Raw genomic sequence first — 288358 nt, forward strand, 5'->3', positions numbered from 1 at the left:
AGTAGAGTAGTTGTTTCATTTCAATTCTACAAAAAGTAGATTGGACATTTCCTACCTTCATTTCAATTCCACAATTTCACTTCAGTAAGCATAGATTAGCATTTCCTACTTTCATTTCAATTCTACAATTTCATTTCAGCAAATAGATTAGTCCTTTCGTGCCTTCATTTCAATTCTGCAATTTCATTTTAGCAAATAGATTAGTCCTTTCCTAATTTTCAATTTCATTTCAGCAAGATAGATTATTCCTTTCCTGCTTTTCAATTTGATTTCAGCAAGATAGATTTTAGTTAGTTGCAGTTTAGTTTTCAATCTATTTTAGTTTTTGCACGTACAAGTAGAAAAAAGAAACAAAAAATCACCCAAAATGGAGATTTCCTTTCATGTCTCGTAGGAATAGAGACAATTCAGGAAAATTCCTACCCAACACCCCCACCACATCACTAAGTCACCCTTCTCTCTTCTTTGGTGGCAGTGATCGAGAAGAACCTATAGGTGAACCTCCAGAGATAGAAAGATCCTATAATAGAAGAAGAGCAAGAAACCATTCCTCCTGAGACCATGGCTGAAAACAAAAATGGTAGAGGAAATGGGGGGAGAATATAAGGTGCCTTTCCCATCCGAGAGACCAATGGGGACACAAAAATGAAAAACTTAAGTCCCTTAGCCTTACCTTACTTCCATAGATTGACTACTAAAGACCCTGATACATTCTTGTTTGAGTTTGTTGTTCTTTGTCAAACCTATGAGTATGCAATAGACGAGAAAAGGTTGAACCTCTTTCCCTCTACCCTCAAGGATATAGCACTACACTGGTTCATTAGGCTACCTAGAAACAATAGCACAACTTGGGCTCAGATGCAACAAGCCTTTAACAACAAATATTGGGACTACTGTAGGTCAAAGGATACAAAGGAAGAAATCTTTCGAATGACCATGGGAAGTGATGAATCTTTAGAATACTATGAAGAGAGGTTTCAACTCAGTTATAAAAGGGCGAGGTGCACACTTGACCCCGAATCTCTGAAGTTGGTTCTGCTTAGAGGAGTCCCTGAAGACCTTCTAGATACCCTCCATTTGCTAGTCGAGGGAGACATCTACCAGTTACCTTATGATGACATAAAGACTGTGTTTAGAAACCATTCTAGGTGTTGTTGGGAAAAGTATCCAATACGGAATGACCCTATCCCACTCTAAGGGTGATAGTACCTCAGCAACAATCAAAGCAAAGCTATTCGAGATTACTTCTTTATGAGATGTAAGAGAGAGGAGGAAGAGATCCACTAACCGATGTCTTCCGCTAATGATTGATCCAATCTTCTCTCTTTGCTGCTTGCTCCCAGCTCCTTGCTCTTTCACCGGCCCAGCTACACCAAGATCCTGCAAAATGGCAAGAGAGGGAAACTACAAGAAGCATACATTCATAATTGATTCAAGGATTAGAATAAATCAAATACACAAGTATAACAATACATTATTGAGATACATGCATATAGAAGAACCTCAAATGCTTTATTAATGGAACAAGTAAAGTTCAGGAAGTAATACAACCATAAAAGGCCCAATCCAGCATCACCTCCCAGCAGAAAGAAATCTCCTCTTCACCTCCTTCAAGCAAATCACCCAATAGTTCTATACTCAAACCAACAGCACTTCCTTACTTTCACAAGATTCCAGCCTCCATAGACCTCATCAGAGAGCTCTATATATAGGAGTTTTGGAGAAAGGATGAGTGAGCTTGTAGCTGGCATGAAGCTGACTAGTGTCCTCTCCCACTTCAGTTATTCTTCAGTCCTTGAGTCCACTTGGAGGTTCTTGCCTCCACTTGGAGATCTAGATCCTCTTACTCATCACCAGTCGAATTCCCTAATCCAAGTGTCATTTTGGAAGCTTCCTGGGCATTGACACCTTGAGGAATGACTGTGCCACTTGGCCAAACTCGCCCAGCGCAGGTAGCCTTCTTTGCAGTTCACATTCAGCGCAGGTACACAGTGGAGCAGTTCACATTCAGCGCAGGTGCTCAGTGGAGCAGTTGACATGATCCAGAATTAGCTTGTTTTTGAGTGTTTTCTGGTGGAGAACTGATATTTAGTGCTGTGGTTTGCTGACTTTGTTCCTCTAGGGGTAGGAACAGCATGTTTAGGGACTTTGGATCCCTTAGATTATTGACATTTCATGCTTCATGCTGTAAGGCACAAAAATGTCTATAACAGTTGCCCCTTAAAGTATGAGGTCGTTTATCGGGTGAAATGATTTATCAGGAGGATCCGAAGTTCATTCAATCGCTGAGAGGTGACCTGTAATAAAATACAATACAATACATTATTTTTCATTCTGCTTTCATGATCTAGCTGAGGCGGGCATTCCCATGCTCAGCTTTATAAATTCATTTTGGTACATATAACAGACGATCGTCTAATGGTAGACTGATAATTCTCTGCTGAAATTATCGTCCTTTGAGTAGGATGATCATCTGCTGCAATGATGTACATATCAAATGTCTTTATATTTCCTGAATATATATCGTAGCCCGGATGGATAAAACTAGATCTGGGGTCTTCAAACTCGTTCGATCTTCACTCTAAGTACAAGTCGATCCATGTGAGAATTGCGCTGAAGTCGAACATGGAAAGACATCGCTTGATTACCGGTCAATAATGTAAACCGTTAACAAGCACGAGAGGAATCACCGATAATGATAATGACCCTCAAGGTACTGCAGTACAATTCACGTGGTGTGAATAAAGGACTTGGCGTCGAACACCACGCAAAATCCTCCGGTCGAAGGTCATTGATGTATACCTGTCGCCGGAAGTGAGAAACTTGCCATTGAGCCATGCAAGCTTCAAAGTACTGAAGGGGTTGTTCCTAGATCAACTTCTTGGATAATGAGCTGAGGTCGACAAGAAGCGATCCGTCAAAGGAGGGCCTTAATGAATCCCACATCAGTGACACGGAACGGAGCTAATGATTTTAGTGGAGGTGAAAACAATCTGTGAAATATGATTCAGGGTGGCGATCATGGGTGGATGAAGGATAATGTATGGCAGTGGATGGGACACAGTTGACTCTTTCTGAACAACATTTCTTGAACATATAACGACACTGATGCGATGGATCGGTAGCATTACCCCAAATGTGGATGGTTTGGCGAAGACCATGGTGATGAGACCGGTGAATGGAACAACCCAACCCGATGTGATACGGAGGAAAAGTGTCATGTTCAAGAGCGACTTGCTACCATTAAAGCTTTGAGGTTCTCCCAGTTTTTCCCCAGTCATTTCTGACCAGTACCTCTTTATTTTTGTCAAGCTTGAGGAGGATAACATATGCTTGTTCTATAACCTGCCCTTCGGGCAAGCCCATCGTTATGTTTTAACGAGCCTAGCGATAGGGAAACTCGTTCTCGTCTAAATACAAGTTTGTCGCTATTTAATCATTTTAACGAGTCTAACAACAAGGAAAACTCGGTCCTTTTCATTTTTAGAGAGTCTGAAAAGATACAGAAAGTTAACTCCAAAATTCCTTTTTCGTCATCTAATTCCTTAAGTCCGAAAAAGTATAAAACAATACAGAAGGGATGAGTTTTCGATAACTTTAACGAGCCGAATAAAACAAGCGCTCGACCCTTTTGTGTGATAATCCCTCAGGTCCAAAAAGATTAAAATCTAGAGGAGGGATAGCTCTTCCGGTCACTTTAACGAGCTAGAAGGCCAAAACTCGGCAAACTTTTCATATTTTACGAGTCAGATGAAAAGAGCTCAAAGAAGACTTGTCTTTTGAGGAACGAGTGATAAACAGGGATAACAGTAGATTCCAGGTACAGGTTGGAATTTTCCAATCACGACAGTGTCACAAGGATGGCTAAGTGAAATCACTCTTCGCAGTTGTTCCTCAAAATGGGTAAACGATCGGCCAAATGGAATGGAGGTGGCAGGTGCAAACACGACCAAGGCTTTTTATGGCTAATAAACTTACGATCACAGAGATTATTTACCGGGGTATGTTCATTTTTTAATGAGCTTGAATGCTCAATCTTATGTTTATTTTTTAACGAGCATGAACTATGTGCTAAAACTGCTCGGATCTTCACTTTTCTATTTTTTAACGAGCATAAATTCCACGGTAAAACTTCTCAATATACCAGTCATAAGATAAGAAATGTCTCCTATAAGATTCCATTCTTTATAGAGCTTGCGCCTTACCAAAGCTATGCTCACTCTCATCCTTTCTTTATGCAAGTTTGGAAACGGCTAATCCTACGAGTTTAAAGGGTTAGACCTACAGGTTTAAAGGGAGGACCTAAAAATTTAAAAAAATAAATAGTCGTCCCTTGCTTGCACTCCAAAAGGTTTGCATGCCCCCAGGTATAAAGTAAAATTTCAAGGCTGCCCCTACTTATCCGTCAAAACATTTGTTTTAAAGGGTGAGGCTTGCCTCTTTCTGGTTACCTAAAGATTTTTTTGTTAACACCATCAAACGAAAACATCTCTTCGGCACTGTCTACCGAAGTAGACAATGGTGAATCACCTTTGTCAAACAAGTAACCTTAACAAAAGAATCCTATTCTAGAACAACCCCTCTTCCATCCACGGACGGGGTACGGACTAGTCATATTCTTTCGTGGAAATTCTACCTTATACCCAAGGTTTCCTCTGCCCGAAGCAGACCAGGAAGCATGCCCCCTGGGTTCCAGTCCCATCTTTCCGAATCAGTCGCACTCATCGGGAAGGAGGACTGGGGGTGGAGACATTTCTTGAGTGAATAGACCATTGAGGGTTGGTATGTGACTATTTGCGATGCGTGATCCCGGAAATGAAAGTTGGTCTACGAGCTTGACCATTCTTCCTTCGTGTGGAAAACACATTACTCTAAAGAGTGAGGAGACTATTGCCTCCATGCAATATATATAGTCTCGTCCAAGGAGTAGGTTATAATCCAAGGGTCCTTGAACGACCATCACATTCATTTGAACGGTCTTCCCTTTCAATGTAACAGGCACATTGGGGAGGATCCCTAATGGTCGACTGGTTCCTTTATCAAAACCTGAGAGATTTCTTATCTCAGGCAAAAGCGCCGGGGAACCCAGTGCTTTCCAAGCAATAGAGGAAAGGATACTCACAGATGCCCCTTCATCAATGATAGTGCCAGCCATTACCATTCTATAAATTTGGAATATGATTCTGAATGGTGTACTGGCTGGTAACCGGGGTCTGCCTAGTTGGTTCCAATCAAAGGACACAACGAGGTTGCTTGGCGGTGGGACCGAATATACGGCCGGATATGACCCTGACGATGTTCCTTCCTGCGATAAAGGAATGGGGGCATTGCCCTGATGCTCATCCGAGTCGGTGTTGATGAAAAGAATCTGGATGGTGTCATCCTTATTCTCTTCAGTGAGGGTGTCATTTGAAGATGAATCTTCAGTGACGGTGTCATTTGAGGATGAAACCTCTGAAGGAAGAATCGGGTCAACTGCCATTTCGACCTTTGGACTTTCATCCGGTCTGGATTTAGTAAGTTCATTCTCAATGACTGGCGCTTCAGCTGACCACTTGAGCGGGCCAGCTGTATTCTCAACCAACGAAGGACTTGGCACGAGTTTTTTGTATCCAGGAGGAAGTCTCAACGGTGAAACCGGACGATCTTCAAAAACTCTCTTTGCTTCGTCTAAGAAGGGACAACGGTGGATGGCGTGATCGCCTTCACACAGTCTGCAGGGGGATCTTGCTCCCCCTCTTTGTCTTGAACCTTCACTTTCGCTGGTTGACGGTAAGCATTCAACATGACTATCAGAGGTTGACGCTCCCAAATTGTGCAACCGAGGGGACCAGTCCCTTAGTATCCGGGGAATATAGGGACAATCTCTATGGAAGTGGTCTCCTCTACGTATGACACATGGCAATTTAGGCCCGGTCTGTGCTGTGTGTGGATTTTTGTCAGATGTATTTTGCTTGCCCCCATTCGCCTTAGGCTCCTTCTTCTTCTTCTCTCTCTTCTTCTTCTCCTTCTTCTCCATGGGAGCTTGGCTTTTGCCGGCTCTACCTTGCGAAGATGAAGGATTGGAGGAAGAGTTATAGGAAGTTGAAGGCTGGTGGGCAGCTCTAGACTGATCTAACTGTTGACTCGACTGTTCAGGAACCATGGTGTTCTGAACTACATTGGTTGAGAATAGCCAAATTGGTAGGCCAATTGTCAGTCCTGGAAGCGAAAATGTGGCCATGTGGGGCGCACCAACTTCTCCCCAAGAGGAGAAAGGACTAGGATTTCCATCATGTGGAATTCCTTGGTTGGGGCGTTCCATGCTCTCAACCTACAGATCAACGCAGGAATAGGAGGTGATTATGTTCCGTTTAAAATAAATTTTATAACGACGCTTTAGACACAACTTGCTTTTTCACTTTTTAAGAGTCGAGAAAAAGCTAAAGATGACTCTAGTCTCCTTCGATGTTTTAACGAGCCCGAAGTGACAAATTCTCGGATGGACTTTTTCAGTTATAGAGTTTGAAAAAGGCCAAAAGAAACTGCTCTGGAGATCTAGGCAGAGGGTGTGCCAAACCTTTCGCAAAACCACAGAATACGTTTTACGGTACGAGTGGTCGATCTTCGTGAATGCTGTGTTCACTGCATTGCGATCAGTAGGGCGGCCGACACGGTTTCCTATGGATAAAGGCTTTGTTCCTATAGGGGTCTCCCCATATATACGCGACGGTACGTGGGAGCACAAGTCCGTATTGATACTTATCGCTTCACCGTGGAGGAATCACCCAACCACTCAACGCTAAGATATCACGTTTAACGACGCCGGAACACGTATCTAGCTTAGACCTCTATGTGTTTGCGTTATGTTTCAGTGCGTTGTTATGTAAATTCAATTTATTTTAAGGTTGATCTTGTTTAGCAGTTTGCCTTTATGGATCACCACGAGATGTATAGTAACACTCCTAAATGCAGTCTAAGATGATAAGCAAGCTTTTCAATCTTTCAACTTTGAAAATCTTAACTACTAAGGGAAAAGAAAGACATCATCTTTTCACACAGATCATAGAGCACACACTAATGCACTTTTCCCTAAATCAACATGCAAACTATCAAAATGCACATGCACAATGCAGGTATTTCTTTTCTCTTTCTTAACGTTGGTGCAATACAAAAAGAAAGCAGTTGTATAACTTCGAATTCAATTTCAAGTGAAAGCAAACAAGCTTGTCCAAAATCAAAAGACACCTTAATATTTACTTGTTTCGACACTAGAAATACATAAATTCAAACCATATGACGAAAGCAAAAGCTCAATCAGCTATGAACAACAAACAAACTAACTCTTAAGATCAAAACGAAACTTATCACAGGTCTAGATCTAAGAGGCCACAGCAAGACTAGTTCACTTTCGTTATGGGAAACTGTAAATGATATAAGAAATACACAAAGAACAAATACAGTTTCTTTATACAACCGAGGCGGAATAGTGGCAAGGAAAGGTGGTTTCAGATAGGTACATTGACTAATAACAGGCTGCAAAAACAAGGGTGGAAACAGGGCAATAAACAGGAGGGAACCCCAGTAGCACTAGGAAAAACTCGTTCAGCGCAGGTAGTACACTGTTAGTTTGACATTCAGCGCAGGTAGCCCCTTCGGGAACTGCGCTGAAATGCAGACTGCCTTCACAGTGCCTGCACTGAAGAGACAAACATTCGTTTTTCTCAGTTTCCGGGTCACAGATTGCTCAAAAATTCACAGTTTTTGGCCAAATCAGAAGCTATCAGTCAAGTACACACTAAGGGATGAAAATGAGGATGAAAATCTATCACTAAGAGCTATTCAGAGTCCTTGTGGATCAGCTCTTCAAATCATAAACATGCCGAGCAACTGAGCTAGAGTAGCTGCCCTCTACTTTGCATTTGAAAGATCCAAATGCAGTTCGATTCGGTACTCCCTGTGTTTATGAAATGAATAGAAAAAACACAAACAACCAACAAGATACGATCCCCAGCAGAGTCGCCAATTTGTTGTTGGGAAAAGTATCCAATATGGAATGACCCTATCCCACTCTAAGGGTGATAGTACCTCAGCAACAATCAAAGCAAAGCTATTCGAGATTACTTCTTTATGAGATGTAAGAGAGAGGAGGAAGAGATCCACTAACCGATGTCTTCCACTAATGATTGATCCAATCTTCTCTCTTTGCTGCTTGCTCCCAGCTCCTTGCTCTTTCACTGGCCCTGCTACACCAAGATCCTGCAAAATGGCAAGAGAGGGAAACTACAAGAAGCATACATTCATAATTGATTCAAGGATTAGAATAAATCAAATACACAAGTATAAAAATACACTATTGAGACACATGCATATAGAAGAACCTCAAATGCTTTATTAATGGAACAAGTAAAGTTCAGGAAGTAATACAACCATAAAAGGCCCAATCCAGCGTCACCTCCCAGCAGAAAGAAATCTCCTCTTCACCTCCTTCAAGCAAACCACCCAATAGTTATATACTCAAACCAAAAGCGCTTCCTTACTTTCACAAGATTCCAGCCTCCATAGACCTCATGAGAGAGCTCTATATATAGGAGTTTTGGAGAAAGGATGAGTCAGCTTGTAGCTGGCATGAAGCTGACTAGTGTCCTCTCCCACTTCAGTTATTCTTCAGTTCTTGAGTCCACTTGAAGGTTCTTGCCTCCACTTGGAGATCTAGACCCTCTTACTCATCACCAGTCGAATTCCCTGATCCAAGTGTCATTTTGGAAGTTTCCTGGGCATTGACACCTTGAGGAATGACTGTGCCACTTGGCCAAACTCGCCCAGCGCAGGTAGCCTTCTTTCCAGTTGACATTCAGCGCAGGTACACAGTGGAGCAGTTGACATTCAGTGCAGATGCTCAGTGGAGCAGTTGACATGATCCAGAATTAGCTTGTTTTTGAGTGTTTTCAGGTGGAGAACTGATATTTAGTGTTGTGGTTTGCTGACCTTGTTCCTCTAGGGGTAGGAACAACATGTTTAGGGACTTTGGATCCCTTATATTATTGACATTTCATGCTTCATGCTGTAAGGCACAAAAATGTCTATAACACTAGGGTAGCCAGAAAGAGAGGTAGGGGAAGTCAACTTTTAGCCAGTGCCCCCTTATCTATTTCATTCCTTAAAAGAAAATTTACAAATCAGATGGAAGATTTCAAAAGTGAGATGAGACAGACTATTGCCATGCAAATGGATACCTTGTGAATCCAAAAGAAGCAAGAGGAAGCCAAGAGGGCTTTGGCTATCTTTCGTCCCAGATGCACTAGAAAGCATCCTAGGAACGAATGTCCATTGCACTCTATAGAAGTGTGTTTTTCTATGAACAAGACCATCCTACAAATCAGTGCCCTTCCTTGCTCGAATTTAAAGATATGTACCAAGGGGCTGAAGGACCCACTGAACCACTCTACTTCATGAACCAAAGGAGGCCATAATGATGTAGACCTTACCAGCAGGTAATGCAAGGGACATCCCAGACTTATTACAACCCTAATCAAGCCACTTGCATGCCTTCTTAGGGTCCCCCTACGCATCCTTCCTATTCCACACCCCCTCCTTGGTCGTATCCATCTCAATACCATACTCAGCCAGCTGCTCACTCGTTTCATTCTCACTCTCAGCCACAACCTCATTGGAATGCACCTCATTAGTGGTGGAGGCATCAATACAACTCTCCTCCCACTCTTTTGCCTCCGCCAGCTGCTCACCCACAACCATTACCTCTTGCTCTTCCAAGACAACCCTAGGTACCTTCTCAACCGAACCCAAACCCCAATAACAAATAGGCCTAGTAGGTATATAATGGAGAAACAACATGCCCTACCTATGTTGTGGAGATTCAGGAGATCAACCTACGATCTGGGAAGGTCCTCCCAAATAGCTAACCTCCTCCTTAGGAGGATGAGGAAGAGAAACATGGAAGTGAACCCAAAACCATTCCACCATTTTTTGAGAGACTAACTGGAACCACACAACCAGCCCCAAAAAAAACTAAACTTCTGGGAGAACTAAAACAGTTATGTGTAAAAATACCATTTCTCCATATCATAAAAGATGTACCAATCTACAATAATTTGATCAAGGAGAAGTGTTTCAGGCACCTAGGTAGGCACAAGAGAGATGCCCCAAATATCAATGTCATAGGAGAACTGTCTGACCTGATGTTGGGACAAGTAATCTGTCGAAAATATCTGGACACTGGGAGTCGTGTAGTTGATTTCCACGTCAATGACACCAGAATCCCCCACACATTGATTGAGATAGGGTTTTCCATTAACATAATGACCAGGATACTATGCTCAAACTCAACCTTCAGGGTTCCCTAAGAAAGACCTAAACAGTATTGCAGTTGGCAGACCACTCCACTGTGACTCCTGAGGGGATTGTGGAAGATGTCATGGTCTCCATTGATTCCTGGGAGTACCTTGCTGACTTCTTGGTTTTTCAGCCAAAGGAAAATCTCACTAGGTGTCCTCTCATCTTGGGGAGGCCTTGGTTAGCTATTGTAGATGCTTACATCAGTTGTCGAGCTGGGAGCATGACCATCAAGAATGGGCATATGTCCAAACATCTAGTCCTATATGCTCCTACCCAACCTTTGCTAGAACATGACTTACCTCTCTGGTTAGAGGAGGGAGATGAGGATGAAGTCTACTCCGCACCATTGTGCACAGTGGAAGCCACCAAAGGGAGGTCCTCAAACCGAGGATGATCTTATTAAGAATTTGATTCAAAATCCACCCCCTAGTGTGTTACCATTAGAAGAGATGGTGGAAGAAACCCAAGCCAATGCTTTATTTGATCTCTATGTGGCTGATCCGACCTCTCTCCGAGTTAAGAATGTGGAATTTGGCCCTGAAAGAACCTTGAAGATCAACTCATCCCTATCCACCTCTTAAGAGAAAGAGCTGCGTAGGTTATTGAATAGCCATTTGGATGCCTTTTCTTGGAGCTATAAGGAGATGAAGGGAGTCCACCCTTCAGTGTGTACTCATCACATTTACATTAAAGAGGATTGTAAACCAGTCAGGCAGCCTTAAATGAGGATGAATCCAGCCCTTAAGGACATTGTCAAAGAAGAACTACAAAAGTCGCTGGATCCAGGATTCATCTATCCCATCTCTGACAGTGAATGGGTTTCTCCTTTGGTGCTTGTGCCCAAGAAAAATAGGAAGTGGAGAATCTGTGTAGATTATCAAGAACTTAACAAAGCGACCAAGAAGGACCATTTCCCTTTTCCTTCCATAGATCAAGTGTTAGATGGCCTGGCAGGGAAGAAGTTCTTTTTCTTCCTAGATGGGTTTAGCAGGTACATCCAGATCCAAATCAGCCTGAAAGACCAAGATAAAACCACTTTCACTTGTCCATGGGGTACCTTTTCCTACCGAGTCCTTTCCTTTGGGTTGTGCAATGCTCCTGCCACTTTCCAGAGAGAAGTACTGAGCATATTCGCTGAGATGGTTCATGATTCAGTGGAAATCTATATAGATGACTTTACCCCTTATGGTTCTAACTTCCAAGAAGCTTTGACTAACCTGAGGAAAGTTTTAACCAAGTGTATTGAAATTAACCTATCCCTTAGTCTTGATAAATGTGAATTCCTAATGACTGAAGGGACCGTGCTAGGGCATACAATTTCTCAGCAAGGTTTATAGGTGGATCCCAACAACATTACTATCATCAAAAGGGTCCTGCCTCCTCAAAAGGTAAGAGATGTTCAAAGTTTTCTAGGCTTGGCAGGATATTATACAAGATTCATTAAAGATTTTAGTAAGCTAGCCTCTCCATTATTTGGTTTTTTGGGAAAATATGCTGAGTTCATATCGACTAACAACTGTCAAGAGGCTCTGGATGCTTTGAAAGGTAAGCTGATAACTACCCTGACCTTGAGAGGTCCAAATTGGGCCCTACCTTTCCACATTCACACAAATGCCTCGAACAAAGCTATAGGAGTAGCCTTAGGACAAGTTGAAGAGAAGCTACCATATCCCATATATTTTGTCAGTAAAAACTTGTCCAAGGTAGATTTAAACTAAACTGTAACAGAAAAAGAGCTCCTGGTTGTAGTCCATTCCCTAAGGACTTTCAGACACTACATCACTGGATATCAAACATTCGTGTATACTAATCACACTGCAGTTAGGTATTTGATGAATAAACCTAATGTAAATGCTCGTATCATTAGATGGTTACTCTTATTGCAACAATTTTATTTGACCATTGTTGATAAGCCAGGTAAGGAAAATGTTGTTTCTAATTTTCTGTCTAGACTAGATCTGTCTGCAGGCGAAGAAGGGATTGTGGATGATCAAATGCTAGATGAACACCTATTTTCTATTTCAGTACTCTCTCCATGGTTTGCTGATCTAGCAAATTATTTGGTTTCCGCACAATTTCTGCCATACTTGTCCTCAAAAGAGAAGAGCAAGATCATGAGCAAAGGTGCCCCATTCACTTGGATTGGAGGCAATCTTTTTAAACTTGGCCCAGATCAGATTTTGAGGTGATGTGTTAGGGAGGAGGAAGTTTTTGACATCCTCCTTACCTATCATGATGGGCCCTATGGCGGCCACTTTGCAGTAAAGCGAACCACCTTCAAAATTTTGCAGGTAGGGTACTATTGGCCCACTCTTCATCAATATGTTAGGAGATACATCAGCTAATATGACTGATGTCAAAGGATGGGGAAACCTACTCCAAAGGATGAGATGCCCTTGTAGCCTCAAATGGATTTCGAGCTTTTTGAGAAGTGGGGCATGGACTTCGTGGGTCCTATAAACCCTCCTTCAAAACAGAAATCTTACATCATTGTGTGCATGGATTACCTGACAAAGTGGGCAGAAACAAAGGCAATCAAAGCAGCAACAGAAGAAAAAGTTGTTCAGTTTTTGAGATAAAATATCTTCTACAAGTTTTGCTACCTAAGAGAATTAGACACAGATCAAGGAAGTAAGTTTACCTCCAACCTAATTGAAGACCTTCTCACCCATCACAAGATTAATCATAGAACTTCCACCCCTTATCATCCTTAAGCAAATGGATAGGTGGAAATTACTAACAGAGCTTTGGAAGGAATTTTGACTAAGGTAGTGAGCAGCAGCAAAAAATATTTGGCAAATCGATTGGTTAAGGCCACCTGGGCCTATAACACTACTTGAAAAACCACAACAGGTTTCACACCCTATGAGATGGTCTATGGGAAGAAGGATTTGCTGTCCATAGAATTTGAATATAACACATTGAGAATGGCAGCTCAGCTGGACCTAGATCTCAACCATGCACAAGAGGAAAGATTGCTTCAGTTGAATGGATTAGATGAATAGAGAATGTAGGCCCTCCTCCACTCAGAGGTAGTCCAACTTCAAAGAAAGATATGGCATGACCGGAACCTCAAAGAAAAACAATTTCAGCCAGGAGATTTGGCGTTGCTGTATGATTCAAGATACAAGGATTTCAAGGGCAAGCTGGGGAAAATATGGCTCGGACCATATACAATGGAAACATGCAATGACAATGGTTCTGTCATTATCCAGACCATTAATGAAGAAGCCATCCCCATGCTCGTCAATGGGCATAGATTGAAGATCTACAGGAAGCCCCTTTCCAGGTAGGAGTTCATTGAGACTCTAGGTAAAGCAGTATTGGTAGTGGAGCAGGTTCCTGTCTCTACTCCACCTACACCCTAAGCAAAAAAAAAAATAGAAAAAATACAGAAGAAAGAAAATGGAATAAAAGATCCCTGGGTGAAAACCTCTTGGAGGCACCCAGGGTAGGCAGTGAGGGTGAAAACCTCCTAGAAGCACCCCAGCTATCTCAAAAAGAAAAAAAAAGGAAGAAAAAAACAAAAAAAGAAGAAAGAAAAGAAAAGAATAAACCTAACCTCTATTGAATAAATTTCAGGTTGCGGGAAGGTCATTGCAGGTTGTAGGAGGGTCACACAAAAAAGAAAAAGGGACATGACCAGGCTGCATGCACCCGTCATAGTCAATTCCTCCATCACCACCTCCCTTTCCCATGTTTTGGCCTCATTTGGTCTAAAATTTTGCATCCTATAGGAAACTCTATATATTCTACAGGAGGATCCTGTAGAAACTACAGAAAGGCCAAAATCAATCTCAGAGGCTGACCCGACAGTTGAAAATATGTCTATGAGGCTTGTGAACATCCCTACCACCATTCATCTTTCTATTTTGCCATTCCATCCTTGTACACCTTCATTGCACTCAATTTTTGTCCCTGCACAGTCACACACAGATGAGTCTCCTGTCAGGAGAAACGTAATTGCAGCCATCTCTGCTGTGGGAAACGTTCCAAGATGGACCCAGTTTTTCGACCCATCAAGATTTCTTTTATTACAAACCCTCTCCATCCACTTGCTACTGATACTCGTCACACCTATGTATTTCCTTAATCCTCCTCTCATAATGTTTGCATTGGGATCTTCAACACTAGTTATATATATCTCATCATATATGGGACTAGCTATAACCTTACATTCGTCCTCTCAGTTGAGGACCCTCTGCTCAATCATTCTGGTGCACATAGGAGCTACTTACCTTACATCAATGGTCCATGGATTCTTCTGACTCTCGCATTATCTAAGTCTTCCACTTCGCCTCCATATACCTTGTAGTCTCTTTTTTAGGTTTTTTTGCTTCGCAGGTTTTGTATGCTCTAGGTTCTTTGATAACTAGCCCACAGATTCGAAGCTTTTATAGATATTCCGCATAGCATTTTGAAATCTGCTGGTGGAGATATGCCGCATAGTGGTAATAACGGAGGTTCATGTTTTGAACCAACAAACACTGAAGCATGAAGAAACCCAGTGGCTATTGATTGTGGTGGGATCTCTCTTATTCCACAGGCCTATCACACAGCAGGTCATCACGACACGACCTTCTGTGTGACGGGCCTGTGGAATAAGAGAGGGCCTGCTGTGTGACAGACCTGTGGAATAAGAGAGCTCCCACCACAATGACTAGCCGTATGGTGTCTTCGTTTTTCAGTGTTTGTGGGTTCAATACGTCAATCTCCCCATTATTACCTCTATGCCAGATATCTGAGTTCAAAATCTTAGGTATCTACGAAGCGAGGTTCGAATCTCTCGGCGTAGAAAAACCAAGAGCGTGCAAAACCTATGAAGCGAGGTTCGAATCTCTCCACGAGCCTAGAGCGTACAAAACCTGTGAAACAGGAAAACCTAGAAAAGAGGCAACAAGGTATATGGAGGCGAAAGGGAAGACATAGATATGCAAGAGTCACAAGAATCCCTGGACCAAAATGATTGAGAAGAGGGTCCTCAACTAAAGAGGACTATTGTAAGGCTATAGCTGTAGGATGATATATATATATATATATATATATATATATATATATATATATATATATATATATATATATATATATATATATATTACGAATCTAAGTTTCTATTAGCGGTTTTCATTTTCCGCTTTTGGGATCAAAGATCCATATAAAATGGAGAGGAGTGAGAGCAAGGACTCTAAATACCAGCCTGGCAAGTTAGAGGCTCTACGCTATGGATATGGAGTGCTTCATTTAAGTGGGGCATTGAGAAGAAGGATTTGAATATTTGAGTCCCAAGCTGGAGGTTTAAAGGTTTAGCATAGTTGACTGTTGCTATTAGTTGGACCTAGGAAGTAATGTAAATGATTCCATTTCATTTTCCTTAATTAATGATTAAGTAACCAGTCTTATTTTTTTATTAATAATCTGGTAAGAGTTATGGTAAGAGTTATAATTATAGTTTTTAATTCACTAAGAAGGAACTACTCGTATTTTTTATTAATAACTTGTTATGAGTGCATATTTTTTTATTAATAACTTGTTAAGAGTTATATATATATATATATATATATATATATATATATATATATATATATATATATATATATATATATATAGATTACGTGATACTAGATTCAAGGGATTGATATTTAATTTAAAAATAAGTGATAATAAAAATTATTGATTTTTAAAAGTATTATAAAGGTTTTTATTTATTTTATCTAGTAATTAATTAATTAATTAGGTGTTTTTATTTTGGACTAGGGTTTTTAGAATTTTAGTTTAATTATGGATGATTATTAAGTATATGACTTTCAATAATATTCTAGAACATATTTTATAATATTCACAAATAAAAGGTTGAAATTTATTTTAAAAGTGATTATTTCATTTTAATTAAATAAATTAACTAAAAAAATTAATCTCAATATCAATTATGGTTTTCTGGGTGTGGTATCACTGAGTTATGATAGTTCTTTACGTTATTGTAGTAAATATTGTTTACAAATTAAGAATTTCATATAAAACTGAGGTGAATATTGTTATAGATCAACCCTCACATTCATTTCAAATGTAATTGTGCCCTTTATATCATTTTAATTAAATATATTTGTTTCAAAAAATTGTCACGTGAACAAGGGTTATGGTTTTTTGGACGTGTTCCATTACTAATCCATGACATTGAACTATGATATTGTAATAAACCCTATTCAAAAATTAAGGGTTTACATGGTAAAGTGTCGGTCAATCGCCATGGTTAAGAATAATAATAATTTCAAATTGAGTTGTTTGTAGTCAGACTTTTTCAAAGCTTTTCTAGTGGGTTTTTCATGTATAACTTCTCTAAAATCCTACAGGAATTTATTGAACTCACAAGCTTGATGGGTAACCCCTTTCTGGGCTAATTTCTTTAAAATCTTGTAGGAATTTATTGAACTCACAAGCTTGATGGGTAATCCTTGCACATTCAAAAAACCACTTTAAATAACACAAATCAGGATTTCACCTCACATTTTTCTCCTGGATTCCAACACGTGAAAATCAAAAAAATCCCACTAAAGACAAGTCCATTTAAAATAAACTTATTATTTAGTTAATTTTATAGTTGTTTTTATATTTGACAATGTGAAATTTGTCATGAGATAAATGTTTTGATGCTTATCAAAGTCTACGAACACACCTAAGATATTTGAAAATGTGAAATACTCAAGATTTTCAAATTACATTTTATTACTTATGATTGAAGAATAATTAATATATTTTATTCATAAGGTACAACAAATTATAATTATAGTTATTTTTATTTATAAATTATAAAATAATTTTAACCCAACCTTAACTATTGTACAAGTTAGCTTAATTTCTCAAGTTCCTATTGCTAAGTACCTCGATTTAGATGTCATGGTCAATTCTCGGCGATGCCCTTACTGTTAGGCTTTGCTAATTTAACACTTGCTCTTGGGATGTGATCCAATGTGCCGAGATTTTCGAGGGAGGAAAATAAAAACAAAAATAAATACCTTATTTTAGCAATGAAAAACATCGAAATCAAATTAATTTGATAGATTTTAATTAAAGATAAATTATTGTTAGTAAAAGTAATAATAATAATATTTTTTTATTAATAAAATAAAGAGATTATACTTAATAATAGTCAAGGTAGAATTTGAGGAATATATATATTTAGTCTTTTTTAATAGCATATTCATCGGTTAGAGAGGTGTATATTAAGTTAAAGTTTGTCAACTTATTAGTGTGAGTGTTGATTTTACGAGGAGATGAAAAACTAGGATTTTGAGTCCTGAAATAGAGGGTTAAATGCTTTATGTTAAAATTTAGGTTCAATTTATTATTGAAATTATTAATAGTTTCAATGCAGAATACTCCCTTCCTTTACTACTATTTAATTTATTAAGGAAGTTTGGGGTCCGCTTTTTGTAGTTATTTGAGAATTCTTCATTTTCACAATCATCTCTCAAATATGTCATTATGACTATTTTCTCACAAGATTCCTCTACGCATCCACACTCCGTACTCAGTACAACAAAATGCACCTCCCCCCACACTTCCTTTGCACATCCAATCTCTGCATTCTACACAATGAAATCCACCACCACATAGCATCACAATGTTAGTTTGTTAGAGAAATCACTCATGAAATTCCCCCTCACTAATGAAATTCTCCCACCCCTCGCTTATGTAAATGCCATTTTTTGGTGTTTCATATCAACGTGCCATGGAGAACATTAATATTTTACAATATTTAGTAATGACTAATAATTTCATTGAATAAAAGTAATAGACAAGGCCATGATGTTTGAGTAATTTCACCACACTCCCATAATTTTCTTATTAATTTTATCAAAGTGAAATATTTAATTAATTAGCTTTACCAAAATGTGTTTCTTTGGCCCTAGAAGAAATAACATCTTAGTACTGAGTGCATTTAATAGTTTCAGGAGCCGCATTCTAAATGCAGGGTTTAAAAAAAGCTTGCTTCACACATTGAAAGCTTTCAATTAAAGCTCCACACAATACTAAAGAACTTTGTCTCGTCACTGTTAGATCAATCTTTTAGTTTAGAAAGTGTCTCAACAATCTTCACTTAAGTGTGAGAGATGTGCAATACAAACATCAACATTGAGTAAATAATCTTATAAGATTATATTAATGAGTGCTATATTACTATGTGTATCGCCATAACATATTAATTAATCTACTGAATATCAATATGCGTTTCGCTATGAAAATGATGGTCCAATATTTATGTATGTCTCTTGATAAGAGTTCGGCCTTTCGAGGTAATTGTATGTTGAAAATAGATATATATGTAATTCTTTTTTATGTTCGAAGGAGATAAAAAAATTACGATTCCTAGTTTGAACGATGTTTACTGTGCCAAAAGTGCGAAGAAGTGTGAAGAAATCACCATTCTTCACATTTTCACACTAGTTGAACGTATCCATCAAACCATCTGATAGCTTCCATGAGGCCGAATAGAAACATTGTTGGCCCATCTCTATGTCATTCAAAGCTCAAAAACCCCATAATATTCCTAACACTACTAATCATTCATTGAAATTCCAAAGAATTAGATTTTGGAATTAGTATTAAATGAGAAACCTTGCATGAGTCAAAGGATCTGGCATTTTGTAAATCTTTGTTTGCAGAAATAGATGGTGTTTAGTACATTCATTTGGAGAAAATCCCAATGAAAAATTGAAATTGGAGCTCATTTCAACTTCACAAGAGGAGAAGGTTGACATCTATGTTGAACCCATAAGCCTGTCATTCTGATATACATTAATGCCTTTGGTCAAAATTGAATTTTGGAATGAAGATAATCTTAAATGGTCCCCCATATTGTGGAAAGTGACATCGGTGAGAATGACTCACACACTTAGGCATTGAGGTTGTGTTAGTGCAATCACATCTATTTGGCATCAAACATTTTCAACTGACAATGAACTTGTAAATGAACTTGGAATAAGTTATTCATTCAATTGCCATTTCGTTTTACTCCTAGCATAAAATTACAATTAGAGTAACTCACCGTCTCCTAATGGTGCACTATGTATAGGGTAAATGGACCAGCCTTCCCTTGTGATACCCTATGGTGACTTAGGGATAGAATGAATGGTTCTCCTATCGAGGCATCCCACCTATCCCTAATGGTGCACTGTGTATAGGGTAAATGGACCAGCCTTCCCTTGTGATACCCTGTGGTGACTTAGGGATAGGATGAATGGTTCTCCTATTGATGCATCCCACCCATGTAGTCTACGACTCATGAGAAATACCTCTCATCTCTCCAATGAGAAGGGAAATTGGGTTAGGAACCATAATAGTACTATCGATGGTCACATCGTTTTATCTACTGTACTCCCTATGCTAGGATGACCTCCATTTATCTGGGATTAGTATGAGTGGTTTGAGACACTCTCTTGTGATATTGATCTGGGATCAATTAAACTGACTTTTGGTCAGTAAGAGTAATATGACTCACTCTCTTGGAACTGATCTAGGATAAGTAAGAGTGGTATGACACACTCCCTTCATATGGAACTCACTTCGGGTTAGTAGAGAATGCTATGAGACATTCTCGATTAGTTATTCTTTCTCATGGTTCAACAAAGAAAAGCATAGTAGAGATTAGTAGAGCAGAGTAGAGCAGAGTAGTGTAGGGCACTGATGGTAGAGATAATACAATCGGATAGATAGATCGGCGGATGGAGTTCTCCCTAGTTGAGAGGGAGTGTTAAAATTTCTAAATAGGGCCAAACTCCATGTGGGTCATCTTATTTATGGCATCTGATATTTTTCTTCGATCCCTCTCACCGAGAGGCGTAGGATTGATCTAAATATCATCTAATTCCAATAAGTATTCATGGAGTTATGAATTTATTTGTGTTAATAGACAAATTTTCAAGGTCAACCAACAACCAAAAAAACCCCACATGTGCTCAACGTTTTAGTATAAAAGAAGGTGACTTGATAGTCATTTCCACATACACCTCTCTCTTGATTTCGCTCCACTTGCCTTGGGTTTTAGTGGAAGAGAGATCTAGGAGAAGAATTCCCTAACCACAGTATGCCCTAACTAAGAGGATGCAATCAAGTTAGGAATAAGGATACCTAACTTATACGTTGGGCTCTACGTAGTCTAGAAGGAGACCTAGAGCGCTATACGATGGTCCCTACTGAGGTGTAGTCAAGGAGGATAACGACTTACCCTAGCCACAACATAAGGAGGTTGGAACAACATGGAATAAGAGGATTTCTTTGGGGTCTAAGTTTCCCTAATGGAGGCTGAGTATGTGGTGTGCTTGGCCAAGCCCTTAAGGTCTAAACACTATTAGTTTAGGGCCTGTTTCAAGGTGAAGGTGGGTCGTGTTCCCTTGTGGGAAGAGCCGCAGTCATAGGACTTATTTGAGGGCACTTTGGAAAGGTGGAGATCCATGGAAGGGAAGTTGCAAACCTACACAGTCTTGTTGTTGGGTTCCGTTGTAATTACAGGTAGGTCGAAGTTGTCAAAGAGGGCTAGACTACCCAAAACCACAACAAGAAGCGTCACCCTCCTAACGTATGGCAACCACACTTCTTAATAGCAGATTTAGGTAGAATTGAAGGTAGGATATAGGACTATAATGATGCCCTAACTAGGCATACATGGCAGCATAGGAGTGGACGTAAAACATTGAACCAGTACATACATGTATGGTATGTTGGAAGATAGATAAATGGGACAGCTACACATGTTTCTTGGTACAACAATCAATGGGACATCAAGCAATCATAGGAGCAACAATGGATCGATGACATGGCAGAAAAGGAACAATTGGAACAGCCGCAATTGTGGGAGCAAGGCTACAATTGGAACAACACCTAAGACATGGTAGCAAAGGCATAATTCGAACAACTGCAGTTGTGGCAGTAAGGCTAGAATTGGGACAACAAATAAGACATGGCAGCAAAGGTGCAATAGGAAAACATCTATGACATGGTAGCAAAGGCTACAATAGGATAACAACAAAGGCATGGTTCTTTAAACTCTTTGGACAATAGAAAGGTGTAAATATGACACATGGGACAACTGTGTTAGAATGGTGCACCTATGGCACATTGGAGAGCTGTGGTAGCATGGTGCGGTAATGGAACATGGGAAAATAGTGGCAACATAAGGTACATCAATATGATGAGTGTAGCATGGTCATGAGTTCTAGCATTGTGATGATGGCTACAACATGGTGCAGCAGAGTGAGGTGCAACATGATCAAGAGATGCATCACAGTGATAGGTGAAGGAGTCACCTTGGAGAATCAGTTGAAGAAGCATGTCTTCAACTAATATCATGTATCATCTTCTTAGAGATGATCTATGCTATTATCTAGATAATTTAAAGTGTTGACTTATGTTGTAAATGTATTATCTCTCTCTCTCTCTCTCTCTCTCTCTCTCTCTCTATGCCTCTCTATTGAAATATTGAAGAACATATAAGAAGAGTTGATTAAGGGTTTCCCCACATTGGGGTTTGTCCCTCACCAGTGCTACATATTGTGTCCTCTTGTCTTCAGTTGTCTTCTGCCATTTATGATTTTGTTCTATCTACAGTTTACTTTATTACTCATGTGATTGCTAATTTGAAAAAGATATTGATCTAACTGTGAAAATTGAAGTAAAATGCTCTAACCATAGAACATACCTAAAATTAAAAACTCTTATATATATGGAGAATCATTTTCCTCTTTAACTTCAACTTGACTTTTAACATAAACCATTTAACCCTCAATATCAAGACTCAAAGTCCTAGTTCTGGATGTCCTCCTAAATTCAACACTCACACAACTATGTTGACAAACTTTAACCCTATATACACCTCTCTAACCCATGAATAAGCTATTAAAAGGCTATTAAGAGAAGATAAACCTCTATTTCTAGAAATCCACCTTTATAATTACTAATAATAATTATATACATTCTTTTTTCTAATTAAAACTTATTATTATTATTATTTTATATTATCAATAATTTATACGTAATTAAATTTTATTAATGTAATTGGATTTTGAAGGGTTTTTTTGCTATGTGAAGTAAAGTTAGGTAAAATTAATTTTTATTTATGATATTTTAATTACAATTAATTTTATATAGTAGTGTTTAAGGGCAACCTTTTGGAAAAATTTCCAGCTTATTTCCTAATATAATTTGTCTAGATCCAATAGGGATTAATTGAAATCAGAAGTCTTCACCTTTGAAGTGCCTCGAGGGTTTTTGGGGGTGATGAATACGTATATGCACTCCAAAATCAAGTTTAAACAACACAAATCAAGATTTGGCCACAATTGTTTTTGCTAGAAGAAATCTATCGAACACTCCAAAAAATCACACTTTAAAACAAATCCTAATTTTATTAATAAAAAAAACATTAATCTACATCTATAAATAGAAACAATAATTATAATTTGTTGTATCTTATTAATAAAAACTATTAACTACCCAAATGTTTGTGATTAAAAGGGCATTAATGAAGACGAGATAGGCGAACGATAGGCAGCCGAGCCACATGGCCACCCTCGTCCCATTCCATGCCAATTTATGGCATAACACTGTCAACATGCAGGCAGAATTATGTTGGTGTTCAGGTCGAGATGGATGCAGTAGGATTAAAATCATGGTGAATGCGGACCAGAACGCCTTCTCCCCCTCTCCGTTTAGATGTTCTTTCCCTCCTCCAGCTGAGGAGTCGAACTTCCACACAGTTACAGGGCATTGTTGTTGGCTTCTTAGTTGTGTGGATCCCAGCCCAAAACTTCAATAGCCATTCTGTTGGCCATGCCATGACGCGAACTCGCCATAGGATGTGGAGCAGATGCGGTAGCAGTCGACGACATAGCACTAGCCCAACCTCGCCATCAATCCCCAAACCAGATACCCCTTCATCAACCTCTTCTTCTGCTCAGTCCAGTGGTCATCTCACTAGCCATTACCCACACACTCGCAGCGGTAGAGGACGAGCACAGAATTCTGAGGCCAGAAGGGCGAATGTGACCTTCCAAATGACCAGCCCTCTTGATCCCCCTCACCCCTCTTACAACACTGCCCAATTCTCTTTTCAGAGCACGTTGAAACATCCCGCCATCATCGCTACCATCGTTGTGGCTTTTAGCTAACAATTGAGTTAGCACGAGGAGCTAGCTACTTAGGGAACTGAACTAGAGGAAGAGAAGACCTGCACCAGAGGGAAGGCTAAGAAGACACAAGATATGGGAGTTGGAAAAAAGGAGAAGATAGCCTTGCTCAGGCATAAGGCTGGACATGGTAGCACCCTGCATGGCGAGGATTTGGATGGTGGCTAGCATGCAGGCATTGGATGCTTGAGCGACATGCAGGTGGTCGTTGACAGAGATGGTAGCACGTTTGCAGAGGTGGCAGAGGGGAATGAATACAGTTGTCGTATCGAGGAAGAACTAGTGGAATGGGTGGACTACGACTGTAGAATTGTGGAGGAGCCTCCACTAGATGCCTAGTGGGCCCTGCTTGACAGATGTGCTATCCAGGTTCATTCTAGTTGTTTTTCCAATTAATTTTAATTCCACTTGTTTCATTTTGGTTGAATCACACTCAGGACCCCTATGTGGGCTTAATATGCTTTTGTTTATGATTTGGGACCCTGCGTGGGCACTGATTATGGCTACTTTCAGACTGATTTCCCCTTGGTGGGAAGTCATGCTTTTTGCTTCTTAGTTCCATACTTATATAACTTTGTTCAATGCCGCAGAGGCCGGCACCTCACTGTACTTTTACCTTTTTTATTAATAGATTAGCATTACTTAGAAATAAATAAAAATAAAAACTATTAAATATTCTTCAATTATAAATAATAAAATGTAATTTGTAAATATTTAGGTGCAATAATTTCTATTTTTGTTTACTCACTAGTTTTTCTTTATGAAGTATTTCACAATTTGAGATATCTTCATACATGTCGGGAGACTTTTATAAGCATCCAAACATTTATCTCATGATACATTTCACATTGTCAAAAATAAAAACAAATACATGTACAAAACAAGAAATAAAAACAAGTACAAGTATTATTATTCTTAACCATGGGGATTGACAAAAACTTTACCATATAAATCGTTAATTTGTAAATAGGCTTTGTTATAATGTCATGGGCCAATTCCATGGCTTAGTAATGCCAAACATTTATATCATGATACATTTCACATTGTTAGAAAAAAAAAACAAGGATAAAAAATAACTACATTATAACTATATTTTAAATTATTATTATTCCTAACCATGGGGGATTGACAAACACTTTACTATCTAAATCATTAATTTGTGAATAGGATTTGTTATATTATCATGGGCCAATTCCATGGCTTAGTAATGATCACTTTACTATGAAACACATAATTTGTAAATAGTTTTTATTGCAATAACATGGACTGCTATAGTGACTTAATAATACGACATACCCAAAAAAACTAAAGCTAATGTTCACCCTACACTTTTTTAATTAATTGATTTAATTAAAATGAAATAATTACATTTAAAATAATAATCATGAGTCATTAAACTAATATTTTAAAAACAATTTTTTAAGTAAAATATATTTTTTGTTTTTTCCCTCCCTGAAAATCAGGCACATTAGATCACATCTCATGGGCAAAATTAACAAAGCCTAAACCCTAGTTCATCCATCAGAATTGACCTCATGACCTTTCAATTATAGATGTACTTGAATAAAAAAGTATCAGTAATAATGCCTTAATCTTTAAGTAAACAAGATTGTATATGTTGGTATTTAGAGTCCTTCTCACTGTCCTACATTTTATAGGGATCTGTAACGAAAGTTCGTATATTGAGCGCACTAACACTGAAGAACGAGGAAACCCCGTAGATGTTGATTGAGGCGGGTATGCAGAGATGGCTGCCATCAATAGTATTGCTTCAGCTTCGTTGATGTCTTCAGCTCAAATTTTAGCATTTCGTTGTGTTTTTTTGTACACTTGTGAAAATTCCAGATATTCATAGAAGAGCATTAGATTAATTTTCACTTAAAAGGAATTTAAGTATTCTAAGTGTTCCCAGAAGAGCATTAGATCAATTTTCACCTAAAAACAATTTAAATATTCTAGGTGTTCATAGAAGAGAATTAGATTAATTTTCACTTACAAACAATTTAAAATAAAAAATAATGAATGGGATTATTTTATCCTTAAAGCCGGCCGATTGATGGAAACTATCTGTCATGGTGTGGGTATGGGGCACTGGCACCATTGTACATATGATTATTTATGATCATTCTAAGAAGAACCATAATAATAATTAACTAACGTTTTGAAAATATTAAAAAGTAAAGAAATAAATAGTTGTACAAAAATATCAAACTCTGTATATCATCAATCATATTGTTTCCAAAGGTGAAGAATTTTGCATTGCTCTATATAAAATGATGTATTAATTTTGTAAAAATAAGAATTCGTTTTGTTTTTTATTTCTCACGAGAAAAAGTTAAATTAGCATTCACTCATTTTAGTGACCCCGTTCTATGATGTTGGTCCTTGCAGGTATGCCAGATTCGATTCCTAATGCTGATCACACAATAGCACCCATGAGAATGAAACAATTCATAAAATTGGATCACACAATAGCACCCATGAGAATGAAACAATTCATAAAATTGGCTCATTAGACCTGCTAAAGGGCATCAATTACCATGAAAAATCGATGTTGATCGCCAGATTCAGCACGGCCAACCAGGATTCAGATTGAGCATGCTGAATCCGGTGATTAATGGGATTCACAATCTTTTCTTGATGGACATCCATTTTTCTTCGTAATTGATGCCCTCTAGCATTAGCGGCTTTAATGCTTCCTGCACCACGGCGAGCGACCTTTTGGGGTTGCGTGCTTCCCATTGGTACTATTGGGCAAACCTGCAGGTATCAGGATTAAAGATTCGGTTCAATGAAATGAGTTAATATTGATTCAATTCATTTTATGGCCTTAAGTGAGAAATAGATAGAAAAACAAAAGGAAAAAATAATTGCAAAATTAATACTTATTTTTATATATAGATACTTAGCTTATATCGAGTAATGGGAAAAAAATTTCTGACTTTTTCATTTCTATATTTTTGTTGGATTGCATTTCTTTATTTAGTTCTTTTAATAATAAAAAAAACAAATTATAATAGTGGGTTTAATTAATTAATTTATGTAATTTTGAGATATGAAACACAAATATCTAAATAATTTTAGATGTCATAATAAAACTTAATATTCATAAATTTTATTATTATTATTATTATTATTATTATTATTATTATGTCTAAAAATTGTGTAAAATCCTAAAAACTAAAATAATAAAAAATATTTTTTATATTAAATTATATCAAAAAATAACATGTAATATGTTCTTTTATGTACACAAAAGAATATTAATTTGTTCTTAAGAAAACCCGACTAGATAAACAACAATAAGAATTATTAAATTATATAATCTATATTTAATTAAAAATATGAAATATAAACATTTTTTTAATATTATATATGATTTTTCACTATGAAATTATACGAATGAATAATTTAGAAATACTTTATATTATAAATTATTTTACATCTAAAAATCCAGTAGGCATTATGTATTCAAGGTTAAGTAGCCATTATGTATTTAAGATTAAGTAGGCATTATGTATTCTAAAAAAGTATTTTTATGATATTATAATTTGAGATCATTGAAATTTCAAATAGATGTTTTTCATTTTAACTTGAATTAAAAATTTATAAATCTTTATGAGATATCTTTATCATTAAAACTTTAATATATTCAAGGTTTTTATTTCTAAAATGTTTTTATTATACTTGTGATGTGATTGAAAATATTTTGATATTAATTTTGAAATTAATATTATAGTCATCGAAAAACAAAAATTAACTTATAAAAAACAAATAATTGTAATTACTTAATACTATAAAAAATAAATTAGATTTTTAAAAATATTATTAACTATTTCTTTAAAATGCTATTACAAATCCTTAAAATGTTATTAATACTTAAAATGATCAGATCAACTCTTTGTGAAATCTTCTCTACTTTTAATATGAGTTTATATATTTAACATAAATATTAGTAATTATAAATATAAGGAACTTTTAAACCTAGAATCAGTTTCTATAGATCAAAGAATTTATGCCCAATATTGAAATAAATGGAAGCTAAAATGAGATCAACTCCTTGTGAAATCATCTTTGCTTTAAATATGAGATTTATACATTTAACGTAAAGATTAGTAATTATAAATATATGAAATTTTGTTAACATAGAATCAGCTTCTATTGATTAAGAAATATATACCCAATACTGAAATAAATAGTGATAAATATACAAATTTATATTAATAATAAATTACCATAAAAAAAATAAAACACAAACTATAAGTCAATTAAACAGATCAACCAATTCAGGTTATGGGTGCACCTCGAGCGAGATGTGGTCTGGGCCAACTAATATTGGGTTCATTGGACTACCAAGTCGAATTGTAACTTCCTGCGGTTCTACCTGGAGGTGCGACCACGTTTGGCAACGGGTGAGCATAGGCGCGTGCCCGGTTAGAGGCGAGTTGCGATGTGCGACGGTCTCTTGGAACATTATGCGATGATATGCGACGATATGCGACAATAATGAGAAGAGCATTCGGTTTATATACACCATGGAGCGTGGAGCAACTTGGTTAAGGGATGACCTACAAGGGGAGCAAAGCTGACATATGGTTGGAGCATTTGCTATGGCTTAGGGGCTTGGGGCAAGTCGGCTGGGGTTCCATACTTAGCCCACACACATGCATATATATTACCACACGGTTAGAGCGTTTTGGGATCACACAATTTGACCACATCTTCGCTCATGTAGAGAGGCGCAGAACTACAAGTGCGCAAATCTTAGGGGGAAGGCGGAGATTTAAGGATGCGCCTGTTCTTGGGAAATTGTGCATGGTGAAGCAAGGTTGGGCAAAGGTGCAGGTGAAGGTGCGCCCGATGATCGGGTGAGGCATGCATGGTGAACGTGTTGCGCCCATTTGTGCGAAGTCTTGGCGTGGGTGTCTTCCTAGCTCAGGTGAGCGCCCACCCATCGTGCAAGTGTGCACGAAGGTGAACGAATGTTCGAACCGGATGTCGTAGAGTTGGACAGGTGGTACTACGTGCTATTCACACGATTTGGGCATTTTCCAAAGGTTGGCAAGTGGGATTGCATGTGGGCAGGTGTACATGGTTTGGGCATTTGCGACAAAACGAAGAGTGAACCGGCGAAGACGTGCGACGAGGTGAACGACGGGTTGGTGAGTCATGCGGCAACCGTGCGGAGGTGCCGATGAGCTCGGCAACCAAGTTTGCCGAAGTTGGAAATTTGGCTAAGTATAATTTGGGCTTTCCCAAGGACATAGTCTATACTTTGTAAAAGTGGAAAATTATACATATATTGATATTTGGGCAGACTCATATTGCAGGGAGTTGCCCCTCCCTTTATACTGTTGTGCATTTCTCTTGTATAATGTTGTTGATAATGAATGTGTATGGGTGTTCATTGGTATAAAGGCACATTAATAATACTTGGTAACAAAAATAAAACTAAGATGGAATGTTAAGGCGTAGTCCACGAACATAAGTATTGGTGAAAAGAAAGTGTTCAGTAGTGCCGCACCTCGGTATAAGCAGTTGAAAGACTACCGCAGGTGTAGGGGTGTGACAGGAAGTATCAGAGCAGCTGATTCGGGCATTGAAGGTTGAAGCTGCTATGCAACTTCACCAAAGTGAAGTTGGTATCAGAGCTCGGTTGGAGCTGGTGTTAGAGCAGGGTTGCTCGTGACGAAGTGCAAGTGTGGGTACACTTGGAAGCTTTACAGTTGATGACAGTGGAAGCAGGTACCTGTAGGTGAAAGAAGCTGATTTCACATACAGGTGGAACAAGGGCTGGTTCACGGTTGTAGGGAACTTGGTGAAGCTGGTGAATGGTGAAATAGGTTTAGCAGGGGTGAAGCTTCTTGCTTGGGCCAAGCTGAACGACAAGGCATGGTAGGTTTAGAAGAATTCGAAGGGAAGCTCTTGCTTACCTTATATGGGTTGCAGCTGATGAAAGAGGAGAATCCTCGGATTCAACAGAAGCTTGCAATCTTGGAAAAGAATGTTGAACAATGGAGCAAGATGAAGTTACAGATTGTGCTATCAAGGAAGAGGAAGTGATGATAGTTAAAGATGTTGCAGATATGACAACGATGGACGATGAACTTGAGATTGATCAAGTTGGACCAGGATCGTGTGGTTTGCAGACATGGATGAATGAGGATACTCATTTGGAGGAACCTCATGATGATGATAAAGGGAAAGGATTGTTGATTGTTGCAGGACTTGTTGGGGTTTTTTGTGACCTTGTGATAGAGGGTACAAAGGCCCGTGACAAGGGAGGAACATGATGATCGTTGTGGAGGATTGGGTCATGCTTTAGCCACATGAAGAATTGGTTATGTGCCCGGAATGACTCATGGATAGATTGAAGGGCACACGTTTGAGGTATGATGATGCTTGGGAGGACTTCTCATGGCCAGGACCAAGAGCGAGTCTTGGTGGAACCTTTAGTTGGGGAGCTATGATGGAAGGGACTCATGATGATGATGATATGGTTGGGTGACCGAGTTCACTAGACCGAAGATTGCAGACTTGGATGAGGATGACTGATTGTTGTGATGGGTCTACTTGGTTGGATTACATGGGCAACTTAGTCATGGACATCAGGTTGGGGATATGGAGCATGGCAGTCTCATACAGGGAAATTATGCGGGAGCACTTATAGAGGTGTCACTTATGGGCATCCAATGAGGAGTGCCAAGGCAGGGATGTTGTGCAGATAGATTTGCTGATGTGACATGGAGACTTGTTATTTATGAGCCGATGGAGAGGTTGTGCACTTATGTACAACAAGGCCATGGACTTGGATGGGATTGTGAGCAAACTATGGAGCATTCCTACTACGTGGAGAGCTGAGCCATCTTGCAGAGACCTTTGGGTTGAGACTTGTATGCTTGTTGAGGTGTTGGTTGGGGATGGTTTATGGAGCTCATGATGACATGAGATTGTTGTGACTTTTGGGGACTTCATATATGGTGGACTTGGGGACATTTTGGAGCAATGGAGTTACAACGATGATGATGCCTTGGTGACCACACTTGGGCATGCGTTGAGCTGAGACTTAGCTACTTGGGACACATGGGAGTTGATTGATCTATGATCGTGGACAACACATGGATAGATGAGAAAAGTGCATACTTGTTTCTATGGCAGACTTGAGGGATGACACATTGCAGATATCATGGAGGGTGTTTCATGGACCTGGATGTGGCACACCGAGAGTTGGAGATTGACGAGATAATCTCTTCATATGGAGGAGATACACATATGGATGATGTCGGGATAGATGTGGTCGATTTCATGTAGCACATTGACACCAAACATCATGGAGAGCATGTTGCAGATGAGATGACGACTACTTCATAGACCTGAGCATGGCTTACTTGTATGGAGATGGACTCTTGATCGAGTTGAGGATGTGACAGGATGTTTTGTGAAATAACTGATGGTGGCATGAGGATGTTCACTCTCATGATTTGAGCGTGACAGTTGGACTGATCACCAGACTAATTCAAACATGGGGACGCATAGTGTACAGAGATGTGTTAGCATTATGTTGGAGTATCATGGCAGCAATTCACATGATGACACATGATGAGGTCAACACGAGATGTTGCAGTAGGCATGTAGCTTGGATGGAGGGGCCAGCCTTCCATGATGGGGAGCAGCATGTGGAGATTGTCACAGGATGGTCGCTGATCATGGATTGAGATGACCTCTGATGTATGACGTACCGATGAGGTGTATACCTTGGTATGGGGAGCTTGGTGACAGATGGTTGCTAAGGCGAGACATGATGGAGATGTGGTTCTACATATGTTGTAGGGATGTTTGCAATGTGTGGAGGAGTTGACATCATGGATATTGATGATCCTGGTGGATGACTATCAGTATGATATGTTGTGGAGGACGAAAATGACTTCTGGTGGAGGAGGATGTAACGTCCTGCGGTTCTACCCGGAAGTGCGACCGCGTTTGGCGACGGGCAAGCATGGGCACACGCGCGGTTAGTGGCGAGTTGCGATGTGCGATGGTCTCTTGGAACATTATGCGATGATATGCGACGATACTGTTGCAACGATATGTGATGATAATGAGGAGAGTGTTCGATTTATATACGCCATGGAGCATGGAGCGACTTGGTTAAGGGCTGACCTACAAGGAGAGAAAAGCCAACATATGGGTGGAGCATTTGCTATGGCGTAGGGTCTTGGGGCAAGTCCGCTGGGGTGCAAGACATAGCCCCCACACATGCATATATATTACCATACGGTTGGAGCATTTTGGGATCACAAAATTCGATCACATCTTCGCTCATGTAGAGAGGCACAGAACTACAAGTGCACAAGTCTAAGGGGGAAGGCGCAGATTTAAGGATGCGCCCGTTCTTGGGCAATCGTGCATGGTGAAGCGTGGTTACGCGAAGGTGTGGGCAAAGGTGCGCCCGATGATCGAGTGAGGCGTGCATGGTGAACGTGTGGCGCCCGTTTGTGCGAAGTCTTGGCGTGGGTGCCTTGGTGGCTCGGGTGAGTGCCTGTCCATCGTGCAAGTGTGCACGAAGGTGAACGAAGGTTGGAACTGGATGTGGTAGAGTTGGGCAGGTGGTACTACGTGCTATTCACATGATTTGGGCGTTTGCCAAAGGTTGGCAAGTGGGATTGCGTGTGGGTAGGTGTACACGGTTTGGGTGTTTGCGACCAAACGAAGAGAGAATCGGCGAAGACATGTGACGAGCTGAACGATGGGTTGGTGAGTCATGCGACGACCGTGCGGAGGTGCCGACCAGCTGGGGTTTCCCAAGGACTTAGTATATACTTTGTAAAAGTGGAAAATTATACATATATTGATATTTGGGCAGGCTCATATTGCAGGGAGTTGCCCCTCCCTTTATACTGCTGTGCATTTCTCTTGTATAATGCTGTTGATAATGAATGTGTACGGGTGTTCATTTCTATAAAGGCACATTAATAATACTTGGTAATGAAAATAAAACTAAGTATGGAATGTTAAGGCGTAGTCCACGAACATAAGTATTGGTGAAAAGAAAGCGTTCGGTGGTGCTGCACCTCTCTATAAGCGGTTGAAAGACTACCGCAGGTGTAGGGGCTGACACGAATGGTCACAATGCGGTATACATGCACTATGACAAATGGCTGCCATCCAGGCGGGGGCTTTAATGGTTTGAAAGGTAGAATGATCGCCATTCATTATTTTCTATTTTAAATTCTTTTTTAAGTGGAAATTAATGTAATGGGCTTTCGGGGATACTAGAATTTGCCGAATTATATAAAGAAAAACAACGAAAGTATAAAATTTCAGCATGCATACCTATATGGTAAGACAACAATGTAGCTGATGGAGTACTAATGATGGCAGTCAGCATTGCAGGAGAAACTTCCCATCCATGAACTTCTAACTCCTGACCCTTTTTCACCACACTGATTAGAGGCGTTATGTTTTCTGCAGCCCTCTGCACAACATACTTAATGTTGTCCGCAATTTCCGAAGGAGAGAAACCTTCTATTATGCTTTCGATGTGAGCAAAATACTGAGGAAAGTGATAAAGATTAGCACATGAGTCTCATGTCAGGAGAAACATAATTGCAACCATCTCTGCTATGGGAAATGTTCCAAGATCGACCTAGTTTTTTGACCTGTCAAGATTTCTTTTATTACAGACCGGTGCCATCCACTTGCTACTAGTACTCATCACACATATGTATTTCCTTAATCCTCCTCTCATAATGTTGGCATTAGGATCTTCAACACTAGTTATATATATCTCATCATATGTGAGACTAGCTATAACCTTACAGTCGTCCTCTTCAGTTGAGGACCGTCTGCTCAATCGTTCTTGTCCACATAGAAGCTACTTACCTTACATTAATGATCCACAGATTCTTTTGACTCTTGCATTATCTAAGTCTTCCAGTTCGCCTCCATATACCTTATTGTCTGTTTTTTAGGTTTTTCTGCTTCACAGGTTTTCTACGCTCTGGGTTCCTGGATAACTAGTCGAGAGATTCAAAGCTTTTATAGATATGCTGCATATCATTTGAAATCTGCTAGTGGAGATATGCCGCATAGTGGTAAAATGGAGGTTCATGTGTTGAACCCACAAACACTGAAGCACGAAGAAACCCAGTGGTTGTTGATTGTGGTGGGGGATCTCTTATTCCACACGCCTATCACACAGCAGGTCGTCACGACACGACCTTCTGTATGACAAGCCTGTGGAATATGGGAGGACCTACTGTGTGACACACCTGTGGAATAAGAGAGCTCCCACCACAATGAACAGTCGTAGGGTGTCTTCGTTCTTCAGTGTTTGTGGGTTCAATACATGAACCTCCCCGTTATTACCTCTATGCCACATATCTGAGTTCAAAATCTTATGTATCTACGAAGCGAGGTTCGAATCTCTCGGCATAAAAAAACCTAGAGCGTACAAAACCTGTGAAACAGAAAAACCTAGAAAAGAGACAAAAAGGTATATGGAGGCGAAAGGGAAGACATAGATATGCAAGAGTCACAAGAATCCCTGGACCAAAATGATTGAGAAGAGGGTCCTCAACTAAATATGACTACTGTAAGGCTATAGCTATAGGATGATTTATTTACTAAGTTTCTATTAGCGGTATTCATTTTCCGATTTTTGGGGATCAGAGATCCATATAAAACAGAGAGGAGTGAGAACAAGGACTCTAAATACCAGCGTTGCGAGTTAGAGGCTCTACATTATGGATATGGAGTGTTTCATTTAAGTGGGGGCATTGAGAAGAAGGATTTGAATATTTCAGTCCCGAGCTAGAGGTTTAAAGGTTTAACATAGTTGATTGTTGCTATTAGTTGGACCTAGGAAGTAATGCAAATGATTCCATTTCATGTTCCTTAATTAATGATTAAGTAACCAGTGATATTTTTTTATTAATAATCTGGTAAGAGTTATAGTTATAGTTTTTAATTCACGAATAAGGAACTACTCGTATTTTTTTATTAATAACTTGTTAAGTGTTATAATTATATATATATATATATATATATATATATATATATATATATATATATATATATATATATATATATATATATATTACGTCATACTAGATTCAAGGGATTGATATTTAATTTAAATATAAGTGATAATAAAAATTATTGATTTTTAAAAACTATTATAAAGGTTTTTATTTATTTTATCGAGTAATTAATTAATTAATTAGGTGTTTTTATTTTGGAATAGGGTTTTTAGAATTTTAGTTTAATTATGGATGATTATTAAGTAGATGAATTTCAATAATATTCTAGAACATATTTTATAATATTTACAAATAAAAGGTTGAAATTTATTTTAGAAGTGATAATTTCATTTTAATTAAATAAATTAATTTAAAAAAATTAATCTCAATCTCAATTATGGTTTTATGGGTGTGGTATCACTGAGTTATGATAGTTCTTTACGTTATTGTAATAAATATTGTTTACAAATTAAGAATTTCATATAAAAGTGAGGTGAATATTGTTATAGATCAACACTCACATTTATTTCAAATGTAATTGTGCCCTTTATATCATTTTAATTAAATATATTTCTTTCAAAAAATTGTCACGTGAACAAGGGTTATGGTTTTTTGGACGTGTGCCATTACTAATCCATGACATTGACATATGATATTGTAACAAACCCTATTCAGAAATTAAGGGTTTACATGGTAAAGTGTTGGTCAATCACCATGGTTAAGAATAATAATAATTTCAAATTGAGTTGTTTGTAGTTAGACTTTTTCAAAGCTTTTCTAGTGGGTTTTTCGTGTATAATTTCTCCAAAATCCTACAGGAATTTATTGAACTTACAAGCTTGATGGGTAACCCCTTTCTGGGCTAATTTCTCTAAAATCCTGTAGGAATTTATTGAACTCACAAGCTTTATGGGTAATCCTTGCACATTCAAAAAACCACTTTAAATAACACAAATCAAGATTTCGCCTCACATTTTTCTCACAGATTCCAACACGTGAAAATCCAAAAAATCCTTCTAAAGACAATTCCATTTAAAATAAACTTATTATTTAGTTAATTTTATAGTTGTTTTTATATTTGACAATGTGAAATTTGTCATGAGATAAATGTTTTGATTCTTATCGAAGTCTACGAACACACCTAAGATATTTGAAAATGTGAAATACTTAAGATTTTCAAATTACATTTTATTACTTATGATTGAAGAATAATTAAAATATTTTATTCATAAGGTACAACAAATTATAATTATAGTTATTTTTATTTCTAAATTATAAAATAATTTTAACCCAACCTTAACTATTGTACAAGTTAGCTTAATTTCTCAAGTTCCTATTGCTAAGTACCTTGATTTAGATGTCATGGTCAATTCTCAGCGATGCCCTTATGGTTAGGCTTTGCTAAATTAGCACTTGGTCTTGTGATGTGATCCAATGTGCCGAGATTTTCGAGGGAGGAAAAAAAAAAAAAACCTTATTTTAGCAATGAAAAACATCAAAATCAAATTAATTTGATAAAGTTTAATTAAAGATAAATTATTGATACTAAAAGTAATAATAATAATATTTTTTTGTTAATAGAATAAAAAAATTATACTTAATAATCATCAAGGTAGAATTTGAGGAATATATATTTAGTCTTTTTAATAGCTCATACATGGGTTAGAGAGGTGTATATAAAGTTAAAGTTTGTCAAATTATTAGTGTGAGCGTTGATTTTACGAGGAGATGAAAAACTATGATTTTGAGTCGTAAAATAGAGGTTTAAATGCTTTATGTTAAAATTTAGGTTCAACTTATTTTTGAAATTATTAATAGTTTCAATGCAGCATACTCCATTCCTTTACTACTATTCAGTTTATTAAGGAAGTTTGGGGTCTGCTTTTTGTAGTTATTTGAGAATTCTTCATTTTCACAATCATCTCTCAAATATGTTGTTATGACTATTTTTTCACAAGCTTCCTCTGCACATCCACACTCCGTACCTAGTATGACAAAATTCACCTCCCCCCACACTTCCTTTGCACATCCACTCTCTGCATTCTACACAGTGAAAGCCACCTCCACACAGCATCACAGTGTCAGTTTGTTAGAGAAATCACTCATGAAATTCCCCCTCACTAATGAAATTGTCCCGCCCCTTGCTTATGTAAATGACATTGTTTGGTGTATCATATCAACCTGCCATGATGAACATTAATATTTTACAATATTTAGTAATGACTAATAATTTCATTGAATAAAAGTAATAGACAAGGCCATGATGTTTGAGTAACTTCACCACACTCCCATAATTTTCTTATTAATTTTATCAAAGTGAAATATTTAATTAATTAGCTTTACCAAAATGTGTTTCTTTGGCCCTAGAAGAAATAACATCTTAGTGTTGAGTGCATTTAATAGTTTCGGGAGCCTCATTCTAAATGCAAGGTGTAAAAAAAGCTTTCTTCACACATTGAAAGCTTTCAATTAAAGCTCCACACAATGCTAAAGAACTTTGTCTCGTCACTGTTAGGTCAATCTTTTACTTTAGCAAGTGTCTCAACAATCTTCACTTAAGTGTGAGAGATGTGCAATACAAACATCAACATTGAATAAATAATCTTATAAGATTATATTAATGAGTGCTATATTAATATGTGTATCGCCATAGCATATTAATTGATCTACTGAAAATCAATATGCGTCGCTACGAATATGATGGTCCAATATTTATGTATGTCTCTAGATAAGAGTTCAGCCTTTCGAGATAATTGTATGTTGAAAATAGATATATATGTAAATTTTATTTATGTTCGAAGGAGATAAAAAAATTACGATTCCTAGTTTGAACGATGCTTACTGTGCCAAAAGTGCGAAGAAGTGTGAAGAAATCACCATTCTTCACATTTTCACACTAGTTGAACGTATCCATCAAACCATCTGATAGCTTCCATGAGGCCGAATACAAACATTGTTGGCCCATCTCTATATCATTCAAAGCTCAAAAACCCCATAATATTCCTAACACTACTAATCATTCAATGAAATTCCAAACAATTAAATTTTGGAATTAGTATTAAATGAGCAACCTTGGATGAATCAAACGATTTGGAATTTTGTAAATCTTTGTTTGCAGAAATAGATGGTGTTTACTACATTCATTTGCAGAAAATCCCAATGAAGAATTGAAATTGGAGTTCATTTCAAATTCACAAGAGGAGAAGGTTGACATCTATGTTGAACCCATAAACCTGTCATTCCGATATACATTAATGCCTTTGGTCAAAATTGAATTTTGGAACACAGATAATCTTAACTGGTCCCCCATATTGTGGAAAGCGACATCGGTGAGGATGACTCACACACTTAGGCATTGAGGTTGTGTTACTTAAATCATATCTAGTTGGCATCAAACATTTTCAACTGACAATGAACTTGTAAATGAACTTGGAATAAGTGATTCATTCAATTTCCATTTCGTTTTACTCCTAGCATAAAATGAAAATTAGAGTAAGTCTCCCTCTCCTAATGGTGCACTGTGTATAGGGTAAATGGACCAGCCTTCCCTTGTGATACCCTGTGGTGACTTAGGGATAGGATGAATGGTTCTCCTATCAAGGCATCCCACCCATGTAGTCTGCGATTCATGAGAAATACCTCTCATCTGGCCAATGAGAAGGGAAATTGGATTAGGGACCATAATAGTACTATCGATGGTCACATCGTTGTATCTACCGTACTCCCTATGCTAGGATGACCTCCATTGATCTGGGATCTCTATGAGTGGTTTGAGACACTCTCTTGTGATATTGATGTGGGATCAATGAAACTAACTTTTGGTCAGAAAGAGTAATATGACTCACTCTCTTGGAACTGATCTAGGATAAGAAAGAGTCGTATGACGCACTCCCTTCATATGGAACTGACTTCAGGTCAGTAGAGAATGTTATGAGACATTCTCAATTAGTTATTATGTTTCATGGTTCAACAAAGCAAACCATAGTAGAGCTTAGAAGAGTAGAGTAGTGTAGGGCACTGATGGTAGAGATAATACAGTCGGATAGATAGATCGGCGGATGGAGTTCTCCCTAGTTAAGAGGGAGTGTTAAAATTTATAAATAGGGACAATCTCCACGTGGGTCATCTTATTTATGGCATCTGATATTTTTCTTGGATTCCTCTCATCGAGAGGTGTAGGATTGATCTAAATATCATCTAATTCCGATAAGTATTCATGGAGTTATCAATTTATTTGTGTTAATAGACAATTCTTCAAGGTCAACCAAGAACCAAAAAAACCCCACATGTTCTCAACGTTTTAGTATAAAAGAACGTGGCTTGATAGTCATTTCCACATACACCTAACTCTTGATTTCTCTGCACTTGCCTTGGGTTTTAGTGGAAGAGAGATCTAGAAGGAGAATGCCCTAACCACAGTATGCCCTCACCAAGAGGATGCAATCAAGTTAGGAATAAGGAGACCTAACTTATACGTTTGGCTCTACCTAGTCTAGAAGGAGACCTAGAGCCCTATACAATGGTCCATACTGAGATGTAGGCAAGGAGGATAACAACTTACCCTAGCCACAACATAAGGAGGTTGGAACAACATGGAATAGGAGGATTTCTTTGGGGTCTAAGTTGCCCTGATGGAGGATGAGTATGTGGTGTGCTTGGCCAAGCCCTTAAGGGCTAAACACTGTTAGTTTAGGGCATGTTTCAAGATGAAGGAGGGTCGTGTTCCCTTGTTGGAAGAGCCGTAGTCATAGGACTGATTTGAGGGCACTTTGGAAGGGTGGAGATCCATGGAAGGGCAGATGCAAACCTACACAGTCTTGTTGTAGGGTTCTGTTGTAATTACAGGAAGGTCGAAGTTGTCAAAGAGGGCTAGACTACCCAAAACCACAACAAGAAGCGTCAGCCTCCTAACATAGGGCAGCCACACTTATTAATAGTAGATTTAAGTAGAATTGAAGGTAGGATATGGGACTATAATGATGCCCTAACTAGGCCTACATGGCAGCATAGGAGTGGACGTAAAATAGTGAACCAGTACATACATGTATGGTATGTTGGAAGATCAATAAATGTGACAGCTACACATGTTGCTTGGTACAACAATCAATGGGACATCAAGCAATCATAGGAGCAGCAATGGATCGATGACATGGCAGAAAAGGAACAATTGGAATAGCTGTAATTGTGGGAGCAAGGCTACAATTGGGACAACACCTAAGACATGGCAGCAAAGGCATAATTTGGACAACTGCAATTGTGGCAGTAAGGCTACAATTGGGACAACAACAAAGACATGGCAGCAAAGGTGCAATAGGACAACATCTATGACATGGTAGCAAAGGTTACAATAGGACAACAACAAAGGCTTGGTCCCACAAACTCCTTGGACAATAGCGAGGTGTAAATATGACACATGGGACAACTGTGGTAGAATGGTGCATCTATGGCACATGGGAGAGCTGTGCTAGCATGGTGCGGTAATGGAACATAGGAAAATAGTGGCAACATAAGGTATATCAATATTATGAGTGTAGCATGCTCATGAGGTCTAGAATTCTGATGATGGCTGCAACATGGTGCAACAAAGTGAGGTGCAACATGATCAGGAGATGCATCACAATGATAGGTGAAGGGGTCACCTTGGAGAATCAGTTGAAGAAGCATGTGTTTAGCTAATATCATGTATCATCTTCTTAGAGATGATCTATGTTGTTATCTAGATAATTTAAAGTGTTGACTTATGTTGTAAATGTATTATCTCTCTCTCTCTCTCTCTCTCTCTCTATGCCTCTCTATTGAAATATTGAAGAACATATAAGAAGAATTGATTAAGGGTTTCCCCACAGTGAGGTTTGTCCCTCACCAGCGCCACATCTTGTGTCCTCTTGTCTTCGTTTGTCTTCTGCCATTTATGATTATGTTCTATCTACAGTTTACTTTATTACTCATGTGATTGCTAATTTGAAAAAGATATTGATCTAACTGTGAAAATTGAAGTAAAATGCTCTAAGCATAGAACATACCTAAAATTAAAAACTTTTATATATATGGAGCATCATTTTCCTCTTTAACTTCAACTTGAGTTTTAACATAAACCATTTAACCCTCAATATCAAGACTGAAAGTCCTAGTTCTGCATGTCTACCTAAATTCAACACTCACACAACTAAGTTGACAAACTTTAACGCTATATACACCTCTCTAACCCATGAATAAGCTATTAAAAAGCTATTAAGAGAAGATAAACATCTATTTCTAGGAATCCACCTTTATAATTATTAATAATGATTATATTTATTCTATTTTCTAATTAAAACTTATTATTATTATTATTATTTTATATTATCAATAATTTATACGTAATTAAATTTTATTAATGTAATTGGATTTTGAAGGGTTTTTTTGCTATGTGAAGTAAAGTTAGGTAAAATTAATTTTTATTTATGATTTTTTAATTACAATTAATTTTATCTAGTAGTGTTTAAGGGAAACCTTTTGGAAAAATTTCCAGCTTATTTTCTAATATAAATTTTCTAGATCCAATAGGGATTAATTGAAATCAGAAGTCTTCACCTTTGAAGTGCCTCGAGGGTTTTTGGGGGTGATGAATAGATATATATGCACTCTAAAATCAAGTTTAAACAACACAAATCAAGATTTGGCCACAATTGTTTTTGCTAGGAGAAATCTATTGAAAACTCCAAAAAATCACACTTTAAACCAACTCCTAATTTTATTAATAAAAAAACATTAATCTACATCTATAAATAGCAACAGTAATTATAATTTGTTGCATCTTATTAATAAAAACTATTAACTACCCATATGTGGGTGATTAAAAGGGCATTAATGAAGATGGGACAGACGAACGACAGGCGGCCGAGCCACATGGCCACCCTTGTCCCATTCCATGCCAATTTATGGCATAACACTCTCAACATGCAGGCACAATTATGTTGGTGCTCAGGTCGAGACGGATGCAGTAGGATTAAAATCATGGTGAATGCAGACAAGAACACCTTGCCCCCCTCTCTCCTTAGATGTTCTTGCCCGAGTCTAGGTGAGGAGCTGAACTTCTACACAGTTACAGGGCATTGTTGTTGGCTTCTTAGTTGTGTGGATTTGGGAAATAGATTCCATTTCACCCAAACCAGTCAATGCATCTTGAATTATGCTCAGAACTCCCCTGCTTCCAGGTTCAACAATAGTAGCAATCCCAGAGTGAATTATTCCTCACCTGGCCCTCATGCTAATTTTATCTCTGTCATCCGAACCCAAAACTTCAATCACCATTCTGTTGGCCATTCCATGACGCGAACTCGCCATAGGATGCAGAGCAGACGTGGTAACAGTCGAGGACATAGCACTAGCCCAGCCTCGCCATCCATCCCCAAACCAGATACCCCTTCATCCACCTCTTCTTTTGCTCAGTCTAGTGGTCATCTCACTAGCCATTACCCGCACACTCGCAGTGGCAGAGGACGAGCACATAATACTGAGGCCAGAAGGGTGAATGTGACCTTCCAAATGACCAGCCCTCTTGATCCCCCTCACCCCTCTTACAACACTACCCAATTCCATTTTCAGAGCACGCTGAATCGTCCCACCATCATCGTTGTGGCTTTTAGCTAAGAATTGAGTTAGCACGAGGAGCTAGCTACTCACGGAACTGAACTAGAGGAAGAGAAGACCTACACTAGAGGGAAGGCCAAGAAGACGTAAGATATGGAAGTTGGTGAAAAGGTGAAGATAGCCTTGCTCAGGCACAAGGCTGGACATGGTAGCACCCTACATGGCGAGGATTTGGATGGTGGCTAGCATGCAGGCATTGGATGCTCGAGCGGCATGCAAGTGGTCGTTGACAGAGGTGGTGGCACATTTGCAGAGGTGGCGAAGGTGAATGACTACAACTTCCGTATCGAGGAAGAGCCGTTAGAATGGGCGGACTATGACTGTCGAATTGTGGAGGAGCCTCCACTAGATGCCTAGTGGGCCCTGCTTGACAGATGTGCTATCCAGGTTCATTCTAGTTGTTTTTCCAATTAATTTTAATTCCACTTGTTTCATTTTGGTTGAATCACACTCAGGACCCCTGTGTGGGCTTAATATGTTTTTGTTTAAGATTTGGGACCCTGCGTGGGTAGTGATTATGACTACTTTCAGACTAGTTTCCCCTTGGTTGGCAGTCATGTTTTTTTCTTCTTGGTTCCATACTTATATAACTTTGTTCAGTACCGTAGAGGTGGGCACCTCATTGTATTTTGACCTTTTTTATTAATAGATTAGCATTACTTAGAAAAAAATAAAAATAAAAACTATTCAATATTCTTCAATTATAAATAATAAAATGTAATTTGTAAATATCTAGGTGCAATAATTTTTTTTTTTGTTTAGTCACTACTTTTTTTTTATGAAGTATTTCACAATTTGAGATATCTTCATACATGTTGGTAGACTTTTATAAGCATCCAAACATTTATCTCATGATACATTTCACATTGTCAAAAATAAAAACAAGTACAAGTACAAAACAAGAAATAAAAACGAGTACAAGTATTATTATTCTTAACCATGGGGATTGACCAAAAGTTTACCATATAAATCCTTAATTTGTAAATAGGCTTTGTTATAATGTCATTGGCCAATTGCATGGCTTAGTAATGCCAAACATTTATATCATGATACATTTCACATTGTCAGAAAAAAAAAAACCAAAAAAAAAAAAAAAAAAAAAAAAAGATAAAAAATAACTACATTATAACTATATTTTAAATTATTATTATTCTTAACCATGGGGGATTGACAAAAACTTTGCAATCTAAATCCTTAATTTGTGAATAGGCTTTGTTATAATATCGTGGGCCAATTCCAAGGCTTAGTAATGATCACTTTACTATGAAACACATAATTTGTAAATAGTATTTATTGCAATAACATGGACTGCTATAATGACTTAATAATACCACATACCCAAAAAAATGAAAACTAATGTTCACACTACACTTTTTTAATTAATTGATTTAATTAAAATATTTTTTTGTTTTTTCCCTCCCTACATTAGATCACATCTCATGGGCCAAATTAACAAAGATTAAACCCTTAATAATACCACATACCCAAAAAAATGAAAACTAATGTTCACACTACACTTTTTTAATTAATTGATTTAATTAAAATATTTTTTTTGTTTTTTCCCTCCTACATTAGATCACATCTCATGGGCCAAATTAACAAAGATTAAACCCTAGTTCATCCATTAGAATTGACCTCATGACATTTTCATTATAGAGGTACTTGAATAAAAAAATTATCAGTAATAGTGCCTTAATCTTTAAGTAAACAAAATTGTATATGCTGGTATGTAGAGTCCTTCTTCTCACTGTTCTACATTTTATAGGGATCTGCAACCGAAGTTCATATATTGAACACACTAACACTGAAGAACGAGGAAACCCCGTGGATGTTGATTGAGTCAGGTCTCTAGAAATGGCTGCCACCAATAGTACTGCTTCAGCTTCATTGATCTCTTCAGCTCAAATTTTAACATTTCGTTGTGTTTTTTTATACACTTGTAAAAATTCCAGATATTCGTAGAAGAGCATTAGATTAATTTTCGCTTAAAAAGAATTTAAATATTCTAAGTGTTCATAGAAGAGCATTAGATCAATTTTCACCTAAAAATAATTTAAATATTCTAGATTAATTTTCACTTAAAAACAATTTAAAATAAAAAATAATGAATGGGATTATTTTACCCTTAAAGCCGGCCGATGGATGGCAGTTATCTGTCATGGTGTGGTTATGGGGCACTGCCACAATTGTACATATGATTATTTGCGATCATTTTAAGAAGAACCATAATAATAATTAACTAATGTTTTGAAAATAGTAAAAAGTAAAGAAATAAATAGTTATACAAAATTATCAACCTCTGTATATCATCAATCATCTTGTTTCCAAGAGTGAAGTATTTTGCACTGCTCTATATAAAATGATGTATTAATTTTGTAAAAATAAGAATTCGTTTTGTTTTTTTATTTCTGACTAGAAAAAGTTAAATCAGCATTCACTCATTTTAGTGACCCCGTTCTTTAATGTTGGTCCTTGCGGGTATGCCAGATTCGATTCCTAATGTTGATCACACAATAGCACCCGTGAGAATGAAACAATTCACAAAATTGGCTCATTAGACCTGCTAAAGGGCATCAATTACCATGAAAAATCGATGTTGATCGCCATATTTAGCACGGCCAAACAGGTTTCAGATTGAGCATGCTGAATCAGTGATTAATAGGGTTCACAATCTTTTCTTGATGGACATCCATTTTTCTTCTTAATTGATGCCTCTAGCATTAGCGGCTTTAATGCTTCCTGCACCATGGCCAGCGACCTTTATGGGTTGCATGCTTCGCTCTGGTACTATTGGGCAAGCACCATTAGAAATTGAATCGGGCAAACCTGCAGGTATCAGGATTAAAGATTTGGCTCAATGAAACGAGTTAATATTGATTCAATTCTTTTTATGGCCATAAGTGAGAAATAGATAGAAAAATACAAGGAAAAAATAATTGCAAAATTAATACTTATTTTTATATATAGATACTTAGTTTATATCAAGTAATGGGAAACAAATTTCTCACTTTTTCATTTCTATATTTTTATTGGATTCCATTTTTTTATTTAGTTCTTTTAATAATAAAAAAAACATTATATTACTGGGTTTTATTAATTTATTTATGTAATTTAGAGATATGAAACACAAATATCTAAATAATTTTAGGTGTCATAATAAAATTTAATATTCATAAATTTTATTATTATTATTATTATTATTATTATTATTATTATTTTTAAAACTTGTGTAAAAACCTAAAAACTAAAATAATAAAAAATATTTTTTATATTAAAGTATATCAAAAAAATAACATGTAATATGTTCTTATATGTACATAAAAGAATATTAATTTGTTCTTAAGAAAACCTCACTAGATAAACAACAATAAGAATTGTTAAATTATATAATTTATATTTAATTAAAAATATGAAATATAAACATTTTTTAATATTATGTATGATTTTTCACTATGAAATTATATGAATTAATAATTTAGAAATACTTTATATTATAAATTATTTTACATCTAAAAATCGAGTAGGCATTATGTATTCAAGGTTAAGTAAGCATTATGTATTTAAGTTTAAGTAGCATTATGTATTCTAAAAAAATATTTTTATGATATTATAATTTGAGATCATTGAAATTTCAAATAGATGTTTTTCGTTTTAACTTCAATTAAAAATTTATAAATCTTTATAAGGTATCTTTATCATTAAAACTTTAATATAATCAAGGTTTTCATTTCCAAAATTTTTTTATTATACTTGTGATGTGATTGAATATATTTTGATATTAATTTTGAAATTAATATTATAGTCATTGAAAAACATAAATTAACTTATAAAAAACAAATAATTGTAATTACTTAATATTATAAAAAATAAATTAAAATTTTAAAAATATTATTAACTATTTCTTTAATAGAATTTTAAAAATATTATTAACTATTTCTTTAAAATGCTATTAGAAATCCTTAAAAAGTTATTAATATTTAAAATGATCAGATCAACTCTTTGGGAAATCTTCTCTCCTTTAAATATGAGTTTATATATTTAACATAAAGATTAGTAATTATAAATATAAGGAACTTTTAAACCTAGAATCAGTTTGTATAGATCAAAGAATATATGCCCAATATTGAAATAAATGGAAGCTAAAATCAGATCAACTCCTTGTGAAATCATCTTTGCTTTAAATATGAGATTTATACATTTAACATAAAGATTATTGATTATAAATATAAGAAATTTTGTTAACATAGAATCAGTTTCTATTGATTAAGAAATATATACCCAATACTGAAATAAATAGTGATAAATATACAAATTTATATTAATAATAAGTTACCATAAGAAAAATAAAACACAAACTATAACTCAATTAAATATATTTCTAATATATTTAAATTTTATAAAAACATTCTCTTATAACTTATTTTTCATTCCTAAAAAATAAAAAATAACAAAAATAACAATAATATAATAATATAAATACATGCACATCAACTACATTTCTTTTTCAATTGAAGAAACCATGTTGGAAGCCGCTAACAAGCAAATATCTAAACTATAATAACTCACATCTTTGAAACTTAAACAAATCAGCCAAATCAACTTATGGGTGGGCCTAGAGGGACGTGCAGTCCTGGCCAACTAAAATTGGGTTCATCCGACTACCAAGTCGAATGGTTGCATCTACCACATCTTTGAGACTTAAACAGATCAACCAATTCAGGTAATGGGTGCACCTCGAGCGATATGGTCCGGGCCAACTAATATTGGGTTCATCGGACTACCAAGTCAAATGGTCGCAATGCGGTATACGCGCACTATGACAAATGGCTGCCATCCAGGCGGGGGCTGTAACCGTTTGAAAGGTAGAATGATCACCATTCATTATTTTCTATTTTAAATTATTTTTTAAGTGGAAATTAATGTAATGGGCTTCCGGGGATACTAGAATCTGCCGAATTATACAAAGAAAAACAACGATAAGTATAAAATTTCAGCATGCATACCTATATGGTAAGACAACAATGCAGCTAATGCAATAGTAATGATGGCAGTCGACATTGCAGGAGAAACTTCCCATCCATGAACTTCTAACTCCTGACCCATGTTCGCCACACTAATTAGAGGCGCTATATTTTCTGCAGCCCTCTGCACAACATACTTAATGTTGTCCGCAATTTCCGAAGGAGAGAAACCTTCTATTATGCTTTCGATGTGAGCAGAATACTGAGGAAAGTTATAACGATTAGCAGATGAGTCTCCTGTCAGGAGAAACGTAATTGCAGCCATCTCTACTGTGGGAAACGTTCCAAGATGGACCTTGTTTTTCGAACCGTCAGGATTTCTTTTATTACAGACCGGCGTCATCCACTTGCTACTAATACTAGTCACACCTATGTATTTCCTTAATCCTCCTTTCATAATGTTGGCATTAGGATCTTCAACACTAGTTATATAATCTCATCATATGTGAGACTAGCTTTAACCTTACAGTCATCCTCTTCAGTTGAGGACCCTCTGCTCAATCGTTCTGGTCCACATAGAAGCTACTTACCTTACATCAATGATCCACGGATTCTTCTGACTCTTGCATTATCTAAGTCTTCCACTTCGCCTCCATATACCTTGTTGTCTCTTTTTTAGGTTTTTCTGCTTCACAGGTTTTGTACGCTCTAGGTTCCTGGATAACTAGCCCAAGATTTGGAGCTTTTATAGATATGCCGCATAGCATTTTGAAATCTGCTGGTGGAGATATGCCGCATAGTGGTAATAACGGAGGTTCATGTGTTGAACCCACAAACACTGAAGCACGAAGAAACCCAGTGGCTGTTGATTGTGGAGGGAGCTCTCTTATTCCACAGGCCTATCACACAGCAGGTCATCACGACACGACCTTATGTGTGACAGGACTGTGGAATAAGAGAGGACCTCTATGCCGCATATTTGAGTTCAAAATCTTATGTATCTACGAAGCGAGGTTCGAATCTCTCGGCGTACAAAAAACTAGAGCGTACAAAACTTACAAAGCGAGGTTCGAATATCTCCAGGAACCTAGAGCGTACAAAACTTGTGAAATAGAAAAACCTAGAAAGGAGACAACAAGGTATATGGAGGCGAAAGGGAAGACATAGATATGCAAGATTCACAAGAATCCCTGGACCAAAATGATTGAGAAGAGGGTCCTCAACTAAAGAGGACTACTGTAAGGCTATAGCTATAGGATGATTGTTAAAATAATAATTTCCACTGCAAGTTTATTTGCTATGCGATCCATCGCAGATCGCAGATCGCTGCCCCCTCCACTTCTTGTCCCATGCGCTGTGATGACGAATGATGATGCGATGTGATCCTATCGCATATCGCAGATCGCAACATATGTGTGTGCCCCAATTTTGTGTTCCGACCAAATGGGATTCTGCGATGTGATCTAAATGAAGTCAATGGTTGAAGTACATGCCAGCATTAAATGAAATTTTACGTGAAGTGAAAATTTTACTTACCGTCAGTTAATGTCAGTAAAATAGTAAATTCTATTTATTGTGGGTTGGTAAGTTTTGATGAAATTTTTAATTTTGTTTCAACGGGAGTATGGGCACAAGTAAAGGCTGGTAAAAACATTTAATTCCTTTTTACGGAAGCATGGCAAGCGAAAACGTGAAGTAATTTCCTTTTGTTGTCATATATATATGTAATGTTTTTTTGTTATGTTAATGTGAGAAGAGGGGAGATGCAGCAGCGCCCATGTAATTGTATTGTAATGCACAGCAGTGCGAAGAAGTGAATAAAATAGAACGCAGGAGCGTGAGAGAAATTTGTATGTAATTCTACACAGCAGTGTGTTGATTTACAAAGCTGAGACAGAGTATTTCTCAGGAGAGACAGAGTAGTTTTTGTATGGAACTGGAAGTTCCTTGTGAATCCCTCTGAGAGAGAGGAAGACCAATGTTTTGTAACAACAGTTTTTTTTATTAATGAATAGAAATTTGTGGTGTGTGTGAAATCTCTGTCTGCTGCAATTTTTTTTTAAAAGTTTTCGATGTGTTAAAGATCTTGTGTTTGAAACAGAGCATTGTCTCTGTGTTTTGTGATTTTGTTTTTGGGATTTTGACAGAAAAATCCCCAACAGTGGTAACGGAGCTTGTCGAGGCTCTTTGAAGGGTTCAAAGAAGCTGAAGGAAGGATTCTTATTGCAGCAACTTCTCCAGCAAAGTGATGTCTCAGGAAAAGAATCCAAGGTATTTCTCTTAAATACTCGACTATATTTTGAAACATAGTTAAGAGTGCAAGAATGGCTGGCACCAGCACCAGCAATAGCATGGGTATGCAGCTCCCATTATTTGATGGTAAAAACTATGACTATTGGGCAATAACAATGAAAGCCTTGTTTGCTTCCCAAGACTTATGGGAAATAGTTGAAGATGGTTTTGAACAACCAGCAGATGAAAATGAATTTAATGCATTAACTCAAGGAGAGAAGGATCTATTAAAGAGCCACAAGAAGAAGGACTCAAAAGCCCTCTTCTTCTTGTATCAATCAGTGCATGGAAGCGTGTTTCCAAGGGTAGCAGTAGCTAAGACATCCAAAGAAGCATGGCAAACTCTTAAAACAACCTAGCAAGGAATGGAGAGAGTGAAGACAACAAAACTACAGTTGCCGAGGAAAGATTTTGAGAACCTGTGCATGAAGGAGTCAGACAATATTGACTCATTCTTCACTCAAGTAATTGGCCTGGTCACACAAATAAGATCTCATGGAGAGATACTTGAAGAAAGGAGGATTGTGGAGAAACTATTGAGGTGCCTACCCTCAAGGTTCCATGTGATTGTCACCACCATAGAAGAGACAACGGATCTCTCAAACTTTTCTGTTGATGAGCTTCATGCATCACTGATCACACATGAGCAGAGGTTGAGTAGAAATGAAAACTCATCTCTAGAGTAGGCCTTCAAGACCCAGATGTCCTTTGGAAGAGGAAGAGGTCAAGGCAGAGGAAACAAGAGAGGAAGAGACAGAAGCCAGAACAGAGGTGGAAGGAACAGTCCAGCGAATGCTCAAGGAAGAGGCAACAATCCAAATCAGAACCAAGGTCAAGGCAACACCGAACAAAGTGGACAACATCATGCTCAATGACAAAGGTATGAAAAACCCAATGTCCAATGTTGTTATTGTAAAAAATATGGGAATTATGCCAGTGAATGTAGAAAGAAGCAGCATGATGTGAGTAATAGCTCTAGTGCAAATATTACTAGAGAAAATGTCAGCCAAGATAATGTATTGTTAGCTTGTAACATAGATGAAACAAAGAGTGAAGATATATGGTTTCTAGACTCCGGTTGCAGCAACCATATGATAGGAAACATAGCTTTGTTTTCTGCTTTAGATCAAAGTGTGAAGTCACAAGTCACACTTGGGACTGATAGCAAAATTTTTGTTATGGGTAAAGGTGATGTTAAAATATTTACAAAGCAAGGTGAAAAGAAAACCATAGCAGATGTCTATTATGTTCCTGGAATGAGATGTAATCTCTTAAGTATTGGACAGCTTGTCCAAAAGGGTTACAATGTTTTCTTTGAGAATGATGTATGCACCATCATGGATATCCCACCCAGCAAAAGATGCATTGCTGAAGTGAAGATGACGAGGAACAGGATGTTCCCTCTCAGAATAAGAGCAGAATTGAAAAACAAAGAAGTAATTGCAGCAGTTTCCCAAGAGGCTCTCCAAAGTGTGCCAAAGGATGAAAATTGGTTGTGGCACTTGAGATTTGGACATCTCAAATTTGGAGGTCTTAACTTGTTGAGCAGAAAATGGATGGTAAGAGGATTACCATTGATAGAGAAACCAGACAACCTTTGTGAACGTTGCATATTGGGGAAACAACACAGAGAAAGTTTTCCAAGCGGGAAAAGCATAAGGGCAAAGGCACCCTTAGAGATTGTCCACTCAGATTTATGTGGGCCGATGCAAAATCAATCTTTAGCAGGAAGCCAATATTTTCTAATATTTGTTGATGATTTTACAAGAAAGACTTGGGTTTATTTTTTGAATAACAAATCGGAAGTGTTTGAAAAATTCCGAAATTTCAAAGCACTTGTGGAAAATCAAAGTGGGCTGCGTATCAAAGTTTTGAGAACTGACAGAGGAGGTGAGTATATCTCCAAAGAATTTTTATGTTTTTGCAGAGAAAATGGAATACATAAGTAGTTCACAGCAAGGTACACCCCACAGCAAAATGGAGTTGTTGAAAGGAAGAACAGGACCATCATGGATATGGCGAGGAGCATGTTGAAGGCAAAGCATTTGCCAAATGATTATTGGGCTGAAGCCGTAAACTGTGTAGAATATATCTTGAATAGGTGTCCTACAAAAGCTGTGATGAACAAAGTGCCAGAAGAAGCATGGAGTGGGAGAAAGCAAGGAGTCACCCACATGAAAATTTTTGGATGTGTGGCCTATGCACACATTCCAGATCAGCTAAGGAGGAAGTTGGATAGCAAAGGGGAGAAATGTATCTTCATTGGATACAGTGAGGAATCCAAGGCTTACAGGTTGTATATCCCATCCACCAAGAAATTCTTCGTGAGCAGAGATGTTCAGTTCATTGAGGAGGAAGGTTGGGATGGAAGCATAGAGAAAACAGTTAATGTTAAAAATTGTTTGTCTCGTGATGAAGATGATGAGGAGGTCGCTGAAATGCATCCCCAAACAGCAGCGCCAACACAAGGACAGCAAGGAACACCCTTGAGGAGAAATGAGAGTGCTTCTCCAAGCACACCACAAGGAGGAAATTCAAGTGCATCTTCAAGCACTTGCACACCAAGTGAAAGAGGTAAAAAATTCAGAAACTTGAGTGACATTTATAATGAAGGAACGAATTCCTTATTTGCCTTGTATTGTCATGTTGATGATCCTATTCATTTCGAAGAGGCCATTAAAGATAATAAATGGATAGAAGCTATGGATGAGGAGATGAATGCCATAGAAAGAAACAAGACATGGGATTTGGTTGAACTCCCAAAAGATAAAGAAGTTATTGGAGTCAAATGGGTCTATAAGACCAAGTGTAATGCTGAAGGCAAAATTGGAAGACATAAGGCAAGGCTTGTTGTCAAGGGATACAAGCAACAATATGGAAGAAATTATGAGGAGACTTTCGCACCGGTTGCAAGAATGGAAACCGTGAGAGCAGTACTATCTATAGCAGCTCAAAACAAGTGGAAAGTCTACCAAATGGATGTGAAGTCGGCATTCCTAAATGGAGTGTTAAAGGAAGAGGTTTACATTGAACAACCTCTAGGCTATGAGAAGAAAGGCCAAGAGCACAAAGTGTGCAAATTGAAGAAAGCTCTTTATGGGCTAAAGCAAGCGCCAAGAGCGTGGTACAGTACGATAGATTCCTATCTACTGGAAAATGAATTTGACAAATGTGAGGGAGAACCCACCGTCTACATCAAAGAAAAGGATGGTAAGATTTTAATTGTAGTATTGTATGTTGATGATGTTATTTTTACAGGTAATGATGACTACCTCATTGAAAACTTCAAATCAGTAATGAAAGAAGAATTTGAGATGACTGACATGGGTTTGCTGAGATACTTCTTAGGAATAGAAGTAGATCAAAATGAAAATGGAATTTTTATCTCTCAATCAAGATATGTAAATGAAGTGTTGAGCAGATTTAATATGCAAGAATGCAAAGCAGCAATCACTCCCACGGTAATGGGATTAAAACTCAGCAAAGAGGACAGCAGCAAGGATTTTGATCCTAGCTTATATAAGAGCATAGTTGGCAGCCTTATGTATTTAACTGCAACTAGGTCTGACATAATGTTTGTTGTTAGTTTGATTTCCAGATTCATGGAGAGGCCAAAAGAGGCCTATTGGCAGTTAGCAAAAAGAATTCTGAGGTATGTCAAAGGTACAAAAAGATTTGGAATTTTATATACTTTTTCAAAAAATTCAGATTTAGTTGGCTACACCGATAGCGATTGGGCTGGAAGTGTGGATGATCAGAAAAGCACTTCCGGTTATGTCTTTCACATGGGTTCAGCAGCAATTTCGTGGGCTTCCAAGAAACAACCAATCATTTCGTTATCTACAGCAGAAGCAGAGTACGTGGCAGCTACAGCAACAGCGTGTCAAGCGATTTGGATGAGGAGACTGTTAAGAAGTCTATGTCAAGAGCAGGCAACAACAACAATGATTTTCTGTGACAATAGCTCAGCTGTTGCGTTGTCCAAGAATTATGTGTTTCACAAGCAAACGAAACACATTGATACAAGGTTTCACTACATCAGAGAATTAGTGAACAATGGAGAAATTGTTTTACAACATTGCAGCACTCAGGAACAGGTTGCAGACATTCTGACAAAGCCATTGGACCAGAAAAGCTTTGAATTTTTAAGGAAGCGTCTGGGTATGATTGATAACCCAGCAGTTGAAATTAAAGGGGAGTATTAAAATAATAATTTCCACTGCAAGTTTATTTGCGATACGATCCATCGCAGATCGCAGATCGCTGCCCCCTCCACTTCTTGTCCCATGCGCTGCGATGACGAATGATGATGCGATGTGATCCTATCGCATATCGCAGATCACAACATATGTGTGTGCCCCAATTTTGTGTTCCGACCAAATGGGATTCTGCGATGCGATCTAAATGAAGTCAATGGTTGAAGTACATGCCAGCATTAAATGAAATTTTACGTGAAGTAAAAATTTTACTTACCGTCAGTAAATGTCAGTAAAATAGTAAATGCTATTTATTGTGGGTTGGTAAGTTTTGATGAAATTTTTAATTTTGTTTCAGCGGGAGTATGGGCACAAGTAAAGGCTAGTAAAAACATTTAATTCCTTTTTACGGAAGCATGGCAAGCGAAAACGTGAAGTAATTTCCTTTTGTTGTCATATATATATGTAATGTTTTTTTGTTATGTTAATGTGAGAAGAGGGGAGACGCAGCAGCGCCCATGTAATTGTATTGTAATGCACAGCAGTGCGAAGAAGTGAAAAAAATAGAACGCAACAACGTGAGAGAAATTTGTATGTAATTCTACACAGCCGTGTGTTGATTTACAAAGCTGAGACAGAGTATTTCTTAGGAGAGACAGAGTAGTTTTTGTATGGAACTGGAAGTTCCTTGTGAATCCCTCTGAGAGAGAGGAAGACCAATGTTTTGTAACAGCAGTTTTTTTATTAATGAATAGAAATTTGTGGTGTGTGTGAAATATTTGTCTGCTGCAAATTTTTTTTTAAAGTTTCCGCTGTGTTAAAGATCCTGTGTTTGAAAAAGAGCATTGTCTCTGTGTTCTGTGATTTTTTTTTTGGGATTTTGACAGAAAAATTCCCAACAATGATATATATATAAATATTATGAATCTAAGTTTCTATTAGCGTTTTTCATTTTCCGGTTTTTGGGATCAAAAATCCATATAAAACGGGGAGGAGTGAAAACAAGGACTCTAAATACCAACCTGGCGAGTTAGAGGCTCTCCCCTATGGATATGGAGCATTTCATTTAAGTGGGGGCATTGAGAAGAAGGATTTAAATATTTGAGTCCCGAGCTGGAGGTTTAAAGGTTTAACATAGTTGATTGTTGCTATTAGTTGGACCTAGGAAGTAATGTAAATGAATCCATTTCATGTTCCTTAATTAATGATTAAGTAACCAGTCATATTTTTTTATTAATAGCTTGTGATGAGTTCATATTTTTTATTAATAATTTGCTAAGAGTTATATATATATATAACGTCATATTAGATTCAAGGGATTGATATTTAATTTAAAAAAAAGGTGATAATAAAAATTATTGATTTTTAAAAAGTATTATAAAGGTTTTTATTTATTTTATCTAGTAATTAATTAATTAATTAGGTGTTTTTATTTTGGAATAGGGCTTTTAGAATTTTAGTTTAATTATGGATGATTATTAAGTAGATGACTTTCAATAATATTCTAGAACATATTTTATAATATCCACAAATAAAAGGTTGAAATTTATTCTAAAAGTGATTATTTCATTTTAATTAAATAAATTAATTTAAAAAAATTAATCTCAATATCAATTATGGTTTTATGGGTGTGGTATCACTGAGTTATGATAGTTCTTTACGTTATTCTAATAAATATTGTTTACAAATTAAGAATTTCATATAAAAGTGAGGTGAATATTGTTATAGATCAACCCTCACATTTATTTCAAATGTAATTGTTCCCTTTATATCATTTTAATTAAATATATTTCTTTCAAAAAATTGTCACGTGAATAAGGGTTATGGTTTTTTGGACGTGTGCCATTACTAATCCATGACATTGATATATGATATTGTAATGAACCCTATTCAAAAATTAAGGGTTTACATGGTAAAGTGTCGGTCAATCCCCATGGTTAAGAATAATAATAATTTCAAATTGAGTTGTTTGTAGTTAGACTTTTTTGAAGCTTTTCTAGTGGGTTTTTCGTGTATAATTTCTCTAAAATCCTACAGGAATTTATTGAACTCACAAGCTTGATGGGTAACCCCTTTCTGGGCTAATTTCTCTAAAATCTTGTAGGAATTTATTGAACTCACAATCTTGATGGGTAATCCTTGCACATTCAAAAAACCACTTTAAATAACAGAAATCAGGATTTCACCTCACATTTTTCTCCCGGATTCCAACACGTGAAAATCCAAAAAATCCCACTAAAGACAAGTCCATTTAAAATAAACTTATTATTTAGTTAATTTTATAGTTGGTTTTATATTTGACAATGTGAAATTTGTCATGAGATAAATGTTTTGATGCTTATCAAAGTCTACGAACACACCTAAGATATTTTAAAATGTGAAATACTTAAGATTTTCAAATTACATTTTATTACTTATGATTGAAGAATAATTAATATATTTTATTCATAAGGTACAACAAATTATAATTATAGTTATTTTTATTTATAGATTATAAAATAATTTTAACCCAACCTTAACTATTGTACAAGTTAGCTTAATTTCTCAAGTTCCTATTGCTAAGTACCTCAATTTAGATGTCATGGTCAATTCTCGGTGACGCCCTTATGGTTAGGCTTTTCTAATTTAGCACTTGGTCTTGGGATGTGATCCAATGTGCCGAGATTTTCCAGGGAGGAAAATAAAAACAAAAATAAATACTTTATTTTAGCAATGAAAAACATCAAAATAAAATTAATTTGATAAAGTTTTATTAATGATAAATTATTGATACTAAAAGTAATAATAATAATATTTTATTATTAATAGAATAAAAAAGTTATACTTATACTCCCTTCCTTTACTACTATTTAATTTATTAAGTATGTTTGGGGTCTGCTTTTTGTAGTTATTTGAGAATTCTTCATTTTCACAATCATCTCTCAAATATGTCGTTATGTCTATTTTTTCACAAGCTTCCTCTGCACATCCACACTCCGTACTCAGTACAACAAAAGTCACCTCCCCCCACACTTCCTTTGCACATCCACACTATGCATTCTACACAATGAAATCCACCTCCACATAGCATCACATTGTTAGTTTGTTAGAGAAATCACTCATGAAATTCCCCTTCAGTAATGAAATTCTCCCACCCCTCGCTTATGTAAATGACATTGTTTGGTGTCTCATATCAACCTGCCATGGAGAACATTAATATTTTACAATATTTAGTAATGACTAATAGTTTCATTGAATAAAAGCAATAGACAAGGCCATGATGTTTGAGTAATTTCACCACACTCCCATAAATTTCTTATTAGTTTTATCAAAGTGAAATATTTAATTAATTAGCTTTACCAAAATGAGTTTCTTTGGCCCAAGAAGAAATAAAATCTTAGTGTTGAGTTCATTTAATAGTTTCAGGAGCCTCATTCTAAATGCAGGGTGTAAAAAAAGCTTGCTTCACACATTGAAAGCTTTCAATTAAAGCTCCACACAATACTAAAGAACTTTGTCTCGTCACTGTTAGATCAATCTTTTACTTTAGCAAGTGTCTCAACAATCTTCACTTAAGTGTGAGAGATGTGCAATACAAACATCAACATTGAATAAATAATCTTATAAGATTATATTAATGAGTGCTATATTAATATGTGTATCGCCATAGCATATTAATTGATCTACTGAAAATCAATATGCATTTCGCTATGAAAATGATTGTCCAATATTTATGTATGTCTCTTGATAAGAGTTCAGCCTTTCGAGATAATTGAATGTTTAAAATAGATATATATGTATTTTTTTTTTATGTTCGAAGGATATAAAGAAATTACGATTGTTAGTTTGAACGATGTTTAATGTGCCAAAAGTGCGAAGAAGTGTGAAGAAATCACCATTCTTCACATTTTCACACTAGTTGAATGTATCCATTGAACCATCTGATAGCTTCCATGAGGCCAAATACAAACATTGTTGCCCCATCTCTATATCATTCAAAGCTCAAAAACCCCATAACATTCCTAACACTACTAATAATTCATTGAAATTCCAAAGAATTAAAATTTGGAATTAGTATTAAATGAGAAACCTTGCATGAGTCAAAGGATTTGGCATTTTGAAAATCTTTGTTTGCAGAAATAGATGGTGTTTAGTACATTCATATGGAGAAAATCCCAATGAAGAATTGAAATTGGATCTCATTTCAACTTCATAAGAGGAGAAGGTTGACATCTATTTTTAACCCATAAACCTTTCATTCCGATATACATTAATGCCTTTGGTCAAAATTGAATTTTGGAACGCAGATAATCTTAACTGGTCCCCCATATTGTGGAAAGTGACATTGGTGAGGATGACTCACACACTTAGGCATTGAGGTTGTGTTAGTGCAATCATATCTAGTTGGAATCAAACATTTTCAACTCACAATGAACTTGTAAATGAACTTGGAATAAGTGATTCATTCAATTTCCATTTCATTTTACTCCCAGCATAAAATGAGAGTTAGAGTAACTCGCCCTCTCCTAATGGTGCACTGTGTATAGGGTAAATGGACCAGCCTTCCCTTGTGATACCCTGTGGTGACTTAGGGATAGGATGAATGGTTCTCCTATCGAGGCATCCCACCTATCCCTAATGGTTCACTGTGTATAAGGTAAATGGACCAGCCTTCCCTTGTGATACCCTATGGTGACTTAGGGATAGGATGAATGGTTCTCCTATCGAGGCATCCCACCCATGTAGTCTGTGACTCATGAGAAATACCTATCATTTGTCCAATGAGAAGGGAAATTGGGTTAGGGACCATAATAGTACTATCGATAGTCACATCGTTGTATCTACCGTACTCCATATGCTAGGATGACCTCCATTGATCTGGGATCAATATGAGTGGTTTGAGACACTCTCTTGTGGTATTGATCTGGGATCAATGAAACTGACTTTTGGTCAGTAAGAGTAATATGACTCACTCTCTTGGAACTGATCTAGGATAAGTAAGAGTGGTATGACACACTCTCTTCATATGGAACTCACTTCGGGTCACTAGAGAATGGTATGAGACATTCTTGATTAGTTATTCATTTTCATGGTTCAACAAACCAAAGCATAGTAGAGCTTAGTAGAGCATAGTAGAGTAGAGTAGTGTAGGGCACTGATGGTAGAGATAATACAGTCGGATAGATAGTTCGGCGAATGGAGTTCTTCCTAGTTCAGAGGGAGTGTTAAAATTTCTAAATAGGGCCAGACTCCATGTGGGTCGTCTTATTTATGGCATTTGATGTTTTTCTTGGATCCCTCTCATCGAGAGGTGTAGGATTGATCTAAATATCATCTAATTCTGATAAGTATTCATGGAGTTATGAATTTATTTGTGTTAATAGACAATTTTTCAAGGTCAACCAACAACCAAAAAAACCCCACATGTGCTCAACGTTTTCGTATAAAATATGGTGACTTGATAGTCATTTCCACATACACCTCTCTCTTGATTTCTCTCCACTTGCCTTAGGTTTTAGTGGAAGAGAGATCTAGGAGGAGAATGCCCTAACCACAGTATGCCCTAACCAAGAGGATGAAATCAAGTTACGAATAAGGAGACCTAACTTATACGTTGGGCTCTACGTAGTCTAGAAGGAGACCTAGAGCCCTATACGATGGTCCCAACTGAGATGTAGTCAAGGAGGATAACAACTTACACTAGCCACAACATAAGGAGGTTGGAACAACATGGAATAGAAGGATTTCTTTGGGGTCTAAGTTGCCCTAATGGAGCCTAAGTATGTGGTGTGCTTGGCCAAGCCCTTTAAGGCTAACCACTATTAGTTTAGGGCCTGTTTCAAGGTGAAGGAGGGTCGTGTTCCCTTGTTGGAAGAGCCGTAGTCATAGGACTGATTTGAGGGTACTTTGGAAGGGTGGAGATCCATGTAAGGGCAGCTGCAAAGCTACACAGTCTTGTTGTAGCTTTCCATTGTAATTACAGGCAGGTCAAAGTTGTCAAAGAGGGCTAGACTACCCAAAACCACAACAAGAAGCATCAGCCTCCTAACATAGGGAAGCCACACTTCTTAATAGCAGATTTGGGTAGAATTGAAGGCAGGATATGGGACTATAATGATGCCCTAACTAGGCCTACATGGCAGCATAGGAGTGGACGTCAGACAGTGAACCAGTACATACATGTATGGTATGTTGGAAGATAGATAAATGGCACAGCTACACATTTTGCTTGGTACAACAATCAATGGGACATCAAGCAATCATAGGAGGAGCAATGGATCGATGACATAGCAGAAAAGGAACAATTGGAACAGCTGCAATTGTGGGAGCAAGGCTACAATTGGGACAACACCTAAGACATGGCACCAAAGGCATAATTCGAACAACTGCAGTTGTGGCAGTAAGGCTAGAATTGGGACAACAACTAAGACATGGCAGCAAAGGCGCAATAGGACAACATCTATGACATGGTAGAAAAGGTTACAATAGGACAAAAACAAAGGCATGGTCCTGCAAACTCCTTGGACAATAGCAAGGTGTAAATATGACACATGGGACAACTGTGGTAGAATGGTGCATCTATGGCACATGGGAGAGCTGTGGTAGCATGGTGCGGTAATGGAACATGGGAAAATAGTGGCAACATAAGGTACATCAATAAGATGAGTGTAGCATGGTCATGAAGTCTAGCATTATGATGATGGCTACAACATGGTGCAGCAAAGTGAGGTGCGACATGATCAAGAGATGCATCACAGTTATAAGTGAAGGAGTCACCTTGGAGAATCAGTTGAAGAAGCATGTCTTCAACTAATATCATGTATCATCTTCTTAGAGATGATCTATGTTGTTATCTAGATAATTTAAAGTATTGACTTATGTTGTACATGTTTTATCTCTCTCTCTCTCTCTCTCTCTCTCTCTCTCTCTCTCTATGCCTCTCTATTGAAATATTGAAGAACATATAAGAAGAATTGTTTAAGGGTTTCCCCACATTGGGGTTTGTCCCTCACCAGCGCCACATCTTGTGTCCTCTTGTCTTCAGTTGTCTTCTGCCATTTATGATTATGTTGTATCTACAGTTTACTTTATTACTCATGTGATTGCTAATTTGAAAATGATATTGATCTAACTATGAAAATTGAAGTAAAATGCTCTAAGCATAAAACATACCTAAAATTAACAACTTTTATATATATGGAGCATCATTTTCCTCTGTAACTTCAACATGAGTTTTAACATAAACCATTTAACCCTCAATATCAAGACTCAAAGTCCTAGTTCTGCATGTCCTCCTAAATTCAACACTCACACAACTAAGTTGACAAACTTTAACCCTATATACACCTCTCTAACCCATGAATAAGCTATTAAAAATCTATTAAGAGAAGATAAACCTCTATTTCTAGAAATCCACCTTTATAATTATTAATAATGATTATATTTATTCTATTTTCTAATTAAAACTTATTATCATTATTATTTTATATTATCAATAATTTATACGTAATTAATTTTATTAATTTAATTGGATTTTGAAGGGTTTTTTTGCTATGTGAAGTAAAGTTAGGTAAAATTAATTTTTATTTATGATTTTTTAATTACAATTAATTTTATCTAGTACTCTTTAAGGGCAACCTTTTGGAAAATTTTCCAGCTTATTTTCTAATATAATTTTTCTAGATCCAATAGGGATTAATTGAAATCAAAAGTCTTCACCTTTGAAGTGCCTCGACGGTTTTTGGGGGTGATGAATACATATGTGCACTACAAAATCAAGTTTAAACAACACAAATCAAGATTTGGCCACAATTGTTTTTGCTAGGAGAAATCTATCGAAAACTCCAAAAAGTCACACTTTAAACCAACTCCTAATTTTATTAATAAGAAAAACATTAATCTACATCTATAAATAACAACAATAATTATAATTTGTTGTATCTTATTAATAAAAACTATTAACTACCGAGATATGGGTGATTAAAAGGGCATTAATGAAGATGGGACAGGCGAACGACAGGCGGCCGAGCCACATGGCTACCCTTGTCCCATTCCATGCCAATTTATGGCATAACACTGTCAACATGCAGGCACAATTATGCTGGTGCTCAGGTCGAGATGGATGCAGTAGGATTAAAATCATGGCGAATGCGGACCAGAACACCTTCTCCCCCTCTCTGCTTAGATGTTCATGCACCCCTCCAGTGCAGGAGCCGAACTTCCGCACAGTTACAGGGCATTGTTGTTGGCTTCTTAGTTGTGTGGATTTGGGAAATAGATTCCATTTCACCCAAACCAGTCAATGCATCCTAAATTATGCTCAGAACTCCCTTGCTTCTAGGCTCAACAATAGTAGCAATGCCAGAGGGAATTATTCCTCACCTGGCCCTCATCCTAGTTTTATCTCTGTCATCCCAGCCGAAAACTTCAATCAACATTTTGTTGGCCATGCCGTGACGCGAACTCGCCATATCATGCAGAGCAGACGCGGTAGCAGTCGAGGACGTAGAACTAGCCAAACCTCGCCATCCATCCCCAAACCAGATACCCCTTCATCCACCTCTTATTTTCCTCAGTCTAGTGGTCATCTCACTAGCCATTATCTTCACACTCGCAGCGGCAGAGGACGAGTACAAAATTCTGAGGCCAGAAGGGCGAATGTGACCTTGCAAATGACCAACCCTCTTGATCCCCCTCACCCCTCTTACAACAGTACCCAATTCTGTTTTCACAGCACGCTAAATCATCTCGCCATCATCACTAGCTAGCTAGTCAAGGAACTGAACTAGAGGAAGAGAAGACCTGCACCAGAGGGAAGGCCAGGAAGACGCAAGATATGGGAGTTGGCGAAAAGGCAAAGATAGCCTTGCTCAGGCACAAGGCTCGACGTGGTAGCACCCTGCATGGTGAGTATTTCGATGGTGGCTAGCATGCAGGGTTGGATGCTCGAGCGGCATGCAGGTGGTCGTTGACAGAGGTGGTGGCACGTTTGGAGAGGTGGTGGAGGGGAATGACTACAGTTGTCGTATCAAGGAAGAGCGAGTGGAATGAGCGGACTACGACTGTCAAATTGTGGAGTAGCCTCCACTAGATGCTTAGTGGTCCCTGCTTGAAAGATGTGCTATCCAGGTTCATTCTAGTTGTTTTTCCAATGAATTTTAATTACACTTGTTTCATTTTGGTTGAATCACACTCAGGACCCCTGTGTGGGCTTAATATGCTTTTGTTTATGATTTGGGACCCTACGTGGGCACTGATTATGGCTACTTTTAGACTGGTTTCCCCTTGGTGGGCAGTCATGCTTTTTGCTTCTTGGTTGCATACTTATATAAATTTGTTCAGTACCACAGAGGCCGGCACCTCACGATATTTTTACCTTTTTTATTAATAGATTAGCATTACTTAGAAAAAATAAAAATAAAAACTATTAAATATTCTTTAATTATAAATAATAAAATGTAATTTGTAAATATTTAGGTGCAATAATTTTTATTTTTATTTACTCACTAGTTCTTTTTTATGAAGTATTTCACAATTTGAGATATCTTCATACATGTTAGTAGACTTTTATAAGCATCCAAACATTTATCTCATGATACATTTCACATTGTCAAAAATAAAAACAAGTTCAAGTACAAAACAAGAAATAAAAACGAGTACAAGTATGATTATTCTTAACCATGGGGATTGACCAAAACTTTACCATATAAATCCTTAATTTGTAAATAGACTTTGTTATAATGTCATGGGACAATTCCATGGGTTAGTAATGCCAAACATTTATATCATGATACATTTCACATTGTCAGAGAAAAAAAAAACAAGGATAAAAAATAACCACATTATAACTATATTTTAAATTATTATTATTCTCAACCATGGGGAATTGACAAACACTTTACTATCTAAATCCTTAATTTCTAAATAGCCTTTGTTATAATATCATGGGCCAATTCTCCCGGATGCGGGTGCTTGAGAGGGTACGATGGTGGTGTATCACATGGGTAGGTGTTAGCCCAAGCACGCCATGGGTTATCGCACTCGACGGGCGAGCTGGTCTCGCACAAGCATATTAATGAAGGAGTTTACTTCCTCCATCAGTCTCATGGTTTACTGTGCTATGGCGCTCCATAAGCTCACCATTCCCGCGGCTTCGTCGCAGACCTCTGCGGCCTTATGGATTGCTGCGTTGTGTGTTTCTCTGAGCTATTCTACAATTGAGCTTAGGCCTGTCATTCCCTTTCTAGGCTCAAGATCATACCATAAACACTGGGCTCTGGTTCCAGGTTCATACGGTTCAGTCGGGGTTCTGTTCCCACCTCACTCTGGGCACTCCTCTCCATGTATCCGCTCTTTTGACAAACCTCTGCACATTGCCATGCCGCGAGAACGGCACAGAATGGGGAGCAGATGTGGCGGCTCCCACGGTCGTGCCACCTCTCAGCGGTCCACCCCCATTTCTTACTCTTCCTCGGACGCGTTGGAACCTTTTCGAAGCAATCCCCCTGTCACCAGAAGTGGCAGAGGCAGGGGTCGCGGGCAAGTCAAGATTATTGATTGTGAGCATGCAGCCCACCCCACTGTTCGCTACCCCATCTCGTGTTCTTTAGCCAACTCCACCTTCATAGTCTCAGTCACTATTGAAAAATGTGAAGATGTCCGGGGTTCGGGAGTGGCCCATCCTGGAGTTCTTGCAGACCAGAGGACGGCGAATCCGATTGACAATCAGCGCCAGGTCATGGGAGGTCCCTCTATGGTGAATTTGGCTGTCCCTGCAGGTCCAAGTGCGCCAGCTGGACGAGAACCAACACGCTCGGTGGTTTGTCATTCTGACTCGGAGGACTCACTACAATTCGGATGTAGGGTCGTTGAGGAGCCATACACCTTTGAGGATGTCTGATCCCACCCGGGTTTTCGCACTTTGCAGTTTCTGAAGTAGGATCTCGAATCCATTTGGAATCTCGATGTTAATGCATGTTTCAGGTCTCTTTCAGTCAATGTTTCGTTTATGTCTAGCGTTGTCTAGCTATGCAAGTTTCGTTTTAGTTGATGTTCAACATTGTTTCGAGTTTTATATGAAGTCAAAATACTGTTGGAGGTCTACTATGTACTGAGATCATGATCAATTTTGTAAAATGCCAACTTCATGGCAAGACTTTCAAGGTTGTGGACTTGCTGTAACTTTTTGTACAAATAATAGAAGTAGACAGATTAAGAAAAAAAAAAATATCATGGGCCAATTCCATGGCTTAGTAATGATCACTTTACTATGAAACACATAATTTGTAAATAGTATTTATTGCAATAGCATGGACTGCTATAATGACTTAATAATACCACATACCCAAAAAAAGCGAAAACTAATGTTCACACTACACTTTTTTAATTAATTGATTTAATTAAAATGGAATAATTACATTTAAAATAATAATCATGAGTCATTAACCTAATATTTTAAAAACAATTTTTTAAGTAAAATAATTTTTTTGTTTTCTCCCTCCCTGAAAATCAGGCACATTAGATCACATCTCATGGGCCAAATTAACAAAGCCTAAACCCTAGTTCATCCATCAGAAATGACCTCATGACCTTTTAATTATAAAGGTACTTGAATAAAAAAAGATATCAGTAATAGTGCCTTAATCTTTAAGTAAACAAAATTGTATATGCTGGTATTTAGAGTCCTTCTTCTCACTGTCCTACATTTTATAGGGATCTGTAACGGAAGTTCGTATATTGAACGCACTAACACTGAACAACCAGGAAACCCCGTGGATGTTGATTGAGGCAGGTCTGCGGAGATGGCTGCCACCAATAGTACTGCTCAAATTTTAGCATTTCGTTGTGTTTTTTAATACACTTGTGAAAATTCCAGATATTCATAGAAGAGCATTAGATTAATTTTCACTTAAAATGAATTTAAATATTCTAAGTGTTCATAGAAGAGCATTAGATCAATTTTCACCTAGAAACAATTTAAATATTCTAGGTGTTCATAGAAGAGCATTAGATTAATTTTCACTTAAAAACAATTTAAAATAAAATTTAATGAATCGGATTATTTTACCCTTAAAGCCGGCCGATGGATGGCAGCTATCTGTCATGGTGTGGGTATGGGGCACTGCCACCATTGTACATATGATTATTTATGATCATTCTAAAAGAACCATAATAACAATTAATTAATTTTTTGAAAATATTAAAAAGTAAAGAAATAAATAGTTGTACAAAATTATCAACCTCTCTATATCATCAATCATCTTGTTTCCACAGGTGAATTATTTCGCATTGATCTATATAAAATGATGTATTAATTTTGTAAAAATAAGAATTCGTTTTGTTTTTTATTTCTGACGAGAAAAAGTTAAATCAGCGTTCACTCATTTCATTTCAGCGACCCCGTTCTTTAATGTTGGTCCTTGCAGGTATGCGAGATTCGATTCCTAATGCTGATCAGACAATAACACCCGTGAGAATGAAAAAATTCATAAAATTCTCTCATTAGACCTGCTAAAGGGCATCAATTACCATGAAAAATCGATGTTGATCGCCAGATTCAGCATGGCCAACCAGGATTCAGATTGAGCATGTTGAATGCGGTGATTAATAGGATTCACAATCTTTTCTTGATGGACATCCATTTTTCTTCGTAATTGACACTCTCTAGAATTAGCGGCTTTAATGCTTCCTCTGCCTGCTTCCCACTGGTACTATTGGGCAAGCACCATCAGAAATCGAATCGGGCAAACCTGCAGGTATCAGGATTAAAGATTTGGCTCAATGAAATGAGTTAATATTGATTCAATTCTTTATACGGCCATAAGTGAGAAATAGATAGAAAAGCAAAAGGAAAAAATAATTGCAAAATTAATACTTATTTTTATATATAAATACTTAGTTTTAATAGGAAAAAAAATTCGGACTTTTTCATTTCTATATTCTTGTCGGATTGCATTTTTTTATTTAGTTCTTTTAATAATAAAAAAATAAATTATAATAGTGGGTTTTATTAATTTATTTATGTAATTTGGAGATATGAAACACAAATATCTTTAGATGATGTCATAATAAAATATAATATTCATAAATTTTTTTATTATTATTATTATTTCTAAAAATTGTGTAAAAACGGAAAAACTAAAATAATAAAAAATAATTTTTATATTAAATTATATCAAAAAATAACATGTAATATGTTCTTTTATGTACATAAAAGAATATTAATTTGTTCTTAAGAAAACCTGACTAGATAAACAACAATAAGAATTCTTAAAATATAAAATTTATATTTAATTAAAAATATAAAATATAAGCATCTTTTAATATTATATATGATTTTTCACTACGAAATTATATGAATTAATAATTTAGAAATACTTTATATTATAAATTATTTTACATCTAAAAATCTAGTAGGCATTATGTATTCAACATTAAGAAGGCATTATGTATTTAAGCTTAAGTAGACATTATGCATTCTAAAAAAGTATTTTTATGATATTATAATTTGAGATCATTGAAATTTCAAATAGATGTTTTTCATTTTAACTTCAATTAAAAATTTATAAATCTTTATGAGATATCTTTATCATTAAAACTTTAATATATTCAAGGTTTTTATTTCTAAAATGTTTTTATTATACTTGTGATGTGATTTATTATACTTGTGATGTGATTGAATATATTTTGATATTAATTTTGAAATTAATATTATAGTCATTGAAAAACATGAATTAACTTATAAAAAACAAATAATTGTAATTACTTAATACTATAAAAAATAAATTAGATTTTTAAAAATATTATTGACTATTTCTTTAAAATGCTACTAGAAATCCTTAAAAAGTTATTAATACTTAAAATGATCAGATCAACTCTTTGTGAAATCTTCTCTGCTTTAAATATGAGTTTATATATTTAACATAAATATTAGTAATTATAAATATAAGGAAATTTTAAACTTAGAATCAGTTTCTATAGATCAAAGAATATATGCCCAATATTGAAATAAATGGAAGCTAAAATCAGATCAACTCTTTGTGAAATCATCTTTGCTTTAAATATGAGATTTATACATTTAACATAAAAATTAGTAATTATAAATATAAAAAAATTTGTTAACATAGAATGAGCTTATATTGATTAAGAAATATATACCCAATACTAAAATAAATAGTGATAAATATACAAATTTATATTAATACTAAATTACCATATATATATATGTATATATATATGAAAAAAAGAAAAAGAAAAAGAAAAACACAAACTATAACTCAATTAAATATATTTCTAATATATTTAAATTTTATAAAAACATTCTCTTATAACTTATTTTTCATTCCTAAAAAATAAAAAATAACAAAAATAACAATAACATAAATACATGCACATTTCTTTTTCAATTGAAGAAACCATGTTGGAAGCAACTAACAAGAAAATATCTAAACTATAATAACTCACATCTTTGAAACTAAAAAAAATCAGCCAAATCAACTTATGGGTGGGCCTAGAGGGAGGTGCAGTCCAGGCCAACTAAAACTGGGTTCATCCAACTACCAAGTCGAATGGTCGCATCTACCACATCTTTGAGACTTAAACATATCAACCAATTCAGGTTATGGGTGCACCTCGAGCAGGATGTGGTCCGGGCCAACTAATATTGGGTTCATCGGACTACCAAGTCGAATGGTCGCAATGCGGTATACATGGACTATGACAGATGGCTACCATCCAGGCGGGCGATTTAACGGTTTGAAAGGTAGAATGATCGCCATTCATTATTTTCTATTTTAAATTCTTTTTTAAGTGGAAATTAATGTAATGGGCTTCCGGGGATACTAGAATCTGCCAAATTATACAAAGAAAAACAACGAAAGTATAAAATTTCAGCATGCATACCTATATGGTAAGACAACAATGCAACTGATGCAGTAGTAATGATGGCAGTCGACATTGCAGGAGAAACTTCCCATCCATGAACTTCTAACTCCTGACCCTTGTTCGCCACACTAATTAGAGGCGCTATGTTTTCTGCAGCCCTCTGCACAACATACTTAATGTTATCCGCAATTTCCGAAGGAGAGAAACCTTCTATTATGCTTTCGATATGAGCAAGATACTGAGGAAATTTATAACGATTAGCAGATGAGTCTCCTGTCAGGAGTGTTGAAATATAATTTCAACTGCGTTTGTACAACGCCCAAAACCGCCGCAGCGAAACCATAAACCACCTGATGCATTTCAGACTGCCTTTTGGTGTGAAGTGGTTTCCGGACAGTCGACTCCAATGCAATGAAATCTTGACACGCGTCCAACGCATTTTTCCTTCTGTACAGTTTTATCGGAGCCTAACGTTCAGCATGAAGTGGGCTCTCGAAATCTTTGTCCACCGTCTGATTGTCTTCATCCTTCTCCGTTGTCCATCAATCAAAGTTGCATACAAGTCTGTATTAAATCCATTGCATGGAGTAAAATCAATTTTGGTTGACCGCAAGTTTTGTTATTAAGGCATTTAATAAAAATGTCATAGTGGTAGGTAGAAATTCTTAAGTTTTTTTTACGGCACGTAAAACATAATGTCTTTGCTTTGGGAGTCGTTGTTTTTGATATATGTTTTTGTTTTTGGTTTATATGATATAACGAAGAAACAAAAAGGTTCGCTACAGCGAAAAATATGTGTTGACTTTTAAAAAAACTTCGTTGTTGCACAGCAGTGCGAGGAGAAAACAAGGGGAACGCATATGTATTGTCAATGTTTTCTTATCTGTTGAACATTCTGTAATGCAAGGTGAAAACGCAGCAGCGTAAGATGAATCCAAGATTTTGGTATTGTATTTGAAAACATTTTGTGAGATGATGTAATGTGTAGTAGCACATAATGTTTTTGGAGCAGCATATGTAAGAATTGGTTTTCACAGCAGTAAATGTAAAAGGGATTTTTACACAACAGCAGTGTAAAATCTCAGGAGGAGACAGAGTAACTTTTGTTGTTGAAATTTTTTGGTGAATCCCTCTGAGTGAAAGAGGAAGAAATATGTATCACGCATTTTATTTTAATGAATACAAATCTTGTTATGGATGTGTAATACTTTGTTCTCAATTTTTTTTTTTAAACTTCTCTGTGCAAAAGATCCTGGAGAAAAACTAAGCATTGTCTCTGTGTGCATTTTGTGTGTTTTTTAGATTTTACTAGAAAAATCCCCAACAATGGTATCAGAGCAGGCTTAGGCTCTTTCAAGGTGTTCAAGAAGTTGCAGAAAGGAGTTCTTTTGCTGCAACGGCTTCTCCAGCAGAGTGAAGTCTCATGCAAAAGATTCAGGTATTTCTCGAAGTTTTTTTTGTGTTACTGCTGAAGAAACAGTCAGTGTTTTAAACACAAAGTAAAGAATTTAAACCATAGCTAAGAATGCAAGGAATGGCCAGCACAAGCACCAGTATGGGTATGTTTAACACCCACCTCCCACAGTTTAATAGGAAAAACTATGACTATTGGGAAATAACCATGAGAGCCCTGTTTGCCTCACAAGATTTACGGGAACTAGTTGAAGATGGGTTTGAAGAACCAGCTGATGAAAATGAGTTTAATGGATTAACTAAGGGAGAGAAGGACCTGTTGAAGAGAAATAGGAAGAAGGATTCAAAAGCCCTTGTATTTTTGTATCGAGCAGTAGACCAGAGTGTGTTTCCAAGGATAGCAGCAACTAAGACATCCAAAGAAGCATGGAAAACCCTCAAAACAGCCTATCAAGACATGGAGAGAGTGAAGACAACAAAACTACAATTGTTGAGGAGAGATTTTGAGAATCTGAGCATGAAGGAGTCAGACAACATTGACTCATTCTTCACACTGTGATTGGATTAGTCACACAGATGAGAACTCATGGAGAAACCCTTGAAGAAAGGAGGATTGTGGAGAAACTATTGAGGTTCCTACCCTCAAAGTTTGATGTGATTGTCACCACCATAGAAGAGACAAAGGATCTCTCAAAATTTTCAGTTGATGAGCTTCATGCATCACTGATAACACAAGCAGAGGTTGAGTAGAAATGAAAACTCATGACTAGAGCAAGCCTTCAAGACCCAGATGTCCTTTGGAATAGGAAGAGGTCAAGGCAGAGGAAACAAGAGAGGAAGAGGTAGAAGCCAGAACATAGGTGGAAGGAACAGCCCAGCAAATGCTCAAGGAAGAGGCAACAATCCAAATCAGAACCAAGGCCAAGGCAGCAGCCAACAAAGAGGACAACATCATACTCAAGGACAAAGGTATGAAAAATCCAATGTTCAATGTTATTATTGTAAAAAGGATGGGAATTATGCCAATGAATGTAAAAAGAAGCAGCATGATATGACTAATAGATCTAGTGCAAAAATTACTAGAGAGAATATCAGCAAAAATAATGTTTTGTTAGCTTGTAACATGGCTGAAACAAACAATGATGATATATGGTTTCTAGATTCCGATTGTAGTAACCATATGACAAGAAACATAGCCCTGTTTCTACTTTAGATCAGAGTGTGAAGTCACAAGTCACACTTGGCACTGATAGCAAAATTTCTGTTATGGGAAAAGGAGAGGTAAAAATATTTACAAAGAAGGTGAAAGGAAAACCATAGCAGATGTCTATTATGTCCCTGGAATGAGATGTAACCTCTTGAGTATTGGACAACTTGTTCAAAAGGGGTACAATGTTTTCTTTGAGAATGATGTGTGCACCATCATGGATATATCACCCAACAAGCGATGCATTACTGAAGTAAAGATGACAAGGAACATGATGTTCCCTCTTAGAATAAGGGCATATTTGAAAAACAAAGAAGTAATTGCAACAGTCACCCAAGAGGCTTTCCAAAGCATGCCAAAGGATGAAAATTGGTTGTGGCACTTGAGATTTGGACATCCCAATTTTGGAGGTCTTAACTTGATGAGTAGAAAAGGAATGGTAAGAGGATTACCATTGATAGAGAAACCAGACAGCCTTTGTGAAGGTTGCATATTGGGTAAGCAACACAGAGAAAGTTTTCCATCAGGGAAAAGCATAAGGGCAAAGGCACCCCTAGAGATTGTCCACTCATATTTATGTGGACCAATGCAAACTCAATCATTAGCAGGCAGCCAATATTTTCTAACATTCATTGATGATTTTGCAAGAAAAACTTGGGTATATTTCCTTAAAAACAAAAGTGAAGTGTTTGATAAATTTCGAAATTTCAAAGCACTTGTGGAAAACCAAAGCGAGCTGCATATAAAAGTTTTGAGAACTGACACAGTAGGTGAGTATATCTCCAAGGAATTCCTACGGTTTTGTAGAGAAAATGGAATTCATAAGCAATTTACAACTAGGTACACCCCACAGCAAAATGGAGTTGCTGAAAGGAAGAATAGGACCATCATGGATATGGCGAGGAGCATGTTGAAGGCAAAGCATTTGCCAAATGATTATTGGGCTGAAGTTGTAAATCGTGCAGTTTACATTTTGAACAGGTGTCCTGCAAAAGCAGTGATGAACAAAGTGCCGGAAGAAGCATGGAGTGGGAGAAAGCAAGGTGTCACCCACTTGACAGTTTTTGGATGTGTGGCCTATGCACACATTCCTGATCAGCTAAGGAGGAAGTTGGACAACAAAGGGGAGAAATGTATTTTCATTGGATACAGTGAGGAATCCAAAGCTTACAGGTTGTATATCCCATCTACCAAGAAGTTTTTTGTCAGTAGAGATGTTCAATTCATTGAGGAGGAAGCTTGGGATGGAAGCATAGAGAAAACAGTGAATGTTAAAAACTGTTTGTCTCATGATGAAGATTATGAGAAGATGGCTGAAATACATCCCCAAACAGCAACGCCAACACAAGGACAGCAAGGGACACCATTGAGGATAAATGAAAGTGCTTCTCCAAGCACACCACAAGGAGGAAATTCAAGTGCATCTTCAAGCACTTGCACACCAAATGAAAGAGGTAAGAAGTTTAGAAATCTAAGTGACATTTATGATGAAGGAATGAATTCCTTATTTGCCTTGTATTGTCATGTTGATGATCCTATTCATTTCGAAGATGCAATTAAAGATAGGAAATGGATAGAAGCTATGGATGAAGAGATGAATGCCATAGAGAGAAACAAGACATGGGATTTGGTTGAGCTACCAAAAGGTAAAGAAGTCATTGGAGTTAAATGGGTCTACAAGACCAAGAGCAATGCTGAAGGAAAAATTGAAAGACACAAGGCAAGGCTGGTTGTCAAAGGGTACAAGCAGCAATATGGGAGAGATTATGAGGAAACTTTCGCACCGGTTGCAAGAATGGAAACCGTGAGAGCAGTGTTGTCCATAGCAGCACAAAACAAATGGAAAGTTTACCAAATGGACGTGAAGTCAACATTCCTAAATGGAGTGTTAATGGAAGAGGTTTACATTGAACAACCTCTAGGCTATGAGAAGAAAGGTGAAGAGCACAAAGTGTGCAGATTGAAGAAAGCTCTTTATGGGCTGAAGCAAGCGCCAAGAGCATGGTACAGTAGGATAGATTCCTATCTACTGGAAAAAGAATTTGAAAAGTGTGAGGGAGAACCCACCCTCTACATCAAAGAAAAGGATCATAAAATTTTTATTGTTGTCTTATATGTTGATGATGTGATTTTCACAGGTAATGATGATAATCTCATTGAGAATTTCAAATCAGTCATGAAGGAGGAATTTGAAATGACTGACATGGGTTTGCTGAGATACTTCTTAGGAATAGAAGTAGATCAAAATGAAAATGGAATTTTTATTTCACAAGCAAAATATGTAAATGAAGTATTGGGCAGATTTAACATGCAAGAGTGCAAGGCAGCAATCACTCCCACAGTAATGGGATTAAAACTCAGCAGAGAGGACAACAGCAAGGATTTTGATCCTAGCTTGTATAAAAGCATAGTTGGCAGCCTTATGTATTTAACAACAACTAGGCCTGACATAATTTTTGCTGTTAGTTTAATTTCCAGATTCATGGAGAGGCCAAAAGAGGCACATTGGCAGGCAGCAAAAAGAATTCTGAGGTATATTAAAGGTACAAAAATGTTTGGTATTTTATATACTGTCTCAGAATGTTCAGATTTGATTGGATACACTGATAGTGATTGGGGTGGAAGTGTAGATGATCGGAAAAACACTTCCGGTTATGTTTTTCAAATGAGTTCAGGAGCCATTTCATGAGCTTCTAAGAAGCAGTCCATTGTAGCATTGTCTACAGCAGAGGCTGAATATGTGGCAGCTACAGCAGCAGCATGTCAAGCAGTTTGGATTAGAAGAATGTTGAGGAGCTTAGGCCAAGAGCAGGAAAAAGTAACAGTGATTTTTTGTGACAATAGCTCGGCTATTGCATTATCAAAGAATTTAGTGTTTCATAAGAGAACAAAACACATTGATACAAGGTTTCGTTACATCAGGGAATTGGTGAACAATGGAGAAATTTTCTTAGAACATTGCAGGACTCAAGAACAGGTAGCAGGCATTTTGACAAAGCCATTGGATCAGAAAGGCTTTGAATTTTTGAGAAAGTGTCTGGGTATGACTGAATGCCCAGCAGTTGAAATTAAAGGGGAGTGTTGAAATATAATTTCAACTGCGTTTGTACAACGCCCAAAAGCGCCGCAACGAAACCATAAACTACTTGACGCATTTCGGACCGCCTTTTGGTGTGAAGTGGTTTCCGAACAATCGACTCCGATGCAATGAAATCTTGATGTGCGTCCAATGCATTTTTCCTTCTGTACAGTTTTATTGGAGCCTAACGTTCAGCATGAAGTGGGCTCCCGAAATCTTTGTCCACCATCCGATTGTCTTCATCCTTCTCCGCCATCCATCAATCCAAGTTGCATATGAGCCTTCATTAAATCCATTGCATGGAGTAAAATCAATTTTGGTTGACCGCAAGTTTTGTTATTAAGGCATTTAATAAAAATGTCATAGTGGTAGGTAGAAATTATTAAGTTTTTTTTACGTCACGTAAAACATAATGTCTTTTTCTTTGGGAGTCGTTTTTTTTTATATGTTTTGTTTTGGGTTTATATGGTATAAAGAAGAAATAAAAAGGTTCGCTGCAGCGAAAAACCTGTGTTGACTTTTAAAAAAACTTTGGTGTTGCACAGCAGTGCGAGGAGAAAACAAGGGGAACGCATATGTATTGGTAATGTTTTTTTATGTGTTGAGCATTCTGTAATGCAAGGTGAAAATGCAGCAGCGTAAGATGAATCCAAGATTTTGGTATTGTATTTGAAAACATTTTGTGAGATGATGTAATGTGCAGTAGCACATAATGTTTTTGGAGCAGCATATGTAAGAATTGGTTTTCACAGCAGTAAATGTAAAATGGATTTTTAGACACCAACAGTGTAAAATCTCAGGAGGAGACAAAGTAACTTTTGTTGTTGAAATTTTTTGGTGAATCCCTCTGAGTGAAAGAGAAAGAAATATGTATCAGGCATTTTATTTTTAATGAATACAAATCTTGTTATGGGTGTGTAATACTCTGTTCTCAGATTTTTTTTTTAAACTTATCTGTGCAAAAGATCCTGGATAAAAACAGAGCATTGTCTCTGTGTGCATTTTGTGTGTTTTTGGGATTTTACCAGAAAAATCCCCAACAAGGAGAAACGTAATTGCGGCCATCTCTGCTGCGGGAAATGTTCCAAGATGGACCCAGCTTTTCGACCCGTCAGGATTTCTTTTATTACAGACCGGCGCCATCCACTTGCTACTAATACTCGTCACACCTATGTATTTTCTTAATCCTCCTCTCATAATGTTGGCATTAGGATCTTCAAACACTAGTTATATATATCTCATAATATGTGAGACTAGCTATAACCTTACAGTCGTCCTCTTCAGTTGAGCACCCTCTGCTCAATCATTCTGGTCCACATAGAAGCTACTTACCTTAAATCAATCATCCACGGATTCTTCTGACTCTTGCATTATCTAAGTCTTCCACTTTGCCTCCATATACCTTGTTGTCTCTTTTTTAGGTTTTTCTGATTCACAGGTTTTGTACACTCTAGGTTCCTGGATAACTAGCCTAGAGATTCAAAGCTTTTATAGATATGCCGCATAGCATTTTGAAATTTGCTGGTGGAGATATGTCGCATAGTGGTAATAACGGAGGTTCACGTGTTGAACCCACAAACACTGGACCACGAAGAAACCCAGTGGCTGTTGATTGTGGCGGGAGCTCTCTTATTCCATAGGCCTATCACACAGCAGGTCGTCATGACACGACCTTCTGTGTGACAGGCCTGTGCAATAAGAGAGGACCTGCTGTGTGACAGGCCTGTGGAATAAGAGAGCTCCCACCACAAAGAACAACCGTAGGGTGTCTTCGTTCTTCAGTGTTTATGGGTTCTATACGTGAACCTCCCTGTTATTACCTGTATGCCGCATATCTGAGTTCAAAATCTTACGTATCTACGAAGCGAGGTTTGAATCTCTCGGCGTACAAAAACCTAGATCCTACAAAACCTACAAAGCGAGGTTCAAATCTCACCAGGAACCTAGAGCATACAAAACTTGTGAAACAGAAAAACCTAGAAAAGAGACAACAAGGTATATGGAAGGTATATGGAGGCAAAAGGGAAGACATAGATATGCAAGAGTCACAAGAATCCCTGGACCAAAATGATTGAGAAGAGGGTCCTCAACTAAAGAGGAATATTGTAAGGCTATAGCTATATATATATATATATATCTATATATATCTATATATATATATATATATATATATCTCTATATATATATATATATATATATATATATATATATATATATATATACATATATATATATATATATATATATATATATACATATATATATATATATATATATATATATATATATATATATATATATATATATATTACGAATCTAAGTTTCTATTAGCGGTTTTCATTTTCCGGTTTTTGGGATCAAAGATCCATATAAAACAGAGAGGAGTGAGAACAAGGACTCTAAATACCAGCCTGGCGAGTTAGAAGCTCTACGCTATGGATAAGGAGCGTTTCATATAATTGGGTGCATTGAGAAGAAGGATTTAAATATTTGAGTCCCGAGCTGGAGGTTTAAAGGTTTAACATAGTTGACTGTTGCTATTAGTTGGACCTAGGAAGTAATGTAAATGATTCCATTTCATGTTCCTTAATTAATGATTAAGTAACCAGTCATATTTTTTGATTAATAATCTAGTAAGAGTTATAGTTATAGTTTTTAATTCACGAATAAGAAACTACTCGTATTTTTTTATTAATAACTTGTTAAGAGTTATAATTATATATATATATATATATATATATAATTATTATGTCATTTTAGATTCAAGGGATTGATATTTAATTTAAAAATAAGTGATAATAAAAATTATTGATTTTTTAAAAAGTATTATAAAGGTTTTTATTTATTTTATCCAGTAATTAATTAATTAATTAGGTGTTTTTTATTTTGGAATAGGGTTTTTAGAATTTTAGTTTAATTATGGATAATTATTAAGTAGATGACTTTCAATAATATTCTAGAACATATTTTATAATATTCACAAATAAAAGGTTGAAATTTATTTTAAAAGTTATTATTTCATTTTAATTAAATAAATTAATTTAAAAAATTAATCACAATATCAATTATGGTTTTATGGGTGTGGTATCACTGATTTATGATAGTGCTTTACGTTATTGTAATAAATATTGTTTACAAATTAAGAATTTCATCTAAAGGTGAAGTGAATATTGTTATAGATCAACCCTCACATTTATTTCAAATGTAACTGTGCCCTTTATATCATTTTAATTAAATATATTTGTTTCAAAAAATTGTCACGTGAACAAGGGTTATGGTTTTTTGGACGTGTGCCATTACTAATCCATGACATTGACCTATGATATTGTAACAAACCCTATTCACAAATTAAGGGTTTACATGGTAAAGTGTCGGTCAATCCCCATGGTTAAGAATAATAATAATTTCAAATTGAGTTGTTTGTAGTTAGACTTTTTAGAAGCTTTTCTAGTGGGTTTTTCGTGTATAATTTCTCTCAAATCCTACAGGAATTTATTGAACTCACAAGCTTGATGGGTAACCCCTTTCTGGGCTTATTTCTTTAAAATCCTATAGGAATTTATTGAACACACAAGCTTGATGGGTAATCCTTGCACATTAAAAAAACCACTTTAAATAACACAAATCAAGATTTCACCTCACATTTTTCGATTCCAACACATGAAAATCCAAAAAATCCCATTGAAGACAAGTCCATTTAAAATAAACTTATTATTTAGTTAATTTTATAGTTGTTTTTATATTTTAAAATGTGAAATTTGTGATGAGATAAATGTTTTGATGCTTATCAAAGTCTACGAACACACCTAAGATATTTGAAAATGTGAAATACTTAAGATTTTCAAATTACATTTTATTACTTATGATTGAAGAATAATTAATATATATTTTTTTTCCCATTAGGAAAAAGTCGTAATTTCTATTAAAAAGCGAGAAATTACATTTTGCAGATGCATGTTGCATATCCATATGAGGTCGTTGGCCCACCATGAGTTCATAAAAAATTATCTGTGTTCTAGATCTTCTCGCAGGGAGTCGCTGAGATGTATGTACATACATTTATATACCAAAATAATTAACTCCACGCAGGGAGTACTGTAATAGTCAAAATAAACAGTAGCATATGTAATTATATATCAAAAAAGATAACCAAAACATATCAGATATTATGAATGGGTTGGTGACCCATTCATGTGTTGATCTATATAGGGTCGGTGGTAATATTGATAGATGGATCCATCAATCTGTTCCTGAATCTGCCATTGTTCTAGATGGTTGTTCGCTGCTTCTTCTGACAGTTTGTCCGCTTCTTCGTTCTACTCCCTGTAGATGTGATGACAGTCAAAAGAGTCAAAGTAAGTGATCAGTCTTTTGGCTTCATCAAGGATATTTCTCAAAGAAAAAGTATGACAATGTGCTGTAGAATTTATCCAATTGCAAACAATCTGTGAATCGCCAAAAAGTTGAAGATGTCTACATTGATTTTGAATTGCAAAATATATAATGTGTTTGGCTGTGCTGAGTTCAGCGAAGTTATTTGTGCCCATATGGTATTTAATCTGTATCTTGAAGCTGTGGGATTCGCTCAGGTATAATATAGCGCCCCCTCCACAGCCATTGTCTTGGGCGGAGCCATCGAAAAAAGCCCAAGGCTTTGTTCAATCCATGATGGGGGGAGCAATGACACGGGTTGGTCTGCGCTTCTCTGTCGAAGGGAGTAAGTTGTAATCAGCGATGGTCTGGCTCAGAATGGATGGCCAATTTGGGGAGCGATTTTCAAATATGATGCGATTGCGCGCAATCCAAATGGCCCAGCAGATAAGCAGGGGTAAATTTATGAGCTTGTTCGTGTGATCTCTGATCCAGGAACTCCAGCCTTCCTTACAGGTGGTGCCAATCCAATCCTTGAGGTCTGGTATGTGTGCAGATATGTTGTGCCAGAACGTTTGTGTGACTGTGCAGCGGATGAAGAGATGGTCAGTGCTCTCCTCTTCACAGCAGCATAAGTGGCATCTGAACGGGCCATGGAAATATCGCTGAAGGAGGTTTGATCCTGTGGGTAATTTGTCGTGAATGATGTTCCACATAAGTAATCGGCATCGGGGCGCAGCCTGAAGCTTCAAAAGCAGGTTCTCATGAGGGAGTATGTCCGGGGGCGTGTATTGTTCCATGAGCTTGAGGTATCCCTCTTTGGGAGTGCAGTGTCCATGTTTAGCGATGGCCCAGATGAGTTCGTCGGGCCCTTCTGTTAGCCTGATGTTGGCCTGTGTGAGGGCCTCTGTGTACGCGTTCCATACAGGTTGCCATTGTATCGGAATGTCCAATGCCGCCGGTGAGTGCCAGGCTTGTTGGAGGAAGCCAGTGTTGACATTGTCCCCGATTTGGTAGATGTGAGTTGTTCCCCTTTCTTGTAGGTGTCTGAGGAGAGCCTCAGGGAGTCTGTGTTGGTTGCCACATCCTACCCAGGGATCAATGCCAATTCTCACGTTCTGTCCACTCCTGATGCGCCAAGTGATGCCTTCCCTGAGAAGTGGCAGAGAGTGTATAACTGCCTTGCATATATTTGAGATGTTAGGGCCTGGTCGCTGTTGTTGTCTGAACCAGTCCATGAGGTGGAGGGGTCTGATATACTTGGCTTGAGCCACCCGAGTCCAGAGGCTGTCAAATGTGAGAAGTAACCAGCCCAGTTTTGCAGCAAGGGCTTTTGCAAATAGATCGAGTCGCTTGATGCCCCATCCTCCCCATCGCTTAGGTCTGGCAATGGTATCCCATTTCACCCATGCAAAAATTCTCCCAGGTTGCTGACCATTCCATAAGAATCTGGTGCATAAGCTTTGTAGCCTGTTAAGTATTCCACGGGGGATCCAGGCCAGTGTCATCCAGTATACTGGCGTGGCCTCAATGACTGCTTTAATAAGAGTGAGGCGCCCAGCTCTGGAGAGGTATTTATGATACCAGATATGAAGTCTCTTTTCCACTTTTGCTAGCAGCCATGTCCAATCAACGATCTTGTATCCGAGGGGTTTTAGTCTGTGCCCTAAGTACTTGATACCCTTCGAAAGCCTGGATGAAGAGAAGGGGAAATGCTGGGAAGCAATAGTGGCCTCGTGGAGAGTACATCCCACCGTAGTTATTGTGGATTTGCTTTCATTTACCAACATACCCGTAGCATGCTGAAAAAGCACAAAAATATTGTGTAGAGTAGTAGTGTCACTCAGACCACCATTAAGGAAGATGAGAATGTCGTCCACAAATAGGAGATGTGTGAGATGGAAGTCATTGGCTATGCATATACCGGAGAGTTGTTGTCTGTCTTTAGCAGATGAGATCTGTCGACTTAGTCCTTCCATGATCAGGAGGAAAAGTAGAGGAGAGAGGGGGCAGCCCTGTCTGAGACCTCTTTCCGATGTGAAGAAAGGTGTGGCTTCTCCGTTGAGTAGTACACTGTAGGCAACATCAGTAATACAGCTCATGATCCATTTAATGAAAGGCAAGGGAAAACCCGGGTGAGTCAAGAGTAATCTAATATATAACCAGTTTACTCTGTCAAAAGCTTTAGATAGGTCGACTTTGAGGATTAGTCCCTTCAGCTTTTTGGTATGGAGGGAGTGGAGGAGCTCCTGAGCAGTGGCTATAGCTTCATGAATATGCCGGTGGTCCAAGAAGGCAAATTGCTCTGGTGAGATATGTTGGGATAGTATAGGCTTCAGTCGGTTGGCGATAATATTTGTAATAATCTTGTAGAGACATTTACAAAGAGAGATGGGACGGAAGTCATTGAAGGTAACCGGCTGATCAGACTTGGGGATGAGGGCAATGAAGGTGGATTTGATGGCGGAGGAGATCCTGCCCGATTGTCTGCTTAATTCAATGACTTTCAGGAGGTCGTCTGCCAGCAAGTCAAAGAAGGCAATGAAGAATTCTATGGTCCAACCATCAGGGCCTGGACTCTTATCCTTTTTGAACCATTTGATAGTTGCATCTAGCTCCGCTAATGTCACCTCCTTTGTAAGGTCATCCTGTTCCTCTGGGTCAACAAATCTGGGAAATTTCTCGGCCACTCTCATAATTTCAAGTATGTTTGTTTCTCGGGGAGCTTTATATATGTTCCTGAAGTGTTCTGTGGCGAGCTGTGAAAGGTGCCTCTGGGTGGTGACCATTTGATCCCTTTCATCCTTAAGTTCCCAGATAGTGTTGATAGCCTTTCTCCCATTAGCGAATTTGTGATAGAAACGGGTGTTGTTGTCTCCCTCAGCAAGCCAAGTTGCTCGGCTTCGGAGTCTCCAGCTTTCTTCCCTGTCCTTGAGAATCTGGGATCTCTTTTGAATGTGTGATATGTATAAGTCCTTTCTTTCCTGTGTGGGAAAGATGCCTCCATCCTCTTCTTCGTGGGCAGCAATGAAGTCCTCAGCCTCCCGCAAGACTTGATCATCCTGGAGTCTCTTTTGATGTGCCCATGCCTTGGAGATCCTCTTTAGGTCCGATAGTTTCCTGATGAACCCTTCGGTGAAGTGTGACTCCTCCTCGATGGGGTTGCTCTGCCAATATTCAGTGACCATCTGTATGTATGTTGGGTCTTTCAGCCAGGAGGAGTTAAATTTGAAGGGGCTATTTATCTTGTTATGAATATCCGAGAATTCCAAATATATTGGTTTGTGGTCAGATATGCCCCCAGTCCCCACCCATTGTCTTATTCGAGCAGTCCTGTTGTGGAGGGGTTCTTTAATCAGGAATCTATCGAGTCTTCTGGCCAGGCTCTAGTCTCCACTCTTGTTATTAGTCCAAGTGTATTGCAACTTTGTCATGGGGGTATCGATCCAGTGATGCTCCTCCAGCAGGGTGGATATGATTTCCGAGAATGGGTCTGTCCTGGCTGAATGCACCCATGTCTCACTGAAGCCCAATGAGAAGTTCAAGTCCCCCCCCAGGATAATGTTATCTTGTTGTAGGAGAGCTAAATTTAATAGAGAGTGCCAAAATGTGGCTCTTTCAGAGCAAGGGCCATATACATTTATAAATCTGAGTACAGTTTCCATAGACTGAATGTATGCATCGATACAAATGAAGCCCCTGCCACCCCAGGTGTTTATAACTTTCAGCACTCTGTTATTGATACCAATAGCTAGTCCCCCATATGTTCCAGTAGCATCGATGGCATGGAAAGTCCAGTTGGGGAGGCAGGCTTCGAGGGATGAGATGAGAGTGTCTGCAGAATAGAGCGTTTCTTGCAGAAATATTATGTTCGACAGGGATATGGAGAGGAGCCTCCAGAGAGCTAGTTTTTTGGGCGAACTAGCGAACCCTCTGCAGTTGAAGGAAAGGATCTTCATGATGGGTGAGGGGTAGGGCTTTTTGCTCTAAGGGCCCTGAAGATGGTCTGTTGTCAACCAAGTGCAACTTCTGTGTCTGCCGCATTTGTGATACGCGAGGGTCGTCCTCTCGCGAGCTTCTGTTGAGAGGGGGAAGGGTCGATGGCAAGACCAATGGCATCATTCCCATTAGCCTTAGTTCGGGGGCGAAGGGAGTATCGAGGGGGGATCGGGGAGATGGATCCGGAAGCGGTCGCCAGTGGGGAGAGGGATGGTGGACATGGCGACTCGCAGGGGGATGGGGGAGGGATGGGGCAATGAACAGATGCAGATGCCTGCGTGGGGGATGTGTGTGAGTGAATCTGATGCGTGGACTCAGATGTACCCAGATTATGCAGAGAAAAATGCATAGGAGGGGATGAGTCTGCGGACATACCCAGAGTATCGATGATCGCCGACGCAGGAGCTTCAGGGGTAGGATCAGGCGATGCACGAGCTGGTTCCTCCTCCATTGGCCCGGTCTGATTGGATGGAGCTGCTCCTTCCTGAATATGGGGCTCAGCATGGACCGCAAGAGGTGCAGGATTTGGCGGAGAGGGTGGGCGATCCTGAGCTGCTCCCTGAGTTGTAGCCGACCCTTTTTTCAGCAGAGGGCAGTCACGATAGAGGTGTCCAACCTTGTGGCATCGGCGACATCTGTAAGGGATGCCCTCGTAGTCAATGATTTGCTTCCTGGAGGAATCCCTCCATTGTATAGTGATGTATTCCAGGAGCCCCCCCCTGGTATCTAGATTAATGAGGATCCTCGCGTATGCCATCATTCCAGTATGAAGATATGACTTATCATAATCCATGTAGCTTCCTATTGCATTGCCAATCCTGCAGAAAATGTCTTCAGACCAATATTGTAGGGGTAGGTCTGGTAGTCTGATCCAAGTAGGGCCAATTCCGATCTGTTCCGTAGCCGGGTCGAACATAGGAGTCCAGCGTTTCAGGAGTACCGGAGCGTGCTCAAAGTGCGAGTAAGAGGAGAGTACCCAGTTAGTGTGATCAGCGCGTGCGAAACGTAATGCAAACCATCCCCTCACAAAAGTTTGTACGAAGGGGATGTCAACCAAGTGTTGTCCCCAAACTTCCGTAGCCCAAGCCTTTATGCGAGCAGCCGAATAATTTCGGCCTCTGATGCGTCCCACGAGTACCCTGTCGGCAAATTCCATGATGTCGCTCCACTGTATGTCCTCTTCGAGCCGAAGGAAGGTGTCCGCCTCTCTGGATTTGAAGCAGCGAGGCTTTTTCCCCTGGCCGGATCTCGGTGGAGGTGGCGAGGGGCGGAAGGGATCAGGGGGGGGGGGGGGCAAGACTGAGGGGAGGGACCGCAATGGACCCAGAGGGAGGGGGGATAGATCCAGAGCAGGGGAGGGGGTCCGATAGTGGGGGGATAGCGGTGAAGCAACCAGAATGGGCACCTGTGAGAGGGGCGGGGAACGTAGATTGAGCGGGGTCAGTGAGGGGCCATTGATGCGCAGCTTGCTGAGAAGAACTAGGGTTAGGGTTTAGGCAGCCCGTTATAAACCCTAGGGAGGCCGGCGAGAGGGGGGGAGTAGACAAAGCAGGCCAAGTGGGGCTGCCTAAACCCTACCCCTAATGTTAAGTACCTCGATTTAGATGTCATGGTCAATTTTCGGTGATGCCCTTATGCTTAGGCTTTGCTAATTTAGCACTTGCTCTTGGGATGTGATCCAATGTGTCGATATTTTCGAGGGAGGAAAATAAAAACAAAAATAAATACTTTATTTTAGCAATGAAAAACATCAAAATCAAATTAATTTGATAAAGTTTAATTAAAGATAAATTATTGATAGTAAAAGTAATAATAATAATATTTTTTTATTAATAGAATAAAAAAATTATACTTAATAATCATCAAGGTAGAATTTGAGGAATATATATTTAGTCTTTTTTAATAGCTTATTCATGGGTTAGAGAGGTGTATATAAAGTTTAAGTTTGTCAACTTATTAGTGTGAGTGTTGATTTTACGAGGAGATGAAAAACTACGATTTTGAGTCCTGAAATAGAGGGTTGAATACTTTATGTTAAAATTTAGGTTCAACTTATTATTGAAATTATTAATAGTTTCAATGCAGCATACTCCCTTCCTTTACTACTATTTAATTTATTAAGGAAGTCTGGGGTCCGCTTTTTCTAGTTATTTGAGAATTCTTCATTGTCACAATCATCTCTCAAATATGTCGTTATAACTATTTTTTCACAAGCTTCCTCTGCACATCCACACTCCGTACTTAGTACAACAAAATCCACCTCCCCCCACACTTCCTTTGCACATCCACTCTCTGCATTCTACACAACGGAAGCCACCTCCACATAGCATCACAGTGTCAGTTTGTTACAGAAATCACTCATGAAATTCCCCCTCACTAATGAAATTCTCCCACCCCTCGCTTATGTAAATTACATTGTTTGGTGTCTCATATCAACCTGCCATGGAGAACATTAATATTTTACAATATTTAGTAATGACTAATAATTTCATTGAATAAAAGTAATAGACAAGGCCATGATGTTTGAGTAATTTCACCACGCTCCCATATTTTTCTTATTAATTTTATTAAATTGAAATATTTAATTAATTAGCTTTACCAAAATGTGTTTCTTTGGCCCTAGAAGAAATAGCATCTTAGTGTTGAGTGCATTTAATAGTTTCAGGAGCCTCATTCTAAATGCAGGGTGTAAAAAAAGCTTGCTTCACACATTGAAATCTTTCAATTAAATCTCCACACAATACTGAAGAACTTTGTCTCGTCACTGTTAGATCAATCTTTTACTTTAGCAAGTGTCTCAACAATCTTCACTTAAATATGAGAGATGTGCAATACAAACATCAACATTGAATAAATAATCTTATAAGATTATAATCTTCGGGATAATTGTATGTTGAAAATAGATATATATGTAAAAAAAAAATTATGTTCGAAGGAGATAAAAAAATTACGATTCCTAGTTTGAATGATGTTTACTGTGCCAAAAGTGCGAAGAAGTGTGAAGAAATCACCATTCTTCACATTTTCACACTAGTTGAACGTATCCATCATACCATCTGATAGCTTCCATGAGGCCGAATACAAACATTGTTGGCCCATCTCTATATCATTCAAAGCTCAAAAACCCCATAATATTCCTAACACTACTAATCATTCATTGAAATTCCAAACAATTAAATTTTGGAATTAGTATTAAATGAGCAACCTTGCATGAGTCAAAGGATTTGGCATTTTGTAAATCTTTGTTTGCAGAAATAGATGGTGTTTAGTACATTCATTTGGAGAAAATCCCAATGAAGAATTGAAATTGGAGCTCATTTCAACTTCACAAGAGGAGAAGGTTGACATCTATGTTGAACCCATAAGCCTGTCATTCCGATATGCATTATTGCCTTTGGTCAAAATTGAATTTTGGAACGCAGATAATATTAACTGGTCCCCCATATTGTGGAAAGTGACATCGATGACGATGACTCACACACTTAGGCATTGAGGTTGTGTTAGTGCAATCATATCTAGTTGGCATCAAACATTTTCAACTGACAACAATGTAAACTTTGAAACGGGAACTGATACTATTACCCGTTTCATAGAGATAGCAAAAAAATGACCCGATTTTCAAAAGTGGTGATGCAGAATACACATGTTTTTTTTAGAACATGGTTTTTGGAACTTTAATTTTTTTCTTGTGCATTAAGTTTTAGAATGGTAGTGAATGGTAGTGATTTTCATGCTGATTTAAAAAAGTGGTTATTCTGCATTGCACCCTTTTTTTAAAAGACCTATTTTTTTACTTTAATTTTTTTTATTGTATGGAATGTAAATAATTATTATTTAAAATTAATAATTTTCGAAGTGGTCTTCTTCTTCATATTATCTTGTTTTTTATTTTTTTTTAATTTTTTTTTGTAGTGAAGTTTTTATTGTTTTGCACATTTAAAGAAGAATGTCGATATTTTGCATTTTCGATATTCTACATATTTATACATTGGTAATTAAATTTTCAATCCAAATGAAATAATTGTCTGTAAAAAACAAATATAAAAAAAATATATAAAAAAAAGAAAAATAAAAAATAAAGAATGCTAAAAAAAATTATCTCGTAAACCCTAAAAAAATTTGGAAAAATAAAAAATATATATATATAGATATATATATATATATATATATAAGTAAGTAAAAATAGAGAAATTAAGAAAAAACATTCGCAAAACTAGGGAAAAAAAATAAAAAAATTAAAAACAAATTTAAAAAAAAAAACAGAAAATTAACGAAAAAATAAAAAAACTAGTAAAATTAATATTTAAAAAAACAAAAATAAAATCAAATTATAAAAAAACCCCAAAAAATATTAAAATGGCTGAAAATATATGTCTTTTCAAATGAAAAAATAAATAAATAAAAAAAATAAAAAAAAAAAAAAAAAAAAAAAAAACATTTACAATTTATCAAAAAAATACCTATTTTTAATTTTTTTTTAAATTCAAATTATAAAAAAAAAAAAACAAAAAAAAAACCCCAAAAAAATGCATATTTTTTATTTTTTTCTTTTTTTTATAAGTTAATAATAATTATTTTTTTTAAGACTAACATTTTTATTTAAAAAAAATCAAAATCAATTTTTTTTTTTTTTTAAACAACCTTTATTTTTTAATTAAAAAAGTCATTATTTTTTTTTAAACAAACTTTTTATTTAATTAAAAAAATTATAATTTTTTTTAAACATTATAATTTTTAAATAAACATTATAATTATAATTTTTATTAAACAAACTTTTTTTTTAATTAAAAAAATTATAATTTTTTTAATTTTCATATTTAAAAAAATTATTAAAAAAGTTTAAATTTAAATTTAAATTTTTTTAACAGAATTATTTATTTTTTATTAAACAAAATTAAATTTTTTGGGCCTCCGCTCTTCTGCCGCCCGTGGTGGCGCGGCCGTGGGTGGAGGGCCTGCCTGCAGGGACCTCCGCCCACGCCGGCGCCACCATGGACGGCTGGGTGGCGGGGGTTGATTCTGGGAATCGACCGCTCGCCCCGTGGCCGCCCTTGGTGGCACGGCCGTGGGCGGAGGTGCCCGAAGAAGGTCCCAAAACCCTGGATGGCTCCCGAAATATCGTTTTCCAGTTCCTTCCCGCGATTGCCATCTCAAATTCGGTTTCAAGGGAGTGGTTTTGTCCGTGATCGAGAACCGAAGCGCTCAATTTCATTCACCACAAAGGACCTTTTTTGGTTCAAGGGTTGCTTGCTTCGAGCCGTGACCTCCATTCGCGTTTCTCCAAGGTCGCGAGGGTTTCGCCCTTCCCTTATTTAACAGAAGACAGCAGGCATTTGCATAATTTTCGGGAGGTCAGTGTATCATAATACGTTACTTGTTCCGGGAGCTTTTTGATTGGACTATGGGAACGCAAGGTCGGAACAGCGTCGTGTCGGATCCTTTGCAGCGTGTCAAAGTTTATCGCTTGAATGATGAAGGGAAGTGGGATGACAGAGGCACTGGTCATGTAACTGTTGACTACGTGGAGAGATCAGAGTCAGTTGGTCTAGTAGTAATAGATGAAGAAGATAATGAAACTCTACTTATTCATCACATCTCTGCAGATGACATCTCTAGATGACAAGAAGATACAATAATTGCTTGGCGTGATCCTGAAATTGCCACTGAGCTGGCTCTTAGCTTTCAAGAGGCTATGGGTTGTTCTTTCATATGGGATCAAATATGCAGTGTCCAAAGATCTATTCATTTTCCTACCATTGGTGGTCTGGAAATTGGAGTACGCTCTATAAATGATGACTTAGAGCATTCCGGTACATCACAGGGAAATGATGATGCAACCCATGGAGGTAACAGTGAACTCAGAGAGCTTCCACAGGTGGAGCTATCGACACTTCCTATAATCTTGAAGACTGTAATGGAGGGCTGTATTATGGATCATATTCGGGTGGCTGAGCTTATAGTTCAAAATCAAACATTTATACCGAAGCTTCTTGATTTGTTCAAAATATGTGAAGATTTGGAGAACAATGATGGCCTTCATTTGATATTTAAAATTGTCAAAGGAATCATTCTATTGAATAATACACAAATCTTCGAAAAGCTATTCAGTGAAGAGTATATAATGGATATTGTGGGTGCGCTTGAGTATGATCCAGATATTCCTTTTCACCAGGAACATCGCGCTTTTCTAAGGGAGCAGGTTTTATTCAAGGAGGCAATCCCAATCAGAGATCTTTCTTTATTATCAAAAATCCATCAAACATATAAAATTAGCTACATAAAGGATGTTATTTTACCGAGAGTTTTGGATGAGTCCACATCGGCAACTTTGAATTCTATCACCCATACCAACAATGGAGCAGTGGTATCTGGTCTTAAGGATGATAGTGCTTTCATTCAGGAATTATTTGCAAAGTTGAAATCTCCAGATACACCAGATGAAGTGAAGAAAAACCTTATTTTGTTCCTTCAAGAATTTTGTAGCCTAAGCAAAAGCCTCCTCCTTGCCAACCAGATGCGTCTTTTTAGGGATCTGGTCGATAATGGGTTGTTTGAAATTGTTACCAGTGCTCTGCAGAGTGAAGATAGACTTCTTCGTCTAACTGGGACCGATATATTAATTGTGGTCCTAAATCAAGATCCTTCTCTTTTGCATGCATTTCTGATACAGCAGCAAGGAAATATCCTTCTTGGGCTTTTGGTAAAAGGAATGTCAACTGACTATGGAGAAGATATGCACTGCCAGTTTCTTGAAATCATTCGCATGCTGCTCGACCCTTACACAATGGCTGGGTCTCAGAGGGACACTATTGTGGAAATTTTCTATGAAAAACACATGGATCAGTTGGTAGATGTAATAACATCATCATGTCCTGCAAAGGAGAGTACAGAGACAAGCAGAAAAGCCACTAATAATGATCATGAGAATGGGAGACCAAGTTCCATAAGCCCCGACATTCTGGCAAACATCACTGAGCTATTGTGCTTCTGTGTTCTGCATCATTCCTACAGGATAAAGTACTATTTTTTGCGGAATAATGTTATAGAGAAGGTTTTAAGCTTAACTCGGAGAAAAGAAAAATATCTTGTTGCTGCTGCTGTTCGATTTCTGAGAACAATACTATCTCGAAATGATGCTTATCTTAATCGCCACATTGTAAATCATAACCTTTTTGAACCAGTAATTCAGGCTTTTACTGCTAATGGAAATCGATATAATCTTCTTAATTCAGCAGTTCTTGAGCTTATAGAATATATCCGTAAGGAAAATATTAAATGTCTGGTTGAATACTTGATCAATAAATTTTCTGATCAATTAGAAAAGTTAGATTGTGTGGGTACTTTCCAAGCACTAAAGCTGAAATATGAGCAGACTCTTGATGGAGTGACTACAAGAAGTGTGTCAGGAGGGCAGGCACCTCCGCCCACGGCCGCGCCACCACGGGCGGCCGGGGGTCCACCGCCCAAAAAATTTAATTTTTTTTAATAAAAAATAAATAATTCAATTAAAAAACTTTTTAAATTTTAAATTTTTTTTTTAATAATATTTTTAAATATGAAAATTAAAAAAAAAATTATAATTGTTTTAATTAAAAAAAAGTTTGTTTAAAAAATTATAATTATAATGTTTATTTAAAAATTATAATGTTTAAAAAAAATTATAATTTTTTTAATTAAATATGGAAATAAAAAAATTAATTTTTTTTGATTTTTTGGTTAACTATTTCTATTTTTAGATTTAAAAAAAAAATGTTTAAAAAAAATTATAATTTTTTTAATTAAAAAAAAAGTTTGCTTAAAAAAAAATTAATTTTAATTTTAATTTTTTTGTAAATAAAAAGGTTAGGTTTAAAAAAAATTCCGTTAAAAAAAATAATTAAATTTTAATTCTTTTTTTCGTAATATTTTTTTTTTAAATTTGAAATTAAAAAATTAATTTTATTTTTGAAAAAAAATTAAAATCTTTTTTATTATTTATTTTAAAATTAAAAAAAAAAAAATGTTTAAAAAAAGATTGTTTAAAATAAAATTTGAATTTTTATTTTTTATTTTTTTTCCTTTTTTAAAATAAAAATAGTAGGTTTAATAAAAAATAATGAGATTTTTTTTTTTAATAAAAAATACGCATTCTTTGGGTTTTTTTTTTTTTTATAATTTGATTTTTTTTTTAAATATTAATTTCACTAGTTTTTTAATTTCTTTTCGTTAATTTTCTAATTTTTTTTAAAACTAGTTTATTATTGATTTCTTTTTCTTTTTTTTCCCAGTTTTTGCTAATGTTTTTTTTTTAATTTCTTTTTACTTACTTAATTTTATATATATATATATATATATAATTTTTTTTTTTTTTTTTTTTTTTTCCAAATTCTTTTTCGATTTGTGAGATAATTTTTTTTTTTAACTTTTTTTATTTTTTATTTTTGTTAATTTTCTATTTTTTTAAATCTAGTTTTTTTAATTTTTTTTTTGTTTTTTCTTAATTTTTTTTTTTTTCTATTTTTACCTACTTAATTCTTAGTTTTTTTTAAATGTTTTTTTGTTTCTTTTCCGTATTTTTTTTTTTCTTTTGCCAATTTTTTGATGGTTTTTTATTTTTTTTATTTTTTATTTTCACTATTTATTTGTTTATAATTTATAATTTTTTTAGTTTTTTAATTTTTACCATTAATTTTTTTTTTTTTTTTACATTTTTATGATCGATATTTTTTTTTTATATTTGATTTTTTTTAAGTTTTATATTTTTATTTTGTGTTTTGTTTTTATTATATATCTTAATTTATGTTTTGTTATATTTTTAAACTTTTTTTTTGTTTTGTGTTTTTTCATTGTTTTAATTTTTAATTTTTAATTTTATTTTATGTTTTCATTATTTTTTTAAAATTTAATGTTTTTCGGGGTCATGAAAAAATATTTTACGCCATTATTTCGAAATGTTGAAATTTTACATTCGAAAAAAAAAAAGTGTTCTTCCAGAATCAACACTATTCATTTTGAGGGTGTTTTTTGGATAATTTTTGTGCAAAAATTTGGTTTTCACCACCATTTTTAAAACATGTTGAAAATTTAAACAAAAAAAAAATAGGTGTTATTCGAGCATCAACACTTTTCGTTTTTAGCACTGTTTTTGATGTTTTTTTGGGGTTTTTTGGCCAGAGTTCCCGTTTTGAGTTTATAGTTCCCGTTTCAAAGTTTACATTGTTTGACAATGAACTTGTAAATGAACTTGGAATAAGTGATTCATTCAATTTCCATTTTGTTTTACTCCTAGCATAAAATGACAATTGGAGTAACTCGCCCTCTCCTAATGGTGCACTGCGTATAGGGTAAATGGACCAGCCTTCCCTTGTGATACCCTGTGGTGACTTACGGATAGGATGAATGGTTCTCCTCTCGAGGCATCCCACCTATCCCTAATGGTGCACTGTGTATAGGGTAAATGGACGAGCTTTCCCTTGTGTTACCCTGTGGTGACTTAGGGATAGGATGAGTGGTTCTTCTATCAAGGCATCCCACCCATGTAGTCTGTGACTCATGAGAAATACCTCTCATCTGGCCAATGAGAAGGGAAATTGGGTTAGGGACCATAATAGTACTATCGATCGTCACATCGTTGTATCTACCATACTCCCTATGCTAGGATGACCTCCATTGATCTGGGATCGGTATGAGTGGTTTGAGACACTCTCTTGAGATATTGATCTAGGATCAATGAAACTGACTTTTGGTCAGTAAGAGTAATATGACTCACTCTCTTGGAACTGATCTATGATAAGTAAGAGTGGTATGACACACTCTCTTCATATGGAACTCACTTCAGGTCAGTAAAAAATGGTATGAGACATTCTCGATTAGTTATTCTTTTTCATGGTTTAGCAAAGAAAAACATAGTAGAGCTTAGTAGAGCAGAGTAGAGCAGAGTAGTGCAAGGCACTAATGGTCGAGATAATCGAGTCGGATAGATAAATCGGCGGATGGAGTTCTCCCTAGTTGAGAGGAAGTGTTACATTTTGTAAATAGAGAAAAAATCCATGTGGGTCATCTTATTTATGGCATCTGATATTTTTCTTGGATCCCTCTCATCGAGAGGTGTAGGATTGATCTAAATATCATCTAATTCTGATAACTATTCATGGAGTTATGAATTTATTTCTGTTAATAGACAATTTTTGAAGGTCAACGAGCAACCAAAAAAACCCCACATGTACTCAATGTTTATTATAAAAGAAGGTGACTTGATAGTCATTTCCACATACACCTCTCTCTTGATTTCTCTGCACTTGCCTTGGGTTCTAGTGGAAGAGAGATCTAGGAGGAGAATGCCCTAACCACAGTATGCCCTAACCACGAGGATGCAATCAAGTTAGGAATAAGGAGACCTAACTTATACGTTGTGCTCTATGTAGTCTACAAGGAGACCTAGAGCCCTATACGATGGTCCCTACTGAGATGTAGTCAAGGAGGATAACAACTTACCCTAGCCACAACATAAGGAGGTTGGAACAACATGGAATAGGAGGATTTCTTTGGGGTCTAATTTTCCCTAATGGAGGCTGAGTATGTGGTGTGCTTGGCCAAGACCTTAAGGGCTAAACACTATTAGTTTAGGGCCTTTTTCAAGGTGAAGGAGGGTCGTGTTCCCTTGTTGGAAGAGCCGTAGTCATAGGACTGATTTTAGGGGACTTCACCATGGAGATCCATGGAAGGGCAGCTGCAAACCTACACAGTCTTGTTGTAGGGTTTCGTTGTAATTACAGGCAGGTCGAAGTTGTCAAACAGGGCTAGACTACCGAAAAAAACAACAAGAAGTGTCAGCCTCCTAACATAGGGCAGCCACACTTCGTATAGAAGATTTGGGTAGAATTAAAGGCAGGATATGGGACTATAATGATGCCCTAAATAGGCCTACATGGAAGCATAGGAGTGGACGTCAAATAGCGACCTAGTACATACATGTATGGTATGTTGGAAGATAGATAAATGGGACAGCTACACATGTTGCTTGGTACAACAATCAATGGGACATCAAGAAATTATAGCAATAGCAATTGATCGATGACATGGCAGAAAAGGAACAATTGGAACAGTTGCAATTGTGTGAGCAAGGCTACAATTGGGACAACACCTAAGACATGGCAGCAAAGGCATAATTCGTACAATTGCAGTTGTGGCAGTAAGGCTACAATTGGGAAAACAACTAAGACATGGTAGCAAAGGCACAATAGGACAACATCTATGACATGGTAGCAAAGGCTACAATAGGACAACAACAAAGGCATGGTACTGCAAAGTCCTTGGACAATAGCAAGGTGTAAATATGACATATGGGACAACTGTGATAGAATGGTGCATCTATGGCACATGGGAGAGCTGTGGTAGCATGGTGCGGTAATGGAACATGGGAAAATAGTGGCAACATAAGGTACGTCAATGTGATGAGTTTATGATGGTCATGAGGTCTAGCATTGTGACGATGGCTACAACATGGTATAGCAGAGTGAGGTGCAACATGATCAAGAGATGCATCAATGTGATAGGTGAAGGAGTCACCTTGGAGAACTAGTTGAAGAAGCATGTCTTCAACTAATATCATGTATAATCTTCTTAGAGATGATCTATGCTGTTATATAGATAATTCAAAGTATTGACTTATGCTGTAAATGTTTTATCTCTCTCTCTCTCTCTCTATGCCTCTCTATTGAAATATTGAAGAACATATAAGAAGAATTGATTAAGGGTTTCCCCACATTGGGGTTTGTCCCTCACCAACACCACATCTTGTGTCGGCTTGTCTTCGGTTGTCTTCTGCCATTTATGATTATGTTTTATCTACAGTTTACTTTATTACTCATGTGATTGCTAATTTGAAAAAGATATTGATCTAACTATGAAAATTGAAGTAAAATTCTCTAAGCATAAAACATACCTAAAATTAACAACTTTTATATATATGGAGCATCATTTTCCTCTTTAACTTCAACATGAGTTTTAACATAAACCATTTAACCCTCAATATCAAGACTCAAAGTCCTAGTTCTGCATGTCCTCCTAAATTCAACACTCACACAACTAAGTTGACAAACTTTAACCCTATATACACCTCTCTAACCCATGAATAAGCTATTAAAAAGCTATTAAGAGAAGATAAACCTCTATTTCTAGAAATCCACCTTTATAATTATTAATAATGATTATATTTATTCTATTTCCTAATTAACACTTATTATTATTATTATTTTATATTATCAATAATTTATATGTAATTAAATTTTATTAATTTAATTGGATTTTGAAGGGTTTTTTTGCTATGTGAAGTAAAGTTAGGTAAAATTATTTTTTATTTATGATTTTTTAATTACAATTAATTTTATCTAGTACTGTTTAAGGGCAACCTTTTGGAAAATTTTCCAGCTTATTTTGTAATATAATTTGTCTAGATCCAATAGGGATTAATTGAAATCAAAAGTCTTCACCTTTGAAGTGCCTCAACGATTTTTGGGGGTGATGAATACATATGTGCACTACAAATTCAATTTTAAACAACACAAATCAAGATTTGGCCACAATTGTTTTTGCTAGGAGAAATCTATCGAAAACTCCAAAAAATCACAATTTAAACCAACTCCTAATTTTATTAATAAAAAAATATTAATCTACATCTATAAATAACAACAATAATTATAATTTGTTGTATCTTATTAATAAAAACTATTAACAACCCAGATATGGGTGATTAAAAGGGCATTAATGAAGATGGGACAGGCGAACGACAGGCGGTCGAGCCACATGGCCACCCTCGTCCCATTCCATGCCAATTTATGGCATAACACTGTCAACATGCAGGCACAATTATGCTGTTGCTCAGGTCGAGATGGATGCAGTAGGATTAAAATCATGGCGAATGCGGACCAGAACACCTTCTCCCCCTCTCTGCTTAGATGTTCTTGCCCCCCTCCAGCGCACGAGCTGAACTTCCGCAAAGTTACAGGGCATTGTTGTTGGCTTCTTAGTTGTGTGGATTTGGGAAATAGATTTCATTTCACCCAAACCAGTCAATGCATCCTGAATTATGCTCAGAACTCCCTTGCTTCTAGGCTCAACAATAGTAGCAATTCCAGAGTGAATTATTCCTCACCTCGCCCTCATCCTAGTTTTATCTCTGTCATCGAGCCGAAAACTTCAATCACCATTCTGCTGGCCATGCCATGATGCGAACTCGGCATAGGATGCGGAGCAGACGCGGTAGCAGTCGAGGACGTAGAACTAGCCCAACCTCACCATCCATCCCCAAACCAGATACCCCTTCATCCACCTCTTATTCTGCTCAGTCTAGTGGTCATCTCACTAGCCATTACCTGCACACTCGCAGTGGCAGAGGACAGGCACAGAATTCTGAGGCCAGAAGAGTGAATGTGACCTTCCAAATAATGAGCCCTCTTGATCCCCGTGACCCCTCTTACAACACTGCCCAATTACATTTTCAGAGCACGCTGAATTGTCCCACCATCATCGCTACCATCGTTGTGGCTTTTAGCTAAGAATTGAGTTAGAACGAGGAGCTAGCTACTCAGGGAACTGAACTAGAGGAAAAGAAGACTTGCACCATAGGGAAGGCTAAGAAGACGCAAGATATGGGAGTTGGCGAAAAGGAGAAGATAGCCTTGCTCACTCAAAAGGCTCGACATGGTAGCACCCTACATGGAGAGGATTTGCATGGTGTCTAGCATGTAGGAATTGGATGCTCGAGCGGCATGCAGGTGGTCGTTGACAGAGGTGGTGGCATGTTTGCAGAGGTGGAAGACGGGAATGACTACAATTGTCGTATCGGGGAAGAGCCGGTGGAATGGGCGGACTACGACTGTCGAATTGTGGAGGACCCTCCACTAGATGCCTAGTGGGCCCTGCTTGATAGATGTGCTATCCAGGTTCATTCTAGTTGTTTTTCCAATGAATTTTAATTCCACTTGTTTCATTTTGGTTGAATCACACTCACGACCCTTATGTGGGCTTAATATGTTTTTGTTTATGATTTGGGACCCTGCGTGGGCACTGATTATGGCTACTTTTAGACTAGTTTCCCCTTGGTGGGCAGTCATGCTTTTTGCTTCTTGGTTCCATACTATATAACTTTGTTCAGTACCATAGAGGTCGGCACCTCACTGTATTTTTACCTTTTTATTAATAGATTAGCAATACTTAGAAAAAAATAAAAATAAAAACTATTAAATATTCTTCAATTATAAATAATAAAATGTAATTTGTAAATATTTAGGTGCAATATGAGATATCTACATAGGTGTATTATGAAGTATTTCACAATTTGAGACATCTTCATACATGTTGGTAGACTTTTATAAGCATCCAAACATTTATCTCATGATACATTTCAGATTGTCAAAAATAAAAACAAGTACAAGTACAAAACAAGAAATAAAAACCAGTAAAAGTATTATTATTCTTAAGCGTGGGGACTAACCAAAACTTTACCATATAAATCTTTAATTTGTAAATAGGCTTTGTTATAATGTCATGGGCCAATTCCATGGCTTAGTAATGCCAAACATTTATATCATGGTACATTTCACATTGTGAGAGAAAAAATAAATAAATAAATAAATTAATTAATTAAAAAAAAAAAAAAAAAACTACATTATAACTATATTTTAAATTATTCTTATTCTTAACCATGGGGGATTGACAAACACTTTACTATCTAAATCCTTAATTTGTGAATAGGCTTTGTTATAATATCATGGGCCAATTCCATGGCTTATTAATGATCACTTTACTATGGAACACATAATTTGTAAATAGTATTTATTGCAATAACATGGACTGCTATAATGACTTAATAATACCACATACCCAAAAAAACGAAAACTAATGTTCACACTACACTTTTTTAATTAATTGATTTAATTAAAATGGAATAATTACATTTAAAATAATAATCAAGAGTCACTCAACTAATTTCAAAAACAGTTTTTTGGTAAAATATCTTTTCTGTTTTTTCCCTCCCTGAAAATCAGGCACATTCGATCACATCTCATAGGCCAAAAGCCTAAACCCTAGTTCATCCATCAGAAATGACCTCATGACCTTTTAATTATAGAGGTACTTGAATAAAAAAAATATCAGTAATTGTATATGCTGGTATTTAGAGTCCTTCTTCTCACTGTCCTACATTTTATAGGATCTGTAATGGAAGTTCGTATATTGAACGCACTAACACTGAAGAACGAGATCGAGGAAACCCCGTGGATGTTGATTGAGACGGGTCTGCAGAGATGGTTGCCACCAATAGTACTGCATCAGCTTCGTTGATCTCTTCAGCTCAAATTTTAGCATTTCGTTGTGTGTTTTTATACAAAATTCCAGATATTCATAGAATAGCATTAGATTAATTTTCACTTAAAAAGAATTTAAATATTCTAAGTGTTCATAGAAGAGCATTAGATCAATTTTCACCTAAAAACAATTTAAATATTTTAGGTGTACATAGAAGAGCATTAGATTAATTTTCACTTAAAAACAATTTGAAATAAAATATAGTGAATGGGATTATTTTACCCTTAAAGTCGGCCGATGGATGGCAGCTATCTGTCATGGTGTGGGTATGGGGCACTGCCACCATTGTACATACGATTATTTATGATCATTCTAAGAAGAACCATAATAATAATTAACTAATGTTTTGAAAATATTAAAAAGTAAAGAAATAAATAGTTGTACAAAATTATCAACCTCTGTATATCATCAATCATCTTGTTTCCACAGGTGAAGTATTTTGCATTCCTCTATATAAAATGGTGTATTAATTTTGTAAAAATAAGAATTCATTTTCTTTTTTATTTCTGACTAGAAAAAGTTAAATCATCATTCACTCATTTCAGTGACCCCATTCTTTAATGTCGGTCATTGCACGTATGCCAGATTCGATTCCTAATGCTGATCACACAATAGCACTAGTGAGAATGAAACAATTCATAAAACTGGCTCATTAGACCTGCTAAAGGGCATCAATTACCATGAAAAATCAACCAGGATTCAGATTGAGCATGCTGAATCCGGTGATTAATAGGATTCACAATCTTTTCTGGATGGACATCCATTTTTCTTCGTAATTGACGCCCTCTAGCATTAGCGGCTTTAGTGCTTCCTGCACCACGGCCAGGGACCTTTATGGGTTGCCTGCTTCTCACTGGTACTATTATGGGTTGCCTGCTTCCCACTGGTACTATTATGGGTTGCCTACTTCCCACTGGTACTATTGGGCAAGCACCATTAGAAATCGAATCGGGCAAACCTGCACCTATCAGGATTAAAGATTTGGCTCAATGAAATGAGTTAATATTGATTCAATTATTTTTATGGCCATAGGTGAGAAATGGATAGAAAAACAAAAGGAAAAAATAATTGCAAAATTAATACTTATTTTTATATGGAGTAATGGGAAAAAAATTTCTGACTTTTTAGTTTCTATATTTTTGTTGGATTTCATTTTTTTATTTAGTTCTTTTAATGATAAAAAAATAAATTATAATAGTGGGTTTTATTAATTTATTTATGTAATTTAGAGATATGAAACACAAATATCTAAATAATTTTAGATGTCATAATAAAACATAATATTTATAAATTTTATTATTATTATTATTATTATTTCTGTAAAACCTAAAAACTAAAATAATAAAAAATATTTTTTATATTAAATTATATCAAAAGATAACATGTAATATGTTATTTCATGTACATAAAAGAATATTAATTTGTTCTTAAAAAAAAGTTGACTAGATAAACAACAATAAGAATTGTTAAATTATATAATTTATATTTAATTAAAATTATGAAATATAACCATTTTTTAACATTATATATGATCTTTCACTATGAAATTATATGAATTAATAATTTAGAAATACTTTATATTATAAATTATTTTACAACTAAAAATCCAGTAGGCATTATGTATTGAAGGTTAAGTAGGCATTATACATTTAAGTTTAAGTAGGCATTATGTATTCTAAAAAAGTATTCTTATGATATTATAATTTGAGATAATTGAAATTTCAAATAGATTTTTATGATAGATTTTTCTGCGAAAATCACATGAGAAACCATTTGTCGACGGGTTTCGAACCAACCATTGTGGTTCATGGTCACCACAAGTTGAAGAACAGATCCAGCTTAGCCTGTTTAAATAGCTAGAGCAGAGACACCAACGGTTACGTGGGCAAAAGGTTGACTTAAGGAGCAAGGTCAAAGTTAGTTATATTAGGTATAAAATAAATAAATAAATATCTAAATATATAAATGATAAATTATAATATAATAATAAATAAATCAAAAATAAATAAATATATATAAATTTATATATATAAATATAAATTTAGTTATATTAGGTGTAAGATAAATAAATAAATATATAAATGAAGAATTATAAAATAATAATAAATTATTTATTTATTAAATAAATATATAAATATTAAATATTTATATATTTATTTAATAAATAAATAATTTATTATTATTTTATAATTCTTCATTTGTTTATTTATCTTACACCTAATATAACTAAATTTATATATTTGTATATGAATTTATATATATTTATTTACCTCCCCTAATGATACCATTTATTTTTATTTTTTCATTTATATAAATTAAATAAATAATTTATTAATTTATATTTTTTCATATATTTATTTATTTATTTAATAAATAAATAAATAATTTATTATTATTTATATATTTATATATTTATTTAATAAATAAATAATTTATTATTATTTTATAATTCTTCATTTATATATTTATTTATTTATCTTACACCTAATATAACTAAATTTATATTTTTATATATAAATTTATATATATTTATTTATTTTTGATTTATTTATTATTATATTATAATTTATCATTTAGATATTTATTTATTTATTTTATACCTAATATAACTAAATTTGACCTTGCTCCTTAAGTAACCCTTTGGCCCAGCTAACCGTTGGTGTCTCTGCTCTAGCTATTTAAACAGGCTAAGTTGGATCTGTTCTTCAACTTGTCCTGACGATGAACCACACTGGTTGGTTCGAAACGCGTGGACAAATGGTTTCTCATGTGATTTTCGCCGAAAAATCTATCATAAACTTGTTATGGATCATAGAAGCCTCAACTCTACAATTTCAAATAGATGTTTTTCATTTTAATTTCAATTAAAAATTTATAAATCTTTATGAGATATCTTTATCATTAAAACTTTAATATATTCAAGGTTTTTATTTCTAAAATGTTATTATTTTACTTGTGATGTGATTGAATATATTTTGATATTAATTTTGAAATTAATATTATAGTCATTGAAAAACATAAATTAACTTATAAAAAACAAATAATTGTAATTACTTAATACTATAAACCATAAATTAGATTTTTAAAAATATTATTAACTATTTCTTTAAAATGCTATTAGAAATCCTTAAAAAGTTATTAATACTTAAAATGATCAGATCAACTCTTTATGAAATCTTCTCTGCTTTAAATATGAGTTTATATATTTAACATAAAGATTAGTAATTATAAATATAAGGAACTTTTAAACCTAGAATCAGTTTCTATAGATCAAAAAATATATGCCCAATATTGAAATAAATGGAAGCTAAAATCAGATCAACTCTTCGTGAAATCTTCTCTGCTTTAAACATGAGTTTATATATTTATGATCAAGATTAGTAATTATAAATATAAGGAACTTTTAAACCTAGAATCAGTTTCTATAGATCAAAGAATATATGCCTAATATTGGAATAAATCTAGTTGGCATCAAACATTTTCAACTGACAATGAACTTGTAAATGAACTTGGAATAAGTGATTCATTCAATTGCCATTTCGTTTTACTCCTAGCATAAAATGACAATTAGAGTAACTCGCCCTCTCCTAATGGTGCACTGTGTATAGTGTAAATAGACCAGCCTTCCCTTGTGGTACCTTGTGGTGACTTAGGGATAGGATGAATGGTTATCCTATCGAGGCATCCCACCTATCCCTAATGGTGCACTGTGTATAGGGTAAATGGACTAGCCTTCCCTTGTGATACCCTGTGGTGACTTAGGGATAGGATGAATGGTTCTCCTATCAAGGAATCCCACCCATGTAGTCTGCGACTCATGAGAAATACCTCTCATCTGGCCAATGAGAAGGGAAATTGGGTTAGGGACCATAATAGTACTATCGATGGTCACATCGTTGTATCTACCGTACTGCCTATGCTAGGATGACCTCCATTGATCTGGGATCAGTATGAGTGGTTTGAGACACTCTCTTGTGATATTGATCTAGGATCAATGAATTGACTTTTCGTCAGTAAGAGTAATATGACTCACTCTCTTGGAACTGATCTAGGATAAGTAAGAGTTGTATGACACACTCTCTTCATATGGAACTCACTTCGTGTCAGTAGAGAATGGTATGAGACATTCTTGATTAGTTATTCTTTTTCATGGTTCAACAAAGCAAAGCATAGTAGAGCTTAGTAGAGCAGAGTAGAGCAGAGTAGTGCAGGGACTTGATGGTAGAGATAATACAGTTAGATAGATAGATCGGCGGACGGAGTTGTCCCTAGTTGAGAGGGAGTGTTAAAATTTCTAAATAGGGCCAAACTCCATGTGGGTCATATTATTTATGGCATCTAATATTTTTCTTGGATCCCAATCATCGAGAGGTGTAGGATTGATCTAAATATCATCTAATTTCGATAAGTATTCATGGAGTTATGAATTTATTTGTGTTAATAGACAATTTTTCAAGGTCAACCAGCAACCAAAAAACCCCACATGTTCTCAACGTTTTAGTATAAAAGAAGGTGACTTGATAGTCATTTCCACATATACCTCTCTCTTGATTTCTCTCCAATTGCCTTGGGATTTAGTGGAAGAGAGTTCTAGGAGGAGAATGCCCTAACCACAATATGCCCTAACAAAGAGGATGCAATCAGGTTAGGAATAAGGAGGCCTAACTTATACGTTGGGCTCTACGTAGTCTAGAAGGAGACCTAGAGCCCTGTACGATGGTCCCTACTGAGATGTAGTCAAGGAGGATAACAACTTACCCTAGCCACAACATAAGTCGGTTGGAACAACATGGAATAGGAGGATTTCTTTAGGGTCTAAGGTGCCCTAATGGAGGCTGAGTATGTGGTGTGCTTGGCCAAGCCCTTAAGGGCTAAACACTATTAGTTTAGGGCCTGTTTCAAGGTCAAGGAGGGTTGTGTTCCCTTGTTGGAAGAGCCGCAGTCATAGGACTGATTTGACGGCACTTTGGAAGGGTGGAGATCCATGGAAGGGCAGCTGCAAACCTACACAGTCTTTTTGTAGTGTTTCGTTGTAATTACAGGTAGGTTGAAGTTGTCAAAGAGGGCTAGACTACCCAAAACCACAACAAGAAGCGTCAGCCTCCTAACATAGGGCAGCCAGACTTCTTAATAGCAGATATTGGTAGAATTGAAGGCGGGATATGGGACTATAATGATGCCCTAACTAGACCTACATGGCAGCATAGGAGTGGATGTCAAATAGTTAACCGGTACATACATCTATGGTATGTTGGAAGATAGATAAATGGGATAGCTACACATTTTGCTTGGTACAACGATCAATGGGACATCAAGCAATCATAGGAGCAACAATGGATCGATAAAATGGTAGAAAAGGAACAATTGGAATAGCTGCAATTGTGGGATCAAGGCTACAATTGGGACAACACCTAAGACATGGCAGCAAAGGCATAATTCGAACAACTGCAGTTGTGGTAGTAAGGCTACAATTGGGACAACAACTAAGACATGGCAGCAAAGGCGCAATAGGAAAACATCTATGACATGGTAGCGAAGGCTACAATAGGACAACAACAAAGGCATGGTGCTGCAAACTCCTTGGACAATAACAAGGTGTAAATATGACATATGGGAGAACTGTGGTAGAATGGTGCATCTATGGCACATTGGAGAGCTGTAGTAGCATGGTGCGGTAATGGAACATGGGAAAATAGTGGCAACATAAGGTACATCAATATGATGAGTGTAGCATGGTCATGAGGTCTAGAATTGTGATGATGGCTACAACATGGTGCAACAGTGTGAGGTGCGACATGATCAACAGATGCATCACAGTGATAGGTGAAGGAGTCACCTTGGAGAATCAGTTGAAGAAGCATGTCTTCAACTAATATCATGTATCATCTTCTTAGAGATGATCTATGATGTTATCTAGATAATTTAAAGTGTTGACTTATGTTGTAAATGTATTATCTCTCTCTCTCTCTCTCTCTCTCTCTCTCTCTCTCTCTCTCTATGCCTCTCTATTGAAATATTGAAGAACATATAAGAAGAATTAATTAAGGGTTTCCCCACATTGAGGTTTGCCCCTCACTAGCACCACATCTTGTGTCCTCTTGTCTTCAGTTGTCTTCTACCATTTATGATTATGTTCTATCTACAGTTTACTTTATTACTCATGTGATTGCTAATTTGAAAAAGATATTGATCTAACTGTGAAAATTTAAGTAAAATGCTCTAAGCATAGAATATACCTAAAATTAACAACTTATATATATATATGGAGCATCATTTTCCTCTTTAACTTCAACTTGAGTTTTAACATAAACCATTTAACCCTCAATATCAAGACTCAAAGTCCTAGTTCTGCATGTCCTCCTAAAGTCAACACTCTTACAACTAAGTTCACAAACTTTAACCCTATATACACCTCTCTAACCCATGAATAAGATATTAAAAAGCTATTAAGAGAAGATAAACCTCTATTTCTAGAAATCCACCTTTATAATTATTAATAATGATTATATTTATTCTGTTTTCTAATTAAAACTTATTATTATTATTATTATTTTATATTATCAATAATTTATACGTAATTAAATTTTATTAATGTAATTGGATTTTGAAGGGTTTTTTTGCTATGTGAAGTAAAGTTAGGTAAAATTAATTTTTATTTATGATTTTTTAATTACAATTAATTTTATCTAGTAGTGTTTAAGGGCAACCTTTTTGAAAAATTTCCAGCTTATTTTCTAATATAATTTGTCTAGATCTAATAGGGAATATTTGAAATTAGAAGTCCTCACCTTTGAAGTGCCTCGAGGGTTTTTGGGGGTGATGAATACATATATGCACTCAAAAATCAAGTTTAAACAAGACAAATCAAGATTTCGCCACAATTGTTTTTGCTGGGAGAAATCTATCGAAAACTCCAAAAAATCACACCTTAAACCAACTCCTAATTTTATTAATAAAAAAAACATTAATCTACATCTATAAATAGCAACAATAATTATAATTTATTGTATCTTATTAATAAAAACTATTAACTACCCATATGTGGGTGATTAAAAGGGCATTAATCGAGATGGGAGAGGTGAAAGATAGGCGACCGACCCACATGGCCACCCTCATCCCATTCCATGCCAATTTATGGCATAACACTGTCAACATGCAGGCACAATTATGCTGGTGCTCAGGTCGAGACAGATGCAGTAGGATTAAGATCATGGCGAATGCAGATCGGAACACATTCTCCCCCCTTTGCTTAGATGTTCTTGCCCCCCTCCAGCTGAGGAGCCGAACTTTCGCACAGTTACAAGGAATTGTTGTTGGCTTCTTAGTTGTGTGGATTTCGAAAATAGATTCCATTTCACCCAAACCAGTCAATGCATCCTGAATTATGCTTAGAACTCCCCTGCTTCCAGGCTCAACAATAGTAGCAATCCCAGAGTGAATTATTCCTCAACTCGCCCTCATCCTAATTTTTTCTCTGCCATCCCACCCCAAAACTTCAATCGTCATTCTGCTAGCCATGCCATGACATGAACTCGCCATAGGATGCCCAACCTTGCCATCCATCCCCAAACGAGATACCCCTTCATCCACCTCTTCTTCTGCTCATTCCAGTGGTCATCTCACAAGCCATTACCCGCACACTCGCAGCGGCAGAGGACGAGCACAATATTCTGAGGCCAGAAGGGCGAATGTGACCTTCCAAATGACCAACCCTCTTGATCCCCCTCACCCCTCTTACAACACTGCCCAATTCCGTTTTCAGAGCACACTGAATCGTCTCGCCATCATCGCTACCATCGTTGTGGCTTTTAGCTAAGAATTGAGTTAGCACGAGGAGCTAGCTACTCAGGGAATTGAACTAGAGGAAAAGAAGATCTGCACCAGAGGGAAGGCCAAGAAGACGCAAGATATGGGAGTTGGCGAAAAGGCGAAGATAGACTTGCTTAGGCACAAGGCTGGACATGGTAGCACCCTGCATGGTGAGGATTTGGATGGTGGCTAGCATGCAGGCGTTGGATGCTCGAGCAACATGCAGGTGGTCGTTGACAGAGGTGGTGGCACGTTCGCAGAGGTGGCAGAGGGGAATGACTACAGCTGTCGTATCGAGGAAGAGCCGGTGGACTGGGCGGACTACGACTGTCGAATTGTGGAGGAGCCTCCACTAGATGCCTAGTGGGCCCTGCTTGAGAGATGTTCTATCCAGGTTCATTCTAGTTGTTTTTCCAATGAATTTTAATTCCACTTGTTTCATTTTGGTTGAATCACACTCAGGACCCCTGTGTGGGCTTAATATGTTTTTGTTTATGATTTTGGACCCTGCGTTGGCACTGATTATGGCTACTTTTAGACTAGTTTCCCCTTGGTGGGGAGTCATGCTTTTTGCTTCTTAGTTCCATACTAATATAACTTTGTCAGTACCACAAAGGCCAACACCTCACTGTATTTTTACCTTTTTTATTAATAGATTAGCATTACTTAGAAAAAAAATAAAAATAAAAACTATTAAATGTTCTTCAATTATAAATAATAAAATGTAATTTGTAAATATTTAGGTGTAATAATTTTTATTTTTGTTTACTCACTAGTTTTTCTTTTATGAAGTATTTCACAATTTGAGATATCTTCATACATGTTGGTAGACTTTTATAAGCATCCAAACATTTATCTCATGATACACTTTACATTTCCAAGAATAAAAACAAGTACAAGTACAAAACAAGAAATAAAAACAAGTACAAGTATTATTATTCTTAACCATGGGGATTGACCAAAACTTTACCATATAAATCCTTAATTTGTAGATAGGCTTTGTTATAATGTCATGGGCCAATTCCATGGCTTAGTAATGTCAAACATTTATATCATGATACATTTCACATTGTTAGAAAAAAAAAACAAGGATAAAAAATAACTACATTATAATTATATTTTAAATTATTATTATTCTTAACCATGGGGGATTTAAAAACACTTTACTATCTAAATCCTTAATTTGTGAATAGGCTTTGTTATAATATCATGGGCCAATTCCGTGGCTTAGTAATGATCACTTTACTATGAAACACATAATTTGTAAATAATATTTATTGCAATAACATGGACTGCTATAATGACTTAATAATACCACATACCCCAAAAAACGAAAACTAATGTTCAAACTACACTTTTTTAATTAATTTATTTAAATAAAATGGAATAAATACATTTAAAATAATAATCATGAGTCATTAAGCTAATATTTTAAAAACAGTTTTTTAAGTAAAATATCTTTTTTGTTTTTTTCTGTCCCTAAAAATCAGGCACATTAGATCACATCTCATGGGCCAAATTAACAAAGCCTAAACCCTAGTTCATCCATCAGAAATGACCTCATGACCTTTTAATTATAGAGGTACTTGAATAAAAAAAGTATCAGTAATAGTGCCTTAATCTTTAAGTAAACAAAATTGTATATGCTGGTATTTAGAGTCCTTCCCACTGTCCTACATTTTATAGGCATATGTAACCGAAGTTCGTATATTGAACGCATTAACACTGAAGAACAAGCAAACCCCGTCGACGTTGATTGAGGCGGGTCTGCAGAGATGGCTGCCACCAATAGTACTGCTTCAGCTTCGTTGATGTCTTCAGCTCAAATTTTAGCATTTCGTTGTGTTTTTTTATACACTTGTGAAAATACCAAATATTCATTGAAGAGCATTAGATTAATTTTCACTTAAAAAGAATTTAAATATTCTAAGTGTTCATAGAAGAGCATTAGGTCAATTTTCACCTAAAAACAATTTAAATATTCTAGGTCTTCATAGAAGAGCATTAGATTAATTTTCACTTAAAAACAATTTAAAATAAAAAATAATGAATAGGATTATCTTAGCCTTAAAGCCCGATGGATGGCAGCTATCTGTCATGGTAGCTATCCGTCATGGTGTGGGTATGGGGCACTGCCACCATTGTACATATAATCATTTATGATCATTCTAAGAAGAACCATAATAATAATTAACAAATGTTTTGAAAATATTAAAAAGTAAAGAAATAAATAGTTGTACAAAATTATCAACCTCTGTATATCATCAATCATCTTGTTTCCACAGGTGAAGTATTTTGCATTGCTCTATATAAAATGATGTATTAATTTTGTAAAAATAAGAATTCTTTTTGTTTTTTATTTCTGATTAGAAAAAGCTAAATCAGCATTCACTCATTTCAGTGACCCGGTTCTTTAATGTTGGTCCTTGCAGGTATGCCAGATTCGATTCCTAATGCTGATCACACAATAGCACCAGTGAGAATGAAACAATTCATAAAATTGGCTCATTAGACCTGCTAAAGGGCATCAATTACCATGAAAAATTGATGTTGATCGCCAAATTCAGCATGGCCAACCAGGATTCAGATTGAGCATGCTGAATCCAGTGGTTAGTAGGATACACAATCTTTTCTTGATGGACATTCATTTTTCTTCGTAATTGACACCCTCTAGCATTAGCGGCTTTAATGCTTCTTGCACCACCGCCAGCGACCTTTATGGGTTGCCTGCTTCCCACTCGTACTATTGGGCAAGCGCCATTAGAAATCGAATCGGGAAAACCTGCAAGTATCAGGATTAAAGATTTGGTTCAATGAAATGAGTTAATATTGATTCAATTCTTTTTATGGCCATAAGTGAGAAATAGATAGAAAAACAAAAGGGAAAAATAATTGCAAAATTAATACATATTTTTATATATAGATAATTACTTTATATCGAGTAATAGGAAAAAAATTTCTGACTTTTTCATTTCTATATTTTTGTTGGATTGCATTTTTTTATTTAGTTCTTTTAATAATAAAAAAAATAAATTATAATAGTGAGTTTTATTAATTTATTTATGTAATTTAGAGATATGAAACACAAATATCTAAATAAATTTAGATGTCATAATAAAACTTAATATTCATAAATTTTAATATTATTATTATTATTATTATATCATTTTTATAATATTCATAAATTTTAATATTATTATTATTATTATTATTTCTAAAAATGATGTAAAAACTTAAAAACTAAAATAATAAAAAAATAGTTTTTATATTAAATTATATAAAAAAAACATATAATATGTTCTTTTATGTACATAAAATAATATTACTTTGTTCTTAAGAAAAACTGACTAGATAAACAACCATAAGAATCGATAAATTATATAATTTATATTTAATTAAAAATATAAAATATAAATTTTTTTAATATTATATATGATTTTTCACTATGAAATTATATGAATTAATAATTTAGAAATACTTTATATTACAAATTATTTTACATCTAAAAACCCAATATGCATTACCTATTCAAGGTTAAGTAGGCATTATGTATTTAAGCTTAAGTAGGCATTATGTATTCTAAGAAAGTGTTTTTATGATATTATAATTTGAGATCATTGAAATTTCAAATAGATGCTTTTCATTTTAACTTCAATTAAAAATTTATAAATCTTTATGAGATATCTTTATCATTAAAACTTTAATATATTCAAGGTTTTTATTTCTAAAATGTTTTTATTATACTTGTGATGTGATTGAATATATTTTGTTATTAATTTTGAAATTAATATTATAGTAATTGAAAAACATAAATTAACTTATAAAAAACAAATAATTGTAATTACTTAATACTATAAAAAATAAATTAGATTTTTAAAAATATTATTAACTATTTCTTTAAAATGCTATTAGAAATCCTTAAAAAGTTATTAATACTTAAAATGATCAGATCCACTCTTTGTGAAATCTTCTCTGCTTTAAATATGAGTTTATATATTTAACATAAAGATTAGTAATTATAAATATAAGGAACTTTTAAACCTAGAATCAGTTTCAATAGATCAAAGAATATATGCCCAATATTGAAATAAATGGAAACTAAAATCAGATCAACTCTTTGTGAAATCATCTTTGCTTTAAATATAAGATTTATACATTTAACATAAAGATTAGTAATTATAAATATAAGCAATTTTGTTAACATAGAATCAGTTTCTATTGATTAAGAAATTTATACCCAATACTGAAATAAATAGTGATAAATATACAAATTTATATTAATAATAATTTACCATAAAAAAAAATAAAACACAAACTATAACTCAATTAAATATATTTCTAATATATTTAAATTTTATAAAACATTCTCTTATAACTTATTTTTCATTCCTAAAAAATAGCAAAAATAACAATAATATAAAGACATGCACATCAATTACATTTCTTTTTCATTTGAAGAAACCATGTGGGAAGCAACTAACAAGCAAATATCTAAACTATAATAACTAGCATCTTTGAAACTTAAACAAATCAGCCAAATCAACTTATGGGTGGGCCTAGAGGGAGGTGCAGTCCTGGCCAACTAAAATTGGGTTCATCCGACTACCAAGTCGAATGGTCTCATCTACCACATCTTTGAGACTTAAACAGATCAACCAATTCAGGTTATGGGTGCACCTCGAGCGAGATGTGGTCCGGGCCCAGTAATATTGGGTTCATCGGACTACCCAGTCGAATGGTCGCAATGCGGTATACGCGCACTATGATAGATGGCTGCCATCCAGGCGGGAGCTTTAACGGTTTGAAAGGTAGAATGATCGCCATTCATTATTTTCTATTTTAAATTCTTTTTTAAGTGGATATTAATGTAATGGGCTTCCGGGGATACTAGAATCTGCCGACTTATACAAAGAAAAACAACGAAAATATAAAATTTCAGCGTGCATACCTATATGGTAAGACAACAATGCAGCTGATGCATTAGTAATGATGGCAGTAGGCATTGCAGGAGAAACTTCCCATCCATGAACTTCTAACTCCTGACCCTTGTTCGCCACACTGATTAGAGGCGCTATGTTTTCTGCAGTCCTCTGGACAACATACTTAATGTTGTCCGCAATTTCCGAAGGAGAGCAACCTTCTATTATGCTTTCGATGTGAGCAGAATACTGAGGAAAGTTATAACGATTAGCAGATGAGTCTCCTGTCAGGAAAAACGTAATTGCAGCCATCTCTGCTGTGGGAAACCTTCCAAGATGGACCCAGTTTTCCGACCCGTCAGGATTTCTTTTATTACAGACCGGCGCCATCCACTTGCTACTCATACTAGTCACACCTATGTATTTCCTTAATCCTCCTCTCATAATGTTGGCATTAGGATCTTCAATACTAGTTATATATATCTCATCATATGTGAGACTAGCTATAACCTTACAGTCGTCCTCTTCATTTGAGGACCCTCTGCTCAATCTTTCTGGTCCACATAGAAGCTACTTACCTTACATCAATGATCCACCGATTCTTCTCACTCTTGCATTATCTAAGTCTTCCACTTCGCCTCCATATACCTTCTTGTCTCTTTTTTAGGTTTTTCTGCTTCACAGGTTTTGCACGCTCTAGGTTCCTGGATAACTAGCCCAAAGATTCGAAGCTTTTATAGATGTGCCCCATAGCATTTTGAAATCTGCTGGTGGAGATATCCCGCATAGTGGTAATAACGGAGGTTCATGTGTTGAACCCACAAACACTGAAGCACGAAGAAACCCAGTGGCTGTTGATTGTGGCGGGAGCTCTCTTATTCCACAGGCCTATCACACAGCGGTCGTCACGACACGACCTTCTGTGTGACAGGCCTGTGGAATAAGAGAGGACCTCCCGTGTGACAGGCCTGTGGAATAAGAGAGCCCCCACCACAATGAACAGCCGTAGGGTGTCTTCGTTCTTCAGTGTTTGTGGGTTCAGTAGATGAACCTCCCCGTTATTACCTCTAAGCCGCATATCTAAGTTCAAAATCTTATGTATCTACGAAACGAGGTTCGAATCTCTCGGCGTACAAAAACCTACAAAGCGAGGTTCGAATCTCTCCAGGAACCTAGAGCGTACAAAACTTGTGAAACAGAAAAACCTAGAAAACAGACAAGAAGGTATATGGAGGCGAAACAAAAGACATCGATATACAAGGGTCACAAGAATCCCTGGACCAAAATGATTGAGAAGAAGGTCCTCAACTAAAGAGGACTACTGTAAGTCTATAGCTATATGATTATATATATATATATATATTACGAATCTAAGTTTCTATTAGCAGTTTTCATTTTCCGGTTTTTGGAATCAAAGATCCATATAAAACGGAGAGGAGTGAGAACAAGGACTCTAAATACCAGCCTGGCGAGTTAGAGGCTCTACGCTATGGATATGGAGCGTTTCATTTAAGTGGGGGCATTGAGAGGAAGGATTTAAATATTTGAGTCCCGAGCTGGAGGTTTTAAGGTTTAAGATAGTTTACTGTTGCTATTAGTTGGACCTAGAAGTAATGTAAATGATTCCATTTCATGTTCTTTAATTAATGATTAAGTAACCAGTCATATTTTTTTATTAATAATCTTGTAAGAGTTAATTCAGGAATAAGGAACTAGTATTTTTTTATTATTTTTTTATTAATAACTTGTTATGAGTTAATATTTTTTATTAATAAGTGGTTAAGAGTTTTATCTATATATATATATTACGTCATACTAGATTCCAGGGATTGATATTTAATTTAAAAATAAGTGATAATAAAAATTATTGATTTTTAAAAAGTATTATAAAGGTTTTTATTTATTTTATCGAGTAATTAATTAATTAATTAGGTGTTTTTATTTTGGAATAGGATTTTTAGAATTTTAGTTTAATTATGGATGATTATTAATTAGATGACTTTCAATAATATTCTAGAACATATTTTATAATATTCACAAATAAAAGGTTGAAATTTATTTTAAAGCGATTATTTCATTTTAATTAAATTAATTAATTTAAAAAAATTAATCTCAATATCAATTATGGTTTTATGGGTGTGGTATCACTGAGTTATGATAGTTCTTTACGTTATTGTAATAAATATTGTTTACAAATTAAGAATTTCATATAAAAGTGAGGTGAATATTGTTATAGATCAACCCTCACATTTATTTCAAATGTAATTGTGCCCTTTATATAATTTGAATTAAATATATTTGTTTCAAAAAATTGTCACGTGAACAAGGGTTATGGTTTTTTGGACGTGTGCCATTACTAATCCATGACATTGACCTATGATATTGTAACAAACCCTATTCACAAATTAAGAGTTTACATGGTAAAGTGTCGGTCAATCCCCTTGGTTAAGAATAATAGTAATTTCAAATTGAGTTGTTTGTAGTTAGACTTTTTCGAAGCTTTTTTAGTGGGTTTTTTGTGTATAATTTCTCTAAAATCCTATAGGAATTTATTGAACTCACAAGCTTGATGGGTAACCCCTTTCTGGGCTTATTTCTCTAAAATCATGTAGGAATTTATTGAACTCACAAGCTTGATGGCTAATCCTTGCACATTCAAAAAACCACTTTAAATAACATAAATCAAGATTTCACCTCACATTTTTCTCGCGGATATGTGAAAATCCAAAAAAATCCCTCTAAAGACAAGTCCATTTAAAATAAACTTATTATTTAGTTAATTTTATAGTTTTTTTTATATTTGACAATGTGAAATTTGTCATGAGATAAAAGTTTTGATGCTTATCAAAGTCTACGAACACACCTAAGATATTTGAAAATGTGAAATACTTAAGATTTTCAAATTACATTTTATTACTTATGATTGAAGAATAATTAATATATTTTATTCATAAGGTACAACAAATTATAATTATAGAAATTTTTATTTATAAATTATAAAAGAATTTTAACCCAAACTTAACTATTGTACAAGTTAGCTTAATTTCTCAAGTTCCTATTGCTAAGTACCTCGATTTAGATGTCATGGTCAATTCTCGGGGATGCCCTTATGGTTAGGCTCTGCTAATTTAGCACTTGGTCTTGGGATGTGATCCGATTTAGATGTCATGGTCAATTCTCGGGGATGCCCTTATGGTTAGGCTCTGCTAATTTAGCACTTGGTCTTGGGATGTGATCCAATGTGCCGAGATTTTCGAGGGAGGAAAATAAAAACAAAAATAAATACTTTATTTTAGCAATGAAAAACATCAAAATCAAATTAATTTGATAAAGTTTAATTAAAGATAAATTATTGATAGTAAAAGTAATAATAATAATATTTTTTATTAATAGAATAAAAAAATTATACTTAATAATCATCAAGGTAGAATTTGATGAATATATATTTAGTCTTTTTTAATAGCTTATTCATGGGTTAGAGAGGTGTATATAAAGTTAAATTTTGTCAACTTATTAGTGTGAGTGTTGATTTTACGAGGAGATGAAAAACTAGGATTTTGAGTCTGAAATAGAGGGTTAAATGCTTTATGTTAAAATTTAGGTTCAACTTATTATTGAAATTATTAATAGTTTCAATGCAGCATACTCCCTTCCTTTACTACTATTTAATTTATTAAGGAAGTTTGGGGTCCGATTTTTGTAGTTATTTGAGAATTCTTCATTTTCACAATCATCTCTCAAATATGTCGTTATGAATATTTTTTCACAAGCTTCCTCTGCACATCCACACTCCGTACTGAGTACAACAAAATCCACCTCCCCCCACACTTCCTTTGCACGTCCACTCTCTGCATTCTACATAATGAAAGCCACCTCCACATAGCATCACAGTGTCAGTTTGTTAGAGAAATCACTCATGAAATTCCCCCTCACTTCTCCCACCCCTCGCTTATGTAAATGACATTGTTTGGTGTCTCATATCAACCTGCCATGGAGAACATTAATATTTTACAATATTTAGTAATGACTAATAATATCATTGAACAAAAGTAATAGAAAAGGCCATGATGTTTGAGTAATTTCACCACACTCCCATAATTTTCTTATTAATTTTATCAAAGTGAAATATTTAATTAATTAGCTTTACCAAAATGTGTTTCTTTGGCCCTAGCAGAAATAGCATCTTAGTTTTGAGTGCATTTAATAGTTTCAAGAGCCTCATTCTAAATGCAGGGTGTAAAAAAAGCTTGCTTCACACATTGAAAGCTTTCAATTAAAGCTCCACACAATACTAAAGAACTTTGTCTTGTCACTGTTAGATCAATCTTTTACTTTAGCAAGTGTCTCAACAATCTTCAGTTAAGTGTGAGAGATGTGCAATACAAACATCAACATTGAATAAATAATCTTATAAGACTATATTAATGAGTGCTATATTAATATCTGTATCGCCATAGCATATTAATTGATCTACTGAAAATCAATATGTGTTTCGCTATGAATATGATGGTCCAATATTTATGTATGTCTCTTGATAAGAGTTCAGCCTTTCGAGATAATTGTATGTTGAAAATAGATATATATGTATTTTTTTTTTATGTTCGAAGGAGATAAAAAAATTATGATTCCTAGTTTGGACGATGTTTACTGTGCCAAAAGTGCGAAGAAGTGTGAAGAAATCACCATTCTTCACATTTTCACACTAGTTGAACGTATCCATCAAACCATCTGATAGCTTCCATGAGGCCGAATACAAACATTGTTGGCCCATCTCTATATCATTCAAAGCTCAAAAACCCCATAATACTCCTAACACTACTAATCATTCATTGAAATTCCAAACAACTAAATTTTGGAATTAGTATTAAATGAGCAACCTTGCATGAGTCAAAGGATTTGGAATTTTGTAAATCTTTGTTTGCAGAAATAGATGGTGTTTAGTACATTCATTTGGAGAAAATCCCAATGAAGAATTGAAATTGGAGCTCATTTCAACTTCACAAGAGGAGAAGGTTGACATCTATGTTGAAACCATAAGCCTGTCATTCCGATATACATTAATGCCTTTGGTCAAAATTGAATTTTGGAATGCAGATAATCTTAACTGGTCCCCCATATTGTGGAAAGTGACATCGGTGAGTATGACTCACACACTTAGGCATTGAGGTTGTGTTAGTGCAATCATATCTAGTTGGCATCAAACATTTTCAATTGACAATGAACTTGTAAATGAACTTGGAATAAGTGATTCATTCAATTGCCATTTAGTTTTACTCCTAGCATAAAATGAAAATTAGAGTATACTCCATGTCTATTTACAAATGTCTTGGGTGGATACGAATTGACATTTATTTCTTACAAACAAAAAACAATAATAAGTAAGATACCAATAGAAGTTCTTACAGAATTGTGGAATGCTCATAAAACACTTTCGCAATTATACAAGTGCCCATCACACTCCCATAAATCAATGGCTTTTGGGAATTAATTTTGAGATGTTTTTCTTTTGGTTTCCATGTCATGTTACATAAATTTGGAATTTTTTCAACCGATTACATTAGCATAGTTTCCTTTTCCCCATACCTATTCAATTTCCTAGATATTTTGAAATCTCCAATAGATATAATGATGATGGTAATTCACAAACTTCTTTAAACTTCCAAAAATATTTGAGAATTATAAAAGGTGTAAATATACCCTATAAATTTAATATACATGAGAAAATTTAATAGTTGAAATTGAAATAACTACATCGACTTGCATGTACTTCATAAATGTATGGCTATGTAAATTCATGTCTCTCACTCTCCTAGTTGTATGAGTCTTTTCACTCTCTCTCTCTCTATAGTAGGAGAGAACATTTGTAGAGAAGGAACGTTATTCGAGGTTGATGAAGTCATGTTCAGTGCTCAAAAGAAAGTTATTTCATTGCACAGAGGAAGCTTCCTATATACCTCTACACAACATAACCATGCAACTTTCCTTCCAAATGGCTTTGCTTTATCTATTATGCTACCTATGCCTTATCTAACATACAACATGGATGAACATGGAATTTGGCATTGATCCACCTACACTATTATTTCAAATATTGTTTCAATAATTTATTGGGTTAAAGGTAATTTCACATCTTTTGAGTGAAAGAAAACCCAATGATGAAACGCTATACGGAAATTGGCCACACAGAGGAAATTCAAAAAAATAAGTCAATGAATTTTATTTTATATGATAAAATCACACACATATAGTTTCTTTGCTAATTTTCACTTGTTATAATTCAATTGGATTTGGATTATACTTTAGACTCTCATTATCATTTTTGTGTTATCACACTAAAAATGTTTTATTTGACTATTTAATTTTATATGAAAAAAATTACAGGATTTGTCTCTTAATCATTATGTCAATCCAAGTCAGTTTGATTTTATAATATTAAAAAATAAATTCCAACCAAGATGTTGCATAACAACATACATAATTGAAAACCCTGTTTATTAACTTTCCAAAGTGAATGAAGAAATTATACCTATACTATAGATAATTTACTAGGTTTTGGTTTTGAATGAGGAAGGCAGGTTTTGATTTTATTCGTTGCTCCTACTTATTATTCATGTAGGAATAATATTACAATGTCAATGGCTTACACCACTGAATATGGCCTCCACGCCTAGCTGTAGTTATTGAATAAACAATGGTGTTTATAGAGGAGAAGATCTAACTGTGTTGTCTTATTTGTAGAAAATTAAGACGAAGTGTAACACCCCCATCTTACATTTACCCAATTTCATTGGTCTCTCAGGGTAAACATGAGACGAAGAGTTACTATGACATGACCCAACCTCCAATCTTCACTTATGAAAGTGGAACTCACTCTTACAACTCACAGACATCCATCAAGGCTTACAAGACACTTGGGTACAAGAAACCACCAAAGGTAACAAAACCCCAAGTTGAAGCTGCTTTTTTCTGACTTCACCCCTAATAACATGCACAAGCATACAAGGGACTAGTTATAGGGCTCTAAACACATGCATGACACTGCCTTCATGCAGTTATAGCCAAAAATTTCTAGTTAAGAGGGTGTTGTCTCAAAATCTAAGCGATAATTCCAGGCCAGCCTCCAGACCATTGCCAAGAACTTCCTGAACTGTTGAGAATGATAAATTACTTAAAAATGATGCTAATAACATAAAAATTGAATAAGAACTTAGCAAAACTAGGTTGAACCATCATATTTATTCCATCAAACATATGGTGAACATATAAACTACAGGCCATGAATGTATATCTGATCATATGATTCTGAAATTTATCTGAGAATAACCAAAAACGTCTAATGACCTATCATAATAGTTGCAATAATACTTGTTATCCCATGTATTCCTTAACCATCAAATACTTATCAAATATGGAATAAGACATAGCTAGAGCACATTACCTATCCATGATTATAACGAGATTATAACCAACATATAACGAGATTATTAACCATGACAACGCAACCATTAAATCATCATAATAAAAAGTATAAGTGCTCATAAATTATAATAGGCTAATAACTCTTATTAAATGATGCAAAATCCAACCAAGTCATGGAATTCCACATACTACCCAATCGTAGACTGGGATGAACTGAATCTTTCTTTCAACCAATCACCCTCATTTCATATTCCAAGCATGAATGTACAATCTCAAGACATAAACAACCAAGGCTTCTTAGAGATTAGACCACCTCCACCCTTATGCTACCATGATATATCTAAAGCTAGTCAAGAGGTAAAAAATCCCAACACAAGCTTTCATGCCTTAGAGTTTCTTCACCATTACCTTGAGGAATTTTCTTGCCTCCACCCATATGTTGAGGGCTTCATGGAGATTAAACCTCGTTCACCCCTAACTCTTCGAATTTTCCTAAGACCATATCACGTAGTTCCAAAACCTTCCAAAAATCGAAAGATCAAGAAGAAAATAATCCCATTACACCATGGTTATCCATAATTGGTAAGGCAAGGTTGAAACCAGTGTCAAATCTGAAAAAACCCATGCCAATGATAGTAAATTACCCAAATACACAAATGCATGTACCAGACATGTGATTTGTTACATGAAAAATCCTCTTGTTGACGTTTCTTAATCCACCCTTCCTTGTTTATCCCTTTCTTTCCTTGTCCTTATTTTGCTTTCCTTTCTACAATTCTAGAGTGCTCCAAAAATTCTCTATGTGTGCAAAAGTGTGAGAAAATAGTGATAGCTCCAAAAAAGAACTGATAAAAGTTGTGAACTAATCTTTAGAAGCCTTTTTATCATTGAGGCCTCTATTTTAAATGTTTTCATGTATTTTCCTTCAATTTTCCTCTCAAGAAAAATATGTGACCCTTCATCTCCCTTTCCTCATATTTTCCTTTTTTTTCATAAATAAATTCCAATTAACATCTTTTTTCCTTTTACAATGCCTTTGTCAATTTACTTCACCATAATAAACAGAAAGTGACACCCACTAGGATGTTTATGACCAAAATTTAACTTGGAATATGTGTCCCATGACCTTGGTCTTATTTTTCCTTTATTAACTTTATTACATGAAATTTTAAGATGGGGTTCATAGAAAACCCTCCCCCTTGGGGTAACACCATCATCAATGTTCTATGACACCTATGACCAAAAAACTGTTGAGAACCAAAAAATACCATGTATGGAGCTTTATAACTTAGCTTGATGTAATATTTACAATAAAAACCTCTCCAAACCATGCCCAACTTGATAAATATTACAATCATACCGCTTATTGGAGCCTTATAACACCAATCATTGTGGTATTTACAATAACAATCCTACATAGATATGTACATATACCAAAGATCATTTTCCTCAATTGGAGAACAATGAAGGATATAGAGCTCTCATCTCATCAATCATCTTCCATCTAGCTTCATAGGGCCTAATGTGCTTTCACTACACTTTGACTTTCTATATTTCTTAGTTCGAAAGCATGAGATGCTTCCACTGTAATATGCACTGAGGTTCCAGCTAGACCTTTCCTTCTAGTTCCACCTACAATACAGACGAATAAATTACATGGTCAACATCCTTCACGTATCTTTTAAGCAATGAAACATGGAAAACATCATGGAATTTCACTGTTACTGGTAGTGCAAGTTTGTAGGCCATTGGTCCAATCCTCTTAAGGATCTCAAAAGACCCACAATACTGATATCCCAACTTGCAACACGACGCAATCCTCAAGGATCTCTTCTTGCACTTGATGCATAAGTACACATGCTCCCCAACCCGAAACTTATTGAATTCTATGTGTTTATTTGCATAACTCTTTTTCCTATCATGTGTTGCCTTTAGATTCTTCTTGATAACTTTCATTTCCTGTTCCATCTCTACGAACATGTCTAGTCCAATCAATGCCCTATTTATTGGATCGCTCTAGCTGATCGGATATTACGTCTCCTTCCAAAAGTAGCCTCAAATGGACTCATCCTGAATGAGTCATGATATCCAATTTTTTATGCAAACTCTACCACCAGGAGATACCCTTCCCAGTTCCTCTACTATTGTATAACATACATCCTCAACATATCCTCTAGAATATTTTTCACCCTCTCTCTGTGTCCATTTATTTACGGATGATAGATTGTAATAAAATATAAATATATCCCTAGCCCTGCAAACAACTACATCCAAATACAAGAAATGAACTCGGCATCTCCATTAGATACAATCTTCTTAGGAACACTTTCCAATATCACTATCTCCCTCGTAAAGACTTGAGCTACCACAATAGCTCAATTAGTAGACTTCAATGGAATGAAGTGAGCCACCTTTGTTAACCATTCAACAACAACCATGATGGAATCATGTTTTCTAGATGTCCTTGGTAAACCTATGAAGAAATCCATGGAAATGAACTCCCATTTACACTCCAAAATTGAAACTAGTTATAATAAAACACCTGGATTCTTGCACTCTAGTTCTACCTATTAACAATCCAAACACGTTGCGACAAAATCAATGACCTCTTCCTTTAGATTCAACCAATAGTAGAACTTCTTCTTGTTGTCAAAGTATTTTGATATCTCGGGTGACTTGAATATGACTTCACATGAAATTCGCTCAACATAAACTCTTTTATCTCATTGTTGTCTAGCGCATAGATCCTATCCTAAAATATCACCAAACCATATGGCATGAGATGATAATCGAAAACTTGATGACCTATAACCTATTGTTGTAACCTATACTTAAGCTATTGGTACTTGTCATCTTATTGTCTGGAAAGCAAGATTCATTGTTGTAAATCTATCCCATATGAACTCATAGTTGTAATGTGATTTATCTCCATTGTTTTGCTAAGACCATCTACAACATTGTTCTCCTTACCCTTAGTGTAATTGATGTTGAATTCAAACTCATTGAGAGTATCCAACCATATATCTTGCCTATAATTCTTATTAGGTTGGTCAAACAAATATCTCAACCCATTGTGATCACTCATAAACACAAACCTCCTTTGGAGAAGATAGTGCCTCCATATCTTCAATGCATGAATGATCTATGCCAACTCAATATCATGAGTCACATAATTCTACTTCCTTGACTCCTAGCATACCACCTAACCCTATTGCATCGAGACTCCACCAAGTCACCTCTTGTATGCATATGTACACACCATGAACTTTTTATTTGGATATGTATTATTTAGAACTGGAGTGTTTGTAAGTAACTCCTTCAACTACTCAAAATTGATTACATGTTCCTATATCCATTCAAATGTCTTTCCTTTCATATACAAATATGTAATATGATAGGTAATTTGTGATAATTTCCTGATGAACCTCTTGCAATAACCTACTAACACTAAGAATGATCTCACCTCATCCACAGTCTTAGGAGTTTCCCTTTCCATGATAGCTCTAATTTTTTCCAGATCCACTATTATGCCTTCCTTGGAAACAACATGTTCCATGTAATGAACTTTTGTCTGAAGAAAACTGCAATTACTAAGCTTGGCCTACAACTGATGTTGTCTCAATGGACTCAATATTTCTGCTTGGTATTCTTCATTCTCTTCCTCATTCTTAAAATATATCAATATATCATCAATGAATACTTTCAAAAGCTTGTCCAAATAAGGACACAACACATTATTCATCAAACACATGAAATTTGTTGGAGCATTAATCAAACCAAAAGGAACCACAAAAAACTCATAATATCCATACTTTTTATGGAATGTGGTATTGTAAATGTCCTCTTATTTTACACATAGCTAATGATATCGTGATATCAAATCAATCTTCAAGAATGCTACTCCTTTCAAATAATATAACAAATCATCAATCCTTAATAACAAATATCTATTCTTGATCATTACCTTGTTCAACTACTTCAAATTAATTCATAACTTGAGATTATTGTCCTTCTTGTTCACAAAAAACATGAACTCACCCCAAGGTGATATATTTGGCCTTATGTATCCATTTTCAAGCATTTCCTTCATCTACAACTTCAGTTCAACTAACTCTAGAGTACTCATCTTGTAAGGTGCCTTTGATGTTGGTCTTTCTCCTACTACCAGCTTAATAGAGAAATCCACTTCCCTGTGAAGAGGAAACTTTGAAATATTTTCTAGAAACACATCTAAAACTACTGCAGAACTAGATACCTCTTCAAGACTTTTGCATCCTCGAAGTTCTTAACATTTTCACTGAAAACATGCACTATGAGCAATATACACCCTTTCCTGTAAATGTGCTTTTCCTACATAGTTGTAACCATTCTTACTAATGTGACTTTCTTCTTTCCCTACAAGATATTCTTCTCTCCATCATCATCCAAACACTCAATAGCCTTCTAGTAACAATCTACCTTGGTCCCATGAAGGTACAACCTATCCATACTCAAAATTATATTGTATGATCTTAATGGAAGCACATTTATATGCGTTCATGTAGACATATTTTTCATCTCAAATGCTCAAGCTCTCACCCAATCATGAACTCTTTTCTTAGTACCTGTAGCCAACTACACCAACCAAGACTCTTCATGCACTTGTTTTCTCAAACCACACTTATCCACTAGGCTAGGATTAACATGTTACGAAACTAGCTCACAAAAATATAGAAAAGATAGATCAATGTCTTAGAATTCAGCCTCTTCGAGGGGGCAACCTACTTTACATTACACAAATGAATAATTCTTGGATGATACAAATGACTAAACCTCCCTTCTATATATATATATCAGTCTAAGGGGTCATAATATAATCAAGCCAACATAACAGTAATCACATAAGGGAACAACAATAACAATAGTGGGTTTCTATGGAGCACACTAATAACAATATGGGGACAATAGGGGCACAATAATAACAATAAGGGCTACAATGGTAATAGTAACAGGGGAATCACTAGTATTATAGGGACCTGACATGCCCGTCTCCTTCTGAAAAGCTTTGTCCTCAACACTTGAGGAGTTTTGGATGCTTCTGTATAAAATTCTCATGCTCCCATCTAGAATATTCAACAGATAAGTTCTTCCACTTGATGAGATACTCCGAAATTGATTGATTTCGTAGCTATCAAGTTCTTGTTTCTGTGACTGCTTCCGGTTCCAATATGATTTTTCCTTCTCTTGTTTGAACTGTGAGCTTGTCACCTATAACCTTCTGTAAACATGAAACATGGAAAACTCGATGCACTCAGCAAGCTGAAGGAAGCTCCAATTTCTATGCCATAGTACCAATATTTTGCAACACCTTGTCAAGACCATAATACTATGGTGATAATTTATTGTCCTTCTTAGCTTGCTTGACGGGCATTTTTTTATATGGTTGTAGCTGTAGGAATACCCAGTCACCTACATCAAAACTTCCTTCACTATGATGTTGATCTGCCTGTTATTTATTTCTATTCTGCGCCAACGTGAGGTTATCCTTTAAGAGTTGGAGAACTTGTTGTTGACGCTCGATGTGATGTTCCACTGCTTGAACCTTATAATTTTCTCTCAAATATGATGTGATGGATGGTCAATGATATCCATAAAGTGCCATAAATGGGTTCATTTTCGCTGCAGTATGGAAGGAAGTGTTATGCCACCATTCAGCGAGAGGTAACCATTTGACCCATTGTGTCCGTTTATTAGATACAAAGAAACAAAGATATCCTTCCAGAAATTTGTTTACTATCTCAGTTTGCCCATCAGATTGAGGATGATAATATGAGCAATGAGCTAATTGAGTACCGAGACACAAAAATAATTATGTCCAAAAATTTCCAGTGCAAATGGGATCTTTGTCGCTCACAATAATCTTTGGGTTTCCATGTAGCTTTTGAATTGTTTCCTTAAATGCAGTAGAAACTGTAGTGGATTTAAATGGATGCAATAATACACAAAAGTGTGCATACATAGTAAGTATGTCAATTACCACCATGATGACACTCTTTCCTTCGGACTTGGGTAAACCTGTGATAAAATCCATTGAAACCTCCTCCCAACGTTGGCTTGGAATGGATAAAGGTTGTAATAGACCTAGGGTCTTAATTGTTCATCTTTATTTTGTTGGTAAACCAAACTTTACGCCACAAACTTTTGAATATACAATTTAAGGCCATCCCAAAAGAGTTCTTCTTAACCTTGTGGTAAGTTTTTAAAAATCTTGATTTCCCTCCTAAGGGAGAAGTGTGCAATTCCATAATAATCTTTTGTTTGAGTTGGGAATTTTTACATAGGTATAAGCGATCTTGGTACCCTAATGAACCATTTTTCCAGCTAAATGTATCACATGTACTGGGATCTTGTTGTAACTTTTCAATGATTGCCCTTACATATTCTTCCTTCTTCCATTCATCCCTTGCTTTGTTTATCCAATATGGTTGGATAATAGAAATGGCACACACCAATGCTTCCACATCCTCATCCTTTCTTGAGAGTGCATCTGCCACAAAATTTTGCTTCCATTTTTTGTAGATGATTTCAAAGTCATAACCCAACATCTTTGTGACCCATTTTTGTTTCTCTTTAGAGGATAATATTTATTCTAAAAATTATTTAATACTATCATGATCCGTTTTTACCTTGAAGTGTCTTCCCATTAGGTAGGGTCACCATTTCTTGAGTGTATGTAGTATTGTCAACATTTCATTTTCATAAATAGCTTTGTGTAAATACTTTCACATGATTGGATGACTTTCAAAAGCAATGGGTCTTTCATCTTGCATTAAAACAACACCAATTCCATTTCCTGAAGCATCACATTCCACAATAAAGGTTTTTGTCAAGTTCGACGTAGCTAAGATCAGTGCTTGGCACATTGCCTCTTTGAGATGTTCAAAGGCCTTTATTGCTTCTAGAGTCCATGAAAATGCACCTTTCTTTAATAATGTTGCTAGAGCTATTGTTATTCTCCCATAATTCTTAACAAACTTGTGATAACACCCTGTCAACCTAAGAAATCCTTGCAGGTGCTTTCTGGATGTGGGGATTTTCCATTCCTTAATGGATTTAATTTTTCTAGGGTCTACCTTAACACCTTAAATGAGATACAATACAACCCAGATATTCCACCTCTTGTACTCTAAAGAAACATTTGGAGATTTTTGCATATAATTGTTTCTCCTCCAATAGTTTGAGCACCCTGTCAACATGTTGAACATGATCCTTCCAAGACTTGTTGTATATTAGTATATCATAAAAAAATACTAACACAAATTTTCTAAGGAAGAGTTTGAAAATGGAATTTATCAAAACTTAAAATGCAGAAGGTGCATTGGTAAGGCAAAAAGACATTACTAAAATTTCTTAATGACCCTCATGAGTTCTAAGTTTTGATTTCATAATGTCTTCAGTCTTCATTCTGATTTGATGATATCTAATGAGCCCCAGAAATTGGGTAATTATATGGGCTCATTCTGCCTATTATTTTCATTTAATCCACCATTTTTCATATTTTTGTACATGCTTTTGAATATATTTATGTTAATTGAGTGAATAGGGATAGTCACTTTACCACAAAGTCTAATAAGTGTTCATTGCAGATTTTTGGACATTTTTGGACCAAGATCAGGCATTTATGAGCATATTGGTAGCCAAACACGAAGAAACAAGGCTGATGATTTATAGGAGGGGTGTCTCCTACACTAAATGACCCCTTCCTTGAGTTCTCCATCAACAAATTAGAGTTTAACAACCGACCGAAGATGATTTCAAGGGGAAACCGAGCAGGTCTAGTGAAGTGGTTGTTATCTGTAGTTTTGGACAGCTCAGCTCCTCAAGTTTAGGAGGACTATTGGGAGTCCTCATTTGTATAAATAAGAACTCTTCAAGCCTTAGTAGGTTAGCCATTGGATAGTCTATTTTCGCACTTTAGTGCAGCCTTGTACTCAGCTCATTTTCGAGCTCCTTTTGCAGGAAATTTTGTGATGTAACTATTATTTTTTGATCAATGAAGATGAATCCAACTTTGAATCAATAATGATCTTTCCTAGGGGGTTGTAGCTCTTGGGGTTGGGACCAACCAAATTTCCCAGTACCTCCTTTGTGTATTTTATGTGTTTTCCTTGCATTCATAGAATAATTTCTGTTATTTAGGTTAAATGTTGCTTTGTTACTTAGCTTGTTTTTGATGATTAAGATAGTTGTTCTTGCTTTAGGTTGATTAGATAGTTTGACAACAGAAAAATATCCACAAAAAGGCTACCAAGCAGGTCTTGATCTCCTCTCTCCCTCCTTGGGACCATGAATTGAGACCAAGACACTCTTGCTACCATAAAAACATTGTTTTTTCCTTCCAATGCAATTGCTAGTGTCATATTTCGAGTTGGAAAAGTTGATATCGGTTGTGTTTACAAGATTATATCTATTATTACTCAGTTTCCATAGCTTTATTGCATAAATTTCTGTCCATAAATTTTTGTTCATCATTTTTCTAGTTTTTAGGTTAGAAGTAGGTCAAAATAGGTAAAACTCTGCTTTCTTAGTTTTTGCTTGGGTCAGTTTTGCAAAGAAGTGTGCAGAACACCTGTAAAAAACTCTAACCTATCCTTCCTCCATCATATAACCTGCTCTAGTCCCTCTCTCAAGATTTCCTTCACTCATTCACCATACTTTCCCAAACTGCCCAATTTCTACATTCTTGTGCAAAATTGCTTCCTTGACCGTTGAACAAATCCAACCATCTTCTTCACTCCTGATCTTCATCTACAAGGTCCTAGACCCCTTAACATCTCTATCCATCCTTCATTTACACTTTCCCACCATTTTTCCACCTTCGACCCTCTAGAAACCACTCTCGGCCTCTTCCTATAGAATTTCTTGTAGATCCCCTGTAGCCTCCTGTACAAGTTCATGCGAGCGATTTTTCGAAATTTGAGCATAGTGAAAATATTCAGAAGGGTACCAGGGACTCCTTAGGTCCTCTCCACACCTTCCCAACTCCTACAAATGCCAACTCCATCTCCCTTTTCCACCAAACCTTTGCACAATCACAAATAGTTAAAACATAAGCATAATAATTATGTATAAAATCACTCAAAAGTACAAAAAGATGATTTTTCCATATTTTCCTTCAAAAGTAGCTTGAATACATGCATTTTAACTTTTCAGTAGTCAATGGTATCCATTTCACTTGGTTCGTCCATTTTCTTGCAAAAGTAGGGTTAGTGGGTAAAATTAGGGTTTGCTAGGGTTTGTGTTTCCTTACAACTTTCATCTTCTTTATGCAAATAGACTAGCCTCTTTTGAGTTAGCTTTCTTCCATCACAGTTAAAAAGTTTCTTCTGAGAACTCATAGAAGTTGGCTTAAGCTCCTAGAGAACTTGTGCCAGCTGATCAAGTCACAGCCTGCAGTAAGAGCTAGTACTTGTGCATATAGCACTGTTGCTTCCAAGTTTGTTACAAACTACTGGGTTGATAAAAGTAAGCTAGGGAGTCCCAGGAGTGCAGCATCATTACTGCAATACTAGAGCTCACTATTCTTTTTGGCATCAATTCCGAGGAAGCGTCAGAGTACTTTGTGATTACCGCTTTTCTTCTATTTTCTACTGCAACCTTCTGCTAAGTAGTTTATTTCAGCAAGAGTAGAGTAGTTGTTTTATTTCAATTCTACAAAAGTATATTAGACATTTCCTACTTTCATTTCAATTTTTCAATTTCACTTCAGTAAGCATAGATTAGCATTTCCTACTTTCATTTCAATTCTACAATTTCATTTCAGCAAATAGATTAGTCCTTTCCTGCTTTCATTTGAATTCTGCAATTTCATTTTAGCAAATAGATTAGTCCTTTCCTACTTTTCAATTTCATTTCAGCAAGATAGATTAGTCCTTTCCTTCTTTTCAATTTGATTTCAGCAAGATAGATTTTAGTTAGTTGCAGTTTAGTTTTCAATCTATGTTAGTTTTTGCAGGTACAAGCAGTAAAACGAAATAAAAAATCACCCAAAAAAGAGATTTCCTTTCATGCCTCGTAGGAATAGAGACAATTCAGGGAAATTCCTACCCAACACCCCCACCACATCACTAAGTCACCCTTCTCTCTTCTTTGGTGGCAGTGATCCAGAAGAACCTGTAGGTGAACCTCTAGAGATATACAAAGATCCTATAACATAAGAAGAGCAAGAAACCATTCCTCCTGAGACCATGGCTGAAAACAAAAATGGTAGAGGAAATGGGGAGAGAATATAAGGTGCCTTTCCCATCCGAGAGACCAATGGGGACACAAAAATGAAAAACATAAGTCCCTTAGCCTTACCTCACTTCAATAAATTGACTACTAAAGATCCTGATACCTTCTTGTTTCATTTGTTCTTTGTCAAATCTATGACTATGAAGAAGACGAGACTATGCACTGGTTCATTAGGCTACCTAGAAACAGTATCACAACTTGGGCTCAGATGCAACAAGCCTTTAACAACAAATACCAGGACTACCGTAGGTCAAAGGATACAAAAGAAGCAATCTTTCGAATGACCATGGGAAGTGATGAATCTTTAGAAGACTATGAAGAGAGGTTTCAACTCAGTTATAAAAGGGCCAGGTGCACACTTGACCCCGAGTCTCTGAAGTTGGTTCTGCTCAGAGGAGTCCCTGAAGACCTTCTAGATACCCTCCATTTTCTGGTCGGGGGAGACATCTACCAGTTACCTTATGATGACATAAAGACTGTGTTTAGAAACCATTCTAGGGTAGCCAGAAAGAGAGGTAGGGGAAGTCAACTTTTAGCCAGTACCCCCTTATCTATTTCATTCCTTAAAAGAAAATTTACAATTCAGATGGAAGATTTCAAAAGTGAGATGATACAGTCTATTTCCATGCAAATGGATACCTTGCGAATCCAAAAGAAGCAAGAGGAAGCCAAGAGGGCTTTGGCCATATTTTGTCCCAGATGCACTAGAAAGCATCCTAGGAATGAATGTCCATTGCACTCTATAGAAGTGTGTTTTTTCTATGAAGAAGACCATCCTACAAATCAGTGCCCTTCCTTGCTCGAATTTAAAGATATGTACCAAGGGGCTAAAGGAGCCACTGAACCACTCTACTTCATGAACCAAAGGAGGCCACAATGATGTAGACCTTACCAAAAGGTAATGAAGGGACATGCCAGACTTATTACAACCCTAATCAAGGCACTTCCATGCCTTCTTAGGGTCCCCCTACTCATCCTTCCTATTCCACACCCCCTCCTTGGTCGTATCCATCTCAATACCATACTCAGCCAGCTGCTCACTCGTTTCATTCTCACTCTCAACCACAACCTCATTGGAATGCACCTCATTAGTGGTGGAGGCATCAATATAACTCTCCTCCCCCTCTTTTGCCTCCACCACCTGCTCAGCCACAACCATTACCTCTTTCTCTTCCAAGACAACCCTAGGTACCTGCTCAACCAAACCCAAACCCCAATAACAGATAGGCCCGGTAGGTATATAATGGAGAAACAACATGCCCTACCTATGCTGTGGAGATTCAGGAGATCAACCTACGATCTGGGAAGGTCCTCCTAGATAGATAACCTCCTCCTAAGGAGGATGAGGAAGAGAAACATGGAAGTGAACCTAAAGCCATTCCACCATTTTCTGAGAGACTAACTGGGACCACACAACCAACCCCAGAAGAAACTAAACTTATGGGAGAACTAAAACAGTTATGTGTAAAAATACCATTTCTCCATATCATAAAAGATGTACCAATATACAATAAGTTGATCAAGGAGAAGTGTTTTAGGCACCTAGGCAGGCACAAGAGAGATGCCCCAAATATCAGTGTCATAGGACAACTGTCTGACCTGATGTTGGCACAAGTAATCTGTCGAAAATATCAGGACCCTGGGAATCCTGTAGTCGATTTCAAGGTCAATGGCACCAGAATCCCCCACACATTGATTGATCTAGGGTTTGCCATTAACATAATGACTAGGGACACTATGCCCAAACTCAACCTTCAGGGTTCCCTAAGAAAGACCTAAACAGTATTGCAGTTGGCAGACCACTCCACTGTGACTCCTCAGGGGATTGTGGAAGATGTTATGGTCTCCATTGATTCCTGCGAGTACCCTGCTGACTTCTTGGTTCTTCAGCCAAAGGAAAATCTCACTAGGTGTCCTCTCATCTTGGGGAGGCCTTGGTTATCTATTGTAGATGCTTACATTAGTTGTCGAGCTGGGAGCATGACCATCAAGAATGGGCATATGTCCAAACAGCTAGTCCTATATCCTCTTGCCCAACCTTTGCTAGAACATGACTTACCTCTCTGGTTGGAGGAGGGAGATGAGGATGAAGTCTAATCCGCACCATTGTGCATAGTGGAAGCCACCAAAGGGAGGTCCTCAGACTGAGGATGATCTTATTAAGAATTTGATTCAAAATCCACCCCCTAGTGTGTTACCATTAGAAGAGTTGGTGGATGAAACCCAAGCCAATGCTTTATTTGATCTCTACATCGCTGATCCGACCTCTCTCCGAGTTAAGAATGTGGAATTTTGCCCTGAAAGAACCTTGAAGATCAACTCATCCCTATCCACCTCTTAAGAGAAAGAGCTATGTAGCTTATTGAATAGCCATTTGGTTGCCTTTTCTTGGAGCTATAAGGAGACGAAGGGAGTGCACCCTTCAGTCTGTACTCATCACATTTACATTAAAGAGGATTGTAAACCAGTCAGGCAGCCTTAAAGGAGGATGAATCCAGCCCTTAAGGACATTGTCAAAGAAGAATTACGCAAGTTGCTGGATGCAGGATTCATCTATCCCATCTAGTGCAAGGATTCTCCCAGGAATTTGATAGAAATCTTTATTTCCTCTCCCTTATGGTCGAGCCCCTCTCCTCTCCCTCGACAGTGAATGAGTTTCTCCTTTGGTGCTTGTGGCCAAGAAAAACAGGAAGTGGAGAATCTGTGTAGATTATCAAGAACTTAACAAAGCTACCAAGAAGGACCATTTCCCTTTTCCTTTCATAGATCAAGTGTTAGATGGCCTGGCAGGGAAGAAGTTCTTTTTCTTCCTAGATGGGTTTAGCAGGTACAACCAATCCAAATCAGCCCAAAAGACCAAGATAAAACCACTTTCACTTGTCCATGGGGTACCTTTCCCTAACGAGTCGTTCCCTTTGGGTTGTGCAATGCTCCTGCCATTTTCCGGAGAGAAGTACTAGGCATATTCACTGAGCTGGTTCATGATTAAGCGGAAATCTATATGGATGACTTTACCCCTTATGGTTCTAACTTCCAAGAAGCTTTGACTAACCTGAGGAAAGTTTTAACCAAGTGTATTGAAATGAACCTATCCCTTAGTCTTGATAAATGTGAATTTCTAATGACTGAAGGGACCGTGATAGGGCATACAATTTCTCAGCAAGGTTTATAGGTGGATCCCAACAACATTACTATCATCCAAAGGGTCTCACCTCCTCAAAAGGTAAGAGATGTTCAAAGTTTTCTAGGCTTGGCAGGATATTATATAAGATTCATTAAAGATTTTAGTAAGCTATCCTCTCCATTATTTGGTTTTTTGGGAAAAGATGCCGAGTTCATATTGACTAACAACTATCAACAGGCTCTGGATGCTTTGAAAGGTAAGCTGATAACTGCCCCGATCTTGAGAGGTCCAAATTGGGCCCTACCTTTGCACATTCACACAGATTCCTCGAACAAAGCTATAGGAGTAGCCTTAGGATAAGTTGAAGAGAAGCTACCATATTCCATATATTTTGTCAGTAAAAACCTGTCCAAAGTAGATTTAAACTAAACTGTAACAGAAAAAGAGCTCCTGCTTGTAGTCCATTCCCTAAAGACTTTCAGACACTACATCACTGGCTATCGAACATTCGTGCATACTAATCATGCTGCAGTTAGGTATTTGATGAATAAACCTAATGTAAATGCTCGTATCATTAGATGGTTACTCTTATGGCAACAATTTGATTTGACCATTGTTGATAAGCCAGGTAAGGAAAATGTTGTTGCTAATTTTCTGTCTAGACTAGATCTGTCTGCAGGTGAAGAAGGGATGGTGGATGATCAAATGTTAGATGAACACCTATTTTCTATTTCAGTACTCTCTCCATGGTTTTCTGATCTAGCAAATTATTTGGTTTCCGCACAATTTCTGCCATACCTGTCCTCAAAAGAGAAGAGCAAGATCGTGAGGAAAGGTGCCCCATTCATTTGGATTGGAGGCAATCTTTTTAAACTTGGCCCAGATCAGATTTTGAGGTGATGTGTTAGGGAGGAGGAAGTTTATGACATCCTCCTTACCTATCATGATGGGCCCTATGGCAGCCACTTTGCAGCAAAGAGAACCGTCTTCAAAATTCTGCAAGTAGGGTACTATTGGCCCACTCTTCATCAAGATGTTAGGAGATACATCAGCTAATGTGACTGATGTCAAAGGATGGGGAAACCTACTCGAAAGGATGAGATGCCCTTGTAGCCTCAAATGGATTTCAAGCTTTTTGAGAAGTGGGGCATGGACTTTGTGGTTCCTATCAACCCTCCTTCAAAACAGAAATCTTACATGATTGTGTGCACAGATTACCTGACAAAGTGGGCAGAAACAAAGGCAATCAAAGCAGCAATAGAAGAAAAAGTAGCTGAGTTTTTGAGATAAAATACCTTCTACAAGCTTGGCTACCTAAGAGAATTAGACACAGATCAAGGAAGTAAGTTTACCTCCAACCTAATTGAAGACCTGCTCACCCATCACAAGATTAATCACAGAACTTCCACCCCTTATCATCCTTAAGCAAATGGACAGGTGGAAGTTACTAACAGAGCTTTGGAAGGAATTTTGACTAAGGTAGTGAGCAGCAGAAGAAAAGATTGGGAAGATCGATTGGTTAAGGCAACCTGGGCCTATAACACTACTTGGAAAACTACAACATGTTTCACACCCTATGAGCTAGTCTATTGGATGAAGGCTTTGCTGTCCATAGAATTTGAATATAAGACATTGAGAATGACAGCTCAACTGGACCTAGATCTCAACCATGCACAACAGGAAAGATTGCTTCATTTGAATGGATTAGATGAATTGAGAATGCAGGCCCTCCTCCACTCCGAGGTAGTCCAACTTCAAAGAAAGATATGGCATGACCGACACCTCAAAGAAAAACAATTTCAGCTAGGAGATTGGGCAGTGCTGTATGATTCAGGATACAAGGATTTCAAGGGAAAGCTGAGGACAAGATGGCTGGGACCATATACAATGGAAACATGCAATAACAATGGTTCAGTCCTTATCCAGACAATTAATGAAGAATCCATCCCCATGCTCGTCAATGGGCATAGATTGAAGATCTACAGGAAGCCCCTTTCCAAGCAGGAGTTCATTGAGACTCTAGGTAAAGCAGTATTGGTAGTGGAGCAGGTTCCTATCTCTAGTCCACCTACACCCTAAGAAAAAAAAAAATAGAAAAAACACAAAAGAAAGAAAATGGAATAAAAGATCCCTGGGTGAAAACCTCTTAGAGGTACCCAGGGTAGACAGTGAGGGTGAAAATCTCCTGGAAGCACCCCAGCTGTCTCAAAAAAGAAAAAAAAGGAAGAAAAAACAAAAAAAAAAGAAAAAAAGAAAAGAATAAACCTAACTTCTTTTGAATAAATTGCAGGTTGCGGGAAGGTCATTGCAGGTTGTAGGAGGGTCACACAAAAAAGAAAAGGGGACATGACCAGGCTGCATGTACCCCTCACAGTCCATTCCTCCATCACCACCTCCCTTTCCCAAGTTTTGGCCTCATTTGGTCTAAAATTTCGCATCCTACAGGAAACTCTATATATTCTACAGGAGGATCCTGTAGAAACTATAGAAAGGCCAAAATCAATCTCAGAGGATGACCCGGCAGTTGAAAATATGTCTATGAGGCCTGTGAACTTTCCTGCCATCATCCATCTTTCTATGTTACCATTCCATCCTTGTACACCTTCATTGCACTCAATTTTTTTCCCTACACAGTCACACACAGAAATTTTGTTTCCTTCATTCTGCAAACAAAAAAAAAATAATGAAAAATAAAAGCAGCAACCTTTTTACTCACCCCTACCTGATACCTTCCATCTATGATTCCTTTTCAGTCAATACCTTCTTCAGTAGTTGTAGCCCTACTCAGATATTAGGTTGAATTTCAGAAGGAAAAACAGCTACAGGAAATCCTACAAGATTCCTGTAGCAGCAGATCCCTCTGAAAAACATACTCCAGAGACAGGGTCAGCACAGTAGGGTGTATGAAACATGCAAGGAGCAATCTTGAATGTGAAATAATCAGTAAAAGCCAAGGTCGAACATGTAGAGCGCAAGCAGCAACAACAGTGGAGGAATGGAGTGCCAAAAATCTGAAATATGTGTAACATAGTCGTGACTCAGCAAGTAAGTGCCTAAACCTATTCCTTGATTGCATGAACTATGGGAATGGTTACGATTGAATGGAATTAGTGACCAGCTAACTGGCCACCCTTTTTCAGTTACACGCCCTCGTGGAATTCAAATGAGCCCCGTCAAATTCAAAACTATCAATCAAATATGAAGCTAGCACATGTGGTATGTCAATTTGGGAAAACACCTTTGAGACTGGTAGTGTTGGCGGCGAATAATGGGAGTAAGGGAGGTGATGGGGGTCAGGCGGCATGCAGAACCATTATGACCGTGACGTAGGACCAACGGTCCAGATGGGGATAACGTACCCATCCGGCCACCTCATCTCCTCACCACAGATTATGACAACAGTTAAAAGACAGTGCGGTTGAAGTCTTCACCACCCTTTGTTCATTTTTCATTCATGACATTCTTGACTGCAGTACTCACCTACCACTTCCAGAGTAGCCAACCAGTTATCCTCTACTAGTTTTCTGCCAGTTTTTTAAAAACCTCTCATCTATCGGGATCTATAGGAGCACTGCTACATTCTACCAGAGCCAGAACATTTCTATAGGAAGGTTTCTATAGGAAAGGTAGAGAACAACTTTGCGGAAGGAAAACCTAGGATTTTCGTCAAAATTCAAGCCCAAAACGAGGTAGGCTCACGAAAAACTCTCTGCATATGACTTGTTTGAGTAAGGTGGTGGATTAAAAACATGGCATTAGACTTAAAAAGAGAGTGAAGCTTAAAAATTTGCGTGCATATTTTCCTTGAGCTCTATACAGTTCTCTGTTTTCTTCTCTGCATTCGAAATCTGCCTCCTTCTTTCTCAAATTATACTGTAAGGAAAATACATGCAATCGTAGAAACCAACCTGTGTGTAAAAAAAAATGAATTTTCATATCTATCTACTTTCGGAAAAGAACCTGTGTATTTATCCTTTGTTTCATCAAAAAAAAAATTCTTTTTGAAAAGAGAGAGTCAAATTCAGGATAAAAAGCAGTTTAAAACAGGGGAATTATTGAAATTTGATGTTGTAAGGAGAATCAGACAGGAAATTGCTTATTTGGTTTGAGGAAAAGACAAAATTCAGCTATCATATGTTTCAATTTTGCCTTCTTTTCTCACCTGAGCATTTTTTCTGGTTAAAACAAAAAAGAGAAGCACTCAACACCATGCTGGGAGGATTCATGAGAAAAAAACCTTTAAACTATAAAAATTACGTGGGCAACCTAAGGTGGTGGCCCTCTTCACCAGGGCAAACTTGATACCTTTCTTTGAAAAACTTCAGGGATATGATGAGAAGGTGACTGAAGAATTCTTGATGTCCCTAAGACCCCATTCGAAAACACATGCTACAGTTAGTTTTAGGGGTCTGACCCTAGAGCTTACACATGATTTCATCATTAGAATCACAAGTCTTCCTCATGGGCTCCCTTGGAGCAAGGATGAGAAATCATTGGGACAGTTTGCTAAGAAGACATTTTTTCAACCTGAGGAGCATCCTGCAGAAGATAAAAATGGGGTCAGAAGGACAAGCTTGCCTTCTCTTTGGAGTGAAGTTAGCTACCAAATAATAAAGTATATCACATGTGAAGGGAGGTTCAACATAATTTATGGTTATCACTTCATGTTATTGCATGAACTGAGATATGGGATAGACCTACCTCTAGCTAGAAAACTAAGCCTCCCATATTTCTTCCTCTAGTCTTTGATTGAATGTGGCACCAAGCTAAATGCAAGGGTCCCAGATTATCTGGCCCACCATGGGCTCATCAAACTATTGGTACAAGATGACTTACACATATATACTATCCCCATAGCTTGGGAAATTTTTGGATATATGTCCAAGGATGATGAGATTAAAACTTTGACTGAGGACATCAGCCCATCCAACAGTGATGAAGAGGATCAAACCGAAGAAATTGAGAAGAACAATAATGAGGAAGCACAAGACATTCAAGTAGAAGGAAAAAGAAAGGAGAAACATGAAGAAGAGGAGGAATTTGACAAGACTACTACTGAGCCTAAGGTAGAAAAGGAGACAACCTAAAAAACAAAGAAGAGAAAAAGGACAAAGGTCAAGAAGGAAAAGGCCAAGAAAGCCCAAAAGAAGATTTCCACAACTAAGGTAGTGACCCAGCAAGAAAAAGAAAAGACTCACCCAGAGATATGAGTGACACAAGCAGAAACAACGGACATAGGCAAGGCTGCAGGAAATGAAGGACAAGAATATCAGAAAGAAACATCCCCTGAAACATTGGCAAGGAAAGTAGCAGTTGTGCTTGTTGCATTGAGCAGACTTGCAAAATAAAAAGGAAAAAGAAAAAGTCAAACCTCTATGCATTTTAAAGCTAGAAGAAGCACAAGGATCAAAGTGGGCAAACCCCAACCACTATCAAAGGAACCAATTGTCATTGAGGATACACCCATTAAAAGAAATCGCCTTCCAATATATCTATCACCTATGAAAGAGGAAGCCCCAAAACCTCCACCTAGAAAGAGAGAATCAAGTTGATGGACTCAAAGGCATTTCTACAGGAAGCTAAAACATCTCTACAGGAAACTCTAGCCAAGTTGAAAGAAAATGAAAAATTGGAGGAGAAAGCAGCAGAACAGTCATCAGGGGAGGGTAAGGCCAAAGAAATACATGAACCAAGCCCTCAGCGTAATTTAGGCTCCAATTACAATCTGCTAGAGGGTGGGAAGATCATCCCATAGAAATTTGTTGTGCAGCTATTCTACAAATTAGAAAAAGAAAGGGCCAGAACCCACACATGGATGCAAATCGCTAAATCTAAAGGAGTTGAGGACATAGGGCACATGGAGGAGAAACTAAAGGAATTAAGAGGGGAGTTGGCCATAGAAAGCAGTAAAAGAGCCCAGCTACAGGAAGAAAATGAACTGCGTAAAAAGTGGTTACAACAACAGGAAGTTCATAAGGGAGATAGGCTGTCCATTTTGGGAGGGTAACAATAGCAAGAAGGTCCTCTAACAAACAATGAAGCAATAGAGAAACAATGCAAGAGGGAGAGCCACAAGCTAATGTTGAAATGGTAATGAAACTGCTACAAGAAAAGGAATCTCATGTAGCAAATGAAGTGCAGATTTTAAAACAGCAGTTACAGGAAAAAGAGGACCAAATGGCCTGCATGGCCAGCTGAGCAATAGAAGCCTTACAATGTAGACAACTGGCTAGATCATATTCATTATATCTTAAAGACCAATGGCTTCAATTTCAAATAAAAACGTTGGCCCAAAGGGGCACCATCCCATTCCAGAATTACAATCAGTTTATGCATTTATGTGATAGTAGCTCGGCTAAAGATGAGGCCAAGTTAGCAGAATTCTATTTGCACAATGTGGAACTTTCTAACATGAATCTATGGGATCCAAATACTCCATTAGGAGACATACAACTCATGGCTATGGCTTCTTGGATGAGCCATGAGGAAAAGAGGGCAATAGAGATTTAGAAGATTATGACCAGGGAGCTAAGTGAGCCACTCATGATAAGGGCAGAACCAGGAGATCCCTCAACTTTCATATATGCCCATCAGCACCTTGCAGACAACCCTCACATTTCACCTGACTATGCTGAAAGGCAAGCACAGGCTATTGCTCACTTTGAAGATATGGAAAGAGTGTTTGGTGATCACTACCTTCATGCTTGCACAAGGGGATGGAATACATTGTCCCATAGTCTAAAAATAAGGGAGTATCACTCCCCAACCAGAATGAGGGAAGCTATGAGAAGGGTACCCCTATACAAACAATAAATGAAAAACTTGAAAGCCAATTGGATCGGCCTTAAGTTCAACCCTCCACTACTGCTAAGTCTATTGGAAGAGGTTAAGGAAGAGGAGGAACAAAAACAATGGGAGGAAGTGGGCAGAAAGATAGGTTTTCATGAAAGAGAAGAGGACACCACCTCAGAGGCCTGGGCTGTCAGGGAGGCGGTCAAAGCTATCAAAGATGAAGAACTGGATTAGTTGCTTAAAGGATGAGCAACACATTCAACAGGGGGGTGATGATGAGCCCCAGAAATGGGTAACTCTATGGGCTCATTCTTCCTATTATTTTCATTTAATCCACCATTCCCCATAGTTTTGTGCATGATTTTGAATATATTTATGTTAATTGAGTGAATGGAGATAGTCAGTTTACCACAAAGTCTAATAAGTGTTTATTGCAGATTTTTGGACATCTTTGGACCAAGATCATGCATTTATGAGCAGACTGGCAGCCAAACATGAAGAAAAAAGGCTGAGAATTTATAGTAGGGGTGTCTCCTGCACTAAATGACCCCTTCCTCCAGTTCTCCATGAACAGCTCAGAGTTTAATAGCCCACGAAAGATGATTTCAAGGGGCAGCCGAGCAGGTCTAGTGAAGGGGTTGTTATCTACAGTTTTGGGTAGCCAAGTTCCTAAATTTTAGGAGGACTGTTGTGAGTCCTCACTTGTATGAATAATAAGGCTTCAAGCCTTAGTAGGTTAGCCATTGGATAGGCTATTTTCGCACTTTAGTGCAGCCTTGTACTCAACTCATTTTCGAGCTCCTTTTGCAGACAATTTTGTGATGTAACTATTATTTTTTGATCAATGAAGATAAATCTAGCTGTGAACTGGCACTGACCTTTGCTAGGGAGCTGTAGCTCTTAGTGTTGGGTGCAATCCAAGTTCCCAGTACCTCCTTTGTGTATTTATACGTGTTTTCCTTGCATTCATAGAATAATTTCTGTTATTTAGCTTAAATCTTGCTTTGTTACTTAGGTTGTTTTTGATGATTAAGATAGTTGTTCTTGCTTTAGGTTCATTAGATAGTTTGAAAATAGAAAAATATCCACAAAAAGGCTACCAAGTAGGCCTTGATTTCCTTTCTCCCTGCTTGGGACCATGAATTGAGACCAAGGCACTCTTGCTGCCACAAAAACACTGTTTTTGCTTTCCAATGAAATTGCTAGTGTTAGATTTCGCGTTGGAAAAGTTGATATCAGTTGTGTTTACATGCTTAGATCTATTCTTGCTGAGTTTCCATAGATTTCTTACATAACTTCCTCTCCATAAAGTTATGTTCATCATTTTTCTAGTTTTTAGGTCATAATTAGGTCAAAATAGGTAAAAATCTGTTCTCTTAGTTTTTGCTTGGGTCAGTTTTGAAAAGAAGTGTGGAGAACACCTCTAAGACACTCCAACCTATCCTTCCTCCATCATACAACCTGTTCCAATCCCTCTCTCAATATTTCCTTCACTCATTCGCCATACTTTCCCTAACTTCCCAAATTTCTACATTATTGTGCAAAATTGCTTCCTTGACCGTTGAACAAATCCAACCATCTTCTTCACTCCTGAACTTCATTTACAAGGTCCTATACCCCTTAACATCTCTATCCATCCTTCATTTCAAATTTCCCACCATTTTCCCACCTTTAACCATCTAAAAGCCACTCTTGGCCTCTTCCTGTAGAACTTCCTGTAGAATTTCCTGTAGATCCCTGTAGCCTCCTGTAGAAGTTCATGCAAGCAATTTTTCAAAATCTAAGCACAGTGGAAATCTCCAAAAGGTTACCAAGGACTCCTTAGGTCCTCTCCACACCTTCCCAACCTCCTACAAAAGCCAACTACATCTCCCTTTGCCACCAAACGTCTACACAGTCACAAATAGTTAAAACACAAGCATAATAATTCTGCATAAAATCACTCAAAAGTACAAAAAGATGATTTTTCCATATTTTCCTTCAGAAGTAGCTTGAATACATGCATTTTACCTTTTCAGTAGTCAATGGCATCTATTTCAATAGTTTGATCCCTTTTCTTGCAAAAGTAGGGTTAGAGGGTAAAATTAGTGTTTGCTAGCGTTTGTGTTTCCTTTCAGCTTTCATCTTCTTTCTGCAAATAGACTAGCCTCTTTTGAGTTAGATTTCTTCCATCATAGTTAAAAGCTTCTTCTGAGAACTCATAGAAGTTGGCTGAAGCTCTTAGTGAACTTGTGCCAGTTGATCAAGTGACAACCTACAATAAGAGCTAGTACTTGTGCATATAGCACCGCCACTTCCACGTTTGTTACGAACTACCAGGTTGATAAAACTAAGGTAGGGAGTCTTAGGAGTGAAGCATCATTGCTGCAATACTAGAGATGACTAATATCCTAAACGAAGATCCAACTTGGTGAAGTAAATTGATCCATGCAAATGATCTAATAATTCATCAGTGACAGGAATGGGAAATTTATCTTTAATAGTGCGCTTGTTGATCTCCTTATAATCTGGAAACGTACACCATGATCCATCCTTCTTATGCACCAATACTATTGGAGCAGTGAAATAACTTTGACTATGTTGAATTATACCAGCCCCTTGCATTTCTGCAACCATAAATTCAATTTCACTCTTCTAAGAATAGGGATATCTGTACATCCTGATGTTTGGAGGAACACTTCCTGGAATCAAATAAATAGCATGATCATGATCACGAATAGGTGGGAGGCCTCTGGGAGTCTCAAATGCCTTGGAATGGTTGTCCAAGACTTTTTGGAGATCTGGAGAAATAGATGATTTCGATATGGGAGCCTCTAGTTAACATAATTGTGCAATTACGCCTCGTTGTTCCTTCTTTAAAAGATTTGTCATGCTATTAGAGTTGATTATCATTCATGGTCTCCTTGAAATACCCCTTAATTCAACTTCCTTTCCTTCCACAAAAAATTTCATGAAAAGTTCTTGAAAATTAAAAGCTATTGTACCCTAGGGTTGTAGCCATTGGACTCCTAGTACAACATCAGCATCAACCATTGGAATGGAAAGAATTGGGATATTCAATACATATTCTCCCACAGATAGCTTGATATTATGGCACTTTCTACGAAAATTTATGGTTCCTCCACTTGCAACCATCACTTACACTTTGGTGTTGGATATATGAATCTATTCAATTCCTTGGCTATCTTACAATGAATAAAATTATGGATACTTCCCAAATCACTCAACATTATTACCTTCTTCTTCTTGATATGTACTTCTATCTTGATAGTTTAAGGAGTGGTAATTCCAGCCAATCCATTACAAGGTATGATTGGATTCATTTCTTCTTTATCTAGGGTTTGTTTCTCGAGTATATCCTCTTCTTTCGACATTTCATTTTCCTTTTCTTCCTCCTCTTCACAGTCTATGTAGAATAATTTCTTCTCAAGACACTTATGACCTTTAGTGTATTTTCTATCACAACTATAACAAAGCCCTTTTTCTCTTTTTTCTTCCAATTGTTGTGGTGTCAACCTTGTAGATTGTGGAAGGATAGGGGCAACAACACTTCCCTCTTTATAGTTGTGAGTGGTAGGCTTCCTAGTTGCCATAATTTTTCTTTCCATTTTTCTCCAATGAATCAGGTTCCCAAAGGCGAACCTAATGTTGGATATTGTCCTTTAATGTCCCTATGAACACATCAATCATATGCTCCTTTGGAATATCTATTACCCTTATGTTCAATTTCTGGAAGTCCTAAATGTGCTCCATCATTGAACCCTTTTGTTCGAGATTTATCAATTGGCTGAAAAAGGTGTTGCTGTTTGTATCCTCATAATGTGCTACGATTTCTTCCGTAAAAATTTCCCAAGTGACAATTTTTTTACGAGAGCAAAGCCATCGATACCATACAAGTTGATTTGGTTCTAAATATAAAGTTGCAATACAAACCTTTTGTGTGTTTTTCACATTCTGGAGATCAAAAAATTGCTCCATCTGTAGTATCCATGTTTTGGGATCCTTGCCATCAAACTTCCTCATATTGATTTTTAGAACATGGTGGGTCTTCAATCCAACATTAGAGTCTATGAAATCATGATTAATATTTCCTTTGTTCTAATCATGAGTTTCCTTTAATACCCTTTCACCATTAGTAACCATTTCTTGTAGCAACTTATTTAAATTTGTCTTCAATTCTTCCATCTTAGCGTCCATTCCATTCATCTTAGCGTCCATGCCATTCATCTTAGCTTCCATGCCATCCATCTTAGCTTCCATGTCATCCATCTTAACTTGCACACCATTCATATTAGCTTCCACACCATTCATCTTGGTTTTAGTTACCTTTTGTGAGAGTGAAATTTTTTGTACTTGGTATTGTAATTTTGATATATCATGTGGCATTTCTTCCTCTTCTTCATGGGTCACAGTAGAGCTTTTAGGTTTCTTACTAGGTGTTTCCATTTTCTTTCTTCAGGGCATCAGGTAATGCTAATAATTCCTTACTATTACCTTTGAATTCCTTCAAACTATTTTTTCAAACCAATCTTATTCAAAATTTAAAAAAATCTACACACCTTTTTTTCACTTTGTAAGAGCTCTATATTAATCTGTTGTATCTATGTAATTGCGGATCTTGAATATCTAAAATCACGTCCTGTAGTATCCCTTTTAGTCCTCTTTCTAACCCCACAAGTAGATCAAGATTGGATTCTCCAAGGAAGATTTATGCTAAATATCCCATGGTGACCTGATTATACACTAGTTCAGTAGGGTGAACTTATACAAAGTGCCACGTGTCACTGTTTCAACCTTAGTACCTGAAACTGATGTACATGAAACTACAGGTTGTCCTCTTTTTGAAACCTCTTATCGAATTTCAATCTGATGCTCATAACAAAAGTTATGACAATTTTCCCGAAGTCACCCATTTGGAATGTAATTCAGGAGTCTACAAAAACCCTAACTTCCTTAGATAATATCTTCGAAAAAGCATAGCGAGACAAGCCATGAAATTCGGACCCGAAGTTCAAAACGATTTTGGCTCAAATGGGTTTTTTTTTAGATTCTGAAATGTTGCAGAAACAAAGTTATAGTGAAAATTCCATGATGACCTATTTGGAACAGTGAAACCATAGAATCCAAAGCTCTAATACCAAATGTTATGAAACCAGTTCACAAAAAGATAGAAAAGATAGATCGACACCTTAGAATTCAGCCTCTTCAAGGGGAAAATCTCCTTTACATTACACAAATGAATAATTCTTGAATGATACAAATGACTAAACCTCCCTTCGATATATAGGAGTCTAAGGGGTCTTAATATAATCAAGATGACATAATAGTAATAACATAAGGGAACAAGAATAACAATAGTGGGTTTCTATGGGGCACATTAATAAGAATATGGGGACAATAGGGGTATAATAACAACAATAAGGGCTACAATTACAATAGTAATGGGGGAATCACTAGTATTATAGGGACATTACATAACATAACTATAATTAGATCCATGTTCAATCAAAATGAAAACAACTTGATCACAAAGATTACCTTCCTTCTCAAGAATGGATGCCTAGTGATCCACCTGCTTGTTATGAAATGTTGCACTAATCTGAGGAATTCTCTAGTCAACATCCCCAGCAATCAACATCTACTGAGCACTATGATATGAGCTTTTCTATACTAATATAACATACAATCCTTCTTGTGATAATCCAGATTCCACATATCCAACACTGCAACGGTTCTATTCCCCTACCCTTATTTTGTTTCTCTGGGAGTTGAAACTTATTGTAAGGAGAATCATTTTCCATTTCACTTGCATCCTAAGATCTTCCTCACTTCACCGGCCACTTTCCTTTAGTCTTATCATTCTGCCTCAAACCATCCTTAGAATTGGACTTACACTTTCATTTCTCAGACTAATGCTTCAAATTTCTAATAACTTATTTTAGCAACCAAGGTTCATCATACTCAATTTAATCATTGAATTTTATTGGTAGTCCACTAATGAACCTTCGATGCAACAACCTTTTGATATAAGTTAGTGTAATAAAGTTAATAAAGGAAAAATAATACCAAGGTCATGGGATACATATTCCAAGTTGAATATGGGGAAAAACATACTAGTAGGTGTTCATTTGGTTTATTATGGCTAAGGGAAATCAACAAAGGAAATGGAAAATGAATTGAAAAGGAAAAGAGGAATTAATTGGCATTTTATTTATATAAATAATGGAAAATATGAGAAAAGGAAGGTGAAAGATCACAGGTTGCATGCGAGTAGTAGATTGAAGGTCAAATAGATGAAATTGGAGAAAATAGAGACCTTAGTGATAAAAAGGCTTGTGAGAATCAGTTCATGGTTTTTGTCAGTTCATACTTTTGCCAATTCTAGTTTAGAGATATTTTCCTTTTCTCTCTCTCATACTCTTGCACACTTAGAGCATTCTTGGATCACTCATACATTGGAGAAATGACGGTAAAGGAAGTTAAAAAAAAGCAAATGAAAGAAAGTATCAAGCAAGGAAGAGTTGGATCAAGAGGCTATAGTGGGATTACTTTTAGGTATGAAGTTTCATGCAAGATTTTCTTGCTAGTTTTGACACGCATGGTACATGTATGTGTGTATTTGGTTCTCTTTCTCTCACTAGCATGGTATTTTTGAGGTGTGAAAATGATTTCAACCTTACCTTTCCATTTTGAGATAGCCATGGTGTGAGGAGGTTCTTTCATTTGGTTGAGTTAGATTGTCGAATGGTTTTGGAACTTGGTGAGGTGGTCTCAAGAAAATTCATAAGGGCCTAGGAATCCCTCGACTGTTAATGATGGGATACGGAATAAATATTGAGGGTGGAGAGGATTACATGCACTTTTAGGACCTAGTGATCCCTTGATTGGTTTTGGCAGGATTGCAGTAAAGCCTGGTAATGTATGTTTATCATTTGGCCTAGGAATCCCTTGACCAATAATGGAATGCTATACGGTAAATATCGGCTATATACATGAGGGTTTCAGTCCTAGAAATCCCTTGAATGATAATGGCCGATATATTGTAAACCCTAACGAAGCCCTAGTTGGTTTTATTGCAAGTCCCACATTCATGTTTGGAATATGGCATGAGGGTGATTAGATGAAAGAAATATTTGCTTCAACCCAATATATGGTCGTGTGGTACATCGAAGTCTACGACTTGGTTGGAATTTTCATATGTTAATAAGAGATCCTTTTCCTATTGTATTTCATGAGTAATTATACTTGTTATTATGTGGCTCTGATGGTTGATATATCATGGTTATTATTATGGTTATATCCGAGCTATAAGCATGGTTTCATAATAGGTTCTAGCTATGTCTCTCTATATGTTTGATTTTTTGATGAAAGGTTAATGAATGCATGAGCTAAAAAATGTTATTGCAACGATTATGAGAGGGCATTAGACCTTATTGGTGACTCTCATATAAGTTTCAAACCCTTATATTTAGATATACATTCATGACCAGAAGATTACATGCTCATCATGTTCTTGACGAAATGTCTGTCATGGTTAGGATGGGTCAAGTTAAGCCCTTGATCAAGATTTCAATTAAACAATTTTTCTTTGTGTTATTTATCATTTCTAATAGTTTCATTAAGTTTTGGGCAGCGGTCTGGAGACTAGCCATGAAAAAAGTACCCTAGATATCATGGTCACAACCATAGAATTGGGTGAAAAAGATTACAGTCACTCCCTTGTAGGCTTATGCATGCATCTGGAGACATACAATCACATGGATGTATGCTTATGCATGATACAGAGAGTCTAGGTTAGTGAAAAAGTAATCTAGGTCAAGGTTTGGGCACGTGGAGTGGTTGTTTAGCTCATGTGGGGTATTGTAACTCCTAAGGAAGTTTAGTAAAGTTTTAGTTTGTCGATTCCACTTCCTTAATTATACTTAGGAGGTTAAGTCATGTCATAGTAGCTATCATCTCATGTTTACCTTTATAGGTGGGTGAAAGTGGATAGATCTAGGAGGGGTGGTTACAAGGTAGTATCAAAGCTTGTGGGTTCATCACTTGGATTGGATGGCCGGAATGTGTTTGCCGTTCATGCATCTTAGTTTTATATGTGATTTTTATACATGAATTGTGATATTCATTGTTTTAGTTTATGTTGTCATGATGTTGTTTTTATTTTATGATTTTATTGTGTTCGCTGAGATAGAGCAGGAGAAGCGTATTATTAAGGTGAGATTGTAGAACTGGACCTTAGGGTAAGATAGTATGGAAGAGGATATTCTGTGTATGTGCAAGAGAAGCATATTATCAAAGTGAGATTGCAGCACTCGACCTCAGGCTATGTATGTGCATGTCATTCTATTGTTGTTATGGTTACATGCATGATAAATGTTACTTGTTTAGTGTGGTCATATGCACATGCATTAGATTGTCATGTACGATAGTGTTGTGGTCACCAACAACCCCCCTTCTTCACTTGACATTAGCAATAATGTCAAGCAAAGAGGGGACCCTGAACAAAAAAATCCCAAAAAATATTTTTCTAAAGTTTTTATATTTTTCTCCCTAAGGCTTAAATCGCATCGCAAAGAAAGGCCGAAGCATGGCTCGAGCGCGAAAAGCAAGACCGCGAATGAGTGATGCGAAGTTCATCGCGTCGCATACATCACACGCGCCCCTTTAAAAGAAGACCTTCGAAAAACGCCGACCGCCGATATGCGAAATCGCAAATCGCAAGCATCGCGCTATACGGCATAACCATTAAACAAAATTTGCGATATCTGCGATTTGCGATCTGCGATGGCAGCGATTTGCGATCTGCGATATCTGTGATTTGCGATCTGCGATGGCAGCAATTTGCGATCTGCGATTTGAAAAGACTTATCACACAACAAGCCCAGGATTAAGTGCGCGCCTTGAAGGAATTTAATGACCTCATGCTTGAGTATCAAGGAATGATTGCATCACATTTATCGAAGAGTCAAGTCATGATGCATGTCAGGATTACGCATTCGTTAGAGTTTAATGCTTTCATGTCAATCTTTTCATTTCCCTTCTTCTTTGCGTAGACTGCAAGACACGCAACTGATATAAATCTATATGCAGGAAACATCTGAGAGAAAGGGGAAAGCGCCAATCAAACAGCAGAGAGAAGATGCCTCCGCAAATGGATGCCGCATGCAGCAGGACCGCGGATTCCAGACTATCAGACAACCGGCACTAATGAAATTAGACTATCCAGGACTCAGAGTCAAAGGCGCACAAAAGCAGCGTGTTCACAAAAGATCTTGAAGCTTAGACTGGGTAAAGCAAAAAGAGAAACGCAAAAGAAGGAAGACGCTTCAGGAAAACCTAGAACAAAGAACGGAAACAATTCTCGAAACAGAGGGTTGTCCATACAGCGCGACTCCTAACCCGCTCAGTCATTCGCACAACTGGAAACCAAAACAGCAACAGTAAAATCAGTTCGAGAAGGACCTGGGTTGTGCTAAGTATACACGCGGCGAATACACCCAGCTAGAGAAAGGTTTTCGAAAATATCTTCCGGTCTGTCAGAAGGAAGTGCCAACTCCTGTCATTTCCAATTTTATCTCCCGAGCAAAAGAACAAGGCAGTCAGCCGACTCTTCCCAGGAAAACGTTGCGTTGTTGACAGCACTAAAGAGAATATACAGAAACGGTCAGAAATTAGATTTAAAGTTTTAGAAATAAATTTTCTTTTAGTAAAGGGCGGTCATTTGAAGCTGATTCCCTAGATTCGTGTAATTAATGTCAATTAGCTAGTAGTATTTAACCCTTCTCATGGTTTTTGGAGAAGGGTCCGGAAATCTGTCAAAAAACTTATCCTCAGAACATGCACTTTTGCACCCTCAGAGGAGGTTTTTGATGAATAGATGGATCAAGATTTATTTATGTTTGCATTTCAATATCTGTTACTGATGTTGCACTTCTGTACTCTTAGTAGATGTTAGAACAAGTAGAAATAAATCATTATTACTTGAAGTTTATTCGTGAAGTTAGTCATAAATGGTACTTTTATCTCTTGACTAGATTTTGCTAGTATCCCTAAAGTGATATGTAGCTGAGTTCTTTATATGTTATTGTATGAATTTCTGCATTACCATTTGGCACTTCTGTACGGTGGGATCATTTAATCATGCTTAACATATAGAAAACTGATTATGCGATATGTTTTTCACAACTATTCTGCCTAACTTCTTATGCAGAACGGTTTATCTTTATTGGTTTATATTCTGATATCAGTTGAATGATATTTATTACCAACTGCTGTTAGAAATCTTTCTAGATCGCATAAACAAAAGAAAAACACCCCGGGTTAGCATAGATCAGATGTATTTCTCTTCATTAGATTACATTAGCATAGAGTTAGTTTAGCAGTTAAAATCAAGACTAGTTTAGAAAAACCTCTAGATTAATATCATCAGACTCTACGCACACACACACACCCATCACATTGGGAAACTGGTCCCATTACCCCCAGTCAGACCCGCTACTCCAAACGGGTAAGGAGCCGCCAACCAGGTTCCGGACCGGGTGGGTATCCCCCTTGTTGTTGACCCAACCTTGGGGCCCTCAACATTTCTGGTGCTAGAAGGAGGGCCGACCTATGAATGGCGCATAACTCAAAATCCAAATACCATTCTAAGAGCAAGTCACCCTCACCAACTTCCCCGACTTCTCCGGTACAACTAAACTCAGAACTGGAAGTCGCTCGGACATCCACCGCTGCTATACATCCCGATATATCAGAACAACTTATTGTCGATCCCCCTGAAGTTCAAACCTTGATCCGTAAACTCCATGGATTCTCTATTTTTAACCAGAAATCTGATAAATCTAAAGGAAGCTTGACTTCGTAATACAACCCTGCTCATCCGCTGACCCGATTGAAGAGTGAAAAGTTCGACATCCAGCCAACTGAAATCCCTCTCCCCACTAGGAAAAGAGCAAGGAAAGCACTCCAAGAGTCTGACAGAGAGACTCTTTCATCCACCTCATCCATTTCAACTCCTTCTTCGCGAAGTCAACCACCCACATCTCCACCTCAAATCACTCATCCATCTTCCGCAACCCTTCCTCCACAATCGTCAAAGATCGTAACATCTCTACCTTCTCAACCTCGAAGATCATCTTCTACACTTTTGTTAACCAGCAACTCAGCGATGGCATAATCTCCATGGAACAACCCTAGGGCGGTTTTAATGCCTCCACCCCCTTAGTCCAATACCTGCCCATCCTGAGAAGTGGTTACCAAAGTTCAATCCAGAAACTGGAATGCTAGCTGAAGAACATATCAATAATTTCATGCTTTCTGTTAATCTCAACGGGGTCACCAACAAAGATGCCGTGGTCCGACTCTTCCCCTATACAATGCAAGGGACAGCCGGGTCATGGTACTTTTCGCTACCCTCCGGATCTATCACCAGCTGGGATATTTTTCAAAATCAATTTCTCACCAAATTCGGCGATGATAGATTGACAGCGACGCTGATCAACGATCTGTCCAATCTTAAAGCTGAGGCTAGGGAACCCATTAAAGATTTTAACTTACGATTCAACAAGATCCTCAATAAAATCCCCGCTTCTTCCTAGCCCAGCGAGGAAGTAAGATGCAAATGGTACATCACGGCCTTACCTTCAAACTTGGCCATCTTCGTAGATAGGGCAAGCAAGACAACCTTAGTCGAAAACTTGGCTGAGGCATTGGCAGTCGAAAGACGCGTAGTAGCCCTAGAAAAGAGATCTACAATCGAAGAGCATAAATCTAAGAAAATCTCTTTCAAAGAAGAAACCAAGAAGAAGCAAATGAAGGATCCTTTCGACATGGAAGGATTACAAAAAGTCTTGAAAGCCATGTCTAATGAGATGATTGACATAAGAAAGCAAGTAGCAGAATCGTCCCCAAGAAATCCTTTTAGGAATTTCAAAAGAAATCCCCCTATGGAGACGAAGCCACCCAACGTGGTCTCGAATGTGGAATCTGAAGAAGAAGAAGAAGAGAGCACCATCGAAACGCAGACCGATGATGAAGAAGTGGTGGAACTGCAAGGAATGTGGGATTTCATCCTCCCACAAGAGGAAGATCAAGAAGCACTTCCGGTTAGCACACGAAGCAAAAATCAACTTGATCCTCCCCAGACTACCTCAAAACAGAAGGGCGCAAGCCCTCCAGTGAAAGAAAAGGTCGCAACAAAGAAGACAACCCCTAAAGCGACCTCATTTAGTCCAGTCCAATCAGAGCAATCGCCTCCATCAAAGACACTAATAGTGTCGGATGAAATGGAGTATAACATCATCGACGACATGAAGAAGACTAGGGCTAATATCACCCTGTACGAGTTGAGCAAATTGAAACACCAACAAAAGATCATGATGAAAGAGTTACACACCATACCTACTGCACCTCTACCTACAGCTATAGCTTCCCATAATATAGGAAGACCCCCAATCAACGCGATCAATAAAATCAATCCAAATGACATCGCTTTAATTGGAGGGAGGTCTAGATCTCACACTCCTCCTTTCCTCCTCACTTATGAGATCTTTAACAGAAACGTGCATAACTGCTTCGTTGATTCTGGTGCTTCAACCAATATTTTACCCAAGTCAATATGTGCCAAACTTAATGTTGAACCGCAAAAATCCGCAGTGCGCATAGTTCAACTTGATCGATCACAAGTCGAAGTGATAGGCGAACTTAATCAAGTGAACATAAGATTGTCGTCCAACCCCAAGGTATGCTAGGTCATCGATATTCTAGTTGTTGACATCCCTGAATTTTATGGTCTAATTCTTAGTAGGGATTGGTCCGAGAAGCTCCATGGATATTTTTCGACTGACTGGTCACACATGTTGTTACCCTTCAATGGGAAGCCAAATCAAATAAAGGTTGAACGAGAACTGCACCAAAAGTACATAGTGACGGATTTGGAGGGAGAGAACGAAGCCATAGCATACAACAGCAGCATCATAGGCAACTACTCGGTAGACTCTTTCCTTGGAAATTTCAATGCTCACATATCACCATATTTAGAAAATTCAGTCGTGTCCCAAGTAGAAAACGTTTCCCAGACTGATGATTCAAAATGTGTTAGTTTCTTAGATAACCCTGTAAATACTTCTTTATTTTGGAAATTATATTTTGATAGCTCTAAGTCCAATGAGGGAGCGGGAGCAGGATGCGTCTTGATTAGCCCCGACGGAAATAAGACCATGCTCACATGCAGGCTGGAGTTCGATTGCACGAACAACACAACGGAATACGAAGCCTTGGTGCAAGGCCTATACAAAGCAATCGGCTGCAACGTCAAATATCTTCAAGTCTTTGGAGATTCCAAGATCGTCGTCAAACAGGTACGTAACACCATACACTGCCTGTCTAGTCATTTAAAGCACTATCACTCTTTAGTGCAAGATCTCACTGCGCATTTTACAGCATTCAATATTTCATCAATCTCAAGACTTCACAATGCAAGCGCAGACTTGCTAGCAAACGTAGCCTCCAAACTCATCCCCTCCGAAGACTTTAGTCCAGATAGGTTTTCCATAGAGTTAATTTTTAAGCCGTCTATCCCTGACAACATCACCAACTGGAGAGTGTTCAACGACGATCCAGACATCGTAAGTTTCCTTACCTCTGAAGGATCCTACTCAAACCAGATAATCGACGAAGACTGTCATGACCACCAAATACAACAAAATGGCACGGATAATGCTATACCCAAATCAGTGGTCAAATTAGAAGATTTGTATAACTTAAAAAGTCGGTTCAAAAGATCAGCTAACGCCAAACTTTACAGTTCAACTCTGAACTACGAATCAGTGAAATTAGGAACCAAAGAGAAACCCCAAAACGTTAATCTAGGCCAAGGCCTAGCTCCTGAAGAAAAGTCAGCATACATCCGTCTTCTACGACAGTACAAAAACGTCTTTGCCTGGAACTACGATGAGCTAAAAACTTATAACACTTCTATCATTTAGCACACTATCCCTATGATTGACAACGAGAAACCCGTCCAACAGAAGCTCAGGAAAATCCACCCCAACCTAGAAAATCAGATAAAAACTGAGCTGAATAAGTTGTTGAGAGCCAGAATAATTTTCCCGGTCAGACATTCCAAATGGGTATCCAATATGGTACCTGTTAGGAAGAAAAACGGAGATATTAGAATCTGCATCGACTTCCGAAATCTCAACAAAGCCTGTCAGAAAGACAATTTTCCCCTCCCACCTATGGAGCAAATACTACAGGCTGTAGCAGGTTCAGAATTGATGTCTTTCTTGGATGGATTTTCAGGATATAATCAAGTGCTGGTACACCCAGACGATCAGCTAAAAACCACCTTCCGAACTAAATGGGGTACCTACGCATATCGGAAGATGCCGTTCGGTCTGATCAACGCCGGCGCTACTTTTCAAAGGGCTATGGACATTGCATTCAAAGGGTTAGTCAATAAATCAGTAGTGATCTACCTGGATGATATAACTGTGTACTCCAAGAACCGAAGCGACCATCTCAAAGATTTGAAGCAAATCTTTCAAAGATGTTTAAGGTATGGAATCTCGCTTAACCAGAAGAAATCTTTTTTCGCGTTGAGTGAAGGAAAATTGCTAGGGTTCATAGTGCCCAAATCGGGCATTCACATTGAACCTGACAGAATCAAAGAAATTTCTGATATATCCATGCCCCATAACAAAAATACCATGCAATCTTTCCTAGGACAGATCAATTTTGTGAAAAGATTTGTCCCAGATTTTTCACGTATTATTTCTCCTTTACAAAAAATGATAAAAAAGAATACAAACTTTAAATGGGGTCTAGACGAACATGAAGCGTTTAACTTAATCAAACAAGCCATCATCAACGCTCCATCCCTAGCAACCCCAAATTTTTCAGAACCATTCATCTTATAGACGTTTGCCTCAGAAAATTCTTATGCTGCGATCTTGACCCAGGCAAACCAAGAAAAGGCAGAAGCCCCAATCGCATTCTTTAGCTCAAACTTACAAGGTGCTGAGCTGAAATATTCGGACGTAGAGAAACAGGCCTATGCCGTTTTCAAAGTGGTCAAATATTTCAGACCCTTCTTGCTAAAGGCCCATACCAAGGTCATAGTACCATTCCCAGCAGCAAGAAACCTCCTGATTCAGAAAGACGTGGGCGAGAAGAGAGCGAATTGGATCACCGCCTTGCAAGAATACGACCTGGAAATCAAGTCGGCACGCATCGTAAGAGGCCAAGGCTTCTGCAAGATGTTAGCTGGAGAATCGCAAATCCCCGAAGAATCGCATGAAGAGGTGCACACGTATGAGGTAAGCCTAAACGACGCAGAATCATTTTATGCTGACATCATTTATTTCCTGAAAAACGGATATGCTCCATTTCACCTGGATCACATCAAAAAGAGAGCCCTGAGGTTAAAAGCCAAATAATAGCAGCTCGTAGATGATGTCTTATTTAAAAGAAACTATGATTATGTGCTTCTTAGATGTCTTGAGAAAACTGAAGCCGAAAAGGTTTTGCAGGAACTCCACGATGGACCAGCAGGTGGACACTATGCTGGAGAAGCCACCGCACACAAAATCTTACGTATAGGATACTACTGGCCCACGTTGTTCAAAGACTCGTACAATCACGTGAGAAAATGCCAAGTCTGCCAAACGGCTGCAGGGAAACAAAAGAAGTCATCCATGCCACTGCATCCGGTTAACATCGAACAACCGTTCAGCCAATGGGGCCTGGACATAATAGGTGAGATCGTTCCTCACTCCTCTAAACAGCATAGGTATATCCTCACTGCAACTGACTATTTTACTAAATGGGTAGAGTCAGTTCCTCTCAAGACAACTAGTTCTGAAAATATTATTGAATTCGTAGATCAGTTTATCATTACTAGGTTTGGATTGCCAACGGCCTTAATATTCGATAACGCTTCATATTTTTCTGGAAATACCATGACTGAGTTCGCACTCAAAAAAGGGTTCAAACTAAAGTATTCTGCCAACTACTATCTGCAAGGTAATGGGTTGGCTGAATCAACGAACAAGAACCTAATTAGGATTATCAAAAAGACAGTCGACCAAAGCCAAAAGAATTGGCATAAAGCGCTAGTAAACGCCCTATGGGCAGACAAAATTACAAAGAAAGCCTCTATCGGCACTTCTCCCTTTAATTTAGTTCACGGGAGAGAAGCAGTTCTTCCTACTCACTTAGTCATTCCCTCCTTGTCCTTAGTACAATACATTGATGAAGTATCCACTTCTCCCTTACAACTAAGGCAAACGGAAATAATCAAGCTAGAAGAACAACGAGAACAGGCCAAGAAAACCCACGCTCACCACCAGGCGCTGATAAAATCCTCTTTTGATTCGAACATAATGACCAGAAAAAACTTTCAGATGGGAGATCTAGTTTTGAAGTGGGATAAGGCTCACGAAGAGAAGGGCAAACATACGAAATTCTAGAAGCTATGGCTTGGTCCTTTTCAAATCGTAGAAGTCATAGGCCCATCGACTTTTGTGTTGCAGGACTTGACAGGCAGGAGAGATTCTCTGCCTGTAAACGGACAAATCCTCAAAATGTATTTTCCATAGAAGGTTATCCTTCTAATTTTTGTAGGATAATTTTAGTTTTATTTTAGTTTTATTTTTTTAAATATAAATAAGGTTGGTTGTGAGTGATCATAAATTGTATTTATGAAGTATATACCATTTCTCTATCAGATTTTGATTTCACTTGTATAAATAGTAAAACTTTTCGAAAAATCTGACTTTTATTATTGACAGGTAGAGTTAACTTTAGCCTGAATGTGATGTTAGTTTCAACTTTACAAAGAAATCTGGGATGAAGGTAACTTTTGGAAAAAAATTGTTCTATGCCAACGCAATGAAAAGTATCATCAATAGCAAAATAAGTATTCTCTGCAAAACTGCTGTTCTTAAACTCTATTATTGTCATCCAGAGCTTTCTTAAGGAAAAACAATGACTTCCTCCCTGTTAAGGAAAATCGCAGCATCCAGAGAAACAATCCAAGAAAACACTATATCTCAAAGAATAAGAGGTCTCATCACGAGCCGGCTTATCATGATCACAGATATTATAACTTGCTGACTTTTCCACTACTGTCTATCAAAACAGGGCAATGACTCAAGATTATTGCAATCAAAAGACAAGGGGTCTCATCGCGAGCCAGCTTGTTCAGCAAAAGTGTAAATCAAGTGAATGACTGTGTCATAATTTGGCCACCAAACCAAGACATTGTTCTTTAGAGAAATAAAAAATTAAAAAGGAAAGAAAAAGTGTCAAAAGGGTTTTTCTCTGGAATGTTGTGAATAACCTCAAGCAGGAAAAAGGATCATTGCTGGATAATATGGTAACCCTGTCGAGGCCATGGACGCTTGCGGGCAGTAGAGGCTCTACCTACGACAAATGAGCATACTTTACAAAGCCAGTACGCAGAGAAGACCTTATTTTGTCTTTGAAAAGACTGAGTAATGTCTAGGTGTAAATACAAGCAATAGCCCAGAGGAATCAAACAATCGAAATGAAATAAAAAGTTGTGACAAAACATCATTGACAGGATAAGGGGTAATACTCTATCTGTCCATAACAAAATTTAGGCGTAAGAAAACTTTTCTGTTTTGGAAGTGAAAATGTAATAGAACAAGCAGAGATAACTGGTTCTTCACAGTGAATCGCCATTGTTGTGGTCACCAACAACCCCCCTTCTTCACTTGACATTAGCAATAATGTCAAGCAAAGAGGGGACCGTGAACAAAAAAATCCCAAAAAATATTTTTCTAAAGTTTTTATATTTTTCTCCCTAAGGCTTAAATCGCATCGCAAAGAAAGGCCGAAGCATGGCTCGAGCGCGAAAAGCAAGACCGCGAATGAGCGATGCGAAGTTCATTGCATCGCATACATCACACGCGCCCCTTTAAAAGAAGACCTTCGAAAAACGTCGACCGCCGATATGCGAAATCGCAAATCGCAAGCATCACGCTGTACGGAATAAACCATTAAACAAAATTTGTGATATCTGCGATTTGTGATCTGCGATGGCAGCGATTTGCGATCTGCGATTTGTGATCTGCGATGGCAGCAATTTGCGATCTGCGATCTGAAAAGACTTATCACACGACAAACCCAGGATTAAGTGTGCGCCGTGAAGGAATTTAATGACCTCATGCTTGAGTATCAAGGAATGATTGCATCGCATTTATCGAAGAGTCAAGTCATGATGCATGTCAGGATTACGCATTCATTAGAGTTTAATGCTTTCATGTCAATCTTTTCATTTCCCTTCTTCTTTGTGTAGACTGCAAGACACGCAACTGATATAAATCTATATGTAGGAAACATCTGAGAGAAAGGGGAAAGTGCCAATCAAACAGCAGAGAGAAGATGCCTCCACAAACGGATGTCGCATGCAGCAGGACCGCGGATTCCAGACTATCAGACAACCGGCACTGATGAAATTAGACTATCCAGGACTCAGAGTCAAAGGCGCACAAAAGCAGCGTGTTCACAAAAGATCTTGAAGCTCAGACTGGGTAAAGCAAAAAGAGAAACGCAAAAGAAGGAAGACGCTTCAGGAAAACCTGGAAAAAAGAACGGAAACAATTCTCGAAATAGAGGGTTGTCCATACAGTGTGACTCCTAACTCGCTCAGTCATTCGCACAACCGGAAACCAAAACAGCAACAGCAAAATCAGTTCGAGAAGGACCTGGGTTGTGCTAAGTATACACGCGGCGAATACACCCAGCTAGAGAAAGGTTTTCGAAAATATCTTCCGGTCTGTCAGAAGGAAGTGCCAGCTCTTGGTATTTCCACTTTTATCTCCCGAGCAAAAGAAGAAGGCAGTCAGCCGACTCTTCCCAGGAAAACGTTGCGCTGTTGACAGCACTAAAGAGAATATACAGAAACGGTCAGAAATTAGATTTAAAGTTTTAGAAATAAATTTGCTTTTAGTAAAGGGCGGCCATTTCAAGTCGATTCCCTAGATTCGTGTAATTAATGTCAATTAGCTAGTAGTATTTAACCCTTCTCATGGTTTTTGGAGAAGGGTCCGGAAATCTGTCAAAAAACTTATCCTCAGAACATGCACTTCTGCACCCTCAGAGGAGGTTTTTGATGAATAGATGGATCAAGATTTATTTATGTTTGCATTTTAATATCTGTTACTGATGTTGCACTTCTGTACTCTTTGCAGATGTTAGAACAAGTAGAAATAAATCATTATTACTTGAAGTTTATTGGTGAAGTTAGTCATAAATGGTACTTTTATCTCTTGACTAGATTCTGCTAGTATCCCTAAAGTGATATGTAGCTGAGTTCTTTATATGTTATTGTATGAATGTCTGCATTACCATTTGGCACTTCTGTACGGTGGGATCATTTAATCATGCTTAACATATAGAAAACTGATTATGCGATATGTTTTTCACAACTATTCTGCCTAACTTCTTATGCAGAACGGTTTATCTTTATTGGTTTATATTCTGATATCAATTGAATGATCTTTATTACCAGCTGCTGTTAGAAATCTTTCTAGATCGCATAAACAAAAGAAAAACACCCCGGGTTAGCATAGATCAGATGTATTTCTCTTCATTAGATTACATTAGCATAGAGTTAGTTTAGCAATTAAAATCAAGACTAGTTTAGAAAAACCTCTAGATTAATATCATCAGACTCTACGCACACACACACACCCATCACATTGAGAAACTGGTCCCATTACCCCCAGTCGGACCCGCTACTCCAAACGGGCAAGGAGCCGCCAACCAGGTTTCGGACCGGGTGGGTATCCCCCTTGTTGTTGACCCGACCTCGGGGCCCTCAATAGATAGATAACTTATTGTTATATGTATTGTGCCATACACATGATGATTATGGTTATTACCTTTAAGATATTGACATTATATAGCATTCAAATCTGGTCCAACCTCTACAAATGGTTAGGGTTACGACATTCAAGTATGAGTCAATATAATTTTTGTATTTTGTCATACTAATTTGGATTGACTTGTGTAGATATGATAGCCTTCCCTAATATATATTGAGGTATGAGTTTGATTACGTCATATTTTTCATTTACCTAATATGATATGTGTATAGATTGTTTGAATGATTGCATGATATGAGTATGTGTCAATAATATTTCATGAAGAAATGATCTTGTTTTAAGATGGTTGTATTAACACATTATGTATTCATATAGTTGATCTATACTTGAATGTAAGTGGGTTCTAGTTGTAGTAGTATGAGTGATGACTATGAGTTGATTATGACATAGTTATTAGTCTTCACAAAGTTCGATTTCAAATTAATATTGATGATGCCTTGATGTTTGGAACATGTGATTGACATGTGTGAATAGTTGCAAGGCAACATGCTTGGTATTAGCATGACAAGGTAATATTTCACTGGTTTATATAACTAATAGCTAGGTGATGTGATAGCATATAATAAAATTCAATTGTAGTAACGAAAAGCTAAAAAAAAGCAATTGGGAGAGAATTCCTTTGACTATATTTAGAAACTGCAATACCAAACGAATGAGTTCTTTGCATGCAGGAAGTCTTCTTAACCTTTATTTCATTTGACATTATGTGGATATGTGTTATATTCATGAACATGTATTTGACAGGTCTATCAACTAGTTTCTATTTATAGTTGGATTCATTAAGGGAAATGGGTTCCTTAGAGAGATGGTATGGATGTGTTCAGTTACAAGGGAATGTGCTTGGAAAAATAAGGTAAGATAACTGATATATTGTATATTTATTTATACACTAACAATTATGTGTTTTTGGCACTATGATGCATGGATAGAATGGCAAAGAGGATACCATGAAATCTTGAAGAGGGCTCAGGTTGAGCTTTCCCTTGGAAGCATTAGGAACCCATGGGGATTGATTGATGGCGTTTGTTGTTAGTTTTGTTCTTTCTTTCTATTGTGATGTATTTGCACTCGATTTGCAATTGTGTTTATGTCTAGTGTATGGATATACCACTTTTCTTTTATGTCGTACTGGTATTGTTTTTTCCATGGTTTTCTTCTTGCTTGTTTCTTGTTCTTTCCTTTTATGTTTTGAGGGTATTGGGAATTGGTTGAGGAAGGAGGAAAGTTAATGGAGATCAACGAGAGTTGAATGGGATGAAGCAACTAATATAAGACTTAGATGAAGTTGATGCATGTATAAGGGGAACTGAAGGCAAGAATATCACAGTCAAGTGGGTTGGTTGGGTCCATTGGGATAAATGGATGGTGGAAGGACAATCATGAGAAAGGTAACATGAAAGGTAGAATAAGTGGGCTTAAAGTAATAGGTGCCTTGGAAAAGTTGGAAACTAATGTTCTCAATGTTATGCATGTTGTGCATGGATTAAGGGAGTTCTCCTAACCTTAACCTTAGGATGTCTTCTAATTAAGTTGTGGTCATTATTATTTTGATGATCTCATGTACATATATATATATATATATATATATATGTGTGTGTGTGTGTGTGTGTGTGTGTGTGTTGTTATCTGATAGGGACATGAGCAGTCATGATTGTTTTATGCTAGTGTTTACACACACACACATACACACACACACACACACACATATGTTGTTATCTGACAGGGTTGTCACGGATCATGATTGTTCTATGCTAATGTTTACATGTATACATATGAATGTATGATGTTATCTAATAGGGTTGCCAGGGATCATGATTGTCTTACCCTAATGTTTATAAGTATATATGCATATGCATATATGTTGTTGTCTAAGAGGGTCGTGAGGGATCATTCTAGTGGTTGAAGGATTACTTTTGCAGGTGAATGATGTGAAGAGGTTATTGATTTATAAGGAATTGAGTGGAAAAGTATCCGTGATAGATCTATGAGTTCAGTATCATGTGGATATGAATTAATACTGTGTGATTATACTATTTCTATGTTTATGCTATGGAATGTAATGCTAAGGGATATATAAGTGGAATGAAAGTAGTGTGATCTGCAACATGCTGGGATAACCATGGAAAATGGAAAGACACCTAAGGAAAGGTTTCGTGGTAGAGGCAATGTTGTATTTGGATGTGCAATATTACTATTGTATATATGTTGTACATGATGTATATGTGATGCTATGTACATATGGTGTTGTGTACATGTTGTATAGAGGTGCTATGTACATATAGTGTTGTGTATGTGTTGTATACGCAATGATATTTACATACGGTGTTGTGTATGTGTTGGATATGTGGTGTTGTGTACATATGGTGTCATGGGCATGTTGGACATGTGGTTCTGTATACATACGGTGTTGTGCACATTATGTATATGTGGTGCTATGTACATATGATGCTATGTACATGTTTCATATGTGGTGTTGTGTATATATGGTGTTATGTACATGTTGTATATACAATGTTGTGTACATATGGTTATGGATGCATGTTTTACATGTGGTGCTATGTACACATGGAGGCATGTACATGTGGTGTTGTGTGGATGATTGTACATATGATGCTATGTGCATGTCGTTTTGTGTATATGTTGTGTAGATGTTGTACATGGAGTTTTTTGTGCAGATGTTGTTGTGTACATGTCGTGTAGGGGGTGTTGTGTACATGTTATGCAGGTGTTGATGTGCACATGTGGTGTTGTGTACATGTTGTGCAGGTGGTGCCATGTACATGTGATGTTGTGTACACATTGTGCATTTGGTGATGTGTACATATGGTGTTATGTATATGTTGCATATGCAATGCTTTGTACATATAGTGTAATGTACATGTTGTAGATGCAATTTTATGTACATATGGTGTTGTGTGCATTTTCTACATGTGGTGTTGTTTGCATGATTGTACATATGGTCTTGTGTGCATGTGGTGTTGTGTACATGTTGTACGTGGGGTTTTGTGTGTAGGTGGTTTTGTGTATACATTTTGTTCAGGTGGTGTTGTGTACACATTGTGTAGGTTGTATTGTGTACACCATATGTAGGTGGTGCCAGGTAAAAGTGATGTTGTGTACACATTCTGCAGGTGGTACTGTGTACATGTTGTACATGTGGTACTCATGTACATGTGGTATTGTGTGCATGTCATACATGTTGTGTTGTGTACATGCAATACTATGTATGTACATTGTTTAGTCATGGTATCATGACATGTGTAATTGTTGAGTTGTACTCTGTGTACATATTTGTATTGTGTAGTAAACTTGACATGGGTGCAAGTGTTTTTTTGTATATGTTGTGTATGTGTATGCACTGTGTTGTGTTTTACACCATTTGTAAGTGTATTTATTTTGTTGTGTTGTACACAGGTGTATGTGTATGTGTTGTGATGTATGTCAGGTGTAGGCATATGTGTTGTATGTTAGGTGCAGGTGCATGTATTGCATGGTGTTGTATTATGTGTGAGGTTGTATGTGTGTGGTGTGCACTTTCTGTATGTGTACATCATTGAAGTTAAGGCACTAGGTGCTTGCCTGGCGTGGAAAATTGTTCATTATCTACACATAAAAAACAAGGGCATGCGTGAATAGAGGATAAGTATCAATGTTTTACTTCAGTTTTATTATGAATGTGACATATGGCTCTGATTTATGATGGTTACATGTGATATATGATTTGATTATGATGTTTTCATTTTTGAGCTACCTAGATGTGAGAAGTTTATAGATGATGATTTGCTCAAAGAGCTAGTTTGAATTGTTGTGATAGGAAGTCAACAAAATTGCATGTGTACCTTATTGGAGGGTCACCAATGAGGTATGATTTTAATTTATTTCAATTTGATTTGAGTCTAATGGAAATTATGTGCCTGTTAGAAGAAAGAATGAAAATGCCTAGTTTGGGTGGTTGGAATCGACTACAAGAATTAGCAACATCAATAAAAGGAATTGGAATAGGTAGTTGTATGATGGTAAATCACTTCAGGAGTAAGGTCATTGTAGGAAACTGGTACCCAATAGTGTCGATTGATTTCCATGAGCACAACATGACTGGTATGATGGTTTTGAGGGAGGGATATGCCTTGGATGTTGGACCTTCCAATGCGGGAAACGTTGCCAAGGGAGGGGTCACCCAAGGGATTGTGTAGAAAAGAAGGGGATGCCCACAGAACTTGGAAGGTGTGTGACTACATTGAAGGGGTTGACCCGATTGCCCAGTGGACTGTGTAGCAGAGAAGGGAAGTCTGAGGAATACATTTCTTTTAATCATTAACATTACCACATGGAATCATAAGCACATTGGCAGAGTGCCCTCGAATATTGATTTAGTAATTATTCACTGAGAGAAAAAGTATTTGAAGGATTATAGCACTAGACATTGGATGCATATTTCGCTTTGATAGTGGATTTTATAGTTCCTCTAAAGGAGGTGAATCCAAGTATTACTTTCTAGGTGGAGTTGTGAGCCTCTGGATTCCCCTTTGGAGGATGGGGACATTGTTGATAAATCTAGGAAATTGGTGTTAGGTGATTTCTCTCCTATGAGTGACTTCTTTTGAATGATTTCTAATTGTTTAGATTAGTATATTATTCATGTTAGATTATTAATGTTCTTTTTCATCAAACAATAACTAATGCATGAACATAAATACAAAAGAGACACAATATGTAAGCTATGATCTAGGGCCAAAACCTCTAACTCTTTGATAGGAAAACCAACACAAATACTCTTATTGAGATTCCAATTGATGAATACCAAGACTATGACCCTTGACCTAGTAGCCTCTCCAAGATCAAGAAACAAGTTCTCTTAATAGTCATTATTATTTCGTTTCGACCTTGTTATCATCACTGCGATCTTCATCACTACCTTCACTTCACTGATTCCTTGACCGAGTTGTTTTTCTCTACGATGGAAACTCAACACAGTAGTATCATCAATGAAATGCATTTGCAACGAATTGGTGTATCATCAATATTGTATTTTTGCACTTGATGTTCCACCGAGACAAAGAAACTCTCCATCGGGCTTATCTGTATCATCTTGTACCGTTAACGAAACCTTTTTGCTGAGACACTCTTCTACGTTCCATCTAAATTGTTGATCAAGGAGATCTAAACTAGTCAGTCTATTCATCCACCCAAAATTGAGAGGGATCAAAATTCCCTTAACTATTATTTTGTCCAAACTGTTCACTATACCTATTCGATTTCTATCTGAACCTCTTTCTTCCTTATCCACTGAAACTATCAAAGTATGTTTTAACTTATGAATTATAATTTATGTGAAGTTCCTTCACCCTATATATAGTGGTTTGTCTTCATAAATAGGCTGACATGAACCATGTGAGATGATGTGTCTTCATAAGGTAAGGTAGGTATTAGATATTCACTTATTTTGGAGGCCGACTTCAGGAGAGGGACTTGTGCTTGTCATTGGAGGGACATACATACATACATACATACATACATACATACATACATATACATATACATATACATATACATATACATAGACATATACATATACATACACACACACACACACACACACACACACACACACACACACACACACACACACACACACATATATGACACATGTTGAAGAAGATCTCTTCATACATGACATTGACTCTTTGACTCTAATGATAAATTCTAAGGCTCTCAATGGGGGCCACTAACAAATAAAATCTCTTGCTCATGAAACCCATGAAAAATTTTATTACAAAAATAATTTTATTCTCTTCTTTTCATCACATACAAGGTTCATAATTATATGTCATTATGAAGATCGAACCTAATTATATTTTACAACACTCTCTGTTAACTAGAGAGGTATTCATAATGGTACTTTTTCATTCTCAATCTAGAAAACTTCTCATAAAAAGAATCACATTGGTAACCCATTTGTATAGCATCATATCAACCAGCATTGTCACATAGCAAGGCCTTAACTAAAAAATCCATCCACATGATCATAGCATAATGATGATGAGACCAATCATTCATAGACGCCATAGTCATTGTCTCTCAAGGTACATACTCCACTTGGGTTTTCACATAGTATAACCTTCTTTGGACTATTCTTATCTTGGGTAGCCAGTCCTCAAAGAATATCAGCCCACTATGACTACTCTTAATTGGATGCTTTATCTCATCCTCAAAGACAATCAGACGCCAAATGTTTACTCAATCCTCCATTATATCTTCCCAGGTGAAGACCAGAATGAGGTGTTTATCGCTCCATCTCAATTAGGGAGGAAATGTCAATTCCAATAACAGAATGTACTCATTCCTATGAAAGGAATGTACCTAAGCTCCCTCTTAGCTTAGGAATTTCCAAGTTTCTTCCAAGTAAGAAACTTTTTTTGAGGTGTCCCACGGAATGAGTCGATCTTGCAGACAAGATTGACCTTCCTAGAATCTAACGATATCTAGTGACAAGCAAGCCAATCAAAAACTATCTTTCTCTAAATATGCAAGTTATAAATAAAGGAAAACAAGTGTTTTGGGCCTACCTTGGGTCCAATGCAAGTTTGCGGAAGCCTCACTCATTTGATCCAAATCAGCTCCCTTGTAGCGAATCTGCAAACACAAACAAGCAAACAAATTAAATAGCACCTGAAAAGCCAATATAATAAAGCATACTTATCATGATGATCAAGGAATTCATGAAACAAATCACATAAGACAATTTGTTGAGAAAAATGAATCTGATTGTATTAATTCAAATCAAAGAAGAACTTTACAACCTATGCCTTGATGTTGTACAAGCTCCTCCTAGGGTCCAACAAGAATTCTCCTCTACTTTGACAAGTTTCACTCTCTTCCCAATGAAGCCAAAAGGTATGTGATCTCTCCTCTCAAGCTTAACTACGAAGTCTCAATTCCACCAGAATTTACCCTAAAAAATGTTCAGCTTCTAACCTCCCTAGCAACCAGCCCAATGCCTTAATTTATAGTGCAATGGAGGGAAGTTACTAGGTCCTCCTTCAAAGTGATAAAGCCCTCCTTCAAAGGGATAGCTCCTCTCATCAATGGATTAGCTTCTTCTCTTTTGGGATGCATGCACCACCTAAGAGCGAACAATTCACGTCAAAATTCCTTCTAGAATCATCTAGAATTAACACAAAGTGAGTTTTTTAGAATAAACTAGTGCTTTTTTTACTTTCACAGGGGCCCATGCCCACTCCTTTAGAGACAGAGCGGGCATGTCCACAGGTAATGTGAACAGGGGGTGCGGGACCGCAAGCAACAATGAGAGAAAGTGCGGAACTAGAGCTTTGTTGATTTTTAATGTCTTTCTCTCATTTTCAAAGCTTGACATGAAGAGCTGAGGTCTGAGACTTGCTTAGGAGGATAGATTAAGCTATGATAGACCCATACTGACTGCAAATAGTCATGGTGATGATATTTTTGTGTAACAGATTGTCCCTTAAAGTGCGAAGTATGTAGTAGATGAGGATTTCATTTATCATCTAGGAAGAGTGAAGTACTTTATCATTTCGAGGATCATCTTGTGGAGAGCCCGGTTGGAACTTGTAAAAACATTCAATGCAAAATATATATATGAGATCATATCATCGCTGAGGTAGGCATTCCCATACTCAGATCAAAACTGACTAGAAAACTAACTACTGCTCTGATATAGGAATGATCTTGTAATACATCACAAGTATAGACACATGTAGACATAGTATGGATGTAGCCATCTGTTTATGAATAGTCCATAGTATAATGAAGACAAAATTCTTCGCAGCCTGGATGGCGGAAACTAGATCCATGGTCTTCATTTCTACTTCCCGAAATAGTATGATTCTATCCATGCGAATGAATGTGTTGAAGTCAAACATGGTAGAAACCACTTGATGACCAGTCAATGATCTAAACTGTTAACAAGTGTGAGAGAAACCACCAGTAATGTCAATGGCTCTAAAAGTACTCAGTACAATCCATGAGATGTGAATAGATGCGTTGATGTCGAACATGTCACGAAATCCTTTGATCGAAGGTCAATGATGCAACCTGTCATTGAAGGCGAGAAACCTACCATTGAGGCATGCAGATCCCAAGGTACTGACGATTTCTAGATCATCTTTCTAGATAATGAGCTGAAGTCGATAGAAAGTGATCCGTCGTAGACAAGCCCACAACACGAAATCATAGATCAAGTTTGAAGAAATTTAGTTGCAAGGACTGACTCAGGGATGGTCAAGATGGATGACAAATATTTTGCAGATGAATGGCTTATTTGCACTGACCTCTCCAACACATAACAACACGGCAGATGGTTTGGTGACAATTGGCCCAAAGTTAATACCCAGAAACCGGCTGAAGACTTTCAATGTGGTTTGATCAAATTTTAGGCAAAGGATTTCCCAACTCAGGTGAATAAAAGTGTCGTTTTCAAGAGTGGTTACAAAGTATGACAAACAGGCTCATTTTTCTCTCTTTTCCCCACCATTTCTGGCAAGTACCTCTTTATTTTTGACAAGCTTGAGGAGGATAACATTTGCTTGATTATAAGCTCATCCTACGGATGAGTCCAACTTAGTTTAAATTCGAACCCTAAGAAGGAGTGGTCCATTCCTATTTGTAATTGAAAAAGTCCTTTACTGTTAAATTTTAACGAGTCCAGTATAGGAGAAACTCGACGTTTTTTCAATTTTAGAGAGTCTGAAATAACTTAAGAAGACTCCAGGGTTGACCTTTTTCGTAAATTTGCATCTCCCAAGCCTGAAAAGTATAAAATAATACTTGAGAGAACCACTTGATCATTACGACCAAGGAGTAATTTTCGTAATTACTGCCTCTGATCCAAAAAAGTAAAAAAGTCATCAATGACATGTCGTCTTATAACCAATATCGAATTTGAAATGACAAAAATCCGGCAATTTTTTCATGTTTTTTACGGACAGGAAAAGATCTGTAAGTGGACCATATTTTTAGTTCTGTTTTAACGAGTTTAAAAAGAAAAACTCGGCGATCTTTTCATGTTTTAGGAGTCAGAAAAGAGCTTAAAGGTGACTCTAATGTTTTTTCATCGAAAATGACCGATTTCACCTGAAAAATCCGTTATCGTGAACAAAAACTCAAAAATTACTCATACATGTTTAAAATGGATAAAAATGTTGCAAAAGTTACCTTTCCAAAGTGAAACATAAACAAATTAACAATTCATTTATTCAAAAAACTTATAAAAAGGGCTTTCGTCAATTCATTTTTACCGTTTGAGATTTGGGTGAGAAAATAGAGCTTTTGGTCAGAAATTTCCTGTGAAGATTGCGAAAAATCCATCCGTCGGAATCGAGCATCGTCTCCTCCAGGTAATCCACATTATCCTACTCTTCAATTTCATCAATTTCAAATTGTTTTTAGGGTTTAATTTCATTTTTTAGAGGATTTTTAGGCTAGAAACATTCGCGTGGGGGCCCGCAGGCACAACACAGGTAACCTGCAGACCCTGACTTTTTCTCAATGGGGAAAAAGTCAGGGGTCTGCACCTGCCATGAAGGCAAGGTGCAAACCCATGCACTATCTCTAACAGAGAGGGTGCGGTCCCCGCAGCAAGGATTTTTAACCCTAAATTTCTCAAAATTCATTAAAAATTTTCAATTTTTTGTATTTTAATTCGACTTTTTGTTGGATGTAAATTATACATCATGTTTGATTGGTGAGAATGGGAGAATGATGCCATAGATCTCGCACGATAAATCACCAACCTTCAGTCGATGCATTGAAGGCATGAATCTTGTACAGATTCTAGGCCATACCTAGCATGAGGGCCCAGGTGGACTTCTTGCAGTAGTTGGTAGACAGGTGGAGCATACAGGACCAGTGCTTCTTCATTGGTGTTCACCAACTCGAAATGGAGCCAGAAAACATATACTTTTTGACTGGTTTGCCTAAGAGGGGTGAACACTTGACTCTACTCGAGACTAGGGCAGGTGGCCAGTCTGTCGATAGCCTCCGGCTACAGTTTTGTAACAACCAGACTAGAGACAAAGGGATAGACATCAAAACCATATCCCATCCCGAACTCATGGTAATCACGTTTACTGTTACCAGGCTTTGCGGAAGCACCGCACTACATATAACCACTGGATCCCAGACACGGATGGCAGTTGACTGCTTTTGAGGCACCATCTTCAACTGGTGCGATGCTGTGTTGGCTAATGTAAAAGGCTAACTGACCAAACCCAAGAACGGACAACTGAAGACCTTTGGATATGGTGCTTTAGTTATGAGCTTTGGTTTGGAGATGGTCCCAATGTTGGTCTCGTAGCACCTCACTGTTGGAGATGGACTTCCTCAAGAGCCCAAACCAATGTGATGGGTTGCAGTTATGTCCCGTCATCCTGATGAGGGGACAGAAGTCGTTCGATTCAAACCTCAGTATTTCTATTGGTTGGAAAACTAGGTTTTTGCTATTCAGGACTTTCCTTACGCTGGGGTAGATTTTCGCGGTGACCCAGGCATGGCTCTTCCACCAGGAGAGCAATGGGATGACTCAGGTAAAATCATTTTCAACATTTTCCTAATTTAATTTTTTTTGTTTTTATCTCATCCCAAAATTGATAGTAAAAGTTTCAAATACAGATGTGGATCCTCAGTGACCAGCCACTCTTCGGCCTTATGAGAGGAAACAACCAGCTGCAGCGGCACCAACCCCACAAGACGAATCAGCAGAGACCTTGGCCGAATTAGAGAGCCATCTAGAGCATTTGACAGGAGACATTCCAGAGATCGGCATAGATGACATTCCTCTTCGACTACAGTGCTATGTGATTGGGGTCCCAGGACCTTTTAGGAGGTTCCTTTGTAAGGTGCCCATACAGTGGTTTCTTATCGGGATCATTACCAGTGATAGGATCATCGCCTATTGTAGACACATATGACATTTTTTCTTTTTGTACTTATCATTTTTGTTGATCATAAGGTGTTTTTCAACCTATGATCGAGGACGATGTATATTTTGACACACTCCTATATTATACGATATCACTATTACCGGATTATCTTGTAAAACATGTTATGGAATGTTTTTAAATTTACTTGTATGATTATTGCAAATGTCTACTTAACATTCGAGAAGCAATTGCATCTGCTAATGTATTTAAAGATCTTGGAATATGCTGATATTCAATATAATAAAATTCACGTTCCAAGAGATTCACTCTCAAAAATAATCTCAATAACACTGGATTTCTAATGGCATATACTCTATTAAGTTGTAACACAACGAGTTCAGAATCTAACCTCACTATAAAACTTCGAATCCCAAATGAAATAGATTCATATAATAACTCAATCACTACACTATACTCTGCAATGTTGTTCATTGTTTGACCGAGGCTTACCCCATGCATAGATACCAACTTGTCAGAGGGTGAATAGATAACCCAAGCTACGGAAGAAATGTTCCGTATATTATGACAAGCACCATCAGCAAAACCAATGTATGTTTGAAGAGGTGTCGACATCTGTAATATCAAGAGTGAAACCAAGATAAGCAGGAATAATGACGAAAAACACTCTCTAAGCTAAGCACACTTTTTAAACTAAAACACACCAGCTAGAAAGAAAGCTAACCTAACTAAAAATCTCCACACACATATTTTAAGCATAATACCTCTTCAGGTAGAGACCATTTACGGGTTTACCTAAAGAGTCCCCGTCAAAGTCTACCAATTCATAGGCCCCTTTTGCTAGCTTTTGCTTGACAACATAGGGACCATGCCACATAGGAACGAATTTTCCAGCACCTAATTTATCATTAGCTTGATCGTACAATAAGACTAGGTCTCCTTCCAAAAAATTTCGAGGGGTCACATTTCGATCATACTGAGCTTTAATACGTTTTGCATGAGCTTCAATCGCCAATGCAGCATCATGTCAATTCTCATCTAGTTGAGCCAAGTATAACAAACGTTTTTCCTCTTCGGAAGTGGTTGGAAGTAACTTGATGGCCATTTGCAATGATGGGATTTCGCATTCAATGGGTAACACAGCTTCCAGACAATAAACTAGTTGGAAAGGAGTGAACCCTGTTGACGTTTTTACTGAGGTTCGATATGCCAAAAGCACTGAAAATAGCATGTTATGCCAATTCGACCGATGAATCCCAATGATTCGTCGGATCATGATGACTAGAACTTTGTTGATGGCTTCAACCAGATCATTAGCTTGTGGATAATAAGGAGTTGAACTATCGTGGCGAAAGCCAAGCTGGCCTGTAAGTTCAGTCATCATAACGTTTCGAAAATGATGCCCATGATTAGTGGTAATCACTTGTGGAACACGAAACCTAGCAATTATATGATTGAACATGAAAATCATAGCTGTTTTACCATTTGCCTCAAATGTAGGAATCGCCTCGGCCCACTTGGTAAAATAATCTACCGCAAGGATGATATACGCATGCCCCCCGGCCGAGTGAGGGTTACATTTGATAAAATCGATACCCCATTTTGCAAACGGATTGATGGAAATTATAGGGTGGAGAGGAGCAGGTGGAGCGCGCATCTTTCGATAAAAAATTTGGCAGTTGTGGCATTTTTGGACCGCGTTAATACAATCTTTAAACAAAGACGGCAAGAAGTAGCTAGCACGCAATATCTTTTGGGTTGTGGCAAACCCAGACATATGACCGCCACACGCTCCAAAGTGATAGTCATTTATAACCCTTTAAGCCTCCTCATGTATTAAACAACATCGAAAAACAGAGTCTGCCCTACGACGATAAAGAGTATCTCCGATAATTCTGAATTGTTGGGACCGAAATCGTATTTTTCGACGTTCTGACCTGGATATTTCTGGCTGAAAGGAATGGGTCTACAGATAAACAATGATATCCCCATACCACGGATCTAAAGTGCTGATTAGAAACAAGGATTCGTCTACAATGGGCTCCTCCGCCACAGTTTCCGTGTCAGCACGCGGGAAGTCACACATTAACTCCGAAAAACTAAAGATTTCTTCGACTTAGACTTTTCAAATTCCAAGTCGAACTCCTGCAGGATGGCAATCCATTTGGAGTTCTTGCCCCCTAGCAATTTCTTGGTCAAAATATGGATCATAGGGTTGTAATCAGAAATTACTGCAGTTTTAAGTAGTAAAATGAAATAATGAAAACGTTGGATAGGTTGAATAGCTGCCAATGCCAATTTCTCCACATGTGAGTATTTTAGCTCAGTTGGATTTAAAGTTCGACTAAGGTAATATATCACATGTTCAACTCTGAATTCATCTTCCTGAACTAAGACCATTCCGATTGTGGAATGGGAAGCTGCAAGATACAAGAAGTAGTCGTGGTTGTAGTTGGGAGGATGCAATAACGGTGCATGGGTCAACGCGTGTTTTAGTGCATCAAAAGATTTTTGAGCTATCTCGTCCCAATAGAATGGAGTATTCTGCCTCAACAACCTGGTAAAACCCTTTGTGATCTCGGCGTAGTTAGGAATGAATCGACATAAAAAGTTCGCTTTCCCTTGCAAACTTTGGAGTTGGTGAAGACTCGAAGGAGGAGGTAATTTGACAATAGCTTCAACCTTCAAGGGATTGACGCGAATGCCTGATTTTGAAACAACAAACCCCAGTAACCAACCCGTTTCTATACAGAAAACACACTTCTGTGGATTCAACCTAATCCGATAATGCCTACACCTCATAAAGATTGCTCGTAAATGGATGAGATGATCAGCTCGATGTAATGAATGAGCAGGAAAATCATCGAGATAGGGTTGCACAATGTGCTTGACATCATGAAACGCGTAAGACATGGCCCTTTGAAAAGTTGCCCCGGCGTTGTTAAGTCCAAAAGGTAATTTGCAATAAGCAAATGCCCCCCATGGACAAATGAAAGCTATTTTTGGTTGATCAGCAGGTAGAATATTGATTTGATTGTATCCGGAAAACCCATCCATGAAGGAAAATATTTGACTACCGGCACAATCGTCAATGATTTGATCGATATAGGGAGTTGGGTAATTGTCTTTTGGATAGGCTCGATTAATATCCCTATAATCGATACATATTCTTATTGTCCCTTGCTTTTTGTTAACAGGAACAATATTTGATTCCCAATCCGTTAACGGAATCAGATAAATGAAACCTGCTTTGAGTAATTTTTCAACTTTTAATTTAATAGCAACAGCTTTTCTCAGGTGGATCTGACGCAAACGTTGCCGGACGGGTTTAGCATACGGGTAAGTTTTGATTTCATGAACAACAATTACTGGGTCAATTCCTGGCATTTCCTCATATGACCAGGCAAACACGTCACAAAATTCTTGAAATAGGGCCTTATATATTTGAATTTCATCTTTTGTACATGAGGCACCTATATGAATGTTTTCAACAATTCTAGGCTTAACCGAAATATCAGTAGGAATAGTTCGAGAAATCTTTCCCAAATTTAACTCTGAATCAGGATTTTTCATTGGATTCTAAGGTTCCTTGACATATTCAATCACAAAAATTGATGAAAAGTCATTTTCAAAACGATCACTCTCGGGTAAAAACAAAGATCTGTGATGAATATCTTCCCATGGTAAATCATCGACACATAGGATTTCACGAATTTGCTCATCTGTGTGAACAATTTCGGAAAACGTTGTTGAATCCGAGTTTGATGCGAAAAGTGATTCCTCATGGACCACATTCATTAAGTCAATTTTGGTTGAAGATGGGTCGGAAGACGACTGCACGGCCTGATACACAATTTCATATGGACTCAAAGGCATAACATCACCAAATGAGTCTATCTCAGATTCGGAAGGTATGATCCAAGGATCATCATAAACAATGGTGTCTGACGAAATAATATGAATGACTGCATTAGAAGACGATGCATTGATAGGTAGAAAAGGAAAAGTTCCCAATAAACTAGCATCTTTAAGTAGTCCTACTCCAACATCCTTATACGGGATAGTCGTTTTGCCGACATGTTGAATACTTTCAGAAGAGGCTGGGTTGGATGAAAAGTAAGTCAGATGGTCTATAGTTACGATCTTTCCATTATGAGGGAACTTTATAAGCTGAAAGACTGATGAAATGACAGATGTCATAGCGTAAGACCAACTACGACCCAAGAGAAGGTTGTAATCTAGAGGGGCATCAACCACCTCCACATCTAGATTAACAGTTTTGCCTTCTACCCCTATAGGTAAATCCTATAGAATGCCAAAAGGATGAAACCCACGGCCATCAAAGGCCTTTAGAATCATCGGGGATTGATTTAGTGAAGGAGAATCAAGCGATCTCCAACACTGTATCGACATAATACATGTTGAGGCACCCTCATCAATCACAGTCCTATAAATAGCTCTGTTTTTGGCTAACACTGGGATCTGGAAATCCATTTGATGAGGTAAGTGCGGTGTACTATTTTCTAGATCGAAAATTATAAGGTTCGAGTCCTAAACGTAAATAGCTCCTATAGTGAACAATAGTAATTTACGCTATGCTGGACATGATTGCAGCACTTCTAAAGCTGACATTGATGAAGGTGAAACAGCCAAATCTTCAACAATGTTATAATTTTGAGCCGCTCTCGCATGTGGACTTGTTGTGGCCATCAAAAACCCCCCTCTTTGTTTAGTATTAGCAATAACACTAAGCAAATGGGGACCCTTAATAAAAAATCCAAAAAACATTTTTATAAATTTTTTTGTATTTAACTCAAAACTATATCGCATCGTGAGAAGAGAATAAAGCATTTCCTTATGAGCATAATAAACTGCAAAGAAGCGACGCGAAATTCATCGTATCACATACATTATGAAGCGCTCTTAAATGAAAATCTTAAGAAATCTCCAATGGCCAATCTGCGACGTCGCATATCGCAACGTCGCATAAGAAGCACACAATGATTGAATGACTAAACGCGATGCTACGATTTGTGATAAATGCAATTTGTGATAAATGCGATTTGTGATAAATGCATTCTGCGATGCTGCCTTCTGCGATTTGCGATAAATGCGATCTGTGCTAAGCTGATCATGAAGCTCTGCGATGACACATCTTGATAACGCGATCCGCGATGCTGCGATGCGAGTCGCAGAAATCACCCATCGCAAATTTTCCTCGGTGGAGTATTCATGGAAAGCTGTCCGTAAACCAAAAATTGGGCGCGCGCCTTAAAAGAAATTAATGAATGTACGCCAAAGTATTCAAGAAGGACAACTTTGTGTTTTTCGAAGAGTCAGTTCACTATGGGTGTCATAATTTCATACATTTCTAGAGCTTAGAGCTTTCGTGTCAATATTTATTATCATTACTCTTTTCCTTTGTGTGAACTGCAGAAATGAAAAACAGGAAACAATATGAAGCAATGAGCAGGAAACATCTAAGGAAAAGGGGAAAGCGTCAATGCTCGGAGAACAGAGAAGAAATGCCTTCATAAACGGATGTCGCATGCAACAGAACCGCAGATTCCAGAGTATCACTCAACAGATGCTGATGTCAATAGGTGATTCAACATTTAGGGTCAGAAAGCTCACAAAAGCAACATGTTTATGAAAAATCCTGAAACTTCTACCCGGTGAAGGAAAAAGTGTTAAAGGCAAAAAATGCACCAGAAAAGCCCAGAACAAAGAATGGAGGCAGTTTTCGATGCGCGATTAGCACCGAGCGCTAATCGCGCATCTCTAAGAAAATTGTTCAGAAAGCAAAGTCCCTAACTTGCTTAGTCATTCGCAAGGCAGGAAACTGAAATAGAAAAAGCAGAAGCACTTTGAGAGAAATTTGCGTTATTACCAAGTATACACACAGTAAATCCACCCAGCCAAAGGAAGATTCTCAAAAATATCTTCTAGTTTACTAAAAAGTGGTGCCAGCACTTTCCATTTCTATTTTCATAGCTCAAACAAAAGCAGAAGACGACCAACCGACTCTTCCTAGGCGAATGTTGCATGCTCGCAGCACTAAGGAGAAAATACATAAATAGTTAGGAATTAGATTCAATTTTTAGAAATAGTTTTGCGTAAGAAAAAGGGCGGTCATTTAAACCGTATCCAAAAATTCTGTAATTAAGTTAATTAGTTAGCAGTATTTAAACCTTTCTCATGCATTTGGAGAAGGGTCCAGAAATTTGTCAAAAAACTTGTCCTTAGAACATGCACTTTTGCACCCTCGGAGGGGGTTTTGATGAATGGATGGATCAAGGTTTATTAATGTTTGCATTTGATATCTGCTACTGATGTTTCACTTTTGTACTCTTAGTAGATGTTAGAGCAAGGAGAGATAAATCATTCTTGCTTGAAGCTTATGAGTAGAACCAGTCATAAATGGTACTTTTATCTCTTGACCATTTCTGCTTATATTCTCAAAGTGATATACAATTTTTGTTGTTTATATGTTATTTCATGAATGTGTGAGTTACCATTTGGCACTTTTGTACGGTGGAGCCATTTATTTATGTATGATATATGAATAACTTATTATGTGATACGCTGTTCACAACTGTTTTGCCTAACTTTTTATGCAAAGTGGTTCATCTTAATTGATTTACATTCTTGTGATAACTGAATGATCTTTATTACCAGTTATTATTCGAAATCTCTTTAGATCGCATAATAGAAGAAATACACCCTGGGTTAGCATAGATTAGATGTGCTGTTTTTCATTAGATTACAATAGCATAGAGTTAATTTAAAAGTTTGAATTAGATTAGCTTTAAGTATTCTTAGATCAGCAACATCCAACTCTGCACACACACACACACACCCTTAGATTGGAAAACTGGTCCCATTATCCCCAGTCGGACCCGCTATAACAAACAGATAAGGAGCTGCCAACCAAGGTCCAGACCGGGTGGGTATCCTCCTTGTTGTCGACCCGATTTTTGGGGCTTCAACATATTTGGCGCTAGAAGGAGGGCTTGAACTATGAATGGCACCTAAATCAAAATCTAAATACCATTCTGAGAGTAAATCGCCCTCACCAACTCCCCCGACTTCCCCACTACGCTTCAATCAAGATTCAGAAGTCGCTTGAGTATTAACCACTGCTACATACCCTAATATTTCAGACCGATCGACCATTGAACCTCCTGAAGTTCAAACTCTGATTCACAAACTTCAGAGATTTTCCATTTCTACTCAGAAGTCTGATAAATCTCAAAGCAGCGTGACTTCGCAGTACAATCCTGCTCATCCCCTGACCAGATTAAAGAGTGAAAAATTTGGCATCCAGCCAACTGAATTCCCTCTCCCCACCAAGAAAAGAGCAAGGAAAAAACCACAAGATTCTGACAGTGAGACTCCTTCATCTACATCGTCGATTTCAACTCCCTCACCACGAAGTCAGCCACCCACACCTTCATTCCAAACCATCATCCATCCATCTTCCACAACCCCTCTTCTTCAATCATCTAAGATCATAGTATCCTCATCTTCCCAGCCACAGGGATCATCTTCTGCACTTCCATTCACTAGCAACTCAACGATGGCCTAGTCTCCATGGAACAATCCTGGGGCAGTTTTAATGCCTCCACCCTTGAGTCAAATACCGGCCCATCCTGAGAAATGGCTACCCAAATTCAATCCAGAAGCATGCATGCTAGCAGAAGAACATGTAAACAATTTCATGCTTTCTGTCAATCTCAATGGAGTTACTAACGAAGATGCTGTTGTTTGGCTTTTTCCCTATACAATGCAAGGAACAGCTGGGTCATGGTACTTTTCATTACCCTTAGGGTCTATCACAAGTTGGGACATTTTCCAAAGTCAATTCCTTACCAAGTTTGGTGATGATAGATCAATGGCAACGTTAATCAATGACCTATCCAATCTTAAAGCCGAGGCTAGAGAACCCATCAAAGATTTCGATTTACGGTTCAATAAGATCCTCAACAAAATTCTCACTGCTTCCCAACCCAGCGAAGAAGTACGATGTGAATGGTATATTATGGCCTTACCATCAAACTTAGCAATCTTCGTGGATAGGGCAAATAAAACAACCTTAGTTGAAAACTTGACAGAGGCGATAGCAGTAGAGAAACGCGTAATAGCCCTGGAAAAGAGATCTACGATAGAGTAACACAAGTCTAAAAAAGTCACCTTCAAGGAAGACTCCAAGAAGAAACAAACGAAAGACCCTTTCGATTTGGAAGGATTGCAGAAAGTATTGAAGACTATGTCCAATGAGATGATTGACATAAAAAAACAAGTAGCGGAAACTTCTTCAAAAAAGCCCTACATAGCTTTTAAAAGAGGTCCTTCAATGGATGTGAAACCACCCACCGCTATTTCAAATGTCTAATCCGAAGAAGAGGAAGAAGAAGAAAGTATCACTGGAGGGCAGACTGATGACGAAGAAGTTGTGGAATTACAAGGAATGTGGGATTTCATCCTCCCACAAGAAGAAGATCAAGAAGCATTTCCAGTTAGCACACGAAGCAAAAATCAACTTGATCCTCCCCAAACTACCCCTAAGCAGAAGAGCGCAAGCTCTGCAATAAAAGATAAAGTCGCAACAAAAAAAACGGCCACTAAAGCGACTCAACCTAGCCCGGTCCAATCAGATCAAACAACTCCATCAAGAACATTGATAGTGTCGGATGAAATGGAATACAATATTATTGACGACATGAAAAAGACTAGGGCTAATATTACCCTTTACGAATTGAGCAAATTGAAACATCAACAGAAGATAATGATGAAAGAATTACATGCCATGCCTATTACATCTTTGCCTACAGTTGTAGCTTCCCACAACATGGGAAGACCTCCAACCAACATGATCAATAAGATTGATAAAAAAGACATCGCCTTGATTGGAGGAAGATCAAGGTCTCACACTCCCCCTTTTCTTCTCACTTATGAAATTTTCAATGAAAATGTGCACAATTGTTTGGTAGATTATGGTGCTTCAACGAATATTTTACCCAAATCAATATGTGCCAAGTTAAATGTTCAACCACAAAAATCCGCAGTGCGCATAGTTCAGCTTGATCGATCTCAAGTCGAAGTGATTGGTGAACTTAATCAAGTAACCATAAGATTGTCATCCATCCCGAAGGTATGTCAGGTTATTGACATTCTAGTGGCTGATATCCCAGAATTCTATGGCTTGATTCTTAGCAGGGATTGGTCCGAGAAACTCCATGGATACTTTTCAACCGACTGGTCACACATGTGGTTACCCTACAATGGTAAACCGAATCAAATAAAGGTTGAACGAGAGTTACACCAGAAGTACATAGTAACGGAATTAGAGGGACAAAATGAAGCAATAATGTATAACAGCAGTATCATAGGCAATTACTCGATAGATTCTTTTCTCGGAAATTTCAATGCTCATACATCACCTTACTTAGAAAATTCAGTTTTATCCCAAGTCGAAATTTTTTCCCAAACTGATAATTCAAAGTGTGTTAATTTTGTAGATAAACCTGTAAATACATCTTTGTTTTGGAAATTATATTTTGATGGCTCTAAATCTAACGAAGGAGCAGGAGCAGGAGCAGGATGCGTTCTGATTAGTCCAGAAGGAAATAAGACCATCCTTACGTGCAGACTCGAATTCGATTGCACAAACAATACAACAGAATATGAGGCCTTGGTACAAGGCCTATACAAAGCAATCGAGTTGAATGTCAAGTATCTTCAAGTCTTCGGAGACTCTGAGATTGTCGTCAAACAGGTACATAACACTATTCATTGCCTATCAAGTCATTTAAAACACTATCAATCTTTAGTACAAGATCTGACTGAGTATTTCATAGCATTCAATATTTCTTCAATCCCAAGACTCCAAAATGCAAGCACAGACCTTTTGGCTAACGTAGCCTCTAGGCTTATTCCCTCCGAAGAGTTTAGTCCAGATAGATTCTCAATAGAATTAATCTTTATACCATCCATCCCTGACAACATTACAAATTGGAGAGTATTCAATGACGATCTTGATATTGTAAATTTTCTCACTTCTGAAGGATCCTACTCTAATCAGATAATTGACGAAGACCATCACGATCGACAAATACAACAAAATGGCACTGATAATGCTATACCTAAATCGGTGGTTAAGTTAGAAGATTTATACGATTTGAAAAATCGGCTTAAAAGGTATGCCAATTCAAAGCTCTACAGTTCGACTCTGAACTACGAATTAGTAAACCTAGGGACCGATGATAAACCACAAAACATTACTCTAGGCATAGGTCTGGCCCCAGAAGAAAATCTAGCGTATATTCATCTTTTGAGACAATATAAAAATGTCTTTTCCTGGAATTACGATGAGCTGAAGACGTACGACACTTCTATCATTCAGCACACTATTCCTATGATTGACAACGAAAAACCTGTCCAACAGAAACTGAGAAAGATCCACCCCAATTTAGAAAATCAGATAAAAACTGAGCTAAACAAGTTATTAAAAGCCAGAATAATTTTCCCTGTCAGACATTCCAAATGGGTTTCCAATATGGTACCCGTTAGAAAGAAAAACGGAGATATTAGAATCTGCATCGATTTTCGGAATCTCAACAAAGCCTGTCAAAAAGAAAATTTTCCTCTCCCACCTATGGAGCAGATATTACAAGTAGTAGCAGGCTCAGAACTGATGTCTTTCTTAGATGGATTTTCAGGATATAATCAAGTGCTGGTACATCCCGATGATCAGTTGAAAACCACATTCAAAACTAAATGGGGCACATACGCATATCGGAAGATGCCATTTGGTTTGATCAATGCCGGCACTACATTTCAGAGAGCCATGGACATTTCATTCAAGGGTTTAGTCAATAAATCCATAGTAATTTATTTGGATGATATAACAGTGTATTCCAAGAAGTGAAGCGACCATCTTAGAGACTTAAAACAGATCTTTCAATGATGTTTAAGGTATGGGATTTCACTTAACCCAAAGAAATCTTTTTTCACATTTAGTGAAGGAAAACTTCTAGGATTCATAGTGTCAAAATCTGGTATTCACATTGAGCCTGACAGAATCAAAGAAATTTCTGAAATATCCCTACCTCATAATAAAAAAGCCATGCAATCTTTCCTTGGTCAAATCATTTTTGTAAAGAGATTTGTCCCAGATTTTTCACGAATTGTGTCTCCTTTGCAAACCATGATTAAAAAGAATTCAAATTTTAAATGGGGTCAAGATGAACATGAAGCATTCAACCTGATCAAACAAGCTATTATTAATGCTCCATCTTTAGCAACCCCGAATTTTTCAGAATCTTTTATCTTATACACATTTGCCTCAGAGAAATCTTATGCTGCGATTCTAACTCAAGCAAATCAAGAAAAAATGGAAGCTCCAATTGCGTTTTTTAGCTCAAATTTACAAGGTGCTGAACTCAATTATTCAGACGTGGAGAAACAAGCCTATGCTGTTTTCAAAGCGGTCAAATATTTCAGACCTTTCTTACTTAAAACCCATACTAAGATCATAGTACCGTTTCCAGCGGTAAGAAATCTTCTAGTACAGAAGGATGTGGGTGAGAAAAGAGCAAATTGGATCACTGCTTTACAGGAATACGACCTTGAGATCAAACCAACGAACATTGTAAGAGGTCAACGCTTCTGCAAAATGTTGGCTGGAGCATCGCAAATTCCTGAAGTCCCATCTGAAGAGGTACAAATGTATGAGGTAAGCCTAAACGATGCAGAATTATTATATGCTGATATCATTTATTATCTTCAGAACGGGTATGCTCCATCACACCTAGATCACACTAAGAAAAGATCTCTGAGATTGAAAGCTAAACAATATCAGCTCATAAATGATGTTCTTTTTAGAAAGAATTATGATTCTGTTATTCTTAGATGTCTTGAGAAAACTGAAGCTGAAAAAGTTTTGTAGGAACTCCACGATGGACCAGCGAGCAGACACTACGCCGGAGATGCTACTGCACATAAGATCTTACATGCAGGATATTACTGGCCTACGCTATTCAACGACTCACACAGTTACGTGAGGAAATGTCAAGTCTGCCAGACAAGTGCTGGAAGACAAAAGAAGCTGTCCCTGCCACTACAGTCGGTAAACATCAAGCAACCATTCAGTCAGTGGGGCTTGGACATAATAGGTGAGATCATTCCTCACTCTTCTAAGGAACATAGATACATTCCCACGGCAACGAATTATTTTACTAAATGGGTAGAAGCAGTTCCTCTCAAGACAGTTAATTCTGAAAATATCATTGAATTCATAGATCAATTTATAATCACTAGGTTTGGATTGCCAACGACTTTAATGTTTGATAATGCATCATACTTTTCTGGAAATGAAATGACTGAGTTTGCACTTAAAAGAGGATTCAAACTAAAATATTCGGCCAATTACTATCCGCAAGGTAATGGGCTAGCTGAGTCAACAAATAAAAACCTAATCAGGATTATTAAGAGAACAGTTGACCAGAACCAAAAGAATTGGCACAAAGATTTGGTAAATGCTCTATGGGCAGATAGAATAACAAAGAAAGCTTCAATTGGCACTTCTCCCTTTAATTTAGTTTATGGGAAAGAAGTGGTTCTTCCAACTCACTTAGTCGTCCCCTCTTTGTCTTTAGTACAATACATCGATGAAGTATCTACTTCCTCCATACAACTAAGACAAATGGAAATAATTAAATTAGAAGAACAACAAGAACAAGCTAAGAAAACCCATGCTCATCACCAAGTGCTGATAAAATCCTCTTTTGATTCAAGCATAATGACCAGAAAAATTTTTCAGATGGGAGATTTAGTTTTGAAATGGGATAAGGCTCATGAAGAAAAGGGCAAACATACGAAATTTCTAAAGATGTGGCTTGGTCCTTTTCAGATCGTTGAAGTCATAGGCCCATCAACGTTTGTGTTGTAGGATTTAGCAGGTAGAAGGGATTCTTTGCCTGTTAATGGACAAATCCTTAAAATATATTTTCCATAGTAGATTATTCTTCTATTTTGTAGAATAGTTTTGGTTTTTCTTTTCTTTTTCATAATAAAACCAGTTGTAAATGGTTATTACAGGTATTCACGGAAAAGACACCAATTCTCTTTCAAATTTTGAGCTTTTCGCTTGTATAAATAACAAAACATTTCATAAATCTGATCTTTATTATAGACAGATAGAGTTAAAAACTTTGGCCTAGATATGATACTAGTTTCAGTTTCAAAAATTTGATGAAAGCAACCTTTGGCGAAAAATTGTTTTATATCAGCACAATGAAAGGTATCAATAATAATATAAAGATTCTCTGTAAAACTGCTGTTTTCAAACTCTATTATTGTCGTCCAGAGCTTTCTTAAGGAAAACAATGATTTCCTCCCTGTTAAAGAAAATCGCAGTATTCAGAGGAACAATCCAAGAAGCACTATATCTCAAAGAATAAGAGGTCTCATCACGAGCCAGCTTATCATGATCATAGATATTATAACTCGTTGACTTTGCCAAACACTGTCCATCAAAACAGGGAAATGACTCAACATCGTTGAAATCAAAAGGCAAGGGGTCTCATCACGAGCCAGCTTGTTCAACGAAAGTGTAAATCAAGTGAATGACTGTGTCATAATTTGTCTACCAAACCAAGACATCGTTCTTTGAGAATAAAAAAGGAAAAAGTGTCAATGTGGATTTTTCTTCGAAGGTTGTAGATAGCCTTAAGCAGGATAAAGGATCATTGCTGGGTAACAGGTAACCCTGTCAAGGCTATGGATGCCTGCTGGCAACAGAGGCTCTACCTACGACAAACGAGCATATTTTAAAGCCGGCACACAGAGAAGGCTTTATTTTATCTTTAAAAAACCAAGTAATGGCTGATGTAAATACAAGGACAAAGCCTAAGGAAGCAAACATTTAGAATAGAAAAAAGTTGAAACAAAATATCATTAATAGGATAAGGCATAATGTACTCTATCTATCCATAACAAAATTTAGACTTATGAACTTTTTTCTGTTTTGGAAGTTAAAATTCAATAGAAAAACAGAGATAACTGGTTCTTCCAGGTGAATCGCCATTGTTGTGGCCATCAAGAACCCCCCTCTTTTTTTAGTATTAGCAATAACACTAAGCAAATGGGGACCCTTAATAAAAAATCCAAAAAACATTTTTATAAAATTTTTTGTATTTAACTCCTTAAAACTATATTGCATCATGAGAAGAGAATAAAGCATTTCCTTATGAGCATAATAAACTGCAAAGAAGCGACGCGAAATTCATCGCATCGCATACATTATGAAGCACTCTTAAATGAAAATCTTAAGAAATCTCCGACGGCCGATGTGCGACGTCGCATATCGCAACGTCGCATAAGCAGCACACAATGATTGAATGACTAAACGTGATGTTGCGATTTGTGATAAATCCGATCTACGATGCTGTGATCTGCATTGCTACGATCTGCGATGCTGCGATCTGCGATTTGCAATAAATGCGATCTACGCTAAGCTGATCATGAAGCTCTGCGATGACACATCTTGATAATGCGATCCGCGATGCTGCGATGCGAGTCACAGAAATCACCCATCGCAAATTTTCCTCGGCGCAGTATTCAAGGAAAGCTGTCCATAAACCAAACATTGGGTGCGCGCCTTAAAAGAAATTAATGAATGTACACCAAAGTATTCAAGAAGGACAGCTTTGTGTTTTTCGAAGAGTCAGTTTGCTATGGGTGTCATAATTTCATACATTTCTAGAGCTTAGAGATTTCTTGTCAATATTTATTATCATTACTCTTTTCCTCCGTGTGAACTGCAGAAATGAAAAACAAGAAACAATATGAAGCAATGAGCAGGAAACATCTAAGGAAAAGGGGAAAGCGTCAATGCTCGGAGAACAGAGAAGAGATGTCTTCATAAACGGATGCCGCATGCAACAGAACCGCAGATTCCAGAGTATCACTCAACAGATGTTGATGTCAATAAGTGATTCAACATTCAGGGTCAGAAAGTTCACAAAAGCAGCATGTTTATGAAAAATCCTGAAACTTCTACCCGGCGAAGGAAAGAGCGCTAAAGGTGGAAAATGCACTAGAAAAGCCCGGAAAAAAGAACGGAGGCAATTTTCGATGCGCGATTAGCGCCTAGCGCTAATCACGCATCGCTAAGAAAATTTTTCAGAAAGCAAAGTCCCTTTGCTTAGTCATTCACAAGGTCGGAAACCGAAATAGCAAAAGCAGAAGCACTTTGAGAGAAATTTGGGTTATTACCAAGTATACACGCTGTAAATCCACCCAGCCAAATCAAGATTATCAAAAGCATCTTCTAGTTTACTAAAAAGTGGTGCCAGCGCTTGCCATTTCTATTTTCATAGCTCAAACAAAAGCAAAAGATGACCAACTGACTCTTCCCAGGCGAATGTTGCATGCGCGCAGCACTCAGGAGCAAATACATAAATAGTTAGGAATTAGATTCAATTTTTAGAAATAGTTTTGCCTAAGAAAAAGGGCGGTCATTTAAACCGTATTCAAAAATTATGTAATTAAGTTAATTAGTTAGCAGTATTTAAACCCTTCTCATGCATTTGGAGAAGGGTCCAGAAATTTGTCAAAAAACTTGTCCTCAGAACATGCACTTTTGCAACCTCGGAGGGGGTTTTGATGAATGGATGGATCAAGGTTTATTAATGTTTGCATTTGATATCTGCTACTGATGTTGCACTTCTATACTCTTAGTAGATGTTAGAGCAAGGAGAGATAAATCATTGTTGCTTGAAGCTTATGAGTAGAACCAATCATAAATGGTAGTTTTATCTCTTGACCATTTATGCTTATATTCTCAAAGTGATATACAGTTTTTGTTGTTTATATGTTATTGCATGAATGTGTGAGTTACCATTTGGCACTTTTGTACGGTGGAGCCATTTATTTATGTCTGATATATGAATAACTTATTATGCGATATGTTGTTCACAACTGTTTTGCCTAAGTTTTTATGCAAAGTGGTTCATCTTAATTGATTTACATTCTTGTTATAACTGAATGATCTTTATTACCAGTTATTATTCGAAATCTCTTTAGATCGCATAATAGAAGAAATACACCCCGGGTTAGCATAGATTAGATGTGCTGTTTTTCATTAGATTAAAGTAGCATAGAGTTAATTTAAAAGTTTGAATTAGATTAGCTTTAAGTATTCTTAGATCAGCAACATCCAACTTTGCACACACACACACACACCCTTAGATTGGGAAACTAGTCCCATTATCCCCAGTCGGACCCGCTATACCAAACGGATAAGGAGCTGCCAACCAAGGTCCGGACCGGGTGGGTATCCCCCTTGTTGTTGACCCGATTTTCTGGGCTTCAACAGGACTGAAAGCTGACTTTCGAAGTATACCCTTGGCGGGTGGCTTGATTACTAAGTCTGGATTAGGTTTCTCGATCTGTAGCGGATCGGAATCGGGAGCTGAGGTTGATGGGTTAGAATGAGAAGATTCTACTTCTTTACCATCAACAAGACTTTTACTTCCATAATCATGCGATCGAGTCTCAATCCTAACATGGGACATCATCAATATGCGTTCTTCATTGGAATTTGAGGAAGAACCTATCATCTTACTGTCTTGAATTAGAAAAGGATCCTTCAAAACAGCAGGCGTTTGGGAGCCTTTGACAATTTTCACAACCTCTGCACGATGAGGGCAGTCTCTTGTAAAATGCTCTTCATCACAAATGAGACAAGGATAACGAGGTTTGCATTTCTCATCATTTGATTCCGCTTTTTCTAGTTTCTCTTTCGAATTTTTATCTGTTTTATTTTTCTTCTTCCCTTTCTTCTTACCACCGGATTTTGATTTCGCTGTAGATGACTCTACAACATGAATATCGGCGGAAATTTCTGCGGAAGAATCTCTTGTCGGGGAATCTGGCAAGGTTATGATAGGAGAAGAATTCTTGGAAGACTTCTTCTTACTTTTGGTATTAACCGTACCAATCATACCATCGGCGGCATGATACACTGAAGGAGCTGCAGTGATTTGATTTTTCTTAGGAAGATCGGGGATTTTCTCGGGTAACGTACTTGACTGCGTATAAACTAAGTCAAGGTACTGTGCTTGAGAAATTACTTGCTCCTCAGTAATGACTCCAGCCCTAGCTACACCCTCAGTGATCTTTGGCAATAAAGATTTTACAAACCATTTAGCTAAGATCTGATCCGGAATAAAAACCTTCACTAAACATCGTCGACGTCTCCATTCATGAATGTGATGTGAAATGTAAGTGGACATTGACTGCTTTAATGAAGTTAGTAATTCCGTGCCATTGTCATATCTGACTGGCAACTGAAAATGAGTTAAAAACGAAGTAGCTAACTGACTGAAATTATAAAAAGTGGCTCGCGGTAACTCAATGTACCACTTGGCCACAAGACCAATTAGAGTGCACTAGAAAAACCTTAAACAGATTGAATCATCTGAAATGGAGTTAGACACACACCAGAGGTGATAAGTCATCACATGGTTCGACGGGTCCTCTCCTGATTCCTTCAAACTTACGAATATCACTAGGCAACTTATTCGGCATTGACAGCCAAAACGGAAGATAGTTAATTGGATCGTCCGTAAGGCGCGACAAGTCAAGAAAGTCCAAAGTTGCGATAGAAGGTAACTAACGATTAGGGTCCCTAAAACTCTGGGTCATGAGACCAGCCCCAGGAGGAGGATATCCAGGATAACGAGGAATTGGAATTTCATTTGGGATATGGTATCCTCCCGGAAAACCATGATTAACATGACCGTACTAGGGTTGTTGAGGTTGTTGAGGTTGTTGATATCTATAGCTAGGGTACGGTTGATACTGATAGACTGGCTGCTGCATAGCAAGACCGAATTGGTATTGTCCCTCGTACGGTTGATAAGTAAATTGAGGTTGAATTGTGACAACTGTACTTGAACCAGGTTGTCCTACAGGCATCTGAACCGAAGTTTGAATTGTGGATCAAGACTGAGGTAAAGATGTCTGAGAAGCTAATACAGGAACAGTAGAAACCGGAGCTTTGAATACTCCAGGAGTAGGTGGGGTAGATTGAACAGATGTTGCAGCAGTTGCAGCAGCCGTTTGAGGTGGAGTACGAGGCGTACTAGGCCCAGGCTGAGAAACTACAGAATGTACAAAAGTTTGAATAGTAGACTGGATAGGTTGCTGGGGTGAACCAGAAACTAAGGGTTTTCAAGTTTGAGATGACAACTCTACATTCGGTTGCAAGACCTATTGAGTTTGAGATGGATCCCACACTAAGTTCATTCCAGGGTACAGACCCATAACAGGTTGAGAATATTGAGGACCATAACCGGGTTGAAGGTAGGGTTGATAATTCAGAGGTACATTTCCAATTCCTTCAACATATGATTGACAAGAACGTGGTTGGAAACCTTGGTTCGAGCACTGACCTTGAGGTTGATAACCCTGAGGCACATACTGATACTGGGGTTGACCTTGAGGTACATATTGATACTAGGGTTGACCCTGAGGTACATATTGAGTCTGGGGTTGACCTTGAGGAACGTACTATCCCGTAGGTATGTACTGTCCTTGAGGCTGCCCCCCAGGCACAAATTGGGTACCCTGAGGTTGCCCCCCAGGCGATAATTGAGGATTTCGAGGTTGCCCCCCAGGCAGTAACTGGCCTCCTTGAGGTTGAGGATTAGGAATAGTACCTGAGATCATGAGAATATCTTCTACACTCAACAACTTAGTTCCATTTTTTCCAGTTAATAACCCTTGTTCAATGGGTTGAGGAGATGCTCTCGAAAAAATACCAGTAAGTGACTGATACCAAGATCGAACAGAGGGACCGTTGTACAAAAAGGATTCTGGAGATTGAGAAAACATGGACGACTATCTTGACATATTTAACGGAGGATAGTAACCCCTAGGTGTTGGGTGATAAGCAATACGATGTGGTGAAAAACTTAGTCTCGGGTTTTCCAAAAAGTTAGTCAATGAAAGATACCAAGCACTTCTCCTAGGTGGACTGTAAAAGATTGATTCATGCTCTCTAAGCTCTATAACAGGTTGATTTTCAGGGATAGGGATACCTTCTTCTTCCGGTGTATCAAGTTCTTCAATAGCTATATGTTCAGAAGGAAGATTTTGGGTAATTATTATTTCTACCCTGGGTGAACCAGGACCACTAGATGTTGGAGATGTAGATCCCGATGTTGGAGTAGCAGCAAATTCACTCTCAGGTTCGTATATTTTAAGTTCCTCACCTAAATCACTGGTAGATGAAAAGCTACTAGTAATTTCAGAAACAAACACAGATTGTGGATTATAATATGCTACTAGAGCTTGAAAATCAGGATGTACCACAAAAGAAGACTCTCCTTCTTCAAGTGACCCAACTCTACTGTCTCTAGGAGTTATGAGGGCTCTTAACCCTTTAGGCTGGCTCGGTGAAAACTCAGGAGGTTGGCCCCAAAGTCTTCAGGAATTCCTCGGTAATTCAGCCATGATTAAATATTTTAACTACTTCACATGAAAACAAAGTAAAATCTCAATGAAAACTACCTAAAGCCTCTAAAGAACCCAACAAAATTGAATCACACGCCTAAAGAATCTAGGAGATCAAACCACACACAAACAGTAACTTTCCGTATTGAAAACGCTAGTTGGTGATGAAATCAAACGTCGCAGAGTTCAATACAGAAATGGCTGTTGGAACAGTTACCCCGACAACCTACTTAATGAATAGGCTAGCACAAATTCCTCCACTAAACCATCTCGAGTGAAGAGAACCCCCCAGAAAATCCAAGTGAGTCTAGCCGACATCTGCTCCAGGTATAGTGGGATCTTCCCGCCACCATCACTTTAGGAAGAATCCTATAGAATATGGTCACTATGGTTACCAACGGAAACAAATATACCTGGGGGAATAGTCTACGATCCGATACGCACGTAAGGGCAGAGTAACAAGCTCAATCCCCTTGAAGGCTCCTTGACATAATCCAAGGTTTACCAACAAGTGACCCTAGGCTCCTCGACAGTGGTTAATTCGAGGTTAACCATTTTTAATACGTGAATATCTGGCGTCATTCCCAATGAGGAAGGATTGATTCCCACACTGGTTCGGACACGATCTCGTGCTTCTCCTTTAAGAGGGGCTTTCCCAGAGCATAGATGCAACAATTGGATTTTTCTCGTACCGTAAGATACAACTACTTGTTTGTATTACTGTCTTGGAGAGTTAATTACTCCCTACTCCAAGACACTAGCCTAAGCTATGTTGGTGTAATAGAGCCCTAGAAACAAAAAGATTACTAGATAGATTTTACTTTAAGCATTATTTTTATTGGTTTTTGTTTAAGTCAAGAGGTGTGGAGATGAAACTTGTGGTGTGAAGATTCGACTCGAAATCACTAAAAAATGCACTTAAGATGATAAGAAATCTTTTCCCTTCAATGAATTTCTAGCTAGGAAAGAGTTTGAGAATTCAAATACTTGTAAACAGAAATATTTTCCTTAACAAACAAATCAAAAGAAGAGCTTTTTGTCTTTTCGAATGCACTCAAAATGAGACAACTATTTATTTTCACAAAAATTTCCCTTTTCTTTCAAACACTCAAATACTACAAAAACAAACTTTTTTCCAAAATAGATTTTTTTTTATTTTTATAAAACACTCAAAACTATGGAAATAACTAATCTTCAGATCTATAAACTATAAAAAACTATTTGAAGTCAAAGCTTACAAGATGTCTTTTCAAGGATGTTTTACTTAGCTATAAGCAAACTAAGGACTAATTTGTCCAGAATCACAAATCAGTCAAAAAACAACCAATTTTTTTTTTCTTTTCTAAAAATGAAATCCAATCTTTTAACACAAGCCTTTTCGAAGTTTTGCAAAGAGAAAACACAAAGGTGGATTCCTCAACAAAGGTAGATTTTGCAAATGGTTAGACTCATAAGAAGGCCAGTAAAAACCAAGGTGATCTGAGGCTTCTACAACTTCTAAGCTCTGAGCTACTACAAGACAAAAATGAAAACGAAGCCCGACAACCAAAACTTCTAGGAATTTCACCTAAAACCCTAACACCAATGGAATTAACCTAAGAAAAGCTTCTGACAAGTCACATGCAGATCTGGGCAGGGGATAATAATATCTAAACAAAAACTAAGCTGACTAACAGAAAAAATCTTAGGTTTTCCAAAATTTTGACAGGGTCCGTAGGCCCACAGTTCACACAGGTGCAGTACCGCTCCGTGCGAAAAGAAAAAGTACGGACAGGTCTGCACTGTGTTGCAAGCCGAGGGTGCGGTCCTCTCCCAAAGTTATGAAACACAAAAAATAATCCAAGATCTATTAAATCTACCCAATCCCACACACAACAAGCCAAAAATAGAAACAAAAACACAGTTTCTGAGGTCAAAGTAAAGCAAATAAAGAAATCAAGTCCCCAGTATGGTCGCCATTTTGTCACACGGAATGAGTCAATCTTGCAGACAACATTGACCTTCCTAGAATCTTTGATATCTAGTGACAAACAAGCCAATCAAAAACTATCTTTCTCTAAATATGCAAGTTATAAATAAAGGAAAACAAGTGTTTTAGGCCTACCTTCGGTCCAATGCAAGTTTGTGGAAGCCTCACTCCTTTTATCCAAATGAGCTCCCTTGTAGCAAATCTGCAAACACAAACAAGCAAAAAAATTAAATAGCACCTGAAAAGCCAATATAATAAAGCATACATATTGTGATGATCAAGGAATTCATGAAACAAATCACATAAGACAATTTGTTGAGAAAAATGAATCTAATTGTATTAATTCAAATCAAAGAAGAACTTTACAACCTGTTCCTTGATGATGTACAAGATCCTCCCAGGGTCCAACAAGAAGTCTCCTCTACTTTGACAAGTTTCACTCTCTTCCCAATGAAGCCAAAAGGTATGTGATCTCTCCTCTCAGGCTTAACTAGGAAGTCTCAATTCCACCAGCATTTACCCTCAAATATGTTCAGCTTCTAACCTCTCTAGCAACCAGCCCAATTCCTTAATTTATAGTGCAATGGAGGGAAGCTACTAGGTCCTCCTTCAAAGGGATAAATCCCTCCTTCAAAGGGATAGCTTCTCTCATCAAGGGATTATCTCCTTCTCTTTTGGGATGCATGAACCACCTAAGAGAGAACAATCCACATCAAAATTCCTTCTAGAATCATCTAGAATTAACCAAAAGTGATTTTTTTAGAATAAACTTGTGCCTTTTTGACTTTCACAGGGGTTCACGCCCACTCCTTTAGAGACAGAGTGGGCAGGTCCACAGGTAATGTGAACAGGGGGTGCGGGACCGCAGACAACAATGAGAGAAAGTGCGGAACTAGAGCTTTGTTGATTTTTAATGTCTTTCTCTCATTTTCAAAGCTTGACATGAAGAGCTGAGGTCTGAGACTTGCTTAGGAGGACAATATAAGTGATGATAGACCCATACTGACTGCAAATAGTCATGGTGATGATATTTTTGTGTAACATGAGGCTCCCTTTTAATTAGGGACCTACAACATTCAAGATCTCCTTCCTTCAATGTCAAGAATTTATTTGTAAAGGAATCTTCATCTTTTGTGGCTTCTTCATAGGGTATGAACCATCCATCACTTTCATCCATGTGTCATTCATGTTAGCATTCCTTTCATCAGAATGTGATCCCTCAATCTTCATATGGCCTTCCTTCATGTCATATTGCCTTCTTCATGGCATATTTTTCTTCAAAACGATCTTACATCCTTCTACATGGTCATCTTGGAAGATATTCACAATTATTCCCTTTGGAAAGACTGCATAAGCCCATCCAAATATTTGTTTAAAAATAAGAAATAAACACTTAAATAAAAATTACCTTTGTGATGGTCTTCCATCATAACATCTTCCTGTAGGTATCAACATCCTACATACATGTTGATACATCTCCAAAGATATCAATTGTCAAGTGTCTCCATATTTTTCCAACTTTCATGAGAGTATTCATATCTTTCCGGGAGATTTCTTCATGAAATATTCTTGGTCTTCAGGATGTTCACTGACCTTACCATGGTTGCAAATCTCATGATCTATTCCTTTATTTTCTTCACACATTTCATTCCCAAGAGCTTCCAATAAGAGTTCTTGAATTATAGTCAACCACCTCATACGTCATATGAGGACATATTATGTTGATTTCATATAATGCGACATATGCCTTCCAACATCCTTTCAGAGGAGGAAATCATTTTCCCTTGATCATGCTTCCCAAGACAGAAGTATTGATTCATGTTACCTACAACCATACGACATGACATCACAGTATTGAATACAAGAATACATAACTCATTTACCCTTAGGTAATCTAGGCTTCTTTTAGCAGTTTCCTTGATTGAAAATATCTGCAAGCCCTTGTGTTGCTTCATTTGTTATGTGATCATACAATCATCCCATGAATTCCACATGTTGGTGTTCCTAATGAAACACTTTCTTCCATTCTAGATCAATGAACCCTTCCGATGAGGATTCCATCAGATAATCTTAAGGTTCTTGCATATCCGTATCCAACAAATGTTTCCCTTTTGACTTGATGTTTGATAAGCCTTTTCCTGGATTAATTCTTCCTCTCCTTTAGTTTCTAATGAGCTTGCCAGGAGATATATCCTTCATAATTGACTCCCATAGATTTTTTTCCATCTGTTCTTCATGTTTCCCAATGGTGATGCCACGAGCTGTTACTTCTAATGATTTTCCTCTTACAACTTCCCCCACTTTCTTGGTGGAATGGACTTCTTTTTTATCTTCCTTGTTATTTCCCTTTATGAGCTTACGACAATATTTACTGTAAATATTATAACATTGAATCTTATCTATGCTCTTCCATTCTTTTGACAATTTTGGACGATTGTTTCATCTCAGCCTATCTTCTTTTATGTTGCATAGATACCACAAGTTATTGAATGGGATAGCCTTCTTATCCTCATAAAAATTTGTTACATTTTTCTTCAACAATGATGATTATCTCCTTATCATCTCTCCCATATCTTGTTGTTGAGATCTTATGAAGATATCCCTTAATCCTTTGATACCTTCAATTTTTTTTAGATCAGATCTAAGTGATATGACCTTTCTTTATCACATCTTCAGAGAACAATTCTACCAGTTTATCATATATCTCTTAGATGTCTCCAATACCGCTATACGAGGGGAACTTTCATAAGAATTCCCTTCCATGTAGTCAATCGATAACTTTTCATTGATATGTTCAATGAATTCACTTTCTTCGAGGACTATGTCTATCCTCCTTTGTCCATGCAAGGAGTTTCAATGACTCAACCCGTTTATAGATCTCCTTGCAAAAAAAATTCATTTTACCAAATTTTATTATAGAATGAAATATACTTACTTGACATGTGAAGATGAAATATTCAACTTGATCATTTTGATGGTTGTTGAAGGATATTTATTAGTGATCCTTTCAAATGATATTCTTCCAAATGTAAATCCATTCTCCAATCAAGGATATTTCTCCTTTTATGATGTCAAAACCATTTAGAGATAGCTTACTTTGTTGATGGTGATTGATGAGGATGTTTTAATGCTTCCTCGGATGATCTTCTTCAAGGATAAGGAGTGGATCCTTACTGCAATGATAGGGAGCTTGGCTTATATTTTTTGAAGATGATGATAATTCCTTTTAGACTTATTTTTCTTCAATATACTTCAACTTCTTGGTGGTGAAAAAATGCAAATAAAAAATTCTTCTAGGATCTCCATGATGATGTGATCTTAGTCTTAGAAATGCATATTTTTACTTTGGGTTGCCTTGCTTTGTAGATCTCATTATCTTGATGTGGGTATTTGTGGTATTTTGCTATAGACTATAGGATCCAACACTCTTGATGATGTATACTTCTAGTAGCCTTGATTTGTAGATATATTTTTCGTGAGTAGAAATAAGGATTTGGCCTCGATTATTTTCTCATACGAACACTTCTTGTGAAGTAGACTTCCTCCTTTGATCTAGGGTTTGATTCTTCAATGTAGATCCTTCAATTTTCTTTGATGACTTCTTGAAACTCGATCATTGAGTGTCTCTTTTATTATATGCCCTTCCTTCACTTTAACACCTTAGCATTGATACCATGTTGATAAATCTAGGGCATTAGCATTAGGTGATTTATCTTCTATTAGTTACTGTTTGTCAATTCTTTTTACTTGATTACATTACGATCTTTTTCATGTTAGATTTTTAGTGTTCTTCTTCAACAAACAATAACCAATGCATGAACCTGAAAAAAAAAGAGACAGAACATGTACAGTATGAGCTAGGGCCAAAACCTCTCACTCTTAGAGAGGAAAACTCGCACAAATTCTTCTTATAGAGATTTCACTTGATGAATACCAATACCAATACCCTTAACCTAGAAGTTTGTCTAGGATCAAGACACAAGTCCTCTTGAAAGAAATTATTCTTTTGTTTCTATCGTCTTATCATCACCGAGATCTTCAATGCTCCCTTGACTTCACTAATTCCTTCACCGAGTATTTTTTCCTGAGATGGAAACTTAACATAGTAGTACCATAAACAAATTGCATTTGCAATGAACTGTATTATCATGAATATTGTCTTTTGCACTTGATGTTCCATCGAGATAGAGAGACTCTCCACCAGACTTATCTCGATCACCTTGCACCCTTAACCATACCTTTTTACTAAGATAACCTTTTGTGTTCCATCTAAATGGTTGACCAAGGAGATCTAAACTAGTCATTGTGTTCATCCACCCAAAATTCAGAGGGATCTGAGTTCATTTTACTCTGATTTTGTCCAAACTATTCACTATACCTATCTAAGCTCTAATAGAAACTTTTTTTTCTTTTCCATCGAGAATCTTAGAGGAATTTTTTAACTTCTGAACTGTCATTTATGCGAAGTGCCTTCACCCTATATATAGTTTTTTGTATTCATAATTAGGCGGACATGAGTGATGTGAAATGATTTTTATTCATAAGGTAGGGCCGACATGAGATCTTCACTTAGTTTGGAGCTCGACTTCAAGAGAGAGAATTGTGCTTGTCATTAGAGGTCTTTATAGACACATAATCAAGAAGAGCTATTCATAGATGACATTGACTCTGACTCTAATGATAAATCTTAAGGCTCTCAATGAGAGAAAGTAACAAATAGAATCTTTTTCTCATAAAACCCGTGAAGAAAGGTATTAAAAAATGATTTTATTCTCTTCTTTTCAACATTTACAAAGATCATAATTATATTTGATTATGAAGACCGAATATAGTTACATTTTACAACAGACATCGTATCATTTTACTTTCTAGTTAGAGAAAATGTGCATGTGTATATATGTATATTTTGATGTGAGTACTATAATAAGCTAGATTTATAAATCTCCATGAACAATATGGTTATTTTTTGGTTGAAGAAAATGTGCATAAGTATATGTGGATGTTATTGTAAATATCATAATGAGTTTTGTTATAAATGTCGAGTAAATAGTATGATTTTCATGTTTTCAATAGTGATTTGTAAATACTACATTGAGCTAGGTTATAAAGCTCCATCGATAGTATGTTTTGTTTTTAGTGGTTTTCTGCTTGTAGGTGTCATAGAACACCGAGGATGGTGTTCCCCCAAGGGGTAGAGCTCTGTAACAACCTCAAATTAAAAGTTCATGTAATAAAGCTAATAAAGGAAAAAGAAGACCAAGGTCATGGGACATGTATTTGAAGCTGAATTTTGGGAAAAACATCCTACTCGGTATTCACTTTTTTTATTATTGCCAAGGGAAATTAGCAAAGGAACTGAAAAGATAAAGATGCATTAATTTAAATTTTATTTATGAAAATGATGGAAAATATGAGAAACAGAAGGTCAAGTGTCACACATTGCATGTGAGGAGCAAATTGAAAGGAGAAATAGAGGAAATTGAAGAAAATTGAGGCCTCAACGACAAAAGGGGTTTGTATGATAAGTTCATGGATTTTCGCAGATGAGACTTTTGTTAGTTCCAACTAGGATTTCTCTCTCTATTCCCTCTCTCATACTCTTCCACACACAGAGAATTCATGGAGAACTGTAGCATTGGAGAAAGGAAGGAAAAGGAAGGACAAGAAAGAAAAAGAAAGAAAAGATCACACAAGCAAGAGTTCGATCAAGCAGCTACAATGGGATTACTTGTAGATATTGAGTTACATGTATGATTTCCTTACTAGTTTGGGAATGCATGATACATGCATTCATGTATTTGGATCTCTTTGTTGAAAATAACAACAAGAAATGTTAAAAATAGAATCTAGAAATTCCAATTTAATTTTTCCTTCAACTAAATTGATAATTAAATTGCAATTCTTTTCTCCTAGCAACTTGTCATAGTTAATTAAGTTAAATTTACTTAATTAACTTAGGAAATTCGAGTTGGAAGTTTATCTAGAGTCATGTAGAGTGATCCCTAAGCTTTAGGCTATCAAGATTGAGTTTATTGGAGTTGTAATTAGATATCTAATTTTGGCTAAGTTATATTCAGTTAAACTAGTTCTAACTGTTTGCAGATATATTAGAGGTCTATTAGTGAGTTGGTGCATTGGTGCATCCTCAGTGCTACTCTAGCTAACTGAAGATTCACTCAAGCATAAATCATGCATGTCAGTTCAGAGAAAGACCCAGTTGATTTTAGTATGTAGGGATAGTGTACTATCCGTTGTATAATTTTTTGAGTTTTATATATGGTCCATGAAATTAGTTGAGGGCCTAAGCTTGGATTGCACAGTTATGGAAGAAGTATTTCCTCATTAAATAGTGGCTAATTCCTCTAGGATTTGTTAAATTAAGTAGGAGTTTGGAGATAATCATAATAGGCTATGTGTTGGCCTGAGCTATCTTGTGAGGAGTGAGATGCATTATAGTTAGGTGAGAATTATTCAGAATGACCAAGCTTTGTATTCTCTTCTCTAATCTTATGATTAATGTAATATAGATAGTTGGGGTTTTGAGTAGTGGCTTTCCCCATAAAATATTGTGTTATGTGCCATTGCTATTCTTTCTCTTGTTGTTATTATTTTGATTGATCAAGTTTGACTTCCATTGAAGAGTGGAGTAGATTCTTGTCTTATGTTCTAGAAAATTACATGGAATGTGGAATCTACAAGAAAATATACATTATATTATAGTGGAAGATAGTATAGAAGAGGATATTCTTTGTATGGTGTTACAGCTGAAATTTGAATTTAAAATTCATACTTCAGAGTCCGAAAATAGATTTTTATTATTTGAGACTTGAGTATGCCTTGGATGGAAACTCGAATTACATAGCCTGGAAGGACATGATGGAAGGAGTGCTAGAAGACAATGGCCTTAATGAATTCCTTGATCAAGACATTCCTAAGCATCCAACATCAGATGCTAAATATATGGTCGAATGGGGCAAGTGTGTGGCAAGGGCGAGGCAAATTATTTGTGAGGGAGTTCAGGATCACATTGCCTTGAGTCTCCATGGAAAGGAACATTTGTATGTTATGTGGAAGGCATTGATGGACCTATGTCAGAATAGTAGTGATCAATAGAATTTGGCACTAAAGGACAAACTCAGGAAGATCAAGATGGATAAGGGTGACACAATTCCGAGATACTTGACCAAGTCAACTTAGTGTCATCATGAGATTGGAAGTGTTGGGATTACTATTTCCAAGGAGGATATGGTGAGCCTAGCACTTCTAGGACTTCCCAAGAGTTGGCATAGTTATCAAGAGTTTATCAATTGGAAGGAGAGGCTACCAAGTTGGGAATGATTATGGTTGGATTTGGTACAAGAAGATTTTCGATGGAACACCAAAGATCGGACCTCTTCCAAGGAAGTGGAAGAGGACTTTGCCTTAGCAAGTAATGAAAAGAAAGCTAAGGGAAATAAGTCCCAAGGTGACTAAAAGCAAAAATAATATGGACTTGTTGAAATTCAAGTGCTTTCACTATGATGAGCACGGGCACTATGTCTCAAATTTCCAAGAGAAGAAAGAAAGCAAGAAGGATCTGTGGTAGTTATGGTAGGTGAAGCTTTAGATTCACAATTCAATCATGATTTCACTCTAACTAGAATGCATGACCATCATTGTAATGGGAGGCATATAGTATCTTGATAGTGGTGTCTTGTTCCATATGACAATGAATAGAGATCTTTTTAGTGATTTTGAGGAGAAATACCTGAAGTAGAACATAGAGTTTGGAGATGATAGGAGGTATAGCACTATGAAGTTAAATACAATTATCTTTTAGGTAAAGTCTGTCTCCTCTCTCAAAATCACAGATGTGATGTATGTTCCAAGACTAAAGAAGAATCTTGCTTTTGTCGAGGTCTTGGAAGACCATCATTGTGATGTGATTTTTTGTAAGGGAAACGTTTTCCTTAGACACATCGCCACAAGTTAGGTGGAACAAATTGGTGTATGACTCATGAACCTGTATGCTCTTGAGGTACAAGATGCATGAAAAACCTTGAGGAGCAAGGAAAAGGTTAGATAATTGGTGGTTGAGAGGGAGAGTCAGTTACCTCTCAACATGTAGCCCTAGAACAACCCTCAGAAGCAACTTCAGGAAATTTTCGAGCAACCAAAATTTATAGAAGAAGAGAGGAGATTGAGTGGAGATATCCACTCAAGAAGAGAAGAAGAAGTGTCTGAAAGAGTCTAAGAGAATTGTGGAGTAGCCACAAATAGATAAGGAAAGAGGAGACTGAGTCGAGGCATCTACTCAAGCACAGACCTCTAGTTGGCAAAAATTTTAAGCTAGGTGGGTAGAAGGAGCACATGTAGCCATACCTCCAGATGAGAGGTGGTGTGATGTGTCTCTTGGATCTTACATTACTATGGGATCCTGCAATACATAGTATCATGACGGATCAATGGTGGTTGATGCAGTTAGAGATCAGAGGGACACACACTAGAGTAATCAGATATTGAAGAGCGCATATTAGAGTTGACAATAATACAAAAAGGCAGAGTCAGCAGAAGCACAAAGTTTTTAGTCGACATAGGTAGAACTAGTAGAAGTTATAGACCTTGATGACATATGAATCATATTGATTCAGGTTGGATTTTTTTTTAATTTCAAGAGTTGTCGTAGTAACAACACTAGAGAGAAGTGTTGCATGTAGACCATTCCAAATGTTCAGGATTGGGATAGAGTTGAATTTCTTTCTTGTTAAGAGGGAGTGTTGAAAATAATAACATGAAATGTTAAAAATAACATCTAGAAGTTCTGAATTAAATTGTCATTCTTTTCTCATAGCAACTTGTAATACTTAATAAACTTAAACTGACTTAATTGGATTAGTAAATTCGATTTGGAAGTCTCTCTGGAGTCATGTAGATGGATCACTATGTTTTAGGGGGTCGATATTGAGTTTATGGGAGTTGTAATTATATATCTTAGTTTCACTGAGTTATAGTAAGTTAAATTAGTTCTAATTATTTGAGGAACTAGTAAAGGTCTAGAAGTGAGTTGGTGCACTAGTGGATCGAGAGTGCTACTTGAGCTAACTGAAGATTTAGTCAAGAATAACTCGTGCATGTCCATTCAAAGAAAGACCCAGTTGAGTTTAGGATGAACAGACAATGTACAATTAGTTTTATAGTTTTATGAGTTTTACAGATGATGCATGAAATTAATTGAGGACCTATGTTTGGATTGTGTAGTCATGGAAGAAGGATTTCCTCATTAAATACAAGCTAATTCCTATAGGAATTTTCCAAGGAAATAGATATTTGGAGAGAAGCATAATAGGAAAAGTGTTGGCCCAAGCTAGCTTGTGAGCAGTGTCATATATTATACTAGTACAAGAATTGTTCAGGAGGAATAAGCTTTGCATTTTCTTCTCTAATATTGTAATTAATGCAATATAGATAGTCGATGTTTTGAGGAGTGGTGTTTCAGAGAAAATATTATGTTATGTTCCATTTGTATTCTTCCTCTTGCCGTTATTGTTTTCATTGATCAAGTTAGGCTTCCGCTGAAGAGTATACTAGATTCTTCTCTTTTGTTTTAGAAAATTACGTGAGCTGTTAGATCTACAAGAAAATCTATTCCCTTTCTGTCATTAGAATGGGATTCACTAGGTGTGACGACGGTTTCAACCTTAGCTTATAAATTTTGGATAGCCATTGTGTGACATGATTCTTTCATTTGGTTGTGCTAGATTGTTGAATGGTTTTGGAACATGGTGAGATGGTCTTAGGAAAATTCCCAAGGGCCTAGGAATCCATTGACTGGTAATGGCGTGATACACTGTAGATCATGAGGGTGGAGAGAGGGAAATTACTTAAAGTATTCGTGAGGAAATCTAGAGGTATCCATGCCTGTTTAGGATCTAGTGATCCCTTAACCAACTTTCGTGAGATTGTAGTAAAGCTTGGTAGTGCATGTTTATTGTTTGGCATAGGAATCCCTTAACCAGTAATGATGATATATACAATAAATCCTACTTGTATATATGAGGGTTTCATGCATAGAAATACATTGATCGGTAATGACAGGATATGCAGTTAATCTTAAGGAGGCCATGGTTGTTGGAATTATTGTACAACTGTTGTCCTTGATGTTGACTCACTCATAGGTGAGCTCAGATTTTATCAAAGGAAACTCGCAGTGTAACAGGTCCATTTAGAGGTCACAGGGCATTGGTATAGAATAATAGGAAGTTGGAACAAAGGTCTACTTACCAGAATCAAGAAGTTGAAGGAAAAGGATATTTTGAGATAGTTAAAGTTGTATACACTAGTTCAGCTTGACAAAGCGACATATACACACTGGTTCACAGAACAAAAAGAACGTATATATATGCACACACTTTCAAAAGAGGAAAAGCATGTATGGGTTGGAAAAACAAGAAAATTCAAGAGTAAAGAATACCAAGGGTCAATACATTGGTGTTAGCCCACAATTTGAGTGGAGGAATGACTATTTGATCCTATCCAAGAATACCAAAGGTTTTAAGGTTCGAGGTATTGGGAAAGGCTAAAATTATATAAGAAGGAGAAGATCAAAGGGCCAGGAGTGAAAGTGAAAAGGGTTTCTTAGGAATACTTCAATCTGAAGTATATTTTATGTTGCATGGGCTATGATTATGATATAATCTGAAATATCTTGTGCACGTTGTATACAATATTGGATCAAGATCATGAGACCTGAAATGACTTATCATTGTATGATCTGATATTGGTTGAGCTAGATCTAATTGCTTACACATGTTTTATTCTTTAAATATCATCATCTAGGTATGGTTGAAGTCTAGAATAGTAGTAAAGTTGTAAGTTAATATTTTCAGATCTATATCCTGGTTCTCCTTGGTGAAGGCACATATATATGCAAGTTCAACTCTTCCAAGTAGCATATGCAAAAGAAAATCCTGTTGTTGAGAAATGACTAATCTATCTAATCAGTGTTGTTATTTTACTGCTGTCTGTCAATGGAATCTTCTTAGATCTAAGAGTAAAACTGAATGCATAAGGAGTTTGTGTCTGATTGATTGAGTGAGAAGGGTTATCTTTGTTGCTAACTGACTAGATCTTTGTAAATTGACAGTAAATGTTCAGAATATTACTCAATGGTACATATATGATTCATAAGTTTTTACGATTTAGTAGTTTTGGAGGTATATGCAGGTTTTGTTGCAGGAAGTAACATATACACACAGGTTGGGTTCATTAAAGTATCTTATATTCTGATGTATGATTTTTGAGGTTGCAGCTAGTTCTGAATGATGATGTAGGTTTCTGGGTTCAACAGAGTGTTCTAGTGACAGTGATATGAATGTTCATATTAACTAACTGTTGTCTCATGCAGTTTGAGTTTCTAAACTTTTGATGGGTCTAGTGTGAAAGTTTGATGAAACGAGGCCTTCATATTGTATTGTTGTGTACTAGGAGCATCGAGTGTGGAAATTAATGAAACGTTGTCCCTAGAGGAAGAGAGAAGCATGTAGCCTTCTGTAGGTCAACACCTACATACTGGTAAGCATATTGGATAGTACAAGAGCTAGGGGGTTGTATCTCCCTTCCAGTAGAAGCTGGAAATCGAGAGAAGGTTGTATCCTTCTGCAGGTGTGTGCCTACATACTGGTATGAGTATGCAGCAGTACAAGATTGTAAACATATTTTATTTATATTAAAAGAAGAGAAAGACGACAACAGCAGGTGGTTTTTCTCTCGTATTGTGTTTCCACCTTAAATATTGGTTTTCATGTGTGTTTCTTATGTGTGATGGTTTATTATGTTATTACTTCACATAGTTATTGTATAATAAGTTACTGACGCACCAATGAAAAATCAACACATGATAAACTGACTATATCATAAAGTCTCTTGGTATACGCTGGTTTCTCTAATCATAGTAGCATGCAAACCAGTTCACTTCACTGAAGTAGCGTATATAAATATGTTTGGAAAATAAAAAATTATTGAATTGTAAATATTGATTCACCCCCCCATCAGTATTATTTCCAGCAATTGGTATCAGAGTAGGTCCTTTAGGGGAAGCTTGATCACTTTAAGGGAGATCTTCCAAGATGAACAACCACAAAGGCATGGGATCTATCAGATCACCAATAATCAATGGGGACAACTTCATATATTGGAAAATAAGAATGAGAGCCTATCTTCAATCACTTGGAGCCGATGTTTGGTAAATTATGTAAGGAAGACATCAATTTCCAGTAACAATACATATCGATATAGCAGGTAAGAAGTTATACGAAACCAATGCGAAAGCAGTCAATACTTTATTAGGAAGTCTCACATAATCATAATTCATCAAAGTCATGCAATTCAAGACAACCAAAGAGATATGGCACAAAATCATTTAGATCTACGCAGGAGACTCTGAGGTAAAATGTGCTAAGATTCAAAATTCAGTATGAAACTCTTAAGATGCATAGTGATGAAAGTATATTGCTAGTTACTTTTTACGTGTAGATGAGATTGTTAATTGTACGAAGAATCTAGGCGAAGAGATAAAGGAGGATGCTTTAGTAGAGAAAATTTTTAGATCTTTGTCTTCTAAATTTGAGTCAAAAGTATCTTCCATAGAAGAAAAGTAGGATCTTGAATATATTACTATGGTTCAACTTCATGTAATTCTAACTGCCTTTGGAATGAGGAAAGGAGGTCCACCAGATATCAGAGAAGCAACTTTCAAAGCTTCAGTAAAGCGAAAAGAAAAGGAAGAACACAATGAATTAGGATATGCTTTCGAAGAAGAAGACGAGGTAAACGTTGTCAAGAAGCTTGAATGGGGTTCTGGAAGACTCAGAGGTAAGCTATCATTCAAATGCTTCCAAGTGTCCTCATAAAGATAAATATTAAAAAGGAAAGGAATATGCAAAAGGAAAAAGAAAACATGTTACCAATAGAAGAAGTTTTATACCCATGAAGATAGTGATGGATTATCTAATAGTGATGAAGATGAAACTAAAAAAGATTATAAACTACTCATGGCTTGTGACAATCATGATTTTTGGATGCCTTAGAAGAGGAATACTTTCTTGAAGAAATCACAAAAATCAAAATCTATTTGGAAGAAAATAATATCATCATAAACACGTTGACACAACAACTCACTAAAAGAGAAAAGCAAAATGAAAAACTAGAATGTGAAGTTGTGGGTTTAAGAAAAGAACTTGAGAAGACAAAATCTCTTAATCTTATATTTCCTAAAGGATCAGAAAATTTAAATGAAATCATCAAAGTTCATCGTTCCCATCTTGTAAAGACAGGTCTTGGATATATTGAAGAATAATCCAAATCACAAAATTCGTCAGCCTCTACCAGAAGCTATCTTGATGCAACAAAGACCAGTGAAAAGTATGTCAATCATCAATAAGAGCTAAAAAATACTCATCAGGTAAATCTTCCTCAATTTACTTCAAGGATTAACATCAATAGAAGCATCAACCAAAAGGTAAAATATTCCAAAAGATTCTATGATCACAGAAAGTTATTTAATGGATAACTCTTTTCATGCCATAACTTAGGGCATAAGGCCACTCAATGTGTTTCTTACAAAACTATCATGACTAGAGAAGCACAAAATTAAAGGAGTGTAACAAGAACCAAGAAAATTTCCTATAATAACTTCTCTCCTCTTGAATATGAAATTGAATGTTTGTTTTGTAATAACTTTGGTCATGAAGAATCTGAATGTAGGAGAAAATTTCAGCCAACACTTCAAAAGGAGCAATCATCATCAAATTCCAAGGTATGGAGAATGAAGGAAGTTCAATCAAAAAGATGTGGCATAACTCTAGTTGCAAAAAGGACAAGAAAATGAGTGGTACATTGACAATTAATGTTCCAAACACATGAAAGGTGATAAAGAGAAACTTCAGTTATCTAATCCTTTGAGAAAGGAAAAGAATATCTCGTTCGGAAATGACACACATGATGTCATTAATGGTAAAGGTTCTGTTTATTTGAAAGAAAAAATTAAAGCTAGAAAAGTCATGTATGTAAATGGTTTAAAGCATAACTTGTTGAGTGTCATTGAAATGTGTGATCAAGGAAATGAAGTTGTGTTTCGATCAAACAGATGTGCGGTTCATAAGCTTAATACAAGAAATACTGTAATCAAAGGTACAAGAACTCCAAACAATTTGTACATATTCAAAGGAGGGAAACAACAATGCTATCTAAGCATAACAGATGAAAACTGGTTATGGAATAGAAGATTGGGGAATCTAATATTTTCTCAAGTAAGAAAAGCATGCAGACTCAAGGCGGTCCATGATCTTCTATATATCAGCATTCCATAAAATACCATATGCAAACCATGTCAAGTTGGTAAGCAAACTAGAGTTCATTTCAGTGAAAAATAAGGATCAGAAAGTAAGCCTCTTGAACTCATCCATACTGATTTATGTGGACCAACAAGGAAAAATTCACCTCATGGAGAAGAATACTTTATTTTATTCATTGATGGTTTTTCTGGAATGTGTTGGATAGGTCTACTAAAGCATAAAGATGAAGCATTTGAAAATTTCAAAGCCTTCAAATCCTTAGTTAAAAATGAATCAGATCAAAAAATCAAACATCTCAAATCTGATCAAGGGGGAGAATTCATATTAGATGAATTCTTTTATTTTTGTGAACAACATGGAATAAAAGGCAATTACCTATTGTGAGAACTCCTCAAGGAAATGGCGTACAAGAAAGAATGAACATAACAGTTCAACAAATGGATCAAACTATGCTTGATGAATTTGGAACTCTTGCCACCTTCTAGGGTGAAGCTGCATTTACTATCGTGATTATTCTAAAAAATGCTAATGTTCGTGTAAATAGTGATCAAATTCCATATTAACTTTGGTATGGTAAGCCTCCTACCATAAAACACTTTAGAGTTTTCGGAAGTAAATGTTTCATTAAAATGACTCATTACAAACTTGGTAAGTTTGAACCTAAAGAAGAAGAAGGAATTCTTCTTGTTTATTCATCCAAAAGAAAAGGATAGAAACGTTATAATAAAAGACATTAGAAAATTGTTCAATGCATTGAAGTAGTAATTTATGGAGCATTCAAAAATCTGGAACATATGAAATCAACAAAGGAATATTACAATTAGGAAGACAGTGAATGTTGTCATATATCAAATCAAAATGATATAGAGGAAGAAACCAATGAAGCATCAGAATAAGATACAATATATATGGAAAAGACTCCATCTAGGAATGTTCAAAAGGATCGTCCAGAATCTCAAATTCTATGAGAAAAAGGATCTGGAGTACAAACAAGAAGAACTCTTACAGAAACCTCAAGTTATCTAGCATTACTATCCTCCATAGAACCACAAAATGTAAATGAAGCTAGCAAATATGAATGTTGGGTTAAGGCCATGGATGAAGAACTTGACCAAATTGAAAAGAATGATACTTGGGAATTAGTTCCTAGACCTCATGATAAAAATGTTATAGGAACAGAATGGATATTTAAGAATAAGTCGAATGAAAATGGAGAGGTTATTAGAAACAAGGCAAGACTTGTTTGTGAAGGGTATGATCAACAAGAATGTATAGACTTTGAAGAAATTTTTGCACCTATTGCAAGATGTGAAGCTATAATAATGTTTCTTGCTCTTTCAAGTTTTCAAATATTCAAAGTATATCAAATGGATACAAAATCAACTTTTCGTAATGGGGATTTAGACAAAGAAGTTTATATTAAGCAACCAAAAGGATTCATTATAGGAAATGATGCAAATCTTGTATGTAAGCTCAAAAGGGCTCTATATGGTATGAAACAAGCTCCAAGGGCCTGCTATTATTGTCTTGACAAATATCTACAAAAAAAAGGCTTCGCAAAAGGTTTTTCAGACAACAACTTATATACAAAGATTGAAAATGATAAACTGCTAATTATTGTTGTTTATGTTGAGGATATCATCTTTGGTAGCAATGAAGAATCTATGTCTCAGAACTTTTGCTTCCATTACATAGCAAGAATTTGAAATTTCCTTATTTGGTGAACTTACTTATTTTCTTGATTTACAAGTACAACAAACAAAAGATGGTATTTTTCTTTCATAAACTAAATATCTCAAGTAGATTTTGAAGAAGTACGGAATGGAAGATTCTAAAACAGTATGTGCTCCAATGGTAAGAGGATGTAGTCTCAATTCTAACGATGAATTTCCTACAGTGAACCAACCAGCATACAGATATATGATTGGAAGTCTGCTTTATCTAATAGGTACAAGACATTATATCATACATGTAGTAGGAATTGTTGGAAGGTTCCAAGAAAATCCAAAGGAATCACATCTTCATGCTGTAAAAATAATATTCAAATATCTTCAAGGAACTCAAGAATTTGGTCTATGGTATCCTAAAGATACAGATCTCAGTCTTCATGCATATACAGATGCAGATTGGTTAGGAAATGTTGATGATCGAAAAAGCACTAGTGGAGGGGAATTATATATGGGATCATGATTACTGTCTTGGTTCAACAACAAACATAGTTTGATTTCCTTATCTACAGCTCGAGAGTAATATCTAGCGGTTGCATCTTGTTTCACACAACTGCTCTGGATGATGCAAACATTTGAAGGTATTCAAATCACATGTACTCCTCCCATCTCCATTGTATGTAATAATACAAGTGCCATCATTACTTCAAAAAATATAGTCATGCACTCCAAGTTCAAGCACATACCCATTAAGTACCATTTTCTACGAGAACAAGTGCTTGAAAAAAAGGTGAAATTGGAGTATGTTCCCTCGAATGAATAGGTTGTTGATATATTCACCAAACTGCTTCCAAGAGAAACATTTCAATATCTTAGACGAAATTTGGGAGTAGTTTCTGCATCATCCTGCTGTTAAATCGAGTTTTTGAGAGGAAGGTTCCTATATGCGGGTTTCATGAAGGATAGTCGCGTATATACATGATTTTATGTGGCTGAAGAAGCGTATATGTTTTTCTAATAGAAAAATAGTGGGTCAGACTCCGATATGGGTGCTCAGTCTAATATTGATGATTACAATATGTTGTTAGGCATTGTTCATTGATTTTTATCTAATTGATGAAGATGCCTTGATGAATGATTTGTTGACAATGTATAGGTAGCAAAGGTTCAGGGGGAGCATTAGCCTTATCAAACATTCTGTATTGTTGGCATTATGGTTATTGATTTCAGCTGTGGTTTCATATTTTCAATATCAATTGTTGCATAGGTCATCTAGAGATCTATGGTGTAATATGTCTCCTTCTGTCATAGTCTATTTTTTAATGAGTCCTATTAGAAATATGATGTAATTTTTATCCCCACTATACATGGGAAGGATGATGTAATATTTTTTATTTTAGTCATGTATAAAAAATTGGTATATCCCCACTTCATTGGGTGGATAAGTCAAATTTGGTGTATCCCCACTTGTTTGGGTGATTGTTGTATGTATGAGTCATTGGTATTAGCGAGATCATATTCTCATAGTTGAGATATAGAGTCATGTTTTTCTGTTGAAAATTATCTCTGCAGACTCTACATGTACTTAGGGGGAGCATGTACAACTTAGTGTATCTCAAAGCGGGAGAATATCTTGGTCTACCCTTTGCCCTTGATGTCAAAGGGGGAGAGTGTTTCGGTGTTGCTTGATATCTCTAATGGTTTCTACAACTTGCAGTAATCAACACCAATATGGTTGCCATCAAGTCCAAAGGGGTAGATTGTTGACATTATGATACAGGTGTTGTCCTTGATGGCAACTCACTCACGGGTGAGCTCAGATTTGATAAATGGTAACTTACAGTGTAACGGGTCAATTCAGAGTTCACGAGGCATTGGTACAACAGAATAGGAAGTATGAATAAAGGTCTATAGATCAGAATCAATAAGTTGAAGGAAAATTATGTTTTCATATAGTTTAAGTTGTATACATAGGTTCATATTGAAAAAGTGGTGTATACATGTTGGTTCATGGAACAAAAAGAGCATATATGTATGCATGCACTTTCAAAAGAGGAAAATCTTGTATGGGTACGAAAATCAAGAAAATTCAAGACTAAGGAATACCAATGATCAGTACTATGGTATTAACCCACAACTTTGAGCGTAGTAACGAATATTTGATCCCGTGCAAGAATACCACAAGTTCTATGTGTTTTTTGCTTTGAGGTATTGAGAAAGGCTAAAACTATACAAGGAGGAGAAGGTAAAAGGGCCAGGAGTGAAAGTGAAAAGGGTATCCTAGGAATACTTCAATCTAAAGTATATTTTATGTTGCATGGGTTATGATTATGATATAATTTGAAATATTTTGTGCACCTTGTATACAATGTTGGATCAGGATCATTAAACCTGAAATGACTTATCATTGTATGATCATATATTGGTTGGTCTAGATTTGATTGCTTCCACATGTTTTATTCTTTAAATATCATGATCTGGGTACGTTTGAAGTCTTCAATAGCAGAGAAATTGTAAGTTAATATTTGCATATATATACATTAGTTCTCCCTGGTAAACGCGCGTATACATACAGGTTCGACACTTCCAAGTAGCATATGCAAAAGAAAATCCTCTTGTTTAGAAATGACTAATCTGTCTGATCAGTGATATTGTTTTACTATTTTCTACCTATGATGTCTTCTTAGATCTAAAAGTAAAACTGAATTCATAAGGAGTTTGTGTCTGGCTGATTGATTGATTAGGTGAGAAGGGTTATCTTTGTTGCTGACTCACTAGATCTATGTAAATTTACAGTACTTGTTTAGAATATTACTGGTTGGTATAGATTTGATTTAGAAGTTTTTATGATTCAATAGTTTTAAAGGTATACACAAGTTTTATTGTAGGAAGTAGCGTATACAAGCAGGTTTTGGTCACTAAAGTAGTGTATACATTCAGATGTATGATTCTTAAGGTTGTAGCTAGTTTTGAAGGATGATGCAGGTTTCTCGGTTCAACATAGTGTTTTGGTGACAGTGATCTAACTATTTAGATTAACTTATTGTTGGTTGATGCAGTTTGAGCTTTCAAGTTTCTAATGGGTCCAGTGTGAAAATTTGATTAAATGAGGCCTTCACATTTTATTGTTGTGTACCAAGCATCCAGTGTGAAAATTAATGAAAAGTGGTCACTGGAGGAAGAGAGAAGGTCATAACCTTCTCTAGGATGACGCCTATGTACTAGTAAACATATCAGTTAGTACAAGAGCTAGGGGGTTGTAGCTCCCTTCTAGTGGAAACTGGAAAATGAGAGAAGGTTGTAGCCTTTTGCAGGTGGGCGCCTGCGTATTGGTATGAGTCTGCACTAGTACAAGATTGTAAACATATTTTCTTTATATTAAAAGAAGACAGAGACAACACCAACATGTGGATTTTCTCCCGCATTGGATTTCCACCCTAAATCTTGGTGTTCATGTGTGCTTCTTATGTCTGATGGTTTATTATGTTACTACTGCACATAGTTACTCTATAGTAATTTACTGATGCACTGATTAAAAATCAACACATGATAAATTGAATATATCATAAATTCCATGGGTATATGTTGGTTTCTCTAATCACAGTAGTGGGCAGATGCAAGTTCACTTCATTGAAGTAATGTATGTAGATCTATTTGGGAAATGAAAAATTATTGAATTGTAAATACTGATTCACCCCCCCTCTAAGTGTTGTTTATAAAATTGGTTGGTTTTATTATGGGTCTCAAACTCATGCTTGGAATATGGCATGGGGGTGATTAGCTGAAAGAAAGATTTGGTTCATCTGAATCTATGGTTAGGTGGTACGTAGAAGTACCTCACTTGGTTGAATTTTTCATTTGTTAATAAGAAATATTTTTCCTCTTATATTTCATGCACAATTATACTTGTTATTATGTGGATTTGATGGTTGTTTTATCATGCTTATTATTCTAGTTATATGTTGGTTATAGGCATGGTTTCATAATAGGTTCTAGCTACGGCTCTCTATATGTTTGATTTTTTTACGAATGGTTAATGAATGAATGAGCTAATAAATGTTATGGAAACTATTATGAGAGGTAATCAAACCTTATCATTGATTCCCAAATAAGTTTCAAACCCTTACATTCACATATGCATTGATGACCTAAATATTACATGTTCATGATGTGTTTGAAATAATGTGTGTCATGGTTAGGATAGGTCAGGTTAAGACCTTGATCAACATTTGAAATAAAGGCTTTATCTTTGTGTTAATTGTCATTTTTTAGAGTTTCATTAAGTTCTTGGAAGTGCTCTAGGGACTAGCCCTCAAAAAGTTCCTTAGATCTCGTGGTTACTCATAGAATTGGGTGAAACATATTGTAGTCACTCTCTTACATGCTTATGCATATGACTGGAGGCATGTAGGCACATGGATGTAGGCTTATGCATGTTAATAGAAACCTAAGCCAAAGAAATAGTAGTCTATCTCAGGGTCTGGGCACCTAGAGTGGTTCTTTTGCTCTGGGGGGTCTTGTAGCTCCCGAGAAAGGTCAGTAAAGTTTTACTTTGTTGATTCCACTTCCTTAATTTTACTTAATAGGTTGATTCATGTCATAGTATTGCTCAAGTCATTTTTACCCTAGTATGTCGGTGAAAGTGGGTAAATATGGGAGGGGTGGTTACATTTTAACCTTTTTCTTCTCATCCTTGAGGTAAGCCACATACCTCAATAAATCCATGAACATGGTCGTGTACTCCATTCCTCTCATAGATCCCATCTTCAACTCATAGAAATCCTTGGAATTTCTTCCATAATACCTATTAGAAAAGTACTTCTTTCTGAAGAGTAATTTGAACTCATGTGAACTCAAATCTTTTATCATGATACCTCTGGCACACTTCACATATTCCCACCAAATGTAAGATTTCCCTCTAAGAATAAAAATAATTATCCTAGCTTTCATATTATCTGTAAAATCATGCATCTCAAATAACTTCTTTGTTCCAATAAACCATGTTTCTACATCTTTTGATTTGTTCAGGTCTCCATCGAATGTAGGCGGCTTGTATTTCTTCAACTCATCCGTCAGGTATCCCCTCTCACTCCTCCTATTAGGATGATAAATATCATTACCATGATACCTATCTCACCCAAAGCTAGAATAGAACCTATAGGCACTGCCTCCCCTATTAAGTGTATCCAAGAACCCATTATATATGACTATGTCATCAGCGTTTGACATGTACCTTGACTACGATACGATACCATATGCCCCATTAGTCATGTTCTCTTTTCCATATCTAATTTCTGGTTGTCCCTGTCTCTAGAAATTTTTAAAAATCTAAAGGATAACTATATTGACTTTTTCTTCCTTTTCGTATGCCCTCGCAAGTATTTTTTACAACTTGTTGATTATGTCATTTTCTGCCTTGCAACTTCGAATTTCCGCCTTTACACTTCTTAAGGTATATTCCATGTTAGGACGATACTCATCTCTTGTCTACTCATCTCGTCTATAAGGAGGGTTTCATGAATTGTAATCCACTATTATGCTAGTCAACTTGCGTCCTCTTCTTCTTCCTGCAAGCATATGATGTTGAATAAGAAAATATAAACATAATCAACATACCTTAGTGAAGTTTAGGGGTAGCTATCTCATGTGAAAAATCAATCCATATTAACATGACACATATACATGCATGACCTTATCAATATATAGTCATCATGCATGATAATACTAACTGCATACAATGACCTCATGCATGATAACCATAACCATGACACTGCATGCATAATGACATGCAACTAGCCCAGCGAGGCCAAGTATTTGAATCATGCGCTTATACCAATCTGTAACAACCCCACCCAATATTTACCTAATTTGATTGGTATGTGAGGGTAATAATGACATGAAGAGTTACTATGCCATGACTTGACCTTCAAAATTCAATTACATAAGTGGGGCCAACGCTGAAAACTCATAGACATCTCCGAAGGCTTATAGAACAATCAGGGGCCAAAGAACCACCTTAGGTGACCAAACCCTGAGCTAAATCTACTTTTATCCGGTTTAACCCCCAAGCACATTCACAAGCCTGCAAGGGTGCTATTATAGTGCTCCAACCAAGCACATGACAGTGCCTCCATGTGGTTTTATCGCAAAAATTCTAGTCCAAAGGGTGCAGTCCCGAAATCTGAGCTATAATTCCATGCCAACCTCCAGAACACTATCAAGAATGGTTTTTAACTTCACATAATTATAAATAACTTAAAGAAAATTCTAGTCATACAAAACTTGAACAAGAACTTCACTTATCAAGGCCTAACCATGAAATTAATTTCATCAAACTTATGGTGAACATGTAAACTACAAATCATGAATGTATATCTGATCATAGGAGTTTGAAACTTGTGTCATAATCACCAAGAAGGTCTAATTCCCTCTCATAATAATTACAATAATACTTTTCAACACATGCATTCATTAACCATTAAATACTTATCAAATCATGAACAAGACATAGATAAAACGCATTCACAATCCATGCTTATAACCAACATATAACTAACTTTTTAACCATGATAAAAAAATCATCTAATAATCATAATAAAAACTATAAGTTCTCATAAATTACAATAAGAAAATATCTCTTATTAACTTATGAAAAAGCCAATCAAGTCACGACATTCCACATACCACCCGATCATAGATTAGGTTTCAACAAACATTTCTTTCAGCCAATCACCCCCATGCTATATTGCAAGCATGAATGTGGGATATCAAGACATGAAAAACTAGAGATTCCTAGAGATTAAACCACCTCCACCCTAAGGCTACCATGATCTCACCAAAATGGGTTAAGAGATCACAAAGCCCAAAAAATGTTTGGATGCATCAGAGTTTCTTCACCATTTCCTTGAAGAAGTTTCCTATCTCCACCCACCTATTGAGGGCTTCCCAAATATTAAACCACCTCCACCCGCAACCCTTAAAAATTTTCATGCGACCACCTCACCTGATTTTAAAACCTTCTCGCAACCCAAAATTCAATAAAAAAATAATCTTGTCACAACATGGCTATCTCGAAATGGGAATGCAAGGCTAAACCCACTATCAAACCTCATGAAACCCACTCCAATAACAACAAATTAATCAAATACAGAAATGCATGTACCATGCATTCAAAAATGATCTAGGATATCACACATGCAACCGATTACCTACAAAATCCTCTTGTTGAAGCTACTTGTTCCAACCTTCCTATCCTTCCTATTGTTCTCCTTCTCCTTCCTGTGCTTTCCTAGTTCTTATTTTGCTTTCTTTTTTCCAATGATAGAGTGCTCCATGAATGTTGTATGTGTGCAAAAGTATGAGAGAATAGAAACAACTCTAGAACTGAACTCACAAAAATTTGTGAACTTATTCACATGAACATTTTTATCAATGAGGCTTCTATTTTCTTCATTTTCCTCTATTTTCATTCAATTTTCCTCTCATGCATATTTGTGACCCTTCATCTCCCTTTTCTCCTATTTTCCTTTATTTTCATAAATAAATGTCAATTAATACTTATTTTTCTTTGCTAATGCCTCTCCTAAGTTCCTTAGCCATAATAAATAGAAAGTTGTACCAACTACGATGTTTTTGCTCAACATTTAACTTGTTCCTTTATTAACTTTATTATATGAACATTGTGATTTTGCAAAAAAATAAAAAAAAAATATGACAATGATTTCAATTACCAAAAATAAACCTCGAAAATTTAGAAGTTCAAAACTACATGAATGTGGCATTCAAAAGCCATATTTATCATGTCATAATAATTACCATGGAAGTGTACTTTCTGCATGTTTCACTATCACTTCCATGGATTTATTCTTTCTCCTTTCTTATTTATTCTTCTAGGATGACCATGTATATGAAAGAAACTTATGTTGCAAAATGTTTTTTTAAGTCAAATTTATAAGCGAAGAAATTAAAATCTCAGTTAACTTTTACTTACGCAAGAATGAATTCAAAAATACGTGGGCAAGTATTATTTGTCCACGAATGATTAGAACTATTGTGCATATTAACCGAGTGCCATGATCATAAATTCTAAATATATGTACAAATCAAATGTACAATGCCCAATATTATAACTATATGCAAAATGTCATGCTCTACGTTGATTTTAATCGATGTATGTGTAACATATATCAAGCAGAACAATTTGGGTCAATATTATAATGCAAGTTTGCGGCAAATCATTAGAACATATATTTTGAAGGAAAATATCAAACACATTTAAAAAACACATGGGAAATTTATAACTTTTACAGAGAAGGATGAGTTATGAGGGTTGTCTTCATATTTTATAAACTCTTTCACATCTAAAACCTGAGGTCTCAATTGTTAGCACCATACAAGTACTTTACATGATCAAAACACAACCACAAAACAAGTTATATTGTAACATAGCTAGCCATGAAAAACTATAAGTCACATAGGTTAATACAAAAGATGTGAATAGAGTATGGCACTGTTTTTGCGTCGGGCATGAGCTTCTGTATTAAAAGCTATGAATGAAGACAAATCCAAAAAGTCTGAAGGATGATTATAAACTCTTTCACATCTAAAACTTGAGGTCTCAATTGTTAGTGAAATACAAAGTACATTACATGAACAAAACACAACCACAAATCGAAAAATTCTAAAGGATGATGAAAAATACGAAGGAATCAACATTACACAAATGGAAATGAAACATTGAAATAGAATTTCGGAGCAAAATCATTAGGGATAGGTATTTCTCTCCCCTATTTTTCTAATAATATTGCACACATTCTTCTACGGAAAACAAAACATGGGGATTTAGAAGAACCGGGATTCACAACATGTAACTTCAAATAAATCAATTATATATTTATCGCTTACTTCCCAAATGATATTAAAGAAACTAAATTATCTGGTTCTCGTGTATCCTTTTGAAAAGGAGGTTCAGGTGTAGTAGTTTTGTAGTTAAATTTCTTGATGTTTCTGCTAGTAGCAGTTACAGTATTATCCAACTTACCACCAGACTGAACTTTTCCAGATGTGAACAACATCCTGAAGTTTCGTGGGGTGATGGCTTAGAAATAGCTAGCCATAAATGATAAGTATACTAGCATTTGCACCAGATGTTGCAAAGAAAACGGCGTAAGGCAATAGATAACATATAACACTATGTAAGGCAATCGATAGCATATAACACTAATTAATGCTTCTAGCATATCACACTAATTAATGTTTCTTTGACAACTATTGAAAGACAGAAAAAGAGATTAAAAAAAGGAAAGAACCATGCTATAATGAAAAGAAATTAATGCTTCTTTGACAAGTGTTGAAAGAGGAAAAAAAGATCAAGAAAAGGCAAAGGACCATGCTATAATGAAAACAAATTAATGATTCTTTGTCCCCTATTGAAAGACAAAAAACAAAGATAAAGAAAAGGCAAGGACCATGGCAAGAGCTAACCAGCTTCCTATCAAGCATTTAATGCACCCGATAGTGGCCTCACCATACACACATGCCCATACCATCCATCATTTCTCAGGGAGAACGGGTGACCCACCACCTCCGACCTGGCACCCACTGTGCTGGCCACCAACACGTGCGCAATTTCAAACGATCCCTCGTGCCAAACATTCATTTTCTCCATTCGCACAACCAGAACAAGTCCTCTGCAACCCTCTCGAGCATTCGTTTCTCCTGCTCACGGTGCTTGCTCACCTCGCAGGTCCGCTCGCGGTGTTGAATCCCGACAGGCTGTGCCCCAGGCGTAAGGTAAACTATACTCTGTGAACAAAGACATCCACCATTTTGGCGGCCGCCCGGAAGGCCCATGCATACAAATCCCACCCCGTGCTGCTATAAATTATCTGCACTGGTAGCTCCTAGCGTCTGGCGGAACAGATACATTCAAGGTCTCCATTTGGGCACAGGTTCGAGCGACGCTCAAGGTGTTTTCCCATTGCATCGTAATCAGTTACCAGATTTATAACGAACCACTTAGCCATTCAGACATCTTCAATAGTTTTTAGGACATGGTTTGATGGTTAATAGTTAAGTAGGGAGGTCTAGTCTCAAAGAAAATTATATATATCTGAAAATTGCTCCAAACACAGTCCAATCTCAAGCAAACTTATATATATCTGAAAGCTGCTCCAAACACAATTTTTTTAGTTGAAAAAAATACAATAAACCACCGCCATTACAATTGCAAACTCAAGCTCCTACATCGAGTGTGCTTGATTGTGTACTACCCACTTAGCCATGGAGGCCATGAAAATCAGATAATCCTAAACCACTGCCATTGCAAGCTTCCTGCATCCACTGTGCCTCCGTGTGCACTTTGCTAGGTTCATAGTTTATTTGGGCTTTTCATTGGGGTGAGATTTTGAGTACAAATATATTCAATTATGTGAGAGGAATTTGGTGCACATTAATTTTCACATGCTTGCTAGGAAGGATGACCATATAAAAATGCAAGGGCGCCAACTGGTGGAGCATTGATGTAAGTAGTAGTTTCAGACTGCCTGAAGTATGTTGCCACATTTGCTTTATCCTCCTTTTCAACTGAAAACATTTTCCAATGCTCCTTTGGTGTGGTGACAATGCTTTCTGCAATAAATAAATTATACCTTGCTATTTTGGCAACAAAAAATATAATCTCAAGTGAATCTCATTTTCGTGTCAGATCAACAACCTTTTTCTCGAACTCCTTGTTCTTACTTGCTGAAAGAACACTATGTCTTTTGTTATCAACCTTGAATATTTCTTTCATGTCTTCTCTTGCATTATTATGGCGATCTGGGCTATGTCAAATGAAGTGACCAGACTGTCATAAGATTAGGCTAGTAATGCAAGTAAGGCGATGACTGCATGTACATTTTGAATTGGTGCCTCAACAGGTGCTAGCATCTCTATCAATTTTTTGAAGTGATTGACGTTGTTGGCCACATCTTATGTTGTCATCTTTATTTGTGAAAACTTCCTCAGCTATATCTTAGGATGACAAATTGATATACATAAATGTTAAACAGCTTGAATTTCAATTGATTGTTGTGTTTGGCTACATATTAGGAGCCTCCTCTTTATTTGGTGAAGTTCCCTCAGACAAATCTTACAGTTACAACGTTATTTTCACAAACGTGTGCCCCATTTTTCTTTTGGTTTTTTGGCACTGCTGATGTGAGTCATTTGATCATTAATGCTCAAAATGCTACAAGTAAGAGTCTTGTGATTATTAGTTTCCCATTTGTTGATTCTTGCAGTTCATATGGTATGTTTGACTTCATCTTCTTCCAGAACACTAAATGATCTTGTTCAATAATGGAATTCCCATTTGCAGCTTCTAGATGAAATTCCATGCTGTTAAATTTTACAACCAGATATGTTTCAGACAAAGAAGAAAGTCAAGCTAGCTACAGCCATGGTTCTGGTGTACTTTGAGACTTCTAATTTGCATGGGTGTTTGTTGTATTGCTTGTTCTTTTTCAAATAGGTAACCAACCTGAAAATTAAAGTCTAGACTTCCTTATGAACAGATCATTAGCTTTGGTATCAAATATTGGAAAAAAATCGAGTGATCAAAAAGAGATATTGAACTTGTGTTCGCAACACTAGAGTGCTCAGTAATTGGAATCAAATTTATTGCTTAAGGCATGAATGTACAAAAAAAAAAAGACATACCATCCACTGAAATATTTTAATTTTAGTAGAAAGAATGATGTATTCACAGTGGACAAATATTAGAGACTAAAATATACGATAGAGAATTGCAGTGCTTGGGAAATAAAATGCATGAGTCAACCTTACATTATCTGGAATTCTCCCACACTTACAGAGTGTGACTATAATTTATCTATTCAATTTGTTGCCTGATTATCATGTTGTCTTCTCTATTGCATTCTCCTCTCTCTGTTTTTTTTGTGACAGTTTTTGTTGCCTCATTATATATTTTTTTATTATTTAATTAAATGTATTCAATACTTCTCTATAGATAAAGGCTAAATTGATTTTTTCTTCCTAAAGGGCTATTCATAAAGCAAGGGTCAGTTAACCTTCCTAAAGTACTATTCAGCTGTCCTTACATAGACAGTAAGACAAAACCTTGCTTTCTAGGAGATGCAGGTCCAGAGGATATGTGAAGATTAACAAAAAATCTAACATTCAGTATATTTATCTTGCATGTTTTAGTTGATGTATTTCCTACATTTTCTATCCCTGATAAACATGATTAGTTGTTTGCCTCTTGTTAGAAAGGGGTAATTCAGGGATAATTGCTGCACAAGGCCTTGGGCTAACTTGGAATGTGTGTTACTCAATTTAAAATTTTGTTGTTGTTAACTCAATGTAGCTTAGTGTTACTGCCGCCTGATTCAAGAAAAAAACGAAGTTGGATAAATAAGCTTAGAGTGTATTGTCTGAAGATCCAAGGCCCAAATTATTTGTTGAAGCCTGAATTTTATATTACCATGTATTGACTGAAAATCTAGAAATATATGGTAGTATTTTTTTCCTTGAGCTTTACTGTGTTATCAAAAAACCCTATTTCTTTTCAACTTGTATGGATGTCTGGGGCTTGGCATGGTTTTTTGGCTGGATGTTTACACAGCAGCTGTGTGAAGGCAAAACACTCTTCTGCTTTATATTTGTTGTAACTTGTTTTATGGTGCATCTATAGGCTGCAATAGTCAGTGCACAAAAAATCTGGAAGCAAGTCAATTATTTACACAGCAGAAACTTGAACAACACAGACGATGCCATAATGCCACTACACAACATATTCCCAAGAGCCAGTAAGACATGTTTCCTTTATAATTTATGGCAAACAATACTTTAGGAACTATTGAAACTGTAGAAAACTTTGGAACGTTAAGAAGGAATTCCACAGTTAAATAAGCCACCTTTGATGCAATACATGAGCTTCCAGCGTTGGTTGGCAGTTTGACTTCTATTAATCCTCCAGACAAAACACCTTCGATGCTATTTATGAGCTTCCAGTGGTGGTTGGAAGTTTGACTTCTATATTATCATTCTCCAGCAAATGTGAATCAGTGATTCAGACCTTGATTGCATGTTGACCCATTTCAATTCCCAAATAAAAATGTATTACAAATCCTGGCAGCCAAAATTAACTTAGGCATTGTTTATGAAGGTACCATGTGGTGATTGTGAATCCAACCTCCACTTCAATGACTTATTCCTTTGTGAGGTCCCAACATGAATCCTAGACTGTTTCTCTTTTCCAAGGTAATGGTTATCAGAGTCTAGTGACTATCAGTAATACAAAGTGTTGGAGTTGATATTATTCCCTTGAGAGGTCCTGGCATGAATCCTGGACCATTTATCTTCCTCCATGGTAATGATTATCAGACATGTGGATTGTCAACTGAATAGTAAAGTTTACAAATCACAATTGTTGACAGAATGTAATCCAATTCAAAACGTGATGCAAGCCCTGGAAGTGTTTTACAAAACAAGAATTCTATACAGGGTATGATCTCTATTGTCTGACATCTTCCGGGTTCTGTATCCATGTTGCTAGTGAATCCCATGTGGAACGAACTCCACAGTGCGAATGCCATAACATAAATGCCTGTCAGCTTCAAATAAAGCTTTATTTTTTACAGAACCTGCCTATCGCATCCATATTCTTTCGTGCCGAGAGGGGGGGCCCTATTCATGTGGCTTTCGCAGTACTTTTGGTTCGGAACGACGTCTCTGGAGCAATGCCATTTCTTACCGTCTATTGTCCGACATCTTACGGGTTCTCTATCCATGTTGCCAGTGAATCCCATGTGGAACGAACTCCACGGCGTGAATGCCATAACATAAAATGCATGCCAGCTTGAAATAAAGATTTATTTTTTACTGAACCTACCTATCGCATCCATATTTTTTCGTGTCGAGGGGGGGGCTATTCATGTGGCGTTCGCTGTACTTTTGGTCTGAAACGACGTCTTTGGAGCAATGCCATTTCTTACCGTCTATTGTCTGACATCTTCCGGGTTTTGTATCCATGTTGCAAGCGAATCCCATGTGGAATGAACTCCACGGCGTGAATGCCATAACCTAAAATGCCTATCAGCTTCAGATAAAGCTTTATTTTTTTACAGAACCTACTTATAATAAACTTGACTATTGCACTTAGGGGTGGGGGAGGAAGATGATGACGAGGAGGAAGCTGAGGAGATCTTTGGTGAAGAGAAAACAAACTTTTCTGAATAGGAACGATAATCTCAGGCGGCACGGGGACATAGGCCATCATGTACTTGAAAATCAAACGCCTGGTGTTCCAGTTCCTGCCACTGCACTGGACTGAAGGGAGGACGTACTGCTGTTCAGACAACATGCATTCCTAGTCCCGCTTCCATTATAATAAACTTCATTATTGCACTTAGGGGTGGGGGAGGAAGATGATGACGAGGAGGAAGCTGAGGAGATCTTTGGCGAAGAGAAAACAAACTTTTCTGAATAGGAATGATAATCTCAGGCGGCACGGGGACACAAGCCATCATGTACTTGAAAATCAAACACCTGGCGTTCCAGTTCCTGCCACTGCACTTGACTGAAGGGAGGACGTACTGTTGTTCTGACAACATGCATTCCTAGTCCCGCTTCCATTCTGTCTGTGTGCCTTCCCCTTGCCATTGATCTAACGCTTGAAGTTTGTGTAATCATCTAACATCCAATCGCATGGTGCACAAAATGACACGTAGGCAAGGACGGGAGTTGATTTCAGAGGGAAACGCCTTACGACGTAAATATTTTATTTTATAACATTTTATAATTAAATTTAAAAGAAAAAAAGTATCGGAAAATGTTGTAGTGGTGTAAATGTTTATAAACTTTTATATGTGAGCTCAATTAAAAAATAATAAAAAGTTAAAAGTACTTGTCTAGAAAAGACGCTTTCCAACCCAACATATAGAAATATAGTAATATTTTGTAAACATTTTAATTGGGTCAAAATAAAATTAAAAAATTGATAATTATAATTATGAATAAACATTTTCCATTAATAAAATTAGTAAAACTAAAACTAAAAATATAATAAAATATAAAATTAATAAATATAATTATAATTAATAATAAATCAGCTTAAATCTATTTTAATTCTAATTCCAGATTTACTAAATGTTTAGTAAAAATCAAATCCCTTAAAACACTTGGTAATTCCAAAATTAAAATGGATTCACAACCGTAATGACCCCGTATGAAGGTTTCATCTAAAACCTAATCAACATTGCGTGTTAGCAATTCACCATAATTAACCCAAAAGAAAAACACAATACATACGTGAATAACAATGCCATTACACCATTACATGCTTCGAGGTTCGTGTTTCCAGCTCCAAAAACTCTGTTCTAATGTTCTGGGTCGGTGCATAATGCTGGCCTGCTCCACCAGATAACTGATATTCTTTCTTTTTTCCTTCGAAAACACCATGGTTTTGGTGCCATAAATGGAATTGAGGGCGGTCTTACATAATCATGCTTGTTTCAATTTAATAGATCACAAACACAGTTATTTCTGCTTTCTCCTTTATCTTCATGTTCACGCCCTTCCTGCTCCTGCTGCTGCTATCACTCTGAATGAAAAGCCCACTAAAACGTCACATCAGACTTCTCATCCTAACAATGTGAACATTTTGTCCACACAGTTTCCATTGGGAATCCGCATTGCCAATGTTGATACCTATGCTTCTGTCTTGGAGGCATGTAACGACGTCAAATCTCTCGGCGCGAATGCCATAACATAAAATGCCCGCCAGCTTCAAATAAAGCTTTATTTTTTACAGAACCTACCTATCGCATCCATATTCTTTCGTGCCGAGAGGGGGGGCCTATTCATGTGGCGTTCGCAGTACTTTTGGTCCGGAACGACGTCTCTGGAGCAATGCCATTTCTTACCGTCTATTGTCCGAAAACTTTCAGGTTTTGTATCCATGTTTCCAGCGAATACCATGTGGAACGAACTCCATGGCATGTGTTATCACAAAATCAAGCACTGAAAGGCTGCTGATCAGTTAGACTCTGTGTAACTATTTCAAACCAGACTTTTGACTAAGGCTTAGCCTCCTTAGCCTGAGAGGGCTCTCTCAAAGGGTTATTGATTTTAAATATTGATGAGATGGCTAACTCTTGCAAAGTAAATTTAACACATATGTTGGCTGGAAAAACATTACAAGGACTTCCATTGGGCTCATGGAGTTAATCATCATTTTAGCAAACTATAAAACTACTCATTCATAGAAGTCAGGGCATGTAATGTTTAAACACTCAAAATACCTCTCATAGAAACCTCAACTTACAAATACACACAGGAAATCAAAGCAGCAAAGTGAATTCTGAGTGATTGTGTATCTATACAGTTGTAAAACATAAAGGATAAAACAAAACCACATATATCTTGAGCATTTGAAACACTGTGTGAATCCTGAGAAGAAAAGCAGTCATTTGTATTACTGAGAATAAGTTTTTACACAAGCCAAAATAAACTCTGTTTTCTCAAATATCCAACCCTCATTACATCAAAGTTTCCTCTATATATAGAAACATATCCTTAACTACTTTGAGCCTCCTCCTCTAGCATGAGGGGAGCTCGATGACTGCTACTAATTACCCCTATCTGCTATTTAACTGACTCATTAAATACAATAAGCGCTAAACTGGAATTTTAAAGAGTCCTAATTAAACTAAAACTCTAATTCTGTCCTCCTCGTAGAATGATTCTTTCTTGCTCCTTGACACCTGTCTCCTTTCAGTTTGGCCGAGATAGCTGAGAAAAGGATTCAATGTTCCAGGCTAGCTTTGGATGCTGGATGCGTTGATGGTTCAATAGTATTAGGATAAAACCCCTGTTTTTCCGGTTCCAGTCTTCCACTACCTCTTCGAAAATGTAGCAGCATGTCTCCAGTTCTTTAATATCCCAAAAATAATGAGCATCACCATATTTCCAAATGTGCTGGAGGCTTCGTTGATGAACAGGTGTGCAAGCCCAAAAATCCTCGTATGCAACTCTTTCCAAACCCTAATGACCGGTAATAAAGTGCCTTTACAATAAAAACTTGAACTTGAACCAAAACATTACACTTTTACAAAGGAACACATGTCATCATTTGACTGGCTATGCTAGCTTCATTCGCTCTCCTAAATGTCCCTCAGATGTTTCCTTTGACAATTTCTGATTATTCCATCGAACTATTTGCCTGTATTAAAAACAGCACCTACAGTAGTTTCGCAGTTTCGTAGCGCGCTACGAAACTGTGAAACTGTTTAAACAGTTTATCTTTTCTCTGAGGTATTTACTGCTTATACCTCCAATTGCTAAAACTCCTTTTTATATGACAGGGGTCTGGATGCCTTTAAAATAATGAAACTAAGTCAAAATTTTCACAAAACTTAGAACAATACCTCTCTTTGAGCAGCAACTTTATTTATCAGCTAATTGATCTAGCTGAGCATTTAAGTCCTCCACCTTCTTCCACTGACCTAGCTGTGATTCCAAGTCTTCAGTCCTCCTCTTCATGGCTTTGTTCTCATCCTTTAAACACATGTTTATTTTTCTAATGAATTGGGCCTGTTTGAGAGCTGGAACCGTCCATGTGTAGACATCAGCTACTGAATCCACTTGGCTTACTAGGTTTTTACTTCCTTTCAACACAACTTTCCGATAATTTGCATATCTGACTGCAAACTCCCTAGTGGCTTTCTTCACCTTATCAATTTCAATCTTTCCTGCCTCCAGCTGGTCCTTTATGGCTATAACATTACCTCCTTGGGAAATAATGACTGTTCTATTGGTGTGCTTCTACTTGGTTTTCTCTGCCTCCTCTGTTCTAGGCAATTTTTCAACTTCCTCTGTTCCAGGCAGTTTAAAGGCTTCCCTTACTTGTTTTCTTGTAACAGGTCTTCTTGGTTTGAGGACAAATTCATCACTGGGTTCATCAAACCTCAGTCTTTTTGAAGTTTTAGATTTCTTAGTTCTTTCTGGTGACGATTGCGTCAAATCAATGTGCATTGGTTCAAGATGCACTGGCTCAACCTGCTCAAACTCAATGGCCTCAAGCAAATCACTCAAGCTGGCTTTAGATGTCGGGCTTTCCTCAACAGCCAATGCTTTGCCTTTTTCTTTGCTTACTTGACTCCTTGTCCTAGCTCTAGGCACTGTTTCAGATTCACTTGGTCCAGGTACAACTTTCTTATGTTTAGCCTCTTCTTTTGATGATGGCTGAGGCTGCTCTTTAATGGTCAATGGCTTCACTGATTTTTTCAACTGTGACTTGGCCTTCTTTTTATCTTTAGCCTCCTTTCGAAGCTAGGCTATTGTGGGCTCTTCATCAACTGATTTTTCTTTTTCCTTAACTGGCTGTGGGGTAAGACCTGTTTTACTTTGGAAACCAGCCATGAAGATGAAAGAGTTCCAGTCTCTACCAATTTTCTGAAGACCATCCAGCACTAGCAATTGAACCAAACCATGGTGAAATAATGATGTTTCACAATTATCCTTTCTTAATTGCACTTTGTCACAAATTTTGCTGAGACTGCGAAACAAGTAAAATGGAATATCTATGGATGCCTTACCAGTAAAATGCAACAACAACTTAAAGTGATAGGAGTAGACCTTGTTATATCTTCCCTCACAGGTTAAATACTTCTGAATACATGTGAGAAGAAGAGCATAGTGCTCCTTAACATAGTTCCTAGGCACTGCCTTTGTTAGATCCTCATTCACATATGCCTCTTTTAGAAATTCTTTGCAGGGGTTCATATCAAATTTAAAATTCTTAAACCACTCTTCCCCCCCCCTTGGAATCTCAGTTACAGAAGCAATTGCCTCCGGGGACACTTGAACCTCTAACATAGCAACTTTAGAATTCAAACCGGTGAAATTTAAAGCAAAATCCTTTGTTACCTGAGCATGGCCACCCTGCAGCTTCTCACAGAAATTCCAACAGCCGGCATCCTTGAAGGCTTTCTTCACGCCTTCATCTCTTAGTGCGAGGTCCAAACCTTCAGGCTCTGTTCTCTGACATTTCCCAGACCTATGCCCTTTCCTCTCCATTTTTCCTTTGAAATTTCCGCACAGTCAATTACCAGCAGCTTCAACTAAACTGATGATTCAATTCTTTTTCACTCGGGCTTGCTTGCAATTCAGGCTCTCTTGAAAAAACTCGGGCTCGCTTGCAATTCAAATATCTCCTCGCACAGGCTGGTCACTTGTGCATCATTTACGATCACCATAAAGAATCTATGCACGGTAAAACCCATTTGAATTATATTTATGTGCATGCCTACAAACCTATTGGAGGAGTAATGGTTAATGAGTGTTTGGGAGGTACGCCCACTGACATGAACGGACGGAAACGATGACTCAACAATAGACTTGACCCTTTGAGAAACATTCGCTGCAAAACGCAGGAATCCGCGATTTCGCAGCTCGGCTAGTTTTGAATTGTCATAATGTGCTGCGAAACGGCTTGATGGTGACACGCTGCGGAATGGCTAAACAATGATTATGCTGCGAAATTGACCAATAAGAAACTGCGCTGCAAAATTACGGAAATACGCTGCAAAACTGACCAATAGGAGACTGCGCTGCGAAACTATGGAAAGGATTGGTGATATGAATGAGACAAGACATGACTTATGAAACCATGATAGTGGAGGATGACCAATAAGATTAGAGCACGATTTACATCAAACCCCTTTAAAACTCCAAACCTAAGTAAGAAACATAGAATAAAAACAATTTGACACCAACTTTTGAACTTTAATTTGGACAAAAGACTATATATACAAATGTTTATAGTTCTAAGTGATAACAGTGGCTCCACTTGGGATAGTGTGCTCCTGTAGTACACTAAGAACCTGCAGACTCAGTGCTTTTATCCATTCCTTAAAAACACACACACAGAATTGACAAGCATTCCTTTCTAGCTTTATGGGCCTTCTCCTCGGGCTAAAGCTTTTCTGTTCAACTTGTCACTTATTTTCAACAGGAAACATTCATAAAACGGTTATATACAATGCTTATGAGATACTTGGCAGACTTTCATTGATTATAATGCTTTAGGAACCTGCCATTAACAGGCCCTCCAGCATATGGTGTTCCATCAACCTCCTGCAGAATGTAGGTGTTATTTCCATGGAAAGCAGAAATCTGATATGGCCCTTTCCACAGATTTTCAAATTTACCATGTTTACCTTTCTCTTCAATTCTGGCTTCCCATTTCAGGACTTTATCATGAATCTGAAATGTAACCTCTTTGATCTTCTTGTCAAATGCTCTCTTGACCCGATCCTGGTTTTGTTGATGACCTTCAATCACCTCACTTCTTTTCTCCTGCAAAGCTATTAGCTGATTTATCCTTCGCTGTATGGCATTTGGTTCCTCTTCTAATCCTTGAATCAGCTTCATAACAGGTACCCCGAGAGAAGTTGGGAATATCGCCTCTGCTCCATACACAAGTTCATATGGTGATGTTCCAATGGACCTCTTTGTGCAAATGCGATCAGCCCACAAGGCATACTTCAGCTTCAAATGCCAAGCCTTTTTATTTTCCTGCAGCAGCTTCTTAATAATCCTCACAAGACTCTTGTTTGAACTTTCAGCTAAGCCATTTCCCTGTGGATAGTAAGCAGTGGAATGACCAAGGGAAATGTGGTACTGATGACAAAAATTTATCATTCTTTTGGACTTAAAAGCCTGGTAATTGTCTGTGATAATCTTGAGTGGACAACCAAACCTTGATAAGATGTTATTTTCTAAAAAGGAAATTATCACTGAATCATATGCTTGCCTGGTAGGTATTGCCTCTATCCACTTTGTGAAATAATCAATGGCTGTGAGAATCCAGCGATGCTGTCCTGATGAAGGAGGATGGATTTCCCCTATAAAATCTAATCCCCATTTCTGGAAAGGGGCTTCAACATAAATAGGAACCAATGGCATTGACACGAGCTTTCGTTTTCCTTCAAATACTTGACATTCATGGCATGATGCTATCTTTTTATAAATGTCTCTAAACATAGTTGGCCAAAAATATCCAGCTCTCAAAACTTTGTTTGCAGTGGCTTTCCAATAGTGATGGCCTCCACAATCTCCCTTATGAAATTCATCTATTACCTTATCAGCTTCTTCTTCAATGAGACAATTCAATAATATTCCTCCTGCATCCTTCCAAAATAAATTTTGGTCATATACAAAATACCTGAGAGATTTCAGCTTAGTAAACCGAGCTTTAGATTTTGAAAGGTTATCAGGGGCTCTATTATGCTGCAAAACAAATGCTACATCCTTATACCATTCTGAAATCAAAAAATTTTCACTGATTTGGACCAATTATTCTTCATTCTCAGAAATTTCTGAGATTTCTGTGCTAAAATTGATACCAATGCAATCAAGATTTGACTGAGTCAACAACATTGCTAAGCCTTGACCCTTCACCAACTTGGTGGGCTTGATCTCAATGTCATATTCCAACAACTTTGCTATCCATTTCCCTCTTTTTCCATCTGGGTCAGCTTGTGTAAGAATATCTTTTATAACAGCACTTGGCACATATGCAACAATATGAGAGTGCAACACATAAATTTTGAAATCCTTAATTGCTTTCACCAGTGCATATGCTTGCTTTTCTAAGATATTATATTTCAATTCAGCATTAGCCAATGTCTTGCTAAAGAAAGAAATGGGCTGTTCAATACCTTGGCTTCCTTTTTGCAATAAAACTCCAGCAATTGTATCCTCATAAGCAAATGTGAAGACCAGAAACTCCTTGGTAAAATCCGGGCTGATAAGGACTGGTGCTTTAGAAAGTGCCCCTTTGATCTCTCCAAATGATTTCTTGGCTTCAGCTGTCCATTTAAAATCTGCTCCTTTCCTTAACATCTTTGTTATATGTTTGACCACTTCAGCAAAGTTAGGAATAAATCTTCTAACAAAATTAACCTTTCCAAGAAAGGATTGAACCTCTTTCTTGCTCCTTGGCAAATCTAGCCTTTGAATAGCACTGACTCTATTAGGATCAATCTTAATTCCCTCTTCAGAAATAATATGTCCAAGCAATTTGCCAGAAGTTAAAGCAAAGATACTTTTGGTTGGGTTTAAAGAAATACCAAACCTCCTACACTTTAGTAAGATCCTTTCAAGGTGCTTTAAGTGATCTTCTTCCTTCTTTGAAAAGACTGTGATATCATCAAGATATACCACCACTAATTTATCTTTTTCTTCAGCAAAAGAAATGTCCATAGCCCTCTGGAAAGTTGCTCCTGCATTCATAAGGCCAAAGGGCATCTTTGCATACATAAATGTGCCCTATGGTGTAGTGAACGCTGTCTTCTCCTGATCATCTGGATGAACAAGGATCTGATTATACCCTCAGAAGCCATCCAGCATAGACATTCGTTGGGAACCAACAATATTTTGCAAAATGAGATCCATTTTAGGAAGAGGGTAATTATCTTTCAGTGAAGCCTTATTTAAGTTCCTGAAGTCTATGCAAATTCTAATCTCCCCATTCTTTTTCCTGACTGGTACCAAGTTAGCAAGCCAATTTGAGAATCTGATTGGAACAATAATTTTTGCATCAAAAAGTTTTTTTACTTCTTTTTCAATTAGTGGCATCAGAAGGGGATTGATCCTCCTTAATTTCTGCTTAAAAGGCTTCTCATTTTGCTTAATTGGGATGGTATGTTGTATGATTGAGGAATCATACTGCTTTAGATCAGCATAGCTCCATGCGAAAACATCAATAAACTTCTTCATCATTTCAACATATTTGACCTTCATATCAGATGATAAGAACTTTGAAATCTTGACTAATTTGGGCATAACTGAGTCACCTAAATTACAACTTTCTATTTCCTCTTCATTAGCTTGCAATCTTGGTGCTTTAAACACATCATTTTGATCAAATAATTTTTCAAGTGGAATAAGGCCTTTTGGAATTAGGTTGTTTTGTAGCTGCAACACTTCAGACTTTTCCCTTGTCTCTGTTAACATATTCTGCTGATCTATTTGATTATGCTCAAACTCCTCTTTCAACTCAAGAAAGTTTCTTACCTGTTGATCATCTTCAAAGACTTGCCAATTTATGATATTATCTAGGATGACTGGCCTATGGCGAACTTTCACTTCATAGCTATCAGAAGAATGTTTGGGAATAATAAAAAGACTGGCTGCAACAGCAAGAGAATCTGCAATATAATTCTGATCTCTGGTCTTTATAGTGAAGGAGTAAGATTGAAACTTTTCCAACAACTCCAAAACTAAATTTCTGTAAGCTCTCATCCTAGCATCCTTTGTTTGATATGCACCTTCTACTTGCTTAATAATCAATTCAGAATCTCCACAAACAACAATGTTTTTTGCCTTCAATTCTATCAAGGTTTCCAAGCCTAACACCAGAGATTCATACTCAGCCATGTTATTGGTACAATCAAAGTTTAATTTGTATGACAGAAACTTACTTTCTTCAGTTGGACTAGTGATCCAAATTCCAGCTCCTGCCCCTTCTTTTCCTGCTGCTCCATCAAAGTACAATGACCAACAGCCCATGATATCTTCTCCTTCTCCTTGCTGTCCTTCCTGACTCTGATTTTCTGTAGGTTTATCTTCTAATTCTCTCCCAACTAATTCATTGAAGAGAATAGCTGAACGAAGACCAGTATCACATGAGTAAATAGGAAAATTCTAAGGCTTTTCTTTACTACTCACCATGTAGGCCATCCTTGTTTCACGGTACAACCTTCTTTGCTCACCAAACACTGGAATAGTGGCATATGTAAGATCCATCTGCATTGTACCCTTGATTTTGGCTGCCCATGACCTTGAAAGAAGTATTCCAAACTTAGGTGGAATGTCTGCAACAACAATGTCCATGACAGTGGTTTTTGCTGGAATTTGTGTAAGACCCACAACAACATCTTTTATCAAATGAATGCAATGAACTCTCTTGGAATCAAAAGAGAATAAATCCTTATAAGGCCTAGTAATCTCCAACCCCAATCTTTCCATAATTACCTTAGGCATAAGATTATGTGATGCCCCTGAATCTAACATAGCATTATGTAGAGTCATGTCATGGATAGTAATGCTTATGTAGAAAGGAGGAAATTCTTCATTTTGTTCATCCTCAAGCCTTGGACCCAAGCATATAATAGGACTATCTTCTTGTACATTTAGAATATCAGCCACTCCTCGTTGTGAATTCAGCATTTCAACAATTTTGCTCCTATACTTATCTACCTTGAGAATTTCATTAAAAGGGACTGCTATTTTAATTTTGGCCATCTCATTCTCAATATTAAAAATAGAGGTAGACTTGTCACTTTCTTTGGGAGGAGAAGAAATTTGAATGTCCTTTTTGTCAAGAGAAGGATCCTCTTTATTTTCACCTACCTTTGTTTTTCCCTTTTTATCATCAGCTGTCTTTGAGACATTCTTCTTGAACTGTGCTTTGTTTGCTGTAATAGGAACCTCTCTATTCCTGAGATTATATTGCTTTTGCATCTCAAAAATAGCATGCTGATAAACCTTTAAAAAATATGAAGGTTCTTCTTCTGACTTTATCATGCTGGATTCATCATGTTCCTCTTTGGTCAAAAAGATTCCTGACCCTTCTTCATCAAAACAATGAATTGATTCCTCAGGAACTTCAGGTTCATCCTCTTCATCTACCAAATTTTGCTGGAAAGGAGGTCTCACTAGAGGATCTGCCTGCTAATCTCGGTTATCTCTTGTCCTTTGCTGATTTTGAGGTCTCCTAAACTGTGGGTTTCTAAACCGAGGTTCTTGCTGAGTTTGAGGAGCAGAAGCATTCCCAAGGGCTAATCTGTCCATCAATTTCTCCATGGTTTTCACCATTGTTTCAAACTTGTCTTCTTGAGCAGATGTAGAAGGCTTCTCTTCCTCTTTTAATTTAGATTTTGCCATTTTTGATTTCTTAGTAGCAAGCATATTCACCTCTACTTTAATTGCATCATTTTGCATGTCAGCAAGAGAGGTTGATTCCCTTTCTCTGAGTAAAAGGGAAAAATATGAATCAAATGATTCAACATATCTCAACTGTGCCAGGGCTCCAGGAGGCTTCAAATGAGCTGGAATAGAATTATAAACTTTGTTAAACCTCTTAGAGAAACTTTGAACAGTTTCCTCTCGAGCTCTCCTAAGACTGTTATACTCAGTAAGGGCTTGGACAGGGTTAGTTCTGCTTCCTCATTTTCTTAGAAAACTGTCTTCAAATTCTACCCAACTATGAATGCTTCCAGCTCCAAGGGCTTTATACCATTTTCTGACTTCCCCAATGAAAGTCTGAGCAAACAATCTTAGTTTTACATCTTCATCATCCACTTCTTCCCTATCAACAAAATCATTGAACCTATCCACATGTTCTTCTGCTGTAATATCTTCATCACCTCCCCATGTTGGAATCCTAGCAGCATATTTACTAGGAATATCATGCAAAACAACAGGGAGAGCTAGAGGAGCATACCTAGCAGGTACAACCATAATGAAAGGGGGAGCAGGGATAACAGGTACTGTATGACTAGTGGAACCAGAACTAGTATAAGATGTTGTCTGAGGACTATTTGGAGTAGCAGAGGCAGAAGATAAAGTATGACTACGGAAAGGGCTATTTGGACTTTGTAAACCACTGACAAAAGAGCTCCAATTTGGAAGAGGTAGACCAATTTTAGAGTTAAGAAAAACTTCAAAAGGGTCAATCTCCTTGAGTTTTTTCAAGTCCTCCTCCTCTAATAACAATTCAGAAGTAACAATTTCCCAAAAGTCTTCTTTATCTTTTTGTGACACTAAAGATGAAGTATCAATGCCCTTTTTTTGTAAATCTAGAATGATACCAATAAGTTCTTTTTCATTTTCAGACCTCAACAACACTTCTTGAATTTTATCATCAACAATTTTATCTTCAGGACGTCTAGAAAACTCAGGAAACAAAGACTTTGAAATGTTTGAAGTACCTGGTATATCAGAAAATCTTTCTCTACTCCTTGAGATAATGTTAGGATTATCCACAGGACTAGGTGGGTTTTGGTCAGGATTACTCCTTGTATATCTTCCTCTCGAAGCCACCTTTTGAACTTTAAGATTTAATGGAGTCACCAAGGTAGAATGCAGCCTCGAAAATCTTTCTGAGGTCCTGCTACCTTCAGAAGTTCAGTCTTACAATTTCGGGAATGAGTAATCTTCAGACTCCCGGCAGACGCACCAAAATGTTATCACAAAATCAAGCACTGAAAGGCTGCTGATCAGTTAGACTCTGTGTAACTATTTCAAACCAGACTTTTGACTAAGGCTTAGCCTCCTTAGCCTGAGAGGGCTCTCTCAAAGGGTTATTGATTTTAAATATTGATGAGATGGCTAACTCTTGCAAAGTAAATTTAACACATATGTTGGCTGGACAGACATTACAAGGACTTCCATTGGGCTCATGGAGTTAATCATCATTTCAGTAAACTATAAAACTACTCATTCATAGAAGTCAGGGCATGTAATGTTTAAACACTTAAAATACCTCTCATAGAAACCTCAACTTACAAATACACACAGGAAATCAGAGCAGCAAAGTGAATTCTGAGTGATTGTGTATCTATACAGTTGTAAAACATAAAGGATAAAACAAAACCACATATATCTTGAGCATTTGAAACACTGTGTGAATCCTGAGAAGAAAAGCAGTCATTTGTATTACTGAGAATAAGTTTTTACACAAGCCAAAATAAACTTTGTTTTCTCAAATATCCAACCCTCATTACATCAAAGTTTCCTCTATATATAGAAACATATCCTTAGCTACTTTGAGCCTCCTCCTCCAGCATGAGGGGAGCTCGATGACTGCTACTAATTACCCCTATCTGCTATTTAACTGACTCATTAAATACAATAAGCGCTAAACTGGAATTTTAAAGAGTCCTAATTAAACTAAAACTCTAATTCTATCCTCCTCGTAGAATGATTCTTTCTTGCTCCTTGACACCTGTCTCCTTTCAGTTTGGCCGAGATAGCTGAGAAAAGGATTCAATGTTCCAGGCTAGCTTTGGATGCTGGATGCGTTGATGGTTCAATAATATTAGGATAAAACCCCTGTTTTTCCGGTTCCAGTCTTCCACTACCTCTTCGAAAATGTAGCAGCATGTCTCCAGTTCTTTAATATCCCAAAAATAATGAGCATCACCATATTTCCAAATGTGCTGGAGGCTTCGTTGATGAACAGGTGTGCAAGCCCAAAACTCCTCGTATGCAACTCTTTCCAAACCCTAATGACCGGTAATAAAGTGCCTTTACAATAAAAACTTGAACTTGAACCAAAACATTACACTTTTACAAAGGAACACCTGTCATCATTTGACTGGCTATGCTAGCTTCATTCGGTCTCCTAAATGTCCCTCAGATGTTTCCTTTGACAATTTCTGATTATTCCATCGAACTGTTTGCCTGTATTAAAAACAGCACCTACAGTAGTTTCGCAGTTTCGTAGCGCGCTACGAAACTGCGAAACTGTTTAAACAGTTTATCTTTTCTCTGAGGTATTTACTGCTTATACCTCCAATTGCTAAAACTCCTTTTTATATGACAGGGGTCTGGATGCCTTTAAAATAATGAAACTAAGTCAAAATTTTCACAAAACTTGGAAGAATACCTCTCTTTGAGCAGCAACTTTATTTATCAGCTAATTGATCTAGCTGAGCCTTTAAGTCCTCCACCTTCTTCCACTGACCTAGCTGTGATTCCAAGTCTTCAATCCTCCTCTTCATGGCTTTGTTCTCAGCCTTTAAACACATGTTTATTTTTCTGATGAATTGGGCCTGTTTGAGAGCTGGAACCGTCCATGTGTAGACATCAGCTACTGAATCCACTTGGCTTACTAGGTTTTTACTTCCTTTCAACACAGCTTTCCGATAATTTGCATATCTGACTGCAAACTCCCTAGTGGCTTTCTTCACCTTATAAATTTCAATCTTTTCTGCCTCCAGCTGGTCCTTTATGGCTATAACATTACCTCCTTGGGAAATAATGACTGTTCTATTGGTGTGCTTCTGCTTGGTTTTCTCTGCCTCCTCTGTTCTAGGCAATTTTTCAACTTCCTCTGTTCCAGGCAGTTTAAAGGCTTCCCTTACTTGTTTTCTTGTAACAGGTCTTCTTGGTTTGACGACAAATTCATCACCGGCTTCATCAAACCTCAGTCTTTTTGAAGTTTTAGATTTCTTAGTGCTTTCTGGTGACGATTGAGTCAAATCAATGTGCATTGGTTCAAGATGCACTGGCTCAACCTGCTCAAACTCAATGGCCTCAAGCAAATCACTCAAGCTGGCTTTAGATGTCGGGCTTTCCTCAACAGTCAATGCTTTGCCTTTTTCTTTGCTTACTTGACTCCTTGTCCTAGCTCTAGGCACTGTTTCAGATTCACTTGGTCCAGGTACAGCTTTCTTATGTTTAGCGTCTTCTTTTGATGATGGCTGAGGCTGCTCTTTAATGGTCAATGGCTTCACTGATTTTTTCAACTATGACTTGGCCTTCTTTTTATCTTTTGCCTCCTTTCGAAGCTGGGCTATTGTGGGCTCTTCATCAACTGATTTTTCTTTTTCCTTAACTGGCTGTGGGGTAAGACCTGTTTTACTTTGGAAACCAGCCATGAAGATGAAAGAGTTCCAGTCTGTACCAATTTTCTAAAGACCATCCAGCACTAGCAATTTAACCAAACCATGGTGAAATAATGATGTTTCACAGTCATCCTTTCTTAATTGCACTTTGTCACACATTTTGCTGAGACTGCGAAACAAATAAAATGGAATATCTATGGATGCCTTACCAGTAAAATGCAGCAACAACTTAAAGTGATAGGAGTAGACCTTGTTATATCTTCCCTCACAGGTTAAATACTTCTAAATACATGTGAGAAGAAGAGCATAGTGCTCCTTAACATAGTTCCTAGGCACTGCCTTTGTTAGATCCTCATTCAAATATGCCTCTTTAAGAAATTCTTTGCAGGGGTTCATATCAAATTTAAAATTCTTAAACCACTCTTCCCCCCCACTTGGAATCTCAGTTACAGAAGCAATTGTCTCCGGGGACACTTGAACCTCTAACATAGCAACTTTAGAATTCAAACCGGTGAAATTTAAAGCAAAATCCTTTGTTACCTGAGGATGGCCACCCTGCAGCTTCTCACAGAAATTCCAACAGTCGGAATCCTTGAAGGCTTTCTTTACGCCCTCATCTCTTAGTGCGAGGTCCAAACCTTCAGGCTCTGTTCTCTGACATTTCCCAGACCTATGCCCTTTCCTCTCCATTTTGCCTTTGAAATTTCCGCACAGTCAATTACCAGCAGCTTCAACTAAACTGATGATTCAATTCTTTTTCACTCGGGCTTGCTTGCAATTCAGGCTCTCTTGAAAAAACTCGGGCTCGCTTGCAATTCAAATATCTCCTCGCACAGGCTGGTCACTTGTGCATCATTTACGATCACCATAAAGAATCTATGCACGGTAAAACCCATTTGAATTATATTTATGTGCATGCCTACAAACCTATTGGAGGAGTAATGGTTAATGAGTGTTTGGGAGGTACGCCCACTGACATGAACGGACGGAAACGATGACTCAACAACAGACTTGACCCTTTGAGAAATATTCGCTGCAAAACGCAGGAATCCGCGATTTCGCAGCGCGGCTAGTTTTGAATTGTCATAATGTGCTGCGAAACGGCTTGATGGTGACACGCTGCGGAATGGCTAAACAATGATTATGCTGCGAAATTGACCAATAAGAAACTGCGCTGCAAAATTACGGAAATACGCTGCAAAACTGACCAATAGGAGACTACGCTGCAAAACTATGGAAAGGATTGGTGATATGAATGAGACAAGACATGACTTATGAAACCATGATAGTGGAGGATGACCAATAAGATTAGAGCACGATTTACATCAAACCCCTTTAAAACTCCAAACCTAAGTAAGAAACATAGAATAAAAACAATTTGACACAAGCTTTTGAACTTTAATTTGGACAAAAGACTATATATGCAAATGTTTATAGTTTTAAGTGATAACAGCATGAATGCCATAACATAAAATCCCTGTCAGCTTCAAATAAAGCTTTATTTTTTACAGAGCCTACCTATAATAAACTTGATTATTGCACTCAAGGGTGGGGGGAGGAAGATGATGACGAGGAGGAAGCTGAGGAGATCTTTGGCGAACTTTTCTGAATAGGAATGATAAGCTCATGCGGCACGGGGACACAGGCCATCATGTACTTGAAAATCAAATTCCTAGCGTTCCAGTTCCTGCCACTGCGCTGGACTGAAGGGAGGACGTACTGTTGTTCTGACAACATGCATTCTTAGTCTGGCTTCCATTCCGTCCGTCTCTTCCCCTTGCCATTGATCTAATGCTTGAAATTTGTGTAATCGTCTAACATCTAATCGTATGGTGCACAAAATGACACGTAAACAAGGAGGGGAGTTGATTTCATAGGGAGCGCCTTAAGTGTAATTAAAATGTTAATACACTGATGATGATAATAAAATTTTAATAATTATAATATCAAGTTTAGTTTCTAATATTACATATAAATGTTAATAATAATTTTCTTAAACCTATATTAAAAATCAAAATATTGATGCCAAATGACAGTGACCAGCGAACTGCCTATGGATTTTTGTTCACTGCTGGCTCTCGAGAAAAACCTCAAAAGTAGAAGCTACATAATGATGTTCGCTCTCCGTTATCGAAATGTCAATACAAAACCATACTTGTGTTCTTCAATATTCTCTCTTATTTTCCATGATGAAAATATGAGTGATAAGAATTTTGGAACGCATTCAGTTTACAAATTGGAAAAGAAAATACACATTTTCGGCACTGTATTTTGATATATTCAGCGTACGTACATCAAACAGAAAGCAAAAAATTATATTGTATTGTATTTTGATATTTTCAACGTAACCACATAAAACAGTTCCAATATTATTAATGAATACCTCGCTGCTTACATGATACTGTGGGCATCACCAAACAGCGACAAACTAGTATGTTCTAATGTAATTCCATGATATAACTACCATAACAATATCTAACCGCATTATAAGACTGTAAAAAAAATGAGAAAATGGTGTCGCTACTTAATGTTTCTTAAAGCTTTTCCTCTTGCTACTCATTCTACATTCTCTTTTCGTTGGCTACATGATCGAGGAGTGGTGCAACTGGATGAGTCACTGTCGTCATTCTTTGGACTTTCGTCCTCGTTTTCATACATTCAGCAATACCCACTCTGACTGAAATTCTCAACCTCTTACTCGTTCATTCTACAATCTTTTGCCAGTTTATTTTGCAATATTTCTTCTTATGCATCTAGATGATTCACTAACCTCGTTCTTCCTTTTTTTGTCCTCATTTTCATACTTGATCTTGAAAGAGAAAGTATCCAAAGCCGATCCAGGTGCATTACTACGAGCAAAAGTTTTGGTACTGAAGCATTCCCGCGAGTTGGGTGGAGCGATGCGCTGATTTTCAGAAATCTTGAACAATGTGAGAACTAGCATGTGGGCACCCCATACTGGAGATTCGTAGCCAGCCAGCTCCATCGAGAGCCTATCGAATATTGCGTCATAAAGAAACAAACACAGTTAACAATACGATGCACTTTTGATCAATTTCAAGGTCAGACAAGAAACGCAACCATATTGATACCTGGACCATGTTGCTTCGTGGAAAGCAAATAAACACCTGACCCGTAAGACAGAGTGATTAACATTGTTATTAAGAAACTAGTTAATGGATTCTACGTGACATGTTATCTTGAATTTGTTCTGATTTCAGGCGGATTATAACATACCAGTGCAGATACTCGCCTCCAGGAGCATCTGGATCCGTCATAACCTGATTATGGTTTTAAGAATTGATTAATGATATGAATTTCAATTTGACCAACGACAGATTAATAAATAAGTGTTAGCCAACATGTTGATAAAATTGGGAATTAAGCTTACGAATGCTACTGATTTAGGTTTTCTGAAGATTTTCTTCAACTCTACATCGGAAGCATCCATATAGTGATGAAAACGAGTAGGACGACTTTGCACCTCGGTAAGGGTTACTTCGTCACCTAAGCTGATTGGTCTATCGCGAACTTTTCTGAATAGGAACGATAAGCTCAGGCGGCACTGGGACACAGGCCATCATGTACTTGAAAATGAAATGCTTGGCGTTCCAGTTCCTGTCACTACGCTAAACTGAAGGGAGGACGTATTGCTGTTCTGAGAACATGCATTCCTAGTACCGCTTCCATTCCGTTCTGTCTCTTCCCCTTGCCATTGATCTAATGCTTGAAATTTGTGTAATCATCTAACATCTAATCCTATGGTGCACAAAATGACAGGTAGACAAGGAGGGGAGTTGATTTCATAGGGAAATGCCTTACAGCATAATTATCGACCTGTCGTTTAGCCATGTCAAGGATTTCACCAAATACACAACATGTTGGGTGAGCTAACATGACTAGATACATAAGGAGTCTCATCCAGTCACACCTTCGAACCATTGCCATGAACCTCAACACTTCAACATAAATAGTTTATAAATTCTTGGACATATGGGCAAAGAAAAATGCCATCACAAGATCTGTAATTAAACCCAAATCTCATTCATATCAAGGTACATTAATCAAAAATAAACTTTTGTAGTAATGATTTGGCATGGTCCTAATACAATAATAATGTTGAAGGCTTGTGATATATTTATAAAAAATGTATTTTAATTATGTATTAACTTTCAACCGTTATCATTATCAACAAATGGAGGCGTCTCATATGTCTTCAATGTAAATTATAGTTAGGAAAATCTCATGTACAAGGGTTAAAATAATGTTTGGGATAACAGTATGTGATCCCTTGATATGTTTTCTTCTATGAAGGCTTCTAAACATGCACTCACGAGTATCATTTTCTTCTTTAATCTTCAAAAATTTTAACATACAGTGTACCCTTTTATTATTTATCAACACCAATTCTTTAACATATCATTAGCTACCAGCACCCTTGCATAACAAGGTATTCATGTATGTGGAAGATCTCATGAGATTACATCAATACATTTAATACCAAGTGTATGAAAACAAAATTTAAAAATTGAAGCAATCTAACCCATACTAAAAATATGTTCATAACACCATTTTTGTGAACTTCTATTCATGTTACGAATTCTATGAAGGTAGGGAGCCACCTACATTTAACTTAATTTGATTTTATTTAAGTTTAATTTTTGAACTCCTAATATCTTTTTATAAGAAAGACTTCTTTTAGGAATCACAGTGTCTTACTAAAATTTTCATAGAAGTGTGTTAATATTGGTGAACCAGAGCTTTGGGATTTCTACTTGGAGCAGATGAATTTGAACTAAGATTAAGTAGACAAGAAGTTGGCATTGGGGAATGTTAGCATGGGGTGTAATAGGTGGGACAGAGAAGACAAATCTAAGATGTTATAAAGCAGGAAAAAGGTAAGGTTTAAAAACATCTTTTTGCTAAACAATCTGCATTTAAACAAAACCTATCTTGTTTCTCATATTATGGATGTTTTTGATCATAGGTTGAATGTGTGAACATAAAATTTTTGAGAGGAATATGAATTTTATGTAAATTACATTGAAGAAGGGTTTTGTTGTTTCATTATAAATTTTGTTGTACAATAGTCATGCTAAGCATAAAAGAAAGAGGGATAGAACATAAGGAAGAAAAAAAGAGGTATTAAAAAGAAGAAAGATAATTTATTCATTAAAAAAAAAATAGAAAGTGAACTAGATTATGTGAGAGAGAAACCAAAACAAGTCACTAAAAGTAAGAAATGAAAATAAATCTTATGTACAAACATAAATGGAATGTTATCAATTCAATCAAGATGAAATTTAGCATAAATGGATATATCCTTATGATGTCATGCAGTTCTAGAGACTTCCAAAATATAAGGAGAAGTATTCAAGAAATTAAATCCATCTCATGAATGAAGGAAACAAACCAAAATCCAAAAGAAATAATCATTTTCTTGTAAAAGATGTCATTGAGAATGACTATAATGGGATTCAATGTTACCATTTTAATTCCTTATGAGTTCAAATTTAGATTTAGCTTGGAATAAATGATTTAAAGGAAAAGGTTTCATCCTCTCTTTATGATGTCCAAAGAAGGCATGTTGCAATCATAAGGTATTTCTTTGAGATTTATGTCGTGAGGAGTAAATAAGGATTTATTAATTTCCTAATAAGTGTATTCATTATTAGAGAGGACAAGCATGAATTTTGAATCTATGATTGCAGCCAGTTGAAAATAATAATTAAAACCTGCATCTCTTTTTGCATTGTGTGGGAGGAATTTTTCTCTTAGGTATGAGGTGCACTCCTGTCTTCTTTCTACTTGACCCAAAATTTCATGCTCTTTATTCAAAGTATCACCATAAATTAGAGTTAAAAGATCCCCCTTTCTATCTCCGTGTTCATTAATTAAGTACTGGTGATAATCCAAAAATGGAAATTTGTTTGATAATTAAATATCAAGAGCTTCTCTAAAGAAAGGAACTAGGGTCCGAGAATTACATTCTTTAAAAATATTATTTATATAAGGGAATCCATGGTTACCATTGAGAGAGAGGTCAAAATCATTTATTAGAGGAGTTGGTTCCTAAAAGTGTGGTTTGTTAGATTATGAGTTATTCATAATTTCCATGTATTTCATTAAAATTAGACAATTTATTGCGATTTCTTTAATTTCCCCAAATTGGTACTCAAATCCTATCTTCAAGGATCTAGACCAAATTGATGTAATTTTATATTTCTTTGCTTAATGAGAAACTCAGGTAGAGAGTGTGTGAGACTGGAACTTATCTACGACAACTTTTTATTCGCATACGAGTCCTTCTGCAATTTTATTTTCTCATAAAGTTTGTAAACCGTGTGTTGTCGATTATAGAGCCCGAGATTTTTGTTCATTTCGGGTAGCATCGGATGTGATCTAGCCATGAAAATTGGTGGAGAGGCTAAAGCACATGATATTCCTAAGACCGAAAAATGGTTTCGGAAGATTCTACCTTGTTTGGAAGATACTAAAATAATTAATATTTTTAATGGAGTTCCTGAGTCTAAACTTAGGAAAAATAAAATATTAATGGGTATTGACATAAAAATGGGTTAGAAGCTTCCAAAAAACATGGATCAAGCCAAACCTAATCTTAGCCATTGATTAGAGATGTAATCATGGCCATTGAAGGACCAATAGGAAAATTATAAGAGGAGGCTTGAGGGTCAATTGGAGAACACACTAGAGTGATCAATTATTTTATTTTGTAGAGTGGGGTTTGCTAAGAAAACTTGAATCAGTGATTAGTTTATAGTGAGGGGCAGTCAGTACTAGACAGAGAGGCAAATATAGTGTCGAGATACCAGCATAGAAGCAGAGAGAGATAGACGTTAAGCCAAAGGGAGCCACAGAGAGAAAGAAGGGACTGCGCAAAGGTTAGAAGGGCCCACGTCATCCACACAAAGGGCAGGGAGAGTGACGCATAGGGTCGTAAAGGTTGTGCAGTGACTCAGAGGGCTGATGCTGAGGCTAGGTGGGATGACGCTGAACTTCAGAGGTTGTTGGAGAGGGTTTTGTGGGGTATATTTTCTGAATATCTGCTTCCGAATAGAGAGGTATTATTGTCGGATTATTTCTCTATCGAGTGAGCTGGTTTCACACCCAGTTGTAATCAAGGATAGACTACATAATAAAATAACCCTCAAAATTTCTACACTGGTTTTACAAAGATGGGTTTTTCCAGGGATGAGTTGTCCAAAAATAACGGTGTCACTTCTGTGTTTTCTATTTCTTTCAGTTGTTGATCTATAGATGGTTGAGACTGTATTGTGTTTATTTTGATGTTTATATGTTTAAATAACTTGTTCATAATTAATAAGTAGGAGAAATAAACCAGAATAATAATGATAAAATTTCAAACAGGTAATACTTATAAATTTCAACGTGGTATCAGAGCAAGGTTGCAGATCACACAAGAGTTGAAGGCACCATTCGAAGAAAAGAATTTATAGAGGAAATAGTTGTCCTGAGTGATAGAAGTTGTTGCTACCAAAATGCGGTGAAGAAGGGTTGATGCAGAGGGACTGTGTGATCAATTCAAGTGAGAGAGAGGCTAGCGTAGAGGCTGAGGAGGTAGAAAAGGATCATGTGGAGACACGCAAAGATGAGGGTTGACACAGTTGGCTAGGGGAAAATTTCATCTAGTGCTGTGATTGCAGAGAGTCTAGATGCTCAGTCCTTCAGTTGCAGGGGCATATGAGGTTGTGGGAAGTTTGCGAGGATTGAAGTTGGTGTGATGTTGTTTCTACCTATTCAGAACAGTACCTATTGGGCGAAACAAAGGTAGAGGGAGTCGCTACCAAGGCAGATTCCTAGCCAAGGAATTTGGATCAGTGTCACATGTACATAGGAGATCGGAGACTTGTGACTCAATGGTTGGCAACCCGATTTCTAAAAGGGAAATCGAGAATGAGAGGGACTAGTCTAGTAGAGAACTTCTAGATGGGAAGTAGTGACTGAGAGGGAGTCGAAGAGAGAAATTCCAGAGGGAAGTAGAGACTCAGAGGAGTCGAAAGGAAGAGAAGAGAGATGGCCATGAATGGACTGAGTGATGAAGATAGGATGGATGGGGCCTCCAACTTTGTGGTCTGGAAGTCTAGGATATCCAGGACCAACTAACTTCCATAGGAGCCACGTCGAATCAGTAGTTGATGGTGAGGACTACCCTAAATGTAGTCTCCAAGGAGTGGGAGACATTTTTCCAGAGAATTATGGGTAGTGCGAATCTTCCAGATTAGGAAGAATTATGGGCAACTCTTCACCAAAAAGAGATCAGACGACTGAGAAAGACAGGAAGTAGCAACAAAGGAGTCTAAATCAAAAAGGAAGAGGAAGAGGATGTAGCTCTGGAATCTGTGGGGAAGCAGGAGAAGAGGAAGAAAATTGACCTTTCCAAGGTTAAGTGCTTCAACTGTGGGGAACTAGGTCATTATGTGAACGAGTGCCCAAGGAAGAAGAACAAGGGAGAGTGTTGGCTTGATGGGGCTTGACCAAGGTTCGGAAGTGTTTTAGCAAAAAAAATCCCACACTACTAGCCCTTTTAGCAACAATCCACGAAGCACAAACTGAAGTCTCACGAGAGTTAGTATGGGAGGGTGCTAGAACTAGCTTTCTACACCCTAGGGATGTCTTGATGGGGACTAGAAGGGTCACAATCTGATCTGCATCCTCGCACTATGCATAACTCGGCAATAAGGCACTTAGTATATTCTTAGTATTATCATGGTTAATTTAGATCAGATCTACTTCTTAAGGTCTTCAACCTAGCATTAACATTTATAGCCAGTATGCACACCCATAATTCCTACAGATTTTCATAACCCAAAACATAAGCATAAACATATAGATCTGCGATAAAAAACACAATATTTCCAGAGAAACTTATCTTTTATTAACTTTGATCTCGTACAATCCAATTCCATATTTCACACTTAGCTGTAGGGGTCCACGCACACAGCTACGGACTCTACTAGGCCTCTGCGCACACACTTACAGAGCCTTTAACTGTCTACTACACCCTCGACTCAGAGTTATAGACTCAAAGAAAATACTGCAATTACAAACACATACTACATTACATCTTCCTAAAACTACCTTCTACCTTTAGAGCCTCGGTCTATTTATGCATTTCCATGGTCCGCGGACCATGGGCAAGCCGACTAACATTATATTATTTTACATTATTTTCGGGTGGACAACCCTTTGACTCGACCTATTATAGTTCACACTTCGCACACTTCACAGAACTTTTACAATATCATTACCCTAAATTATGGGCTTTAAACCCCAGAACCAATATGTGGGGCCTCTGCTACCCAACAGGCCCCCAACACAATCATCATGACTCGTCCCGAGTCACTCATCAGTGCAGCGGTACGCGCTGCCAAGGCTTTGTTGTCCACCATCCTTGTGAGTGACACACTATGTTCTATTGATCCCTCCTTGTCTCCTCCAACTCTTCTTCAAGCTCCTGCTCCATTGCCTCTATTAATTTGCGCAACCAATGATGCTAATTCTGCTATACTTGGTTAACATAGAGTAGCCCCTCATAGGATTTTAGCTCATGTTGGGGAGCCGCATGCTTGAACTATTCATGCCAAAGCAACAATTCTTCAATTTCTGGTCTACTATATGCACTGTCTACTACAGCTTGTGTTGCATTTTTGCAAGAAACATGATGTTGTCTATGAGATACCAATCTTCAGGGTGCATTAGAGACGAACTGTTAACTGCAATTCCATCATTTGTCTCAAGATTCATGGTCTTTCGCTTATCTTTTAGGGGTCTCCAGCTAGCCGATGGGTTAGGTAGCGGCATCCGGACCAGTTCTGCTCCATGTCTAAGAATTTCTGGTACATCCCCTACCGTCAGTGCTGAGCTCAGTGCAACATCCACGATCATCAACATCACACTATCCAGAAGGTCCTGTATCTGCATCAACCATATTACAACCCTTGGACTTATTCCTTTAGTGTCAATGATCAACAGTTCAATACCGATGGGAAGGCACAATAGCTTTCTTCTCTCGATACCATAGATCATTTCGTGGATGCCCCCCTGGGATTTATAGACATGTTGAAATTCAAATTCAGTCATTCCCTCCTTTTCTGGCACATTAACGTTAAATCTACGGTAGATCATTCTAGATCTGGCTCGTACTTTGTATCTTAATTTCCCGCCACCTGCTCCTTGTCACTGTAACTCAGACATCTTGTCATGGACATTGATAACAACGGTCACCTATGTGTTTATCCACACAGCAGCACAGACCCTTCTGTGCAACCGCGACCCTTGTGACTATTTTACCATCCCGCACTCTCTTTCAACTATCTGGAGCAGTGAGACTGTGCTTCAGTTGGTTAGTCAAGTAGATGGCCCAACCATGTAGAGGTTCAGGAGACTTCCATTTACTCTGCCTGGGAAGAGGTCTTCATTAAGCTTGTCAAGTTAGACTGCGCCTCCATCTGTGACTTCTTTGACTACATAGGGTCCCAACCAATGCATTTGGAGCTTTCTAGGGAATTTCTCAAACTTGTTGTCGTATAGTAATACTAGATCATTTTCTTTGAACGTGTGCAACTTGATATGTTGATCATGCCAAGCTTTTTCCCACTTCTTCTGTACCTGCTGGTGGAATCCTGCCAGAAACCATTCCTTCTCGAGTTCTTCTAGTTTCGCGAGCCTCTCTTCCAAGGCCCCATGGTATGCCATGCCTGTCATTGTTGCTATTTGCAAACTGGGTATAATTTATTCCATCGGCATGACGGCTTCCGTGACATAGACTAACTGGAAAGGTGTCTAACCCGTCAACTTCTTGCATGTGGTTCAGTATGCCCATAGCACAGCAGGTATGTGCAAATCCCAATAGTTTCACTATGCATTACATACCTTGGTTAAGACAGTCTCCAAAATCTTTTTGAAGGCTTCGATAGTCCCATTTGCTTGCGGATGGTACGATGTACTTTGTTGATTATATATTTGGAATTCCTCATTGAGCGTGCTGATAGTTTCATTAAGGAAGGTTGTTCCACAATCACTCATTAGAATTTTCAAGCATCTAAACCGCGTCAACACATTATCAAACAAAAATTTTACAGCTATAGTGGTCATGCAGTCCTTAATTGGATGTGCTTCCACCCATCACATCAAGTATTCTATCACGGTGATGATATAGCATGCACACGTCTTTCCTTGTTGTGTGATAGGCCCCAAAAAGTCGATCACCCATTTTTTGAACGGTTGTAGTTTCATCTATGGACTGAGTGACATTCTTCCCTCCACTGTGGTTTCCCAGTCTATTGACATACATCACAAGCCCTATAGTATGCTTTTGAGTCTTGATGTAGAGTTGGCCACCATTATCCACTGCGAAGAATCTTCTATGCTACTGCGCGTCCCGCATAATGTTCTCCTACAAACCCCCCATGTGCTTTTTCAAGGATCTGTCCTCGCTCAAATTCAGGTACATACCTTTGTAATATTTCATCGTTGCCCATTTTGTAGAGGTACCCTGCAATAACAGTAAAATCGACTGTGCGTATCACCAATTCCTTCCTTTGCTGAATTGAATATCCCTGCGGCACGGTCCCTATAGTTAAGAAGTAGAGTATATCCTCGAAGTGGTCATTCATGACATGCACTGCATAGAACTGTGCATCGGGTAGTCCTTCCTCTAAATTTGTTGGATCCTCACCGTTCTCAATTCGCGATAGGTGATCTGGATTGGCATTTAGGCGTCCTGTCTTCATGATGACCTCAAAGTCATATTCTTGAAACAGTAACAACCATCTAGAAATGCGCCCCCCGAGACAGGCTTATTCACTAAGTATTTCAAAGCAGAATGATCAGTACACATCCTAAAGTGCCCACCGAGATAGTGGCAGTATTTCTGGAGCGCGTATACCATCACCAACCCCTCATGCTCAATAGTGGAGTAGTTCTTTTCAGCTTTAGACAATCATCTATTCACGAAAGTGATGAGGTGATCAATTCCTTCATCCCCTTCCTTCGTGAGTACAGCGCTGAGTGCGATACATGATGCATCAACATGGACATGAAATTCAATGTCCCATTTTGGGAAAACCAAAATGGGTTCGGACGCCATTTTTTCCTTGAGAATTTCCAGAGTTTTCTTACAATGATCATTCCAAAAATATGTAGCATCCTTTTTCAACAACTATTCCATTAGTGTCGAGATTTGTGCATAGCCCTTAATAAACTTACAATAGTAGCTAGTGTGTTCCAACGTGGTTCGGATTTGTTTGACACTGCGCGACGCTTGCAGATTGAGTATGATAGCAATCTTCGCAGGGTCGACCATCATGCCTTATCTGTAGACCACATGTCCGAGCAAGTTTCCCAGGGGAAAGAGCAAATTGCACTTCTTTAGATTTGAGTAAGTATCCAACATCAACCATAAGCTCATAATATGTTTCTTGACTAGCCCAAATATAGTCCAATCATCAAAATAAACTTCCAGAAACTTATGGATGAATTCCTTGAATGCGACCACTACTACACACAAAAATATCACTCGGGCATTATTTAACATAGAGGGCATAACAGTGTATTGAAAGCATCACCATTCAGTCACGAATGTGGTCTTTCTTCTCTCTTCCGGTGTAATCTTCATCTGATGGTACCCTGAAAACCCATCTGTAAATGAGTACACTTCTTGTCCACCAACATTTGTTAAATTATAGTATGTTCTATGCTTATAATAGTTTACTTCTTTTTCTTATTATATTCCACCGATTAGCAATCACATGTACATAAAGTAAAGTGCAGATAGAACATTAAACGATCGACAGAAAACAAGCCAAGACAAGAGACACAAGATGTGGCAGCTAGCCAGGGACAAACCCCAAAATGTGTGGGGAAACCCTTTGATCAAATCTTCTTTTATCTTCAATAATTTAGCAGAGAGAAATAGTACAATAAATCTGATTCATATTAGCAGTAGCAAACCCTAGATCAACAACATCAGCATTAACGGCTTCATTATCAAACTAGGGCAGACCATATCTCACAAACCGACAGTTGGATTGACTTCATTCCACCACCAAAAGTTTCAGCTTCCAGAGGAGGTTCAAATGAACCTACATCACAGTTCATATGAGGAGATCTTCTAGGCCACGCAAGTCAATCTTTACTTCTGCAGTTGCAGCTTCAGTTTCAGCAGTTTCCAGCTTCAAACTAGGGCAGTCGATATCTTGCAAACCGTTCGTCGGATTGACTTCATTCCACCACCAAAAGTTGCGGCTTTCAAAGGAGGTTCGGATGTACCTACAATGTAGTCCAGATGAGGAGATCTTCTAGGCCACGCAAGTCAATCTTTACTTCTGTAGTTGCAGCTTCAGTTTCAGCAGTTTCTGGCTTCAAACTAGGGCAGTCGATATCTTGCAAACCGTTCGTCGGATTGACTTCATTCCACCACCAAAAGTTGCAGCTTTCAAAGGAGTTTCATATGAACCTACAACACAGTTCTAAAGAGGAGATATTCTAGGCCACGCAAGTCAATCTTTACTTCTGCAGTTGCAGCTTCAAATTCAACAGCTTCCGGCTTCACATGTGTGAGAGAGAGAGACCCATTTCAGCGCAGTACAGAAGAGACTCATATCTACGCAGTACAAAGAGAGAGATGTGATGAGATGAGTGAGTCCAAATGAGGAAAAGTCATCTTATATTTATACACAACGTTGGTGGGTGAATAGATGCAACTGTTGGGCTTCTGAGCCTACATGAGTTGTAGGTCGGCTTGATAATAATTCCATAATCAAAATAAATTCATATCTCCATGAATACTTATCGGAATTGGATGATCTTTATATCAATCCTACACCTCTCAACGAGAGGAATCTAATAAAAATATTATTAGCCATGAATAAGATGACCCACATGAAGTTTTTCCCTGGTTGCCAATTTTAACACTCCCTCTCAACCATGGAGAACTTCATCTGCAATCTCTCTATTGGTCGTTACTATTCATCCATCAAATGCACTACCTTGTACAGCCTGACCCTTGCCCTGCTCTGCTCTATTTTGCTTTTTCTGCTTTGTCTTGTTCTGCCCTGCACTGATCTGTACTATTTGTTCTGTTCTGCTTCGCTCTTGCATTGTTCTGTTCTACTCTGCTTTTGTCCGAATTATGAAGAAGAATAAAATATCGAGGATGTATCATACTGACTCAAAATCAGTCTCAGAGTATGTACCACTGGTCCTAGACCAGTCTCAACTAACCCAAATTCAGCGTCATAGTGAGTACAACTCCAATGGTCCCAGACCAATATCATCCTCCACTGACTCAAAGTCAATCTCAGAGTATGTACCACTGATCCCAGACCAGTCTCAACCGACCCGAAGTCAGCGTCATAGTATGGTACAACTCCTACCACTGGTCCCAGACCAGTATCATTGATCCTAGATCAATGGAGGTCATCCTAGCGTAGGGAGTACGATAGTTACAACGATGCGTCCATCGGTACTACTATGGTCCCTAACTTCATTTCCCTGCTCATTGATCAAGTGAGAGGTACTTCCCATGAGTCCCAGACTGCATGGGTAGGATGCCTCGACAGGAGAACTAATCAATCCTGTCCTCACAGGAGAGCACATCAATCCTGCTACAATTGCCATGGAGAACACATCAATCCAGGCCTCACAGGACAACACATCAATCCTGCTACAATTTCCATGGAGAACACATCAATCGAGGCTACCATGGAGAACACATCAATCCAGGCCTCATAGGAGAACTAATCATCTTGCTACACAGGAGAGCGAATCATCCTGTTCCACAAGAGAGCGAATCATCTTGTCCCACAAGAGAGCGAATCATCTTGTTCTGTTGTGCACCACTAGGGGAGGGTGAATTACCTTGGGTTCATATGTTGCTCCAGTAGGAACTGCAAGCCCTCAGAGCTCCCAGAGCTCAATGTATGCAACATGCAGGACCCTCGTACAAAGGTTTCTTGCCGACTCCAAGTCGTTTGGGAAAATCATAGATTAGATCTTTCCTCGAGGCTTTGACAAGGTGTATCAACCTGTACATCATCTTAATGTGATGGAGCTTCCTTTATCATCAACTTACCATATCCTAGATGATGTCTATCTGGTGGAGCAATTGACGAATATGGGATTCCTCAATAATCGAATCCCACCTCTGGTTGTTACAGAGAATCACAGTGGTATCCAATGTAAATCCAAATAGCTCATTGAAGAGATTTCGCAACCAGAGTGCCTCACACGAGGTTATGCTAGCAACAATATATCCTGCTTCGGCGGTGCTCAAAGCCACCGACTTTTGCTTCCTGCTCATCCAGGATATCGAAGCAGATCCCAAGGTGAAACGGTACCCGGAAGTGCTCTTACGCTCCACCATACTGCGTGCCCAATCAACATCAGTATATCCAAGTAGTCTCACATCTCTGGAAGTGTATCTTAATCCATGAGAGATTGTGTCCTGAAGACATCTCAGAAGATTCCTGACATCAATCTAGTGAGGCTCAGACAAATATGAGCTCACAATGCTAACTGCAAAACATATGTTCGGACGAAGGTTCACCAAGAACATCAATGCAAATGAGTTTTTGAAACTCAGAGGCATTTCCAAGTCTAGTCCGACATCACTACCATATAACTTCTAAAATTTAAGATCCTCGAGGTAGTCATAGGCTTGCAGTCCATCATACCGAATCTTTCTAATATATTTACCACATATTATCCTTGAGATAGGAAAATTTCCCTTGGCTTCTGCCACACTTCAAGTCCTTGGTCCTTCATTTCAAATTCAGAAGCTAGCTCCCTCTTACATTTGTGAATGAGAGGGTCTGCACCTGTTAGAAAGAGGTCATCCACATACAACACTAGTATGAGAGGCTTGTCATCTTCAACCTTAAAGTAAAGGTTAGGATCAACTTCACTCCTAGTCAATCAAAGCTTCATCAAGTAGCTATCGATCCTCTCATACCATGCTCGGGGTGCTTGCTTCAGCCCATAGATAGCTTTCTTCAACCTGCATACATGATATTTTCGATCATAAATCTCAAATCCTTCGGGATGCTCCACGTAGACCTCTTCTTTGATCGAGCCATGCAAGAACGCAGTCTTGACATCCATCTGATGTAGGTTCCATCCTTGTGAAGCGGCAAGGGCTATGATCGAGTGGATGGTCGTATATCTGGAAACAAGTGCAAATATCTCATCATAGTCTATACCTTCCTTTTGGGAGAAACCTCGAGCAACAAAACGAGCCTTATACTTTTCCGTGCTTCCATATGCTGCAGGCTTTATCTTGTAAAGCCATTTGGAAGTAACAACAGTCTTGTCCTGGGGTCTGGGAACTACTTCCCAAACATCATTCTTTATGATAGACTCATATTCTTCGGTCATAGCATCCTTCCATACTTGATGCTTGACGACATCTGAGAATGACGAAGGCTCATTTTGTATGATCGTGCTCATGATGGTCAGGTATCCTTGATACCTATGAAGTTTCTTACTTTGATGGAAGGTTCCTCAGGGTGCAGCATGTCCTTCATCATCATCAAGTATCCCCCTAAGCCATGAAGGCCTCTTCCTAGAAGGGGAAGGCTCATGTGGATGAGGATCAATCAGATCCATGGGTTCTTCTACATCAGGCATTGATTCATCATCCTTTTCTTTCGGTTCCCTAGTGTCGGCTTCTTGAGAGCTCCTCAAAGTCGGAAGATTGATCACCTTGCTGAGAGCCATATCTTCATCAAAGGTGACATCATGACTGATTATGACTTCCCTTTGACCGGCTACATAGATTCTATAGCCTTTAGTATTTTCACCATAGCCCACGAAAATTCCCTTCTTTCCAGATGCTCCCAATTTATTTCTTTTCTCTTTCGGCACATGAAAGTATACAGGGCTTCCAAAAATTTTAAAATGAGAAACATCAGGTTTCTTACTGGTGAATTTTTCTTCAGGAGTCTTGGAACCCAATGCTTGATGAGGGCATCGATTTTGTACATATACGGCAGTGTTTGCAGCTTCAGCCCATAGAAACTTAGGAAGACTTTGATCCTGTAGCATGGCCCAGACAGCTTCCATCATCATGCGGTTCTTCCTTCCCACCACACCATTCTGCTTAGGAGTATGTGGTGTAGTAGTCCCCCTCTTAATGCGAACCTCAGGTATGCCTGAGTGAACCAATTGTAATATATCGGAGGTCTTGCTTTGGCTTGAGGGGAATGGTCCCCTTTTGAGCTTTCCTTCGACACATCCTGGACATACACCTTCTTTCTCTACTCAAAATTTGGGCATCCCTGTCACCATTTGTCTTACACCGAGTATAGCTTTATAATGAAGGGGGGCAAACTTCTAATGCCAAAGTTCGAACTGAAGAGATGTGTCATAATACCTGACACCTAGCAGACTTCCATCAACCTGATATAATGAATCAACACTAAACCCAAGAGTAAAGGCATCTTTAACGTTATTTTTCCATATACATACCTTGCCATTGCTGAAGGTTACCTTGTAGCCTTTGTCTTCCATTGCCGAGATGGACGCTAGGTTCTTTTTTTTTTAGGTCATGTGAATTTAATACATCCTGGACTTTCTAGCCTTCTTGAATGGTTGTCATCTTCCTCAATCCCCAGCTCTCCTCTTACCTTTGTTATTGAATTTGTCATTCCTTTGATTTGCCATCAGAGGGATTTTGATCATCATCCCAGTGTGAGTCCTTTCTATCAGGGCATTCCCTTGCATAGTGACCTGCTTTATTGCAAATGAAACATCGTCCTTTTCTTCCACCCTTAAATCCAGCCTTTCTTTTCGATTTAGAACCAGAATTATTTCTTTTCTTAGCATGAGAAGAAAAAGCAGTAGGAGGACCTTTAGGCAAGGGCATTTCCTGCTCTTCTACCCTTGTTTGTTCTTGAATGCATCTAGCCATTAATTCCTAAAAACTAGGAATTACATTATTGTTCAGAAGAGTAGTCCTGAACACATACCATTCAGATGGTAATCCTCCGAGAGTTGTGAGTGCCATTTCTCTATCAGTAATGGTTTCCCCAATAGATAGGAGATCGTTCTTGATCTCAGTGATTCTTAAGAAGTATGCTTGCATACTTTCATCTTCACCCTTCTTGATTTCCCTCAACTTATTTCTAAGAAACAAAACTTGATTTGCATCATTAACTTTAAATAAACTCACCAGTCTGTCGTAGATTTCCTTGGAGGTGTCTATATCAGAGATGTAGGCCACCAAGCGCTTGTCGATAGAGTCCTTGATGATCTTCTTTGTCTTGACTTCTCCATTTTTCCATTTGTTCCACGCAGAAGGCTCAACACTATTGCCTCTTACATGGTCCAGCACTCCTTGATCTTCAAGGGTTAGATCGATAGACATCTTCCATCCGTGATAGTCAGCTTTCTCACGGAGCTTGTCTTCGGCAGGAAAGAGTGTTAAGGACCCCATAGTTCTTTTAGGATAGCCTTGCCAATCTTCTCTTCAATGATTGCTCTTGCTCTTGCTCGGGCTTTATCTTCACCTCAGCTCCAATACCATGTTAAATTATGGTATGTTCTATGCTTATAACAGTTTACATCTTTTTCTTATTATATTCCACTAATTAGAAATCACATGTACATAAAGTAAAGTGCAGATAGAACATTAAACGATCGATAGAAAACAAGCAAAGACAAGAGACACAAGATGTGGCGGCTAGCCAGGGACAAACCCCACAATGTGTGGGGAAACCCTTTGATCAAATATTCTTTTATCTTCAATAATTCAGTAGAGAGAAATAGTACAATAAATCTGATTCATATCAGCAGTAGCAAACCGTAGATCAGCAGCATCAGCATTAATGGCTTCATTATCAAACTAGGGCAGACCATATCTCACAAACCGACAGTCGGATTGACTTCATTCCACCACAAAAAGTTTCGGCTTCCAGAGGAGGTTCAGATGAACCTATAGCGCAGTTCAGATGAGGAGATCTTCTAGGCAACGCAAGTCAATCTTTAGTTCTGTAGTTGCAGCTTCAGTTTCAGCAGTTTCCGCTTCAAACTAGGGCAGTCGATATCTTGCAAACTGTTCGTCGGATTGACTTCATTCCACCACCAAAAGTTGTGGCTTTCAAAGGAGGTTCAGATGAGGAGATCTTCTAGGCCACGCAAGTCAATCTTTACTTCTGTAGTTGCAGCTTCAGTTTCAGCAGTTTCTGGCTTCAAACTAGGGCAGGCGATATCTTGCAAATCGTTCGTCGGATTGACTTCATTCCACCACCAAAAGTTGCGGCTTTCAAAGGAGGTTTAGATGAACCTACAACACAGTTCCAAAGAGGAGATATTCTAGGCCACACAAGTCAATCTTTACTTCTGCAGTTGCAGCATCAAATTCAACAGCTTCCAGCTTCACATGTGTGAGAGAGAGAGACCCATTTCAGCGCAGTAGAGAAGAGACTCATATCTACGCAGTAGAGAGAGAGAGATGTGATGAGATGAGTGAGTCCAAATGAGGAAAAGTCCTCTTATATTTATACACAACGTTGGTGGGTGAATAGATGCGACTGTTGGGCTTCTGAGCCTACATGAGTTGTAGGTCGGCTTGATAATAATTCCATAATCAAAATAAATTCATATCTCCATGAATACTTATCGGAATTGGATGATCTTTATATCAATCCTACACCTATCGACGAGAGGAATCTAATAAAAATATTATTAGCCATGAAAAATATGACCCACATGAAGTTTTTCCCTGGTTTCCAATTTTAACAACATTCTCCAGAACTTCCTCTGTAAATGGCGTCGGGAATAGGTCATGAACACAGGCGTCATTTAGTTTTCGGAGGTCCACATAGAATAAAATTTTTCCCTTCTATTTCTTCTCCTGCACTACCATAGGACTCACCCAATCAGATTCTTTGACATGTTCAATAATTCCTGCTACAAGCATTTTTTCCAATTCTTCACGGACCTTTTCCTTATATTTTGGATTCAAGCGGTAACGTCACTGCTTAACTAGCTTGGCATCTAGTTTCAGAGTTATCTTCATCATTCCTAGATCACCGAGGATCCCTTTTAACTCAGTTATTTTTGTCGGGAATAAGTCTTGATATTCGTGGAGTAACTCGATGACCTTATTCAGTGTGGCATCGTCCCAATAGTCCCTGAGAGTTACATACTTTGGCTCCTTCTCCACACCAATGTTCACTTGTTTCATTTTCAGTTGCATGGTGTTGTCAAGATCCTCGATCGCTAGTCCGCGAACCTCGTGACACCCCTCTATTTTTGGAATATTGATGTTTCTGGGGTCGTCATCATCATCTTCTACCTGCATGTTGTAACATTCTAGGGCCTAACTCAACTGATGCAACCACTATGGCTGCACTATTTCTTCTGGTTTGAGTGGTATTTTGAAAATGGCGGCCTTCACAACTTGCAACGCATCATCAACAATATCCATCTGTTGGTCTTCAACTAAGAATGTTAATAAAAATCCTTCGCGCAAGATATCCCATTCACCTGTACCATGTCGAAGTTCTGTCTCAGTATACCAATTCGTTGGAATGATATCCAGTGTATGATAAAATAAGTGTACCCACTCCGGCTGGGGTTCTTCCCCATAGAAATTGGGCCATTTTGTGAGGTGCATGCATGGGTCATCGCGTCCAGCATATTTCTCGGTTATTCATAATTCCAACTTCCTAAACCTTATCTTCATCATCCACCTGTAGCCGCGCCAGTCTTCAAAGGTTCTTTGATGTGTTCCCCACCAACGTGCAGGCATTGCACACAATGCCCATTTTAATGCATCGAACCTCTGGTTCTTTGGTACCGCACTCTCAAACTTGGTCAGGAATTCATCCACCATTTTCAACCCATCATACGTCAGCAGCTTCCGGTCCTAAGTGGTTACACAACGTAGTGACTGACTCATCATGTTGCAGTTTAACATTGTTACTCCATTCAACCGATTATGCCAAAGCTCGTCTTCTTCCTGAGGGGCAGGAATCTGTGCATTCCCACAATGTTCTCCCCTCTGGAGTCAAATTTACTCAATCTAAATTTCTCACAGTTATCTTGTAGATACAATCCAATTCATCATCACTTCCTTGGTCACCCATGAGTTCAATGTAGCATGCTCCTTCAGCTGGGTTTAGCAGAATGACTACGTGCAGGGACTCTTTCTCAAATATCATCTTCCCTTTCTTTAAATTATTGACTCCATTCATATCTGTGGCCCAGTCTATCCCTAACAATACGGGGTAAGGGTTATTGTCATCCATAATTTCTATTACCTCAAAGTCTGTTTGTGTGCGCGTGCCTTTGATGTCCATTGTGACTCCTTGCAATCTCCCCATGGGCAAGATCTTCTGTTGTTCACCATCTCTAATTGACTAGGGGACCACTGTAATGTGGACTTTCCCATGTGTTCGTATGTCTATTTAGGTAGCACGTTTGCGTCCGAGCCTAAGTCCAGAATGATCTGATCCATCTCATAGTCGGCAATCTGCACTGTTAATTGCATCTCCCTTCCAGTGTGCAATGCATGTTTTCCCAATTTTCGAACCACGTGAGGTTTATCTGACCCTACGCACCTTGTTATCAGCTCTTGTAATCCGTTAACTGCCTTATTTTCATGGAGTAACTTCATGCATGTCTCTAGAAAGGTAGTTAGCATAGAGGGATCCATTTTGAGCTCTGGCTGATCCTTACTACCTAAAGTAGAGACCTCCACGAAGCTCTTCTTAGCTTCCATAAATGTCTCCTTCGCACGTTCCAAGTCAAACTCAGGCTGCTTTGTAGGGTGCTTGTGAACCCCTGTGTCTTCCTTGGTTAGTTTCCCCTTATCTTCCCTTATGGTCGCGCCACTTCTAATCATCATATTCACGTTGTGGTCTTCCTCACGCTATTTAGACCTCATCATTTGGACATTCTATGTCGGCGTAGGTTGTGCTACCATTTTCTCACATATCTGCGCTATCACCGTGGGGCAATCTATCTTTTCATGATCAAAATTATCACAATAGAGGCACGATATTCTGGTCGGGTTAGTATAATCACGAGTGTAGTGCCCTGGTCCTCCACAATTTAACATATTAGCTGACCGCAACCCCTTCCTAGCCCCATTCCTCCCCGTCCTCGTCCTCGCCCCTAGAAATCACCATGTGCTATCGCTGCAGCTGGATCCTGACCTCACCCCTCAGTTTGCATCCTGTAGGAAGATGTTTGATCCATCAACAATTCATAACTCTGACAATCTCATTCATCGTGGCCCATCGATCTACAAAAATTACAAAATAGTTGTTGGGGGGTCTGGGTAAACTTCTGCAGTAGGTGACAGTTGTCTATGGTTTGCTTTCCTCCCACCTGATAGATTGATCACCAGAGTGAGGGCACCACACTTGGTCCCACCTGTGCTCCTGACCTTAGTGGAATTAGCCACCCCCTACCAAATAGTTCGCAAATACCGCACAGTGATCCTTATTGTGGCCCTCGCTTCTACATTTTCTGCACCACACTCCTTCTCATGCTTGTGCCCGAGGTGTCTTCTCCTTTTTCAAACTATGCATCTCCAAGCATAGGTTTTGTAGTTGTGCATGGATTTTCTGGACTCCCAACTCAGGATCCTATATTGGAGTTTCATGCAACCTCATTGCTATCTCTAATGCTTTGGCCTGGGTTGAGATCTTTTGCTGTGATAGTGTCATCCTCACATGTGGTGTCAAAGACACCACAAACCATGCATAGTGTTGTCCATCCATCAACATCATGTTAGCCTCATATATCGTACTCTTCAATCTCTGATCCAGCTCCCAAGGGGTTTCACTTGGCAGCATCACGATCACCTTGAACCTAATGATCGATTGCATCTTTAATTTTGGCCAGCTAAATTCTTTGTTCAATACATCTTGGATTTCCTCTATTATGGGATTTGGCTGATCGCTAGAGTGCTTGATATACCAAGTTAGTGTGACCCTACAGTGCACTCACCAAGGTGGCCTTTTTAATGTTATCATCCGTAACTCCATGCACTTCCCACACTGCCCTTACTATGAACCAAAACTGTTCTGGATCTTTGCTTCCTACTTCTCTGAATACCGAAAACTTGATCGCGCTCGCCACGTTAAACCTCTGGTTTAGCAAAGGTGGTGTGCACGTATGTACTAAGGCTAACCATGAACTTGTACAGCTTCTTTCTTCGTAGGGTTCCAGCATTCCGACATCAGATATCCCTTAGGTAAATCCTGGTCCTCACAATAGAACCATTTGTTAGCTTGATGGGGCCTGACCTAGGTTCAGAAGTGTTTTAGCCAAACAAATCCCACACTACCAGACCTTTCAGCAACAATCCATGAAGCACGGACTGAAGTCTCACCTGAGGTAGTATCAAAGGGTGCTGGAACCAGGTTTCTGGACCCTAGGGATGTCTTAATGGCGACTGGAAGGGTCGCAATCTGATCTGCGTCCTTGCGCTATGCACAGTTCGGTGATAAGGCACTTCTTAGATTCTTAGTATTATCATGGTTAATTTAGATCAGATCTACTTCTTGAGATCTTCAACCAAGCATTAACAGTTATAACCAGTGCGAGCACCCATAATTATTACAGATTTGCATAAACCTAGAACATAAGCATAAACATATAGATCTATGATAAAACACACAATATTTTAGAACAACTTATTTTTTACTTACTTAGATCCTGTACAATCCAATTCCACCCCACGCACTCAACTATAGGGGTCCGCGCACACAACTACAGACTCTACCAGGCCACTGTGCACACAGCTGCAGAGCCTCTAACTATCTAGTACAACCTCGACTCGAACTTACAAACTTAGAGTGAATACTATAATTACAAACCCATACTACATCAGATCTTCCTAAAACAACCTTCTACCCTTAGAGCCTCACTCTATTGATACATTCCCATGGTCAAGGAACCATGGGCAGGTCGACTCACATTCTATTATTTTACATTATTTTTTGGCGGAAATCCCTTTAACTCGACCTATTACAGTTTGCGTTCTACACACTTCGTGGAACTTTTATAATATCAATACCCTAAATTATGGGCTTTAAGCCCAAAAACCATTACGTAGGGCCTCCGCTACGCAACAGACAGACGTCTGACTCCAAGGAAGCACAAGCGAAGGCGAAAAAGGAGGTAGAGGTAGATGATGATTATGCCTTGAGTGATCACATACCTCTAGAGAAGAGGTACAAAGACATCAAGTTGGAGTCAGAATGACTATAGGCGATGAGGGGCAGGATCCTTGAGGTACCCAACCTCTTGGATTATACCTTGCTACGGGAGCCCCGAAGAGAGAGTAGCAGGACTGGTGGATGTTGGTAGAAGCAGATGTGGATGAAGCAACAGATAGTGATATAGTGCAATGCTCCTTGGTAGTGCAGAGCTAGCAAGCTGCAGCAGGGCGAGAGGTACAAAGACAGTTTCAATAGTGCAGGATGGCATAAAGAGGTTTTTAGCGATGCGAGAGGCACAATAGTGGAAGAGAGAGCTTCAACATCGGGAGTGATTTTAGCCTGACAAGGATGTAAGTAGTTGGTTGGATCAATTACTTTATTTTCAATAACTGAGTTTCAGTGCAGTAGCGGTTAGTAATAACACGATGCATCATGATGAGAGGAGGTTGCACTACAGATGCAATGTTGGGAGAAAGGACTAGCAGCAACACAGATGCAGAGGGGGTTGTCCTACAGATGCAATAGTGGTAGTGGCAGAGCCATGGGTATCAGTACACTACGCAACAGTACAGAGGATGTTTGGTGGGGAGGCCTAGCATTAGCACAAGTACTGATGTAGTATAATTATATTGATGCTCAGTGTGGAGTATTACTAGAGCACAATCCTCGCTAAGAGGGAGTGTTGATTTTTGGTAGCATAGGATGTGCTATAGCAATGAAAGGTGGTGGAGAGGTTAAAGCACATGAGATATTCGAGACCCAGAAATGGTTTCCGAAGATTCTACCTAGTTTGGGAGATATTAAAATAATTAACATGTTTAATGGAGTTTCGAAGTCTAAAGTTCAGAAAAAAAAGAAGGTATTAATGTGTATTAATATAAAAATTAGTTAGAAGGTTCCAAAAGACATGGATCAAGCCAAATATAATCTTAGTCATTTACTAGAGATGTAATCTCGGCCGTCGAAGGATGAACAGGAAAAGTATAAGAGGAGGCTTGAGGGTTAGTTGGAGAACACACCAGAGTGATGAGTCATTAGATTTTCTAGAGTTAAGTTTGCTAAGAAAAGTCAAATCAGTGATCACTTTACAACGAGGGGCAGTGATTACTTGACAGAGAGGTAGATCTAGTGTCGAGAGACCAACGAGGAAGCAGAGAGAGCCATGAAGAACAAGAAGGGATTGTGCAGAGGCCATAAGGGCCTACGTCATCCACAAAGAGGGAAGCAGGAGTGACACAGAGGGATGTAGAGGGTGTGCAATGCCTTAGAGGGACCTAGAGGCTATGCAGTGCCTAAGAGGGATGATTGTGAGGCCAAGTTGGCTGACGCTGAGCTTCAGAGGATGCTGGAGAGGGTTTCATGGAGCACATTTTTTGAATATCTATTTCTGAATACAGAGGTATTACTGCCGGATTATTTTATCTGCCGAGTGAGTTAGTTTGACACCCAGTTGTACTCAAGGATAGATTGCATCATAAAATAACCCTTAGAATTGCTACACCGGTTTTCCCGAGTTAGGCTTTTCCGAGGACCAGTCATCCAAAAATAACTATGTCACTTGTGTGTTTTCTATTTCTTTTAGTTGTGATTTGTAGATGGTTGACATTGTATTGTGTTTATTTCAATGTTTATATGTGTTAAATAACTTGTTCGTAATTAACAAGTAGGAGAAATCAACGAGAGGAATACAGATAAGTTTTATAACGGTAGAGGAATTTTCTTCGATGTTCAAGATTTATAAAGGAACGCAATAGAATATAGATAAAAACATAAACATCGAGATGCAGCACAAATAAAAGTTCATTTCATTAAGGTCAAATAACTAAAATATGCTTACATACAAAGTGGAAATAAACTAGATCGGGCGATGGTAGCTTATCTCTCAGAAGAGATGTGGTGGCCACATGCCTCTGAACTGTGTTATAATGAGGCTCAGTGGCCTCTTTATCATTGAGAAATAATGAGAAACCCTAAACATCCAAAAACCTATTCGCAGGAGACGAATAGGAAAAATCTTGTGGGCCCCATTGGGGTAAGTTGGAATGTCAACTTCCTAGGGTTGTAACTTTGGCATACGATCTCCATTTGGATATCATAATACCTCATTTCAAAGGTCTCATAGACAAGATAAAAAAATAATAGGAAATATAGATTATCACTTTTATGATATCTTTGTTTGTCCTAAAAGTGTCTTTTAGTTCCTCAAAATGGCTTCAGAAGTTTAGTACCTAAAAAAAATGCCAAAAATAGTAAGTTGTTCTACAATTAAGGAAACTAAAAAGAAACAATGGTGGGGGTCCAAGTGGAATATGCGGGTGGCCACCAATATCCACTTGAATCATTTGGCCCCCCTTATGAAGAAATGGTACCCATTGTGTTGCCTTCCTCCATTGGATGGGATAATTTCTGATGAACTTGGTCCCTGGTGAGCCACTTGCTTTGGTGTAGGAGTTGGCTAGCTTTGACAACCCAATATAGTTGGATCTTCTACTAGTGAGTGTTCTTGATCTACATGTCGATGATTCAATTAGTTGTTTCCTTTTCCATGTAGTCTGAGTTTAGCTTTGTTGGTGTGAGTTATTTTCTAATGTTTGATGCATCTAGTACTGGTGGAAAGTATAGCCAAATGTCGTCCACATTGAACACTAGGTGCAGGCCAAGGAACATGGGAATGCGAACCTTAAGAGAGTTGTATACCAGAACCTTAGGGATGGTGTCAGGCCCATATTGGAGCAGGCGAATCTTTTAGTGGGGCCCATCAAGATGCTCCTTTTACAAATGTAACTAAACTTTGCCACCCAACTAGAATGTGTGCAGCACTCGATGTTCATCATGATGTTTCTTGTACTTAGCATTGGATATATCTAATATGTCATGGACCTAATGGAAGATGTGATGAATGTAGTCAATGAATTTGTTAGCCCTGTCATCTTTGGCCTAGACATGAGTCGAATCTACCTTAGTAGCTACAAATAATATGGCCACATCAGTGGGACATAGTGGCTGAAAACCTAATCCCACATGAAAGGGGTTGTGGTCACTTGAGCTAGAGACATATCCATTGTAACTGTATTGGACATAGGGCATTCTTTCATCCCATGTGCATCAATGCTTCGAGTTGTACATGCGTAGAATGTGCACAATCATCTTATTGACAACCTCTATTTGGCAATCAGTTTAAGGGTGTAAGACCACCAAAGTAGGGAGCTTGGTATCCAACATCGACTAGACTATTTTGGGTCAACTTTATGAATGATATATCACCACAAATTATATTATCAGCCAAGGATTTGTAATCATTAGAGATAATACACTATATGTGCCAATAACGAGCAAGTTCCTATGCCATATAAGAATAGCCTAGATAAGAAGCATCCAAAACCAATACTTCATATTACAAGTTTCAATCTAACTTCCTCAGACAATTTAAAGACCAGAAAACAAAAATTAGAAATAAAATCTCAACAATAATGTGATCTATTAATGCTTTTCTCAGGTAATAAGTTTATCCATTTATAGGCTCATTAAATAAAAATATGCATCCAACTCTATTTTCCTATAGCAACTGGCTAAAATCAACTTTTTTCACTTATCAAGAAAACAAATAATTCTTCATTTAACTAGCTCTGAAGGAAACCATGCATTCTTATATAAGAAATATGATTTATGACAATAGTCTTCAGTTAACAACACGTGTGGGTGAATGGTGAGATCCCCGATCTTAACTCTTCTTATTCTTCAAAATAGATACCAACAATTAGACATAAACCTAGGAAATAAAGTTTTCATTCATAAAACCAAGGAATTATCACTCAGAAACTAACATCTCCGTACTTACATCACTCACTCTCCAAAAAATTACTTGCATAGAATCAAAACTAAAATCATATCAAAAGCTCTAAAATTGGATTATGACACTACATTATTTTTCACACATAAATGAAACTAAATTCACAATAAATGTAATAAAAACTTACCTTGATGGGTTCGATGGGTGCTTTCTGAGCTACCAAGGAAAGGTGAATGAACCTACAGAACTAAGGAATTTATTAACACATCAAACTTATCAACATGTGTTCATATTATTGACCTAAAAAGGAAAGGTTTACAAAACTTAATCAAATATCCAGCATAACAAAAACTATGTTTCTCTCTCTTTCACTATGATTGTAACTCTTTCTTTGTGTGTAAGTTAAACTTAACTTCACTAACTCATATTATCTAGGGGCCTTCTCTTATAGAGGAATGGTTGTTACATTTGAGACTTAGAATATATTATCAAATGACCATAAAAAAGTATTACAATTCGCTTTTATTTACATATTTGGCTTTGTCATCATGACATACAATGCATGAGTGATGAACCATATCTCAATTTCCTATAATAATGTAAGGACTTATGTCATCAATTCCCTTGGTATCAATGGATGTAGTTCACTCAAACCATCAATGCTTAAGATTCGGGTGTGGTACTAGATGAACATAGTGCAAGATGGATGTAGGTGTTAGCCTCCTATTGCAATAGGTTACATATTTCGTGATTGACTTTTTTACATGCCAAATATGTCATCATTTCATGCTGCAAGGTTCCATATTTCCAAGAAGTTCCATTTTGAAGAATCATACCATTTTTGAAGAGTTTTACAGTTAAGGGAAATCCAAACAGCTTAATCTTGGCTTCCTTAGGTTTAAATTGCTTGTTTTAGAAGATAGAGAATGAATATCTGTTCAAACAGCTTAAGCTCGGCAGATGAGTAGCTAGGTAGAGAAATGAAGGAGCCCAACTGCTTAATCTGGGCCCTTGGAAGAGATAAGGGTACCCTTAGATAGGAGGGCAGTCAAAAGAAAAGAAGATAATCAGGGTCTGCAAGTCTAAGTGCACCCGCTCAGAAGGAAGAAAAAATGTTATGTGTATTAGGCTAGGTAGGTAGTTTGAGGTTGCAAAAGCAAGGTTTTGATTAGCTTTGTCTTATCAAAGGAGAGATCATCTCATCAATGACAGAAGTGTCAAAGCAGTTATTTTGATTGCAGAACTTTGGAAGAATGTCTAATTCCCCTTATATTCCCCATAAATCACTCACTAACATCCCCTTGAGGACCTTGGGATCTTCCCAACCAGTCCTGTTATCACTTCATTTTGTAAAACACTAAGTCAAGCTATGACTCTCTTCAATGAAAAGAAGCCACATTTCTTGTGTAAAGATCATTTCTCCATATTCCATTTAGTACTATGTCTAATTTTCAGTTCACAAACGTAGCTTCTCCCCTACACTTCACCTCACAAATTCATATTAACTCCTAATTCTATTATGTAGCTCCTTAACTATTTTCCCATCACTATTGGTACAAAAACTATGTAAAAAACCCCAAAAATATATTTAATATCCCACCTTATAGCATTATAGCTATGTATATATGGTTTTGGGAAATGATAGTCCATCTAGGGCTACTATTAACCCATTTGTGTCCTAACCCTGGAATTAATCTAACCTATGGTCAGATTAATAACCTATACCTACTCCTCTACTCACCAAAACCCTATAATTCTACCCCTCCGCAGTCATTTTCCAAATGTTTAATGTTTAATAGTTTTGGTCAAAAACATTAAATTAATTCATACGCGCATAGCACCCGATAACCCATAAAATCCGAATTTCCAAGGTTTTGGACCCCCCCTTTGGCGCATAATTATTTTAATATATAGCGGGTCCCCGTACATTAACCTGCCGCGAGCTCCGCGCTCCTTCGACCCTCCGATTCACCCTCCCAGATCCAATGGCCCAGGTGGTTTTCGGGGCACCCCCGACGGTCGAAAGTTAGCTTCTGATAGCGTAGTGGTTTCTCCATTGTACAGAAGATAGGTGTCCCATTTTGATTACATCGGGAGGGCTCTGACACATACCACCCCCGTGTAGAAGGCGGTCCGATAAAACCACAAATCGCCTTCTGTCTCTCTACCCCTCACGTCAGCACCACATCGCTGCTCACATCACCTCCACATCACCCTGTCGTACTGCCATGTCATCTGCCACCTATCCTCCACTGACGTCACTACCACGTCACCTTGCCGTACCTGTGACCCGTCGATGACGTCATGCTGATGTCATGACAAAAAGGGTGCAAAGGGCGAAAATCGCGTCAAAGAATGCATGAAACGAGAAACAAAGGCAGTTGTCGATGCGCGATTAGCACTAAGTGCTAATCGCGCGTTGCTAAGAAAAATTACTCAAAATGGAGAGCTTCCTATTACTCGGCTACCTTCAAAACACAACAATTTGCAAGAGGCAACACTGGAAACAAAGAACTAAAGAAAAGGCAGCGAGTAGACGGAGTCAAGATATGACTACGACAATTTTATCAGAAGGTCAAGTATGCATATCGAAAGCAGGATAACAAATCAGTGACTCAGCAAAGCACCAGGGCAGCAGGCCAAAAAAACACAAATTGAAAGCACAACCTCAGCCGACTCAGTTGATCCCAAAACTCTAAATTCTCTAACAGAACGGATAACTGATACCCTAAATATCTACTGAATCATTTACTCTTTCATCTACTATTCCTCAAGAGTTCGGAAAGAAGTTATGAGTTATTAACTCATCAGCTAGATATTTTGTAATTGATTTTTGTATATATACCGCGCCGCAGAGTATATTTGGGGTCAGTCCTTGGTTGATAATCCTCATTCTAGACTTGCGCTGTATATGTTGAGAGCTCTATAATCAAACACTGCTAGAATGCTTTGGATGAAGAACTGTATGTTGTGTTATTTAATGGCCAAAGAGTGACTGTGGAATTCCTGTGCTACTACATGGCTCAATAAGTGTTTTGTTATCTTTGTTTACAGTCTATATATGTTTACGCCACCATTGTGTTACCATCTATATAGCAAGAAAGAAGAATAGCTTAGGCTTTGCTTGACTGCAATCTATGCTCAGTTCTTGTTATTTCTATATGTTTTCTTCAGAAATCGTTATGAATATGCATACTTAAATGATCATGTTTACCCTGTTTCTTTCACATATGACTATTATTTAGGAATTCTCGACTGCTCCTAGACAAACTTTCATTCACCTTCCCTCTCAGTTAGCTAATGAAAGATTCATAGTTGTCTTTCATCTCCGACCTTCATTCCATCTTTATTCCAGCTTGATATTGTTCTATGTGTAGCTATCCTGCTCTATATTCCTCTTGTGACCAAGAAAATGCAATAGCAAGACCCAATCCATGACTCCATGCCTAATGGTTTGAACTTCTCACTTTATGCATCCCAACTCTGCTTGAAAACATCATCCTTCCCACCAAAAAAAAAAAAAAAAACCCATGTACACCATAACTAGCCTAAAATAGACCCAAAACAAATCTAAATTTTAAAGAGAGAGCCCTCTCTGACTGTAGGTAGGCTAGGACCTGCAGCCCAAAGATTGGTTTGTGGTCGGATGTATCCCTTAAGGAGCGAAGGGACAACCTGAGTGATAACATCATTGGCGACTCCACTGGGGACCTTATTCAGAAAATTCCAAAAAACAAGTTAGAAGCTGGCTCCCAGGAAGAAAACATGTAATACTAGGTCAAATCCAGACCCAAATCCACCAGCCATTTTTGAAAATCCCAATTTAATCTCTAGAAACCTTAGCAGACAAAAACAAGAAGAGTTTGCTAATTCTAGTCTTGAAACAGTTCAACCAGGTTGTTTTCCAACCCCTGTTAAAGTTTTGTTTCGTTCGACCCCTACTTCCCCTTGTTTGTCATCCACCTCTCAAAGCACCTTTTCCACACCTCCATTCACTGTGCATACTACCACTACCACCACTGTTATTACAGTTGTTCCAGTCGTTTCCCTTATCCCTGTAAATATGGCTAACAGATATGCACCTTTACAGTCACCTGCAAATCTAGGGTCTATGCCTCAGGATTATCAAACCAAAATCACATATTTTGATGGTACTAGTTCTGGCACAACCATGAAACATACCAAGGAAATGCAGGACTATTTTGAGAATTATGAAGTAATGATGATAGTGCAAGAATGAAGATTTTTGTCCAAAGTTTAACAGGAGATGTAAGGCCCTGGTTTAGAGCTCTTCCTACGAATTCCATAACTGACCCAGAGGCCCTTTATCAAACATTTCTTAATAGATGGGAGAAGAAGAATGATCCTCTGCACATATTATCCAAGTATGACACTATAAAAAGAGGCCCTCAAGAAGCTGTCCTAGATTACTGTGCAAGATTCAACAATGTTTACAATGCCATCCCTCAAAACCTTAGACCTCCACCTGATCTTGCTTTATACAAATTCCCTGATGGATTTGATTCGGACATGGCTTATCAGTTAAGGGAAAGAGCCCCTCAAACCTTAGTAGACATGTAGAATGTAGTTGTTAGTGTGGAGGTAAATCTGATTGCCAAGCGAAATAGAGCAAGAGCTGAGAGAAGAACCACTTTTAAAGATGAACCTTCAGCCTTTGAGCAAAAATTGGACACAATCATCAAAGGTATGGAAAGCTTTGAAAATAGAATGGGAACTATTGAAAGAAAAGCCTCATGGGAAGGACAGCAAAACAATCCTATCAGAAATCCAAACTTTAGAAAAAATCAAAACCCAAACGTTGGAAGGGCAAGTCCTGACCATGATATAAGACCTCCTTTTCCTGAAAACTATGTTGAAGCATCCACATCTAGTGAGCAGATAGAGGACACTCACATAAACTAGATAGGTTTGAAGAGTGAACAATAAGTATTTCTAACCCGCGAAAACCAGGATGACCATGATATAAATCAATTTCAGACCAATTCTGGAGAGTCATTTGACTTCAAACAAGGCTATGATTCAGTTGTCTACGAAGTCCATAAACAATACAAATTGAGAACAAGAACCATTGATGTGTCTCATGCCATCAAGCCAAAGGATGCCAAGCAGCCGAAAAAGTAAAAGACAAGGCCGCTATCACAGAACCTGCTGATAAAATAGACCCAAAATTAAAAGAAGTGACCATAGAGGATGTATCCGACATGCAACCCTCTAATAACCAGCCTTTTGTATCCTTTCCCTCAAAAGACAATGTAAATAGCACTCCTCAAAGCCTTCCCAAAACAGAACAATCTCAAGAAATCACTGATAACCAAGAGAAGATCACTGAAAATACAATTGAAAAGGGAAAATCTGCCAGTCACAATACTAAAACATAGTCAGAAAAACCTTTTGATTTAGAAGCAGAAATTGGTAAATTAAAGATATCTATTCCTCTCTCTGAGCTTGCAAAACATGATGTGTATAGATAACAAATCAAAAGATCACTGCAAATGCCAAAGAACAGGGATGATGTTAATGTCTTAGATGATCAACCTGAATTATTTTTTGGTCCTGAAGTCAATGGTAAATCAAGACATGGAGCTGTTCTAGCCTTTTATGTCAGTTTGCACATTCATGATAAAGTGTTTCACAATGTTATGTTTGATTCAGGTGCTTCACACAATCTAATGCCCAAAGCTGTAATGGATAAGCTGAACCTTGATGTCACTAGACCCTACAAAGACTTATTCTCATTTGATTCTAGTCAGGTCAAGTGTTTAGGCTTATTCAAAGACCTTTGTGTGTCTTTAGTCCAATTTCCCAACAAAACGATCCTAATGGACGTGGTGGTTGCTGACATTCCACCAAAGTATGGCATGCTCTTATCAAGATCTTGGGGAGCAAAACTCCAAGGATCTCTCCAACTAGACCTCTCCTATGTCACTATTTTAGTCTTTGGGCAACCAAAGAGACTGTATAGAGAAACACTGATGAAGTATGTGGTAAGTAGTGAGGAAAAACCCCAAAACTTTCCCATTTACTCAATCCATTCTGATATGGATTCCTTTATATTGTTCAATGATGATAGCTGCCCTCCCACTGATGAGAAGCCTTTGCCTTTAGAACAAGAAACATGCATTAGTCAAGAGTCGGTTGCCCATACCCATGAAACTGTTAAAACAATTAGTGCAACTAGCATACAAGAAGAACCACATGAAGTACAAAACCTAGGTCCACCCAATCCTAAAATGACTGAAACTCTTAATACTAACCACAAGCAAGAAATCACATGGTATTTAGAGTTTGATGGTTCTGTTAATAAGCTAGGAGCAGGGGTTGGAATATGGATTCACAATACACATAACAACCATGCAGAGGGTCATGCTTACATACTAAATTTCAAATGCACCAACATGGCAGAGTATGAGGCTCTCCTTTTAGGCCTTAAACTGCTCAAAGCTCTAGGAGCTGCAAAAGTGTCCATTCTAGGTGACTCCGATTTTATCCTTCAATAGATGAAAGGTAACTTTGTTACTAATGACAATAGGCTAAGAGATTATATGTCTACTGCCACAGAAATACTCGATTCCTTCACCGAATCAAAGCTTGCTAAGATTTATAGAAGCCACAACATGCATGCTCATAGTCTAGCTACTTTTGCTAGCACTTGCAAGCTGCCCTTTGAGCCCAATCACCACTTTACTTCTGAGATAAAGCACAGGCCTACTGTCCCTAACAATATCAAAGATTGGCAAGTGTTTGAGGATGATGCTCAAATCAACAATTTTCTTACCTTACAGCAAGAATTCTCAAGCTTAAACATTGATGAAGATTCCATGGATGACACACAACAGCAAATGAGCCAAAATGAGCAAACTATAACAACTGAAGTAGTAAATCAAATGCTACACCCAACCATTTTGGATGAGAAAAACATGCAAGAGCTGAAGCAAATGCATTTAGATGAAATAGCTGAAGCAGAGGTCGAAGTGATTGATTTAAAAGACAATTTTCTACCTGTTGGCCTCACTCCATTAGAAGACATATTTAATTCAAACGATGTCCCCAAAAATCCAAAGATGCAGCCCTTAAACGCTGTTGTGGACGACTGTAATATTGGGACAGCAAAGAAGCCCAAAATGATTAAATTGTCCAAGTCTTTGCCTCCTGATCAATAACCAAAATATGTTGATTTATTTAAAGAGTTTCAAGATGTATTTGCCTGGAGTTATGAGGACCTTAAGTCCTATGACACCTCTATTATTCAACATACCATTCCCTTCAAGCCAAATCAGAAGCCCTTCAAATAGAAACTAAGGAGAATCAATCCTATGCTTCTCCCTTTGATTGAGAAAGAAGTGAAATGAATGTTTGAGGTTGGTATCATAGCACCCATTAGATTTTCAGAATGGGTATCCAATCTTGTTCCCACAAGGAAGAAAATAGGGGAGATTAGACTATGTTTGGACTTAAGAAATCTGAACCAAGTCTCCCTTAAAGATCACTACCCACTGACAAAAATGGACCACATTCTACAAAGAGTAGTGGGGTCTTCAAGAATTTCTTTACTAGATGGCTTTTTAGGTTTTAATCAAATACTTGCTCACCCGGATGACCAAGACAAGACAACCTTTACAACACTGTGGGGAACCTTTAAATATGTGAAAATTCCTTTTGGACTAAAGAATGCAGGTGCTACCTTTAAAAGGGCCATGGACATTGCATTTTCCAAGGAAATCCATGATTTCCTAGTGGTTTACCTTGATGACCTTACTCCTTTCTCAAAATCTGATTAAGAGCACCTTAAACACCTAAGGAAAGTGTTCCTAACCTGTAGGAAATATGTCATTTCCTTAAATCCTAAGAAATCTCTCTTTGGCCTAGAAGAAGGCAAATTGCTAGGCCATATCATTTCAAAACATGGAAGTAGAATCAATCCGAAAAGGATCCAAGCCATTTTGCATATCCCTTATCCGAGAAACATCAAAGAATTGCAAGCATTCCTAGGAAAGATCAATTTCCTAAGGAGATTTATCCCAAACTTGGCCGAGTTGATAAGAATGATAAATAACATGTTAAAGAAGGATTCCAATGTAAAATGGACTTTAGAGGCCAAGCAAGCCTTTGAGGGCATAAAATCTGCCTTAACCCAAGCCCCAGTCCTCACAAGTCCTCAATTTGATAAGGATTTCATCATTTTTTCATTTGCATCTGAACACACCATTGCTGTTGTCCTTTTACAAAAAGATGATGAGGGAAATGAAAAGCCAATTGCATTTTTCAGCTGAGCCCTTAGAGATGCACCCTTGAAGTACCAAATCATGGAGAAGCAAGCATGTGCCCTTGTTAAAGCAATCAAATATTTCAGAATTTACATTTTTTATTCACATGTGATTGCTTATGTGCCAAATGCTATTGTAAAAGACATTTTAACCCAAGAAGGCATAGAAGGCAAAAGAGGCAAATAGATTGCCAATATCCTTGAGTATGACATTGAGATAAAACCCACCAAGATGATAAAGGGACAAGGTGTAGCCAAACTGATGTCCGAAACCAATTTTCAAGCCTTCGACATTAATCAACTGGACAATGAACAGGAGCTGGTGACTCCACAGATCAGTGAAGCTTTTTTGCAATCCCCAGGGTATGCTGATATATGTTTTATATTGTTAAACTTGTGTGCTCCTCCAGGGTTGTCCGGAACCAAAAAGAGATTTTTAAAGATGAAAGCATCAAAGTTTTGTGTCTTAGATAGTGCCCTGTTTTGGAAAAATCATGAAGGAATATTGCTAAATTGTCTAACTATGAATGAAACTGATAGTGTCATGAAATAATTTCATGCAGGGGACTATGGGGGGCACTTATATTGGAAGTCCACTGCTGATAAGATACTAAGGGTTGGTTTCTATTGGCCCTCTTTGTTTGCTGATGTGAGAAAGTTTGTTGTTTCATGCCACAAATGCCAAATCTTTGAAAGCAAAAGAAAGCTTCTGCCCTTGCCCCTTAAGCCCATTTCAACCGAGAAGCCTTTTCAACAATGGGGTCTTGACTTCATTGGAGAAATCCATCCATCCTCTTCTGGCTAGCATAAGCAGATTCTAACAGCCACATATTACTTTACCAAGTGGATTAAAGCCATCCCATGTAGGCAAGCCAATGACTCCACCATCATCCAATTCCTTGAAACCAACATTTTGTCCAGATTTGGCTGTCCCGAGAAGATCATTACAGATAACGCTGCTGCCTTCAAATCCAAGAAAATGATCAGTTTTTGCCACAAATTCCACATTACCTTAAGTCACTACATAGCCTATTACCCTCAAGGTAAAGGCTTGGCTGAATCATCCAACAAGAGTCTGATTAACATCATTAAGAAAGTATTGGAGGAGAAAAAGAAGAACTCGCACAAAAAGCTTGTAAATGCCCTATGGGCAGATAGATTGTCAACCAAGAGATCCATTGGGATGAGCCCATATGAGTTAGTCTATGGCATGGAGGCCAAGTTCCCCTCTTCTCTGGGAATCCCTGTTATCAAATTGCTGCAAGAGATTTAGGAAGAGCCAAATGATATCCAAATAAGAATAAACCAAACCATCCATTTGCAGCAAACAAGAGAGAAAGTGTATGACAGAGTTCAAATTTGACAAGAGAATCTCAAGAAAATGTTTGACAAAAGAACCAAGGCTGAAGATTTCTACATAGGCAACAAGGTCTTAAGATGGGATTCAAGAAGAGAGGACAATGGAAAGCATGGCAAGTTTGATTTCCTCTGGAAAGGCCCCTTTATTATTTCTGCTGTTCAAGGTAAAAACACATATTTTCTGAACAGTTTGGATCGCAGCACAACTGAAGAAGGCCCTGTCAATGACTGAATGGTAAAGCACTATCATGATCCCTTTTGTTGAACGCAACACAGCTCTGTATACTATCTGTACATTAATATTTGTATTCTCAACACTTTTTCTTATAGTAGGCCAATAAGAGTAACAATGCAACAAATTTTGAAGGAAATATCAAAGAAATCTCTATTTCAGATCTCTGTTTTTTAAATAATTCCAAAGAAGTGCTCAAGCAGATTTCAATATGGTTACAAACACCTAAAAGGCAAGAAGCAGAGCTGTAATTTTTTTGCAATTCAGCTCAAAAGGATACTGCATATCATCTTATAAGAATTCATTCAAAGGAATTGAGAAGAAGGAGAATTTCAGTTTACAGCAACATTGGAAGATCAAGGAATTCTGACCTACTGTTCTTGGCTTTTCATCTTGAAAAACCATCCCTAAGTGGAGCCACTGTTAGCCTCCTATTGCAATAGGTTTCATATTTCATGATTGACTGTTTTACATGCCAAATATGTCATCTTTTCATGCTGCAAGGTTCCTTATTTCCAAGAAGTTCCATTTTGAATAATCATACCATTTTTGAAGAGTTTTACAGTTAAGGGAAAGCCAAACAGCTTAATCTTGGCTTCCTTAGGTTTAAATTGCTTGTTTTAGAAGATAGAGAATGAATATCTATCCAAACAGCTTAAGCTTGGCAGATGAGTAGCTAGGTAGAGAAATGAAGGAGCCCAACTGCTTAATCTGGGCCCTTGGAAGAGATAAGGGTACACTTAGATAGGAGGGTAGTCAAAAGAAAAGAAGATAATCAGGGTCTGCAAGTCTAAGTGCACCCACTCAAAAGGAAGAAAAAATGTTAGGTGTATTAGGCTAGGTAGGTAGTTTGAGGTTGCAGAAGCAAGGTTTTGATTAGTTTTGTCTTATCAAAGGAGAGCTCATTTCATCAATGAAAGAAGTGTCAAAGCAGTTATTTTGATTGCAGAACTTTGGAAGAATGTCTAACTCCCCTTATATTTCCCCATAAATCACTCACTAACATCCCCTTGAAGACCTTGGGATCTGCCCAACCAGTCCTGTTATCACTTCATTTTGTAAAATACTAAGTCAAGCTATGACTCTCTTCAATGAAAAGAAGCCACATTTCTTGTGTAAAGATCATTTCTCCAAATTCCATTCAGTACTATGTCTAATTTTCAGTTCACAAACTTAGCCTCTCCCCTACACTTCAACTCACAAATTCATATTAACTCCTAATTCTATTATGTAGCTCCCTAACTATTTTCCCATCCCTATTGCTACAAAAACTATGTAAAAAACCCCAAAAATATATTTAATATCCCACCTTATAGCATTATAGCTATGTATATATGGTTTTGGGAAATGATAGTCCATTTGGGGCTACTATTAACCCATCCGCATCCTAACCCTGGGATTAATCTAACCTCTGGTCGGATTAATAACCTATACCTACTATACTCACCAAAACCCTATAATTCTTCCCCTCCGCAGTAATTTTCCAAATGTTTAATGTTTAATAGTTTTGGTCAAAAACATTAAATTAATTCATACCCGCATAGCACCACATAACCCATAAAATCCACATTTCCAAGGTTTTGGACCCCCCCTTCAGCGCGTAATTATTTTAATATATAGCAGGTCCCTGTACATTAACCTACCACCAGCTCCGCGCTCCGTCGGCCCTCCGATTTGCCCTCCCAGATCAAACGGCCCAGGTCGATTTCAGGGCGTCCCCGATGGTCGACAGTTAGCTTCCGATAGCGTAGCGATTTCTCCACCGTACAGAAGATAGCTGTCACGTTTCGATTGCATCGTGAGGGCTCTAACACATACTGCCCCCGTACAGAAGGCGGTCCGAGAAAACCACAAACCGCCTTCTATCTCTCCACCACTGACATCAGCGCCACGTCGCCACTCACGTCACCTCCATGTCACCCTGTCATACTGCCATGTCATCTGCCACCTATCATCCACTGACATCACTGCCACATCACCCTGCCGTACCCATGACCCGTCGATGACGTCATCACAGAAAAGGCGGAAAGGGCGAAAATCGCGTCAAAGAATTCCTAAAATGAAAAATAGAGGCAATTTTCGATGCGTGATTAGCGCTTAGTGCTAATCGCGCATCGCTAAGAAAAATTACTCAAAATGGAGAGCTTCCTATTGGTCGTCTACCTTCAAAACCCAACAATTTGCAAGAGGCAACGCTAGAAATAGAGAACTAAAGAAAATTCAGCGGGCAGAGGGAGTCAAGATATGACTACGACAATTTTATCAGAAGGTTAAGTATGCATACCGAAAGCAGGATAACAAAGTAGTGACTCAGCAAAGCACCAGGGCAGCAGGCTCAAAAAACACAAATTAAAAGCACAGCCTCAGCCGACTCAGTTGATCCCAAAAGTCTAAATTCTCTGACAGAACGGATAGCTAATACCCTAAATATCTACTGCATCATTTACTCTTTCATCTACTATTCCTCAAGAGTTTGGAAAGAATTTATGAGTTATTAACTCATCAGCTAGATATTTTGTGATTGATTTTTGTATATATACCACCCCACATAGTATATTTGGGGTCGGTCATTGGTTTGTAATCCTCATTCTGGACTTGCGCTATATATTTTGAGAGCTCTATAATCAAAGACTGTTGGAATGCTTTGGATGAAGAATTGTCTGCTGTGTTATTTAATGGCCAAAGAGTGACTGTGGAATTCCTGTGCTACTACATGGCTCAATCAGTGTTTTCTTATCTTTGTTTACAGTTTATATATGTTTACGCCACCATTGTGTTACCATCTAAATAGCAAGAAAGAAGAATAGCTTAGGCTTTGCTTGACTGCACTGTATGCTCAGTTCTTGTTATTTCTATATGTTTTCTTCAGAAATGGCTATGAATATGCATACCTAAATGATCATGTTTACCCTGTTTCTTTCACATATGACTATTATTTAGGAATTCTTGACTACTCCTAGACAAACTTTCATTCACCTTCCCTCTCAGTTAGCTAATGAAAGATTCTTAGTTGCCTTTCATCTCCGACCTTCATTCCATCTTTATTCCAGCTTGATATTGTTCTATGTGTAGCTATCCTGCTCTGTATTCCTCTTGTGACCAAGAAAACGCAACAACAAGCCCTAATCCATGACTCCATGCCCAATGGTCTGAACTTCTCACTCTATGCATCCCAACTCTGCTTGAAAACATCATCCTTCCCACCAAAATCAAAACAAAACCCATTTAAACCATAACTAGCCTAAAATCAACCCAAAACAAAGCTAAATGTTAAAGAGAGAGCCCTCTCTGACTGCAGGTAGGCTAGGACCTGCAGCCCAAAGATTGGTTTGTGGTTACCTCGGCCGTATCCCTTAAGGAGCCAAGGGACAACCTGAGTGATAACTGTAGGTACCGGAAAAGCACAGGTACATGGGTACTGGATGAGCGTAGGTACCAAATAAACATAGGTACATGGGTACTAGATGAGCCCAAGTATCAGATGAATGCAGTAATCAGTATTGGACGAATGTAGGAACACGGGTATTGGATCAATAGGAACATGAGTACCAGATGAGAAACGTTGGTCCTAGATAGATAATACTGGTGTCAGATGAGCACGAACATGATTTTAAAATATATGTGAGCCAATTCAAATAGTTAGAGAGTATAAAGAATCAATTTTTCTATTTCTACTAACAAGAAATCATAAAAAATCAATCCTTGAATATAAATTACCTCATGGATACACAAGGATACTAAAATTTATGTTCTTGAAGAAGGTATTCAAGTGGAGAGTAGGTTTCTAGGTCAAATTGGTCAAACATAAAGGACAATATGGGGCATTAAAGGCATCAAAAACGAGACCCAACATTGCCCCATGTCTAAGTCATTGCATGTCCTCATGTAAAAAGTGTTGAACCATTCCTCAAAATTTTAAAAATGGAGCCTTCTTATAACTTGCTTGAGCATCAACCGTTTGTGTCTAAGGTATTCACACCTAACGCCTATTCTTTGAGTTCCCTTTTAATAACCCTAGTATAATGTATGAGGTGAAAGACCTTCTAAAGCGTGGTGGATACCTCATCATACTCATCTTGCAACCTCTATCTATTCTCCTTTAATTGCTCATTCTCTTTCTTGATGTACCTATCCAACAACATATATTCTTTCACTTGTTCCTTGAGTTTTCCATTTTCTATTTGAAGTCTCCATTTTTATTTTTCCATTAGTTAGAAAAATAACAGATTCAATGTTTTCATGCTTAGTGGTTTCATTATTAGCTTCAACGTCTTTTCCAATGGCCTCAACTTCTTTTTCACTAGCCTTAACTTATTTCCTTAATTCTTTCAATGATGTTTGTAGCAAATTCCTCTCTTTCACTAAGCATTTCAACCTGTGCATGTTCATTTTCAGGTGAAGAAGAGAGATCTATTTGATTTTTTGGAAGAGAAGGAGTATGAGTGGCCATTACCTGTTGTACAATGATCTTGATAGTTAGTTGTGTAGGTGTTGCTAACTCACGAGATTTGTCGTGCGGAGTGAGGATATGTCCTTGAAACAATCTCATCTTCTTCCTTTTCGTCTGTGACATGGACCCTAATATTACTCCCTTTTGTGTAGGTTTCTCCTTTCTCTTATAAGTTTGTGCTATTTCACCTTTTTCACTTGTTCTTGCATTTTTCATCTTTTTAACCCTCAGCCCAACAGTGTCTTCCTAAGGAAACTCAACATCTACCTTTGAAATAATACCTATGAGTTCTCCTCCATCACTATCACCTTACTTCCTTTTCTTCTCGTTACTCTTTTGGGTTTTACTTTGAGTGGTTGAATCAAGAGAAGGGACTTTTCCCTTTAATTATCACCTTGTTGGTGCATGAGATTGCCCCCCCTCTATCATTTTACCCTTGTGTCATTGATTCATGGATTTTGGTGAAGTAGTACGAACAGTGCCTTCTTTAGATTTTACTTTCTCGATTTCTTTTTAGTACTCTCCTTCCTGCTATCTAGGTCCTTATTACTCTCTCATGGCTTGCTTTTTTCTACAGATTTGGAACTTTATTCGAGAGAAAAATGTTGTGTAAGAATTTCTTTCCAACTACTACCCTTGTTAGAAAATTATATATTACAGAGCAATTGAACACATAGAAATATTGCAGAAATATAAAACAAAGAAAACACATAAAACAAGAGAGACACAGATATACGTGATTCACCCAATTTGGGCTACGTTCATGGATAAACAACCAGTCCTTCCTTTCATATTATCTAGCAAAATGAATAGATACAGCCTATAATAGATCCAATGTAATTCGCTCTTCGATCTCACACAATATCCTCTCTCTTCTAGCTCAGAATACACCTCTACATATCCACAATACAATACCCTCATATATAGTTAGGCATTGCCTTGTAGGGAAAAACACACTAAATTAAGCATAACTTCTACCCTCAAATTTCCACCTAATGAACGGCCTAGATTGACTACAAAATTACAACATTTTACAAGGACCCCCCCTTGGACCCCCCTGGCGGTGCACAGAAAAAGGCGACGTTGCGACCACAATACGAAATGGGGTCCAATGTAGTAACAACTCTGAATAAAGAAGATAATTAGGCTCCACACCCAACAATCTCTAACTTGGAGACTGATTATAGCAACTCAACTTCTGCTTCATTTGTTCAACAGTGACTCCACTTTGGACCTAATTGTTTCTCATCTTCATGATCATACTTGAAGACCAATTAAGACTAAGAAGAATCTTAGTTTCTCCCTGGTTACAACTTTTGTTAACATATCTGCAGGATTCTGGCTAGTGTGTATCTTTTCGAGCTCCAACTATCCACCTTCCAACATTGATCATATAAAATGGTACTTGAGATCTATATGTTTACTCTTGGAATGAAATGAAGACTTCTTTGCAAGATGTGTGGAACTCTGGTTGTCACTGTATAACCTTCCCAACTCGTACTTCTTACCCAATTCATTTAGAAACCTTTGTAACCAAATCATTTCTTTACTGGCCTCTGTAGCAACAACATGCTCTGCTTCCGTCATTGAGAGTGCAAAAACACTTTTGCAGTTTTGAAACTAACCTGACAGTTATTCAAGCTACAATATACACATACCCTATGGTGATCCTCCTGCTATCTCTATCACCCACCGTCGCACCCCCTGGACCCCCTAGCGGAGCGCATAAATGGGCAGTGTGAAATGGGGTCCAATGTGTTGATACCTCTGAATAAAGAAGATAATCATTCTCCACACCCAACAACCCTGCTTCCTTATCTCATGAGTAAGTAATACTTTGATCAATCCATGATGATAAATACTAGTCTCAACCTTCTTTGAAATTGATTTAACCCCTCTTACGATCTTCTTCAAACCCCTCCATAGGAAATAAGGAAAGCTTATTTGTGGTCCTCCTTCAAAATGTAAGAAAAGTCTTAAATGATAAAGAAAAGTAACTGCATACCTTCCTTCACATGTTAAAAATATCTACAAGTTATTCATCATGAACCTATATTCTTCTTTGATCCAATTTCTAGGAATACCCTTCAACTAGTCAAGGTTCAAATGTTCAAGTTCTAAGAACTTTTGACAGAGATCTTTGTTAATATTTACACCTTTGAAGTATTTCTCCCCAGATTCTATAGTCTTCTAGCCTCCGCTATGGTATCTTATGTGATCTATAATTGCAAACCTCCTAGCTAAACATATTCACCATCATGGTATCCCCTAAACTTTCTCAAGAACAAAATTCAACCAACATGCTTGAATTTTTCTTTGCACAACTGATACTCCTCCATTTCTTGATAAACCAAGAACACTGGTTCATGTCGATTTACCCCCATGCTAGATTTAAGAATATGTCTCGAAACATACAGGGTACTCAAAGTGATAGAGTACCAGAAATTGAGTTATGGCAGCAATGCGATGGAGCCAGCGCTGGATGGCTGAATAGAATGAAGGTTTAATGGTATGCAATAGAAATGATGCTCATGTGGATGGTGAAGCCATGCAGAAGATAATTTATAATTTGAAATGGGATGGTAACGGTCAAATGGTTGCGATAATGACAAGGTGAGTACATACATGATGATGGTGATAAGTCATATGAAGACATTATGTAAACATTCATCTCCTATGACGATGTCAAATTTCATTCAAATGTAGATTAGACAAGATGGATAGATTGTGCTTGATTGTATGAGCACATCACTATAGGATAGTCAATGTCATGGTTCTCGTAATCATTCATCACAATCATTCAGCTTATGGTTATGGAGTTGTGGTAAAACCATTGTTTAAAGAACCCACAAATATAAAGTTCTATCATGAGATATGAAACCTATAATTCATTTCTCAAATTATGATTGGAATATATCCAATCACACCCATGATTAAGCCATTTAATCATATGATAAAAATGGATTTTTTTCTTAAAAAAGCAGGGGAATAAAGGTGAGTACTTTAGGATTTAAGATAGGCACTTAACAAATAATGGTAATACAGGTTTATGAGATAAATTATATATTCATTACATGATTAATTATGAATCTTAATAGAAGAAAATAAAATATTGATCTCAAACCTCCATTACGAGATCAATACAAAAGAGTTTTTTTTTTTTTTTTGTACTGGATGAATATAGGAAGTTTGTATGTAGTGTCAGATGAAATTGTGATAAGATATCGAATACATAGTCTTGAAATTTAAATATTGTAGGCTTCTCTTTGTATCTCAGTATGTTATAAAGGTCAAGCTACAATAAGTTCTAGTGATTGATGATGTTGCATGTGAATTTGTTCTACAGGGAGGATTACATTGAAAAAACTACAAACAACACACTGTTATAGACATATTTGGGCACTGCAACCCCAAAATCATATGTCCATAAAATAAGGGCTCTTTAGTCCTTAAAAATTTTGTTTCATACACTAAAGGATCATAGTCAACTGATTACATCATTTCCCAGAAGTTCCACCAGAAAAACTACTCAGAACTGGCCAAAACTAGACCATACTGACAGCTCCATGGTCAAGGTGCGATGCATACTGGCTGCCAAACTAGCCAGGTGTGATGCATACTGAAATGGCCTTCTATGGGGTGCGATGAGCGAGAATAGAAAAATGGCAAAGATAGTTTGCTAAGTGGATGATCATGGAATCTTCCAGAAACTTCTCTTGTGACACTTGCCTCTCTAAATTCACCCAGCGATGTGTAAGAGATCAATGAAATCTCCAAGTGGAACCAAGAACTATCAGTGGAATGACACTAATCAAAAACCCAGAGCTGACTCACACCCTTGTAAGACATCCATAAATGGATCCCTCATCTAAGAGATCTAGAGGCTGGAATTTTTTATTTTGTAAGGAAGTGCTGTTGGTTTATCTGTGAGAAGAGACATTGCATTGTTGGGTGATTTTCTTATTCATGAGGTGGAGAGGGCTTATACAATGGGAGGATGATGCTGGATCAGACAACTGGGTTGTAATCCTCTCTTTCACTATAAATAAAGTTCTTTGAGTTTTCCTGCATATAATCGTGTTTTTATGAATCTTATTTTTTATGAATGCAATTGTATGGTCAATGTGTTTCTGTTTCCACATTGTTTATGATGTTTTAGATGGATATGTTTTGATGGTTTTCTCTTACTTTGACTCTACAGGTACTCTTTGAAGCAGGACAAGTAGGAGAGGAGTGGAAAATTCTATCACGGGAGAGAGAATTCAAGCAACGATCCAAGGAAGATATCTAGGTTGGTCCTCTTTTCTTCCCTCTAATCTATCACACTTAAAGGAACTCTCAAAAGGATTTCATTGTTTGTTTATAAGATAGCTACCCATCTTAGTGGGAATAATAGTTCAAATTGGCACTAGCTTTCCCTGAAACAAAATGGCGACACCACTAGGGACCAAATAGTTTGTTTTGTTTGTTCATTATTTGCTTTATAACCTATAGACGGAGCGTGAAGTTAGCCATCTAGCCTTCGAAATGACTTTGCTATGCAATTGCGAAGTAGATGAATGCTGCTTCAGTCAATCTCTGGGTTGGTTTATGAACTAAACATCTGACTTACAAGCATTCTAAGTGCCCTTGTGGTAGCTCAGAACCTCATAAGATTTTACACCTATAGTTTTTTTTTACAATCCATCATAACTCAGCCTAAATCATTGAACTTAGCTGCAAATTTTGAACAAAAACCAAGCTTAGTTTTTCTCCCTGGTCCATCGCATTGTCTATAACTAGGAAACCTGTATGCATTGCACCTCCCATGTGTTGCAAGTGAGATGCATCCTTGTTTTCTTATGTTGCAGGTGCGATGATTGAGTGATACTATTTTTTTCTCTCCAAGAGTTGGTTTTTTCTCCTTGTTTTCAGCTCTATTCAGTAGTTCATGATTAGTATCTCCTTGTTGAAACCTTCTTCCTTCACATATTTCAGCTTCCTTTAGTAGTGAATTGTAAATGTATTTTGTGTATTTGTGAATCATTTACAGTCTTCCTTTGTCGAAAGTAGCGTAATTGAACTGTCATTTTTGATGCAAGTGTCGTAATTGTCATTTTGAATTGAAAGAAGTGTTGTAAAGTCTTCCTCTTCTAGATAGTTGATTGTACTTTTGTCATTGTGCTTGATATTAGTTATTAGTATTTGAAGTGTCGAAAACAGTTTTGAATTCGAAATTGAAAAGTGTCGTCTTAGTCTTCCTTTCGTTTTGAAAAGAAATTGTTAAAATGTCGCTTTAAAAGAAAATAGTTCAGATCTGTACTTAGCTTTCCTTTTTGGCATTCACACATTAAGGAAGTGGAAAACAAATACATGCATGTTCCTTTTCATTTTAACTATATGCAAAATTTGATTTAGGAAAGTGCATTTAGTGTGTGCTCTATGCTCTCTGCTGAAAGAAAATCATAATCCTCTTTCGTTTGTAGCTAGGATTTTCATTGCTAAAAGAAAATAAATGATTGTTTATCATTTTAGATTTCACATTTAGGAATTTTACATCTACCTCACACGGTGAACCTTGAAAGAAAAACTTCTAAGAAAGATCAACTCTAAAATAAATCTCAATGAACATAAAAACACTTTGGAACCTAACACAAAAAATCTAGAAGTCTAGGCTAAAGACCTGTTTCGGTGTCGTAAAACCTGTTAACTATCATTTTCATCGAAGGTTGGGTGATTCCTCCTCTTTGATACGACAAGTGTCGGTACAGACTTGTGCTCCCCGTACTGTTGAGTATATATTGGGAGACCACAAGAGGCTAATATCCTTTATCCTTAGGAAGCCGTGTTTGCCACCCTATCGATTGCAATGCACTGAACACAACATTCGGGAAGATTGACTGCCATACATAAGTCCTTGGTAATTTCTCTATCATTTATCACCGAGGTGTATTTTGTTGTTTTGCGATCAGTTTGGTAATCCCTCTATCTAGATTTCTAGAGTAGTCACTTTTGTTCCTTTTCGACTCCTTAAAAGAAAAGGTCCATCTGAGCACTTGTCACTTCAGGCTCATTGAAAATCGTAGGCGACTAGAGTCACTTTTAGCTTTTTCTCGACTCTCAAAAATTGAAAAAGAAAGTTGCGTCAAAGTGTCTTAAAATTTATTTAAATCAAAATAACATCCCTATTCCTTTGTTGATTTGAGGTTGAGATAATGGAGTCAACCAATCAAGGAATCCCTCTTGGAGGGAATCCTAGTCCTTTCTCCTCTTGGGGAGATATTGGTTCTCCATATATGGCTACATTGTCCCTTCCAGGAATCACAATTGGCCTGTCGATATGGCTTTTCTAGACCTCTGTCATTCAAAACACCATAATTCCTCAACAATCTAATCAGCAACCAGATTATACTGAAGTTACCCCTTCACCTTCTACTTCGTTTGTTTCTCCTTCACCTTCTTCCTCTTCACTTGGTGAAACTAGTGACACTTAAAACCAAGTAGCTGAGAAGAAAAAGAAAGGGAAGGAGAAGAAGAAGAAGCCAGCTAAACAAGGAGGCAACCATGCATCATCCGATGAAAATCCACACAATAAACTTTCCAAACCAAAAAATCCATGCTCAATTTGGAAGGGAGACCACTACCATCGAGATTTCCCTTGCATTTCGCAGATCTTGAGAGAATGTTCTCCCCATTTGCGCCATTCGGTGTCATACCTCTAACAGTCAGTTTGACAGCACACTATCAGCTAGTGAAAACAAAGTCAACGGAGAGAAAGGAAAAGTCATATTTCCATGTAGGTTATGTGAAGGGGATCATACTCTTCACCATTGTCCTTTTCTGGATGAATCCAAAAGCATTTTGGATAACCGTCCTGCTTCACCGCAACGACTTCCACCTAGATACAAGAAACTCTTACTGAGTCCTTCACTAGTCGAATGATCCGGACTTAAAAAGGAATGCAACAAATTATAGAGATAACCATAAACACATATATGCAGCGGAAATAATACTTCATTTCATTAATGTAAAATACTAGAATATGCTTACAAACAGTGATGGAAATAAACTAGCTAGGCTGATGGTAGCTTATCTCTGAGAAGAGATGTGGTGGCTACATGCCTCTAAATTGTCTTACAATGAGGGTCAAAGGCCTATTTATTGTTGAGAAACAATGGAAAACCCTTAAAATTCCAAAACCTAACCCTAGAAGATGAAACACCAAACTGTGGGCCCCGTTTGGGTAAATTGGTACACCAACTTCCCGGGGTCGTAACTTTGGCATATGATCTCCGTTTGACGCGTACAATAGCTCATTAGAAAGATCTATCCAAGAACTACCACTTTGGGAGGGAACATGGGTCCATGGACCCATGTTTCCCCATATTTCCCAAAATAAGTCGTTTAGGGCCTCAAAACGGCTCCAGAAGTTCAGGACCCAAAAAACTACTAAAAATAGCAAGTTGTGCTATAATTAAGGAAACTAAAAATGCTGAGAGAAACAATGGTGGGGGTCGAGCTGGACTTGGAAGAAATGGTCCCCATTGCATTGATTTCCTCCATGAAATAAGGAAACTTTTGCTGAACTTGTTCCCTGGTGAGCGACTTACCCTGGTGAAGGAGTTGGCCTGCTTTGACAACTCGATACAGTTGGATATTCTATTGGTGAGTGTTCTTGATCTGTGTGTCCATGATCCGATCAGTTGCAACTTGTTCCATGCAATCTGGATTTAATTCTGTGGGTGTGAGCTGTTCTGCAATGTCGGATGTGTCTAGCAATGGTGGAAAGTATGGCTGAAGGCGGTCCACATTCAACACTAGGTGCAGGCCAAGGAATGGGCAATGCTGAGCTCAAAAGCATTATCTCCCATAGCCTTAGTAATGGTGTAAGGACCATATCGGAGTGGTCTCAATTTTCGATAGGCCCCAGTAAGGCATTCCTTTTGCAAATTGAACCAGACTTTGTCGCCCACCTGAAACTTGTGTGGAACCCGATGTTGATCATGTCGCTGCTTGTACTTGGAATTTGATTTCTCCAGAATTTCATGGTCCTGCTGGCAAATATGTTGGATGCGCTCAATGAAGTTGGTGGCCTTATCTGTTCCGGACTAGACATGAGCTGAATTTATGTGAGTAGCTGCAAGTGGCATGGCCACATCAATGGGGCATAGTGGCTAGAATCCCAAACCCACCTAAAAAGGGCTATGGCCAGTGGAGCTGTGAAGAGCTCGGTTGTAGCTGTCCTGAACATAGGGGAGGCTCTCTTCCCATGTGCGTGGATGCTTTGAGTTATACATGCGCAGAATGTGCACAATTATCCTATTGACAACCTATGTTTGGCCATCAGTTTGAGGATGGAAGGCTGTGGACTTCGTGAGTTTGGTTTCGAGCATTGACCAGAGACTGGTCCAAAATGTGCTGAGGAACCGACTGTCCCGATCTGAGATGATCGACTGTGGGATCCCAAAGTGCACCCACACTAGTTCAAAGAAGAGTTTAGTAGTGGCTTCTGTTGTGATATTCTTCTTGCAGGCCACCATAATGGCCATCTTCGAGAACCTGTCGACAACCACAAAAACACAATCATTTCCATGCTTAGTGGAAGGAAGGCCTGACATGTAATCCATGGATATGGATTCCCAAGGTCGACTAGGGGTAGGCAACGAGGTATAGAGGTCGTGCTTCTTGATGGTCGGTTTGGCGATGGCACAGGCAGTACATGATCTGATGTACTTCCCAACATCCTGTCGAAGATTCGGCCAATAGAAATAATTTTGCAGTATTTCCATTCTTTTCTTGACCCCGAAATGCCCAGAAACCCGACTGTAGTGTGCTTCCCAAATCATATGTTGGGTGTGGAGCCTGGTTATCTTCTATATTCAGAGGTATCGCCACATAGGACCCTAGTTCGAAACGTTGCCACCCGTAAAATATTCACTGTAGGGGGGGTCCAGGGGGGGGCGGATACGACCTTTAGGAGCCCCCTTGGCGGGGGGTTTCGGGGGCAGCGCCGCCAAAGCTAAAAACTACTGTAAAATTGCCTTGTAAAAGTATAGTAATTACTAGTCAATCTGGGCCGTTCATTAGGCGGATGATCTAATGGTAGAACTTATGTTTAGTTTAGGGTTTTTTGCCCTAGAAGGCAACCCCCTCTCTTTATATGAGGGTATTGTATTTGAGGCTGTGTGATAGATGTGTATTCTGTGAGTGAGAAACAGAGAGGTGAGACTGTGAGAGAAAACAGAGGATATTACAACGGATTTGATGTAGGTTGTGTCTCTTCATTTTGCTGGATAATAGAAAGGAAGGACTGGTTGTTCGGGGTGGACGTAGCCCAAACTGGGTGAACCACGTATATCTGTGTCTCTCTTGTTTTGTGCATTTTGTGTGTTTATATTTCTGCAATATTTTATGTGTTCCATTGCTCCGTAATATATAATTTTCTAACAACTGGTATCAGAGCCGAAGGTCTATTTGGCTGATAAACTCGCAGGAAAGAAGGGTTCCTAGTTCAAGTGGGAGCAATGGCGGAAGATGGTAAGTTTAGGGTCGAGAAATTTAATGGCCAAAACTTCTCACTGTGGAATATGTAGATGGAAGATTATCTGTATCAGAAAGATCTATACCTACCATTGGGCGGAAAAACAAAGATGCCGATGGGTATGAAAGACGAAGAATGGAACCTTCTCGATAGAAAGGCACTGGGAACAATACAGTTGTGCCTTGCTACATCAGTCGCCTTCAACATTTCAAAGGAAACCACGACAGAGGGTTTGATGCAGACGTTGTCGAAACTATATGAAAAACCCTTGGCCTCAAACAAGGTATTTCTTATGAAACGGTTATTTAATATGAATATGTCAGAAGGTGGATCTGTTGCAAACCATTTAAATGATTTTAATACAGTTACAAGTCAGTTAAGTTCTGTAGGGGTAAACTTTGATGATGAAGTTAGAGCTTTGTTATTCCTGTGCTCATTACCAGAAAGTTGGAATGGTTTGGTAATGGCCATTAGTAACGCCGTTTCTGGATCTAGTAATTTAAAGTTTGATGATGTTGTCAGTGCTATCCTTAGCGAGGAAATGCAATGGAAAAGCTTCGGTGAGACATCGGGAAATTCTTTGAGTGTAGAGTATAGAGGAAGAAAAATGGAAAGAGGAAAGAGCTCAGGATATCGCAGTAAATCAAGGAAAGGCAGATCCAAGTCCAGATCGGGGATAGTGTGCTGGAAATGTGGAAAGAAAGGACACCTAAAGAAAGACTGTAGATATCGGAAGGGAAAAGAAGGAGATGCACAGCAAGAAAACAATCATGAAGCAAATGTGACAGGTGAGGTGTTACAAGATGCTTTGATTTTTTCTTTCGAAAATATTACTGATTCCTGGGTGGTAGATTCAGGGGCTTCATTCCATGCCACACCTGATAAGAAATACTTTCATGACTATGTTCAAGGAGATTTTGGACAAGTTCATCTGGGTGATGATAAACCATGTAAAATCGTTGGAATGGGTAAGGTTCTTGTAAAACAGCAGAACGTAAACCAATGGCTATTAAAGGAGGTAAGGAATGTTCCAGATCTAAAGAAAAATCTGATTTCAACAGGGCAGTTAGGCGGTTAAGGTTGTGTGACAACATTCATAGATAAAGCTTGGAAGGTCACCAAAGGAGCCCTGGTAATAGCAAAAGGCAAAAAGGTTGGTACATTGTATTTATGCAATGGTATTTCTAACTATGTTAATGCTTTAACTTCCAAAGGAGCAGATGCAGCATTATGGCATCATAGGCTCGGAAACATGAGTGAAAAGGGGATGAAGATTCTTCACTCAAGGAATTTGTTGCCAGGTTTGAAGAATGTTGATTT

General features: G+C 37.4%; 1 protein-coding gene across 1 annotated transcript; it reads left to right on the forward strand.

Moving 5' to 3' along the window:
• The first annotated feature begins 87661 nt into the window (after positions 1-87661).
• On the forward strand, positions 87662-90032 carry LOC149260262 (uncharacterized). Its single transcript, XM_089457536.1, has one exon. The coding sequence runs from the start codon at positions 88239-88241 to the stop codon at positions 90030-90032; it is 1794 nt and encodes a 597-aa protein (XP_089313662.1). The 5' UTR covers positions 87662-88238.
• The last annotated feature ends 198326 nt before the right edge of the window (positions 90033-288358 follow it).

The sequence above is a fragment of the Pinus tabuliformis genome, chromosome 6, assembly GCF_031772625.1.
Source record: "Pinus tabuliformis cultivar Carrire ecotype Pingquan chromosome 6, CPIR1, whole genome shotgun sequence".
In the NCBI taxonomy this organism is placed as follows: Eukaryota; Viridiplantae; Streptophyta; class Pinopsida; order Pinales; family Pinaceae; genus Pinus; species Pinus tabuliformis.

Coding starts and splice junctions, on each gene's coding strand:
- LOC149260262 (XM_089457536.1), top strand. CDS start 88,239: ATGGGTTGTTCTTTCATATGGGATCAAATATGCAGTGTCCAAAGATCT.